At 46.3% G+C, this 249,030-nt stretch overlaps 4 protein-coding genes across 9 annotated transcripts in view; 2 read left to right on the forward strand and 2 right to left on the reverse strand.

The window, feature by feature from the left end:
* NRSN1 (neurensin 1) overlaps positions 1–3,666 on the forward strand; it is a 15,572-nt gene extending 11,906 nt beyond the window's left edge. For both annotated transcript variants that reach the window (XM_079148813.1, XM_079148812.1), the window contains exon 3: positions 2,023–3,666. In XM_079148813.1, coding sequence (XP_079004939.1) covers positions 2,023–2,421 — 399 coding nt within the window. In that variant the 3' untranslated portion in view covers positions 2,422–3,666. The remainder of the gene's footprint in view (positions 1–2,022) is intronic.
* Positions 3,667–28,301: 24,635 nt separating this feature from the next.
* On the reverse strand, positions 28,302–162,972 carry DCDC2 (doublecortin domain containing 2). Of its 2 annotated transcripts, XM_079147562.1 has the most exons (11): positions 162,848–162,972; positions 161,835–162,216; positions 158,116–158,170; positions 120,661–120,737; positions 120,436–120,567; positions 116,104–116,250; positions 114,384–114,438; positions 108,468–108,630; positions 54,184–54,284; positions 33,307–33,612; positions 28,302–31,125 (listed from the first exon to the last, which is right to left on the reverse strand). In XM_079147562.1, the coding sequence occupies exons 2-11, from the start codon at positions 162,125–162,127 to the stop codon at positions 31,021–31,023; spliced, it is 1,434 nt and encodes a 477-aa protein (XP_079003688.1). In that variant the 5' UTR covers positions 162,128–162,216; positions 162,848–162,972; the 3' UTR covers positions 28,302–31,020. The 2 variants fall into 2 exon arrangements, with proteins under 2 accessions (XP_079003688.1, XP_079003689.1); XM_079147563.1 differs by lacking the exon at positions 162,848–162,972 and having other exon boundaries at positions 161,835–162,768.
* Positions 162,973–185,010: 22,038 nt separating this feature from the next.
* On the forward strand, positions 185,011–201,983 carry MRS2 (magnesium transporter MRS2). 3 transcript variants are annotated; one of them, XM_079148711.1, is made up of 12 exons: positions 185,011–185,278; positions 185,809–185,882; positions 188,321–188,357; positions 190,749–190,861; positions 192,513–192,686; positions 194,016–194,146; positions 195,312–195,428; positions 196,583–196,735; positions 196,866–196,983; positions 200,742–200,855; positions 200,953–201,136; positions 201,297–201,983. In XM_079148711.1, exons 1-11 carry the CDS (start codon positions 185,128–185,130, stop codon positions 201,109–201,111), a joined length of 1,341 nt encoding a protein of 446 aa, XP_079004837.1. In that variant the 5' UTR covers positions 185,011–185,127; the 3' UTR covers positions 201,112–201,136; positions 201,297–201,983. The 3 variants fall into 3 exon arrangements, with proteins under 3 accessions (XP_079004837.1, XP_079004836.1, XP_079004838.1); XM_079148710.1 differs by having other exon boundaries at positions 200,953–201,983; XM_079148712.1 differs by lacking the exon at positions 200,953–201,136.
* A 1,743-nt stretch (positions 201,984–203,726) lies between these two features.
* GPLD1 (glycosylphosphatidylinositol specific phospholipase D1) lies at positions 203,727–247,354 on the reverse strand. 2 transcript variants are annotated; one of them, XM_079148713.1, is made up of 26 exons: positions 247,212–247,354; positions 246,760–247,058; positions 243,045–243,100; positions 233,600–233,678; positions 230,446–230,543; positions 229,956–230,066; positions 229,290–229,338; positions 228,255–228,309; positions 224,946–225,053; positions 224,481–224,508; positions 224,256–224,395; positions 221,507–221,572; positions 220,037–220,157; positions 218,800–218,939; positions 217,276–217,462; positions 215,988–216,098; positions 214,881–214,955; positions 214,629–214,785; positions 213,981–214,122; positions 213,142–213,244; positions 212,968–213,061; positions 210,533–210,709; positions 210,047–210,207; positions 208,336–208,362; positions 208,168–208,218; positions 203,727–205,682 (listed from the first exon to the last, which is right to left on the reverse strand). In XM_079148713.1, the coding sequence occupies exons 2-26, from the start codon at positions 246,854–246,856 to the stop codon at positions 205,596–205,598; spliced, it is 2,520 nt and encodes an 839-aa protein (XP_079004839.1). In that variant the 5' UTR covers positions 246,857–247,058; positions 247,212–247,354; the 3' UTR covers positions 203,727–205,595. The 2 variants fall into 2 exon arrangements, with proteins under 2 accessions (XP_079004839.1, XP_079004840.1); XM_079148714.1 differs by lacking the exon at positions 229,956–230,066.
* Positions 247,355–249,030: the final 1,676 nt, after the last annotated feature.

Genomic DNA, 249,030 nt, shown 5'->3' on the forward strand with positions numbered 1-249,030 from the left:
CATATTGACTCTTTTTTCCTTCAATTTCTTCACAAAATGACATTAAAGGACATGTGCTCATATATGGTAGCTAAAACCCTTTTGAAATAGAAATAATAGGAAGGGAACATACAAAATAGTAATTAGTGAAGTATTACAGATAAAAGAGAAGGAGTTTCCACCCACCTGGATTAGAGCGTGGTCATACCACCTGCTAACTATGAGACCTGGAACTGTGCTTGTTAGCCCCTAGCAGCCTCCGTTTCTAGTGGATCAAACAGGAATGAAAATGCTTCTCATAACATGCTTGTAAAGATTGAATGAAAATGTATCTAGCACTATGCCTGGGTCATGGCTGATGATCCATAATGCTGGCTCTCCTTTCCCCTGCTTGCTATAGTAATGGGTTATGAACATATTTTCCTTCTATTAGCCAAACCTCCTTCAGTAGTGTATCACCCCTAAAATTTTAATATATCAGTACTTACACTTGAAATGTTCAACAGTGACTGGTGCCATTTGGTTATTTATCCAACCTTATTATTCTAACTAAAAGCAATTAGGAACAGGAGAAAATGAAAATTTTCACTTGAAAAAATGTGTAACTATTAACAATTCCTTGTTACAAGAGTAATAGTAACTATTCCTTATTCTAAATACTGAGCAATGTCCATGCAAAATAACAATTTTGCAAGAGTTATATTTCCAAATAATAATGATAGTGACTTATCACAATTTATTACTCCACCAGATACAAGACTGAGTGCTTCCAGGCAGGTCACATTTAGCCTTACAACCATTCAGTGAGCTAGGTACTATTACCATTTGTCAACTGTATCGATGGGGAAATTAGAGATGAAAGAACTGAAGTTTCTTCCTCTATGACCCAAGCCCTAGGTGGCATTGCCAGAAGCCAAGGCAGGGTCTGCACATCCCAAACAAATGAGCTCCAGCTACCCAATGGTAAATCACTCTCCTCTTCAGTGTTGCCTTCCCCAGAAGTTAGAGAAATTTAAGCTCCCTCTGCCACCCGCAACATTCAGCAGCTACTGCAGCTCAAGTAGCTACACAGGAGGGTATAAAACGCTCTGGGCTGGGCTGTGGGCCAGCTCCATGGTCTCCCTGCCCTGACCCTGAAGCTCGGGACCCACTCATCTTGGACCTAGTGACCGACTCTCTGTGTGGCTACCTGTCCTTGCCTATAAGCTAACAGGTAGGATTCCTGCCCTGCTTGCTTGCAAAGGGTCAGGTGGTAAGGACTGTCTAGCCAAAACACCAGGATCACCTCTCTGTGCTACCAAGCTGGGTCTACTGCTCATTGCGGTGGGGACCCACTGAAAGTGTGGGAAGGTGTATTCTAGAGGTGGGCCTTGGTTGGGTGATCAGAGAAGGGCAGGAAGGAGTGGGCGTTCACTCAAGTGTCAGGGAGAGTCTATGATGGGATATTTAATAGATCTTATCTCTAGGGAAGGGAAATGATGGTGAGGCCGAACACATGGGCCAAGGAGCTGCTCCAGCCACATGACCAGCTGAGCCAGAGGAGGCGGAGGTTGGCATTTGTGGCTTGCACAGGGACTGTGGTTTGGTCTGAGCTGAGTCTCAACTGTGAAGTGGGCTCCTCCTGCCTCCTCCCTCATAGCCACAGGAGGAGCATGTCAAGCCGTTGTTCTGTGAGACTGTGCCCGACAGGGTACGGCCTCACTGAACTGGCTCCCAACAACAGCATGGCCTCGGGAGAGTCAGCCAGCTGGTGCTTCTCTCGTCCCTGACACCAGCGAGGCCATGTAGGTGAAGAGGGTTGTGCCATCTCCAAGGCAAGACTCTATACCAACAGGAAACCACCAAGATGCAGCTGCGCGTTCAGGTTGCATTCAAATCCGAAAGGTCTTCTTTCACCTTCATTTTAAGAAGAGTAAGTCGACCTTTCACATAGCTGTGGGCTGACTGGAAAGAGTCCCTTCTCTCCGGAAACTTGACAAGGCCACCCTTGCCCCTCAGGCGGAAGCCCTGGCTCACTCCACCTTGCTTCTGTTCTCTGTCTAGGTCGGACTCATCTCGGGCACAATCTTCGTGATTCTCGGATTGACTGTCCTGGCGGTGGGCTTTCTCGTGCCTCCCAAAATCGAAGCATTTGGCGAAGCCGACTTCGTGGTGGTCGACCGGCAGGCCATGCAGTTCAACAGCGCCCTTGACCTGTGCAAGCTGGCGGGAGCTGTGCTCTTCTGCATCGGGGGCACCTCCATGGCTGGGTGCCTGCTCATGTCAGTGTTTGCAAAAAGCTACTCCAAAGAAGAAAAAGTGCTTCAGCAGAAGTTTAAAGAGCGAATCGCCAACATCAAGGCCCACACCCCACCCATTACCAAGGCTCCTGGCCCAGGGGAAACAAAGATTCCAGTCACTTTGTCCAGGGTGCAAAACATCCAGCCTCTCTCTGCGACCTGACACGCTCCCCACCCGCTCTCCCCACTCTGATTCACACACACTGTTAAAAGGAGGCGGCCAGCTTCCCAGGTGACAGATGGGCATTGGCCACCCCAGGCGTGTTTGGCAGGGGGCAGCTGGCCTAGTGCAGAGCTCACACTTGCTCAGCTCAGGTGGCACTGGCGAAGGTGGCAGCCAGGTGTTAGTCAGTGCACACTCACCCAGCTGCATAGGACGGGTGCTCTGTGTCCCCACCAGGAGCCCCTCCGCAGCTCCTCTCCGATATTGTGGCTTTGTGTTCCTTTCTGTGTCATCTGACCAGCCACCCATGGCTGACTTGGTCCGTCTTACTTTCTAATACTGGTTTTTCCAATCCTGCGTGGTGCTGTCTTCCACCCTGTATCCCTGTGTGCAAGATAGTGTCCTGTGTGTTCATAGAAACATGGAGTTCCCTTTGACCCAGACATTAGTCTTTCAACCATATCTTAACATGATGTTCCTGAGATTGGATACAAATTTATGAGTGTTCTGCATAAATCTTTTGGTTTTCTCTACTTTTTTTTTTTTCTTTTCATTTCAAAAGCTAAAATCACCAACTTTAGAGTCTTGGTGAAAAAAAATTAATATTAGGAGTATCCAAAAGCAATGTCCAAAGGCATTGAATTAGAAGCCAGGAAACTTGAGTTCCTACTACTCACTAGCTGTGTGACGTGGCAGAAATTATTTAGCTTCCTAAGCCTCAGTCTCCCCAACTCTACGATGGCTCTATGGGCCTTCCCTACTCAAATATCTGAGATTCTCTTTTTGCCAGGTGTCCTCAAGTCTCTCCCGCAAGAATGTTAATGTGGTTCTTGTGGCTGTCACCATGGCAGGACTTTTTTCAGAACTGAACTCTTGGAAAGTCACCAAGTCTGCCAGCTTCTCACTACCTACCTTAAATATCCAACCCCAGCAATTTATACCATGCTGTCGTATTTTTATAAAGACAAAAGTAAGCCATCCTCAAAGAAGAAACCTCTAGGTGGATAGTGACCTTAAAAAGGGGTTTTGTTCTCAAATAAGATGTGTTATTCTCCAGCAAGACATCCCCTGTGTCCCTTGCAGCACTTACTCTGTGGGTTTAAATTAGACTGAGGAGAATGAGAGGCATGACCTTAGTACTCTCTCGGAGTCTGTGCCACCTTAAGAGTTCTGTCCTTTTCCTGTCCCCTTCACTGGATAAATAAAGTATGTGAACGAGCCAACCCTGACTCGCTCTGTCATTCCTTCAGCGGGCCTGCTTTTGCTCCTACACGTAATTTTCCATTCTGAGAGGAAACAAGCTCTGATGCTTCCCTCGCCAAATGGAAGAATAAATGAAGCAATTAGTGCTCTTTGTGCCCTGCTTATTTTGCACAGTGCAGCATAAAACATGGGCAAGTCAGCCTCCTGGGCCCAACAGGAGAAGTCATCTCAGCTGCTTCAGGTTCTCCACCCTCCTGTGGAAGTACCTCCATTTCACTTGGGAAGCTGTACGCAAGCCCCAAGCATCTGGGCAAGGCAGGCCCCGTCATTCAAAGCTCCCCCTGCTTGCCTGGTATACAAGGCAGAAAAGCAATCTCAAAGAATGAGTCTTGACTCTGGAAGCCTTCAGACTGCAAAGTAACAGCTGGTGGGACTTGGGAACATTTAGGGGCAGATACTACAGCAGCCATCGAGAGCAGCTTCGCTCCTGCAAGAAGCCTCCAGGAAGCCAGGATGGATGGGTCCGTGCTGGTCTGAAGGGGTGACTCAGCACGCCCTGTCTAGCCGGGCTGAGCAGCCCAGGATCTGGGGGAGTGGGCGCCTGCAGCACCATCCCAGCCCCGAGGCAGAAGGGGAGCCCTTGCAGCGAAGCAGAGGAAGAACAGCATGAGGAAGCAGTTCCGTCACTGGAAAGAATATGGGCCAGTGCAACCAGAGTAGAGCCAACACACAGGAGAGTTTTAAAGCTCTGGGCTTTAAGCATCTGGGGCTGGATGGGGCAGGCGTCAGGGGACTGACAAAGTAGAGGGGCTGCTTGTACTGCTCTCTCGCACACTGAAACTCCAGGAAAAGTGACATGGCCTGCTGGCACCTGGAGGGGCTGCAAATACTACTGGAGAGCCTTTGAGATGAGTTCCGCAGCTCGTGGAAGCTTGGACACCTGGAGGGGCAGAAGCCACAGGTAACAGGCTCAGGCGGAAGTCCACCAGTCTACACAGCCCACTGGCCAGCACTGTCCTTTTCTCCGGCTCCACCAAGGGAGGACTGCCCACTGCCTCCCAGGGCAAAGCGCCATGCCCTGAGTGGTTCCCTATGGTTGGAATCTCATCTTCACAGAAGGGCAAAACTGCCTTTCCCGGCCTTCCACTCACTGGATGAAATCCCTCAAAGTTCCCTGGCAGCCCAACCCTCCGAGGGACCCGCTCACCCTCTGCACCTTCGGTCATTTGGCTCCCATGGGCTCCCTGGTTCTCTTCTTCAAGGAACCTTCCCATGTGTTCTTCATGTTCCAATTTGTCCATTCCATCATTTAAACGGAGTGCCTCCCCGCCCCCCCGAGGGTGAAAAAAATCACGGTAGAGATTCCCGAACTTCCTGAACCCGTCACCACCGTGCACAGTCCCTGCGGCCAGAAGACCGACGTCACAAGGTGCATCCCAGCACTCTCGCCCAGTGTGCCTCCATCGCCATGCCCGGCCTCCCAGCACTCATGATCTGCCTCTTCTCTAGATGACTTCAGAGGCCCAAGGCCACTCCAGGATGTGACAGTAAGAGGAAGAACTTAAGTGTGAGGAGTGGGGACTCCTTGGAGGTATCCCATGAGTATGAAGCCCCTAATCCTCACGAAGCTCTGTGGGTATCCACCGTTAGCATCCCTCCATTCCACAGGAGACCCATCCAAGGACAACCTGTGAATGACAGGCAAGATTGGAAGCAGAGGGGCGGCTCGGGCAGCTGCCCTAGGCATCAGAAGGGCTGCCTCTTCCCTGCCTTTCTGCCCCGCTCACATGCATGCTGTTGCCAGGATTTGGCTTCACATCTGTAATCTTCCATCGGAAGCTGCAGCTAGCTCCTGGGGAAGAGGATCAAGGGTTAAGGAGTGCACCCGGAAAACAAACACGGAAGCGTCTTAATTGCTCATTTAAAACAAGTGTGGCATTCTTAACAGCAAGGACCACGCTGGCACTACAAAACACCTGAATACGATGAACAGGGGCATTACAATTTGCTCTCCCTGTGTGGGCACTGCTGAGTGGGACTGTGCAGGCGAGAGGTGGGCAACAGCCTTTAGTGCAACGTCTGGATTTTTCACCCCAAGACCCCCACGACTGAAGCCCACAAGCCAGATTGGAAGAAAAAAAAAGCTACAAGAAAAGAACATACCGTACACAAGAGGAACCTGCCTCCCAGGGATCCAGCCCAAGAACTCTCCGGGAGGGGCTAATATGGCGCTTGAGTCACTGCTATTAGTCCAAACTTATGCTAATTAGGATTTGAAAGAACTAATGCTATTGGTCCGAATTTATGCTAATTGAAGTCCTAACGCTATTGATCAGCTCTCGAGTCCCACCTTCCAGGCAGGTCCGCCCGTCTTCCACGTCCTCAGCAGGTCCGGAAGCCAGGATGGAGGCTGTGGCTGGTAGGTTCCTGCAGGTTCTGGCTGCGCCCTGCGTGGAGCAGCCGCAGACGAGGGAGGACCAGTGACCACCCAGGCCCGCAGCGCCGCAGGCCTGCATGGCAGCTCCAGCAGCTCCCATGAGCTTGGGCTGAGCTTGCAGCCAGGCTCCAACGCAGCGGGGCTGCTGCTTCCCCATTCCCGCCAGGGACCTGTTGGCCTGCGGCCTGCCCCAGGGAGTCGTGTCACAGTTGTATGACTGTGAGTGTGACCTTGTGCAAGGGTGTGTGACCGTGTGACTGTCCATGTATATGTGTGCGTGACCGTGTGAGTGGCAACCACACAAGCAACTCCGCTCCTCATATTAGTGTATGACCCTTGAGTATGTGAGTGTATGTGGCCAGGCGACTGCACGACTGTGTGCGTGTGTGTTTGTGTGGCAGCCATAAGGACACAGCCCGGTTCCAGCGTACTGGAAATGCTGACATCTGCTCCAGCGAGAGGCGCGAGGAAGAGCCGCTGGCCAGCTCCAGGCTGGCCTCACAGCTGGCAGGTGGAAGCACAGGTAGCCTGACATCCAGAGGGATCCGCGCCACTGGAGGCCTCAGAGGCTACACTGAACTCCCCAGAAGCAGGAGCACTCGGAAGTCACCCTGGGATGCTCGAAGTATAACTTGGCTCCCAGAAGAAATTACATCTCTACGATGAAAAGCAGAATACTATGAACGAACATCAGTCTGAAATTAAAAATTGCTAAAAGAATAAATTGAAAGCATACTGGAAAGTAAAATACCTTCATTTAAAAAAGTGAAAAATATGAAGCCAAAGGTAAAGACATGCGCATTCAACAAAGCAGAAAAAAAAAAAAAAAAAAAACACAGAGAAGAAATTATCAGTAAAATAATAGAAGAAAATTTCTCAAGGCTCTGGAACACAGAAGTATTCAGAAGTATTCAGAATGGAAATGTACATTGCATTTGCAGCAATATGAATTTTTTTTTTTAAAGTCAGACGCATTTTTGTGGAATTTTTGGACACAAAAGATGAAAGAATCCAAGAAGCTTCCAGAGAGAACAACAGGCCAGCTATAGAATGATAAAAATCAAACTGGGGAAAAAAGAGAGTGTGATCCCAGGCAATAGATGGTAAGGTAGCTTTGAGACTACAGAAAATACATGTTACTGTGATCAAGAAGAAAAAAGAAAGCCATAGAAACTCTGGGAAGAAATTTTTAAAATAAACTCTGCACGGAAATCATGGTCTGAATATTAAGCACCACTAGGACACTATGGGAGAAAGGGGATAGAATAGAAGGAAGGAGAAACCATAAGAAATTTAACTTTCCAGCAGGCACATTCTGTTTCTAATAGAAAAGGAGCAGACACCAGGAACCCCGAGAGAAAAGACGGATCCAGGTTGCCCCAGTTTTCCCTAGTGACAACATTTCAAAGCAACATAATGGAACTGCTGCTCACTTGCTTCAACTTTCAAAATCAAACTGTGACCAAAGGAAATGTCTCAATTGTGAAGTGGGCTGAACACGTGATAAGCCTGATGGTGTAATAATAAGGACAGAGCTAGCAAAGTTTGGAAAACTGAAGGGAAAAGACAAAGGGAGACAATGGTGGGGAGCTTAATATCCTTTAATGAGTCAAGAGTAACCCTCCCAGCTACTCAGGCTGCTATAAGAACAAAACAGCGTGAACTAGGAGGCTTATAAACACAAGCAGTTCCTTCCCCACAGTTCTGGAATCTGAAAGTCCAAGACCAAATGCCAGCAGATTGTCTGGTGACGACTTTGCTCCCTGGTTCACAGATGGCATCTTCTGGTTGTGTCCCCACATAGGGGCAGAAGAGAACTCTGTAAAAAGGTGTGCATCCCATTCTTGAGGGCTTCGTCCTCATGAGCCGATCACCTCCCAAAAGTCTTTGATGTCTCTTCACACCACTGAACCAGGAATGGGTTCGACCTGTGACCTGGACATTCAGTCTGTAGCCATAACTGTCCAAGGATTATAGGAAGAAGTCCTAGCCTAAGTTTACCATTTAGTTATATAGGTGGCCCAATGAAAGAGCTAAAACCAAAACATACCAATGAGGAGGAGTAAAGAGAGGGGTAGGGACGGTGAATTAAATCCGCATCTTTCACTGTAGGAAGGGGGCCATTACCTGGGTTAACAAATCAAGAAACAATAAGTGTGTTATCTAGAGCTATGGAGGAAGCCTCTAGAGGGATGTCAGTCAGCAAGTGTTAGGGGGGTTCCTGCGTAGGCTGGGGACGGCTGAAGAGAGACGGGCCTCCTCACGGTCCCTTCTCCATGGCCCTATGTAAACTTTAGGCTCCTCTCTGTGAGCTCCTTGCTGTAGGAAGGAGGATCCCAGCCTTGGGAACCCTTAACCACAGGGATCTGTCAAGGCGTGGGAAGACCTCCAGGAGGTGACGTTTAATCTGTGCCTTGTCGTGTGAGTAGAAATCAGCAGGCGTGGTCCCCACCTAAGGAGCGACGTGTTGAGGGGGTGTTTCGGTATCCTGGTGAGGAAGAGAGCAGGTGATGGGGAGAGAGGCCAAGACTCTGGAGGCGGAGGCGGCGGCAGCATGTGCAAGCACTTGGAGCTGAGTGAGGGAAGCGCACTGGGAGACTGGAAAGCATGCCAGGCAGTCCCTTCTCCCTGGGGAGCCCGAATGGGGAGAGCGTTGGGGACGGCCGGGGCAAACTCACGAGGTCCCTCTGCCGCGACCTCCGCACCAGCAGTGTCCCCAGAGCTGTGTAGCAGGCCGTGCCCAGATGAGTCTGGTAAGTGGAGGGTGAGTTTTCCTAGGGAACACCAGGGTCAGCCAGAACTGTGAGGGGAACCCCGAGGACCGGCAGCACCAGCGGCCATCTCAGGGGCAGCAGGGATCACGGGTGACCAAGGTGGCAATGACTGCATCCCACCCTGAGTCGGCGTGGCCTGCTCCACGGTCCCTTTCTCAACCTGTCATCAGCTCCAAATTCAAGAGGATCTGCTCCCCTCATTGCTGTCTTTGCCTTCTGAGAACTGGAAAGTCAGCAAGAAATGCTGGGCCCTTTTCAGAAAGTGACCTCTAACAAGCCACTGCTGTATGCTGCCCCCGTGCCCATCTTCTGCCTGCTGTAGGGCAAGGAGGAGCGGGGAGGGTAGTCTGTCGTCTTCTACTCTTGCAGAATATTGCAGGAGGAGATGGAGCTTAGAAATGGGACAAAGCGGAGAAAATCGTCAAGACCCCAAAGACGCGTGGAGATCTTTCTCTGGGCCAGGTAATGTGATAAACATCATTATGCACCTTGAATTTCACATCATTCATCCTTGGGGGAATTCTAAGGGTGACTACTATCATTCTCCCCATTTTACAGATAAGGAAATCTAGGTTCAAAGAGACCATTTACTCAGTAACTGCCCAAGGTCACACAGCCTGGAAGTAATCTAGCATTAAAACCCAGGTTACTGACTGGACGACCACCCTCCCTGTGAACAGATTCTGCTAGAAAGGATGGGAAAGCAGCTGCATCTCCCTCTCCTTCAAACACACCCAGGTTAAACACATACAAGCTTTCTCGCAGAGCTCAGGACTTTCACAGGATGCAAATACCGAGTAATAAATGGAATATACATATGCTCTCCGTTAGGGTTGAGGTCTGCAGTGTCCACTGGTGTCCCAGAGGTGCGGCTTTGGGAAGTGGTTGGGTCACAAGGGCTCTGACCTCATCCGTGGATTGATCCATTGAGAGCTGAGTGGACCACAGGGTGGGCCAGGTCGGAGGATGTGGGTCACCGGCGGTGAGCTGGGGAAGGTTTGTCTCCTGCCCAGCCCCACCCTCCTTCTGTGCCCCCAGCTGCCAAGGGCTGAGCAGCCTTCCTCCCGACGCCCTTCTGCCATGGTATTCTGCCTCTGCTCAGGCCCAGTGCAATGTGGCCAACCGACCATGGACTGGAAAACCTCTGAAACCATGAACAAACTGAATCTCTCCTCCTCTCAGTTGTTGCGTGAGGTGTTAAGAGCCGACTAGCACATTATCACCACGTGAACATCGTAGGCTGCCCTGAGCTCCAGGGCGTGGTCGGCCCAGGCGGCTACGCATGTTTTCCCAGAAACTTCATTTTTTGAATGTTTTCTTTCTCTCTTTCTTCCTTCATTTATTATGTGTCTTTTTCTTTTTTATTTATTTATTATTTTGGGCACTGGGGATTGAACCCAGGGGTACTTAACCACTGAAGCTCATCCCCACTCCTTTTTTTTTTTTTTTAATGTTGAGGCTGGATCTCTGCTAACTTGCTGAGACTGGCCTTGAATTTGAGATCCTCCTGCCTTGGCCTGCGTCGCTGGGATTACAGGTGTGCACCGCCAACCCCGGCTCTCAGAAGCTTTTGAAGGGCAAATCTGCAGGCTCCTTGTAGGTGGGTCCTGACTTACTCAGAGTTCTCCCCAACACCTAGCGCAGGGTGCGGTTCACAGTGAAGGATCAACACGTTTGCTGAACTGAGTTCTTTGAATTCAAGAAACTGCAGTCATTGATTTTGTCCCCCAGACCTCCTGATGACCCCCAGCAAGCCACAGGATGGTAAGAATCAGGTTTCCCTGAGCGCCCAGTACCCCAGACCTGTCCTTAAATGCCTTTGCTGGAAAGTGTCAGTGCCTGGAAGCCACGGAGGCTGGTGACCTGATGTCTGTAAGCACAGCTCAGGCCCTGGTTGGGGTGGGCAGCAGGGCACAGTGTGGCACACTCAGGTTCTGCAAGGGGACGCCAGGCACCAGACCTCACCTCTTCCCTTTGCAGACTGTCACATCACTGGAACTCTCTGTGCCTCGTTTCCTCGCCTATCAGGAATGTGATGGCCAGTCCCTGCTGAGGTTGAGGCTGAGGACTAACGGAACAACATCTAGAGCATGCAGACTGAGGACTTCCACGGATGGAGGCCATCTGCTGTCCCCGAGGTGGCCCACAGACAGTCCCCCTGTTCAAGGCTCCAGTGGAAGCACAGGCTACCCTTCCCTGTGCCTTCCCCTCTGGTCCCCCTGACTGCCCAGTGTGAGGCCATCTGGATGCACCAGACAGGCACTGGCCTCTTCAACGTTGAGTTTCATCAAGGCTGGGGGATAGCTGAAGTGGGACGCCTGGTGTCCTTCCCTGTCGTTCAGTGAGAAAGATCGCCGGTCCGCAGCTGCTCAGAACGACTGTTATTCCAGCCAGCTACTTACCCCAGACAGGCCCAGCGAAGGACGTGACTTCGCTGACTTCTCGACTGGCATCTGTGTCACCAGGTGCACCAACTGTGGGGGCTGATCTAGATCCAGCTGCCTCCAGTGACGCACAAAGGGCCATTCAGTGCCAGGACGAGGCCGCTCCGCACTACAGTGCCCTGCTTCTCTGTGGGGTGGAGCTGGACACAGGGCGGGCACTCTGGCTCCCAGGAGCCAGGTATCCCATGGCAGGGCCCTCGGCCTCGGGGTCAGCAGCCTCCCTTCCCGCTTGGCCCACGGTCCCCACTTCCACAACAGAGCCTCCCTGCCTTCTCCTCACCCTTCATCTGAGTTGCATATGTACCGAAGAGGGCAGAAATCCCCCCAGGGGCCTCCCAGACCCCCTGCGGCGTGCTTAACCCCAAGGGTGATGATAAACTGACACTCCTGGTCTTGGTCTATGTGTGGACTCATGATTCTCTCGTGTTTTCTGGTTAGGTTAGAAGCAAAGGACACAGTGCAGAATAATGTGAACTGGGAAGGGGTGAATCCAGGCTTCCATTCACTGTTTGTGATTTTGAGCAAATTATTCATTCCATGTCTCTCACTCTTCCTGAATATAAGGGAAGTAATACTAGTACCTTCCTCCTAGGGCTCTTCTGAGAATTAAAAAAATAAATGTAAAGGTTTAAAAGAATGTCTCCCAAGGAGTTAAAGAATCACAAGAATGCTGTTATTTCTGTCCTTGCAACTGTCTATCTTTCTTGGAGCTAATTTTTGTTATTGTTACATGTTGAGGGGAAGGATATTTGTGGGGGTGGGCAGGGACCCAATCAGTCACTCAGAGTCCCAAGCAGAAATTGATACTTCATAGATAATGATACTTCTTTTGATAATGGCTAATGATGAAAATAAGTATGAGGAGAGAGAACACCAAATAAGACCTAGCTTTTTAATAAATTAAGGTATGCAAAAATGATTTCCCTAGCAACCAAATTTCTAAACACATTTCCACCATCGTCGCCAGCTTCCTCGTTACTGTGACAATTTCCTGCTTTCTAGTGCTGAACACTGAACAGGAAATGAGTCTCCATCCAGAGATGGAAGCAGTTTCTGGTGAGTAGCCAGACACTCTGCCTGGGGAATCTGGGAATTTGACATAACAAACATGGACCTTGAAATAATCCTGGTGGACTCTAAAGTTTGAGTCTCAGAAACGAAGAACACAGTTGCAACTTGATCATCTGGGAACCCAGACCATCATCACTATCCATTTTGTTTTACAACTGGAGACGGTGCTGCTGCAGCTGCAGAGAGGAAGACTCCCGCATTGTTGGGGACACGGGCAGCTGGAGGTGCCGTATGCGACATGACAGAGAGCCCAGGAGACATGCATCAGCGGTGGAGATGACAACTTTCAGAAGGTCACACAAACACGATGCCTAGGCAGGTATCTGGCTGCCCACTAATATGTCACAGGAACTGGTAGGTTGACCACTTCACAGATAACTACACGCACTTTATAGAAGCTTCCTAGTCTCCCTTTCCCTTAACCTGTGGCTATTGGCAGACGCTGCATGGGCTAAGATCAACAGCCATCAAAGCTCTAAGGTAGCCAGGAAGACAACCTTCCCAAATTTACGTGTAAACAGGTGCTGTGTACCCTGCTGTGAAGCTTACCAGAACTAATGTCAAGATGATTGAACAGCAAGTAAAACGGGCTTGATCCACCCCTCCCTCACACAGCATCCTCACAAGCATCATGTCACCATCTCCCTCTACGTGAGACATCCCCAAAGCTAGTCAGCAGCTTTCCTTAGAGAAAGCAGCAGCTCCAAGGCACAAGCACAGCAAGAATGAAATGGAGACTTGGGGAGTACTTGTATCAATAATGGAAAAGTATCTAGAAAGAATCAATTCTGATGCAAAAGTGGGTAGTAAAGAACAGCCAAAGAAACAGGGAAGGTTGCCAGGAGTTTCGAAAGATGCGGTGCTGAAAACCAGAGAGGAAACAAATGATTATAACATCTGACTGCTGGTGAATTCTCAGCCTGAATGCACTTCTCTCGTCAAATCCTCTCATGCCCCCTGGTAGCTTCTCATTAATTATTATTATCTGTTGCACAAGGATTAACCAAGGGTCAGAGAGGTTGAAAGTTTGCCTCAGTCCCACAGAAAGGTCAAAGCACACACTAAAATGGGGTCTGCCCAGTGTAGGTCTGTGTACCTAAGCAGTGGAGACAGTGGCCACCATGAACAGGGAAGACAACAGAGAAGGCAGTGGGAGCCAGGCAAGCCCAGGAAGCTAGTGGAAAGGCAGGCCAGCCCTTCTCTGCCCAGGGCACCTGTGCTACCTGGGTAGTCCTGGAAAGGAGCCACCTGACACAGCTGGCTCCCAGTCCTTCTCACATATCCAGTCTGGGTTCAAATACCACCTGCCCCAGATTCTCAAATGGAAATGTCCCCTCTCCTTCCTGTGAAGGTCTCCATCTTCATCTCTTGTGTCCTGTTGTACTTCTTATCTTGGAGAATGATTAAGCCAATGCATGTCACCAGTCTCAACAAACACTGGTCGCCTACCATGGAGCAGGACCACTGCTGAACTTGCTGACCCCCAGCTGACAGGGACGTGTAGAGGCAGAGGGTCCTCCTCCTGGCTGGGACACATGCTTCTCTTTCATTAGGTGCATTTGGGAAGTGCCTGCCCAGCCAGTCTGCAGTCCCTCTTTCATCTAGCTCCAGCCCTGAGGCCAGGACTGCAGCAGTAGTAGGCAGGGATACTTACATACCCCACCCAGGTCCACCCTTCCAGGCACTCCCACATGGTCCCACCTTCCTCTTTTGCCATCAGCTGCCTGGATGGCAACAGTCTGGGCATCTGGGAATGTGAGTAAGCTATCCTTGTCCACCTGTCACCCAGAAACGATAGTGTGCAGTTCACAGCCTCCCCTCTATATCTTGGTTTCATGGAAATGAGAAATAGATTCTATTTTGCTAAACCATTGAGATTTTACCGTTTTCCTTTAAAATTAACCAGAGGGGTAATATTAAGCAGCCACCATGGTGAATTTAAGAGATAGAAGATCTGTATAGACACCCTGAAGCCTGGAACTTGGAGAGTTAACACACATGTCAAGATAGAGCTACAGCCTCATGGCCATGCAAGGCAGAGAGGTGGAAAGGAAAATGAGACTATTTCTCACTATGGACTCCCTCAAACAACAAACAGTATATGAATGGGGAATTAGGAGAAGTCTGATCATAGACTCCTATAAATAGCATGAAAACAGACCTCTTGCTATCCACCCTAACTTCTTGAAAGAAAAAAAAAATCTATGTAAAATCAAAATCCAACCCTGCAACATTCAGGTCTCAAACATATACTACTCAAAAAAGGTAGGACTCCCAAATCAGAAGAATGTTCATAGAAGTTGATCTACGTCCATGAAACTGATAGGGCACTGGCAAAATGAAATGGGAAACCTCTCCAGAGTATGAATGGTCTCATGCAACATAAAGAATACAAGGATGAGCTCACCATAAAAATGTACAGACCACTCAAGGTCAGATAAGGTCAACAGGCATGCAGCAAGCAGAATAGGCACACAAGAAGCTGAAGTGGTGATTTTATAAATTGTGTGTATAACTGAGTATTTCAGTTTATGTATGTTCGAAAATATGAAAATTTTAAAGAAGGAGTAAAAAGTATAAGAAGAGAACAGACAAAAGGACAGATTTCAAAGATCCAAACAGCTTCTAGACATGATAAGTACAATCACTGACCTCAAAAACAAAACGAAATCAGTAGCGGATTAGATGTAGCTAAAGAAAGACTTAGGGAAATGAATAAAGGTATAAAGTAATCACCCATAACCCAGGATGAACACATAAATGGGACAAAGCATAAAACATGGAGACTTGGAAAATGAATTGAATTCCAATGTGTATCTAAGAAGAATTAGAGAAGAAGAGAAAAATAGAATGGAGTTGAGATAACATTTGAAATTATACTTATAGAATTTTCCAGAAACTTCTGAAATTTTTCTGGAATTAGGAGAGAGGGGAAAAATAAATACAAATATCAAAATAAAATAATAACATAAAGTCAAATATGTGGACATTGAGTAAATTCCCTTTTTAAAAGACAAATATTTATAGATGGGATTTTAAAATCTAGTTCTGTGTCATTTACAAGGGATACTCTTGTAGCATAATGGCACAGAAAGGTTGAAAGTAAAGGAATGAAAAAAGAGATGGATCATTTAACACTAAGACATTGTCTCAGGGACTGGGGAGAGAGCTCATGTGGTAGAGTGCTTGCCTCACAAGCACAAGGCCCTGAGTTCAATCCCCAGGACTGCAAAAAAGAAAAAAAAAAAAAAAAGAAGAAGAAATAATTGTCTCAGGAGTATTGATGGCCAAAGGTACAGCATAGCTCTCGAGAAAGACCATGAATGCATACTGTTGTCCAGTACACAGACATGCAGCTCCTTCTGATTCTTACTTACTCCCAATGAATCAAAATGCAGTCTGCAAAATTACAAACAATAATTTAAAAAAAGAAAAGACACATACCTCAGATCAGTAATACACACAGTGAATAGTACATACAGAGGCTGTGCTGTTCTTTCCGGGTAAAGATACATCGTCGGACACGAGCTTTCGTAATTCGGGCTCTTACTTTGTTAAATGGTGGTACTATGTTATTACCATAAGATCCTTCCAGTTTTTGTGGGATACAGACTACTAAATCAATGTGGATGCAATGAGGACTACCACTCCTGCGTCCTTTAAACATCTGACACTCCTACCTGACTTTTCTCAATGTGTGAGACTTTCCTGGCCTAGGAGTGGATGCTTCAGGGGTTCCCTGTGGCTGTTGCTAAAATAGCTCTTTCTCTGCTCTTCACTGGGACTAGGATGAGGGTCTGTCAACTGCCGAGGACGACGTTCTTAAGAAACATTTCACATGAAGGAAATGGATGCCGGGTAAGTGTATGGGCCCACTCACTGTGTTGTGCTTCTTGGCCAGGACCCCATTTATTCTCCGACTCCCACATGCCTCTACTCTAAGAGAGGAGCTGCTCTGTCACTGTAAGTTCCCAAAAATCAGTGTCAACTTGGATCCTGTGTCCAGCAGTGCTCAACAAAGGTGCATCCCTTTCATCAGCCTATGGTTCTCCAAGTTAACAGGTGTAGGCACCTTTGGGGAAACACTGGGGGAATTACTAAACTGTACCCAGGCATGATGTTTTAGGACTCTTCCACTGGAACCCAAACTTTTCAGTGGAAGGGCTCTAAGAATTAAAAAAAAAAAAAAAAAAAAAAAAAAAAAAAACCTTCAAAAAGTAAACAGACAAAATTCTTTGTTTATTAGGGCAGCTGACCTCAGCCTTCTGATCAACCATGTTTTTGTTTGTTTGTTTGTCCTGGGGTTTGAACCCAGGGCCTTGTGCTTGTGAGGCAAGCACTCTACCAACTGAGCTATATCCCCAGCCCTTGATCAACCATTTTGTACATGATAGAATAGTATAGCTTAAGCAATGCCTTCAATCACTTCCCATTTCTCTTGCCTTTAGAAATCATTTATGAACCTTCTTTGCAGGTCCTAGAAGTCAAGGCCTTTCAGAAGCCATTCCAATATTGATGACCATAATAAGAATCACCCCCACTTTGCTTGTGATGGCTAATGCTGTTTGGGGATCCCATCATCTTGATCACTGCTAGAGAGCCCAGTTCTCCTTCGGCACCTCCTACCTTCCATCCCAGGCCTGAGAGGTGAGCCACCCCTGAGCCTCTCTCAGGCACCGATGCTCTCCAGCACACAGATGGCCTTGATGTGTGTGTCCTCTAAGCGCTCCTCGCATTTTCTGACTTGTGTAGGAGACTCATTCTAGGGTGCCCATGCCAATGTGCCTTCTTATCCCTGCCCCCACGCTTAAGAAGCCATGACAGTCTGGCATCTCCATTTCATTTAGTGAGGACCTGTGACTTTTGCAGTCTTCCAAGAGCCACCACAGATGCATATGGCAACATCTCCAAGGGCCCTTGCTGGGCAGTCAAAACTTGTACCACCAGAACATGCCCCCAAATTGACAAATTCCCCCTCCTCCAGCCATATATTCTTCCCCATTTGATCCAACACCCTCATGTCCTTATAACACTCTTATGCTTGCAGAAGGGAAAACATTGTCTTATGAGGGATCTTCCCTGTTCAAGGCCCCCACATACACTTCAGGTGAGGGTGAGGGTGAGGGTATCCTCCAACAAGTGCATGATTTCTGTAGACCCAAAGCTCCAGTGGGAACCGGAAGAGGTCCAAAGTTCTCAAGTGCCTCTGCCAAGATAGTCCCACAGCAAGTCTTGAGGCTCCAGTTAGTACTCTTCATGGAGGACCTGACGCTGCCAAGCAACTTGCTAAGGGTGTGGACTCAGCCTCTGCTAAGCTCCAGGTTGGTCTTCAGCTCCATTTGCCCTTGAATATGGCAGAAAAGAAAATAATTTTAATGGTACCAATTAGGCCCTCTGAATTTCACACTTAGCCCAAAGTTGCCATGAATTGATTGATCTTGTCATTTCTCTCTTGAATTATTAAAGTGAATGAGTACAATCTAATCCCATATCTGCCTTAGAGTTACCATTTCTCTAAATGCCACCAAATCCAGACTCTGCACTGCTGCTGTGTTTGCTTCCATCTGTCAGCATCACAGGGAACCACAGATGACACTCAGCCATGGCACTCCCACCACAGGCAGAGACTACCAAGTTCCACATGCCCCAAGGCGGGGTGCCTGTCACTGCCTGGCCAGCAAGCTATCCACCTCCAGAATCCAAAGCTAAACTTCCACTTTGGTAGCCCATGCTTCTCTGGTGTCCTGTTCTCTGTTGGTCCCTGAGGTGCAGAACCCGACATGGAGATTCTTTCCTACTTTATGGTGGGAGGGTTCTCCAGAGGAGTAGGAGATGATGGAAGGGAAAGAAAAGCAAGGATGTGGTCCAGCTGAATAGCAAAGTCAGCTTGAGCCCACAGAAGCTCTGGAACCCAAATCATGCCACAGACATGGCCCTGCCTTAAGGCCATCCATGTTGGTCAGTCATGGACTGCAAGCCAAGAATGCAGAAATGGAACCTCCTGGTCAGGGCAGCTTCTGTCTGACTGAAGGCAATTCTCTGAGCAAGTCAACACTCAGGGTAGTTGGTGGAAGAGGGCACCAGCCAGGGAAAATGGGACCGGGGAGGGCACCAACCACCCCCTAGCATCACCGAGCCAGCCAGAAGACAGAATCACAACTGCTTACAGCCAAAGAATAATGCAAATCATTCACATCCAGACGTGTGACACATACTGGTAAATTCAAACCTCAAAAGCATATGTTGGAAATGAAGAATGCCAAAATGTAATTAGCAAGATGTTTAGTTTGAGTTACAGAAAACACACATAAAAATAATGAAATATTAGTGATAAAGACAGAAAGATAAACAGAAAAATGAATAGTACAGAGGTTCATAAAACAGTTTCTTAAAAATAGTAATGAAAATATTGAAAATGAGAACAGCATATATAAACTATTATAAATGAAAAAAAGAACATGGCTAGGTTTAGGCAAGGGTCTTTAAAAGTTCTAAAAGAATGCTACATGTAGCTGGGCACAGTGGTGCCCACCTGCAATCCCAGTGGCTCGGGAGACTGAGGCAAGAGGATCATGAGTTCAAAGCCAGCCTCAGCAACTTAGCGAGGTCCTAAGCAATTCAGTGTGATCCTGTCTCTAAATAAAATACAACAAAAGGGCTGGGGATGTGGTTTAGTGGTTAAGCACCCCTGGGTTTAATCCCCGGTACCAAAGGGGGGGGTGGGGAAAGAATACTACATGTAAGTTTTGGCAAGTAAATTTAGAAGTATGAAAGAAATGAACGATTTTTCAATGAATATGACTTGTCAGTTTGTTCAATAAACATAAAACCTGAATAGGCATAAAACCAGTAAATCAATTCAATTAAAAAAAAAAAAACTACTTTAAATATATACGCACAATACCAAATGGAGGCCTTTTTCAAAATAAACAATCTCTCAAGAAAGAGATGATCCAAACCTACCAACATTTTAGTGAGTAGGAAAGAAAACTTTCCTTTTCGTTTTATGAAGCCAACATAACCCTAACATTGTATGTATAAGTAACAATCAAAATAGATCAATTCCACTCACAAACACAGACACAGAAACTTTAACTACCATCAAGTCAAGTCTAGCAACAAATAAAATGCATGTGCATCAATTGTTGTGCGTCCTAAGAGTAAAGGGATGGCTTGACACTAGGGAAAAGGTAATGTCATTGGCAGCATTTATAGAACTAGAGGAGGGATTTTTTTTGGCACGATGGTAGAGGAGACAGGAGGCACTTCCCATTTTCTCTGCTGTTGGAACTTGAACGACAGGAATTCAGCTTCTTAATGAGGTGAGTGTCTGAAGAAAACCATTAAAAGTCACTTGTTCTACGCAAACCCCAGAGTCCTCAGCAACCACTTCCACTCTGCCTCAGCCATGCCGACGCCTGACTTAAAGCACCCCTGGCCCATCACAGCCCTGGACAGCCATAGACAACAGTGGATCCAGGGTCCCATAAGAGGTCTAGAGGAGCATGTGACCGGCTCTGCCACTGAGCCTCGGGGTGCACAAACCACCAGCAGGAAGGGAGCAGGTCCAGGCAGACCTGAGTTCACTAGACAGGAGAGTGCATCCTGACTTCCCTGTGAGCTCTGTGCGGGAATGACCAGCTGAGTTGCAGAGGGTCTTGATCAGGACGGCAAGACTACATTCAGGAGGGAGACTTGGAAATTCATATTTGGGTGGCGGGCAGGCTACAGGAAAGGTACATGCACCGTCCACCCAGAGAAGTCTGTTGCTCTGCCCTACGAGTAGAACCCAAGGGAGATGCCAGGAACCAGATGCTCAGCCAGGACTGACATCTACCAGTGATACAAGGATTAAAGAGCTTCTGAGTACACCCTCCAAACAGGTCCATCCATTTAGAGCTCGACCCGGCAGTTGGAACTTCCCAAGTAGATCTCTGCCTCACTTCCAACCAGGAAGAGCGGAATCCAAGACATCCAAGCAAAATCTCAGCAGAAGGCACTTCCAGTTCCACCCTCTTCCTACCAACTACACTTCAACCCCCTCCAGCAGGAGAAGTGCCAAAAATCATGAGAAGCGTTTGTATTTAATATCACCAGCCCTTAGTAAGGGACAGAGGACCCTCTGAAATAGGATGGCAAATACTCAACTTCAGCGACCTCGTGGAAAACAAACATTTTTAATGAAGTTTTTTTCCTTTTTCCTTTTAATTATTTTTTAGTTGTTTTTCTGGCCATATTTGCTGATTGGTTTATATATATATACATAGGCACATTGTTTCTAGGATTTTCTTTCCTATTTTACCATCTCTTTTCCTTTTATTATTCTTTTGTATTTCATCCTGGTTTTCTAAGGGGAGTGATTTGGGGGGTTTGGGTTTGTTTTGTTCGGTTTGATACGGGGGTCTTGCTACTTGGTGCTGTCATTTGATCCCGGGGTTTGGTGCTCTTCTGCCTACTGTTCACTTATTCCATCCCTCTTGCTCTCCTCTCTCCTTCCCTGTAATAGTAAAGTGCCTTGTTCTTTCTCCTCCTTCTCTTCCATCTTGAGGGCCTCCGTCCACAACCTTGCTCCCACGTTTTCTTCTCCTGTCTTTTGACTACGCCAACCTTCCTTCAGCCTTTCTACCCCAACTCCCTTACTCACAGTGAACTCTATTTTAACGTCCCTTTAATTCATGTAGTCTGTCCCTTTGGAGAATGAGGCGAGGTGGATCCCAGAAAGCCACACTATCACAGCAGCTCCTAGGCGTGGATCCAACGCAGCTCAGCACCCGCAAAGCTGAAAGGGCGAGGAACTCCTTCACTTGAAACAGGCGACCTGAGCGCACAGAGGAGCGAGGCTGGCCCTGGGGGGCTGGGGATCAGAGACCAGTTAGATTCAGAACAAATCTGGTGGACCCTGAATCATCCCTTCCACGCCTAGACAGGACTGGAGGACAGGCATCCCACTCGCCTCCCCGCAACGTGGTCTGAGACTCCCAAAAAGAGCTGTGCAGCCGAGAAGGGAGTGAACCCTGCAGGGAAACCCTGCATATGGACTCTCCTAACAAGCTGGACCGCTCTAGGTCAGAGTGGAGAAGGAACAAACTGCACAGTAACTGAATAACAGAAAGAGAGCACCCCCCTTCATAAGCCTGACCGAGATAAACAAACAAACTGGCTCCCAGAAAATGGAGGAGGAAATAAAATAAGTCTCAACTCCTCCGCGACCCAGAATTAAAGCAGTTCAAGAAGAACCAGGTACAGTTGAGAAGTAGTTTTTACTTTCCTTATTAAAGCCAAGTCCTTGTCCCAAAGCAGTGGGGAGGTGGCCTGGGAGGGCTGGTGCACAAGCAGGGACACCTGCCCACCCAGCACCACTGCAGAAGCCCACCCAGCACTGGAGCTCTGAACCCCAAGTGTCCCCCCGCCGGGTCTCAATCTCCGGCTTCACCACAAACAGCGAGAAGCAGGAGGAAGGCAGGCCTGAATGGAAGTTTGGACTCAAGGGCTAATCAATAGCATTGACCCAAGGAGTATTTAAACCCCTAGATTAGCACCCTTAGGAGGCAACCTGATCAGGGTCCCTTCTTATTCCAGGGTCAGATCTGTTTCTGTTCTCACACTCAAACAAGTCACACTCCGTTCACCCTTGACGTCTGTCTTCCTTTGAATTTCACTCTTTGAATTTGCAACAAGAACTTGGTGGCAGCCTGCTGGAGTCTGTTGCAACACGGGAGGGCACAGCCCACTGTGAAGAGCTGTAACACGGTAGCCACAGCATAACTCTCAACAGTAGTAGCGAAGACGCAATGCGGGCTTTGTTGACTGTGACCCTTGGAGCTGACACCAGTAGGTGTGGTCTGCTGGAATTAGCTGTGAGCACTAAAATGGGCTCTCTCAGCTGCACAGGCCTGTCACTTACACAGACCCCACCTGCCAACAACAGCAGAGAACTGACTTTCATCTGAGGCTCTGCTTTTATTATTATCCAGCTTCTCAACCAATTCAAGATAATAAGTCAATTTTACCACTCACATTAGTGGGCTGTTGAGGACATTGCTAATAAGTATGCTTTTAACATTTACTAGTTTGAGGCATTGTTATGAAGTGGCTATAATTACCATTAGTATACCCTCTCAATGAGATGTTAGAGACTGGACATTGTAATGCATTCAAACTGAGTGAAAATCTTGCTACCAAGACGTTTGCCCAACCCAGAACATAGGAAATGTGAAAGCAACTCACTAAAAATTACTTTATAGAAAAGTAGAAACAAGACTCATCCCAGAAGATGGGCAGAAACACAAGACAAAAAATCAAGGGAACAAGCTACCCAAATAGCTCACAATACAACTCACCCCATTCATACCACAGTGGAGAAAATGCCAGAAAAGGAATTTAGCAAATTTATAATTAAAACATCCAAAGTCCTAAAAGAAAATATAAGGAATGAACTAAGAGGAAATATAAAAAAAGCTGAAAGAATGTTTCCATAAAGAGATAGCGATTCTAAAAAGAAAACAAATCCTGGAAATGAAAGACTTAATAATATCAATTTAAAATTTAATCAAAAGCATCACTAATAGATAGACCACATTAAAGACAGATTTTCGGGCCTCAAAGACAAAGCACATAATCTTGAAAACGAAGTCAGGGATAAAAAGTATTGGTAAAGAACCTTGACCAGAATATCCAAGAGATCTGGGATAACATTAAGAGGCTAAATCTAAGAATCAATGGTTTAGATGAAGGAACTGAAACATAAACAAAAGGAACATATAAGCTATTAGAAGCAGATTCCTCTCATCTCTAATAAAACTATTAGTAAAGAACATGCAAAAAATGTCCATGGTTGTGTGCAGTATAAAGGGGCATGTGCTGCATATTGATCCAGTCCTTTTTCTTATAACTCTCAGATATGATCTCTTGGGATGAGCAGACTGAGTGTACAGGTGCCTGCATTTCCTTGAGACTGCTTATCAAGCCCTCCTGTTCCTATCTGAAGAAGTCTGTTCTGACTATGGCCTGTGGAGGAGATCACATCCATAGGCTCCCTGGCCTGCTGTCTGCTTCATTCAGTTTTACTACATTCTGGATGTCAAACTTCACTTTTAAGTCATTGTAGTGTTAAAGGAAGAAGTGATGTCTGGGCAAGTGAATCTCCTGTTTAATTCAAAGGTATCTTGGCCCTTCAATGTTCCAGATGAACTTTAAGTTCAACTTCTCAGGTTCTGTGAAGACTCTTGTTAAGATTTTGATTAGAACTGCCTAGGTGTTCATGATATTAAAAGATACGATATCTGAGGAACTGGATGCCAGGCAGCCCTCTGGGATGCCCTCCCCATTGCCGTTTCCTTCTGAAGAAGGCAGCTCATTAGCAGAAGACCAGGAACCAGCGTGGACAATATATCACAAAAACTTGGTTATCTTGAGTATGACCAAGTGAAAGAGAAAAGGGAGAACAAAAGAATGAGGAAATTTGTTGAAAAACATTTCAGAACAAATATCTTTTCTTATATACTCACCCCACCACCAAATCTTACCATGCCATTTTGGACGTAGCAAGGAAAAGGGATTTGTTGTCATCTGCTCCAGCTGCAGTAGCGAGAGACCGCAGACTGGTGGCTTAACAGTGCACATTCATGTTCTCACAGTTCTGGAGGCCAGAAGCCATGACACAGGTGCCTGCCTGTGAGGCCACCCCTCCTGGCTTGTGAACAGCTGTCCTTACAAGGCAGACAGAGAGAAAGCTTGGTGTCCTTCCTCTTCTTATAGGAATAGTCCTGTTGGATAAGAGTCCCATGGTACCTACCACCACACAGAACTTTAATCCCCTCCCTAATGGCTTCCTATGTCCCTTCACATTGGGGGCCAGGACCTCAACACATGAATTCAGTTCACACTTGGATTCTCCTCCAATCCTGAGCCAAAAATCTCCCTAAAACATATTGAGAACTTGATATATGACTAAGGCAAATCACACATCCGTGGGGGAGAGACAGTGGGCTCAATAAATAGTGCTAAGGCTATTTGTTATTCAGAGTAAAAAATAAACAAATGGAATGTGTAACCACACCATGCCCCAAAAATAGTTCTGACTGATTAAACCCTAAATGTGAAAAACAAAACTTAAAAAAATAGAAACAATTATATATAACATATATAATTAACTTCAGAGTTCAGATTTCTTAAATAAAAAAACAAAGAAAAAAGTATATTTGAGTGTATTAATATTAAAATTATCTAGACTAATATCACTTTTAGAAAAGAAAAACAACAACCAACAAAAACACATAAACTGGCCAAGGTATTTGTAAAACATATAAGCAAAGGATATGAAGACGATATGAAGGTTTTTCCAAACAATAACAAAAAATACACAACCCAATAAAAAAAAATAAGATAAACATAGGAGTCAGTGAAGAGGAATCTTCACAGCCAATAAATAAGACCAGAAAGGTTCCCATTAGTAATCAAAACACACACATTTCTCAAGTGTCAGACAAACAGAAAGGAATCTAAGGGCTGACTTGTCACATAGCCAGAGGACGGCACTTAGGCGAACGTGGCTTCCAGGTGTCCGGGTTGAGTGGCGGCTGGCTCCATAGACCAGGACAGGCAACGTGGGAACGGAGAGCCGTGTGCAGGGAGAAGAGAAGTGGAGTTCCAGTAACCATGTGTGCAACCTGGAGTGTCACGCAGGTCTGGAGCTCCCAGGAGGAGCTGGCCTGCAGACACAGATTGGGAAGTCACAAGCTCCTGCACTGTTAAGATGTGACTGTGAATGGGTCAGTTAGGCAGACTCAGAAGGACTCAAGGAAGAGCAGCCTGCTCATAAACCAGCAGTCAGATGATCAGGGAGAACAGGAGGATCCTAACAGTCATCTGTAGCCCAAAAGAACAGCAACCAGTGAAGTGTGAACCACAGGGGATCACCCCATCAGTTGTAAACTTAGTGGGTGGGGGTTGCTGCATTTTTAAGTCACTTTTGTTCCTTTGAGCCAATGAATTTGTTAAATCAAGAAAAAGTAAAGTGAAAGACATTCCTGTATCATTTGTCTTCTTAATGGAAGATCGAGTTTGACGATGAGAGCATTTGAGAGGCTGGGGAGATAGCTCAGTTGGTAGAGTGCTTGCCTTGCATGAACAAGGCCTGGGTTCGATCCCCGGCACCACCAAAAAAAAAAAAAAAAAAAAAAAAAAAAAAAATCTGTGAGAGCATTTGAGAGACTCTACAACAATTTAATAGATTAAGTCCCATCAGGGGAGAGAAAAGAGACAAACACACCTGGAAACCTTCAGGAACCCTGTGTGTTTATTTTCATAAATAAGTATAAAATAGCAAATGCTCACCAGCAACTTTACAACGCCTTGTGGAAATTACAGTCCCTCTTGGTAATGGAAGGTTCTAGAGTTCATTAACCATGTAGTCTACAGAGGCTTGACTCTGCCAGCGTACAGGCACCCTTGCATCCCAGGGCTTGCTTTTTGTTCTTATCGAATGACAAAGATAAGCAGGTCACGTGCAAAAGTCATCTAGTAATGTGTTCGCCACAGTTATGGGAGCCGACTCACACGTACCGGGGCCTTCGATGGTGTTTTTCAAATGCAGAGGGGAGTGAAAAATTATTTTAATTCAGCAGAGTGAAAGCAGCAAATATCCCACAAGGTGAAGCAGAATTTTAGCAAACTATAAAATTGTGAATCCATCCCTATGGACATGTGCACACAAGATGTGTGTGGTTATATAATCTAGTCTGTGTTTCTAAGGACACCATTATTTACTACAAAAATTCTGGACCTGTGTTTCTGTAAAAACATTTCATAAAAGAAAAGTATTTTTAATAAAATAAACAACATACATAGGAAGCTATAAAAAAAAGTCTACCTAATGAAATTTAATATCTATGCTCAATAGAAACATAAGTATATTTTACTGTGCTTAATTTGTATATGATGTAAGTCAAAATGTTTCTACTGTGTTCATGAAAAATGCCACCAATAGGATGAATACATCAAATGTTAGCAACACAAAATAAAACAAACCATAAACCATCCAAACCCAATTTTAATTATATAAAAGGCAGCTCTATTTACTCAAAAGATACAGCTAAAACTTTTGCATTTTAGAGTGTGCACTGATACAGAAATGAAAAGCTAACTGTTGATAATTTGATCAAAACACAAATAATTTTCCTTACAGAGAGATGATCTGAATATAATAAATCCTATGAAAATGTTAACCTTTACAGCTTAACCTTTATTTGTGACATCAACAATCGCCCATTATTATTGTACATGTTAAAGATTTAAGACACAAGAAGAACATTGAGGCAAGAAATCAAAACTTCTGAAATGGACTATAAATGCTCCCTTTCCCCTCTGTCACTGCATTTGTGACAATAACTGAAACACTCAATTAAGCTCTGGGGTTCAAGTTGACAGGACTGCAGGAAATTAATCTGCCCCACCCGTAGACGGAAGCTCAGCCATTGCTGGCTGAAGTCAGTGGAGCGCCGTTAGTTACCTCCTGATTTATAAACGCTTTCCAGGAGCCAGACATTTTGTAATTCTTTTCTAATTCCCCATCTCCTACAGGATGTTATGCCTCATCAAGAACAATATTTTGTCCCTCACTAACATATGGGAACACTTTCTCATTCTCCATCCATCACTCAAACTTCATGGCAGGAAATATACACATTTCATGTGGGAAGAACAAACATCAGACCTATATATACCAGGACATTTTTCTAAAAAGCAAAAATCTAATGATGTTCGCAAAAATGAGTTTCAAAATCAAAGCACCTCATGTGCTTTTAGTAAAACAGAGAACCTTAAGGTAAAAAAAAACCGCTTCCGTTTCAGAAGGATATCACATCACAGGACATCACCAACGCGGCTGAACTGACCTAACATTGCAGAAATGAGTGGAGCATAGTCAGTCTTTCTGTCTGTGCTGCCCGTGGCCCCAGGGGCCCTGGCCACGCTCAGGTCAATCACGCCATCACCGACAGGCATCAGCCTTTTGACCGAGCCTGCGCTGGTGTGCAGCACTCTGCACTCAAGCACGTGGTCCTTTGGCTGATGGCAAGAATGTACTCCGATCACTACAGGAGAGCAAGTATGTCTGTCTGGGTTTAGCTGTGATTTTTTAAAAAATCCTAACCTATCCTAGAATAAACGTTTCACTAAAATGTTGGTAACTCTCTTGTTTTGAGAAAGACATCAAACTCCTTTGAGTCTCAGAACCAGTATTTAGAGCACCACCGTATCCAGCGCTTCTGAGCCTCTCCTCTCACGCTCGCGCCCACAGCTGCTCTCAGTTTCTTGCAGAAGCGCCTCAGCCCGAGTCCCGCTGTGTCTGAGAGGCCCTCTGGATGCCGCAGAGTGTGCGAGGCCATATCCGTGAGCATTTGAGACCCATCTAGGTATTACGTTTCTGTCCAGACTGGCAACAGTTCAGATGTGATGCTTTCTGCTCAGCGATGAACCTTTTTAACTTCAAAAGATGAAAGTGCAGAGCTAATCCCTGCGGAGAATTAGAATTAGCCCGTGAGCTACAGAGGCCCTCTTGTGCTTCTGAGTCACAGCTTCAGGTACACGGTTTTATTCCTAAGTGCGTGAACTCCATCTGCGTGCACGAGACAGGTTGTCTAGTGGATATCCTGTAGACGATGGTGGATGAGCTGTGCCCTGCGAGGGGCAGTTAACCTCATCTGACGGCGTCACCACTCAGCCCACAGAGAGGCACACGGGCTCTAAACCATGTGTGTGGGATGGTTTTTCTCTACTCCCAGGGCAAGAATTGACACTTTCAGCATGAGGCAAGAGGTGTGATCATGTCACATTCTTCCTATGGGTCTGTCTACTGGTCCTCCCGCTCCTCCCCCCAGAAAAGGAAAAAAAAAAAGTCTTAAATTTCATCCTCTGGCCACAAAGGAAAAATAATGACTAAAAGTTTTTCTCTGACCACAGTATGATATGGTGGAATTACTAGAAGTCCCTGGGCACTCAGCAGCTATTCTAACAGAAGCTAAGCAGGGACATAGCCTTAGCCCGAAAATGACTTCAGTCAAAATCTTTATTTGCTCTGCAAAACTCCTCATGTTCCAATTCTGCTGACAAACCAGTTGTTCACAAGTGCCTTAAAAATTCAAATAAGTTTAAGAAAGCAGTTGAGTGACATTAAAACTAGGAATCGTGCATATCCAGCATTGCAAAGAACATCTCGAAGCGTCATGTTGGTTCCTATGTAAAAGCGATGTGAGTTTTTCATAGCATCCTGTCTCTGTAAGACAGCACATGATGCCTAATTCAGATCTCTTCCATCCACTCCTATAAATGGTCCTGAATCCCCACAAAGTCTGACTTTTTGGAGCTAGCCCGACATGGGGACCACCTTTCCCATAGAGAAAACTACCACATTCAGGACTAGAAATGACTTTCAGCATTTATGCTGAAGTCATATCCAAAGTGACATCCACAATTTTAATTCTCTGTGAGTGATTTCTTACTTGGTTAGATGACTTATGTCATTTATTTATTTTTTAAAGTAATATATTTGCAACTTTCAAAGTGGTAAGTTATTCATTCCTTCATAGTAGGTCACAGTTTTATCAACAGGTGTTAAAATACACACACACGAGAAGAATATGTCCCTGTTTAAAAAATGTTTTGATAGTTATTGTGACCTATAACTTCTTGAAGTATACTTAAAATTCCAAATTTTATTTTTCATGTAAAATATCAATATCATGCATCATTAAAATGATTCACGAGGGATTCCCTAAAGCCTAAGTTTCATAGTATAATGAAGAAAAGAACAGGAAGGAAAAAAAAAAAGAGAAATATTTTTATTAAAGAAGAAAAGAGAGAGAGAAATTCTTCAATGGTAAAAGAAAAGAGAAAGAAGCTTCTTGAGACTTAGTTCAAGCCTCTTATATTTAGTCTCAAGTTTAAAGTCACTAAACCTGGAGTAAGTAGGTTGCCTGGAGCAACCAAAGGCCAGCTGGTCCACTTCTCCAGCCACAGGAGATGGCTATCTTTGCTGCCCACCTGAGGAGGGGAGCCCACTTACCAGGAGAAGCACAACCTAGATTTTACACCAGAAACACAGCACCCCATCTGTAATTCACGCCCCCAGATTGGTACAGCCTGTGTCGTGGTGAGCTCCCTGAAATACTGCAACATCATAATCTCTGTCGTACTTCCTATTTCTGGGAGATACCAAAACAGCTATGAGGAAAAATACACCTATTTTCCAAGTATTACAAAGTGCTTTACTTAACTGCCAATTACTCTGACTCCAAATGGTTGGCTATGAAACCTGGGGTGTTTAAGGGGTCATCCTTTAAATTGATGATTAACAGTGATTCTTATAAAAGCACTAGAAGTTGAAATTTCCAATTCACAACTTCTACGTAATGAAAAATATATTCTTTAAAATGGGAAAAATATATTATTTCTATGGCTAAGGAAAGACCAACATCATCTCTAATCATGAGCACCAAACTAATGTAATTACACCCCCCATATGCACCTCACAAGGAGAAAAGAAATTAATCAGTCACAAAGTGGTAATCAGGGACTGTTTCCATTATGACGATTTTTAAAGTTTTTTCACCTATTTCTATCCGATAGCATCTAATTATATAGTAAAGAATCTGTTTAAAAGACTAAATACAGCCAGCTCGGAAAATAAATACTTGCTGATCTCTCCAGGGCAAAAATATCACAAGACAGTGCTAATAGAAATAAAGCAGAAAGCTAGTGAGACTGGGTGCCCGTAAGCTTTTCTCACAGCCTACATCCTTCTTCCTAGGACACTGTCTCACTTTCGCGCAGCGAAGTGGGGGAAGAAAGGAGAAAGAGAGAAAACCGAAAATCTGGAACGAATTTTGGAATAACCGATTTGGGGTTTTCCAATACAATAACATGAGGGGGAAGAAAAGCATCCTATAGGTGAAGGTAGACAGGACCCGTGGAAATCCACAGGACTTCCAGAATTTGCTGGGCAGCAGGAGCAGGCCTTCCTGAGCACCACCATGCACGGCACCCTGGGAAGTCCCTGGGCCTGCTGCCCAGTGCCCACTTGCAATGCTCCCACTGAATGCTACCTCCTACCCAAGTGGGTGCCTTTGGAATGCACTCGAGGTAGAGTCTGGCTTAAGAGGGAGGAAGACCAAGGAAACGTCATTCTCCTGCCATGTCCAAGTGACCTCGGGAACTAAGCTGCAACTTTTTTCATTCAAAAGTTTATTGCTTTCAGAAAATAATACACGCTTTCCTATTACCAGTTCTTTAAGATTCTATGCTTTCTTGGATAAATGCTTTAGAACAAGCTGCCGTCTCCTAATCTCATTCCTAAATTTACAATAAGGTATGCAGTGGGAGTGAGTCTATCTTTGTATCCTTATGAACATAAGTGGCCAACTGTCCACTGCAGATTCTTCTCTGTCCCTCTTGTTTAAATCTTCTACATGACATAAAAACACGTGTGATGAAAACATGTCATTCTCCTTAGTAGCTACTGAGGGTCTGCCGGCCTTGCCCTGAGTCCTCTAGATGTGAAATTCCACGGGTAGGTTCGACCGTCCAGTCGCTTCGCGTTTGGCGCTAAGGATGCGCTTGCTAATCAGGGGTCACGCCTTCATTCATACTCTGGATGCACGCTCTTGGTCATCATCTAGGCCACCACAGCATACTCCTTGCTTTGCTCATTGCTCCCATTTTCCTGAGGACTAGTGACCTTCACTTCTGGCCTCGGTGGCCTTTGAGGGTCCACATCAGCCTGGAGGAAAACATCAAAACGAAGATATTTAGCTCCTTGCTTTACAAAGGTAATAAATGTTACAAGGAAAAAAGTTCCTCAGCGTCCTGTCTAGTCCCTGATGTCCTTGGGCAGGACCAGTGCTCCCTGTGGCCTCCGTCTGTGGTCACCCCACAGTCACACCATTCTATGTGCAGAGAAGGCTTTTCTGGGACTGTAATTACTGTCTCCTACACTGCAGGCTTTATTTTTCTGGGTTTTCTTTTCTTTTCTTTTTCTCCCTTAGAGTTTTTCTTTCCAAATACATCTTTATATTTTTCAGTGGGTAGTTCTCAGAGATGAGGGAGGAGAGCAAGGCAGCAGCAGGCGCCCCGAGTCGGGAGACCCAGGCCCCTGCCGAGGCTCCCCTGGAGGACCCACAGACGTGCCAGTGCAGTGCCAGGGGCCATCCAGCACAGGCAGGTGGAGAAGACAGAACCCCAGACCGCAGGGCAGCTCTCCCGCCTGCCACGCGGGTTGCTCCCACGGTGTTAGTGATACTGTCCCACGGGTCATTTGTTTTCCCCCACTGGACTGAAAACTGAGTGGTGAGATGAGAACTCACTGGTTTGAGAACCAGAATTCAAAAATGCTGGCTTTCAAACTCTGCTGCCTGAATCCTGGAGGCTCCACAACTCTGCAAGAGCCAGCAGCCTGGAGGACTGGGGCCCGTCCAGCTCCCCAAACCCCATGCCACGGACTCACTCATCACCTTTGTAGGGAGAACATGAAAGTCTCTAGGTGACTTCAAGCACACGGTACATTGTCGTTAGCTGTAAGGACCACGTTTCCACAGACATCTTGGACTTATTCCTCCTCATTGAAGTTTAATCTCCAGGGACCAACATCTCCCAGCCCCTAATGACACCATTCTGCCCTCTGCCTCTACGAGTCCCACTCTGCTGGGCTCCATATATAAGTGAGACCGCAAAGTATTTGTCCTTCTGTGCCTGTCGTGTTTCACTTAGCACGATGTCTTCTGTGTTTACTCAATTTGTTGCAAACTGTACGTTACTTTTGGAAACTATATTTATGGAAGACAGAGGGAAAGGTAAACTCTATCTAGGTCATGCATTGAATTAAACTAGACCACTGGGGGAAAACTGTGTACAGGATCTTACTGTCGCGTCCACAGTACTTTGTCGCATCCAACTGCACTTGGATTTCCTGCTATAAACTCTCGTGAAAGGCTAATACAACAAAGAGTTCTGTGAGCCTACCACTGCAGTTGCCATATAATGGCACTGAGAACTGTGTGGACCTGTGTATTGTGATCATCCCACCTTGAGTCAGGATGACATGAGAGACACGCTGAGAGTTTTCATTTCACGTTGAGAATGTTTTGCAGAGTGGTACAGCAGATTGCCGGAAACTTTGTGCCACTTATGAACGCCTGGCCACAAGAAGGCTGTGCACTCTGCCAACATCAAGTTCTCTTGTGCTTTGCTACAACTACACACAAGTACCAGTGCACTGAGTGCTTGGTTCAATTAATCCTTTTAAGGTGGAACAAACAAACCAGACTGATTCTCCCAGAGAGAAAAGAAGTCACTGGTAGCAGAGATGATGCTCTTTGTATCATCCATGTCTCACTGGCCTTGATATCGCTTTCTGGCTTGTTCTTACTTGGTCCAAGCTTGTTTCTAGTTTTTTTTTTTTTTTTTCCTCTTCCCTTTTATTATATATGTTGTTTATTATATATGTTGTTTATTATATATGTTGCTCTGTGAATTTTTAGTACAATGAGAAGAGATAAATGAATGGATGGATGGATGGATGGATGTCAGTGAGATGGACATGTGGACTGTCAGGTAGATGGCAGTACTAAGTTTGTGAACTCTTTTGAAATAAGTGGAAATTAAAATTAATCAAAACTGTATGAGCTCTTACCTACTCTACCATAAGTGATTTCATTGCCAGTTCTAAGCACTTAGATAATTTTCTTAACTGTATGCATGTGTGTGCAGGCCCTCCCTCTCCCTCTCTCTCTCCCGTCCCTCCTTCTTCCCCTCTCTCCCTCCCCCTTCCTCCTCCCCCTCCCTCTCCCCCCTCCCTCTCCCTCTCTCTCTCCCTCCCCCTTCCTCCTCCCCCTCCCTCTCCCCCCTCCCTCTCCCTCTCTCTCTCCCTCCTCTCATGCATACACACAAGTAAGCAAAGTGATACCTCTTCTTTTCCACCGTCAGCACCCCCTGGAGACTGTCTTTCCTCCTCCACTGCCGGCTGGAGCTCATTATTAACCTGGTCCAGTTCCTCGCCGTTTTCTTCATCGGTGCCTCCGTTGGCCCGAGCAGGACCCGTGATCTCCTCACTGTGATCTGGGATCTCCTCCGCTTGCTCAGGGGCATCGGCAGCCTCCCCACCGGCCTCGTCTCTGACTTCTCCATTCATCTCTGAGAAGTCTTCTTTCTGTTCTGCGTCTTTGTTGGTTCTCTCCTCATCTTCTTCCTCATCAACGATTTCTGCCGGTCTCTGATGGAACAAAAGAAATAATGGGTAAAAGTAAGAAGTGTAACAGATTTTCCATAACACCTTACAGTGAAGCGGTAATCACCATACTACGGTCAAGTGCACCTTCCTCGCAGGTGTGTAGCACTTTCCAGACCGTGACAGGTTTGCATTGACTAAATACCTACCACACGCCACAGTTCTCATTTAATCAGCACCCCAACGATCCTGCAAAATTGGCATCGCTCCCATTTCACAGATGAGAAATGAAGGCATGGATAGCCAAGCATCAAGCCCAAGGTCCCATTGGAGAACCAGAACTTGAACTAAACCTGTGACTTCAGAACCAGTGCTGGTAATCCCCACACAGATAGGAAATTAATCCACGGGGTCCTTGGACGCATAGAGGGAGCATCTGGCCCAGAGGAGGAGGCTCAGAACAGGTCTTTGCGGAGACGGGTAGGTAACAACAATTGGGCTGGTTGAGAACTAGGCTTCCTGGCATGGAACAGGAAATGGCTTTCCACACAGTACCTGAGAGAGGTGACAGTTAAATGCTTTGCAAACTCAAGTTAAACCTTTTTCCTGTGATTTGTAAATATGTATGTTTGCTTTAAAAGAGAACAGGAGGCCACGGTCCAGAGCCAAGACTGGAGAAGGAACAAACTGTGTACAAGTCCCGGTCAGGCACTTACTGGCTACCTAACGTCTGTGAGTTTCAGGTTTCCCATTCGTAAGTGCAAAGATAATAAAATTTTCACGTGGGGGTTAAATGAGCTAAGATACAGGAAATGCCAAGCACAAGACCTGGCGTATCACATATCCTTAAAACACAGAAATCCCTTTCCATTTGTTATCACACATCCTTTACTGGAGATATCATATTTCTTCATTGCCACCAACAAAATAACAGTCTTTTAAATGTTAGGGTAGAAAGAACACAGAATTTGTTCTGTTTAAGATCCCAGACCCACTTTTTCTAGCTGTCCAAGATTGGACAGGTCACTTAATTCTCTGGCTGTTGTAAAATGAGAGCTTGGAACTCAATTAGTCCTGGTCTCCCTTCCAACTCTGAAAATTGATTCTTTTCTCAGTAAAACTTAAAGCACAATGCTTTCAGTTGGAGAAGTGAAGAAGGAAGAAAATGAAGAAATAGACTAACGGTTTAAAAATAAAATGTCACATAATATTAAAGAAAAACGTTGGAATCATGAATTCTTACTTCCTTTTAAATTATCAAATGTAGTGATATTATATCAAAGATGCACTTAGATAATGAAGGGAAAAAAAAAACAGTTGTTGCTAAGGTATCGCAAAACCATACAGTTGGTCACCATGCAGATTGTATAAGACAGTGAAGCTGATTGTCCAAATTTTCATTCAGAGGCCTACTGTCAAATAGGGTCCAGCCACAGCTATCCTTGAGCATGCCACCCAGGGTGAAGCCCTTAGGAAGGTCAAAGGCTGGGGAAGCTCAGAGTGGGAAGGGAGTGGATCTGCCAGATGAGGCTAAAAGGAACAGCAAAATATCTATGAACTGTAACTTGATAAGGTAGTCTGGATTTTAGTGTATAACACCCAAATGACTGAAGATGAGAAAAGCCTCCAATCTCCAAAAAAGAAACTCACATTTTCCCAACTCTCCACCATGCCCTCATCTCACCCTCTCTCCAAATAGAACAAACACCCAAGGCACTGAAGAACACACACACCTGAAGTGTGGAGGAGGGAAAAATTAGGATTCGGAGAACCGGGCACTATTCTTTACTAAAACAGAACAAAGGAGGACACTTCACACATGAAAACTGGTTATGGTTCCAAACACAAAACAATTAGCAATCTAAAAACGAAATTACAAAAACAATTCCATTTACAATAGCTTAAAAAAAATAAACTTATCCAAGGAGATGGAATTATCTTAACCAAGGAGTTGAAAACTATAAAAACACTACAAAACACTGCTCAAAGATAGTAAAGAATACAAACATATACCATGTTCATGGATTGGAATACTTAATTTTGTTAAGACAGCAATACTGTCCAATGATCTACAGATGTAGAGCAATCTTTGTCAAAATCCCAATGCCATATTTGTAGAAATGGAAAAATCCATTCTAAAATTCTGAAACATTAAGAAACCTTAAATAGTTATAACAATCTTGAGAAAGAGGCACAAACCTGGAGGATTCACACTTCCTAATTTCAAAATGTACCACAAAGCTATCATCATCAAAACCAGTGGTATAAACACAAATATATGAATCAATGGAAGAGAAGTCCTGAAATAAACTCTTACACATAATTTAAGTGATTAGATGAGGAAATCATCTAATCATCTAGATGTAGAAAAAAGAAAACCTTTTCAACAAATGGTTCTGGGAAAATTGAATAGCCACATAAAAAGAGTGAGGTGGGGCCACTTCCGAGCACCATATGCAAGAACTAACTCACAATGGATTAGAAACCTCAGTGAAAGACCTAAAAACAGACAATTCTTATAGGAAAGTATGGAGCAAAAGCTTTGTGCCCTTGGGTTCAGCAGCCATTTCTCTGAAATGACACCAAAGGCACAGGCAACAAAGGAATGGACAAGTTGAACTTTGTGAAGTTTGCAACATTTGTGCATCGAAAGACACCACTAGCAGAGTAAAATGGCAGCCCTGAGAATGGGAGAAGACATTTACAAACCACACAGCTGATAGGGTACTGACACCCTGAAGTACAGAGAACTCCTAAAACCCAACCACAAAAAAACAAAAACAAAAAAAATAAAACAAGTGATTCAAAATATGCAGAGGACACAGACATTTATCCAAAGAAGACATGCAAATGGCCAGTGAACAGGTAGAAAGATGCTCATCACCACTGACCATTAGGGGGATGTGAACCAAAACCACAACCCACACTACCTCACACCCATTAATATGGTTACTAGGGAAAAAGAGAAAGTAAGGAAGGTCAGCCAGGGCATGAAGCACTGGATCCCTTGAGCATTGCAGCAGGGGTGTAACGTGGCACCACCTCATGGCAAACAGCGTGGCATTTCCTCAAAAGTCTAGGCACAACAGTATTTGTGTGGGTTGGTTTCTGTGCCCTCTATTCTGTACCATTGGTCTACCTGCCTATTTTGGTGCCAATACCATGCCATTTATGTTACTATTGCTCTGTGTATAGTTTAGGGCCTGGAATTGGGATACCTCCTACTTCGCTCTTCCTGCTCAGGATTGCTTTGGCTATCCTGGTTCTCTTATTCTTCCAGATGAATTTCATGATCGCTTGCTCTATTTCTGTGAGGAATGTCATTGGGATTTTAATTGGAATTGCATTGAATCTGTATAGCACTTTTGGTAGTATGGCCATTTTGACAATATTAATTCTGCTTACCCAAGAACATGGGAGATCTTTCCATCTTCTAAAGTCTTCTTCAATTTCTTTCTTCAATGTTTTGTAGTTTTAATTGTAGAGATCTTTTACCTCTTTGGTTAGATTGATGCCCAAGTATTTTATTTTTTTAAGGGTATTGTGAATGGAGTGGTTTTCCTAATTTCTCTTTCAAAGGAATCATCACTTATGAATAGAAATGCATTAGATTTATGAGTGTTGATTTTATATCCTGCTACTTTGTTGAATTTATTTATGAGTTCTAAAAATTTTCTGAATTTTTTGGCTCCTCTAAATATAGAATCATGTCATCAACAAATAGTGATAGTTTGAGTTCTTCTTTTCCTATTTGTATCCCTTTAATTTCTTTGGTCTGTCTAATTGCTCTGGCTAGTGTTTCAAGGACGATGTTGAATAGAAGTGGTAAAAGAGGGCATCTCTGCCTTGTTCCAGTTTTTAGAGGGAATGCTTTCAGTTTTTCACCATTTAAAATTATGTTGGCCATGGGTTTAGCTTGGATAGCCTTTACAATGATGAGGTATGTTCCTACTATCCCTATTTTTTCTAGTGTTTTCAGCATGAAGGTGCACTGTATTTTATCAAAAGCTTTTTCTGCATCTATTGAAATAATCATATGATTCCTAACTTTAAGTCTATTGATGTGATGTATTATGTTTATTGATTTCTGGATGTTGACCTAATCTTGCATCCCTGGGATGAAACCCACTTTATCATGACTATCTTTTTAATATGTTTTTGTATGCGATTTGCTAAAACTCACATAAATACAGTTACCTCCTACTAGATAAAGGTGCCAAAAACATACAATGGAGAAAAGATAGCCTGTTCAACAAATGGTGCTGGCAAAACTGGAAATCCATATGTGGCAAAATGAAACTGAACCCCTATCTCTCACCCTGCACAAAACTCAACTCAAAATGAATCAAGGACCTCGGAATTAGACCAGAGACCCTGCACCTAATAGAAGAAAAAGTAGTTCCAAATCTTCATCGTGTTGGCTTAGGATCAGACTTCCTTAACATGGCTCCCAAAGCATAAGATATAAAAGCAGAAATCAATAATTGGGATAGATTCAAACTAAAAAAGGTTTTTCTCAGCAAAGGAAACAATTAACAATGTGAAGAAAGAGTGTACAGAGTGGGAGAAAATCTTTGCCACACACACCTCAGATAGATCACTAATCTCCAGAATTTATAAAGCACTCAAAAACTTTACAACAAGATTACAAATAACCCAGTCAATAAATGGGCTAAGGAAATGAGCAGACTTTTCACAGAAGAAGATCTGAAAGCAATCAACAGATATATGAAAAGATATTCAACTTCTGTAGTAATAAGAGAAAGGCAAATGGAAACTACCCTAAGATTTCATCTCACCCCAATTAGAATGTCTGTTATCAAGAAGACAAGCAACAATAGGTGTTGGTGAGGATGTGGGGAAAAAGGTACACTCATACATTGTTGGTGGGGTTGCAAATTGGTGCAGCCACTCTAGAAAGTAGGGAGATTCCTTAGAAAACCTGGAATGGAACCACCATTTGACCCAGCTATCCCATCCCTTGGCTTATACCCAAAGGACTTAAAATCAGCATACTACAGTGATGCAGCCACATCAATGTTCATAGCTGCTCAATTTACAATAGCTAGATTGTGAAACCAACCTAAATGTCCTTCAATAGATGAATGGATTAAAAAAACTGTGATTTAGCTACACAATGGAATGTTACTCAGCCACAAAGATGAATAAAATTATGGCATTTGCAGGTAAATGGATGGAGTTGGAGAATGTCATGCTAAGTGAAATAGGCCAAGCCAAAAAACCAAAGGCCGAATGATCTCTCTGATAAGTGGATGATGATACATAATGGGGTGGGGGGGAGGCAAGAGTGGAGGTAGGATGGATTGTATAGAGGAAAAAGAGGGGTGGGGAGGGGCTAGGGGGAGGAAAAAATAATAGAATGAGACAAACATCATGACCCTATGTACATGTATGATTACGCAAATGGTGTGACTACTTCATGTACAAAAAGAGAAATGAAAATTGTACCCCATTTGTACAATGAATCCAAATTTTAAAAATCAAAATTAAAAAAAAAAAGTCTAGGCCTAGAAGTACCACGTGGTCCAGCCATTCCACTCTGGGCAGACGCCCAGGAGAACTGAAAGCTGGGTCTAAAGGGACATTCGTCCAACCAGGTTCACAATAGCTGAGAGGTGGGACTGACCCAAGTGTGCATGCGTAGAGGAACCGCTGAGCAAGATGTGGCACCTGCCCCGGTGGAATGTGGCTCAGCTTCCTACTGAGGGAATCCCGACCACGCTGGCAAGCAGGACACCCCACCAGGTGAAATAAGCCCGGGGCAAAGGACAAGCACTGAACCAATCCACCCCACGTGAGATATGCACAGAGAAGTCGGAGAAAGTGAGAGCAGGTGGCCTTGGGCCCTGGGCAGGAGTGAGTGGGAACGAGGCCTCGTGGGCAGCGTCTCACCCTGGAGGTGCGGAGGCCCGGAGGTGTGCGGGGGGACGGTAGCATGAGTCATGAGGTCATGAGCTTGCTTGGGGTGCGGGCCCCGTGGGCCTGGGGCGAGGAGGGCAAGGCCTACCTGACGTGGACTTTACTAGAGAATAAGATCGAAAACAAAGACAGAGAGGGAGGGAAGGTCCCCAGCTGAGCTGAGCCTCCTGCATTCCTGCAGAGGCTCAGCTCCCAGGGGGGCCAGCGAGCATGCAGCAGGTGGTGGGGCTTCCTCTGGAGAGACCCAGAGGAGCAGGCTGTGGGTGCAGCTGAGTCAGGACCCACTCAGAGGAACCCTGCGGACGGCTCCCCACTAATGTGCCAGAGGAAGAGACGAAAGGTCCAGGGGTCCTGGGCCCAGAGACAGTCAGTTCCCTTCCCGGACCCTGGGGATCCAGGGAAGAGGTCACTGTGGAACCTTGGGAGACACGTGGGGGCTCCACGACTGGGCCAGGCGCCTGTCTGTGTTCAGCAGTACCCCGGGTGCCAGGCACTCAGACAGACACGGGGGTGGTCCGACAACAGAGCTCAGGGCTCACGGGCAGCACAGATGTGCAAACAAATCTGCTGCATCGTGTGGCAGGACAGCAGCAGGAACCTGTGGCAGAAAGGGGCACTCGAGGTGGGCGCAGCCTGCAGCCAGGCCTGGGCCCCGCCACAGAGGCCCCCACAGCCTCAGCGGTGTTGGCAGGCAGGCAGCCACAGGCCAGAGCGGGGTGTCTGGAAGTAAGTGCAGGACACAGCTCTGTGCCCAGGGCACACCCACATTATTCCTCACCCCACAACCTCCCCATGGCCCCAGGACACGTCTCCTGTCCCCATCATGCAACTGAGGGAAGCAGGACCTCACGGCACTGCCACCAGCAGGACAGTGGCTGCAGCTGAGTGGAGCACCCAGGTCTGGTCTGCCCTGGACAAGTGACCAGGCGTCGCTCCTACCCGGTCGCAGCTACAGGGACCCTCCTGGGTCTTTCAGTGGCCAATGGGCATGACGTCTGCAGCAGGCAACGCTGGTCTTCTTCAGAATCACTAACGTGAAGCAAGGGGCCCTGCTGTGAGGTGAGGGGACGTGGCACTGATTCTGAGGCCAGGAGCCTGAGGCAGAGCATGTAAGACCCAGAAAGACGGCAGCACAACCACAGGAAGAGCAGATTTCTTCTTAAACTCTGCTGCAAAATTGGATCACTGCACACCAGCCCCCAGAAATTATCTTCGTGCTCACTGTGTTTCAACTTGCTTTATTCAGGGTAACTTAGTTTTCTATTTCAAAGAGAAGCTACACTGCATTTCCTAATGATAAATAATGATAGACAAAAAACTTGGGAGATGGGTGGGAGAACAGGAGGGAAAAGGGGGATGGAAGAGCGAGGCTCATGAACTGAAGTCGATTTCCATGCACATGAGTTTGTCAGGATGAACCCAAGTACTATGTATGACTATAAGGCGCCAATAAAAAAAAAAAAAAAAATCAGCACCCGCTGTAATTGTTCAGGATTCTAGATACAGTCCCAGTCTCCTGAGAATAGGAAAAGTGCTGCTAAAGCCTATTAAGGTGGCTACATTTAAGTGGAAAACATCTATTTCCTTTCTTGACATCTGGATTTACACCTAAGTGCAACATGATAATATGTTTTCTTCTAATTTTTATCTTGGTACTTATCAATCTTAACATCTTTCTTTACCCTGATTCCCAAATACGTTGATTTTTCTCCTGCAAAGGGCAGGTATGTGCCCTGCTCTGTTTTTAAAAAAGCAGTCCAGCCCCAAATTCGGCTCTGTCTTCTTCGCCTTTATTGCCACCACCACTAACAGGCAGCATTGTGCTTTCTTCCTGTTATTCCTACCAGGCTTCCCAGAACAGTTATGTCACCAGTCATCACATAAAGCCACATCTCATTAGTCCACCTTTAAGAAACGCAAGATCATGGTGCCACAATACCAATTTGATCAATTTACACAAGATGGCAACCTTAGTTAAAAGGCTTATAAGCCTTTAAAATATCCTGAGTTGGGAAGAGTATTTATTATTACTACGACACCACAATTCAGAGCGAAAAAAAAAAAATGCTGCAATGACAGATCCATAATGAATAAATGAAAAGCAATGTGCTTTTTGGTGTGATCTCCTTTGAAGCAGGCATTAAATTATTAAAGACGTTTCCAGTGTACACATCAATCAAATCATCCCCAGAAGGAACCCTGGGTTCTACACACACACACACACACACACACACACACACACACACGTCTACACCATGGAAAGACCTGCCAAGAAGGGAAAGAGATCTCCTCTACATCTGGGTGGGTCTCCACAGTGGGAAGAACAATTCTTCAGGGAAAAAGGAAAAGCAAGAGGCAAAAGAGGAGCGAACTGCTGAGCTCCTCAGGCCCTTCCCTCCTTCCTTCTCTAAGGACACGCCGCAGAAGAGGGATGAGGAGCCCGGAGGAAGAGTCTGACTCACGCCAGCACGTCATCCTCACCCGGGCCGCACGGCTGCTCCTTGCTGTCTGGCTCCCTGGAAGAGTCTTCACAATACCTCACCATTCCAAGCCTTCCCGGTTGTTTCTGCATTGCTATCCACTCTCCGAAAGCAGCACAGATGTGCCAGCCACAGACGCCAGGCAAGGTGAAATCGAAGTCCCTAAAGTAGCACACCCGCCTGGGTGACACGTGACTCCCTCCTCGGGCGGATGGCAGGTGGCAGCAGCCAGGAACAGGTGCAATCATGTCACAATCAGGGAGCACAGTACGCTTCTCAAAGCACTCTCACCTATGGTTTCCCCGTGACGATCCCCGATGCAGAGAAGGGGACACTGAGCCAGAGGAAGCACCACTCAACTCACCAGGGTACACGCGGCCAGTGGGTAACAACATCGTCCATCAGCATCATAAAACGGAAGCGGATATGCGTTCCCTCTGAGGGGTGGTGGCCCTTGGCAGCAATCAGTCCCCATGGTAACCAGGCACCTGGCCGAGGTCTGTCCCTCATGTGAATAGGGGACTATGAGGTAGAGGACTGGGGGCGGTGGGGGTTCCACTCTGCCTCCCTCCCTCTGCCTCTCGCTGTTCACGATTCTCACGAGCAGGACCTGAGTAGGACTCTGCTCCCTGAGGGTGGTCCCTTCTATCGTTAGGCAGCATCAGATCAGAGGGGGACCCTGCTTCCTCACTGACTCGCCTCCCGGCCCCCACAGCTCCTGCCGGGCTGGGCCCCAGCGGGACAGTGGGCTGTCCTTAGCAGTGGGCTCCTTAGGGAGGGATCCGGTCATCAGATCCTGTGTGGCCTGTGCTCTCGTGAGAAGAGGGGAGAGGACAGGCACACACAGAGAAGGTCTGTGCAGACCCAGAGAGAATGGCCATCAACAACCCAGGAGGGAGAGGAAGAAGCCAAGTCCGCCAGCGCCAGCCTCCCTTGCAGCTCCCAGAGCTGCCAGAGAATGGGTTTCTGCATTTGTGGCACCATGTTGGTGGTACCGTGCAGTGGCAGCCCCAGCAAGCCGTGCCCAGCCACATGCTGCCTCCCTGCCCACGCCCACTCACACTCAGCTTCCTTAAGAATCGGGGGAGCTGGGCTCCTGTCACAGGAAGGAGGGCTAGTGGGACAAGGTGGCCAGGCAGATGCCATCTTCCCAGGCAGGAGCAAGTCCCAGGCCACGCGGTTATTCGTGCGGTGCCTTGTATCTTTGCCCAGAGTGCTCTTCTTTCCCATCCTCAGGGCCGCTGGCTCTGGCTGACCCTCGAGCTCCCTCCGGCAGCTGTCACTCCCCACCGATGCCCTTGTAACGCAGGTGAATTCCTCCTGCCAGCTCTAACAGTGTGTGCAGTGTCCCCCTCCCTGTGCCTGATGGGAGAATGCAGAACATGCTTTGTAATACAGGCCATGCCCTCGCAACGTTTGGAACGACCGTGGGATGTGGGGGAACAGCAGCGGGGCTCTGCGGCGGCCTCTGCAAGTCTCTGACAAGGGCGCTTTCTTACTTGTCTCTGAGCCCAGCATCACAGACCAGGGATAACTGCTTCCTGAATGAAACACCATGCATCTGCTGCAGGTCCAGGTGGGGGTAACCCTGCCTTCAGGAAGCCGGAGGTGAGGCGGCAGCCCAGGCTCCTTGGGCACCTCCAGGCGGGTGGTACTGGGCTCTGGGCACCCCGTCTCATGGTGGAATTTAATCCAACCTCATGGGATTTATTTGGGGGAAATACTGTGAGTCTCCTAATTTGCAGCAAAGGAAGCTGCAGCACTGACCTGTAAGCTGGTCTCAATTTCTGTAAGAGGAACAGAGGGACGTGAATGCTTTCTGCCCACTGACTCTCAGTAAGCATTCCCCAAGGTGCAGATGTGTTAGGGTTAGGGGCTATCCCAACGCAGATCAGTGCTAAACAGCTACTTCACACCCAGGGACTCTGAAGCCGTGCTCCGCCATTTCCAGGGGAGGCTCAGAGTGCCAAGGTCTGAGTCTCTGCACTTCTAACAGTTCCTGGAGGTGTTGATGCTGCCTGTCTGGAAAGGGCACTTCCCATGAAGGCTCTAAACCACGCAGAGCACAATATGGTCCAGAATTAAATACAATACTTAAAATAGCATTTTTGGTTAAAAGGTTATAATTATACTAATGCCTCAGAAAAATGCAAAGGGTTACATTTTTAACTTTAAAATTATCAGTCCATTGATTGAAAGCTGGAAGCCTGACTGTTGATCAAATGATTTGGGGCCAAAAGGGGAGTTCTGAGCTTTATTCTAGTATCAGCATGCCACTGTTAATTACAAGTTATGTTATAAAAAAGAAACACATCATTGCAAAAGCAATAAATCAGAAAGATATTTTTACCTAGGCTTGAAGTCCTCTCTCTAACAATTACATCGAGTTTTAGTCAATCATTGACTAAAATTTTAAGGAAACCAGCTTTCAAGAAGAAATTGTTTCTCCAAGGAGTGCAGACATTCTGCAATTTTAGGAATAACTCATGCATACAGGTAATTGTGTGATCCTATATTCTGTTTAAGGCATAATTCTTATGTTTCACTGGAGTCAAAGGGGTATTCATTAAACTATCTTACTACTCATTACACTGATGTACATAGACTGTAATAGTGATCACAGAAGTCATTTGAACTTAGAGGGTTCCAATACTCTGGCTAACATAGAGTACATTAGATTAACAGACTTATCACACACAGTGTAAAATTATGGATAATCAGTACCCTTAAACAGAGAGGTTTTTATAAGAAACTCTGGGTATTTACCTTGTAGGAAGCACACTATGTATTATAAGTAATAGCTCTTAATATTTGTTATTAGAAATGCCAAACCAGGTCTTCCCCATCAGCATGACACTAGCATTGGCATTTTGAGTGCCTTTTGCCCAACTCTGCCTTTGCGCCTGTCTTGCTATTTAGTTTGCAACTGACATTCTGAGAAAATGGTTGATTTGTATGGAAAGACAGAAAAGGTCCGATAGTTATTATTGCTGGCTGCGTCCTGGTGGGGATGGCTCAGGGGAAACCATAAACATTCAGGCTTTCTAGAGAATATGCATGCAGTTACTAAGGTTAACTCAGGATTCCTGAGTGGTGAGGGGAAAGAAGATGGAATATGGAAATCATATGGAAATAAGCCACCGGATATTGAAAGCATCATTTACTCTGATGGTATTTCAACAGACAGATGAGACCGCCCAAGTGACTTACACTTTAAACTCATATCACACCTTTGACATTAACAGCAGCCCCAGAAATTAGAAATGGAGAAAGACAGCTAACCAGAGACAGCAGCGCATGTCCAGCCCACTCAGAAGTAAATGTTGACGTTTCTTATATTTACGTCCAAATTCCCAAGGGCTTCCTTTTCACGTTTAAGAGCTTTTCTGTCTGAAAACAGCAGCGTAAGCTACGATTTCCGCATCATGATATTGCAGCCGGCCGTCAGACCCTCCCTGCTTCCTGCTGCCAGCCCTCTCTTCCTGAAATGTGCCACACCTGGAGGGGAAACAGGAACCCCAACAATGAAAAGCCGCTTCGGATGGCCACGTCCCCGTGTGGTGCCTGCCACACGTGGAACCTGGGACCGTGTGGCTTTGTTGCAGGTTTGGGGGCGGAAGGTCGGGTGGCTTTGTGGGAGAGCTCAGGCACAGATGCTGGAAGCACAGAGAACATCACGCTTGTTTTTATTTCTGTTCCCATGGAAACTGACATCATCTCCTACCCAGGTTGAATGAGGGGTTCTGAAATAATGAGTTTCAGGTTTCCAGGAGAGCCAAGTGCAGCTTTTTGTCTTCAGCTTTCAGGGCCTTACTTTCACAGAAAAAAAAAAAAAAAAAAAAAAGGTTCAGATGTGGTTTGAAGGCACAAAGACCCACAGAGAGGGGGTGACACTCAGCAGCCTGGTCTTCACATGCAGAAGCAGAGCAGAGCGCAGCTGACCACCCGCTGGGCGTGGGTTGGCCTGGGCCCATGGAGGGCCACCAGGCCCTGGGACACTCATAGGAGCGCATGCAATAAATTGAAAACTTACATTTAGATGGCATAGGAGCGTTTAGACGTTATTAGGGGGAAAACAATCCCCCATTAAGTTTCCTTGCTGTAGAAGCAAATGTTGACTTCCTTTCATTTGCAGAGAGATCCCTGAGGGCCACATCTGAATGTCTCACTCCACCTCTATCAAATGGGACGCCACAAACAGCCTCGCTGGCCATGCACAGGGAAGTAGAGGACCGTGTGGCCCCATCCCAGCTCTTCCAGCTGTGAGCGACGCTGGGAGCGCGGGTCACTCCAGGCTCCACCTGAGGACACAGCCTGGCGAAGGCAGTGTTGGCACTCGACGTCCTTCAGCTAGGGAAGGCGGCAGAGGCTGAGCAGCCCCCAACTCGGGGACAGTCAGGCGCCCTCGTCTCCACCTGCCCTCCCTGAGGCGTGAGGGGCAGTCACACTGGGGCCAGGCCCCAGCCTGTGCTGGACGTCCATCACCGGGCCCAGGCCATGGGACGCAGCTCTCTCCTCCCCTTTCTCTAAAGGGCTCTGCTCGTCAGCAGCACACAGCAGAGTTTGGGCCACATTCACTTCCAGTTGTAAACAGTTCATCATTCTACTCAGTAAAGACATAGCATAGCGGCAGATCTGGGGATCTGGTCAGGAAGCACCTCCTTTGTCTTTCTGTGTATTTTACTGTATGTGGAAAAAGCAACATGAATAAGCTCCTCATCTCTCTTGCGTTTCCCAAAAGCCGCAGGTAGCTGCCGGTCCTCCATAGCACCAGGTGGAGCCAGTGAGGAGCCGTGCAGACTTGAACACCCTGCTTCTGGTTGTAACCCCTAGGCTGCAGATTCCCGAAGATGCCATTACATTCTATATGTGTAGACCAATAGTCACAAACTACAGTGACCCCAGGGACCGGGCAAATAGCATCAATAACCACGGAGGACGGGTGTCAGACAACAGGATTGCTTCTGTCCCAGGAACCTGGAGGATGCACGGGCACTGTAAGCCAGAGCCAGCCACAGAGGGTGCTCTTAGGGAAGTCAGGCACATGCCTGGTGCAGATTCCATGAAGACGGCTGATCCATTAACATAAGGGTTACTTCTCGTTAAATGCTGTCAATTGAATAAATGTGTTTTTTTTCTCTAATCCCCCCATGATGGTCCTCTAAAGTATCAAAAGCTATTTTAAAAGGGGTTCATTACCCTATATACATGTATGATTACACGAATGGTGTGAATCTACATCGTGCACAACCATAGAAACGAAAAGATGTGCCCCGTTTGTGTACAATGAATCAGAATGCAGTCTGTAAAAGTAAAAAATAATTTTTAAAAAAAGGGTGACCCCAGAGGACCAGAAAGGAAATAAAAAAACATGAAATCTAGAAAACAATGAAATCACGGATGTGGGGCCAACAGGAGCAACTGAAATGTGAAATGAACTGAGATCTGAGGCAACTGAAATGTGAAGCTGAGGAAGAGGAGCCAGGACGCAGCTCACGGGCTCCTCAAGCTGGAACAGGGGAGAAGAAATCCCCTGACCCATGAGCAAGGTCCCTCCCTGCTTCCCACAGCCCGGTGCCAGAACGCTAAGCTCCAGGCTCACACTCCCAGAGAAAGATAATGAAAGATTCTTCCCGAAGGAAACAGATCAGCACACACACACACACACACACACACACACACACACACACACAAATGCAATACTAAAAATTGGAAGGGTCCAGTGAATGGCCAGAACCAATCACCCTGCAGTGAACTTCTCCCATCCCCGTGAGCTCTGCCTGTGCACGAGGAGTTTCCTTAATGCCTCATTCTGAGCTCTGACTAGACACTTCAAGGGAAGTCTCTAGCATGGAGACAGAGATCCAAACACAGAAAGAAACAAAGGAACTGAAAAACTCAGAAGAAACAAAGATAGTGCAACAACAACAAAACTTAAAATAATAGAGCATCGGTCTTTGGAGAGATCAAGGATAATATCACATTCACAAAACAAGAATAGGATGTTATAAAAAAGAGCACTCAGAGACTATGAAAGAACTCTTAGAAATTAAAGATAGAACAACCTGGAGAAAAATCAACAGATAGAAACTGGGGATGTAACTCAGTGGTAAAATGCTGGCCAATGTGGGCAAGGCCCTGGCTTTGATCCCGGGCACCACAAAAGATACAAAGCAAACAGACTGATTGGTAGAAAATTTGAAGTTTCTGTTTAACAAATTCTAATGCACCAATGAAAATTAAAGAAAAAAAAAAATGAGGTAATGCTCTATGAGTAAACAACAAAATCTTTTACTATGAGGTGAAATACTTTAACAGAAAGAAAATTACATAACAAATGTAAGGTTTTCTACCATTTTGGTAAAAAATACACCTATTTGTATATTTTAAAACCTGACAAAGTAGATCACAGAGATGGAAAGTAGGAGACAATTAGAAGGTCGTCTAGGAGGTTCTGTGAATAAATACCAAAGTTCCAGAGATTAGGGAAAGGAGAGAGGAAAACCAACAAAGAAATAACTGAATAATGTTTTTCCAGAACTAAAAACAAATACTCAACCCACTCAGTACTTGATCAGCAAAGAGACCTGCACCAAGGAGCATAGCTGGGGATTTTCTGAGCAGGACAAAGAAGAGAGTGGAGAGATGAGAAAAGTGTTCAGTATAAAAGTTCACAAAGAAAATGACAACTCAGATCGACAACTGCCCTTCTGAACAGGAAGTAAACTTGGGCAATCCTTTCAAAATGCTCAGAGAAACTGCACTGAACTTAGAATTTTATACCTAGCCAGAACTATAGGCAAGCTTGAGTAGAGAAGCCAAGGGCATTGCCAAACATGAAAAGTCTCACCAAAAACAAGAACAAAAGTTTCCTCTGAAGCTTTTCCCTGGAAGTAACTCAAGTTAAATTCCACCAAAAAAAAAAAAAAAAAAAAAAATTAAGATATACCAAGAAAGAGGAAGACATGGAATCCAAAAACCGGGGGATCCCGCCACTGGAGAAGCAAAGGAAACTCCTGAGCGAGTGAGGAAAAGACCTGGCCAGCTCTGAAAGGCAGATCTGGAGAGGAACCAGCCAGCCCCGGCAGGTCACAGCCTTGACAGGCGCAGCTGATTCCTTCCCCACTGGCTCGCGTCTGGAGAGGAGGCCAGCAGATCTGGCGGAGTGCAGAGGGCCTGGCAACAGACTCACGGAAGAGCAGGCAGAGGAGAAGACAGAAGGCGATTGCTATCCTGGGGGAGGCAAAGGACAAGAATGCAACAGGCACTGAGACCGTCAGCCAAGCACACTCACGGGGGCAGCAGGAAGGACGGTGGAACCGACCAGACGTCGCTGTCCCATGTCCGAGTGTGAGTGCACCACGGTGAAACCCCACGCAGGGCAACCACAGGATGGGAGCCCGGTTAGAACAGGGTCCATGTCTGTGTCACACTCTACTGTCATGCGTATCCAAAAAGAAAGACTTTAAAGATTAAAAAACAGGAACAACTGCATAGTGAGAATAATGTGCCGATTAAAGATTAGATTAGCCAAAAACTTGTAAAACTAGAATGGAAGAAGGTGTGCGTGTGGCCTTAATTTTACTGAGGGTGGGGGCAGGTGAGACATCTCAATAATCATCTTCTATAGTCTCGTTAGCTAGAAAGTTAATGAATAATATCTAAATTTGAAAAACAAAACCAAGAGCTTTATTGTCTCCAATTTAGATGCCATGAATTAAAATGATCTCCATTATTTTACGTACATCTAAAAATAAAAGACACAATGTCAACTAAGCTGTAACATGACATTCTTGTACAATTAATGACCTCGTAGGCATTAAAATAGGGAAGTGGGCATATGTTTTAGAACAGTAGGTATGTGTTTAGTGTAATCCATGAGGAATAACTGAACTCGTTCCAATCGTTTGCCCTCAAGGGACAGGGATTGAGCTGATGAAGGTAGGGCCCCAGGATACAATTTTTGTTATAATTCCTGTTGAACTGGTTGACTTTTAAAACTATTATGTGCACAACAACTTAGATTAAAAAATTTAAAATAAATAAATAAGAAATGGCACATAGCACAACCCCCAATTAAAAACCAAACTTCCTCAGCTCCAGGGTTCATCATGCTGATTTAAAGGCTATTTAATGAAACTATTTAGCATGAAACATTTTGCAACCCTCATTATTTTACCACTCGAAATCAACCCTACTGATAGGAAAAGGTATAAAACAATCCAAAACCACTCTAAAGGTCGCATCCCCATCTTCTGCCCTCTTCTGCTAAATGGAACAAAATGCAAAATACAATTGCTTATCTGGTTATTCTATAGATATTCATTTGCCTGAGTTTCAGAGATGGCAGGCTCTTGCCGATCCACACTTACAAGGGGCAACTTACTTAACTAAAGTGGAGAGCAGGCTCATTTCTTGCCTCCTTATCTTGAAAAGGCATCATTTTGTCATGGAGCATACTGACACATGTCATCTGCACCAGGTAACTGCTAGTCATAGGTTTGCTCCACTGCAGATAGCAGACCTGATTTATTTAGAATGTGGATGCAAAAGAGGGCTTTAAAAGACTGCCTTATTCTTATTAAAACTAAATTCTCCTCTAAGAGATGATTTTTCTGGCCTCCCCATGACATAAAATATCCCCATTGGTCTGGAAGCAGTGCCAGGTTCATTACCATTATTAACACGGACTAATAAAAAAATCTGGACCCAGGGCAGAGCTCAGGATCTCTTTTAGCTGGAATTAGTTCACAACATCCCACCACACACACACACACACACACACACACACACACACACAGTGGCTAGATGGTACCAGTAGACCACATCTGACTACAAAAGGTCTGAGGTTTCACCTACTTGCAAGAGAATGTGTTAGGTTGGCAAAGTGTCATGAATTCTGGCAGAAGATGTGAGTCACCTGGGTGAGTGAAAAGAATTTGCTGCTCACAGGAACAGCAACAGCCAGAATATCAGCATTGATACCCAAGTCCCCATGTTCCATACGGCAAGGAGAAGGGACGAGGTGATTTACAGTGGTCTGCATTTCAGAAAAAGAAGTCCAAGTTTGGGGAATCCAAATCTTTTTTCTTTTGATAATTTTATTAGGGGAAAATAAACATAAAATTTGCCATGCTAATCAGTCTCAGGTATTCAATTCAGTGGCATGAAATGAAGAGAAGACCTGCCTGACCTTTGCACCATTACCTTTGCTATACTGCACCATAAACAAATGTGGCTTTTGCCCCAAAGCGTTACGGTTTAGATATGAGGTGTCCCCTCAAAACCTCACGTGGCAAAGCAGGAATGCCGGAAACTAAAATGATCAGGCTACGAGAGCTGTGACCTGCTCCGTGGGTCGGTCCATCTGATGGCTTAATCGTCTGGACGGACCAACTGGGTGATAACTGTGGGCAGGGGCATGCCTGGAGGAAGCAGGTCTCCGGGACGTGCCCTTGGGCGTTATGCCCAGTCCCCTCGCTCCCTCCTCTTTCTGCTCCCTGGCTGTGGTGAGATGAGCAGCTTTCCTCTCCCATGCCCGTCCACCAAGACGTTCTGCCTCACTTGGGCCAGAGCGATGGAGCTGACCAAGCACAGACTGAACTTGGGAAACCACAACCTCAAAATACACCATTCCTCCTCTAAGTTGCTCCGGTCAGGTATTTTGGTGACCGTGACACAGAGCTGATTAAGACAGTAGTGTTTCTTAATCTCACCACTATTGAGACTTTGGGCTGGATGATTTTTCGTTGTGAGGATTGTCAAGTGCATCACAAGGTAGATAGCAGTGTCTCTGATCTCTACCCACTAGTGCTACCCAAAAGCATTCCCCATCGTGACCACCAAAGGTGTCCACAGAAAAAGCCCAATATTCCCCTGGACACAAAACCACCTCTGGATAACAACAGTTATTCCAGAGGAAATCACCCTCTGTCCTTCAAGGCCATTCACAGCACAACCGCCCCTCAAAGACAATCCAGAAGAAAGACAGGCAGTGTCTGCCTACAAGAGGCCCCGGGAGATGGCCTCCCAACAGAGGCCACACAGCCTGGCACGTGACCTCCTGTTCAGGAACAAAGAGATTACTCAGCCTGTTCGTATGTGATTTTTACACACACACGCACAAACTCACCCCCTTCTTTAAGAAAGGCTTAAATTATAAGGTGGACCATTTAGATAGCCAGAAACCAGTCCAGAGAAGTTTTGCTCACAGGCTGAGGGGATGTGTGCGGACATCATTTATCACTGAGCCCAGGGGAGTGCAGGTCTGCATGTCTTTCCTTGTGAGGAATGTCCTCCTTGCCTGGATGAACGGCTGGACGCTCCCCTGCAGCCCACTCCTGGGCCCTGTGGTGGCGCTGCGTTCAGTCCCCACTCGCTCCACCTAGGGTACAACCTCACGAGCTCACCTACGCCAGCTCACTGTTCTACCTACACGGTGGAGTGGTGTGAGACTGTCTCACCCGGTGTCCCCCGGATTGCGGGAGATGACGCCTGGTCCTTTATGTGGCACTCAGGAGGCACTGAAAGAGCGGCGGCCGTGGTTGGACGCGGGGCCCTGCGGGGCCGCGTCCTCGGTGCTGTTCCTCCCACCATGGAGCCCGCGGGCCGCTGGCGTCTCCACGCTCCCCCTCGGCTCTCACACGCCATGGCGGGCCCAGCCAGGCCACAGGCCAGAGACCGGCTCTCACACCCCAGCCGCGCTCCGCCGCCAGCTCCAGCCGGAGACCGAGAGACAGGGGACAGAAGCTACTCTGGTCATGGTCACCTGCCTTCCTTCCCTCAAGTCAACGTCCGTTGTCGTCATTACCCAACTGGTACCGATCTCTCAGTCTCCCTCTAAAAAGCGAGCATGCACACGCCACCTAAAAACACCGAGCTGGGCAGGCACACTCCGGGCTGAGCCGGGTGACCAGGATCAGGTCTCCCTCCCGCTCCCCGTCTTCATGCTCGGCACACTTAGCAGCACACAGATGCCTCTGCCGGGTTTTGCGGGTTGTTTAATAAGTGATTAGCGGAGAGATTTCTCCTTCACTGATAGCGCGGATTTCCTCCTGCTCTTCGCCGGCGGAATATAAGTCAGCCTGGGTCTGACGGCTCCTGCGCTGTCTGTACTGATCACCCTTCTTTGTCTCAAAACATAATATTCAATTATAACTTCACCGATGACTTCAAATTCCGTCTTCCCTCAGGGAAAACAATACCCATAACTAAGGTTTATGAAAAATTATTAGTCATAGCAAATCCGAAAAAATAAATTGGATTTTTAGAATCTGTGATTTTTAGCACATTAGGCTTTTTGTCAGGAAGGCAGCGCTTGCAGATCATGCCGGAGGAATAACCAAGCAGCCGTCCCGGGCCGCTCCCAGATGGGCACGGGGAGAAGGCGGCTGTGGAATTTGCTGGATTGTGAAATTTGCTTTTGGAGAAGGAAATGTCACCTAATGGGCAGAGGACATGGGGCAACTCTTGGTGACTTCTCCCTAGGCCCCTGAGTCACACTGTCATTTCCGCCCCTCACCTGAATTCCGGCCCTCCACCGAGAACTATAAGAAAGCCAGCTGAGCCCGACGCACAGGCTGGACTGGCTCACTTCTGGCACCGCTTAGTCCCTTCCACGAGCACATGCGTGTGGTACACAAACACACACATACACGTGCACAATCTCTGTGCAAAGGACACTCCTCCACTGGCCTGAGGAAATCAATGCACAGCTGGCAAATATTTGAGCTGCATTCATATCAGTGATTCCTTTACGAAAAACAAATTCCAACCAGCGCACTCTCAAGGACCCTGAAGAGAATATCATGGCATTTTATCTTTAAAAAAAAAAAATGCTTTTCTAAATGGAGAAGGACTTTTTCTTGGATAAAAACCCCAAGCCAGTGCTCCTGCGTGTATCAAATTTCCTCCTTCAAATCTCATCCCTAACTCCATCCCGCCTTGCTCTTCAAAGCTGTTTAGCAAAGACAGACCATTTTCCACATTAAAACACACTCCGTCCCTGTGGCTATTCTTTGGAAACACGCTGGAGCGCTGAAGGAGCTCTGTTAGGTTGGTCAGGTCCTTCCACCCCGGGCACCTGGCAGGTTTGACTTCCCATAGGCACAGCAAGGGCAGGTAGCAGACAACACAGAGCTTGAAAGACAGCCCCGGTTGCCTGGCCGAGACGCACGTTCAAGGGCATGGAGGATACCTGATCGACTGGGATCTCAACCCGCGTGTCTTCATCTTCTTGGACTTCGGCTGCCCCCCGCATTTCCGACCTCTCTTCTCCAGCTTTGAAAATGCCTTCATCTGTTATTGGAGACAAACACAGTGAAAAATCAAAGTCCAATGCTGCCATCGTGTGGCTGGGCACTCAAACTGCAGCAGCATCCCGGGAGGGGGTTGTCAGTAGTATTTCTGTTCCCTTTCCAGAGACAGGACTTGGGCCACCTCTGCCTCTCCCCACAACTCTCCTACATCTTCACTGGGGAAAGGTTCGGAGCTCTGCGGGAACCCCTGCTCGACCTTGGCTACTGATCTGGCAACGCAAGCCTATAAGGGGAACACCCACGAGGTTCCCAGTTCTCCCCACCTAGCCACCAACTGGCCATGAGATTTGGTGCTTTACAATGCTACTTTTCCCAGGGAAATGCTACACACTCGATATAATGTATTGGAATAATTCCCTCTGTTCAGAGCAATGTAGAAAATATTTTTACTATAAAGGAATCATCCAGCTGACTCCACATGCACACACACAAAAAAAATCAATATCCTTTACTTCACAGATTTCTACAAGATTTTCACAACCTATGACTTTAAATCCCTAAGTATAAAATGTAGCCTGAATCTCTAAGTCTGTAGATTAAGCTCCTTCAACTTGCTTTCCCTGGGAAAGCAATCATGGCTGTTTTCCATATTTGAAGTCGTTTTACTGTCTCCCCTCAGCCTTTCTTCTCCAGGCCAAGTAATCACGGCGTCCTGGGCCCATTTGTCATTCTGTCTGTCTACTTGCCTCGAGACAGGTTAATGCTTCAGCGTTCTCACACATGTTTTCTCTGTCCAGTGTTGAAGGCTCTCCAGGGACAGAAACCCTACCTCCTTCCCTGGTAATCTATTACCGTGTCTGATTACCCCTAAAGTCTGGAAAATATCTTTTTATCCTTTGTCTTACAGTCCCCCGTTTCCGTGACAGAAGCGTGTGTGCCAGACCACAAGTACTTAACGTGTTTCACATGATGACTCCACATGGCCACAGTCACGAGGCCACCCTGGATTGATGTGCAGTATGTTCATGCATTTGTTGTGGGTCGATGCTCTGTGAGGCACACTGAGCCCAGGTGCAGCCCGAGGTGGGAAGGAGGCAGATGGTTCCCCGGGTTGCTCATGGTCCAACCAGGAGAGGGTGCAGCCTGGGTGAGGTGTTGGGGGGCCGGTGCTGCCATGGTGAAGGGCAACTCAGAGTCACAGAGGACAAGAAGACGCAGCCAGGTGGGAAGTGACGGTGTGGGAGGGAGGCCTGCTGGCACCTTAGAAGACATCGATTTAATCAGACGCCAGGCTCGGGAGACCACCCCTAGAACGGGGCCATGGCTATTTGGGAGACACTTCTGTGTCCAAATGCTACACCTGCTTACAAAGACCACACAGAAACCTGCAGGCACTGGGAGAAGGTATTCTTAATACTCGCCTTCAAGGAAATGCTTAACTGTATCCCAGCAGAGCCAGGAATGATCTGCAGATGTGTTTTTAGAATAAGCTTTCCACCAGAAAAGAAGAATGCAATCGATAATAGCAAAATAAAATTGAAAGGGCACTGAAATGGAAAATGGCAGCCATGAGGACATAGAGACACACCAGCAAAGCTCAGCACTGCCACAGTGACATGCAGAGGATGCGGGCAGAGTGTCTGCTTTGGGCAAGGGAGGGTTTTGCTCCACGGTGCCCTGAGATGTTTAAGCCAGCTCCTTAGCAGCTCCAGGCAAGAGACGAAGGTCAGGAAGGAACAGACAGAGACCAAACACGGAAGAGCAGCTAGGAAGCTACTGCGTGGCAGGACAGTGCCCACTCAGGGTTTAATATTTAACCAGGAAGGCTGTGCGAAACTAAAGGTGGTATAGTACTGATTCTTAAAGAAAACATTTTAAGAGCACTTTTATTATAAATTGCTTGTGTAAATTATGCATTTTAGAAAACAGAAAATGAAGAAAATAAGCACCTTCTGATCTCATGACCCAGAGATAACTGTCACTAATATTTGGTGACTCTCTCTCCACTTCTCTATCTCTCTCACACACATGTGTGCACACATAGATAGAAAACTGGATCTTCTTGCATATATAATTTATGTCATTTCTTTATGTTAAAGTCACATTGTCTTTGCCATGCCATTAAATACTACTTGGGAACAATAAAATAGGGGGATGGCACATCATCATTAATGAAAAATACAACAAAAATGAAACTTTATTAATGCATAGGGTAAGCTGATGCAGCTGATTGATTGGTGGTCATGTATCACGACCTACTAAAAACTGGCCACTCTGGGAAGTGGGGTGGGGCTGCTCTGAGGGCTTAGATCTGTCAGGGAGACCACAGACCTAGGCCGTTGCTCATTCTTCACGCAGCCTGGACCTCTTTCCTGTCTTCCGGGCCTCATCTTCCAAGACTGAGCAGAGTGCAGAGTACACAATAACTGCTCGATAATCGTTCATCCCAACATGAGACAAAAGACGGATTGCCTAGTTTAATCTCCTACTGGCACTGATTCCCCTCCTGCCCCATGTCCCCTGTTCCCCACCTCCTCCCACACTCTGCTCAATATTTAATTTCCTCTCCCAAAAATAGCCCCTGGAGGGGTTGGCTTCCCAACTCTTGTACAACTAACTCGCCCGACTTCTCGTCCTCTTCTTGAATGCCCTTCTACCTCGTGCCAAAGGGAACCTCAAAGCGACGCTCCTCCCACCCTGTATCCTACCCCAGGATGAGCCATCCCGCATCCCAGCCCGGAAGGCCAGGGCTCTCCAGCTCCATGGGCACCCCTCAGTCACACCTCACCACCCACCCTTATCACCCAGAGTGACCTCAACCATGTCCCAGGTCAAAACCAAGGTGCACAGGGTCAGGAGCCACTGGCCCCTTCACGTCCCCTGCCTGTGCTTTACCACCGACTCCCTGTGTCTGCCCTGCCCTGTGTGGCTGTCTGTCAGAGTCCCGCTCACCGCACGCCCTGTTTGATGTCAATGTCCACAAGGATCACCTCCATCTTACCCCCGAAGCCCACAACCAAAGAAGACCACAGCGCTCTCCTGTGCTAGTCTCCGTCTCACAGACGGGGCTGCTCTCAGATCAGACCCGCTGCCTCCCTGCTGGACCACGGCTTCTGTCTCTGTGAGATCCGCATCGGCACACTGTCGGCCCCACCGCAGGTTCTGAGAAAATGTGGGTCCAGCTGAACTCACAGCACAAGGCAGTATATAAACACCAAACTCAGCGTTGCCTGGAAGGGCGAGTTAGAGCAGAATGTGGATGTCTGTACCTCCACCCAAGGCAAGACCAGTGGGCCAACATGAAGGCTCAAAAGGAAATCAGAAAATCAAAGTCATTCGACACAAAAGATTTGCCAACAAAGCCAAACTTGGAAGACAAAGAATGAATGATATAATAAGAATATGCTTCCTTTCTGTCAACGCCACAGGAAAACATAACAGAAGACACCCTCCATGGACGACGTCAAAGAAAAAATATTGACAATTCAGCACACTTGTGTGCAAGGAGAGACTGAGAGAATTTGCAAAAGTGCTGCATGTTTTATAAAGGGTGCTAGCATTCGAACTTCTCGAAACCTTGCCACCATCCTTTCATTATTACAATGGTTTTGCTGTGCACAGAAAATCGGCGATTTACACCATGGTCGCTATGATCGTGTGTGAGTGTTACCTGGTGGTTACCATGGCAGCCTCAGGCTTCCTACCCACGACTTAGGAAGGGCGGGGCCAGCTGGGGAGAAGGCGTTCAGACTCCAGCGGGACACAGAGCAGTTCCAGTGCCACTCAGGACATTCATAAAAACAGCCACTCAGTCTCCTCCAAGCCAACATCAGCGGGCTCGTGACCCTTTTTGCCACAGACTGTGCTTCTGCAAACTTTTGGTGTGCCACTAGTGGTCTTGCGCACATTCAAGGTTTCTTCGAGGTCACCTTTTAATCGCATTAGCACAACTTCAAACTGTTCATGAAACCGTTTATCTAGTTTCAGTGTTAGCAATCTTGCTTCCTCTGAAATTAATTGCACATGGTCAGAACAATAGCAGCATGCCTTATGGCCTATGAATGCAAACTCCCCCTTTGAGGTAGGAAGTTAGGTCCTCGGGTAAGATGACCCCGTGCTGGTGCACCACCTGGGGCTGCCCAGTCTAGCAGAACACCCGAGCTTGATGTCAGGAGTCGCATCTCTACCCCTGCCTCCCACAAGCTGCTTGCAGCAGTACCCCATGGGGGTGCACGTGGCAAAGTGTCAATGGCCACTCAGGATGAGCCTCTGCAAGTTCTCATTACTTGGTCTCCTAGCAGCTTTTAAAACAGTGCTTTGTCCCTCTCCCTCTCCCCCGCCCCTTCTCTCCTCTCCCTCTCCCGTTCACTACTCTGGTTTCACCAGCATCACCAGCAGCTCCTCCCGGTGTGCCTGGCCAGCCATCCTCCCCTGCTCAGCTCCTCAGTCTTAGGCCACCCACACTGCACGCAGGTCTGCCTCTCCACTTACACTCTTCACAGACCATCTCATCGAGATCGAGATCGTAGCTGGGACACCATCCATCTGCTGATAGTTCCCTAGGAGACATCTTCAAGCCCAAGATCTTCACAGATCCTAAACATAAATAGTCACCTAGTTGCCTAACTTAACATCTCCTGTTGGCTGTCTGATAGGAATGCACCAAGGATAGAACGGAACTAAACCCAAACTACTCCTACCCCAGACTCCCCGCCCCAGGGAATGGCACCACCACTGGGAATTAGCCTCACCTCCCTTTTGCCAGTCTTCCCCCGAGCCATTCCACGGTTAAGGCTTGTCAGTTCAGTCTCTTTCAATAAATGTCCCAAACAGCCATTATTTTTATCTCCACTACTAATGAGGTCTGGTCGCCACCATGTGGTGGGTGGGCTGCTGCAACCCTTCAGTGAATCTCTTCTTGAGCCTGGTCCTCCTCCCCTGCCGTCCTGCACACGGTCCTCCAGGCACCAGACCAGTGATTTTAACAGTGACGAGTCCCTGAACCTGCCCACAGCCCGGAGCTCTCCGGCATCACTCCCCACACGGTGTGCTCCCATTTCCTTTCCGGAACTTACAGGATGAAATGACCGGAGCCCCAGTTCTACCCAGAGCCCCCAGAAGGAGCGCAGCCAGAAGGCCTGGAGTTCAGCCTGGAGAGGCTCATCTGGGAATTCTAACCTCCAGAGCTAGGATACACCTGTCTTGTTTTTAAACTAACTAGTTGGTGAGGATATGTTACAGCAGCAAGAAGAAACTGATACCCCACACGTCTTAAAGGAGTGGGAGAGACTCTGAGGGCAGCAGTCACCAGCGATCCCCCTGTGACCCCAGCAGATGACCCCTGGGTGGGGGCAAGCAATGCAATACCTTCTCCCCTCCCGCCCACAGGTCCATGGTCAGAGAGTCCTCCTTGGCCCTCTGCCCTCTGTCTTCCTTCCCTGTTATTACTTCTCTCTCTCCCTCCCTGCAAGGTGCAAAACACCGCGACCACCCCCACCCCACACTCACATGTCCGCCAGGAGAAAATGGATTAGATATTCCAACTTGTCCCCTGCCCTAAACCTTTGTGATCACAGCCATCCGCTAACAGGCTAGAGAGCGAGGACAGCTTTGACACACCATACTGCTCTCGTTCAATCACTACACCAAGGATCAAATCCAACGCTCGGATGCACGCTGCACCCAAATTCAGCGCTAATCTCCTCTCTCTGAATCGTGAACAGACACCTTAGCGCACGTGACACAGCAAAGCAGTAACAAACACTCTCGTAAAAGTAAAAACACTCCTCCATTATTTCTCACTTATCCCTCAGGAATTTTACCGCCTACACGCGACGCGGAGCCACCCAGGAAGGAAGTCGTGTGGCTTCTGCATTGTGTGATAAATGGGGACCCACCATCGCCACATCGCCAAGCCGACGCTCCTGTTTGGGGCCTCCCTGCAGCGGTGGTGGCTGGAGTGACAGCAGCGCTGGCCGCCATGCACCCAGGTTTCAGCCCAACACCACCGCTGTTCTTCAGTGTGCCTGCGTAAGGGACGTTCGCCAAAGGTCACTGAGGATGGCCGGTACTTAAGGCCGACAATCTAGCTCTCTCACCAGAATCGTTACACATTTCTCTTCAATCGCATCACATGCCACATTCTAGTATCTTTAGGGTTTAAAATTGATTGAAACTCAGCTGGATGAACAAGAAGAAAAATAACCCCACCACGACCAGTTCTGAACACTTGGTGAAAGTCTTTGGCTATCTGCTAACTGGGGGCTCGGGTGTGCTACTAAGACGCTCTAGCAAAAATGCTAAGTCACACTTAAAGCCAACTGCTTTTAAAAAGCAGTTCTTTAAACTTACTGGGGGAAGCATGGGGAACACGGAGTTTATGGCCTTGAAGACATAAAATGATACTCTAAGGAAAAAAACAGGCCTATTCACAACACTCTCGATGTGTCACATCAGTCACCAGAGGCAGAGCTGAAGATAGAGAGAGAGCCACTACAAGCTTAATGTGAACGAGGCCATACAGAGGACACACTGAATTCCTACGCCATCTTCATTCCTAGAGACTGCTGACATGCTGGTGACACTAGGCAGCCCCTGGAAGCAGGGCCTGAAGGAAGGAGACTGACACTCAGCCCACAGCGAGGAAGGGAGGGAGGGAGCAAGGGAGGGAGGGAGAAGGGAAGGAGGGAAGGAGGGAGGGAAGGAGGGAGGGAAGGAGGGAAGGAGGGAGGGAAGGAGGGAGGGAGGGAAGCCGCAAGCACCATCTCCTCAGGCACAAAAGTGAGCCAGGCTGCCTCTGATCCCCGACAGGAGTGACAGGCCCCGCTGCCTGGCCACCCCTGGAGGAAGGTGCACTGTCAGGGAAGATTCAAAACCAGTGACAGCTTGGGCTCGGAACACCTAATCACCCGCTGATTTTTCATCGCTGACCCCCACACGTTCCTTTGTGCCCCATGAGCTCAAGTAGAAACTCTTCACAGGAACGAGAACATCATGCCATGATTTTCTTTAGCAATTTATGACATTACCAGAAAATAACTTTCTCAATACACTTACATGGGCTCAATTTTTTTTTGTCACTGCCGCTTGAAATATCTGGCTTCTTTCCATTCCCTGACTCCCACTCCAGGGTATTAAACATCTTCTGTTATGGAACTGATGTATAAATTTGACTATTAAATATTTGCACAGAATTGGTCTTAACCACCACAGGTATTTTAACTCAACTTTAAATGGATATAACAAAATATCTAAGTGTATATAGAAAGCAAAAGTAGGATTATTATCATCGATTTCCTCAGAATGCAGGTAATTTTGTTCTTATCTCTACATTTATATCTTATTCTTTTTAGATGTAGATGTTTTAGATTTTCATCAAAATCAGAAATATTCAGAGTATAAAGATTAAAGCATATATTTATAAAATACATACTTCATGGCTTTTTACTTTATAACCTCTATGAATTTTTGTATGATCTGAAGTCTGTATCAGATATGTGGGCCTGAGAATAATAAGTATCTCTGAGGAGTTTTTACATAAACCAACAAGAATATGCAGCTTTACGTTTTCATGTCTAACCTTGTAGCCTTATGAAAATTGCACTGCAAATTAGTTTTAATTCATCAGAATAATTGAATTGTTCCTCTTCCCACCCCAGTGACTTGGAGTCACCTAGTAAGTGGCCTAAAATTCATGATTCCTGTTCTTCATTCTGCCTGGTCCCACAATCTCCAGGTGACCTTTCCTATCCTGGTGTGTGAATGAGCCACATGTCACCAGTTCTGTACTCCAGAAAATGTGTCACAGTGACACGGGCAGCGCTCGCTGGTAGCTTCTGAACCTTGGCTCTTTCATCCACGTGCCAGGCCAGCAGGCTCAGGCCCGTGCGGGGTCCACCCCGGGGAAGAAGGACAGGCAGCGACCTCAAGGGGCTTGCTATCGCTGGGGAGTGAAATGGAGAAATCCAGAACACAGACGGCAAGCACCGCACAGGCTGCTGAGCATGCCCAGCCCAGGGAAGGAGAGGAGGGCCTCAGAGGGAGCCTGTGGGAGGCACTCAGCGGAAGGAGCAGCGCGGGCCAGCTGCAGGCACCACAGGCAGTCCGTGGCTGCACCAGGCTGCGGTGGGGGAGTGGCAGGGCATGAGGCTGGCAGGGGACTGACTCAGAGAGCTTGTGGGGTGACCAAGGGTCTGAACTGTCCACCGGGAGGACGGAGAGCCACCGCAGGACTGCAGGCAGGGTGTGGGCTCACAGGAGCACCCCAGACAGGAGGGGAGACTCAGAGGTCTTACCACTCAAAAGACAGTGCTGAGGGGTCAGCATGGGGGACCAGGGGAGAGTCTGGGCTGTGGGTCAGACGGAAGCCACCCTAGCAAGGGTAGAAGTGGGAGGGCAGTGAGGCTGGAAACCAGCGAGACAAAGAAATGGGATGGGAAACAAGGCGCGCAGGGAGACGAGCCAGCTCCAAAGCCCAGGAGTCTGCACGCAGCACCAGCCCCGGCTATAAGAAGGCAAGAGCTATGGGGTTGACAGAGGGACAAGAGACACAGAGAGGCTGTGCTGGTAGGACTCCCTGACGGACATCTGTGGGAGGTAGAAGGGGAGAAAGCTGAAGGAGACACCTAAGATCCCAAGAGCTGAAGGAGGCGCCTGAGATCCCAAGAGCTGAAGGAGGCGCCTGAGATCCCAAGAGCTGAAGGAGGCGCCTGAGATCCCAAGAGCTGAAGGAGGCGCCTGAGATCCCAAGAGCTGAAGGAGGCGCCTGAGATCCCAGTCCACAGGGCTGGTCATGCTATTTACCAGGACGGGGCAGAAAGGGAAGGAAGGGAGTGGGGAGTTCAGAAGGATGTGATGAGTCCTGGTTTAACATGTAGACGTTCCTCGATTTATGATGGGGCCGCGTCCCAGTAAACCCACCCTAAGTTGGATGCGTTGTAAGCTGTAAACGTGTTTGACACACACAGACTGCCCAATATCACCACTGAGCAACGCGGGCACTGTGGAGTATCTGCTGTGTCCCTGGTGAACTTGAGGCTGACTGAGAAGTACAGCTCATTGCCACTGCCCAGCATCACAAGGGAAGACTGTGATGGTTAATCTGAATTGTCTACACCATTGGATTAAGAGATGCCTAAGAAAGCTGGGCGTGGTGGTGCACACCTATAATCCCAGTGCTCAGGAGGTGGAGGCAGGAGGATGGTGAGTTCAAAGCCAGCCTCAGCAAAGCGAGGCCCTAAGCTACTCAATGAGACCCTATCTCTAAATAAAATATAAAATAGGGCTGGGGGTGTGGCTCAGTAGTCAAGTGCCCGAATATTGAGAAATTTTGGGTATGCCAATGTTTCTAGGAATGATTAGCAAGCTGAGGGGCAGACCTACTCTAAATGTGAGCAGCTCTGTCCAATGGGCTGGGGGCTTGGATGGAACAAAAAGGAGGAAGAACGAGAGAGCAGAGCAGAGCAGATGGTCCTCCTTGATGGGCCTCAGATTCTGTTGCAATCCCTGGAGGGCATCAGACTCCAGACCCTTTACGCTTCTGAAGCAGATTCCAACTGGCAACTCTCCAAGGAGTTCTGGGGCCTCCGAACCCAGCCTGGGGCTACAAGATTGATTCCTCTTGTTGTGAGGCTCCAGCTTCCTAGACTGAGCAGCTGCTGGTTCCTCCAGCTCTCCAGCCTGCAGACGGCCACCAGGGAACTGTGCAGCTTCTGCTCATGTGAGCCAATGGTCAAGAAACCAAGACGGTCCATCTCAAAAACATAAATGAAACTGGAACTATACTTCATGAGTCTGCCTCTCATTCTTACTACACAGATGTTCCCGGAGTTCAAATCTTAGCTAGAATACTTCAGTGAATTGTGACACAGTAATCCCCTGCAACAGGCAGAGGTGGGCAGGCAGGTAAAACGAGAAGAGGAAGCTAGTGGCCGGCACTCAATCCAGGCCAGAGAGCACCTCCCGCTGATGTCTGAGTGAATGCATCCTACTTAGGATGGTTGTTAGCTCTTATTTCCAACAGAGACAAAAGACTCCTTTGCTTCAGAAGATCACCAAGAATCTATACAAGGAATCTCAAAAAACAGAAGCTACAGAGAAACCAGGGTAATAAAAGTCCAAAATCTATCTGCAATCACTAAGCTTGAAGTGGAAGATTAAACTAGTTCTTTTAAAAATGTTTTCAAATTATGCATTCAGCATATACCTAAGGGATTAAAAACCCAGCTCAAATACAAATATAAAAATGAGACAAATATGTGTCGTTCAAAGCTGGTTATTAGTATCAATTATTACTGAATTATGCCTTTTAATAATCTAAGCCTCCAGCATTCACTTTCAACTACTGGCAATAGTGCGTTTTAAAACAGTGTGTTTCAAGCCAGTACCACGGTAAGAGCAGACAACAGACCACTTTCAAAGCCTCTCTACTTCTGAGGCAGGTGCTGGTGTGAACTGTGGCCCCCGCTGAAGGCAAAGTGACTTCAAGTGAAAGTATGCAAATTGGTGCAAATCAGTCCTCCAGAGCCAAGGGATTGCCTTCCTCTACTGCAGTTGGCACAGGTGACACGCCTGGATTGCTCCTTCAGTCTGAGTGCAGCGTCTCTAACTTGTTCCAGCAGCTCCAGATTAGTATGCTTCTACTTGCTTTAGATAATCAGAGTTAAGATCTCTTGAAATTGAAACATTCCAGGTGTTTGTAGAGCAGTCTCAGTAACTTCTTAAGAAAATGATAAAATGTTATCAGAGTTGATGCCTTGCTAGAGACATCATTTAGCTTTGACTGGCGGTTAATCTCCCATCTGAACAAGAAGTGGAGGTTACAATGTCCCCAGGCTAGCATGCCTTGAGTGCGCTTAAAGTCTGTGATTCAAGGAACTTACGTTGATAAACAGATAAAAACGAATTTTCCCATTGGAAATGTTTCTCAGCAATAGCTACCCGGTTCCAAATTGTATTCAAAACAGCCTGAGCCAAGTTCATTTTTTTAAAAAATTCTATTTGACTCCATTTTAAGATGCTCAGTAACCACAAAATGCCCCTATGTAAGTGACAGAAACATTTCCGTAAAATGTCAAAGCATCGATGAAAGAAAAGATGGCCAGAGCTCTGCTAGTGACAGAAAGCACACAGAGCTCGGCTAGTGACAGGAAGTATACAGAGCTCTGCTAGTGACAGGAAGTATACAAAGCTCTGCTAGTGACAGGAAGTATACAGAGCTCGGTTAGTGACAGGAAGTATACAGAGCTCTGCTAGTGACAGGAAGCACACAGAGCTCTGCTAGTGACAGGAAGCACAAAAAGCTCTGCTAGTTACAGGAAGCACGCAGAGCTCTGCTAGTGACAGGAAGCATGCAGAGCTCTGCTAGTGACAGGAAGTACGCAGAGCTCTGCTAGTGACAAGAAGTATGCAGAGCTCTGCTAGTGACACGAAGTATGCAGAGCTCTGCTAGTGACAGGAAGCATGCAGAGCTCTGCTAGTGACATGAAGTATATAGAGCTCTGCTAGTGACAGGAAGTATACAGAGCTCTGCTAGTGACAGGAAGCATGCAGAGCTCTGCTAGTGACAAGAAGCATACAGAGCTCTGCTAGTGACAGGAAGCATGCACAGCTCTGCTAGCGACAGGAAGTATACAGAGCTCTGCTAGTGACAGGAAGCACGCAGAGCTCTGCTAGTGACAGGAAGCATGCAGAGCTCTGCTAGTGACAGGAAGTATACAGAGCTCTGCTAGTGTCAGGAAGCACGCAGAGCTCTGCTAGTGACAGGAAGTATACAGAGCTCTGCTAGTGACAGGAAGCACGCAGAGCTCTGCTAGTGACAGGAAGTATGCAGAGCTCTGCTAGTGACAGGAAGTATACAGAGCTCTGCTAGTGACAGGAAGCATGCAGAGCTCTGCTAGGGACAAGAAGTATACAGAGCTCTGCTAGTGACATGAAGTATACAGAGCTCTGCTAGTGACAGAAAGCATGCAGAGCTCTACTAGTGACAGGAAGTATGCAGAGCTCTGCTAGTGACAAGAAGCATACAGAGCTCTGCTAGTGACAGGAAGCATGCAGAGCTCTGCTAGTGACAGGAAGCACGCAGAGCTCTACTAGTGACAGGAAGTATGCAGAGCTCTGCTAGTGACAGGAAGCACGCAGAGCTCAGTTAGGGACAGGAAGTATGCAAGGGAGGCACGGAGCAGCAGGGCCCATCAGGAGCCCGTCAAGGGCGACAATTCAAACCAGATAAAACAAATCAGCCAGAGTTCTCCTCAGGGCGCCGGTGCTGTGGGACAGCAGTGTTGACTGAGCACCTAGCATCTGCTGGGTGCTTCTCAGCAGTATGACCGCCGGTTTGTGTGGGTCTTTAACGAAATGTCACACCTTAGGAAAGACAGGAGGCAGTCTTCCTTCCTGCTTCAGCCTGTGGCCGGAGTTCATCAGGTTCACTTTACTCCAAAAGAGTAGTTCTGTCTTCTTCAGTCTGGGGATGGTATCTCTCAGATATCCTTGATTCTTTCTTTACTGATAATTGAGTAATAAACTGACTTCTTTCCATATCGGTAGTGGAAGAGAGGCAACAATCTCTCAATAGATTTTTTTTTAGTAAACTCTAATTTTCTAATATTTTCATTGTACTAAGTGTAGTATGAATTAATTTCTCTTAGTGATTATATTTCATATACTTTCAGATACAATAAAACACAAATATGGGTAAACCTAAGAAATTATCTATTTTAGAATAAGTGGAAATGCTGAAATATCAAGAAACATTTTTGTTTTCTTCAGCACTTAACTAGAACTAAATGCAAATTAATAATAACAATATTCATGAGGATGAAGGTCAGCTCACATTTACTGGATGCTCACTGTATGACAAACATCACTCTAAGTACATCACATGTGTTGACTCATCTACTGCCCATACCCAGGCTGGTGGTAAGTTGTAGATAAGAAGCAAATTCAAAAATAAAAAATGGAAACAGCCCCACTGGGGTGGAGGTGGGGCTTGTGGAGACAGGAGGGGAGTCTGAGTTCATGATGGGAAATTAAATAAGAAAAAGAGAAAGAGAGGACATCCATTAAAATAAATCAAAATTTTACAGCCACATAAGCAAATATAGGCTGGAGGAACAAGAGAGAACAGAGGGGTATCAATTTTAAAAGTCTGGCAACTTGGGCAGGGAGCACAAGACCTGCACTTAGGCTGGGGTGCGCCTTCTGGTGTGCTGGAAGGAGACCGTCTCATCTCATTTTGCTTAAAAGGTCAGAAGATCCAGGACTTTACCTGTGTGCTTTTCTTTAAAAAAAAAAAAAAAAAATTTAAACTCTTATTGCACCTTCTAACCATCTTAGGATAATTTTTCTTCCAGATGAAGTAAAACTAGACATTTCCTAACTTGGGGTCTGGCTATTGGGATGCTTCCATAAAAGGTGCATGTACCAAAATAACCACAGATTTAACACCTGACTGCATCAGAAACCCCGGTGGAGATGGAGATGCTTACGTAGGACGTGAGTGTCACATGCACGGTGCACAGGACAAGAGCATCCACACCAATTCTATTCTGAGCTCAAAAGTGAAAAGCAAGAGGTTTAGCTTCAGGGTGAAGAATCCCCCCCCCCCCAAAATTCCATTTTCCTTAGATGGTCCTAAGTTCATATGTATTCTTTCTCATTGAAAGAAGAGCTAAAAAAAAGTGGGGGGGGGGGGGCGCGGAAATCCCAACTTGAGCTGAAAGTGTAACTGTATATAAGGCAGTAAGATAAACTGGAACATCAAATAAAACCCATCAAAAAATTGAGTAACTGCTTAAACAATGAAGTCACCAAGCACTACCAAAATCCAGCTCATTTTTATTTTCCATCATGTTTGCTTATTTGGATATAGTTTCTCTTTTTTAAGCAAAAACTGAACTTTGATTTAAAAAAAAAAAAAAAAAAGACTGGTTAAAGTATATATTTTCATCTGGGTTTGCATGTACAAAAAAAGATTAGTGGCCAAATGAATCTAGCACACATTAATGAATTCCACAACTGGGTTTAAAAGGAATCTGGCAAACCTCTATTAGACAACTTTTGGTGCGGGGGCGGGGAGCTTTTAAGTAGAGAGGGATCTCATAATATCACTGAGACCGTGTCTAACTGAATGGACTTTGTTACGAATCCAATTCTAAGACTATTTACACAGCTGATGTTACATTTAAACATACCAAACATACCACGTGTTGTTCTTAAATGCATTTTAAGCTGAACATTTGGAAAGTAGATGCAGAAACTACATGCAATGACCTCACATGGTCACATGGGCCCGGGAGCTTGGCATTTTGGCACACATGTGAACAGGGCGGATACAATCACAAAAGAGCCCCACGGCCCCTTGAAACAGCACCCAGAGGCCCCTGTTCTGTGCAAGCGTCGAGGTCCTCTCTCACTCCCCCATTTATCCACTTTCTGAGGCTCACGCAGGTCGCAGCAATTGTACCTTAACTTTGGAAAGGCCTTTGAGTTGTCAGAGATGGTGCATGCTGGCAAATGAATTACAGACGACGTGCATAAATGACAGACAATCCCCCAAAGAAATTTCTACATTAAATAAACAATCCATATAAATGTTTTGCACATCTGATTTGCTTCCCTGAATTTATTAGCTTATAAAAATAAGACATAAATCGCATTGCATAGGGATTGTGCCAGATAGGCTCTTTATAAATTATCTTGTGCCTGGGGATTTGCAGCCAGCAATAGTTGCCATACTTGGCTGTGTAACCACCAAAAGGGCACTCACACAGAGAAGGCAAATGTCATAGGGAGAAAATGGTCACAACTAATACTTTCTTAAAAGGCTGTAAGAGTAAGAACTACCTTGACCTTCACAGTTCTGGGTTCCGCATTGGTGGGAAATAAAAGTGTTTTTTAATGCATCAACAGCTCTCAATGTCTTCCTCCACCTCCCTCTTCACACAGAGGCCTAAGGTCACGTGGATCATCTGCAGGTGCCACCAGGCACACAGATTCCCACCAACCCCTCAGAAAGACAGATGGGAACGTTCCTCCCCAACAGAGCAATGTGGAGCTGGCCTCTCCGGGCTCACAGGCCAGGCTCCCCATCCAGGCTCCGTCACAGGCACCTTCCTGGTCCACTGGTCCCTTCACTCATTCATCCCCTGGCTCGACTCTGTACTGACCTCCGCGGCTCCTCCGCAGGCACCCAGGAGGACACAGAGAACAAGACAGTGCTTGCTCTGTAGGAAATGGCACACCAAGGTCCCCAGTGCTCGAGTGGACATCTGCTTGGGGCACCAGGGGGCCCAGGGGACCAAGACTCTGGACACCCAAGGAGAAGAGGGGGAGAGAGGGAGAGAAGCAGTCACACCAGGGCTGCGGCTGCAGAGCCCACTTGGACAGGCCTGTCTCGGAACCAGGAACCACTCTGTTCCCGTGAAAGGCCGAAGTGAGCAGAGGGAGACGCAGGGCCCGAGGGTGGAAGAGACCTCTAAACCCTGGAGGATGTGGGTCCTGACGGGGGGCAGCCTGGCAGGGTTTTAAGCAGAGAAGGAACCAGCCAAGATTGGAGATTTAGAAAGACCATCCCAGAAGCAGGATCTGAGGCAGCACAACTGGGGGCGGTGGGTTGGGGAGGCTGCTAGCCTGAGAAGGCGGGGGCACCCCGAGAGCTGGACACCAAAGGAGAGGCAGAATAACCCAGGGCCCGGAAGAGGCCAGGAAGACACGATGGAGGAGTCGCCAAGCTGACGGGGGACACCAGGTGCCGACGCGAAGAGCCCAGAGTCCACAGCAACACCTCCAGTGCTGGTTTCCCACCAGGTCTCGGCTCGGGTCACTCGGTCACTACTTGGAGGCTTGGGGGTGGTGTTACCTTGTTTAGCACAGGACACAGGGAAGAGGTCATTTAGGCACCTGTCCAAGATTACATGAGTGTCAGGAGAGAGCCAGTTTGCATGGGCCAAGAGGCCCCGGAGATGACACTGTGAAGGACAGTGGGGTCTGGCCGAGGACGGCCTTGGCCAGCACGTTTTCATTAGAAAGCTGAGAAAATGAGCCCGTGCTGATGGGGGACTCCAAGGAGCACAGTAAGGTGTTCCCTGAAAACCGGTCATGGGTGGCTCGGATGATCTGCTCAGCTCTCCTCTGCCAAAGCACTTGGCAGTGCGCGCGGGTGTGTGAGAGAGCGTGTATGAGCACAGGCACGTGGGGCAGATGTGGTGTGTGTTGGTGCAAGACCTGGCAATCTTCTCCAGTGTCGTCCAGGATGACAGGGAGCCACTGCTGAGGACGACCCTCAGCGTCCGGGAGGCTCAGCCCTCCCCGTGTGACCCCAGCACACCCAGATTTCCTCTATCTCTGAGCACTTACCAATTACCTCGCCTGCTTCGCACGCCTGGTGGGAAGGCACTTCTTATTCATCTTTGTATCCTTAGCATCCAACAGAGTCATGAAATCAACCAATTAAAAAAAAAACAGTCCAGAAGGTGTCGGTGAATGTTGCGGCAGGTGTGTGCTACACCGGTACTGTGCTCGGAGCCAGGTAGGAGGCAGTGTAGAGAGCAAGGTACCGCAGACTTCTGAGTCAAAGCTCCGTTTTATGCTCCATCTCCTCCTCCAGTTTGGGGGTCCCTCCCACACACAGCTTGTCTGAGTGGTGGATGGATCTGTGCCCCAGCAAAGCTGTGGCAATTTAGAGATGCTAAGGGATTCCAGGTGTTTTGTTTTGTTTTGTTTTTTAATTTTGAAAATGGAGTTGCTTGTAGCATTTCAGTTTGATACACATAGATAATTAAGATGTCAGGGAGTAATGTCTGAGCATCTGCAACATGTTGGACAACCTATTAGGTGTGACTGACCCAGAATAAGCAGTAGACATGAATAGACAAACAAGTCAGTCCCTGAGCAGAAAAGCATGCGGTCTAACCCGATGAATACACACATACACACACACACACACACACACACACACACACACGTGAGTGCATATCGTGTCAGTATAGACACAGACAGATGTGAAGATTCACAGAAAGTTCACAAAGGAGCCCTAAAAGCGAACATTGACCTGGGACTGCTGGTCAGCCACACTGAACATGCCCCCAGCCAGCCGGGGGTCAGCTCTGCATTTCACTCTGGTGCAAAGATTCTAAGGTGGCAAGCCCAAGATTCACTTGAATTCTATGCACTGCACACAGAGAGCCTTCGGAAGTCTTGCCCCCATGATCGCACACACACAAACATGCAGATGCAGACACAAGACTCTGAGGCCACAGCTCCTTGGTAAGTCTGAAACTTGTTTGTCTTTTAATTTGGCTATCCAATATAAATGAAATGAATATTCCCCAAAAAAAGAAAAAAAATAGAAAAGAAAGAAAAAAACAAACCAACCTGGCGATTCATCCCTTGCTTTAAAACCACGTGCTCACATGAACATCACAGCAGCAGAACAGTGAGCTCCACACTCCAAATCCTGACGCAGCAAGGACTCGCCACCCAGGTTGGCAGGAATCCGGACACCCAGGGTTGCACCCTTACCCCTGGCTCCTGCCGCAGACTTTCACTTGCTTACATCCCAAATCACAACCTAGCCAACGAGCACACTTTGCCACACGGGCATCAGGCACTGTGTACTGACAGGGAAAGTTTAAATATTGCCCACAGTAGATGTGCATCCATTGATACTCAGCCCCCTCCATCCATCCAAGCGCTGAGCTACGTCCGGGACACGGAGATGAACAAAGGTCGCAGTCTGTGGTCTCCAGTCATGTTCAGAACTCACCGCATGTTACATAACGGAGGCTGGGGTGTAGGCGTGTGCAAAGCGTAAATGCACCCTAAGAACACAGAGGCTTCTGACTCAGGGCTCAGGGACGCTCTCACCCAGAAGCAACCTCAGCAGAATCTCGTAAGGTCTGTACAAGCCCAGAGGCTGGGCCTCCCCTGAGTGGGAACAGTGAGGACTGAGCAGGCCAGGCCCAGACTCACTTCCCCCTCGAGAGACAGGCCACTCCGGGGACAAGTGAGAGAGGGTCGGGACCATACTTATGTTTCAGAACAGTAATTCGCGACTAAGTCAAAAATAGATGAAAGGAAGCCCAGCATGGTGGTGCGCACCTGGAATCCCAGGGACTGAGAAGGCGGTGACAGGGGGATTGCAAGTTTGAAGCCAGCCTGGGAGACTGCGCAAGACCCTGTCTTAAAATAAAAATTCAAAAGGGCTGGGATGTAGCTCAGAGCACCCCTGGGTTCAATCCCCAGTATCAGGGGAAAAAAGAATAGATAAAAGGATCAAAGGAGAACAAGACCAAGGTAGACACTCGAGCAGCACTGAGCCCACAGCAGAGCACATGATCTAGGCTACTGCGCCGTCAAGGGGCAGCAACTGACCACAGACACATTGGAAGTGGCCCAGACAGTGTCCCCGTGGGATGCAGCCAGGAAGAAGAACAAGCTGAAGGACGACTCTGAGGTTTCTCGCTGAGGCATCCAAGCAGAATATACAAGGCAGATATCCTTGGAAAGGATCCAGGGAGAACGAGTTTAATGTAGAGTCCCTTAAACTTGAAAATTCTGTGACATCAGGTCACAGATGCAAGAGGCAGCTGGGCCGTCTGATGGGGCTCCAGGGAGATCCAGGGCTGGGGATGAAGAGGGAGAGGCCTCTGATGTAACCAAGGCATGAGAACAGTGGGGCCTTTCTTCCCAGACTGAGAAGGAACAGGCAAGTAGCAGGAAATTCAGCAGACAGGAGAATCTCAAACACCCAGGGAAGAGCAGCTGAGAAGACTGCAGGGTGCCCACAAAATATCACTGTCCTGCCCTGCACGTTCTGACACTCAGCATGTGAAAGTAAAAGGCTAAGCGTAGTGAGGTGAGGACTACCCGGTCTTCCCAGGGAAGCCACACTCCCTGGGCTTTGCTGTATCCACATAGAAAAGAGAAATGGAGGTGCGGGCAGTGTCAGGCAGGAACTGGAGACACGCACAGGTGCTGGAGGAGCTGGGACCTGAGCAAGCAGGCCAGCTGCCGCGAAGTGCTGGGGAGCAATGGGAGGTGGTACCGGGGCACACCGAGCGGGCCTCCAGAGGTGGGCAGAGACGGGGGCCTTCTGGAGCAGGCCAGGCCAGCAAGGTGGTGTCTGCCAGAGCCCCTGCTCCATGCAGCCACACCAGCCCCCTGATTCTTAGCAGCTCTGTCCCTGCTGGCTCCTCCCCTGATGGGCCGGGCATGACTGAAATGCCATCGCACAGGCTGCAGGTGACACCTGCCTGCCCGTTCCTCAGCTGCCCCGCCACCCAGGGTCTTAGTTCCCTGCTCCCTGATCCATCTCGTAAACAGGAGGGGGCATGTCAAAGATGGCCAGGGGCGCACCTCTCAGGAATTCTGACCAACCTGACTGCCGGCGTAGGGAGGAAGCTCCTGGACCTCCTACTGCTGAGAAGTGCCCCAAGTTCTGGTCCTCCACCTGCCAGCTGTGTCTTACAGGAACCACCACATATCCCAGCTCTCCCACCCCCGGCGTATTTCCTAAAGGACTGACACCAGCATGCGACGCAATACAGCTTCATCAGCGTTCACAGCAGCACATCTCACAGTAGCCAAACTGTGGAACCAGCCCAGGTGCCTGGCAGCAGAGAATAAAGAAAACACGGTAGGTAGGCACAATGGATTCTTACTCAGCCACATAGGAAAAATGAAATTATGGCATTTGCTCCTCAATGGAGGGAACTGGAGAGCATCATGCTAAGTGAAATAAGCCAGACTCAGAAATTCAAGGGTCGGATGTTTTCTCTCAATGCAAAAGCTGGAGCTAAACAAGGGGGGGAGGGGGGGTTTCATGAAAACAGAAGGGAGATCACTGCTGTAGAGGAAGGGGAGAGGGGGAGAGGAGGGACGGGAAAAGGGAGGAACTGGGGATTAAACTGACCACACTGTGCTACGTACACATATGAATAGACCACGGTGAATTTTTGCTTTGAGTAAATCTATAAAGCACTAATGTTACAAAAAAAAAAAAAAAAACTATAAATTAATAGGAGGAAGACCAGTAAGTAGAGGAAGGGGAAGGGGAAGGGGGAGGAGGGGGAGGGGGAGGGACAGGGAGGTACTGGGGACTGAACGGGGGAAATTATATTCCATGCCCACAGGACGATGCCACAGTGAACCCGCCACCTGTATGACTAATGCACTCAAGAAAACATGCAAAAGAGCCTGTCGCCTCCTCCGCAGTTCTCGAAAAACACCCCTGTTCTAAACCACAGGTGGTGTCGGCAAGCATCCGCGAGCTTCTCTCCCAATTTCTCCTGAACACACAGTAGTCAATTATGTGCGGATTCTCTCTTCCCAATAACTGAACCTCAGGGATGGAGAGGGCTTGGGCGCCTCGATAATTAGGTAGAAATCCGCTCTGGCTCCTCTCTGGAATCTGGAAGGCTCTTCCTACTACCCACAGGAGCAGAAGGTCACAGCAAATTTGAAGAAATGTCTGCACCCAACTTGGAGAAATTTACACATTGGCTTTTTAAACGAAGGCACTTTTACAGCATTAATTGGAGGTTTTAAGCAGCAGGTGGTGGGGTTTCATTTTATTTCGTGAGGAGGAGTCTCACAGTTGTCACAGGACCTGAGTGAAAGCGAATCATGAATTATCGTGGGTTTTTTCTCGAGCCCTCCAGGACCAGACACGGCTGCCTGCTGCTAATGGTCTCCTTTTGCCATGTAAATGTGGGATCAATCTAGTTCTAAACAGAAGGATCTTTCTAATGCGTTTTTGTTATTTTTCAAGCTGTGATGCAGCTGATAGGAGCTCTTAAAAAATGTGAATTACAGGAAATTCATATTTATAAGCTCCTGCAAGTAATTTTAGAGCGCTGACTCTTAAACATCAGCTAATGAAGGATTCCCAGAGCACCCGTGCTAACTTTCAGCGTCCACACCTCCCCGACCCGGGCTCAAGGCGGGATCTTCAGGCCCTGAGAGCCCCTGGCCCAGGGCTCGGTGACCGAGCTGTGGCCAGTGTCCCGAAAAGGGACAGTGGCAGTGGAGGAGGAGGAGTGTGGACCACAGCCCCTTGAGAGCACACCGCCCGTCAACCCCGCTAGTCGTACTGTGGCCACCGCCAGGTTTGGCCATCAAAGCCGTCGATGGTGCTCTGTGGGTCTGGTGTTGGCTTTCAGTTTCCCTCAAAGAACCCTGGAAATCCCAGCACTGCGACTTAAGCCTGTGGGGGACTCGCAGACGGGCTCTCCTTTGCTCTTTCCATACGGATTTCTGTCACCACAGACCTCGTGGGTTGGAAGAACACGAATCTGTGGCCCCAGGGCTCTGCAGGCCTGGGTCCGAAATGCTCACCTCCAGTGCTCACCTCCAGTGCTGGCGGGGCTGTGGAGTCCCGGGGAGGGTGCATCTTCCTGTCTTCTCCAGCCTCCAGCTGCTGTCCGGGTCCCTGACCCCTGCCCCTTACATCTTCACAGCCAGCAACCGCCACAAAGACTGTGAGCGCTGTGCAGTCTCTTGCACAAACCACCTCTCTGGTCCAAACTCTTCCACCTCCTTCACTTATGTTTAAAGGACCCGTAGGTCATGTTGGCTCCACCAAAGTCCTTCAGAGTCACCTCCCTATTTCAAGGTCATCTGACTAGCCATCTTAATTCTTTCCTGCCACGTAGCATTCACACAGGGGTCCTAGGCTGGATGTGGATCTTTGGGGATCATGATTCCATCTACAAGGTTCTCAATTAAATCTTCCAGGAAAATATTTTCACGGTGCCCCCTCATCCTCAGGGATATGTTCCAAGACCCCGCAGCACGTGCCTGACACTTCAGGTAGCACCGAATTCTCTCTCCGTTAGGTTTTTTCCCACACATACACGTGGTACAGCATGGGAATGCCGGACAGAGGGAGGCCTCAGGTCCCGGGCAGGATGGAGCGGGATGTTGAGAGATGTCATCACGCAGGTCAGAATAACATGCAATTTAATTATGCATCATTTATTTCTGGAATTTTCTGTGCAATATTTTCAAACCACTACTGGCCCTGGGTAACTGAAACTGTTCAAAGTGAAACCACGGATAAGGCAGGGGTGGGGGCTGTCACAGACATTTAAGACTCAATCAGTTCATCAAAGAGGAAAGCTGCTGAGTCTACAGGAGATGTCCCTTCAGAACACTCAAATTCTAGCACGATTTTTTTTTTTCATCACAAACACTTATGGCCATGTCTTCACATAACCTGGAGGAAAATGTGACGTGTCTCCTGTGACCCGGTGCCACTGTGTGTCCAGTGGTCCCAGCTACTTGAGAGGCTGAGGCAGGAGGATCGCTGGAGCCCAGAAGTTAGAGACCAACCTGGGCAACACCGAGACTCTGTCCCAAAAAAGAAAAAGAAACAAAAGAAAAAGCTTCGTGCTTGACGTTGCTTTATGGTCATGTCTTTCAGAAGCACACAACCAGAGGGAAGAGGCCACACCACGCTGTGAGGAATCCCAGGACTGGACGTCACTCGGCCCACAGCCTCGCTGGCCGCCCAGCCTCACTTTCCTCCCAGAGCTCCTGGACTGGCCAAGGACTTCCCTCCCCCAGGCAGGCTCGGCTCGGCCCACACCCTCTCTGACCCCTGCTTTCCTGAATCAGAACCTTAGGGTCCCAGAAGCGAGCAGCCCTGTGAGAGTTCTTGACGGGATCGTACGGTCAGGAATACTCCAGGGTCTTGTTCATTTTTCACAAATCCAACAGTATTTCTTGAGCACCTACTATGCGCCAGGTGCCGGCCAAGACCTGAGACATGAATGCTGGCAAGAGCCACTGGCCTCTGGAGCACTCTCTGGTGGAGGAGGCGGCACCACGTTGAAGGACAACATCACGATCAACAAGAATATCATACCCCGGCTGTGCTACAATGGTAGATGGTAAATAGGGCAGAAGGCAGGCCTCCTGGAAAATGACCTCTACGTAAAGACTCCAGGGCCGAGGGGAGACTTCCAGGCAGAGGGAGTATTCAGTGCCAAGGCCCTGAGGTGGGCACAGACACAGAGCAGGCCACTCTGAGGAAGGGACAGCTCCTTCACTCTGGACCACAGCCGAAATCCATCTGCACCCCATAGACTAGACTCCGATCTCTGGAAGAACTCTCCTCTACCATCATGACCAATTTTTACCTTAAGGCTCTGTACAGTCCAGTTTTTGAATTCCTGAATGGTTTGTAATGCCAGGCTCCATTCAGTAGTGGAGGGGCAGCACCGGAGTCCTAGGAGGGACTGGGAGAAGTCACCACCCAGGGCAGACACACACAGGACACGGGCTTAGGTGGTGCACACTTTGCCTGAACCAGGACTTGCCCCACAGCTGAGCTCCAGATGCAGAACCAGGAACGAGGGCACCACAGGGCGCTTGCACACCTACTTCGCGGCCCCCGCTGTCTGGCCTCCATGTCTCTCTCCTTGCTGGTGGCCCACCTCCCTCCCAAGAACACTGGCTCCCTGCGATGGGAACCTGCCTGGCCCACCTGCCCTGGCATCACCGACAGGACTCTGGGTACCACTGTATGCATGGTGTTCTAGCCCTGGGCCGGGAGCTCTGTTCAGAGCAGCAGATCCACCAGGAGGACAGACATCCGCCAGAGCTGACCTCTTCTCGGCCAAAAATACTGAAATTTCTACAAGTGAGGATTTTGCTTTAAAGGAACATTCTCCTACTTCCTGACCCCATGCTGTCCAGCCAGCTCAGACCTGGGCCTCCTTGGGATGGAGACTCAACCTCCGCCGGCCTCTCCACCACCATCGCCAAGTGCCTGCCGTCGCCAGGGAGCCCTCTGGGCAGAGTGCTGCCCCTCAGATGGCGAGAGGCTGAGAGGGGAGGGAGGTGATGGAGGAGGTGGCAAGGACGCAGAACTGTAATTATTTCTGTGGAGGAAGGACTGTTCTCGGGATGCTGTGCAGAGGCAAGATGTGACGGAAATATTCCCATCACATTAATAATAATAACGGAAAGGCCTTCACCTCCCATGACAAGAAGCTGCAAATCTAAATAATTTTATCTTCTCCTCTGAATATTTCCCAGGATACAACAGTAGCTCTCAGGCAGAGAGGAATTATTCACTGAGCACATTAAAATACTCCCTTTCAAAAATGACTTGGAGATATTTGTTACACTTCTTTGGTAATTTAATACCCATACATATCTATATGTATGTGTGTATACGAACACACAAATATATTACTAAAATGCTCATTTCTGTTGATGGAGCAGCTTAAACTTTATACAGCAATTTAATCCACTGCAACAGATATAAAACGATGTGCAGTCAAACCACACCAGAAACATCAGTAAGACCCTGCACTCAGGCTGGGTGGGGAGATGTATTCCTGTGTAAAATGCCGTAAAATCAAAACACCACATCTCAATTAACTGGGCACAGAAGTATTTAGACTCTTCTCCCAAGAGTTTGAACTAATAATAAACACCTGTTCGCTAAGTTTTCGGACGCCCAGGTGAGGGTGCAGACGGCCCCCTACAGGAGGAGGGTGCCGTCTGGGGAAAGAGGACGCCTCAGCCATCCTGCGGGTGACCATCCTGCTCCCGAGTTCCCAGCGCTGACTCAACCAGCGTGTTCAGGCACGAGACAAACTCACAAGCACGAAGGGTAAGCCAGGAAGCCATCAAAATTAATTAGATCATTATATTTTAGAGCCTCAAAGGAGCAGAGAAAGTCAATGATTCCACGCTTTGGTTTCTGCAGCCCAGAACGGAAGTGCTGGATGACTGGCCCCGGGCGAGACTGGACCCGCCTTTCTCCCCGGCCAGCGATGCCCTTTCATTTGCAGCAGGCTGTATGCAGTCGGCGGGCGAAATATCACTGGGGGCCGAGAAGGGAAAGCAAATCTATCACACTGCCTTCGCAGCTGAGGGGCTGTACCTTCCGGGGTCTGTGTCCAGCGGACAGCTCACCAATGTGCGAATGAACGGAGTTCCCAAACACACATTTTGCCTCGGATTTTCCTTCATTATGGACATGAAAATCTGGCCCACTGTCCCTCTGTCCCTGCCTGGGAGCCACCTGGGACAGCATTGTCACAATAGCAGAGAATGACGATTCGGGGTGGCACTCGGTGGCTTTTCCTGTAATGAATTCTCCTGGCTATATTAATGGTTTTTAATGTCACCACAGTGGGTGGGGACACAAAGTACGGACGGGTAGTTTTCCACCTGTCCAGTCAACTCCCTTCAATCACTAGAGATCCTCTTTTATTCGTCATATGAAGTGGACTTTACATACATTTTCCTTCAAAGAAACAGTTCCACTTTCAAAACCACCCGTTGTGATCCTGGGGTGACATCAGCCAAGGCAGATCCTGCACTGACAAGTCAAGCCGCATCTCGGACACTCGTGTGTGGTTCCAGGCATCCCAGGACAAGGTGGCCACTGATGCAACCCAAAGTCGACAGGTGGCTGTCGTCAGAATGCAAAGGCCCAAAAGGTCTGCCGGACCAGGCTCCTTCCCCGGGCAAAGACCAAAATGAGGGTCAGGACGTCTCCAAGACCTGCAGGGCTACCTGATGGAAGACGCCTTCCCAGGCAGCTCTGCCGACCGCCATCAGAAGTACAGGGTGGGAACTGCCAGAAAGTAGTTTGTGGGTCAGCACAGGAAGGGACTGGTCCCCATGAGAGTAAGGGAAACGCCGTGGGGACAGGGCTCCCCCACGCGAGCCGCCACTCTAGCTGCTCCAGAAAAGCCGACTGGCCTAACGCTCCACTGCAGGACTGCAGAGCTGCGTGATCCAACCATTCAGTCCGCCAGCGCCTGCAAGGGGCCTGCACTGACCCGCCAGGCCCAGGGCAGCCACCTCTCCCCAGGCCCCTTGCCTTTCTTCAATCAAAGGTGGGTCGCCTGGACCACAGTCTTTCTCGTTTTGATCTGAAGGTCCGATTCACTCCACCTGTTGGAGGACTGGGATGGCCTGGCCACAGGGTCCTCTTTTCTGCTGGTAACAGACTCCAGCCTCTAACTCACTGAGGTGGGCCTGTGCCCCAGCTGGCTACAAGCCATGACGCCCTGGCCATGCCGGGCCTGGGGGTGGGCACAGGGTGTTAAACTGGGCCCATCAGATTCCTTCCCTGAGATTTGTCTTCAACCTGAAGTTCAAAGTTCTCTCTGCTCTCCTGGAAGAATAGAGCTGAGAGGACACAAAGACGGAGTCCGAGCCTCTCGTCCTGGTTTCTAAGATCCCTGGTTTTTTCACACTCCCTTCTCAATTCTGTACATTATCTATTTCTATTTCAAAATCGCTTTGAACAAAAATAAACATACAATAAGATCATTCTGTAAAACAACTTACGAAAACACCACCAATCCCAGCTTGTGTGAGATGCACAAAGGACGGAAAGGGATCGTATGTCTCCCTCCGCTCACACCAGAATTTTCAAGAGCCAACCATGCAGCAGACAATGGAATAAAGTCAACATGCACATAAAAATCACACGTGGCGTTATTTTCAGGGTAAAGGGCCAGGATATTTTAAAATCAATGAACTGTGGGAACTGACCCGTTAGCAAATCATAAACTGCTCGGGTGGTTATTGGCCATATTGATGGGTACCAGCTGACAATAAGCCCTGATGAGGTGTCAGATTATTCTGCTAATTCACCCCCAAAATTAATTATCATCTTTGAATCCTCAGCGGCTTTAAAGAGATACATTGGAAAGTGGAAAGAGGTTAGAGGTAGTAATTGAACATTGAGTTTATGCCAGTTTTTCTGATGACGTGCATTGTGCAATTTGTCTCCTGCTAATTGAACTGTGGAGCTTTTTCCACCGAGGTTTTGGACTAAATTTGAAATTGGCGGACTTTTACAAAATTATCTGGTCAACAGGTTAAAAAAAAATAGGCCCGAACAGACCATATTGCTTTCAAAGCTATTTCCATCAGTTAATGAAATGGCACTGTGGGCCTATGTGGTGGAAAATCATTAATGTCATTATTTTGATTACCAGGCATTTGGGAATAAAGGATTTACAGATGTGGGCATGGGGGGGCAGCACTGGTCAATTTCAAAATCAAAGTAATCTGGAAAGGCTGGCCAGGGCTCTGTCATCACAGGCTGGGTTGACAAACACGGTTAATCACACTGCGGGCAGAAAGAAGGCACAGGAAGCGGCACAGGAGTCTGGGCAAGACGGAGAACCCATCCCCACCACGGAAGAGTTCAGGATATTCAGAACTTCTGCCACCGGAAAGCAGCAGGGGCGACTCAGTGCAGTGGTGAGAGTGGGAGGAGACCCGCATACTGTAACAAGAGCTGGCTCCTGTTTCTGCACAGCTGCTCGGGGACACTCGGAACGTCTGATGTCACGACAGCCGAAGCAGAGAAGGCACGGTGACATTGCTTGCTGCTGGCGTGAGGTTCCAGAGCTGGTCACTCCCTGCAAGAGGAGACCCCAAAACTTCCCCTTCGGTCTATGAAACTCATGAACCTCAGCCAGCCGAAGCTGGAAGTGCCACCATCCAGTAATTCACCATAGGGGTGCACGCAGCAGGATTGATCAAGCTAAAGCACAGCAGGAAATGGGCCCTGGGTTCCAGGCTGTGATTCCCCAAGGCCTTTCCAAGACTGTGAGCAAAAGGGATAGAAAGATCTCAGCCTATTTTTTCCATTTTTAAATAATTGTTTCAATTGTACAAATGTATGGGACAGTGTGATAACTCCAGACATGGATATGGTGTGTAATGGTCAAATCAGGGTAGTTAACATTCCCATCTTCTTAAAGAATTTTTTGAAGTATTGATTAACATCTAATAGTCTTAATTTAACTTTTACAATACCAGCACTGTTTACCTGGAAGCCTACACTTGGAAGCCCCAGGAGCACAGGACATCCTATGCAAATATATTTCATGTAATTTTTCACTACTAAAACTTGACCTTGTTTCAAGATCAGAACAATCAGACCTCATTTACATGTCAAAATAAAAGGTTCAGTCACCAGCTTTCTTGGTGTTTTTATGGGATTTTTGTTTGTTTGTTTGTTTTTGTTTTTGTTTTTGTATTTGTACCAGGAATGAACCCAGGGGTGCTTAACCACTGAACTACATCCCCAGTTCTTTTTTATATTTGATTTTGAGACAGGGTCCCCCTAAATTGCTGAGGGTCTCACTAAGTTGCTGAGGCTGGCTTTGAACTCAGGATCCTCCTGCCTCAGCCTCCCGAGCCTCTGGGATTGAGATGGCTTTAATAAAAAACTAAAAATTAAAATATTTTCAAGAAAACTAAGCAATGAACCATGTTTTAATTTCTTAAACTTATTTATTTTCTTAGTGCACAATGATCATATAGAATAGTGGGTTTCCTTGTGGCATATTCGCATAAGCTTAAAATATGATCTGATCAGTTTCCCTTACTCTCCCGAATCACATTTTTAAAATATGTATCTCCTCTGGAATTTTTAAATCATTTCTAAAATATTCCCTAACTACAAAAACACTAGAGAAAATAAATAAATAAATAAAAACCCTCTACTTATCCATATTCATGCAAAGTTCACTAGGGAGAATATTTAAATGTCTTTGGCAGTGTTTTTAAAGACTCACAAAGCACTCGGAGTAATTTCAAAAGCACTTATTTAAGTATGCCCCCCTCCCAAGTTCTTCAAAACTGGGATTGTTTGTTTTATCTCTTTCTATATTTTAATGCTTTATTCCTAACGGAGAATAGGAGATATGAATGTACTTCATAGTTTACTAACTTTTCAAAGAGAAAACATGATTTTTCAAAAAGAAATCACCCAAATAGCAATTTAGTAGTTGGTTATTCTTCAATGGTGCTGGAATCATCAGCAAGATAAAACCCAGACTCCTCCCTCCTCCAGGCCCCAGGCCTCCAGATGGCAGGCGTGGCACCCTTCCCATCCCACACAGGTGGTTGGCAAGAGCCGGGCAAGCTCAGCTGCACAGGCCTCAAAGCCTGCACACCAGTCCCCCCTGGCCTCCACCCACCCAGCCCCAGGCAGCCAGCCCCCGTGAAGCATGGCCATGGCAGGGAAGCCCATCTCTCCTCCTCACAGGAGACTCAGAGGTCCCTGAGGACAGGTGCTGCCCTGGGTCCACCTGACAGGCACTGGGTAGGCAGGCAGGAAACGGGTGTGATGGAGCAAACACACCAAAGAGCGAGCACGTCCTCCTGAGGAGGCACTGCAGACCCCAGCAGGCCCGGGAAGTCCACCCTCCTTAGTCCAAGGCCCAGCTGTGAGAGAGGAGGTAGAAGAGGAAAACCAAACCATTCCAGCCACACTCGGAAACGAGGGAAGCCCTCAGCAAGCAAAAGCAGGACAGACCGCGCAGGGACCCACCGCCAGGCCGCGTCCACACGTGGCCTGCCTACGTGGCTGCTCTGCTCTGCAGATGGCCCTGTGTCTGCCACCACGTGGTTCTGGGCAACTGACCCAACCTATCTGCACCTCGGTTTCCTTGTGTTTACCATGAGACTAGTAAGAGGTCACCTCATGGGGTCCCTGAGACTCAGTGGGCTCATGTACTTAGTGCTCAGAACAACGCCTGTGACAAACGCCAGCTGTCACTGTTATCACTGCTGCTTTTATTATTATCCTTGCTGTTGAAAGAATGACAAAACCCTCTCGCCTGCCGCTCCTCAAAGCAGCCTCTTTGGAGCTGAAGGGCTAGTTTGGAAGAAACTACAATCACCAACCGGATCAGGACGTCACCCGCTGTATGGCCAGTTGTGCCAAGCTGCAGAATCCTAGGGCAGGAGCCCCACGCTCCCAAGGTAAGTCTGGCTCTGGCCTGTGGGATCAGATAAACTGAGACAGACAACCCCACAACCACAGATCGGGAATGGGGACGGGTGGGCAGGGAGGAGGCCGACAGCATATGGGTCTGGGGGTGAGCCCACCTGGGCCCCACCACCTCTTCGTGATCCACATTATTTCCTTTGGTCTCGATGCCCATTTTTCACTTCAGAATGTGTAACTATGATACGCATTAAGAAGGTGCATTCTGCAGCTTGCTGCTGAAGAGAACTCACCTACCAATCAACAGTGTCCCCCAAAAAGCCAAGCAGTGTCAGTAGTGGAAGCCAATATCTGCCATAGAAACAAAGTTCTCACAAAATCTGGAAGACTTCGCAATGATCAGACCATGTTGCTGCCAACAATTAAAAATCTGCTCCTCTCATCTGGAGAGGAAGTTTAGGAAATGATGACCCTCTGGGTTTGCTTCTAGCCCAAATGAAAGCACACACAGTAAAACAATTTGGAACCAAGGAGCCTAATCCAAAGGTCTGTCTTCTAAAATGTACATGAGGTTAGTTTTAAAAGAACTCACCAGCGGTGGGGAAAGAAACTTCCTGCCATAAAGTTACATGAGATGGGCAGAAGTTACCCTGACCTTTCGCCCAACAGGAAGGTCACAGAGCTGCCCCTGAGGCCTCCGCTCTCCTGTGTTGTCCTGGTTTGGTAAATGCCACTGTGCTCCATGAGACAGACATTCCGTGCCTGGAGGGGGAGGGCAGGAGCACAGGGAGGCGAGACAGTGAGTGGTCTTCCCACCTTCTTGCCACCCTCTGTGCCCTCTCCCACTTTGCTCTGCATCCCCCATAAAGGCCAGCACCCTAGTCTCCTCTCCCAGCTCCCCACAACCCCCCAGCGTGCGGGCCTGACTTGCCTCAGCCATGCTCTGTGACCCCTCATTCTTTCCTCCGTCTGCAGACTCAGACAGAATCCCTCAGTGACCTTTTACTAGCTGAAGTTTAGGAACATGAAGGCCTGAGGTAAATGCAGGCCCCCTTCTCCCACAAACACAGAAATGCAGACAAAAATGTGAACTCCCAATTTCTACTCATAGCTAGGTTCAAAAGAAAAGGCAGTCTCAGCTTCTCCAGGGAAAGTGTGCAGGGACTCAGGTTCCGGGCTGGGAGCTGGGAGGCCAGTGGCAGAGCGCTAGGACCCAGATGCCGCATAAAACTATTCCAGGAGCTCCAGATCCACAAAAGTGGCCTTGGAAACTGTCCACTAGCCCCGAAGCACCAAGGAGACTTAGCATCTTTGAGAAATCACAACTCCAGCCACGTTCTATGTGAACGGCTGTCCGTGCAAGTGCGGAGGGGCGGGACTTGGGAAGCCACGGGCAGACTCACCCCGTCACACTGATGTGGGCCAGACCACGTGTGCCCTGCCCAGACAGACGCCGGTTTTCCCTGAAACTCACTCCACCTGAGAAGTGTTTCTCCCATGTGAAAAACCCACCTCCTGCTCGGCACACCCTGCTTGGCAAGGCATAGAGGCTAATTATAAAATGCTTTTGTAAGATGTTCTCTTCCTAGTTCCCATTTTTCCTGGGCAATGTACCCCGACTGACCCCTGGACTGGGTCATTCTGATCCACTTTCTGCGTTGCTTTGGTTTTGACTTATTTGTCACTTGTGGGTTCTGGCTATAAAAATGTACCTCACCTTCTGAAAAGGGTTGAGAGCTGCAGAGGCCACTTGCTTGCTGCCTTTTTGACCTGCTGGTGAGTGAAGTTCCCCCCGCTTCAAGACTGATCCTCCGGTGATTTATTTCAAACACGCCACCACAATGATGGGAGCAGATCTGACTCCCGGGAGTGGGGTCCTGACAAAGGGGGAGCTGGGCCTTCTCTCACTCACTCTGCCACACAGGAGCCCTCTCACCAGGCAACCCTTCCTCCAAGTCCCAATGCAGTTCACAGGCCCCGTCAGATGCCGGAGCTGAGCTCTTAGACTTCACAGCCTCAAAACTGTGAGCCAAGTTCGTTATAAATTACTCAATCTTGTTTCTAGAGCCACAAGAAGTGGACTAAGAGAGCCAGGCGTGCTTATCACACAGGACAAGCAAGGTAGGAGGCAGAGGGTGTGGGATGCAGGTGGAGGCGTAAGCCTGGAGCCTGGCGGTCTGCTGCCAGCCTCAGCCAACCCCTCAGCACCCGTGCGGTCAGCGTGTGTTCTTCAGCCTCCCTCGGGTTCAGTCTCTGCAGCTTCAGGATGGACAAGGGATACCTGGAGTTGTGGGTGACTGCAATCACGGGGTGAGGTGTTTGGGAGGAGACCCACGCTGAGCAGGCAGCTCTGAGTCAGCCACGTGGTCATCTGCCATGTTCTTCTGGTTCAACCCCTTCTTCGCCCACCAGGCACAGGGCCTCACATCCAAGAGGTCAGGCCTACCCTCCTCAAGCCTCTGATTCCTTATGTGAGAGACTGAGACAGTGGCTGCCTCATGGCCCTGCTACAAAACCCAAAGTACACAACATGCACACAGAACTTAAGATGCAGCCTGGTGTATCGGAAGTCCCGAATCACTGCTGCTGCGTAGAACTGTTTTCACACACAAGTTGCTACACCAGTTGAACCAGCAGGGAATGTGTGAGGAAGCAAGGGCCACCGTGTGACCTCTGGGATGTTAAGACACTAGGAGATGAATTCTAATTTGCAATCCCCTCCAGGGCAAAACCTCTCTTGATTACACGCCGGGTACTCCACACTGTTACTGAGGACTTGCCCATCTAAAACTACCTGCTGAACCACCTCATACGAAAGGCAGAACACACAAAAATGGCCAAAAACATTTTTTGAAATATGAAATATTCTGTGTAAGCCTGAAATTAAAGTGGGAGCTCAATGTTGGAAAATACAAAGCCCCTTTCTCCACGATATGCCCGTCAATCCAGTGCCCCACCCCTCATCCACACCCACCAATCACCCTGTGCCACGTGGGTATCTGGTGTTTCCTTCCCGCACTTTGTTTAGGTATTTGTTTTAGAAATGCAATAGAAAGAAAAATGAGGGGGCCATTACATCTGAGGTTCCTTCCACTTTGAGTTCTTCTGTTCTGACTCAATATATTGAAGCTCAGTTCTACAATAAGCCTCTCATCCTTAAGTGACTCCCATAAGAACACTCCGCGTCTCCCTAAACAAAGGAGTTAGCCAAGTCTCTGCCTTGAGACTCTATGTAAAAGGAAGTTAATGTCAGATGATTGCTCTCGATGCTCTCATAATTAAACACACACTAACACCAGCTCTGTGGAGACGGCTCCGACAGGCTGAAACCCACTTAGCTAATATAAGTTGCTGAAATCCTATTTGGGGATCAGGTAGGAAGACAGTTCTCTCTTCACTGAGATATGCTTCTTTTTTAACTCGATGGAGAAATTCATGGCAGCTTCTCCTCTAAAACTCTGAAACAGTGAAACCCCAGCCTTGTTCACACTGGTGCTGCAAGGTCTCATGGTCGTAAGCCTTTCCTGAAGAGGTCCTTGCAGAAGTCTCAAGAGAAGGCAGCGACCCACCAGGAGCAAAGTCCCCGCATTCATGTTCCGGGCTCCTTATACCCCGGTGTGTCTTTGATCTAAACCTATAGAAGCCCCAGTGCTAAATCACAAAATAAGAAGTCCAGATGCGGGGTGAGGACAGGCACCACGGTGATGACGTCCGCTGCTTAGAAACCCATGCCCAGCTGTCTTCAGGGACGTGGCACTTGGCCCAGTGCTGGCAGTGCAGACTCCGCACACACTGTGGAGCAGGGACTGTGGCCCTGCCCGCCCCAGAATCCCGCCCCCCACCCCCCATAACTGCGTGTCAGCTGCCCCCTGACGTGCACATTAGGAGTTAAAGCCCTCTGTGCTGAGTCGGGGCAGGGGGAGCGCTGCAGAGCAGCCCAACAGGATGAAGCACCACTCACAGTAGGAACGGTTGTGGGCAGCAGGGACCACACGGCGGAGCTCACTGGTGATAGCCACCAAGATGCACGGAAGTGAAACCGCAAAGCCCGGGGCTTAATCAGGAGGCCTGAGTCCTGTGGGAGTCGCCGGGCTCTTGTCCCGCTCCTGGCAGCCTCGTTCCTCCATCCGCCCCACCTATCTCCCTGGACTCTGCTCTGCCTGGACCAAGAGGCAGGGAGTGGCAGAAGACACAGGCGCAGGCCTCAAGGCAAGCTGGAATCTATTCAGCCAGAGGTGAGCCAAACAGATAACCTGAGAGTCAGAGTCCAAAATCAGACCAAGTCCCAGGATAAGAAAAGGTAGACTGGGCCCACTACCTGCCAAAGGCCCTTATCTGAGGCCAGTAACCAGCCTGGCTAAAATACAGCACCAGGGTGGCACCCCGATGCTTAAAGGGCAAGGAACAAACAGAGATAATGATTTTGCAAATATTATACACTTCATTTTTAGGGCAATAAAAAATATATTCTGAACATATATTTATCCTGTGCATTCAAATTCTAAAAGCATGCTGTGCCTTCTAGTGCCATAAGACAAAAGGTCCTGGTGGTAAAATCATAAGACACAAAGTTTGCATACTCAAATATAAATAAAATATGTGGACAATTCTAAAAGACGGGCTGCTTTAGAAGGACGGAATTAATACAAATTATTCTGTAAAATGCCATTGCCCAACTTATATCCCAAGCCTCGCACCTATCCTATTAATTCAGCACTAAAGCACACACACACACACACACACACAGGAAATATAAATCGTTCCCCTAAAGCAGTACTACACCAGGCACCAAAATTACATAGCATGATGATGCATAATTATGGCACTTTCAAACAGCATTTGAGAGTGTGTCACAAGCGATGAAAAATGTAATTTATTTCTACTGACAGATATTAATTGCTCTGTGTTAGAAAATTTTTGAACCATTACTGATAAGCCAAAATGGTAAATCAATGCCTGGAAAACAGCTGCAAGGAAAGAGGTATATAGTCTAATCATAAAAACTCCCGCAGCATAAGGAAAGGCGATTTCTCAAAGAGGACATCTATTATTAAAATTTGTGAATTGTTGCCGGGACACAGTTGGAAGAAGCTCAGATGTGAAGTCTCCTCCAGCAGGTCTAAAGTGTTATTAATCTCCGATAGCACCAGCTAATTGGAGTTTAAAATTCTGTCCTGTTTCCTTAGCAAATCACCTTGGTTAATGCAAAACTGGCCAGTCTCAGTGGAACCTACGTGCAGAATAGATTTTTCCTTTGAAATTGATTCCCAAATGGTCACAAATGAATTGTACTGGAGGCTTGGGAGGGGCTGAGTTTTCCTTTATTACTATTAGTATTACTATTACCATTGATCAATTTGGGTTTATTAATTCAGAGAAGATGAAGTCTGAACAGCCAAGTTAGGCCATAGGCTTCTGTGGCTGGTATGGCTGACTCAGAGTCAACACATATTTCCCAAACTCTGCTGTCCTCAAGAAGAATCTAGGTGAGAGCTCCCTTTCATGGTCTTCAACACCCGCCGGACACCTGGGTCAACACCCATACTCTTCACTCATTTGGAAAGACTTCCTAGGCAAATCTTACTCCACAGCCTGGCTCCAACTCTCCGGTCTTGGGCACTTGCTGGCACCTCCTGTCTATTATGTCCAAGTTTCTACCAACAGCACTGCTGATCTCTTAAAAACCTAGGCTGGATCTCTTAAGAGTTATAATGGAATTTATCTTCTCCCTTCTCCTAAGACTCCTTATCAACCTGTTACCTCTTCCCATATACACTTTCAACTCAGACCATTTTCCTAGGGTCTTTTCCCACTCCTTCAAGTACCATTCTGTACCTGATCCCAACTTTCACCAAGTGAAACCAGGCCTCACCTGCTCATCATCCCCAAAGCCCTGCCTCTGGGCTGCAGGATCACATTTCAAGGCATTTGCTTGGTGCCTGAGGGTCTTAATGATTTGACCCAGCCTACCTCTATGGACCAGGCCACTGATACTTGTTTAACCCACCGGGTCCCATCGGCCTGTGATCTATAAAATACAAACACAAAGTAGTTAAGCTTTCCCACCTCTGAATTTTCATGCAGGTAAATCCCCTGTGACACCCTGTTTTCCATCTTTGGACTTCAGATCAAATCTCAGTTCTCTACAAAGTCACCCCAAGCTGGGATGGTGGCCTCCTTCCTTTCCCTCCTATGCCCACATGGCTGATAGCACACGCCTTGCAGTACTGTCCCCTCTCTGTAGGATGGTGGGGGCCATGTCCAGTGGTTCCTTGTGCTCAGTGAATGGTCTGTCCAGAACCACTGGTTGGGCCCCGTGACAAGAGAGGTCTAAAGGGAAGGGAGCTGCCATGCTGAACGGCTGAGCAAAGACAGGAAACCATAGGGTGAGGAACCAGAATTCTAAGTGACGGGCGAGTCACAGCAAAGGAAAACACGAGAAAACCTACCTGAATCAAAGTGAAGCTAGACCAAAGGGGACTTGGTCAGCAGGAAAGTGGAGGTACACGTGGGGAAGGGTGGCCGGGGCCAGGTCAAGGCCACCCACAAGACTAGGCCCCCGCCTACAGAGCCAGGAGACTGACAGGCGCTGGGTAGAGACGAGACACAGATGCTCCCCCAGCACCCAGGGCCCTTGCCAGGTGTGGCCTCTGCCCATCCAAGACAGGTCTCTGCGACACAAGACCGAAATCCCTTAAGTGGATTCACTGACCACCGTGAAGTCAAGCTGGAAACCCACACCAGGGGGAAAACTAGAAATTCAGTAAAACCATTCATTATAATCTGGGTCAAAGACAAAATGACAATGGGAATTTTAAAAGATGTTCCGTAAACAATGAGAATGAGACAAAGAATATATTGAATACAACCAAAGCCGTGGTCAGAGGGAAACCTGTGAATTTAGATGTGTCAGAAAAAGAAAGAATCTCTGAGGATCAACGCTTTATCTAGTTTAAGAAGAAAAAGAATAAAAAGTAAAATTCAAAGGGAGCTGAAGGTAGAAAATAATATAGGAGCAGAGATTAAATGAAAAAGAAGACACGTACTATATTAAAGAAATTTAACTTGAAAATAAAACTGTCACGTAAAGAAAGCTCCAGTCTAACTAGTTACAGCAGTAAGGTACCGTGTCAGAAGAATAAAACATCCAGTTTGGATTTATTCCACAAATGCAAATTTAATTTATAATATCCAAAAAAAACAGTGTAACTCACCATATAATAAGAATAAAACAGGAAAATCCAAAACTCATTTTAAAAAATACCAAAAAGGCATTTGATATAATTCAACACCCATTCTGATTAAAAAATATAGATTGGCAAGCAAGGAAGTAAACTTTCATAATAAGTAGAACCTCCTATATTTGATGAAATGTATATACCAAAATGTAGAACAATCATACTTAATGGTAAAATGCTTGACCTCCTCAGGTCAAGAATTGGATAAGGGTGTCTGCTATAGCTAATTCTATTCAGTTTTGTATTTCAAGTGCAGAAAAGTAAGAAAAAAGCTATCAGAGTGAAAAAAATCAAAATGCAATCTGTAAACATAAATAATAAAAAGGAAAACAATCATTATCTGAAAGCAAAATGATATGAATATCAAAAACCCAAAAGAAACCACAGAAACAATTACAAGTAACAATTGAATTTAGTAATATGACTGAAAGCAAAGTCAAATATATAATAGTGAACTATATTTCAATACACTAGCAACAAATACATAGAAAATTAAATTTGAAAACCATTTTGAATAGCACCAGAAGGCATAAAATAGCTGTGAATTAATCTCAAAAAGATAAGCAATGCAGAGCACATACAAAACATAAGTTAGAGAAATTAATAAATACCTAAATAAAGGGAGGGATACTGTGTTAGTCCCTGTGACCAAAATACCTGACATGAATTTAAACAAGGAAAGAACTATTTGGCTCATGGTTGCAGAGGCTTCCTCCCTGGCTGGCAGGCTCCATTGCTTTGGACCTAAAGCAAGGCAGAACACCCTGTGAAAGGGCGGGACAGAGGAAAGCTGCTCAGTTCATGACAGTCCCTACAGGCAGGCCTCCAGTGACCACTTCTTCCAGCCAGGCCCCACCTGCCTAGAGTTTCTACCTCCTCCCAGTATCCATCCAAATTATTAGTCCATCAGAGGACGAATCCACTGATGAAGTCCAGCCTTTGTGGTCCAATTGCATCCCATTAGGGACCAGCCTCAACACACAGCTTCAACACACTCCCGACGCAAACCATAACAGATACACCATGCTGACATACCATCTGGCTCAACATCTTGGAGACTGGCCTATAGATTTAATTCAGTCCCAAAAAGAATTCTAATAGACGCTTTTGCAGAAATTGGGAAGTTGATTCTAAAAAGTATCTGAAATAAAAAGACCTATAACAAAGAAAAAAGAGATCATTAAAAAGAACAAAACAAGATGAAGGGTTTACCTGGCGCCCAGGACTTATGACAAGGTGGTCAGGAAGGCAGTATGGCACAGAGCGGGACAGAAACAGATCCACCTGCAGAGAAACACTACCTGAGGGCAGAGGCACGTCCCTGAGCAGAGGGCATGTGAGCTTCTCAGATCAAGGAGGGGACCCGCATCACAAAACCCACTCTCCACCCTGCCTCACACCTCCCAGGAGAATCAGTTCCAAGAAGACCTCAGCTTGAAAAGGAGAAGGAGAGACCATGAAAAGTCCAGAAGGAAACACAGGAGTCCTCAGGAGGGACACAGAAAACTCCAATCCTAAACTTAAAAGGTAAAAAAAAAGAAATTAAAAAAAAAATTGAGTTTTTAAAGATTTGGTGCTTCTGTTTAAAAAAAAAAATTAAGAAAGTGACAAAACAAGTCATAGAATTGGAAAAGGCATTTTGGGTACAGGTATTCAACAAATGAATCACAGGTAAAGAACTACAAGTCAGCCTGAAAAAAAGGGAAGACAAAACGACATATACCAGCACAGAGTTGAATAGGAATTTTACGAATGAGAGTTAAAATGGTCAAAAGTCAGGAGAAGATGCTCAACTCCTTCAATCACCAGGAAAATGCGACTCAGAACCACAAGCAGACCCCGGCTCACCTACTGCAATGACCAGAGTGTTTTGAACTGACAACGCGAAGGTTGCTGAGTCTGTGGAGCCACTGAATGTCATCCGTGGCCGACGCGGGTGTGGACTGGTACCACCACTGTGGAACAGGGTTTGGCAAGGTCTACTAAAGACGAAACACGCGTGTGACACAGCCCCTTGATTCAACAGAGGTGCACGTGTTCACCCAAGGAAAAGCAGAACAGCGAGACAAGGTTGCGGTCTCTGCAGTGCGCAGCCGCGAGCGCCTGCAGGGGTAACACCCGGCAGCAGGTGGAAGAACGCACTTGTTACGCAGCACTGTGGACGCACCACACCTGCATGATCCTGAGCCAGCGAGGTGGACCTCAACAGGCTGCGACAGAGCGTGCGGAAAGCCCAAGAGCAGGGACACTTCTGACCCCAGGATGGCGGGGTTCCTCCAGGGGCTGTGGGGAGGGGCAGGGCGTCGGCGCAGCTGCCCCGGTGCACACCTGCACCTGTCTCCAGCGGCGTATGCAGATTCACTGCCACCTGGGAGAATGCATCCAGGGATCTGCTTCTGACGCCAACACGCTTCCCCACGCGTGTCGCAGCAGAGGGCTGGGGGCTGGGTACAGCAAAGACCCTCCAAATAGCTGCATATGGCTGCTAACTGGAGTTGAGCAGAGGAGAGCACAGGAGTCAAGCCAACAGGAGAGAGCGAGGGGACCGAACCTGTGTGAACGGACAGGGGTTCATAGGACAGGCAACGGGTCTGACCTTTGTTTGGCTTCGGAAGCCACTATTTAAAGTTATCCTCCAGCGTTTAATGTGAGAAATCAGAAATGTAAATAACCGGTAGTCCAAAGTGACTTTTAAATTCTCTAATAATGGAAAATCCAATAGCATGTAGGCAGCATTACACAAAGAATAACTTTACATTATAAACTGAGGAAAATCCATCAACCCCGTGAGGTCCTGATGGACTCCATTTTTCACTGGGCACTTCCTAAGGCTGCTATCTTGGCAGCATGGTGCACCTATTCAGGGCCCTCTTAGCCATGCTGGCTTTTTTATAAAATTATAACAAGATTAATTTGGGGGCTTTCTCTACATGGAGCCATATATTACACCTAAGCTCCAATATTGATTTCTTAAGTCGAATAAGCAATCTTTCTTCTAACCTATTACTTTGCCTTGAATTTGAATAAAATGCCTCTATTTACAACGACACACATCTACTTTGCCTCAACACTGTGGCTGAGGCCCCGTGGATCTTTAAGCCACTGCGAGATGTTAGATTAGCAAATCTGATGGAGTCGAGCTAATCTTTTGATTAAGAAGTGTCACCCTTCTTAACTGCAATGCCTGATTTCAAATGAAAACATGACAACAGATGTACCACGTTAGGAAAAATCAGGTCATTCTCTCCTCCGACGTTCAGAGAGCTACCTGTGTTCAAAACTGAGGCAGACAGAGGCAGAGCCTGGCTCCCGGAGGCTTCCCCAACCCACACAGACACACACCACCTTCTGCTGGAAGGAGATGCACAGTCCTGTGCATTCCACCTGCTCTGGTGCAGAGAGGAGGCAACGCTGGAGTCTGAGGGATCAGGGTAACTGAGGCCACCAAGAGTCCCGTAAGAAGCCAAAGCGGTGGGAACTGGGAGGGCATCCTGAGCACACGCAGAAGACGCTTGATGGACAGCCTCTAAAACACCTGCACGCCCAGTGTGCAGAGAGGAGGCTGCCTGGAAGAGGAGGCTGGAAGCAAGGGCCACAGAGGTGGGGAGCTCGGAAGGAGGTCCGACAGAAGAGCTTTGGGTTTCTGGAGCACCACCCAGGGGGGCATTGTGAAGGACAGAGAGGGAAGGAGCCCTGGGGAGACCGTTTACAAAGGAGGTCACAGTGGTCTGCGTGGGAGAGAAGAGACAACATCAGCGGCAGCCAGAGGCCAGGATCCCAGCGACCCCAGAAGGCAAAGCCAGTGGTGCTCAGCCCTGGTGGGTGTGGAGAACTGGCCTGGAGAGGTCTGGGCCCTCTAACTGCCTCGAGATGGTGGCAGGAGCTGGAAAGGAGCAGGCGGGGCTGCCACCCACAGACAGGAGCCCAACACCCCTCCTGCACTTCTTCCCACCAGCACAGCCCATCATGTGTGCAGGGGTGGAGCCCAGAGATCAGGGTGCAGAAAACGCCCTGCACAGGGCGCGGAGACTGCTGCCTTTACCACCTGGATGTGAGGGGCCTGTGAGAATGCAGGCAGAGGGCGCCTCTCGGAGTCAAGAAATGGGCCCTGATCTACGAAAGGGGTCGGGCCTGGACACCAGTGGGAGCATCTGTGATGTGGCTGCAGAGAGCGTGCTGGGCCGCAGGGCGGGGAAGCATGACCGTGCAGGGGGAAGGCTGCCGGGGCCCAGTCACGGCGTCTGGGTGGTTCTGAGGAGCAATGACCTTCAGAGTGCACAGTGCTGGCCACTGTCATGAGTATGATTTTGATTTGACAAGAGCGCACAGTGGACTTTTCAGCAACCTGAGGAAGGATGCGAAAATAACATTAGAGAGTTAGTCAAGAAGAATGTCCCACCACCAAAAAATTGAGGTGATTCTTCATTGTCCAATAAGCAGATTTCTAATAACACCTTCTCCTCCCCGCCACCCATGCACTTAACTCAAATACTAATTGGAGGGTTAATTAACTCTTAACAACTGTTTGTTTAGAGTGCATTAGAGACTGGAATGCTGATCAGTTCCATTTTACTTTTTCTCCCCCCAAATTCTATGCACAGAAACTTCCTTTCTCAAATAAATATTAACCCTTACTCCCAGGTCAGACCTCTCCCTGTGGTGTCCAAGCCTTTCAGGGTTCTGTCTGACACTGTCCTGTCCTCCTGGACTTGGAAGTATGTGTGAGTCTCCAACTCAGTTTTGGAGCTCATGAGAAACCCCAGCTTTCTCCATTCCCATGCCTCTCATCCAGAGAGTGCTGCCCACCCTGATGACAATCAAGCACGACATGTGGGAGTGAAAAAGATGAACACCTAAAAGCACCTGGCCTGAGAGACAGGACGTAGGCTTGAGGTCATTTTTAGTCTTAAAATTTTCAGGGAAGGAGGAAGGTTCCTGCCTGCACACTGGCCTTTTCCTCCTCCCTCCTCCCTGCTGACCCTGTGTGATCCTGCGACCTTCTCCAGCTCCTTACCATTCCTGCAAGAGCCTTCTGCTTGTGGTCTCAGGTCTAGAGGGGAGGGTGCAGCGGGAGCTATGGAGGCTGCTGCCTCGGAGAGGACTAACAGAAAGGGCAGCACCAATGCCCCCACCAGGCCCTCCCTCCCGGGGCTGTGGTTTTCCACATTCTGACTTGGAGACGGGTCCAGGCTAATCCATGTCTCCTGCCTAGGCAGGCTGCTCACCAATAGCCTCTTTCAGCACTTTCTACTTTGCAAAAGTGTTTTCATTTTTATTAATGTCCCCTTATTATAAAAATGCTAAATAACAATGATTGTGCTTCCAGATTATAACCTCAGGTGAACCTGGAATAAGTCAAAGAGAATCTGATTATTCTCCCAAGTAATTTCTAACAATTAAGCAGGCTACTTGCCTCCCAGTCGAGCAACTGCCTCACATTAGTCTCCCCACTAAGAAAATTTATTCCTTTGTCCCTTCTGTCTGAGGCGCACTCTGAAAGTAAAACTTCCTAAGAGGTGAATTCACGGCATCTAGAAGTTATAGAGTGTTATACTAATTAGGCCTGGAATGGTTTAGTTAGGAAACCCTACCAACTGAAAATGTAATAAATCTGGAACAGAGAAAAGACAGAGACCGTCTGTCAGCAAGGGTCACCAATGGTACCTGCTTGGCTCTTGACCCTGGAGGTGGCCGCTTACGTCTCCCAGAGGCAGGACAGCATACACCCCTTACTCCAAAACAGGACTGGATTATTAACATTCTTAGGGCAAATGGTAGGATTCTTTAATTTAAGAAGAATCTCTATTGTTCCCTTTTGCTCCTAATGCTTTCTTGATCTAGTCTGACTTGGGAACTCCTCCGTCTTTCAATTGGATCTTTATTGGTGATAGAAGTTACAGAGGAATAGTCATTCATTTTGAGATTGCAAAACTTTTACCTCATACATAAAGCACAATTTTGGAAGTGCCAAATCCTGACTCTCTTCTCCATATCCCTCATTAGGTACATTTTGATCCATTTTCTTGCTGTCATTTAGTGTGTGACGACATAGTGACTCCAGCCCTGGTGGTGACTGTGGGGGCTCACTGACCTTCACCAGTGCTGTGAATGCAAGGTCTGCAGCCTCATGCGGGCACACTGTGAGATCATCACTCTGACAGGCAGAGGGCTGGGGCCTTGCACATGGCCTCAGCTTTACAGAAATGTGTGGCAAATCGTCCTAGCACATTTCAGCTGTAAACAACGGTAGGGTCTGATTAAAGTCACTATAATCATGGGAAACTCTAAACTTGGGGACAGAGGGCGTCAGGTCACTTGCTGTGACACCTCAGAGATTCGAAGCTGCTGTTTATTCAAGCTTGTAGCAGGTTCAAGGCACCAAACGTTTCTGCACCTGTCATGTCACGCATCACTCTCTATTGGATGCACAGACCAACTAAGCGTTAAGTGTAAGGCAGAGCACAGGGTGGCATAGTTAATAGAGGGGGGTCAGCATCCGAACTGGCTTCTGATGTCCTTCCAAATCCAGCAGCTGTGTTTCCTTGAGGGAGTAACTTAATGCTCTGCTCCTTAGTCTTCTCATCTGCCAAGTGGGAACAGCCTGATAGGTTCCCCTCGGCACCCGTGGAAGGTGCATGAACATCCCCGAAAGGGCCTCCAGCTGAAACGTGGCAGGCTGAATGTGAGGACTTTACCTCCCCTCCATTTGAAGCCCACTAACAAAGCAAACAAAGTAAATATTTAAAACTAGACAGGAAGAAGAAAGGACAAAAAGCACCAAGTAAGAATGTGACAAAGAGAATGCACGGCGCTAAAGGCCTGGACTCTGAGAAGTTGTGAGAAAGTCACTGAAAGCAGGCTCCAGAATGCTGAAGGCCCCAGAATGGGACACCAAGTGCTACTCAAGGCTAAGGCACAGCACGGCTAACAACAGGCCTGCATGAAAGTGCGGCAGGAGGGGGCCTGAGTCTCTGGGCCTCCTCCACCTGTCTTCTCAGACAGCAGAGGGGGGCTTGGAAGGATCTAGACTGGGAACACCAGGCACCGCTGGTCTCCAGCAATGCCCCTGACTCAAAACAGGGAAAGAGACCAGGTTCTGTCTGCAAAAGTGAAACCCCAACTCCTTGCTCACCTTCGCTCACAGAATCCCCAGGAGCCAGGCTTCACCCTCCAACACCCTTCCACCAGGCAGGGAGCCGGAGGGAAGTGATCAGCCCAACCCATGAGAAAAAGACTTGCTGACACTGAGGACAACTGTTTCCTGGTGGCGAGCCCAGAGCAACCTGCAGTCATCCAGGTGCAAAGAGAGCACAGCCAGCTCAGAAAGGCCTCACTTAGTGCGATAGCCCACTCAGGACACTGGGGGAGGCCTCTCAGGTATGCGCGCATGCACACACACACACACTCACACACGGGAAAGGAAGGCTAGATAGAACCAGAGCAAACACTGGGAGCAAAAAATGGACTTCAAAATGACATAACTATAACCTGCAGAGACAAAGGAAGACTCTCTGCGCTCATACAGAACAGAACACCATGTTAACTTTAAAGTCTAAGAACACAGAGCAGTTCTAGGAAACTAAAATGCAATAATGAAATACTAATAGAAGAGTTGGAAGATAATGCTGAAAACGTTTTCCAGAAAGTAAAGCAAAAAGATAAAAGATGGAGGATTAGAAGAGGAAGAGAACAGTTATGCAAGGAGATGAACTCCAAAGGCTGCTGCAGGGGCTCCCTTCAGGATGAAGGGTTGGGTTCTGCCCACCCAACTGGATCTCCTCCCAGGTGAACTACGAGCGCTGGAGCTCCTTCCTCAGTCCGGGGAACCCACATCAAGCCATCAGGCATGAGAACGGCGTTGGGTACCTTAACGGCGACTATGAAAGTCCAGGCTGGACAGTAACATTCGAAACGCTGAGCGGCCAAGTGTCTCTCACCAAGAATTCTGTGCACCGGAACTAAAATCTAAACTGTGGGGCTCCGGCGAGGACATTTTCAAGACACGTGATGCCCGCCTCTGCTGCTCCCCAGGACACACGGGAAGACACGCTCTGACCAGTGGAGTCAACCAGGAAAGGGAGGCACACGTGCCCGGAAACGGGGTCCACACCTAAGAGAAGCCCTCAGAATCCCCGGACGCTGGTGAAGGAAAGCCTGAGAGAGCATGTGTTCCCTCCGCAGACGGAACCCAGACCCCAGGGCCCACAGGGAGGCCTCCAGGACACGGACTTGTGGCCGGCATCCCCACACCAGCCCAGCACCTGCAGAGGCCCTGCAGGCAGGAACCATTCTCCTGCCTTGTTATTAGAAAAGAGCTAGATTCCCAGGTTACTAACCAAACAGGAGAGAACTCTGTGAAGCCTTCTTCTAGACCCAGAATTTAAAACCTTCCCAAACTGTACAGACATGGCCGTCTGCCTGGGGCCACCTGTCTCTACTCACAGATGCAAATCGGAGGACCAGGAGGGGTGTAAATGGTGGAGGCGCGAGAGGCGGTGTGTGTGTTGGTGTGTGGGTGAGTGTGGGGTGAGTGTGTGGTGTTTTGTGTGTGTCTGTGCGGAGGGCATGTCATGTGTGTATGTGGGTTGGCAGGTGATGCTTTGTGTGAATCTGTGACAGTGTGCAGTGGGTGTGTGTGTGTATGCAAGTGTGCGTCGGGTGTGCGGCATACTGTGCACATGAGTGTGTGTGTGCGTGGGTGGGTGACAGAGAGAATGCATGTGATGAAGAAGAGAGCACAGGGGGTCAGACCCAGGCAGGGGCCCTGGGGAAAGAGGGTTCTGTCTCTTCAACCCGGCTCCGCCCTCCTTCCAGGAGGGGGCCACACCAGTCCCTGAGGCCCTGAGGTGGCACTCACGTTTTTTCTGAGCACCGAGGGAACACAAGCCTCATGGAGTGGAGTCTCCAACAGCGGCCCGGCCAGCTGCAATGCTCAGCTGCAGGAACTCCAGGGCTTCCCACCTCCGCTGCCGACTCCACTTTCCCACCACTAATAAACACGACTCTCGGTCCCATTTGCACACGCCCCTGTGAATTAACATGCCACTGGCTGGTCGATGGCTCAGCAGATGGCAGCCCGAAGCACACAGGATGGAGAGTCACACACCTGGCCTGAGCTCCCGGAACCCAGACGGCAGCCTCTGCAGCCAGAGTGAGCCGGCTGGGTTTCCCCATCTGCCCTTGCTTGGTCCCAGGAAACGCAGCTTTCAGAGCTTCCGTATCTTCACGAGTGACACCTACCTACCTCCTGCAGCAACTGTGACGACCTTCCACCAGGTCCTGACACATGGTAGCACCTGGAAAATGTCACCTGTCACATTAGTGACTGGCCTGCTCAGATCACATAAGGAGAAGATGTCCTGCCTCATCTATCAGAAATTCCCATGCCCTCCGGCCTTTGGAACTCTCGCCCATTTTGCATCCCAAGGCTGCTCACGCTGAGCTCCAGAGAACAGTAACCCCACCAGAGGCTCCTCCGGAACATGGACCGAAGGTAAGAAAATGTGTGGACTGCTCCACATGAAGACCTGCAGAACCGTGCAGCAGAGCTTCACAGCGCATGATCCAACGAGTCCCAGGGTCATGTGTGAGCCTCAATCTCTCCACCAGGAACATGACTAAAACTCAGGCACGAAGGCACCACAGGCCTCGCTGTGGGAAGTCACAGCAGGGCCAGGCAACAGCCCTGACCTTAGAACCATCCAGAGTCTGGACAGCTCTGCGCTGTCCCAAGGGCTGCCAGGCAGGCAGGCTGCTGGCCTCCGTCACAGCTGCGATCTGAAATGTCCCCAAAGCCCATGTGTTAGAGGCTTGGTCACCAGCCTGTAATGCTATCAGAGATGGTGGAGCCTTTAGAAGGTGAGGTGTAGTGGAAAGAAGTGAGGTCACCAGGGTCATCCCTGAAGGGAATATTGGGACCATGCTCTTCCTATGCTGCTCCCCAGTCACCATGAGGTAGGCAGCTTTCCTCTACAACTATCCCCTGCCACCATGCTCCACCTCGCCCTTGGGCCCAAAAGCAAGTGGAGCCAGCTGACTAGGGACTGAAACTTTGGCCAAATAAGCATTTTTTCATTTTAAGCTGATTGGTCTCAGGTATTTTGCCACAGCAACAAAAAACTGACTAACATGCCTGTCTCACAAAGGCCTCAGAAATTGTCCTCCTCGGACTAGGGTAGAGGTCTCGTTTCTTACTGTGGCACAAGCACCCCTCCATGAAAGACTTTTCCTTTGAGTCGGTCCCATTATGGTTAAGTAAATCAAGGTCTAGGAGAAGGCCAGCTACAATCAGTCCCAAACCTGTAAAAGGTGAGGGCGCCTGTCTCAGAGTGAAAAGTGGATTTTACGATGTCATTTTAAAGGCAATGAAATCTTGCCCCATTTCACAAAAACAATTTGGTATTATCATCCAATTTGTACAAATAAGAATAAATGGATAGTTTTAAGCTTTTGAGCTGGAAAAACTCCAAAGTATTCTATAACTGTCTTATTGTTGCCTTGATCCCTGTTGTGATCCCACAAAGTGTGGTGATTTGCCATGAGGTTATGTCTTGCGCTGAAAGCCACAGGGCAACCGAAGAAGGATAAAATAGAGTCGTACAGAAAGTAGGCCACAGGCTGCAAAGAAATCCCAGCATGTTACACAGGTGGGGAAATATCCCTTCCCTGTCTTACAGAACCCGTAGTATTTAGGCATTCTCCCAGACCCCACATTTCTGCATGTTAGGCAGAAATGGCCCCTGCTTTCTCATGGTGCGCTACTACTTCTAAGAAACGACTTAATGCCAAGAGGGGGGACATGTGAACATTACAAGGCAAAACACATTTTCGCATTTATGAATTGGAAGGCGTTGGTCACTGAAATGGAGAAGGTGAATCGGTTCAATTTTGTCCAGGAAAATTTCTTGACAAGGATAGAATTATGACTTTTGGAAGAAAGTGTGAGTCATCAGTACAAAGAGGAGAAAACGGAACTGCACTGGGATGAGCAAGTACCCGGGACCCAGCAGGCCCCAGATGAACCTTCGCTGCAGACCTGGAAGCTGTACCTTAGGAAGGGGGTGGCGTTCCTGCGATTCATGAAGGCTGAGGAAGGGCATGCAGGCCCAGAGAAGGGCCTGGGTCAGGAGAGTCCAGTCCAGGATATTCAAGGACTTGGTCATTTCATAGTAACTAGAGGTCAGCTTCAAAACTATCCGACTTTTCAAGGTTCCCAACCTTTAGCTCTGAATACTGAAGACCGACCCAGCCTGGGACTGGCTTGTATGCGAGCGGAGAAAAACCCTGTGACCCCAGCCTGCTGGGAGGAGAATCCCTTGTAGTGACTGACGCCTACCCATCACCTGCAAAGCAGAAAGCGTTCAAATCACTGTCTTCCCAGAAGTACTGGAGGACAGGAGAGGAGGAAACAGGAAACCCACAAAACCTCTCCGCTAGGCTTCAGGTCTGAGAGACCCGTCAGCGCCCCTGCCACTAAAGGGAGATGCGTCAAAGCGCACACATGCAAGCATCCCCTGCTCCTCCCATCCCCCTGCAGTCCCCACTCGGCACGCCCACCCTGGCCTGCTGGGTGTCAGCCTGGCAGCTCCCAGGAACCGTCAGCTGCCGACATATCCCTGACTGGGCAAGACGCGCTCTCCTCTTTTCCTCCCATTCACAAAACTAGGACATACTATTCATCTATCTGAGGATTGTGAATGAAGGCTCATAAAGTATCAGAGTACTACCCACCATGGGGACACTACAAAGTCTGGGTATCAGAACTGTACCACGACTCAGCAGGTGCAATCCATTTTCACCTCTATCTACCACAGCTGACCTCGCGCGCGCGCACACACACACCACACACACACACACACACACACACACACAGTATTCTCTGCTGAATGTGTATCTCTGTCCTTCACGTGAGGCTGGTGGCCGAGGAGCCTCTGATACTCCAGTGGATCAGGCTTCATCTGGTTTTATTTCACCCCAGACCTGGTAGAAGGAGGAGGAAGTTGGGGAGGGGAAAGGGTAATAAACCCCATGCTACTTCTCCCCCACCCTGCCACCCTGGGATGGGCATCCCATGGACACACATGATGTCAGACTGGCCAAGCCTGGATCTGGGCCCTGCCTCAGAGCCCATGATGAAATTCCAGGGGGACCCAACTTCCATTTCTATCTGGAACACAAAGGCCTCATGCGTCAGTCTTTGCTTGCCAGAATCAGCGTTGGTGTGGATCTGCATTCTACCTACAGGAAGCTCCAGAAAGGCTCAGAGCTGACTTTGGAGGCAGTAGAATAAGAGAATTCTGTGGAATGTGCAGCCCTGGGGGGGGGGGGGGGGGGGTAGGAAGGGAAAAGTCCCACCTAGGAGTCAGGACAACGTGTGTGAGCGAGGAGGTTGCAGCTCCCTGGAGGCAGCTGGCTCCAGCCAGCTGCGGCTGCTCACCTGGACGCATGGGTTCCATCCCCTCAGTAACATCCCTGCACACAGTAGGCACTTTACATGCTGCTGCAGGCACAATAAGATCATTCAGATAAACACTGGGCTGCATAGGAGGTTATGGGTCAGACAGGAAATGTGATCCGAGCCCCAAAATGCCTACTTAGAATGAATTTCTGGAATCTCTTCCAAAGGTTTGGGGATATCCACGTAATTCAACGCCTCGCAAACGTCTCCTTTTCAGATAAAGACACCTTCACACCACCATCCTACACTACATAAAAATCAGCCCCAAAGAACTTGCTGCAGAGGCCTCAGCCTCCCAGCACCAAAGCAGCAGGCCGAAGTGCACGTTCTGAAACTGGCTTTTATTGGAAATTGAATTCCACGAGAAGCCACGAGGAACGACTCAAGTCCCTTGCTATGCTCGAGTCTGGCTGCATGGAGTGTCACCAATGTGCGGATGGTCACAGTGCAGGTGGAAGGTAAGAGCAATGAAGGAACAGAAAGCCCGCGTGTCCGTCACAGTGGGTGTGGTGGCAGAGACACGGGCAGACATACATCCTCCCACTGCAGGTGGCACAGACCAGCGCCCACTGCGCCAAGGCGTCCCCACGCCTCTGCACATTTTCCTCTGGGGCCAAACATCCCCCTCAGGCTGAGACCTGGGGAAGCACATTTTCCAAATGTGCCTCTGGGCCCACCCGCGGGGTCTCCTGTGACCAGGAGCCAGGCGAGTGCCTGAGCGGGTGCCAGGTTGAACCAAAGAAGTCAGGTGCCAGTGCCCTGTGACCCTGAGCCCCGCCATGCTCTGAGATGGAACGGACTACAGTCGGGCTTCGGTCGCTCGGCGACGGAGGAATAACCTGTGCAGGAAATTCAAGAGCACGACTGCTCAAGAGCGGGCCTCCCCAGGGTCACGGTGTGGAGACAACCATCTGCAGGCACCACACCTGCTGGCGGCCACTCATCAGGAGTCCCTGGCAATGCTTGCCGCAGGACACTGGGAACAAGGGAGGGACTGCATCCAGGATGCCAGTCCTCGCGTGCGTGTGTGTGTGTGTGTGTGTGTGTGTGTGTGTGTGTGTGTGTACAAACAGAGACAACCACAGGCCCCATAAGGCGGCCAGCTTGGCCTCTCACGCACCCCAGTCCTCTGCCTTTACGTACTCGGAATTACCAACAGGGCACAAGGGGGAGCAACCCCGACCAGGCCGTTTTCCCCGCATCCTTCCGACATTTCCAAACCACACTCCCTGTACTTTCCATGTCCCAGGGACGCTGAAGGCACCAAATTTTTTCATGCACCAAATATTAATGACATCACTGAATATAACCAATCATCCAAAATGCCTCCAAAGCACTGGCCATTGCTGTTTGGCTCTGGGTGTAGAGAGCAGCCAGTTAACACCTCGGAAACACCTGGAGCCACCGTGACTCAAGCAGAAAGGGCAACAAAGCCAGGGGCCACTTAAGCAGGTATTTAAATGCAGCACTAAAAATGCATTTCACACCCAACGCCATCAATCACCAGCAGATCTTACTTTGCATCTTGGCTACCAAAAGAAAATGGGATTTGTTTCCCTGAAGAAATATGTCACTGCTCTGCTTGAATTATTAAGCTTTACTATTACAGAGAGAAACAGTCAAAAAAAAAGGAAAAGAAATAAAATTAGACCCAGGTTGCCATCTACAGTCTGAGAGCAGCATTGCTCATTCATACACTATTGGCAGTTAAATAAAAGACAAAATGTGTGTCTATAAACTTAACTATAAAACTACCAAGATGAGGACAGAATAAAGATTAAAAAAAACCTGGATCAATTATCTGCATAATTTAACATATGCTAGATATTTATTTGCCCTTCCTAGAATCTAATGCTTTGAAATAAAACTGAAGCCAGGCAAGGTGGTGTACACCTGTGAGTCCCAGCAGCTCAGGAAGCTGAGGCAGGAGGACGGAGAGTTCAAAGTCAGCCTCAGCAAAAGCAAGGAGCTAAGCAACTCAGTGAGACCCTGTCTCTAAATAAAATACAACATAGGGCTGGGATTGCGGCTCAGTGGTTCAGGTCTCTGAGTTCAATCCCCAGAACAAAAAGTAAATAAAACTGAAGCACTTGCTTAATATCAAATTTTACATATATTTTAACTTAGAAAAAGGCATGTAGATTTCATCCTAAAACCAAACCTGCATTTTTTTTTCCTCATAACCTTGACCTCCCACACCCTTCGCGTGGGTTTTGCTCCAAATCCTTGTCACATGTACCTTTCCTAGGAGCAAGAGCCCTTTTAAGAAATGAGCATCAGAAAACACAGACTTGGTTTTAATTATCAAATGGATGGCTTTAAAGTAAAAATCAACTTCAATCATAAATAAATGTGAAGACTAATTAGGGGGCAAGAGAGAGAAAGATTTTTGATATTATAATCTTGAAATTTTCTCTAGCCAAGACATCTGGAGGGAGACCATGGAAAAACAGCTTGATTTTCAATGATATGGATTTGGGATAATATGCTTAAACTTATCAAACACAGCTAAATCTAGAGAACTGCACAAAATCTTTTTCATTTTTCCTGGGGGAAAAAATGGTTTTGGAAGCTGAGATTCACTTTCCAGGTTGTATGTTCTTTCTATCAGGATGAGAAGATATAAAATGCTTTGGCTTTTTTTTTTTTTTTTTTTTTTTTTTTGTGGTGCTGGGGATTGAACCCCCGGCCTTGTGCTTGCAAGGCAAGCACTCTACCAACTGAGCTACATCCCCAGCTTTGGCTAAATTCTTAAACATGCCTTCTAGATCAGCAGCACAAGCCCCTTCCAGGGAAAAAGAAAATGGGCATGAAACCTTCATGGCAAGGCACGAGGAGCTGCTTGGTGCATGGGTGAGATCCTCAGCTCGAACACCTGCAGTCCGCACCTCACAGAGCTACAGCGGGAAACACAGAAGACAGGCAGCATTCTGAGACATGTGCAGGACTCTCCCAGGACGGGCACAAGGCCGAGCCCATCGACCTTTCCCAGCACTATGAAAAAGTGACTTGCTTCAACACGAAACATGGTCTTGATATTATCATACCACAGATCCAAATGTCGTTGAAAACTCTTTGCAAATTCTACAAACGCAAAAATGCTGAGAGTCGCATTTTTAAATTAAGGCTGCTTTCCTCTGGACAGTGTCAACATGGCCTCTTGGGTTCCCAAGTCTCTACAAATAGTATAAACTGAAAAGATAATTATACCCTTCCCTCCTGGGGACGAATACTAAATCTAACGACTTTTTAAAAATATAGTGAAAGTAGGAACTGGGATTGGCATAAGCTAATAGAAGGCTTGCAGACAATAAGTAAATAACATCTTCTATAAGCTTTTTGGTCAATAGTGCTTGAAAAGGTTTTAAAGGGTCCTGTTTCTTAGTGGGTATCAAGTATTACAAAGAATTATCTACTTTTTTAAGTTCCATCATTCATTCACTCATTCATTCAACATTTAGTTAATAGCTTCATAGCTATTAAACCTGTGCCAGTATTAGGGATTAAAAATTAAGAAAACAGAAACAAAACAAACAAACAAAAAAACCTAATAAGGCAAAGCCCAGGGCCTTGGGGGCCCCCCAATCTGATACATACAATAGAGCCTCCGTTGTTGTTTTTAATGTTCAAGTACAGCTCGTTCTTCCAGGCTAATGTCTGTTCTTTGGTTCCTGCCATGTAACAGGCCCCAGTGAACAAGTACCACCTCTGTCTCCCTGACCTCCTTGTCCCCGGTCACTGAAAAAGACTGCACTCGTTTAAAAGATAAGAGAAAATGTCAAGATGACATCACGGTGTGACCCCACATTTTGGAAATTCATAAAGGGGCCTAAGACAGTCAGATAGGTGGCCCAAGGTCAAGATCAGACCTGGGCGGAGACTCTGGGAGGCCGGCCTGCTGCTGAAGATGCAGCCCTCGGGGCTCCCTCGGAACTGCCCCACCTCGCAGGGCCTGCCTACTTCGGCCCCTGGTTTAGCTTTCCCTGCTCTCAAGGGAGATCACTTCTCCTCAGTTCCCAAGCCCGCACTGGCTGCCAGCAATTCCAGCGTGACTCTCCCGGTCGCCTTCGGAAGAAGCAGGAGCCCCCAGTAAGTCAGGGCCCTTCCATGAATCTGAACCCTGATCGCATCCTCCCTCCTCCCACACCCAGCATGACTCCGGGCAGGGCGCAGGAGTGGGGCCCAGGGAGGCGGGAGGCAGTCGCTCCGCTGGGCCCCCAGCGCCACTCCACTTTCGGGAGCTCACCCTGCTGAGAACATGCCAGAAGGAAACCAAAGCTAGCGCTTTGCGGGACTCCACCTGGAGCTCCCTGCGTGCATCACGTGCTTCACAGTTCACCACGCTTTGTCTCGCGCCAGGAAATCTCAGACTAACGCAGCCCTTTGCTCATTCACCCAGCACTTGACGGCGAGTATCAGTAAGTAGTAGGCGTTTTCTTTCGAAACTCTCATATGTAACAGTAAGGAATGTCTTTTGTGGGTCCAAAGAAGCAAATGCATGGACTTAATTGTTTTTTTTGTTTTTTGTTTTTTTGTTTAGTACTGGGGATTTAATCCAGAGGTGCTCTACCACTGAGCCACGCCCCCAGTCCTTCTAATTTTTTTATTTGGAAAGGGGTCTGGCTAAGTGGCTTAGGACCTCACTAAGTTGCTGCGGCTAACTTTGAGTGCCATCTTCCTGCCTCAGCCTCCCGAGCTGCTGGGATTACAGGTGTGCACCACCTCACCCAGCTAATCATTAGAAATGTCGCCACTTTAAAATAATAATAAGCAATAACAGCAATACAGCAATAACAGACTTACCGCCATCAGGTGGCATCTGTTGTGCACTCTTCAACTTCACGTTCTGTTTCGCCTTCCTTGATTTCCCTGAATTTGAGTCTTCTTTTTTCCCTTTCCTCTTCAGAGGCTGAGGAGACGAGTTATCACTGGACCCAATTGTTGACTTAGATTGGCGATCATTTCCCTAAATAGCAAGAGATTAGACCCTTATTGCAGGCTAATGAACACCCAAAGGGATTCCCAGCTCCTCCACTGTCACTAAGGAGTGGAGAACAGGGCAGGGGGCAGGGCTGCATCTCTGGGGTCCTGGAACTGTCCATCTTAATACCACACAAACACCAAAGGTGTCTTCCCAGAGGCAGAGGAAGTAGAATAAAAACAACAGCTAACAATAGTCAAGTAGCTAATATGCACCAGGTATGCGAAAACGCTGATTCCCCGGCCCTCCTGCCACCTGTGGTGTTGATGAGGAAGTGAGCTTGCAGCTCCAGACTGCCAAGGTCCTACAGCCAGGAAGGAGCAGAGAAGTCCCCAGAGCCACCGGCAGTCAGCCTCCACAACCATCCCCTACTCCTGCACCCTTCAGAACTGGCTGTCACAGTGCATGCCCTGCTCGTGGAAATGCCTGCTAGGAAACTGTCCGGTGGATGAGCAAGGTCTCAGAATCACACATCCAGAGTGATGCACAGGAACAGGCAGCTCAGGGCCACATGCCCCCTCACTCCCACTTGCCCCTGTTCCTGCGAGGCAGCCACAAGCCACCACGCTCTTGGTGATTGCCTCTGAACCCCACAGGCCTCTTGCATAAAGACATGGTATCTACCGGAATTGGGCTCCTCAGCACAAGGATGAGGTTGAGTCTCAGAGACCCCTGTCACAGCCCCAGTACAGCTTCTGGGGAACCATTGGACATTCTCAACAGTGGGTGCTACAGCACGGAACAGCTGCACTGACACTCAGCCACTACTCGGTCACTGCACCAACAAGCACCTCCTCCTAATGAGGCAGCACTGGCTCTCAGAGGCTGAACCCCCGGAGTGTGTAAGGTGTGCGTGGCAGGTTGTGGAAGGGGTGCCAGTTTGAGAGACCAGAAATCCTGGGCTTGGTCAGAGCTCTGCTCCATCACTACCTCTGGGGACATAGACTAACTCCTTTCTTCTATGAGCCTCGGTTTCCTCTTTGGTTGAATGCGGCTCATGTACCTGCCTAAGGGTCTACCATGAATATGCAGGGGACAGTCTATAAAGAGACAGGTATGGAGCCTGGTGGTGAGGTGGGAAGGCCTTCTACAAGAGCAGAGAGTGGACGTCTCCTCCTTAAAAACCACATCACACTGTACCACGGTGGGCGCAATCTTCATGCAATATCTATACTACTCTAGTATCTGAAAATAAATGTAGTAATATTAAGTAAACAAATCTGCCTAGAAACCTATTAGAACTGCTCATTTTAAACATTTATATATGCAGCCATCCAGAAGCATTTAAATGGTTTTAGCCATCACCCAATTAAGAATAGAAAAATGCTCAGCCTTACAAATGAAGTTATTTATGCTATTTTGTCATAGCCTACAAGAAAATGAATTATGCATGGATTTATTAACAGAATGAAAACTTGTCCAAATCTATAACACTTTCTGCATAATTTAATTTCCTATTCCAACTGCAATTTAAACATACAGTTTCCATTTAATTACTACATTAACTACAACCAGACTTTTTTCTTTTTTCTTTTCTTTTTCCCATGATTCTTTCTTGCAAGGCCATAAACTGTCTGGCAGAGGAAAGAGATAATATGATTCCAGTGGAGGGTCCACATCCATTAGTCAAGTCCCATATCCTGGTCTATTTCCAACGTATTAAAACTATAAAAGCAATGAATGAGGAGAACGACCTTCCTCAAGCCATTAGCAAGTACTAGAAGGTTGAGAGGCGCACAGACTGGACTAGACTAGAAAGCAACCCAGGAGGAGCAAGACTCGGGAGTTCAGCAGGTGGGCTTTGCATAGCTCTGTGAGAGAAGTATTACAGACGAGGGGACGAGGGGGGACAAGGCCTGTCCTGGGATGCCTAGAATCAGTATGATCCTACCAGCCACCTCACACGCTGAATACATAGGGAAGTCATGACTTTTCCATTTCTGATAGGAATGCTCACAAGGGCAATCTGGGAGCATTAGGAAGGAGCAGTCCACTGAACAGCTGTGTCAGGCATGTCTTTGATGATCGACATCCACTCTGCACTGTTACTGAGAGAGGCTGCATCTCCAGGCACTTGGTGAGTAAAAATTAAACTACACTGAGAGAAAGGAGAGAATTATTTTGTGTTTAGGAGACTGAAAATAATTCAAATGCCTTCTTGGAAAAAAGAAAAAACATTGATTCATCTTAAAGTGTTAATAATATAAAAATGAATATATGCTAAATTATATGTAAGTGGTATAATGTAATACTTATATATCCCAAAATCTAATCAATAGAGTAATTATATATATATAGTCATTGAGAAGAAAAAAAGGGAAGTAGGTACATTTTTCCATTTTGGGTGGGGATACTGGGGATTTAACTCAGGGGAATTTTATCACTGAGTCACATCCCCTGACCTTTTTTAATTTTTATTTTAAGACAGGGTATCACTAAGTTGCTTAGGGCCTTGCAAAGTTGCTGAAGCTGTCCTCTAACTTGCGATCCTCCTGCCTTAACCTCCTGAGCTGCAAGTTTACAGGCATGCACCAACAAACCCGGCTAGCTTTTGCTCTTCTCTGAGGCTCCACATTTGGTTTGTGACTTGAATACAGGGAATAGATAGTCATTGCTATTTGAGAGGCATAAGAGTCGGGGGAGCTTTGCCAACTCATACAGCTATGCCAGTCAATAAAACAATATTATTGACTGACTTGTGTGCTACATACACACTCACACAAATGTTTACAAATGTGTGATAAGTATTATGATCAGCATTTTATGGCTAAAGGAATTAACTACTACACTGAAGCTTTCGAATGTCCAAGATGCTCAGAACACCTATGATACATTATGGTTCCCTAAAATAGCCATCCCAGAAGTAACAAATTAGGACTTTATTTCAAAAAGGAAAGAATCAAGAAGGCCTAATTTTATAGGATGTCCTACAAAAAAAAAAAAAACAGGCCCCAAGACTATGCTTCAACCCTGTGCTTATACCTCCTGTCTCACACACACCAATATGTCTAAGAGGAAGAGCAAACTGCTAGCTCACACATACAAATACAAACAAGCTGGGCGCAGTAACACAGCTTGCAGCAGCTGGAGAGGCTGAGGCAGGAGGATCCCAAGTTCAAGGCCAGCCTCAGCAACTTAGCAAAACTAAAAACAGGTGGGGGGCTGGGTTGTGGCTCAGTGGTAAAGTGCCCCTGGGTTCAATTCCCAGTACCTAAAACAAAACAAAGCAAAAAATATAGCCCTTCAATCACTCGCACCCTGGGAAGATGGGGCTTAGAATTATTTTATTCTGCTTTTTAATATTTTACAATACCCTGGAATCTTTCCAACAAGACCCAGTCTAGTCCAATTTCTTCTCATCACCACAGCAGATCCACCACTTCCAGCCTCACAACAAATGTGCCTAAAACAGGAAGCTTGAGATAACTGTGTGAGGGGTCTGGCTCTTGAGTCTTTTTACCCATCTTGGATTGAGTCTCTTCCATGTCAGAGGAATGCATCTTAATACTCAGAACTTCATGATGACCACCGTGCAGGTTTTTATCAAAAACTTAAGAAATTACATTTGATCCTGTAAATTACCGACTATAGGCTGTATTGGCCAAAAGACAGTAAGGACGACCGACTTGCGCGCCTGGCGTCCTCTCCGCTGGAGGGCGCGTGGAGGCTGAGCGCTGTGGAGGACAGCCCTCCGACCCGACCCGGGATTTTTCAAATTCAGCACCACTGGAGATTTAATTCATTCTACCTTCCTTCTGTTTTTTGAGGGTAGGATCGCAACGACTCTCCCAACACTGTCAAGCTGTGAGGAGCTCCGCGCAGTGTGGTCCCTGGTGGTCTGCACGCAGAACTGGGCGGGGGGCACACCCGCAGAGCGCCGGTGCGGACCCGCGCCTCGCTGGCCTCACCCACCCTCCCCTTGGTCAGCAGAGCAATTCCGAGAAAGCCGGAGGGGAATCGCTTTCTAAGGCCTCGTCTCTGCGCGCTTGGACTCGGGTGCTTCCCACCGGCTTGGCAGTGGTCCTGACGTCAGACGCTCCGCGCTCCCCTCGCGTCCCCTCGCTCTCTCCGAGCACAGCGCTCAGGGACAGGCAGCTAATGAGCTATAAAACTCGTGCACCCTCCCGGGAACCTATTAATTACGGGAGAGGAGTGAATTAACCCTCCTGTTAAAAATCGAGCTTGTGACTCGGATCCACTGGCATGTCACCGCCAGACGTTGGCACACCTTCAGTGGCGCAGGAAGAACCCTCCTCCACCAGGCATGCACGGGGTCACTCTCCTCTGCTCAGGCGCAGCCTCCTAGAAGGCTCCCAACGCCCAGTGACAGCCTCTTCCGCCCTTGCCGGGCCTTACCAGGGCGCACTGTTAAGTCTCTCCTCTAAGTAACCTGGACACACTTAGTGTTCTGAAACCCCAGGAACAGTCCCAGGACAGAACACGCGCTCCATAAATAGCCGCTGCTGAATGAATCCCACAATGGCAGTATTCTCAAAACAGAGTTATAACCCCTGTGACCACTCAGCCAAGCCACCTGCAAACATCTGGGCACCATCTGTGCCTGCCAAGTCCCAGTCGTGAGCTTGCTGCTCCATGTGCCCTCCTCCTGCCTCACACCATTCCTCCCACCTCAAACCTCCTGCCCCGCTCCTGCTCCTTCTAAATCTTAGGTCGTCCTCTGAGGCGGTGCAAACTTTCCTCTCTTCCACTCACAGTAGCTAATCCCACTGTGTGTGTGGTGTTCGCCTTTAGTTTGGTCATTGACTTTGGGGGCTGGCTTCTCTTATTTCTATTACATTGTGAGTTTCTTGAGGGCACGAGTTTTATCAGAAATAGTAGGAGGGTCTCAGTGAATGAGGGGTTCATAAATGTTTGGTATGTTGAGTTCAGCATGGCTTATTTACACAAAATTGTTTTTCTTTTTTTTTTTTTTTTTTTAAGAAAAATGGGGGTGTGAAATCACCACTAGGAGGCAGTATCATTACCCATCAATCCCTTGTTTTTCAAAATAAAAAAAAAAAAAAAGAGTGTTGCTTAGTTAATTCAGGTAGGGGTGGTGGGTGCCCAGTGAGTTCTGATGGCCACTCACTGCTCAGGCAGTTCAGTCAGGAGGGAAGAAAGAGAATGCCAGTCAGAAAGATGGAGCCGAGCATCACATGAGATTCTCCCTTACAGGGAACCTGGTCTGTAAATACAAATAGGCTAAGAAGCTACCTACCCACTGCTTGTCCCAGTCCCTACAGAATAGGCATTTCATCAGGGCTGCCAAACTAACAAGTAATGAATGAATGATGGAAAGATTCTAGTATGAAACTAAATATCTGGAATAATTCCCAATCTTTTAGAGAAGTATAACTGAGTCTTACCATTTTCTTATCAAAACTTTCTTGTTACTCTTTATCAGAGATAGAAAACAAGACTGGATTGACTGCTGATGTGGCCCAATTAGTGGTCCTCACAGTTGTATGAATCATTGCCCAGATTTCAACTATGATATAGTTCCATATATATATATATATATATATATATATATATATATATGGAAAACATTTTTGAAATCTATATTCTGATAATATTAGCTCCCTTTTAGGACCTTCTCTGTAACTTTAAAGCTCTAGTGTTGTTTGACATAATTGCTTATATGCCACATTTTATGTCTTTGACTTTAATTGAAACCCAAAGGACAGTCTCTCATATAGACATACAGAACATTAATGAGGAAAGCATCTGATACTTACACTCCCTTTAGACTTTCTGGGTCCTACAATAGGAGGTAGTGAAGAAGCTTTCTGACTGTGGAAACAAATTACAATTTAGACATCTGAATGTTATTTTAAAATAATATATACATAAAGCAAGATAATTGTCACCCCAACCTGAAAGTTGACTGTTCCAGTGAACAGAAAAAGTACCGTGTGCTTTTCCAATTTCAGACTACCATAAAATCTCCAAATTCCATTCCAAAATATTTTAATGTGTTCCTGTATACTATTTTAAATGATGTTTAAAAATAAACTTTTAGTACCATTTTGTTTTACCATATAGCATTTTAAATCAAATCTCAATTTTTTTTCCATTTGCATTTCAAAAAAATAATTTCCTAAGCAAGGTAATGATTGTTCCAGACTAAGTTAAAAACATTTTAACTCTATCATTTCCTTGTTTTTGTAATGTCTGCTATGTCTACATCTGATAGGAGAGTGATAAAATACTGGCATTAACATTCAGGAAGCTTTTAAGATAATAATTCTTGCCAAAAAAAAAAGTCTGTAAGGACTGTAAGTTGTTTGACAGGTGACTGTGTTATTAGGGAAAGACCCATCTTGAAATCCAACTGGATGGCTCCCCAAATAGAAAGACACAGATATGACAGGTAGCTCCAACTAGTTTGTAGGAGAAAGGCCAGCATGAGCTACCTTCTCACACTGACATCAATACGGGCTGTGGTTCTTGCAGTGAATGCAGTGTTTCTCTGCAGAAGTTGTTAAAGGATTTGGTTTCATGGGTGAGTAAGGAGAGTTAGCAATGAGTCTGCAGGTAAATAATTCTCAACTGCTGGAAGTTCATGTGCTCTGGCACAGTGCCCACACAGCCCCTGAAATTCCACTTCACCTCTCATTCCTTTAGAAAGCCTCAGCCAACCTCACCATCCAGCTGCACACATTGCGAATTTATGGGAAACACACGGTTGACATCCTATTCCATCTCTGCAGAGGACAACCACAAAAAAAGTTGGTTTCTAGAGCAAAGTGACCACAGAATCAGCAGAGATGAATCCTGGGGGTCCACGAGCAGTTCAAGAGGTCCATGGCGGGGGCCAGAGTCTGTCACATGTGGCTCTGCTGAGCATCCATTTGGCAGAAATGAAGCATCTTTCACAAACATGACATTTCATGTGGAAAAATGTCCATGCATTGGCCATAACTAAGAGTTTAATCATTAAAATTTAGCATGTATTAATTATACACTCAGTCTCCCTATTTATTTGTACATGCAGAATTACACTGTATTATACTTGTATTGTTTTATATTTAAAAAGGAGGTTAGATATTAGGTTTTCAACATCTTTTTATGTTTCTCTCCAAACCAATGGAAAAATTATTTGGTCCAGCCAAATTGTGACAACCCTTAAACTTCTAATAGGATTTACATAGAAAAACTCATCACCCTGTACCTTCTTTACAATAATAAATCTTTACATTTACTGTAAATTCAATACAAGGCAAAAAAAAATCTATGCAGTCTTTCCTAAGTTCCACTCAGGTTCTATTTTTGTGCAGTAGCTCTCAATTTCCCTTCGTGGAAATAAAAGTAAAGACTGACATGTATCACTCATGCTTTCCATCTAACTGTAAGTGAGATTATCAGCCACACAACATATCATGAGGGTCCCCAGAAGACCCAGGGCCACTCCACGGGCCAGCTGGAGCAGGAGGAGCAGGTGAGGGAGGGACTTACCCATAAGGCCTGCGCATGGCTGACTTGTCGAACAGTAACTCGCTGTAGGGCAGCCTCTTAAACCTGTCTCTGCCCACAGCCACGTAGAACTGCCCGCTCTCCAGCTCTGCCCCGCTCTCCACCAGCTTCCCTCCTAGGGTGTAGAGTCTGCCAAACATGAAGGCCAACAAATAGGAGTCTAACGAGCATTTAAAGGACTGCCTAAAATCACGATGTAAATAAAAAGTCTGTTCTTAAACTGGCTCACCTGTTACTCTTCTCATCACTGAATTCTAAATGCCTCAGTCATTAAATTTAACAAAATGCCAAGATTATGAATGATATAAATAAAGCTCAGTGTCCTCAGAAGATGGATTTTTCTATTTATATTGGGGCTTGCTTCATTAAATATGTTTTCTGTGTGTATTCAGAGGGCCAACAAGCTTCTGACCTCATTCTACTCAAGAAAAGCCCCCAGCCAAACCCCCACAGACTGCATCAGGACACAAGGAGCGGGAGGAAGAGGAGGCTGGGGGGCGGCTCCTGTCGCCAGCATCCATGCAGAGCCTCACAGCATCTGTGCTTCTCTCGCTCCCCCTTTCTCTCTGGAGTCTCCCTCTCTCTCTCATTTTTTTTTCTCTCTGTGGCACTTCCTAAGCGTAAGCGTGAACTTCACATCCTCGCAGAGCTGAGGGTTTCGCAAAAACTTTCTCTGCTATAAAACTGCTGCTGTCAACTACAATTAATGTGTTACTTATTAAAAGAACTGTGATAATCTTGCTAGGTGGTTCAACCTGTCCAGAAAATTTTTTACAGTAGGAGAAAACAGGCCATTGGAGAAGAAAACAGGAAGACGATGTGTATTTTTGAAGGTAGTAAATAAGAGTTAGTGGCAGGAAGGATTTCAAGATAATTGTTTACTTAAAATTCTCAGTCTTCTTGTATTATATTATAAAGTTTAGTTATTTTTGCAAAAATGAAACTTAAAAAAAAAATTCATGGACCTGTGGACTTGTTTCCTGATTGTATAAATGCCATTACCATATGGAGCCATGAAGTTCAGTGGAAACAGCCACCAAAACCCCTGAAATGTTTTTGTTTTTAGTTAGTGAACAGACCCAGGGTCTTTACAACATTGTGTCTCCACCCTGCAAGTCTGTATCAACACCATGTGGATTCCTTCCTCCTGTCTTGACCTAGCCAGGGTTTCTGAGCAGCATCATGATTGACATTTGGACCAGAGAGTTCGCTGTCGTAGAGGCAGAAGTCTGTCCTGTCCATTGTAAGACACTTGGCAGCACGTGGGCCTCTACCCACTGGACAGTAGCAGCCACTCCCATCCCCAGCCAAAACTGGCTCCAGACACTGCCAAGTGCCCCAGGGACAAAATCACACCTGGCTGAGAACCAGACATTCTTCTTCTGTTTTCCTTCAAAATAGTTAGATCTGAGTCAGTAGTTAAGTTCCATAGCTAGAGAGGGAAGCTGCTTAGCTGTGGACTGGAAATCTCCCACCAAGGCCTGGGTGGCTTCTTCTGCAAGTGTGGGAAGGGTACTGAACACATTCCGGCTCACGGATTTAGCCTTGTTGTACATGGTGCTTGTGGACCTGCGTTCTTCCTTGGCTACAAAACACGAGAATCATAAACAGGGAGCCAAACCAGTTTTTATGGGATGCTATTGATACATGCATGTGCTGATGCTTAGATTCACTCATGTTCTGCTGAGAGAGAGCAGACTTGTTCCAAGCAAACCGCAGCCCAGGCTCACTCACAGCTGGCAGGACAGTAACAGTTTATTTTCCCTAAGTATTGAAGAGTTTCTATGTATGAGTGTGTCCATATATATACATATGTGTATGTGCATACGTATAGATGAGAGGGTACAGCTGGTCATGAAATCATATATCTTTATGTGTTTTATATTATTTATTGGGTGAGTTTACATTTGTAAAAGACATACACATATATGTACATAGGCATTATACATATATATGCATGTTTTGAGAACTGCCCTCACTCCTGTCATCAAAATAAAATCCAAAAGGATCTAAGGATTAAATAAAATTTAAAAGCACAAGATGAAGACATGGGAAATTATTTTTAAAGTCTCAGAGTCAGGACGATCTAAACTAGTCACAAACTTAGTGATCACAAGGAAAGATTGAAAATTTGACTCCAGCTGGGCGCCGTAATCCTAGAGGCTCCGGAGGCTAAAATGGGAGGCTAAGACAGGAGGATCATGAGATCAAAGACAGCCTCAGCAATGGTGAGGTGCTAAGCAACTCAGTGGTTGAGTTCAATTCACAGCACCAAAAAAAAAAAAAAGAAAGAAAATTTGACTCCATCAAAATCAAGGCATTTATATGTTTAAAAAAAAATCAAGAAAACGATTAAAATGTTTAAAACCAACATGAGAAAGGGCTAATTTCCCTAATTCATAAAGTGTGCCTGAAACCATTACGATAAATGTGCGAGGGCCATGACCACGCTCACATGTAACGAGTGAGCATGAGTCACTTGGAGAGCGCTTGGTGGTTGAGAGGCAAGTCCTGGGGCAGGAACCAGCCCTGCCACCTGGCGCCCTCCTGTCCTCGGCAGGTAACTCTCCCGCCTAGACCCATGTCATGTCTGCTAAAGGAGAACGGCACGGAGCTAATTAAATTAAGAATGTAAAGCTCTTAGAATAAGGCCTGATACACAAGAAATATTGATATTGCTAGGTGTTAAATAAGTAAAAATCAGGAAGGAATGAAATACTGTTTTTATCCAATGAGACTGAAAAGACAAAAACGTTCTGCTAGTTTTATAGTAAAAACAAAAGCATGAACTTCCTCTCTCCAGCTGCCTCTCATGGGCCTCTGGTGAGAGTGTAAATTAATACAAATTTTTTGCAAGAAAACTGGTGGTGTCCATCAAAATTCAAAATGCATTTGCTACATGGAACAGCAATTCAACCTCTAGACTATAGTCTCCTGGTAAATTCTGCTTACGCGCAAAGATCTGCATGTGTAGTGAATACTGGAAATGACCTAGACTTCATTCCATCTGGACAACACTGCCAAAATAAATGAGGACCTTCCTACAAAATGGGATATTTTGCAAATAGATAGAGCTATTTGTGCTCATGAGAATGATCTCTAAGACTTCTCGTCACAGGAAAAAAGAAGGGGATATGAATGTGCATATGTTTATTTATAAGGTATGTATTTGTCCATAGCTATGTTTTTTAGAACTAAAAGGTGTACATTCTTGAATATGTACAAAATATTTCTGAAAGAATGCAATAAAGTATCTGGGGTACAAGGGTTTGTGGGGGCCTGAAGTGTTGGAAATACTTTTAGTCTATACACTTTTTCCTATTTGAATTTTTGCCAGGTGTTATTATCGATTAAAACAATTATGCTTAAAATCTCAATGACCATGAAACTGTATACCTTAATATGCTTAAATATGCATACATTAATCTGTACATGCATTTAATTGAAAGACCCAATGTGCAATCATTTTTTGAGAACTTGTTTTATACTGTGTGTGCATATATGTGTGTGAGAGAGAGAGACAGACAGAGAACACAGACATGAAAACTTAAAAGCAAGGGCATATCCAACAATTCAACATGTTAAAGAGGCTGGAGCAGAAACAGGTGCTGAAGAGCATTACTGGGAAATTCTTGAATGGATCTCCAATATTTAAATGGGTGTGTACGTGTATGTACCCACCCCCTTCCTATGTTGTATATATATTATTTGTAACTCTCCAACTGCAGGAAAATATATGTCAGCCCCCACCAAGGGATAATGTTGTAGGCTTTGCAACTAAGAAACCATGATTTTAATATTCACTTAAACTTCAGAGCCTAAAAATGCTTTTGATTTTTTTAAGCTTAGATAACCCCATTTAACTATCCTCTGGGACCTGCTGGTCCTTTAACCTGTAAACACTTCCTGATGTCCATTTTTTTTTACCCTAGGCAAATAGTTTGGACCATCAATTAATCATAAATATCTCCTGGGGGGAGGCAAGGACCGTTAGTTAAGAGTTAAGAAGCTGACTCCCATCTCGAGCGGTGTTGGTGCTGGTTGGTTTACTCCAAACCAAAGGAATAAAAACAATTCTACACGTCCACATGTTCTGACATGCGGGGAAATTTGAGGCCCTCCATGTGGGTGACTCCATTCCCTAAAATGGCCCCGTGAGACCAGCACTGTTTCCTATCCAGGCCACATGTGAAGAAACTGAGGCACACAAAGCTTATAGGTGAGTCAAAATTTCCCTGGAGAACATGACCCCGGAACCTGCTGGGGACACCTTCCACCCAAAGCCCATGCCCCTGAGAAGATCCCTCGACCCACCTGTGGACAGCCCCGCTCCTGAGGGGTATTTTCTCCGTGGCCATTTGCAGCACATGGTCCCACTGATTCAGGGCTTTCCTGGGGATGAGGAGGCGGGACGCCGGAGTTACGAGGTCTCCATTGGCGATCAAGCTGCAGGGGGAGCCAACCGTTTCAGTCACACTACAGAATTCAGAATCCTGAGCCCAGTGGAAAACATGAAGCCAATTTCAACTTGAGACTTACAAAATGGTGCAGGGTTCCTGGAGGGGTTTTCTAAAGCGGGCCGACACGTTGATCCTGCTGTGGGTCACTGGTTTTACCTTGAGGAGCAAAGAAAAGAAATCCAAATCACTAACTTTAGACTATTGTTTTGTCCTTGGAGGAAAAGCTGCAGGTTCCTGGGGAACTGGCTGAAACCTGTAGCACTTTCATCAAAAGCTTGTTTTATGCCACTCCTGTAAGCTCTCTGGATGTATGCTATCAACATTAGATGCCTTTCATGAAGTTCTCAAGAAAAGAAAAGGTTGCCTGAAGCCCTGGGCATGTGGCCTCTGATCTGTGCCAAGGATACCAAGTGTGAACTGCCAGGGGAATTTGAGGACGACTTTTAACAATGCTTTCTGGAAAAGAGCAACGCCCTATCCCAGAGGCTCAGCTCTGCTGGCCGGCTCTGCAGCCACATGAGCTGTGCTTTCCATCGCTCTCCCAGCCCTATGACCTCTGCCCTCTGGCCCCGGGCCACTCTGCCCCTGAGAAGCCCTTCCCTCAGTGGCACTCCTTCCCCTACTCATCAGCTACAAGCACACCAGCACCTCGGGCTCTGGGTTCTTGCATCTGGGTGTCAGATCACCTCCCGCCTCCTACAGCGTCCAGGGTCCAAGCTCAGTTAGAAACGCACAGCCCAGGGAAGAGAGGGAGGATCTGGGCATCGGCTTGGGCCTCGGTACACCACCCTCCACTCCTGAGCCGACGATTTCTTTTCCATCTCCTACAGAGGATAGTCTAGATCCTTAGCTGTTGTGCTCAACCCTACCCAGACACACTGTCTGCAGGTCATTTTGTCCCAAACTCTGGAAATCAGAGACCAGCAGACACAAAGCCCTTCGCCTCCCTTTCCTCCAAGACCCAACTCCTTTATATCTTTGCCACTTCTCTCCTTTTCTGCCTGTCTCAGATGGGGGATCCTTGTCCCCTTAGGAGTCTAAGATCCCATGTTGATTTTGTCCCCCACTGTCTCTACTTGCCCCTCACCCCATCTGGAGTGGATTTCTCCAGTGACCCTGTGTGGTCTTCTCGGGGACCTTCCCAACTCTTTCCTACAGGACACCTCCTCCTGTCCTTCCTCCTCAGTCTCCTGCTCTCTGGTTTCCACCTGCACCTCTGAGGACCACCTCTTAAGCCTTGCCCATAGGAAGCCCCTGGACCGAGCTCTGCTCACCCGCCCCTCCTCCCTCTGGGATGCCCCCCCCCCCCACCGCCTCAGCCATGGCTGTGCTCCACCCTCGCCAGCCTGCCCTTCCATCCCAAGACCCCCTGTACCCACTCCTCGCCTTGGCTCAGCCTGCCCTCTGCTAAAACACCCCATATTTCTCCAGCTGAAATTCCAGCTGCCCTCAGGGCCCACCACGCCCTCCCTGCTGGCCCTCCAGCTGTCTTGGGCTGCTGCTGCCGCTCAGGTATGGATGATGCGTTTTTTGGATTTAAGGAAACTTATAAGCAAATGGCACATAACAATAATAATAGATATCATTTATCACATGATGAGCACTATATTAATCTATGCATGCCATATAGCTTTTAATCATGAATGCAACACACTGAAGTTACTATTGCCCTGTTTTACATGAAGAAACTGGAGCTTAATTAATTTACCTCAAATCATACGTAATAAGTGACATAATTTTTTGTGAACCTACGTCTGTGAATTTGTGTTTGCTATGCACTTTGCTAGTTATTTTAGAGATCAAGTATTAGCCCTAAATCATTTATGAGACACTTTCCTCTGTAAAATCATTCTATCTTTGAGAGAAATGAGAAGGAAGATTTCCTCTGGGACTCTCCAGGATGTGAAACAGTGTTCAGAAATGCCTGAACATTATTGCACAATAATGTTTATTGAAATTTAATTTAAAAATATTCCAATTTAGAGCAAAAATTTTAAAATTTAACCACAATAACTATTTCCACTTTTGATCCACAGATGCAAGGCCCTAAACTAATATTTATAGTGAAGTTGATATTTTTTTTTCCAGTTTTGGAGATGAAACCATGATATTGATTTTTTTTTTCTTTTAATGTTTAACAGGTAGGGCACGGTGGTGCACATCTGTAATTGAAGTGACTTGGGAGGCTGAGGCAGAAGGATTGATTGCAAGTTCAAAGCCAGTCTCAGCAACTTAGTGAGGCCCTAAGCAACTTATTGAGACCCTGCCTCTAAATACAACATTAAAAAGGGCTGGAGATGTGACTCAATGGTTGAGTGTCCCTGGGTTCAATCCCTAGCTTACAAAAAAAAAAAAAAAAAATTAGCAGGTAATTCATGAGTCTGAACAAAATTCAAATATCTAAAAGAGGCATATAATAAAAAGGAAGTGTCCTTCTCAGTTTTTTTTCCCTAACCACTGAGCTGTATCCAAAGTCCTCAATAGTCCTGCAATAATAGTCTGTACGCATTATACATATTGTATTATGGCTACATTGTGTGCACATAGTTTTAAACACAAGTGACAGACTGCTAAGTTGCTGAGGCTGGTTTCAAACTTGCCATCCTCCTGCCTTAGTCTCGCAAGTCTCTGGGATTGCAGTTGTGTGTGACCATGCCCAGCAGTAAAGGTTTTAGTTTAATGAAATTTATTGTGAGCTTTGATCAGTCTGAGGAGTCTCTTAACTTATTTAGTTAATACTATAGAAAAAGAAAATAGATTTGATCTACAAAAAATGCAGTCTGAGGCCGGGGCTGGGGTCTACATGATCCTGGGATGACAGCGTATTTGCTTCCCCTGTAGGCGTGGCATGTTTGAACTGCAGATGTGTCTGCATTATGAAAGACAGGCTCTGATTCTGGACCTTTCAACGATCTTCCCAAAGTCCTTCCCTCTGGATCATCACTGACTGCCTCCCCCGCCACTCCACCACGCCACGCCCAGGCTCGCTCTCCGCCCTTTTAGTTTTCCCAAGTACGTATCATGCATCTTATTTACTTGGGGTGTAACTGCTGTTCCTACATTGCTTTTCACTTCCCTCAAGGTGCAAAGCACCCGCTTCGTACTCCGGTGCTATCTTTCTGGTGTGTCTTACCACGTCCCCCTTGAAGAGTGCTGAATTACAGGTGAAGGTGAATAAGTGACATAAACAAATGTTTTAAAATCTTGTTGTCCAAAATATGCTGCTTTGCTTTAGAGTATAGAAAGCTAGAAAAAATATATAGAAATTTATAAATACACATGATGGCTAAAATAATTATATAACTCTATTCCAAGTATGTAAGTTGTTGCTTGAGATAAATAAAACCATCTATTTTGAATATTACCTATTTTCTCCATTCAGCATGGCAAAAATATTCTCCAAATGTTCATGATTCACCAATTAAAGTGAAGATTAATCATAAATCATAAATATATACTCCTTAGAAATGAAAAGATTCATTACCCCCACTTGATTATTACACTGTATACATGTATCAAAGTAACATATCCTGTAAAGACACACAAATATTATGTCTCAATAAATCAATAAATAAAATGATGTTGGTTCAAAATGTAAACTTTCATTTTGGACCCAGCAGAGTTAAGGGTTTTGGTTGACTTTGCCAGTTGGTGAGAGAATCACCAGTAAACATGTAGCCAGCGGAGACCCGCTCTCACCTCGGTTCTGCCCGGGCTCCAGGCTGTCTTGGGAAGTCCAGCTCACCAAGATGCTAAGTAAGTTAGCACAGTGAACAGAGAGAGGCCTGTGAGCCTCACCAAACCCTCACTTCTGCTCCCTGAGTACAGAATGCATGAAACACAGATGATGGATGGATGGGTGGGTGGGTGGATGAATGGACGAATAGAGGGATAGATAGATAGATAGACAGACAGATGAACAGACAGGCAGACGGACAGGCTGACTATGACTAAATTTTTCTTGGCACTATTTCCAAAGTCAAAGATGGTGGAAGGGAGCTGACTGTGCCCACCCTGTGTAGTTTTTTTTGTATAAATTACATACTTCCTCCAATATATCACTCTCTCGTAGGTATCTTACTTTGATTGTATTTTACCACAGATAACCATACAAAAATAAAATGCTTCATGTGACCCTGATAATCTAAGTAATTTAAGTCAAGTCCACAAATTGCATGACACTTGCAAAGACAATCACACAGAGCGTTAACATTCAAGTTAAAACCTATGTGGATTTGTTTATGGAAAACAAACTCAATGGAATTAAAATTGTGTGTGTGTGTGTGTATTTAGAATAACAAGATGAAAGTCTATAAACTGAGACTGAAATTTTTAACTCCAGAACTAAATGCCCAAACTTTTTACATAACCTAGTTCAATGTCTCACACCTCAATTGCTTGACCTGTAAAAGTAGGAGTCATTCTGCTAAACCAGCCCGAAGGGATGCTCCGTGAACTAATTAGTCAGGTGGCAGTATCAGTCCCCAGGGCTGTTAAACCGAATGCATCGGAGAATCCACCTGCCTCAAATCACAGCACTCACCCCCTCCTGACACCCTGAGCCAAGAGAACCAAACTCAGCCTTTGGAGCTGAGGAAAGGGTGGTTAAATGGGACCATTGCACAAACTTAAAGATCTCTGACCTCTTGTACAAACTGATGACACCATTTAAAGGCCCAATTTTCAATGATTTTTTAAAAAAATATGTAACACATTTTTATGATTATCTGTTGTGAGAGAGACAGGTATTTAGAGAAACAAATGAACTGAAGTTAATTATTTGCAAAATAGACGCTGGCCTCCACAAAAAGTTTTCGACTCTACTTTTCTTATGGTACATCTTTAAGAAAAAGTGGGTTCTCAGAATGGCAATATTTGAGGAAACTTCGTTACTATTTTACACATACAGCACACAACATCAGAGAGGAGAACAAAGTCCTTCACCAATATTTAATCAATTTTCACTACTTTTTGATAGTGAGAAGGGCCAAAAACCTTTATAGATACCAGAGTAGAAATAATTTATCTAGTAGTCAAAATACTAGACACCGTCAAAGTATTTTGCAGATCATTCTATTGAGATTGTCTTTGAATAATTGGCCAATTTTTCAATATTGCCCTTTTTAAATGGAAGCAAGAGTGGCGGAGATGTCTGATGTTGACTGGCTCAGAGCCACCCAGCAGGCCCTGTGGCTGATGGTGTGGCTCTCGCTGACGTGGGAAGTGCCAGCATCAGAAGGCAGTCCCTGCTGGGACTCTTCCCTGACCTTCCTGGGGTGAAGCCACTTGTCAGGGAAAGACTCCAGACACACAGCCTGCAAGGGACCTGGAAAGCAGAGACTGATGACCACAGGTGACGACCATGACCAATCTCTTCAAGAGCAGATGACTCACTAAGGAAAGAACGAAGAGCGGTCTCCTCTTGTTAGGAAGGAGACTGAGGGAGAGTCGCCCTCACCATCATGGTGAAAACTGACTCGAGTCTTTTGAAACCCACTGAAGAGCTTAGGAGGCAAAGAAGGCTGGATGCACAAGCTCCAGAGAGGGGTGGACGCTTTCTAGGAGAGAAGAAATCTATAGCTGCCTTCATCCCAGAGGACAGACAGGCAGGCAGCCGCACAGTGGCACACAGAGCAAGTCCACACCATGGACACATTCTTCCCGGGGACCTCTTCAGTGCACAGAGCTGTACCCAGAGCCAGGAGCCAGGCGAGAGGGCAGAGAAGAAACCCTGGTGTGGAAGGCTGGCAGAGGTGCTGGAGGACAGGGTCTCCAGCTGGGCAAAGTATCAGATGTGTAGATGAAGGGGGAACAGGACCCCTCACCAAGGCCAGGCAGAGATGATCGTGATGTTGGAATTAGCCAACAGGGATTCCAATACGATGATAAACATGCTGAAGAATTCAGTAGAGAAGGTGAAACAGGAGACAATAAAATGAAAGATAGGAAATTTTAGCCCAGAAATCAGAACGCTGAAAAAGGAGCAAATGGAAATCTAGAACTAAAAACAGAGAATATGCGAAAAAGACCTCATTCCACGGCCTTAGCAGATCAGACACAATGGAATATACGCAAGGACAATGCCTTCTTAAAAGGAGATGAAACGAAGACACTTTTCAACAGGAAAGCCAAAAGAAGTGACCATGAACACAGCCACATCCCCAAAAGCTGTGGCGGAAGGTCCTCGGATTGCAGCCAAACAGCAGAAGGCAAAAGCCCGGACCAAGAAAGAATGAAAGACACTGGGAGGAAATGTGTGCGTCACTTAAACTTGGAAAATGACTTTAGCCAGTTTTTAAACTTTAAAGCAAAAATAATCACCATGATGCATGAAGTCAGTGACAAAGAAGCAAAATATTTAATACGAACGAAAGGTATGAGTGAAGGTTAGTGGACTCAAACTCTGTCAGTTTGTCATGAACGGAGATGATCTGAATGTAGACTAAAGTACGTCAAGGATGCACATGGAAAGCACAGGAGAGCTGCAGCCAGCAGCGCCACAGAGGCACGGCTGGAGGCCCAGAGAGAGACCAAACCACAGAGGCACGGCTGGAGGCCCAGAAAGAGACCAAAGGGTCAAGTGCTGGATGAGACCGCAGACCAAAGACAGCAGGGGAAGGATCAAAAATGAACACCAAAAGGAGAGTGGGAAACAAACAGCATGACAGACACAAACATCCCACCGTGCCTGGAACTCAATACACCAACTGAAACCCCTGTTAAGGACAGAGAGGGTCAGAATGGATGAAGAAGCAAGATCCCACACCACGCAGTTTATAAGAGACACTTTGAATGCAGAAACATGAGTAGGTTGAAAGAAGAAGTATGGTAGGAAGACACACTGAGCAGATTAATCAAGTCAATCACATGTTCTCTGTCAATGCAAAATGACAAGATATATATATATGTATATATACATATATAATGCCCATTTTGTCAATTAATTTTCACAGTAGATGTATATTAAATGTTTTCATAATACATACTTTTTAAACTTGGATATTTCATAAAGAATAGTATATCCTACACAATATCTGAAATGTTAAATATCTTTTCATAGAATTGTGCTCTTTTGAACTTGAGAAAATTAAGCTCCAGAAAATTAAATACAGTTCATCCAGGACAGTACAGCTTCCAAGTGTCAGATCTTCTGTGGCACTGAAGAAACAACTAACAGGGAATGTGCTGCCGGGGACTCTACCGCCCTTTGGCAACAGGCTGTCTCTAGCCCCACTCTTCTGTGGCCCTTGCTTCCTGTGCTGTGATACCTCCTCCACCCGCCATCAAATGCTGATCCTGCCCAGAATCTGCCCTGCCCTTTCCTCTGTTTGGCCTGAACTCCCTCCTGCCAAAGTGACCAAGCCCAGGGTTATTTACGGTCATCACCGTTTTGCCATGATGATGGAAGTCCATCTCTAGTCCAGATCTTTCTCCTGACACTGAGCAACTGTATCCACCTGTGTAAGTCTAACCTTTTACATTAAAACAAAGATTTTTTTAAAGCCTGTTTATACTTAAATATTCATGAATTCAGCAGAGTCACAATAACATGAGAAATGTATTTCACATTACCCATTATCCATAAATCATTTGCCCTTGTTTCAAAGCAGTTGCAAGAAAGTGTACCATGGGACACATTATTCCCAACATCGAGGCATCCTTCTGTCTGAATCTCTCATGCAACATTTTTCATAAATATAACCTATTCCCCTTAGGTTATCAATATTTATGTGGGCTGCATCTCTCCTTTATTTTCTTAGTACCTTGCTTCTTCTATAACCCAAAGTTTCATCAGTTAGACAATAATTGGGGCCAATTTTTGAGCAAATACCATGCTCAGAACTGATCCAAACATGTTCCATATGTTACCTTTACTTTTCCCAATATCTCTATAGAGCAGATATTTTCAAATAAGTTTACAATCATGATCATAAAATTTATAAAAATGCTTTCATTCATATTCAAAACAACCTTATGAGGTTAGCCTTTTCCCAGCTGTATGAAGGAGAAAGATGCCCCTCACCCTGCAAGCTCCCACAGTAAGCAAAGCAGCAGTCAATAAATCACTTCTGATTCCCAGTCCTGGGCTCCTCCCACACACCAGGCAGCCCACTAATGGTGCTCAAGACAGAAACCCACCACCAGGAGAAACAATAGGTGCATGCTGTATTTATTTATATAAGCTCTTTCTTGAGTTATATGTAACCAACTATATGTAAGTATAGTGTGAGCACATGCACACACATGCACACACATGCACCCGCGCACGCACACACAGCCATGTGTAGACCACAGTGAAGTTCATTAGCTTCATTCATGAGATTCCATGTCTTCTCCAGTCCAAGTCCACTTAAGCTTCTTCCCCTTTGGCTATCACCTGTCGTATATGCTTTTCATGATCTTATTATAATTTCTGTACAACCCCCATGGGTTGAAGATTATAATTTATAACCCCCAAGAATCCTTCTAGAAATTCCAGATTCCAGATGTGGTGGCAAAATCAGGCCAGCCACTGGAATATTTTCACCAATATTGTTCTGCAATGATGGCTTTTTAAAAATCCCAACCACTCTAATTTCAGAAGGGAGCTTGTTATAGAAGATGTCTCTGGTTATAATGAACAGGCTGTTCAGAATACTCCCAGAAGGGTCCAATTAGTCTCCATGAGCTGATGAAACCACTCATCTCTACCTGGGTCCTGTACAGGTTCCGTGTTGTCCAGGTGCTAACTCCCAGGAGAAGGGCTAGGTTCACCTGTCAAGTGTGGGCTGTCTTCTCTTATTCAGAGGGTTATTCTCTGCCAACTGTAGACACTAGAGCATCAGTTTACCGAGTTGCCTTTTGAACTGCTAAGTGAATGCCTCCTTTCATTAAAGCAGGAAAAGATTCAAAACTAATGAATAAGCAAACAAATCATTCAAAACATCTCAAGGTAATGGGTTTCTTTTTAATCTTAAAAAGTGACCCCAAAGATAAGATCCCCAGCACAAGTAACACCTTCCTTGGAAAACTCTGAAGTATGAATATACCCTAAATGGACATTCATATTACTAAGTTCTTTCAGCAAATTCTGATCCATTAAGTCAATTTCCTGATGGAACACAAAATTTCAAGGTATTGACATTGTAGTTTACTTCTCTCTTTAATCACAATCTGGGGATTATTTTCAAAGTTCAGATAGTCCTAAGCATTCTGAAGATATAATGTTAAACCCCAAGTTTATTAACTTCATTCTAAAAATTGCTATTATTTGCGATGGTCACTTTCTCCTACAGGAATGCCAAACAGTCCTCACGTCCTCATCAAGGCATTCAAAAGTCAGGCGGCGCAGTGTTCCTGAATGCCACGCTGAAGAGAATAGCATGACCCCCACGAGGTTAAAAAATAACCAATTAACCAAGAGAACACTCAGAAGTTGCAGAAACTGCCATTAACCAAGCATGGGGGCGGCGTTAAAGTCGGTGCCTGGTTTGCTCTGGGCTCCCTTTTGGACTCCCTCTTAACCTGCTGTGCCACGCTTAGCTCTTCACATTGTCATTTTTTGTTTTGTTTTGTTTTCCCAAAGGGGATTTTGGTTTCCAAACCAATCTAGGCAGTGGAATGTAAACTTTCCACTGAGAACACAGCGCAGCAACTGCGCAGGGGCACAAAACCACAATCACGGGAGATAAAAGGCAGCAATGCTGGGGGCAGGGACCTGCAGGGGACCAGCTCCCACCTGCACTCTCTGTGAGTCACTCACCCTGGGAGTCCACTGAAGAATGTGCCAACTGGACGTGTCCCCAGTCCATCTCCATTAATGCTAGGAAAGCTATTGGCCACCAGACCCATGGGGAGGGAAGCTACGTTTTCAGTGAATACCAGTTTTCCACTCCCAACACCCTGGCTCGGAGGGCTCAGTGTGGAGGAGCATGCATGGCCCCACTCTGGCTGAGCCCGGGGTCGAGGGGACACAAGTGGTCAGACAGGGGTGAAGTGTGAATGAAGCAATAGGCAGGATTCAGGGGTCCTGGCTCCAGGCTCGCCCAGGAGTTACCTCCACCCGGGTGGCTCTGTGCACTTGGGGGCAGCACTGCATTCTGAGGCTCTCTGAACACCATTCAAAAGTACCAACGTGTAACTACAAACAAGTAATCTTGAACAAAAGTAGAACTTTTCATTTAAAAAGACAGCTTTGTCAATCTTGAGTGTCGAACAACGACTTAGGCAAGAGAAATCTGTTATTTGCAATGAAACATCACACGTACAGTAAAAGGGACCCATAAGGGTGCCCCCTCAGAACTGCTGGAAAAATGAGACCCATCCAGAGGTCATACTGTCTAAAGTAGAGCCAAGAGGCCATGGGAGGAAATGCCCCAGTCACAAGGGGTTGTTGCAAGAACTGCCCTGCTGGCCACTACGGGGAACAGCCTGCTGTCCTGAAGACCATGGGCTTTTCCTTAACAGTCATCAGTGGAACGATGGAACAAGGGCTCCTGGAGAAACAACTGAATCCAGGGAAGAAAAGGAAAAATGAACCTGTAATATCTGCTGGTGCTAGAAAATGACATAGTGCTCAAAATATGGTGGAGCCACATCAGAAGGACACAGACACCATGTGGAAGGAGTTCCCAGTGGCCAAGACAGGGCAAGAGAATGATGGTACCACAGGGCTTTCACCCTTAAGATAAATATCCATGGTCCATGCCAATAAATACAGAAGACACCTCTTCCCCGCAGTAGAATTCCAGCTAATCTAGCACGTGTAGGAGGAATGGCCGAAACAGGAAATCATCACGGACAAGCATCATTATTGCAGCAGCTGCAGACAAGAACCGGAGATGATGCTGAACTCTGTGCGTGAAATCCCGGATAAGGAGAGGTCATGTATGTTTGTACAGCCTCAAAGCATCTCCCCTTTGAGATACTCGGACATCCTTATGAAGTTTTCCAAAAGTAACTTCACAGAGAGGAGAGAGCAGCAGAGAGCACCCTAAAGTTAACATCATCAGTAGTACTACATACCTTCATCATGTCCAGTAAGGACAACCAAATATTAAATAAGCCAGGCAGGAGGCACACGCCTGTAATGCCAGCTTCTCAGGAGCCTGAGGCAAGAAGATTTCAAATTCAAGGCCAGCTTGGACAACTTAGCGAGACCCTCTCTCAGAGTAAAAAATAAAAAGGACTGAGGATGTAGCTCAGTGATAAAGCACCCCTGAGTTCAATCCCCCGTAAGAAATAAACAAGTAAGAGACCTAATTCTGTTGAAAATACCAGATTTCCCTTCTGTTTTTTCTCAGAGCACTGACTTCAGACAACTGGAATTCTAGTTCCTCTTCTCTTGGAAACATTGGTAACCATTTTGAACACTATATAAGCCTTTGTCATCCTTATGTCCCAGGAGTATCTTTCTCAAGGACCTGGGAGTCATTACTCTGGAATGTAAGGCAGGGGTGGCGGCCCCTCTGCCTCCCAGCATCTGGGTGATAGGTGGCAGTTAGGAGCAGTGGGCCACAAGTTCAAGAAAACTCTCAGTGCGGAGCAGATCGGTTAATCAATAGCCCGGCCTCCGTGGCGCCCCAAGGTCTGACAGCACAGCTATTTCAGGAGCCTTGCCTGGTCTCAGCCCTGTACACTATCCCTCTCACGACAGGAGGAAGAGGGATGATTCAGGGGAGGATGGAGGTACGTTTGCTCACAAAGACCTGATCGCTAAGACATGTTAAGCAAGACCCCACACAGACCAGAGATTTCCCCGTCCTAGGAAAGCAGGAAGATCAAGGTCAGAGCCCACCAACTGTAAATTCTGTCAAACCCATTCCAATTAGGGCCTGTCAGCCAGGCCAAGACGACCAGGAGCTGCCCTGGGTCGTTCACTAATGTATCCCGTCAATCCAGAGCCAAGAGAAGCTTGAGCAGGACCATCTCACCGACTCCTCCTACCCCAACAGGAGTGGGACACAGGAAGTGAGCTGTTGCTCTCCTCCCCAGAGGACCCACTCCCCCCTTGAGAGTGCCCCCTTCTGTCTCTCCAGTGGATGTTGACTCAGTCTCCTGTCCTGCTTGAGACTCTGTCATGCAGGAACATAAGAGCGAGAGCACAAGGTGGTCTCAGTCGGGACCTTATCTTGGGTCCCCCCTTATCTCCATCATCCTTTGAACAGTGGGACCCCAGCGTTGGTGGTGCCAAGTTTGGGGAAGCCACTCACCACAAGGTGCAAAAGCACCAGTCATGAAGACGTGAGAAGTTTGCTGCTCCTCTGGATGAGGCCAGCTGGTCCACACAGAGGGGCACCTCCATCACCAGGGTGAAAACAGGCCACCTGTGAGGCCAATGGCTGGCAAGACCTCTGACTTGAAGATTAGCTATTAATCACCCTGAAGACACATACCCAAGGGGCTGCATCTGGTGGCTATAAAAGGATGCGATTTACTTGTCTTTGTAATCCTTCAGCATTGTCCATGATAGACAGCATGTTCTTGTTTAATGCTATTCAATACTCTTTTCTTTCTCTACAGCCTTTGTGGAAAATACTTCTTGTTTTTAATCTTATTCCACCAACGGTGCCTTCTGATATGAGGCAATGATCAAGGTACAATAACATTTGTTGTCATTCTTGTCCCCAAAATGAGTCATTTCAACCAAATCATCATGCAAAGGCAAATGGAAGGACCTTTTACAAAACAGCTAATCTTCAAAATTGTCAAGGTCATGAAAGACTGAGAAACAGGCTAGTAAAAACTAAGAGACATAACAACTAAATAAAATGCAGGATCCTGGGCCAGAAAAGAGGTATTGGTGGCAAAGTTAGCAAACTTCTAATAAAGTCTGGATATTAGGTAATTGTACCAAGTTCAATTTCCAGTTTGAACAACTACACTGTGGTTATACAAGATGCTGGAGGAATCTGAGTGATGTAAGGTACCGAGCAGCAGTTTTTTCTAGAATTATTGCAAAATCAAAGGTCAGACAAAGGTAACGTTTCATATTATTTATTGTAAATAAAGATCTACTACATAAGGGACAGCCCTCTCCCTCTCTTCACTTCCCTTGCCCTATCTTCTCCCAATAACTGAGCACAACTCTGCATTTAAAGGGTAATAAAACTATCTCCTGAGAAAACCAATGATAGTCTCCGTCTGTAACTAGACTAAATTGAGCAAGTCTGCCCTGGAATTACATTTAGGGTTTTGGTTTAATTTCAAAGAAACTTGACCCTCTATTCGTTTGTCAGACCAATTAGACAAGTTAGAAATAAACAAACAGAAATACTGAAGCTAAATGTACCCTGAATTAATTATTTCATGCACCACTAAACCAAAGGAGAGAGTACAATTACCTCCTGAAGATCAGTCATGGGTTTCCTTACTAATGTGGGAGGGGAGGGCGACTTTTTTCACATACCGAGTTTATTAGCTCAGAACAATGAGAAACAATGGCTTGTTGTTAGCCAGGGAACCTCGTTTAATTGGGAAAATATTTGCATTCCCTAAGGGTAGAACTAGGTCAAAACCTCACTCCCACATCAAAACTGCCCCATTCAGGGGGTCAAAGCACATGAAGTAGATAAAGAAGAATGTTCAAGGTTCAGCAAGCTTTTTTCTCAATTAAAAGAGTAATAAACCCTCAAAAAGTAGTAGTTCAAGGCTGTCAATGCTAAAACTTTATGTATTTTGTTAGAGCAAGCTTTGTCTGGATTTTTGAATTTCATCAATTTGCACTTCAAGTAACAACACATTACTGAACATTTTCCCCAGTGATGGGCATTATCAAAATTTTTGTCTGTACCAACCTACTAAGTAAAATGTTCATATTTACTAAAAAATAAACAAAAAAAGACTGTCAGTGGCATAGCTGGCTCCTTAAGTATGTAGCCTCTGTGATCTGACCTGCAGCCCACCTGACTGAAGCACCTTCACCTAAGAACAGGAATGAATGGGGTGTGGCTGCTCAAGGGAAACACACAGGAGTAAAATTTATATTTGGTCCATGAAGAACTGCAAGAAAATGTCAGTTAGGAGATTGTTCATCCGACTTGCTAGTATTCATTCACAAAAAACTCAAAGACTAGAGACTATTCCCGCTTTGTCCCTCCCCCGCCCTTTTTTCTTTTTTTCACGTCTCGTCCTTCTCTACCTGAATTGCTTGGGCGAGGGTAGCTCATTAAAGAGCGATAACTCTATGATATCCAAAATATTTCAACTACAAAAAAACAACATAAGAGGTGGAAGAAAGGATTTCACATCAAATTAATTAAATGAAGTTGTACTCTTACTCCTAGTATGTCCATCTCAGGAAAAGCCTTGTAATCAGGGGTCCCTGAAGGAAATATCACCTTGGAATAATCCAAGACCAGAATCTCCTAAGCACTAGGAGAGCTGAGCACAAGCACTCCACTTAGGAATGGAGGAGCAAAATGCCTACTTCCTCACATTTCACCCCAGTTCTTTCAGGCACTCTCGTGCAATCCACCACCCTGAATCACTCCATGGACAGCTTTTACATGACAGCAAATGAGCAAATCCAAAGGTCCTCCTAGCTTAGGAAAATCAGCGTGGAATGTAAGTGATCAAGGCCAACGGAGAAAATTCAAGAGGCTTGAAGCCTCAATCAACCATCCATCCTGGAAGAATAACTTAGATCTTAGCTCCATCCATGAAGGCAGCCGGGATTTTGTCTTCTATTCTGAGATACTTCATGTCCCTTGCTACCTGAGGACATTACAGGGGAGACCTGTTGCTGAGACCAGAAAGAAGGGTCCCTCACTCCCAAGAGGAACTCTTTGTTTTTCGTTCTTCCATCTTTGACAGCTGCAGCTGCCCCACATTTCTTGAGCTGGCCATGGACACATCAGACACCACACAACTGTTTCCAGTGCGCTTTGGATGCGGCAAGTTGGGTCTCCATCCCAGAAGACTATGCCCATATCCTCTTTAGATAAATCCACCACTCTGTGACCAATTTACCTGACCCCCAGGACTAAGCAGAAAGTCTAGTTAGCTGGTAGGACATTGTGCATGTGTGAGCCTGCCTTTTTAGACCTATATAAGCGGCCTTCCTCTCAGCCTTATCTGATCAGTTTCTGTACTGCCTTCCCTAATGCTGTAGCGTAAGTCCCAATAAATCTCCTTCAGATGGTCTTATTTTACTTACTCATGACTTCTATCTTGAACAGAGCTGTCTGACCTGGCTACACTAAGAGCTAGTAACACTGAGGCTTCTGACACTAAAAGTGACCAGCAGTCAGGACTGGTAACACTGAGGGCAAGCAGCAGGCAAAGAGCAAGGAGGAGGAGTAATGAGAGGGTCCGAGAGCTGTTGGTAGTGCTGGCTCTGGCTCATAGGAGAGCAGCAAGGAGAGCTGCTGACACTGGGAACCGAGAGCCACCAGCACTCAAGGCACAGAGCTGCTAATAGTGAGGGAGCTGCTCATTGCCAATTGGTGATTTCTCAGAATTGAGCAAAAGGGCCCTCAGCAGAGTGGTAGCAGTAGCCCCATTTTTTGTCTTTGTTCCTCAAAAATAAACCAAACGTTTCAGTTACTATAGCACCATGTTGTTAGTCCAGAAGTTCTCAACAAAGGTGTTCCGTAAAATCTGTAATTTCAAGGTACATGTACCAGACAGAGTGGGGTTTTATTAATTTTTTTAACATAATAGAGAAAATCAAGGACCTTGTTATCACTGACTATCATCATACTCATATCTCAGCCTATAGCAAGTTTTATTCCTTAGAACGATATCAAGGCCCATTACCAAAACCAAGTATTATGCATGTAAATGGGAAATTAGTCACATTTATCTTACCATGTCTCTGGTTTCTGAACAAAGTTAAAAGGACTGAAAACTGCTTTTCAGTTTCACAACCTTCCTATTTACTTACTATTGTTTCCAGCCTCCCTTCCCCGTTCCCATATTGAAACCTAGACTAACCTTTTTCTATTGCCATCATATGTGGGGATGTGGAATTAAAGTCGTTAGTTGAGTCTCATACAAAGTTACAAAATGAAAAAAAAGGAAAAGAGAAGAAGGGAGGGAGGATCAGAGGAAGAAATTTCTTCCTGATTTGGTTAAATGCAGTAACAGATGAAGAAAGTCCTATGTATGATTAGCATATTTGTGAGTAGACACATCTACACAAAACTCCCAATTTTCCCTGTTAGCCAAAAAGAGAAAGAACAGATAAGTGAAGTATCAGCTTACAACCAGAAGTCATTTAAGATTTATATTCATTGACTCAGCCCTCTTCATTTTGCCAGCATACTTACCATCTTCCTTTGACTCAGGCTGATGTTAAAATGAGGTTTCACTTTTAGAACACCAGTCAACAAGAAGACACTCCTATACCTCTCAGGGTAGCAGAAAATCTGTCCAAATTTTGAAGCTTACTATGGGTGATCCAGAAAATTTTAAAAAAAAATCATTCAAAGCTTGTTAAGAACTGACTGCTATTTATCTAATCTATAAAGAGAACAGATCTAAAAAGAAGCCAGTTTATCCAGGTGGAAGGAAAAACATCCTTCATGTCAATTAAAACCACGGATACATGAAGAATGTCCACAGACGTTCTCCTTGACCCACACCACACTGGACTCTGGTTACGGAGGTGTTTGCCTGATGGGCCGCGCCCCCACCTCCCCATAGCTGGCTCACTCAGGCCCGCAACACAGCTTTATCACGCCTTGATCCTCGGCACAGCCCAGGACCTGGCGGGCAGATGGCAGCAACAGCAAACACCCATGCAGACCTCCACACTGCCAGGGACAAGCCAGTCGGGGCTGCTGACCTGCCAATGCTTAGGACCACCTGGACAGCATGTGCTTGATGAGCTGGACTGAACTGAGTTACAGAAGAGCCTAGGTAAGGACAGGCGTGTCCTCGTCACCAATTCATGGCTGATGAATCTGAGGCCACAGGCACCCAGCCCAGGACTTCGGGTGCTAAGCCTGAAATCCCTTGACCTTACCTGAGCAGTCTGCTGTGAGTCCTGCTGACACTTGCTGTGCCAACCCTGCTTACTTGAAACCAATTGCTACTAACATTGTCAAGGTCTTCAGCAACTGGCAGTGTGTGATGTGTCTCAATTTCTCACAGGCAATGAGTCTTCACCGCATTAGTTATTTTTAGTCAATCTCTTAACATTATAAACTTATAATGAAGATATGGGGTGCTACTACTCAACAGAATGAATGCCCTTTAAATAAAGAATTCTCTAGCAGCCTCATAAATGTGTTTATTTGCCCTTCACCCTGCTTTTATCAGACTTTGCTTAATGTAAATTTAGTTTGATGTACAGTTCTATGCCTGACGTTTGCTACTCTTCACCAGACAGCAGAGATGGCGGGCACGGGGAAAAGTGATCTAGATTATCGCTCTCCCATTTCCAAGGAAGAAAGGAAAGACGACTTTCTGAGTGACGTATAAATTTCCTGACAATTAACGAGAATGATTTGCGTGTTGAATGATGAGTAGTAATGTTATTTGCTCAAGAACAGTAGAGGAATCCTTCCTCTGAGCACGTACAACACTTCCACCTACACAGAAGCTTGGCCCACTCTCCTGCTGGAGTCACAGAGTAATCCTAAATCCCCACCGACTAGCACAGAGTCGTTGACAACCGAGCATTTTCAAGTGGATTCCCCCGTGTGGATTTACCTTTAGTTACTAGATTCCAGGTAATCAGGATCTGGATTCCTGGGAAGGGCACCAAAAGCACACAGACCCCCCTGCCCTTGGACATCTGAGTCCTTGATGCTCACGAGCCAGCCAGTTGAGACATAGCTCGAATCTGAAAGACTTGGGCACGAGGGAAGGTAGTGCAGTTTGAAGATCCTGAGAGCCAAGATCATGGCTACAGGGATCTCCTGTAGTCAAAGCCCATTTCTCTCAGATTTGAGGTTAGACCCAGGTTAATCATATGCCTTTTGGGCACTAACCAAACCAGTAACCAACGTAGCTGTAGACTTCATGCTGTTAGGTCCTTGCTTGGGCAATTCTTAGCCCACCCTCCATGGCCACTGAGCTACCGGTTTTTCCAAACCCGGCTCCTCTCTGGAGCATCCCTTCCTGTGCCCCACGTCATGCCACAGGCCGTGGCCCCCAGTGCGCTCACTACCATGGGGCTGTGCATCTCCTTCATTTTACATCTGTTGTTTGTTTGCTCATCTGTGATTTCTGATGGACAATAAGACCCTGGGAAGCAGGGCCACATGTTTCTCACGTCCCACCCTAGTTGAGGCTCAGCAACTGACACGTGAGAGATGTTCACTGCCGCGTCTTGACAGCCACAGCTCTCAGACAGACAGGACTTTTTCCAGTTTCCAATGAGGAAATTATACTTTAGGTCCCCAAATCAGGATGTGTGCACAGGCCTGTTTGGTTCCAAAATGCATGTCCTTTCCACTCTGCCATGCCATCTCTCAGGTAAGGAAGAGGGCCGCCCCAGAGTGTTCAGGTGAGATAGAGACACACTTCCCAGCACATCAGCAACATGAAGAAGGAAAGCGAGTCCAATTACATCTCTTTTTTTTTTTTTTTTTCAACTTAGGCTTATTGAAATATTAGTTGAAAAGGAAATCACAACTGCATTTCTGCTTCCGCTCCTCATTTCCACCCTGCAAGTCCTGCAGAATCACAGGAGTAGGAAGAAAGGCAACAACCTGGAACCAAAGGACAGAGTGCAGGTGACAAATCCAGCAACCGCTTAACATCAGCCAACCGAGGTCCCAAACAGAATGGGGACGTGCAGAGGGATTCCTTCACACCCCAAAACAGAACCAACCTCCCTCTTTCCATGATCGTTCAGTGTGGCAGCGAGAAGCTGGCCTTACTTGTGCCTAAAGTACATTCAATATAAATAATCTCAGGAATCCACGAGATGACACAAAATCAGCCCCACATGATACACTGGGCCTTTCTGACACTATTTTCTGTCCTATCAACTTTTATTTCTATAATACCAAAATGAAGATACAAATGGATGGGGTAAGGGGGGCAGGGACCAGCTTATTAGTATTTAAATTTCCACCCTGTGTTTCTATTTAATTGTTGTGCTTACACGATACAAAATAACACTGGAGAAAGACACATAAGGAGAAAGCAAGTCTTTCAGTCCTTCTTGGATACAGAGGAAAAACAGCTACTTTCTCCTGCAAATGAAAAAGAAAAATTCATCTGATATTAAACTTCAGGAAACACATTACCCGTGATTGCAGAATTGTTGTATATAAATTTTAAATTAGAATCACAGCACCCAATTAGCAATGTCCATGAGCGAGAAGCCAGTTTTGTTTGCCAGGGCTGTCTCGACAGTTCCTAGCTAGTCCCTCCTGGTATTACTTTCATTATGAGCACTCAGAAGAATAACCATGTTTGGATGGCTTGTTGTTGCAATTAGGTTTCCAGGTTACCAACTACCAAACAACCCAGGCCAAATGTGACTGCTAGACACGCTATTCCAAAGACTCAAAGACCTGCCATAGGCCTCAAAAGATAAATGGCCATCTTCATACCCATGGGGGCCAGAAGAATAAATCAGAGAAGGGTCACTCTGTACAAACAGCACTGGTTAGGCAACTTGCACTAAAAAGCTATTCTGTCTGTCTTTGTGAGGAAGCGGAACTTGGCCTCCACAACTGGCTGAAAGTTTGGCCTTTTAAAGTGGACCACCAAGAAGAACCACTTAAGAATTTTTATCTTGTAAATTTGCTTTATCAGGGTGTAAGGCCATCTTTCCTTTCCATTCAACTCTGACCTAGATTACTGAGTGCTTGCAGGATCCCCCAACTCCAGGGGGACAGAGAAAATCTTCAGAGCAGAGAGCCCCAGCGATGGAGGGGCGAGGAAACAGAGTCCAAAGAAACGAGGCTTTCAACCAACACATAACCAACACTATTCATGTGAGTACGGCCAGACTGGGTTTGGTCCCGTTTTCCAGCCCTGTAATGAACCCTACCCGACATGGTAGGGCCCGGTGGGCGCCAACTTAGCTTGCAGTTTTAGAACCGAGGTATTTTCACCACTGAAGTGAACTGCAAGGAAAAGCAACTGGTACAACATTCAGGAAGAAGAGGAATAAAGGAATATTGAATTTAAAAGAACCTTTCCCCGCCCCTTCCGGCACCATGAAGATGCATGTCAGCACCCCGGGCGGCCTCTGCCATTTCCACGTGTCCAGGTTTCTTCCTTCTTTCACTCAAACGTCTGCTGAGATTCTATAAACTCCTTTCCATGCGCCCGGAAGACAGGACAAGTGTCCTTCTGGCAGCCTGTCACTCCCAGGGCCCTCCTCCACCCGGCCCTCTGGGACACGCAAGCCACTGCTCACACTCACGGCAGAGCAGCCCAGGCCAGCCACAGCTCACGGTGGCTTGCGTTCACCATCAGCACGACCTGGCTTGCTCCCCAAGCTCCTGAGTGACTATCCCCTTGCAGAGCAGCCCAGCCCATCCCTTGGAGATCCAAAAGAGCAAAAGAAAGAAGCAGCTTGCCCTCGCCCTGCAAAAGACTAGATACTAACAGCTGTGCTTCACAATTCCCTGCAAAGTCTTTCTTAATTTCTTTGAATAACGGGTGACAGGTATCTGCGTCTGAAAAACAAAATACACCTCACATCAATTAGGGGGTACATCCTCAGGACCAGCTTTAAATGACAAGTGAAAGTGATAATGCCACTTGTAGTTGCTCTTCTGATGAATACGTGAGGATCTTTATTAGCTTCCAAATCAGATGCATCACCTACAATTAACTCAAGGAAACATGAATTACTTTTACCAAATTATTAGCAGATTCTTTATCTGCCTGTCTCCCACTTAAGAAGATTTCATATCTTCTACGTGAGCCCCAAGAGTTTTTAGCAAGACAAAAACTGGCTACAGAAAATTAGATCTCATTTGATTAGATTAGATGGCACGTTACTATGGAGTGCTGACATATTAACTACTGTCACCACAAAGACATTCAGACCACCAGCATAGTCTGAGAAGTTACCTAATCGTCCACCCACTCATTCATGAAGCCATCCTTTCCTCTATTAAACCTTGCTAACTGTCATGCATTTAATCCTACCGCTGACTTTGACTCCCTGAAACCTCTTCTAATGATGAATTCAAGGGAATGGCAAAATACCACCGATGAAATAATCTGGTGGACTTTTGCCAAAATTAACATATTACTATCAAGAAACGGAAGCCTCACATGGAAACCCCCAATCTGTACAATTAACATGACTGAGTAATTACAATTTTAAAAAAGAGATAAAAGTCAACTAGGGGAAATCAACAAGGTATGAAAAAAATCTGCATTTAGTCAACATCACAACATATAAAGTCTAACTTTGAAAATAAGATGTAAAATACACATAGAAAGAAATGCAGTGAGAGGCTGGCTCCTGGAGATTTTTGTTAAATTGTGTTTACTAAGTAGAGAGGAGGCTGGGGGAGGAACGCAGGAGCGCCTGGGGAAGTGGAGAACCAGGAAGATAGAGGAGAGGAGAGCGGACAGGGGCACCAGGAGGGTGGGACAGGGAATCGGAACCCTAAATGTAAAACATGAAGAGATCAAAGAATCATTCGGGAAAGACTTTTTAAATGAAACACAAAAGTCATTAAATAATTATATTTAGAATTAATCTATTTCTTATATCTAAATACATAAATCTAGATATCACCAGAAACTTTTAGATATATTCAGGAATATCTAAATGCATTTAAATATTTCTCACATGAAGTCGCTTCTTTTAAAGTATGTGAGTGTGATTCACAGACGAGGACCTGCATGGAATAATATATTTCCATTCAGTCCTGGTAACTGTATTTTGGGAGATGGAGGAAGATGGCGTCTTCTTTTTGTACCAATAGTGGCCACAGAAACAACTTCCCAAAGCAGGGGTGCCTCCTCAGCACCCAGGAAGCTGAGAATGAGAAGTTATTTATAAAGAGGTCTCACTCGACAAGGTGTACAACTAGTTTTTTAAGTGTATTCAATTCTGGAAGCAATCAGGAGAAACATCAGTTCTTTGCTTCAGGGTGTGAAAAAACAATCCGTAAGAGCAGGAAGTGAGTCCATGTGCTGACTCATGCCATCATCAAACACTAACATCAAGCCAGGCACACTGGTGCATGCCTATAATCCCAGCGACTTGGGAGGCTGAGGCTGGAGGATCACGGGTTCAAAGCCAGCCTCAGTAACTTAGTGAGGCCCTAAGCAACTCAGTGAGACCCTGTCTCAAAATAAAAAAATAGAAAAGTCTGGGGATGTGGCTCAGTGGTTAATTGCCCCTGGGCTCAGTCCCCAGGACCATAATCATCATCGCCATCATCACCATCAGCAGCAGCAGCAGCAGGCCTGTGGTAGCTGAGTATCTGAACACTGCAGCTGAGACAGATTCCCCACGGGGTGGACTGTCCTCCAAAATGGCTGGGGCATTGTTCACATCCATCAAGAGGTGGAGTCCGTTTCTCCTCCCAGAGAGCCTGGGTAGACTTCGCACTGGGAGGAAGAATAGAAGGACAGGGTGCAGCAGATGTGGCGTCACAGGGCAGCCGGCACAGCCTCCATCCCTCTCTCCCCCTGCCTCCCTGGCTCCCCTGCCCTCCTCCTCTCCCCTACCCCTGGGAACCCCATCACCATCCTGTGGGGAAGGAAGCCCAGGTGGGAAAGACAGGGAGGAGGAGGAACGACGGCCAAGGACCTGCAGCCAACCTCAGGCAGCAGGCTGTGCGGGCCTCCAGCTGACTCCAGCACGCAGCCCTCCAGCCCTACTGAGCTTGACAGTGGAGGACGGCAGCCACCTCTGCTGTGCCACACAATCCTAACACACGGGGTCCACCAGCAAAATACACCACTGTTTCATAATACTAAGTTTTGGGGTGTTTTTTTAGGGGGAAATTTTTTAAATAACTGAAATACCTTGTTTTCAAAAAACTGAAATTATTTAAAACATAAAGGAACCGTAATATTTGAAGCCAAACCTGACTTTGGCCATTTTGATATATCAGGAAAGTAGCATCATCTACTTGTCATTCAAATAGCTCCATGTTCCAGACACTCGCTGTGTCTGATGCCAGGTGGTACCAAGGAGCACAAACGGGCCTGAGGCCCGACCTCTAGGGTCCAGGGTCTAGAGGAAAGCTGGACTTCATTCCACTGTCGCCCACAAAGGTAAAATTCAGCTGAAGTGTGTGCTCAGATCTCTCCAGAACAAAAATTTAAGGCCACCCCAATGGCTAAAACCCTAAACAGGCAAGAAGGTGAGAGGACACACAGGAGGAGGGAGCCCAAGCACCCTCTCCAGTGTCCTGACCGCAGAGCACTCAGGATCCTTCTTGTCACGTCACGCGGGTACTGGATACGTTGTCTGTATGGCAAATAACATCCTTCATTCCCTCTCTCTTCATGCCAATGACTTACGTAAGGCAATAATAGGTGTATTTAAAATTTAGCATATAGGTTTTTAAATTCATTGAACAGCAGAACTAGAAGAAGAACAGAAGTCGCTCAAAGACCCCGTCTTGGAGAAGCGTTCAGTGGTGGAGGAGACCTAGCATGATGAAGGAGGCCTTGGTTCCACCCCAGCACCAGAGAGGAGAGGAGGCAGAGGAGGAGAGGGAGATCTTGGGTGGCCGCCTTCAAAGAAGGAGATGGATGGGTGTGCTTTCAAAAGTCTGAGAGACGACGGCATCGAGTGTGGCAGAACAAATAGGGCTTTGTTATTGGCCTTCGCAGGATGTGTGCTGAATGTCTGTCATATGTGGGCTTTCCAGCATCTGCACACATTTTCTGTTTGAATAGAATTCCCACCATATGCATCTCGAGGAAAGCAGATGCCACCACCATCCCCAGAAGGTAAAAACGCCAGATGCTGTGTGTGTCCGTCCTTTTGCAGCGAAGCCCCCTGACGGAACCTCTCTTTGATTTGGTAATCCCACCCAGGACTTCTACGTCAGTACCAGTGCGTCAGCAAAGCAGAGAAGGTCAAAGCAGTGCCATCCACAGCAAAAGCAGACCAGCTCCAGAGGCGGCCTTTGCGCACCCCTGTCAAAAATCGGAAACAGTGGTCTGAAGAGCCCCTGTATTTTCACTGTTCCATGGCATTGGCAGGACGGCCCTCAGTGGCCAGGTCCTGCGACATAATGTGGTCTGGGTTCTGGCCATCTCCCCCACCTTGTAAACACTGATACTCTGAGCACAGTTCTCCAGCCCATCAGAAATTGAAGGGTAAACAATATGTTTCCCAAAACTCCTCTTCTGCTAAAATGAACCATAGGTCTTTTCTTTTGCTTAACACAAATTGACAAACGTGTTTTTCACTCTCTCAGTCTTTGTGAAGTCATGCAGATCCTACACATTTGAAGAACAGCGCTAAGATCAAGCCAAACGTAGAAGCTTACTGCATGCTGCTTTATTTATTGAAATAGTTTATCTTGTGCATATTTATGTAATAATGATCCACCACTTATCCAACATCTATGCTATGATCACTCCACTCAGAAGTAAGGATCCAGGTCACCTCAACCTGGGGGAGGTTCTGAAGCCTGTTCAATACCCACATGCACATTCCCTCCTCTGGTTCAGATCCTGGTAAAACAGCCAGTAGGTCAGTGGTCCCTGTCTCAGTCCAGGTCTCAGCCTCTCAGTCCACAGGCCCTTGTTAACCTCAGCAGCAACATGGTGCACCTTCCATTGGCAACATTCTAAATATGCATCAGGCACCGCCCAGGAGCTGAATGGAAGCTAGGTCTCTAATCCTCACGAGACTTTAAAGAAGGTACTGTTTCCATGGACGCATCAGATGGAGAGAACAAGCCCCAGGAAGAACAGGCAACCATCTTCAGACCTTTGGCATCCAGTTTATCTCCAACATGTGACTCTCCTCCCCATTTGCTTCCTCTAGTCTTGCAAGGTGCTTTGCTTGCCTGGTAACTTCACAGATGTTACTCAAAACATCAGGAGAATGGCTAACGAAACCAGTGGCCCTTCGACAGAGGCATGGTGAAAATGGAAAAGTCCTCCCAAAGTCTTGGCTCAAAGGCTTTGTCTCTAATCTCTTCATGCTCTGGAGGAAATTTCCATGTAAAAATATTTTCAGTTTCCTGTGGGAGCCTTTTTATAAGCAGACATGCCAAAGCCATTTCAAGCACTGTATTGGAAACTTTCAGCATAAATATCTTATCCTTTAGGGAATATGAGCAAAGGCCAAAAAAAAAAAAAAAAAAAAAATGCCAATTAAGAATACAACTGAAATAGCTCTAGGCACGGTGCTGTCACTAATGATGACTTTTAAAGAAGGATATTAGGGTCATAAAAGAAAACCGTACCCCTTTTCTGGATTCACTCCCTAATTTTTGGTCTTCCTTATGTATCTTCTCCTTTCCTAACATCAGATCAAGGTGTGATAAATTAAACAAGCTTCTCTCCCCGACACCCCTGCAGGAGCAACGGGACTCAGTGACCAACCTCAAGGCTGCAGCCTGCTTCCCTCTGGGATGGGAGCTTCTCAGGAGCACATCTCGGTCACCAGCTTCCCCCATCCCCTGCTCACAGATACGCCCGAGGCTTCAACAGGATAGTTTCGTCGAGCTCAGAACACCACTAACTCACAGTGAAGGGATACACGCCTGCTCCGGTGACTTCCCATTTCTCTTTTCAACACCGAGGCTGGCTTGGTGTTCGCGTAACCCTGACTGTCATTGCCGTCAGACAACACGACCCACGTCCCCAGTCTCTCTGAAGGAGTAAGTACCGTTTCTCCTTGACCAGGTCAGGAACCCAAGAATCTTCCGGCACATTCCCTTTACCGCCCCCATCGGCCAGCCCCTCCGTCTCTCTGTGGCCTGGCCCTTCACACCTCCACAGCGCCCGCCCTGTGAGTACCACATTCTTCTCCATCACAGGTCTCCTAGCCGCCAGTCTGGCTTCCGTGGCAAGAGTCATCACCTCAAATCGCTAAGGAAACCCCTTCGAGAGCTTCCAGTCGATTTTAGGGGAAAGTCCGAGTCCTTTTCAGAAGCTCTGGCTGGGTCCTTCCCACTCCCCAAGCCTCAGGCTTCACACTTCCCCACCCCCACCCTTCCCACGCCCCAGCCTGACGGAGCACATGCCCCGCCAGGTCTCCACGTCCGTGTGGTTCCTCAGGGAAGCTCCAGGACCAGCTCCAGGGCCACCCTCCAGACGGCCAGCCAGGACATCATGGGTCTGGGTTCTGCCCTGCCTTGCAACTGCTCGTCCTCTGACTCCACTCTGCAGCTACCAAGGCCTCATCTGCCATCCTCGTTACTCCTCCAACCAGCATGACGCCTGGCACATCACTTTTCTGATGAGAGAATCTGATGTTAATTATAATTGCCAAAAAGTAGGAGCCACACATTGTGATCAGTCATTCCTTTGTGTTTCAAACGTGCCCGCTTCAAGGAGGCTTTGAGTAATAGCGGAGAGTTAGGAAAATTCATCTGCAGACGCTCCTTCCCACACACCAGGAAGCTGTCTTCACGGTCCTGCAGGTTCACCTCGGTGAGCACCAGGAGGCCACCATCTTGGTTTTAGAATTCTGTCTAAGTACTGGGAGCGACTACAGGGTGCCAGGAAACACGGGCCAAACGAACACTGCTGCTGATCACAAACCAAGATGATCTCTCTGCGAATGAACACACTTTCAAGTGTTGGGCCCCAAATTTGACGCATACCACTCCACCAACTTGATACCATGAGACAGAGAAAGTAAGGAGAATTCCTAAACAGATGGAGGTTTACAAACTGAGTAGCTGAGCAAGGAAATCAGGGAAGAAAGGGAGAAGAATAAAGTTTTAGAATAAGTAAATGAATCATGAAGTAAAACTGCTGAAAACAATGTGATTTACATTGTCTATATTGCATTATTTACATATATATGTATGCAGGTTTAGACAGACTAATAAATGAGGAGAGACAAAGTTAATTGATGCTTTTGAAAAATTAATTAAAATAGAAATAATATAGGGAAAGCGACCTGATAAGTACAGAAAAGGGAGGGGAAACATATGAATCCTATTTTCAAATGCTATTTGAGTTAAATATCAGTCAATTGAATGGTCATGAAAAACTACCTTCATATTTGCAAAAACCATACTACAAACACTCTTCTGTAATAAAACATATACAGATGGTCCCCAGGTCATGTGATTCAACTTACAGCTTTTAGACTTCACCAGGGTATGAAAGCAAGACACACGCAATAGAAACCACACCTCACATTTCAAAGTTTGATACTTTCCCAAGCTAGTGATGTGCTGGCACAAGACCCTGTGAAGGTGCTGGGCAGAGGCAGCCAGCTGCAGTGCCCACCAACCACACAGGGACCTGGGAACAGCTGATCCTCTACAGTGCACCTGATGGCTGAGCTGCCATGCATTTCTACTTGGGGTGTTTTTAGCTGAATGAGGGGTTTATCAGGTAGTAACCCTGTTGAGGAATATATATTTTTTAAAGGATATATAAATACACACACACACACACACACACAAACACACGCACATTCCTTTGATATTTCAAATTAGTTTTCTATACCCAATTTTTAAAAACCATCTGTGAAAGATCTCATACAAGTTAATGAAATTTTTATGGGAGTTTTATCAGCTCACCTCCAGGAAAATAGACTGTGAATATCAGGTTTTATTATTTAGAATATAATCTACAAAATGAAATTTGGGTCATGTCAGACTACTTGGTCCATAAAATTTTCTGAAACTTGGCACCAACTTTATAGGGTTGTATAATTTGAACCAGCAAAGGCAGGCATGAAGGTTCATAAATCTTTTAAATAAAAAAAATGCTTGCTCTTGCCAGGCGTAGTGGCACACATCTGCAATCCCAACAGCTCTGGAGGATGAGGCAGGAGGATCGCGAGTTCGAAGCCAGCCTCAGCAAAAGCGAGGTGCTGAGCAACTCAGTGAGACCCTGTCTCTAAATAAAATACAAAATAGGGCTGGGGGTGTGGCTCAGCGGTCAAGTGCCCTGAGTTCAGTCCCCAGTACAACGCCCCCCTCAAAAAAAATACTTGCTCTTGAAAGTGTGCGAGAGAAACACGCAACAGCATAGACTGCCATTACAAATTTCCTAAAGAGAAAAGGTTCAGGTTAAACATTAGACACTGCAAATACACCAAGTCAGTTGTCTCTTTCCCACAACGACTCACCATTTACAGTTTCGCCTCCAGCTAACAGGTGGGCTGAAATCAACCTTATTTCAACAAACCAAACATCCAAACTATGTAATCATGGGACAACATCTGAGCTGGATCTGCCTGGCTGCTTATAAAGGGGACTTTCAAATGATATGTGGGAATGCTCACTGTTGACCAAGCCAGACACAGAGGCACACCACCTGCAAAATTCTTACTGAAACCGATTAAATGCAAATAAATAGCCCTACCTTTAAAAAATGCCTTCACCCCTCTGTGTTGGGTTCACTGAAACTTGATTTACTATATGCATGGAGGAGAGACTACTAGCCTGCTACTTTGCAGACATGAGCCAATTTAGTCATTTCCCCACTGTGGTGACAAATGTAAGCTACATCACATGAACACCCTCTCACAAGCTGTAACAACCACCACCATGTCTGTTGGCTGTCTGTTGGCAGCACAGTTTGGGACCAGGGATCTGGTAGACCCCAGAGGCTCCAGGGATCTAGGCCAAGGCCTCAGCCTCATAAGCATGGCGCTCTCTCCAGGTTGCTCCAACAGGAAGCCCAAGGATTCATTGCTCCTGTGTGCTACTCTTGATTTTGAAACAAAATTCCTCACAATCCTAAAGTACTCCCCAATAAGTAAGATATTTAAGTTTATACACACACACCCCGAATTTCTTTTAAATTAAGGAGAAATAAAATTTGAATTATCTAATATGACAAGTTTCTATATCCTAATTTAAAAAAAAATAAATGTACCGTCACTGACCACTTCATGTTTGTTTCTGAGTTTTGCTTCCCTTCTTCCTTTAGCACATTGCTCTTCAGGTTTGTTTACTCCCTGCCCCCAACAAAAATATATAATTTATGGGGGAAAATTCTGAAACATGTCTTTGGATGGCTGCTGTGTCTATCTGGGGTGAGAAGCTACCTTTACTTCTACTTATAAGATCTTAAGGTCATGATGTTGCTTCAAATTTTGTAGCTTTATTAAAGACTAGGACAAGAAGTGCCAGAAAATCACAGTATCACAAACTCATATACATGGAAGAACTTTAAAACTGGAGGAATCAGTGCAGGAGGTACCGACAGGATAGCTGCCAGTCCCTCCAGCGGACTCTTACCTCCCACTCTCTCTCCATGAAGGGCACAAAGGGCACAACCACCTCTGCAGTGGTCCTTCTGGGCATCTACAGGAAGGTCCTGGTGACAACCTCATCCATGAAACCTAAGGTCTGAGAACGTTTTGAAACGTGAAGCAATATCAATTCATCTTCAGAATCTTGGCTGACAAGCAAAATGTGCAAAAGGGGAAAATGGCTTTATCTTAAAAATAGATTAAAGGGAATGCCATACTTCCTTTCAATAAACATTTAATGGTCTTCTCCAATTTTTTTTTTCCATGTGACCTAAATTCTTCAACCTTTGCTCCATACCATAATTTCCTTTTCCCCTTCTATACCCAGCTGTAATGGCAATGAACCAATGCCCATAGTCTTGCTGAGTCTTGAACTTCCTTATTAATCGAGTCTAAAGAAATCACTTTATTACCTACAGTTAACAATATCTGGTATTAGTCTCTAATCTTCTTATCCTCTCCCATGCAGCTTAACAAAAATTCCTTTCCAGAGTCCTCTTACAACAATTTTCTTAATGTAATTCTGATTGGCATATGGTGAATGTCTTTTGACATCTCTGTGGCTAAAAGTCTAGCCACTGTCTGGCATTCAGCAGCCTTCTGATACACATTCCTGAGAAAATGTGAAATTATACATGAGTAGCATTCAAGAGGTTTGAGCATGGTTTACTGGTCTCCCATGACTAGATGTTGCTCTTTATTTAGTGACATTTTCCTGCTATTTCTACCACACAGAAATAATCATACCTCTGTCAAGAACAGTTCCTCTGACTTGCCCCAGAAGACTAAATAAACTCAAGTTTAATAGTTATTCTATAATGCGAATCTAAATAATGAGATGCTAGTAGGTGCTCAGGTATTTAAATTGCTAACAGCTGAAAGGTACATCTTTGCAGAGCTTACAATCTTAAATTATAATCTTACAATCTTACAACATATTCCTCAACCTTCCCCTTCTGTATTTCTAAATCCTGTGCAGTATAAGAAAAATACACTCTTCTCTGATCAGTAGGTGTTGCTATTGATGTTTCCGAAGAACTGCCTTTGAGTGGGAACTCAAATGAAATGTTACACTGAAAATAGTTTAATACTTAATTAGGTAGCATCTTATTTATTTTTAACAGTCAGGTAAAATCATATATTTATTGGGTACAATGGGATGCTTTGATGTATGTGTATATTGTGGAATAATGGAATGAATAAATTAACATATCCATCACCTCACAAGCTTATTTTTATTCTCTCATCAATGTTCAAATATACAATCACTGCTATTAGCTCGAGTCAGCATGCTATGCGACAGTTCTCCAAGACTTATCCCTCTTGTCTGAGACTTTGTCTCTAACCAGCTTCTTCCCGTTCCCCACCCTCCCACCCCACCCCAATCCCTGGTAACTACCATCCTACTCTCTATTTCTTCTATTAGTTCAGCTTTTCCAAATTGGCATACAAGTGAGTTCATGCTATTCGGTCATTCCAAACAAGGACGTTCTAAGACTGGGGCTGTAGCTGAGTGGTAGAGTACTTGCCTAACCTGCTTGAGGTCCTGGGTTCCATCCCCAGTACCATGTTTGGAATAAAAAAAAAAAAAAAGGAAAGGAAAAGAAATTCTGTAACTTGTAACATGTATAAACCTAAAAGACATTATGCTAGATGAAATAACCAAGCACAGGAAGACAAATAAGTAGTGTTTTTAAATAAATGCATTTAATTAGTATTTTAACTATTTAGACTTTTTCCTTAAAGTTTGATAATTATTTTCTAAGTGTTTATTAAATTTACCTTCTTGCTTACATGAGTTTATTACTATAAATAAAAATAATACATGCTCCAAAATGTATGCCTATCAATTTCACAGATAGTAACTAAAATCCCATTTAAATGACAAAGAGAAGATGAAAAATAGTTGGAACAAATGTCAATGGCCAAGCTAAAATCACCAACGTTGATCAGGGTTATTAGTTTTTGACCATAGGTGATCAGAGTTACTAGTGGATATTTTTCATCAGACTAATATCTTCCAGGTTGGCATAAGGACTTCCTCACTCTTGTTCAAACACACAACCATGCATACACAGCTCAATAGCATGGAGGAAAGGTAAACCAAGAAGGTGTAAAAGAAAAATGAAACATACTTGGTTATTCTTAACTAAAAATCTCTGGATGGAGCCCTGGCAAGAAATCACCACAGTCGCTGCCTCCTTGAAAGAACCTTCCTCAAGGGCTCACTGATCTAGGTTTATTCCTCCTCTGCTTCCTCTGGGTGGGAGACCATGTTTCTCTCCAGCAGTGATGTTGGAGAGGTGGGGAAAGTGGCATAAAGCAAAAGACTAGCATTTTATTTGGTTCTTCAATAATAAGTCGACCTGAGTCTGACATGAGCTGTAAATCTTTCCTCACGTTAAGGACAGAAATATCTAGGGGCTTAACTCTTCAGTGGGGCCTCTCTGAGTCCCCAGGGCATTGGGGATCCAAAGCTGTCTGAGAACACACCCTCCTTCTGCATGGTCAAAAATTCACTGTTTAACGTCTAGAATCGCTTTCTAGCCCAAGGACTGTCTGTAGCGAATTTCACATATGCTTCATCAGAGAACATCCTAATGATTAAGCTGCAAGGTGAAGTTTTAATAACAATGGAAAAATTCAAGGGCATTTATCTGAGTGTGACCTCAAGTACAACTCAAACACCCACACGCTTTCCCACAAAGAGAAATTTTGCAGGTTCAAACACTTTCTCCCCTTCTTTCCTCCTCTCCACGGTACCCCCAAAATTCTCCATCCCACTAAGAAGGAATAAAGTTCATCCAAATTGTCGATGAAGGAAAATCCAACTTGAGACTGCATGTTCAAAAAGAAGCCAACCCCACGAGGGGGTTCCACTCCTGGGTGGACTTCCACGGGGTCTGCTTCAGTTTAATGCATGGGTTTCTTTTTAAGGCAGCACATCTCCTCAGTGGAGAACACACACCTGTTCACGGGCAGGTCACTGGGACCAGGCGAGCCTGACCTCCTGCTCTCTTCTGACTGGACCTTCCACCTGTCCCGCACTTGGCACCTTTGCCAGCACAGAAGGAAGAGCTGACATGAAGTGGGGGAACCCAGCAGACCCTTGGCGGTTTATAGTGTAAATGTGGGGAAGAGGGTAAACATGGTCTGTACTGCTGACCGTAAGGAAATGGATTAGCAAGATTCAAGGGAAAAAATGAAGCTCTAAATCCATCCGGTATTAGATGGCAATGCAACGTGGAGTGGGATGGGGGAAGCAGCGCCCAAGCCTGGAGCCTGAATGGGCTCAAAGACCACAGCGGTTCTGGAGCAGAGAAATCTGACACCGAGGTTTGAGTTGCTGGCACTTCTTCAGGACCTGAAAAACCCACTCGTGTCTACAAACCACTGGGAAATGTCACCACACGCAAACTTGCAAGGGTGGGTACTGCATGTGGTCGTCTGGGAGAGGATTTTATCTCTGGGTTGATGGGGTACCAAACAAGACAGCCCACAAATTCAACCAACACTGGAAGCAGAGGCTCAGAAGAGACGAGTGTGAGGTGTTAAATTCTGCAGGAATTCATAGAATCTCGGGAAGAACATTGGGAATTCCAAAGTCTAAACAAGGGAGGTTCAAGCTACTGATCCCCATCATAAGAGATGGCCAACCCCAGCTGTCATTCAGACTTCAATTAGTAGCTTAGCTGTTAATAACCCTTGGAAATTGAACTAATTTTCCAGGAATTATGTGTTTATTACTCCTCAATAATTATTCCTACTATTCTCTAATCCACTAGCAATAATAAAGTTTTAAAACTGTTTATCTGTTCCCCCAAATAGGATTCTCAAGCCAAAGAAACCTGCTTTACCCCGAGTTCTGCAGCAAAGGTCATTGCCGGCAGAATCAAAATCAAGGGACACAAGAGATTTCTCATAGGGTAGCAAGCTCCACCAATAGGGACTGTGGGGTTCTCAGGTGATGATCATGATGCCTGGCGCATAATACCGAGTGAATCGCAGTCATTCAGGGTAACTCCAAATGCTACTAAAGGAAAATAAATGTATCACACAAATATTTGCCTACAACTTATTTCATCCCTGAAACACAATCTCAATGGTGGTGGCGATGGAGACTGAAGCCATCAGAGATATCACACCCATGTGTGAAATGCTGAGTGACAGGCCTTCAGAAGGCAAAGGGACATCACCATAACTGGCCAATAAGGACACCAACACTGGAGAATTAAACCACGTCCAGCCTACTGATGCTAGGAGCTACTATCCAATAAGCAGTTCTTGTGCAGATGCCAAAGCCTCATCAGGCAAAGACTTCCAGGGACCAGACTGAAGTTGGACCAAAGTAGGTTCACTGGCTTGGTGCAGTAAGAGACATCACTCGGAGAACCCAGGCTGACATGGAGGAAGGGGAGGATGAGGGTCTCCTGGGGCTTGCATGCTCACTGACTGGCTCTAAAGGGAACCCAGGGAGCAGAGGTCGGTTCTGGGTTGCCTGAAATAATACCACGTGCTTCCTTTGGGTTAGCCGAAGAGGCCCAGCTCTGCCTCTCTCTGTCCTGTGACAGGGTCACAAAGGAAGAGGAGAAGGACTGGCTGTCCTTACAGGGTCTCTCCAAAGTCAACTCATGGAACAGGAAAGCAACAATAGGGACATCCAGATGACAAGTGCATCCCAGCTACCTTGACCTGCAGTCAGGAAGCAGAAACCCTTCTGTCTAAGTTACTAACTAACCAGCAACAGAACGTACCATGGATATGGGCGAGGAGCTCTGGGAGAGGCGAGGCACACAGACTCCCGGCACCTGTGGGGACTTCCAGGCGGAAGGCTGCGGGGCCAAGCCACACACTCTGCATCGCCCTGTAGGAATGCAGACTTTCCATAGCAGAATGTGCTGGGAGGCATCAGAAGGACCTGCTCAGAGCAGCTGGGGGCACTGAACCAGGCGGACTGGAGTGGAGGCTTTTACAACACAGGCCCGTCACAAAAAACACAAACCACATGAACTAACCTCTGATTTGAGGGAAAAGCCCCCAGAAGAGACTCTGCTCATCCTTCAAAACTTTGACTGAATATTTGTTGTGCGACTACTGCACAGAAACTTCCGTTGAAACAATTCCACCGTCCAATTCCGGGTGCAAATTCTGAATCAACTTCAAAATCAGTTCTCTGAGTCCCTCCCCTTATATGTTGTCATATCCCAAGGAATGCCAGTTGTGAATAGTACTTAAGCTGTGCAATCTCTTCTCAGTAAACACTAATGTTGGAAGGAAATCCCCATTTAGATCAAGAAAACATCTGTCACTTTTGCCATAGGCCAGTGTCCACCAAGTCTGTTCTTAAGCTTTTAGTATAAATAGTTGTGACCAAAATTCTTGACAATCAGTTTAGAGGAGGAAATGTTTATTTTGGCGGTGGTTTTAGAGGTTCACTCCGAGGTCGTCAGCTGCACTGCTCTGGGCCTGAGGTGAGGCAGAGCACCACGGCAGGAGGGCAAGGCAGGGGCAAGCCGCTCATCCCCGCAGAAAACAGGGGAGGAGGAGCAGCCAGCAGCAGGGGCACACCCCGGCGACCCACCTCCTCCAGGCAAGCCTAACTTCCCGAAGTTACCACCCAGATGGTTCACTGATGTTATTAGTCTACAAAATGGACTAATGCACTGATGAGGTTACAGCTCTGATCACCTTATTTCACTTCTGAACATTCCTGCATTGACCCAGGCGCTCCGAGGGCCTACCTCGGATCCAAACCATACCTAGAGTATTCTAACTTATAAAACTGTTGGACTCCAGAAGTCTGATTGCAGATCACTCATGGAAAAGAGAGAAGCACTTCCTCGTGGTAAGAAGTACACACCCAATAGTTAAGGCTTCAGGGAAGACTACGATTCCCTTTTACCTTGTTCTCCACCTAAAGCAACAGCACAGCTATCTCCTTATCTGCAGAGGAGGTATTCCAAAACCCTCCACGGATGCCTAAAATCATACAGAGGATCAAACCCTATTTATATTTTGTTCTTTCTTGTAAATACAAACCTATGATAAAACTTCAATCTACAAGTTAAGCACAGTAAAAGATTAACAACAACAAAGAAAAATGAAACAATTATAACAATGTACTATAATAAAAGTTATGTGGCTTTCACCTCTTCACTTACATAGAGCACTCTGGGACTTCTCTTTGGCAAACTCTAATTGCCAGCATCACTACTGCTGGGCTTTGAGGCCATTATTAGATTTAAAAAAAAAAAAAAAAAAAAAGAGTTACTTGTACACAGCACGGCAATGCTGGGAGAGTCAGTCTGATATCCAAGACAGATTCCAGTGACTAACGAGCGGGTAACATATGCAGCATGGATACACTGGACAAAGGGATGATTCATGTCCCACGTGAGACAGAGCAGGATTTCATCGCACCATTCAACACAGCACACAATTCAACACTTACTGTTTATTTCTGAAATTTTTAATTTAAAATTTTTGAAACAACATTGACCTTGGGCAACTGGAGTCACGGAAAGTGAAACTGCAGACAGGCAGGGTTACCACAGAGCCAATAGCCAAAGCGATATTCCTATGGGAGAAATGCTTTCGGAGTTCCCTTTTGGGATGCCAGAAGCCCAGACTCCCTTTCTGGCAAGGAAAGTAGAGGCTTGTCTTGCTCAGAACAGGCTTCAGGGTGAAGACCATAGAATGGACTTTGGGGAGGAGGGTCTTCTGTTGACCACCAAGACGGAGAACGTAAATGGAGGGAAGCAAACACTCTGCTTGTCTAGACTGGAAGGAAAGCGGGAGAGGAGACCCAGGGGAACACGTGGCCTGGGTGGTGGGGCCTGAGGAGCAGGGACAAGCAGCTTCCTGCCACCTCTTCCCTTCGCCTGTGCCTTCCAAAACCCCTTCTTTCTTTTCATCCCTACTGGAAGGCTCTGTAGGGAAGGACTGAGAAGAAAACAAAGGCTAGAGGCAGGGCAGCAAGAGGAAGGAAGGAGAAAGGACTCGTGAGAAACAGCATGGGACAGATGCAGGCTTTCATCTGGGGATAGAGTGTGAGCTTTTCACAGGTGAGAAGTGCGTTCATAAAGCAGAACCATGTGTGGTCCAAGCACAGGCCCAAAGTAAAGAGAAAATAACAATTACTGTCCCCAAAGTAGAAGAACAACTAGCCGATTAAATTAACTAGAGTCCTTGCCAGTGCTTCTGTTAGTAAAGTTAAAATTTTAAGAACTATTTTCAACAAACAGGTTGTGCACACACTGCACCGGGCCCAGTGCCTTAGTCAGAGGCGGGAGACCAGGGTGAACACACGGAGCTGCTCTGCTAAGAAGTCCACCCGTCTCCAGTCCCACTGCAGAACACCAGTCCCGAGGCCAAGTGCCTGCTGCAACAGACGCCCTTCCAACCTAGCCAAACCCAGACTGATTCACTCACCTGTCCTTTATTTCTGCTTGCTCCGGATACCAGCTGGTGGTCATTTTTTTGCTGTAGTATGAGCACAACCTTTGCCTAAGTTAAGCTACACAGTCTATCACGTGCCTCTTCTCTCGCAGGGTGTGAGGGGCAGTGGGTGGTGAGGGTCTGTCTTGGCTGGCAGAGCTCCCTGTCAGCAGGCATGCTTGCTTCTGTGGGGCCCAGTTGGGAGAGTGACCACAGACTGGGCTGCTGGACAGAGTCCAGGCTGGGTCTGCCTGCCGCCATCCCTGCCCCACACTCGTTCAGCCTCAACTGTTCCTAATTCATTTTGGAAGAATACATGCTACAGAACCACAGAAAGTTCCAGGAGGTTTCAGAAGCTCTGTGGAATGTGGTGTTCACAAGACTCCCTGCAAATCTTCTCACAAGCTTTTGCCAGCCCAGCTCTAGTGGACTTCAAGACAAACGGAAGGGCAGGTGTTTTTCTGATGTCACAGCAAGGTCAGCATGGCATATCTATGTGTCCTCTCTGTCAGAAGCAAGCTCAGGATCCTCCCACACTTGATGGGGATAGTGTCTATGGATTTCAATCAGACCGTGTGCCTAGAAAATGAAGGCTGTGTTTCATCTCATCTTTCATGACTAAGCACACCTGCCAGTGTCTTCGATTCTGACAGTGATCTAAAGAATTTTCTTTTTTGAAAACAGATAATGTCCCATTTATATACATTTGATAACTCATATAATTATAATACCATCCAGATCTCTGAGACACATCATAAGAAACAAACCTCAAAAAATGGCACTATTATTTGCACTTAAAAACAGAATTTGTATTACCTCTGTATTAACCGCTTCCATTGGCCTTTTCTTGATTTCTCCTATGTCCAAGTAACTGGGGGGAAAAAACAAACTGTAAGGGTTGCTTTTATAGGTTTTCAGCCAGTTATATAAATTTCAAACATTATTGAAAAGTAAAGTAAGTTATAAGAAATGCATAGGCCAAAGGCAAAAATCAATAGGTGTTAGAGGAGTAAGAATTGCTTTCAGCAAAACCAAGCAGAGCCAGAATTTTAAGTTCAAATATTCCATTAGGGAATATTAGCCCCTTAATAGCCATTCACTATATGTACTGTATTTCTATTTCTAATATAAATTTAATAAAGAATGGCTTATGTGTAAAGCTTACCAGTTCCATTAATCATGAACTTTAGGTCAAAGGAAGTACTGACTGTGTATATTAAAGTAACAGCTGGGTAAGGCTGAAACTGTTCTCCCAGTGAAAGCACTTTATGATCCAGAAGTGCCTGGTCATGTGGGAGGGTTTAGGTCATGCAGCTTAGAGACAGATGGGTGGACCAGTTAACCTCTGGAGACTCCCACCAATCCATCACTATTTGCCACAGGTATTAACCCATGATCATACATTAGCTATGGAGTAAGCACAAACAGAAAACTTTGTACTTTTGTTGACCTTAAGCTATACATCTATTGCTGTGACCCAGTCCCAGTTTTAAATGATTCCTAAACTGTGCCTTATATGTAAAAGGTGCAAATAAACATTCTAACATAAAAAGTATAAATTTAGCATTTATCCTAGAACCGTAGATGTAGAGACAGACATTATTTTAACTACTATAATTGCCAAGTTGTCAAAAAAAAAAAAGAAAGAAAGGAGTTCTATTAGAATTAACTTTGGCTATTAAAATGTTCTATTATGGCTTCTGTTATTTGCTTTTTTAGTCAGAATACTTTACCTGACTGATACCTCAGGAAATTTTCATGTTTCTCTTAAACATTAGTCACATAAGACAATATGGACACTCCCCCATCTTAGCAATGAAATGAGTCTTCTGTGAACATGCAAGGACTATTTCTGGGGTAACAGCAAATTGTTCCACCATGTGCAGGAAGGTGGCCTCAAATCCACAAGATTAATGTGGTAGACTCAACTCCAGAAAATAGAGTGTACATTTTCCAGATCATTGAGACAGTTTTGGGGGAAACAGTCTCTAGAATCCTCTGCTGTAAAATAAAGGTTTAATAACTACCTGAGGTCTCGATACGGTTTCAAAACTACAAGAAAAATTTAAGTGGAAAAAAAATCCAGCAGTTGTGTGGCCATTTCCATTTGAGAACTATTTTGCTGTCTTCCCCAGCATCATCTTGGATCTAAGTGAAAGTCCACACATTACCCTCAATACATTTTGAACTCTCTTTTTTTCTGTCAGTTGCTTCAGTTGTTACACAACGTATAGTACTAAGCTTCAAACAGATTCAGCATTCGAATCTTCTTGACATCTATCATTATAACCAGATTCTGCAACTTTGACACAAATATAAACTAGTCATCTGTCAGCATGGAAAACTAACTCCAGTCACTGTTAACAAACCCAGTTGTTTTGTGTGAACTAAAAGCAAAAATAACCATTCAAATCCCTTATATGCATATGTAGAGTGATTGGAAGTGTACCTTCTATTTGATCTGGAATTGTGTCTTTTTATCCTGTGAGTTGGTAGTACCAAATCAACATAAGAGAATGTGTATTTCTAAAATAGTTCTACAATTTTCAGCTGTTCCTAGATTCTGAACCAGATTTCCACTTTCATGAAATTACTTTACATGGAGATTATTCAATTGAAAAATATATAACAAAAGGAACTTGACAAAGAGATGCCATACATGTATATAACATTGGGGTATTTAGCAAACACATTTTCATTCACAGCGTTCACTTTTTAAAACAACCCTGTGAGGCAGGAATGATTATGTTCCTGTTCTGAATTAAGAAGCTGACTAGCTGAGCCAAGTGACTTGCCTGAGGACACAGCTAAAGAACAGCCAAGTCTCAAGCCACCTGTTGAAAGCTCCAGATTTCCTTTATGCAGTATCATTTAGCCCTTTTCTACAAAGTTAGAGAAAGCATACTTAAGGGAGGTTTCACAGAATGAAAAAATAAATCCAAATTGTACCAAGAATGTCTGTTATAACAGACAGCAGAACCCCTAGAACTCAGCTTGAATAAATTTAGGTGAGGAAGGATGATATTACAGAATGTTATGATATTTGGAAATAGACTGCTATACAGTTAAAAACAAAATTCACAAACATAGATTTATGGTAAAGATTTCTATTGATCAATTGATTGATTAATATACTGGAGCCCAAGATGAACTTTAATTTAAATGTTCAATTTAAAAATTATGGAATATAAAATTAGCATATGAACCAGCAATTTTGCTCCTAAGTATACACTCAAGAGAAATAAAAACTCATAAACAAATGGTCATAGAAGTATTATTCACAGTAGCCAAAAAAGTGAAACACAAATATTCATCTATTGCCTAATGGGCAAACAAGTCTGTAATATGCATAAAAAGAATGACATACTGATACATACACAACATGAGTGAACCTTGGAAGCATCACAATAAGAAAATAAGCCAGAGTCAAAGACCACATATTGTATCATTCCATTTACGTGAAAGGTGCAGAATAGACCAATCCATAGGGATAGGAAGTAGATTAACGGTTATCAAGGGAGAGGACACTAGAAGGCACAGGTTTCTGTAGGAGAGTGATAGAAATGTTCTTAAATTAGTTTGTGGTAATGGTTGCACAACTCTGTGGATAAACTGAAAATCACTGAAATGGGTGAATATACTGAAAATAAATGAAATGGGTAGGTTTCATGTTATATAAATTATATCTCAGAAAAGTTGTAAAGAAATGCAGACTATAAAATCTACCTGTCCCATAATGCCCACCCCCACCAACATAACTTTGTTCTTCTAGTTGCACTTATTTGTCCTTTGCATTAACTTTATTGTGTGCATGTCACCTCTCTTTTAGACTGCAAGTACCCAGACAAGGGATCTTGACCTGATCATCTTTGTTCTCTGCACAGACCTAAGCACAATTTGCTAATTCACTGAACATCTACTATGACCTGGCTGCCTGCCAGGAACTGGGGAATTGACCCCTGTCTTTGAAGGTCTAACCCAGGTGCTGGAGGCAGGTGTGTGGACAAACACAGTAAGCCACTAGCCTTTCCTAAGCAGGCAGGTGGTGGAGGAGGGTCACAGAAGTGGAGCTTGGTCCATTCTACTTGGAAAGAAAGGTTGAAGAGAATTAATGTGGGAGGAGAGGATGCAGAGCAGTTTTCTCCTCTAGTGATAATATAGTGTTCAACACTGGCAAGCAATTTTAAAGAAATCTTTACTGAAACGCAAAGTATGGGTTCCAAGAAAAAGTAAGCAAAAATGGAGGGGGGAAAAAAAAAGCCGAACAGAGAATGCAGAAGTGTGATTTGGTCACTAAATCTTGCAAGGATACTTTTCTAAATTTAATTTCTTATTGTGTATACACAAATCTTAAGTCTGTACCTACTGCTACCAAAGAGAAATTCTTCTCCCGCCCCAGTTTCAACCTCTTCTCCCACCCCAAGGCCAAGTCAGAGCCCCTTGACCCACTGAGAAGAGGGGCGCGGGAGTCTTCACGTCCTTGTCAACCACCCAGCCTAGCGCACTCCAAGCAGGGCGAGGGCTAGACCACTCACTTGAGTTTCTTGAAGGCTTCCTGGCCCCCTGCCACGTAGTTGCCCCCGCTCTCGATCTGGTCCAGCTTTCGGATGCGGTGGCCGGTCCGCGGGGTGTAGATGTTCCTGACGGCCCCGAAGGGCGCCTGAACGCCGCCGGTCACCTCCTTCAGGAAGACGTCAAAGCTAGACACCTTCTTCTCGTGGATGACCACGCGGCGCCCCGCAAAGAACGGGTCCCCGTTGCGGTACACCAGCACGCTCTTCACCACCGGCTGGGACAGGTGGCTGGACCTGGCGCTGCTGCCGCTCATCTTCCCGTGGGACGCCGCCCCAGCCGGCTCCCGGCGGAGGCTGGTCCTCTGCCCCCGCAGCCCCGCCGCGCACCTGCGTGGATCGCCTCCTGAAAGGAACAGGAGACTGACAAGCCACAGGTAGAGGAGAGGACGGCCCTGCTCCCTGTGCGCACGCGTTGGAGACACTGCAGGCTGCGGGACTCGGGTGGACCTTCAAGTAGTTCACCCAGCGCGCACAGCCAATCAGCGCTCGCGGCGAGCGCACACCTGTTTCGCATGCCTCCTGCAGAATCCAGGTGTGCACCTGGGAACGCGCGCTGCTCCGGGGGCTTTACACTACTGGCCCGGGGCAGGACGGGAGGGAGAGAGGTGGGGACACGCTCACACGGATCATAAATACGACGCGACTCGGTTTCCAGCGTCACTTCTGCAGCTGTTTCCCAACAGCTTAAATTTCTGTTCTCTCGTCTTGCACCCCCACCCTACTCTCCCGTTCGCTCCCAAAGTAAAGCAATTAAAATCGTGACTGGAGTTGCCTAGACTTTTCCTTACTGAAAAGCAAGTACGTGGAATGCACCGAGCCGGCCAGAGGGAGCGAGCGCCAAGGCTCGAGCGTGCAGGACCCTCGCCCTCCCGTTGACCAGCGCCGCCGGGAGGCGGAGCTCGCTGGGCAGCGCGGGGGCCAGCGGGAGGGCGGGGCGGCCGGGATCCCCAGGCGCCCGCCGCGGCCGTACCTACCGACACCGGCGCCGGGTGAGGCGGGCGCAGGCCGGGCGGCCGGGAGACCTGGGCGGCCGCTGGCTAGAGTTGTCCACGCCGCCGTTGCCTCTGCGCCTCCCTAGCCCCGCCCGCAGCCGCGTTGTTATTTTTCTCGGTTTCCATGGCAACCACGGCGCGCGCCCAGAGTGGACCCAGCCTGGTGCGCAGCCTCCCGCGGAGCTCAAGGGCGGCCAGGGGCTGCGGGTGCGGCGCGGCGGGAGGCACTGTCAGGCGGCAACTGCACAAAGGGACGCCTGCTCTGAGCCGGGTGGCGTGCTGGGAGCTAGCGGGCTAGGGGGACTCCGCTGTATGTGCAGCGCCACGCACCTCGCTTTATGCAAGAAGGAGCAGGGCTCTTCGCAAGAAGGCCAGAGGGCTGGCTGTGCCCGGGGCCTCATCGTGCAATGTTAGGTCAGCCTGCAGGGCAGATGCGGAGAAGAGTTTCGAGAATGTTAAGAACCTCAGTAAAGAGTTGTCCAGTCCGTCTGGGACACACATGTTGTGGGACCAGGAAGACCCTTTTAAACCTGAAGTCTTGCAGCTCGTCTTCGCCAGTTTCCTTTATCCCTCCAAAGACCTTGCCAGGTCCAAGTTTCACAATATCGGCCTAAAAATAATAACCACCACTAACTGAACACTAGCCCCTACCCATGCTCTGCTGGGCCCTTTACATAGGTTATCTAACTTAGCATTTACAATAGCCTTCCGAAGAAAATATATTCTTTCTCAGATGGGGAAACCAAAGTGTAGAGAAACCAAAGAACTTTACCTCAGGTCACATTCACAAATTCAAAGCAATTCTTACTCCAGAATATCCTTAACCACTGGCATACCAATTTGTGTGGGGCACTGTGGTCTGGGGCAGAAATATTTTTATTAAAGTCAAGAAATGCATCAATTCCTTGAAAGTTAACTGTTTTCAGAAGAATGCCAAAGAGAAGAGAACAATACACAAAGAAAATGGGGAAATTCTGGGAGCTGACTGTGGAGATGTACAGTTGAGGGATAGGTGCAAAAAGTAGCTGTGAGAATGTGCTACCACGTAGCTAGAAGGACAGGACACCTGTTTTGAGGACAGAAGGCAGGAGACTAAATGCCAATACCTCCAACCACCCAAAACTCACCCCCACCTGCGGCAGCCCAGGGCAAAGTGAATGCATGGCCCTTGACAAAACTAAAGAATTCAAGACGGCAACAGCAGAGCATGGAACCCAGCACAGACTCCTTCTACCTGTGGGACCCTGTCACCAGCTTAAGAAGTTGCCTGAGTCTGTATTCTGATGCGTCTCACAATGGGGTCTCCAGCCCACATTTGTCTCCTGGCCTGCCTCTTGCATATGATGTGGTGATAATGCTTAGCTATTGTCTCTCAGTGATAAGGGCAAGGCCTTGATTCCTACCATTTACCAATTACTGCGGTTGACTCCAGACATGACCAATTTCCAGTCTAACATCACCAAAGGCAAGAGCTGTGCAGGAGCACACGAGTGCATGGTTTTTCAACTGTCCAGAAGAAATAGACTTAAGTAACCTCCAGAGCAGAGACAATAGTGAAATGTAGATGGCAATGAACTTGGAATATTTATCATATTAATTGTACTTTATGCAATTTAATTTTTAATAATGACTCCATTCAATATTCCAGAAAACATAATAATCGACTCTCATCAGTAAAGGCAGCCCCGGGCACACAGCTGCTCCTGGGCAGCGTCTCTAGACTCTGCAGAAGGCAGGCTGGACTCAGTGACCACACAACCTTGTGTTTCTCAGACTGAGCTCCTTTTCTCCACAAGGAGACCCTCCTCATCTGCCTGAAGCTGGAATGCAAGCATTTCTTGTCCTCACACACTTAGCCACAGCATGGAAACAGCCAGCAGCGACAACAACAACAACAAAGAGGTCACATATTTGCAATAGCTCTCGCTGCCCCTGTTGCTCGCCGGATTGGTTTTGGAGCTCTTTTTCTTGTGCAGAATCTTGCAGTGAGCAAGAGGAGAGGATGGAAGATGCCAGAAAAGTTAGGAAAACCCCGATCCCAAGGGACTGAGGAAGAGAGCAAAGCCACTACAGAGGGGTGCTGGGGACAAAGCCAGGAGAGAATTGTGCTTTTAAGACTTTTCCCAAGCCTTAAAGGCATTGAGCATGAGAGGGATGGCCAACAAAGACTCTTGAAGAAGCTCTGCTGTACATAAAAATAATGCCACCAAGGTACATGTTGCTTCCTCCAGTGCCAAAGCATCTCCTGAATGCTTTCAATTTCTATTTTTCTACTCAAATAATAAGTATTTTATGTAACATTGTGCTGAAACCAGATCATGCCCTGTTGATAAGGGTTCTTTAGCCAATCACCAAGTTTACCAATTCCACTTCTCAAATAGTTCTTGAATACCTCTGAGTCTCCAAACCAATCTCCACTTTCCAAATTCAGGGCACCAACCCCAATGAGATCACTCTGTCTTGGGTTGTTTCTGTACTGTCCATTCTCTGAGGGGTTGGAAGGGGAAAGAATGCATTCATTTCACTTCTACTTCAGACTCTTCAAGTGCCTATTATTTTTCTTAGATGAAATGCAACATCATCCACATTGATTTCAAAGGCCTGAATATACCATCCCTGTTGCCTTGATTTCTATCTCTTCTCACACAATTCTCCCTGTGCTTTTCCTAAGTTGAAATTTGTTCTTCCACATCTTCAAATATCCCTTTGGACATACTTTCTGACTCACATCTGCCATCGCCATTTATTTGATTCACTCCAATGGATACTTCAAGTCCCACCTTAAATGTAATTTCCCGAGGAAAGATAGGTATCCCCACATAGTACATATTTTTTCTCCATAGATTATACCAATTGTAATGGTAAATCTTTGCATATGTTTAATTATAAATCCTTATATGATTATATGCTTGATTTTTGTATAATTATATGTGTATAAATTCCCTAAGAGAAAGGATTGTGTCATTATTCAGCAACATCTTAACCAGTGCCTAGCACAGACAATGGCACCTAGGAAGTACTAACTAGTTATTTCATGAATGAATGAATGAAAATTTGTTGTTCAAAAATTAAGTAAAAAATTTGTTTTTAAAAAACTGAAAAATACTCCTATAGAAAATAAAGTCCAATTTGAGATCACCAAATTAATAAAAAAAAAAAAAAAAAAACTTTCACGATTAAAGAAATTCTAAAACTAACTGCTTAGCTGTTGACAGAAAAATCCAGCCATATGCAGAAGAAAGCAGCCTCGCAGGAAACCAAGCTCTCTTGCCTGGTGTTCAGCTTTGATGCTCTCCAGGCCGAAGGAATGTGTGTGAAACCTGGAGCCCATTCTGCAGGCTTTCCATTGAAGGGTGCTGCAGCCTGTGTGCTGGGTTCCCAAATTAGACCTCTGGTTCCTTGAGACTGGTCCATGGATATGCAAGTGGATACTGCCGACTGCTCCCGCCACCTGTGAATCCTCTCCTAAGCTGAGGTGGTTTTCACAATGGCTAAGTTTTGCAAAACCACACACCATGCTGCCCACCCCAGCAGCCACGTTGCTGGGGGCAAGTTCCTTGGTAGAGCACTGGCCTGGTGTGCACCAAGCCCAGGATTATTCCACTCCAGCACTGAGAAGGCGGGAGGCGGGGCATCGAAGGGCCCATTAGTGGCTGTAAGAGGAAACACCCTCACCTCCTCTAACCACCAAACCATGGGGTACGTATTAGTGGCTGTGAGAGGAACCCTGCTCACCTCACGCACCAAACCACGTAGATTCCACTTCCTTGACCTGTCTTAACCCTTCCTCTTCTCTTCATTTTCACTTCCCTACATCATTCCAGAGCTTAAGGTGTGTGTTTTATATGTCAACATATAACTTAAGGGTTAATAATAATAAATAGTAGTAGTTTAACACTTTATTTACCTCCCATTTCTAATTCGAGATGAGTAACCTGGAGCCTTCTTTTCCACAGAGGCATAAGATGCCCATGAAGTGAATCTCAAGGATTCTAAGATGAAATGGAATATCATCCACATTGATTTCAAACCATGAATCTTATAGACACCCACAGCTATTTATCTTTGCATTCTACATGAAGTAAATGCCAAGTTACTATTTACTTTCTTTAAAAAAAAAAAAAAATGCAATTTCGTGTTGAGCGATTCCGCATCTTTGAAAAGCTTTTCAGTGCACTAGAGTGTGATCTGCTGGCCCCGCAGGAAGGTGGCGAGTCCCAGGCAGGAGACAGACAGCCAGAGCATGCGTCCAGAGAGCACCTGCTTCCTCCACGCTGCAGAGGGACTGTGATCTTGCCTTGATCCTCCAGCACAGGTACACAGGTAATGGCAGTGCTCAGCAAACACACGTGCAATGAATGCATCTGTGCATAAGAGCGTGGGACCTGGTGGAAGAGGGGTGCCCCTGAAGGGAGCTGAACAGCTACCGTGAGGTGCCCAGCCTGTGTTAGATGCAGTAATGGATGCTGTGGGGAGAATGCTGGAGGACCTCCATTCCCAAAACACGGAGAACTAAACATTCTGAATCATTCTCCTTCTAAAACAGTTTTTTTAAACACTGGATATTTTAGAATATCTAAATCTTCTTGAATGCAGTGCCAACTTGGGAAGAATAGAGAGGATTCTGAAAGTCAAAAACAGAAATCTCAGGAAGGGCGCAGGCACCAGAGTCAGCTTTGACACTGCACATCCTGCCCCGACCTGGCTGCCCTGAACTGTGGCTCTGATGGCCTCACAGCAGGGCACAGATGCGAGTCTAGCCTTCGCAGGCAAAGTGTCCAGGAGGAGGAGCTCCCACTGAGTGTGCGACCGCAGGGAGCCAGCCCTTGAATGCAACGTGAGCCAGGAGAGCAAGAGCAAGCAGCGCAGGAGGTGGGTCTTTCTTTTTCCAATTGTGTGGAAGGCAAAGGTGGGAGGAAGGGGTGATAGGATTTGCCCCCTGCCCCCCATAACTCACAGCCACAATAGAAGACCATGGCAGCTATGAATTCTCATCAACTCTGCCTTTGTGATTTAAAAACTGTGCAGCAAAAAGTAAAAGTGACTGCGTGCTGGGAAGGGTCTCAGAGGGCTGAGAAGCCAAGGACTCAAGCTACAGGTGATTCCCACAGCTTACATTCCGGGAAATGGAAATTCACAGTCTGATCCCATCAGAATTAGGAGAAAACAAGCCCTGGATGAAATCAAGAAGACCTAGCAGGCAGAAGAACCAGACCTGCAAAATTTCCACACACTGGAATTATCAGAGCCAGAATATGAAATAATGAGGCTTAAAATGGTTGAAGAAATAAAATGATTGAAAATACAAGAAAGGAACATGAGGCTAAACTAAGGGCCAAGAAAGTTTTTAAAAATACAACCATAAGGTAGGATTTCTAGAAATGAAAAACATAAAATTTAAAGCTCAATGTAGATGTTAAATTAGAGATTAGTCACATCCAAAGAGAGAATAGTCGACGTGGAAGAAGATAATCAAAGAAGCTGTCTAGAAGACAGCACAGAGAAATGAATGAACGAAAACAGGAAGGGAGAGGACAGAGACCACAGTAAAGCCACTGACCATGCCTCTAACAAAAAAGGCAAATAGAGAAAATGGAACAGAGGCTTTGTTTGAAGTTTTCGGGAACTCTCCAAAGGTGTAAATCCTTATATTCAGGAAATCAAGTGCATGCCAAATAAGGAAAATCAGTTCACGGTGGCCTGACCCTCAGAGTGAGAGGCAGAACTTTAAAGTTGTCCATAGTGTGATGACTTTATTTTCTCCTAAGGTCCCAGGCATCTAGCTCATGTCCCATCTTTTCCCTTTCTGCCACTGTCCCGAATGCTGTCATTCCTTTGCTTACAATTAATCTCCATGCTTTTGTTAATTTTGTAAATCTTTTGAAAGACAGCTTGTGGCTTTGTCTACCATCTCAGTGGGAGACTTTCTTCCCTATGTCATTTATTTCTGCTTCTTTAAAAAGTTCCATTTCCTTCTATTTCCTTAAGTTTACTGTGTTGTTTTTCTAACTTCACAGGATGAAAGGATTGGATTTGGGTTTTGGTTTTTCCTGCTTTTCCAGATCCATCTATTAGAAGTTGGCAATCCGTGGCTGTTGGACCAAATGTGGCCCTCTGCCTGCTTTGTAAATAAAGTTTTATGGACACATGATCATGGCAAGATGTTTATGTATAGTTCATGGTTTCTTTTGCACTATGAAAGGAGCAAACATAGGATTCAAAACCTAAAATAGTTACTGCCCAGCCCCTACTGAAAAGTTTGCTGACCTCTGCATTAGATCACTGTTGTTCATTGTGTTGTTCAGATACTCAACGACCCTTACTTTTGCTGCGGCTGTGAATTTTTGAGAGGTATGTTATAAATTATCATTCTGATTGTGGAATTCTCAGTTTGTAGTTCTGTCAATATTGCTCTGTTTTAGATCTATGAGTATCACACAAATACAAATAGTGGCCTCTGACCCAGGAATGACCCAAAAGGCAGCAGGGAGGCCTGTGGCCACTGGAGAAAACTGTGGAGAAGGTCATGAAGGCCGATGGCAGAGCCCCATCAGGCCGGGCCTTGAAGACCTAGGAAGCAGGGAGTCTGCTGTAGAAGCCCCACCTAGGGCAGTCAGTGTCCCTCTGAGGAGTGAGAGGGAGCCCCAGAATCTCTGGGCCATCTTGGGGAATCCAGGTTTGACACTCCGGCTCCATCAGAGAGAAGCCCCATAGTGAACCCACAGTCCTTGTTCTTCAGCTGCTGGAGCTTAATTATATAGACTCTGGAATTCCCTGGGAATTAGGGGATGTGGGCTTCACACCACCCTCTCCCCAGCGGAGCTTCTGCACCGGGGCTGGGATTTCCCTGAAGTTCCCCTCCCTATGGAATGAGGTTAGAAACCCTGAAAACCATATGCCCAGAGGCCCCATTAAAGTGCATGGTGACTTGGGGATGCCACTGTGCCCCCAGAGGGACCCGCAGAGGATCCCTACAGCTAAAGGCTGTGAGACAGTCCTCATCTGGATCCTGCTCAAGACGGGCCCCCAAGTGGTGCTGGGTGAGAGGGACGAGCCGACCCGGCAGGTAGCCCTCAGAGGCAGATGGCAGGTAACGTGAACTAGGGCGTACACACCACGCTTCTGTGCAGGGAGGCTCCGACACCAGATTTTGGTATCACTGGTGTTCTCTTGTCCTTCATCCCAGCAGAACATCTGTATGCCTCTCAGAAAGGCCCTCCCCCGTCACCCTGCGTAAACAAGCCCCAGGTGGCTGTCCTCCATTGCGCCGCGCCATGCGTCCTGCTCACAGCAGTCCTCACTCCTGGAATGTCCAGGAAAGTGGACGAGGTCCGTTTAGTCACTGCTCCATCCAAAGTGCTTAGAACAGGGCGGGCACGGGGTGGGCCCTGGGTGAATGGATGGATGCTACCTGGCGGCAGGGAGAGGAAGAGGGAGGCCAGGAGCAAAAGGTGGGTGGCAGGTCCCAGCTCGAGTCCCCGTGTGCCCACCACGGGGACTCACAGGGGCACACCCGTCAAACTGCTGGGTGGACTCACCAGGAATGGATTTTATGAGACTCCCAGGCATCACCTGCAAACGCCCGTCCTAGAGGCCACGGAGGGGGCGACCCTGGGTGGAGCTGGTGCTTCCCAGCTCCAGCCTCCCTGAACCCTCGGAGGAGAACGGGGAACGGCCACCAGTGAAACCCAAAGATGCACCAGGTAAAGTGTGGAGTGCACTGGCACGAGCAGCCTGTCCTCAGCACTGTGTGAGCATCCCACGGAAGGGGAGGGAGGCCAGAGGCCTGGCAGGAGGCAACGTCACTGCAGGTAATGGGGCCCGGGTGCCAGCGCCTGCCTTCACAAGCTGCAGACTTAGGAGGAGAGAGCACCAATGCAACGAGAGCAGAGACAGAAGCTGTGCAGACCAGAGTTCTCTTCCCGGGACCCCTGGTAGGAGCCAGGGCGAGGACCCTCCAGGGGAGGGACGGAGGCACCTGGGCTCTTCGTAGAGAAGCAAGAGTGTGACAAGCTGTGCTTATGCTTTGACCTGTTTCACCCTTGGTCTTGAAAATATAGGTTTGAGAGGTGAAAAAGAGAAGGACTATGAAAAAAGTCAACAGCCTCTACTAACGCTGAAAACGGCAGGAGCGATTTGAATGCCAGTGTGGGCTTTGAAGATGCAGAACTCGCCCTGCTTCACCCAGAGCTGCTGAGAGGCAGCGCCACCTCAGCTGCATGATTCCTCCACACGAAGGTGGCACTTTGGAGACTCCATTCCAAGGGATCTGGTTAATGAGATTCTCTGACCAGCAACGCCACTTGTAAACTCTAGGAATCCTCCGAGGGATTCATCAGCGCCCCAGGCCTTCTGGGGGCATTTAACTAGCCACCTGGAGGATTCTCCCGTCTCTAGACAGTTGTTTCACAGCAAAGAAGAAAAAGTTGCCTGAGGTTTCAACCACGGTCAAGTTCGCTGGAGTCAATAAACATCTGGGAGGGACCATGCAGAGGTCATAGGTCAGCAAGGCACAAAACCCGACCCTCGACCCTCGACCCTCAAAGGACTGTGCTTCCCCTACATCAGGGAGCTTGTAGATGGGACTGAAAATCCTATGTTCCAGGTGACAGAGGTCTTTTCTCAGGCCTTTTTTCAGAATCTGACCACTGAAAGGGACTTGTTTCATATTTGTTGGTAATAATAGACTTTGACTAAAAAAGAGAAGAAACTGCTGATTAGAAATGTTTTATTTAAAAACTATACATGGGGCTGGGGACGTGGCTCTGAGAAGAGAGCTTGCCTAGCATGCATGAGGCCTTGGGTTCCAACCCCAACAGCACCAAAAAAAAAAAAAAAAAAAAAGATTTAAAATGCATGCACATTGCAAATGCATTCATCAAATTACTGAAATCTCTTACTTAGTACAGATTTGAATCCATTTCCCAGAAATATTTCTCAAACTGGATTTCTCATTGTTTGATTAAAAATGTCACTGTACTTCAAAACATTGAGGTCATGGTGCTTATTTTTATGTTTTTACATAACCTGGATTTGAACCTTGGCTCCATCACTTAACAGCTGTCACCATGGGGCCGTGGATTCCATACTCGGCTTTTCTGAGTCTTCTTTTCCTCATCTATGAAATAGACAAGAAAATCTGCCTGCAGAGGATTAAAAGAGACAACACCTGTGTGGTGTAGGTTCTGGGCTGACAGAGTCCGTGCCCAGGAAACACGACCTCTTATTTTTTAGGTGAATCTTTCCTCGCCTTTCCAGACGAGTGTGGTGAATTCTAGATGTTACAGAAGTTGGCCACGCCCTGTAGAATACAGCAGAGCGGGGCAGAGACAGCTGGACCTCGAGTTTGACTTGAAGCCATTGCCTCACTAGCCGGCGGACACTGTTGGTGCTCAGCCCAGGCCCTCGGCTTCCCTCTGACCCTCAAGTGTCCTCCTCTGGCTTCCATGTGTCACACCTGCATTTTACAGCCAGCCCACTGGAGCAGCAGGGTGCAAGCTGGCCAGGGGCAGACAGTGCCTGAGAATTTACCTCCCTGCCCCACCTCCCCGTGCCCCACCCACACCTACCCACTGTCCCTTACCTGTGACGACCAGGGCGAGGACTGCCCAGCGCCCTTGCCTTAAGTCAGGGTAGTTGAGGCCTAGTTGACACAGCAGCAACCCCCCAGCATCGCCCCCACCTACTGCTTCCCTAAGAGCACTTTCCTGTGGAACCCCTGCCTCAGGTCTGCTTCTGGGGAACCCAGGCCAAGTCCCTGCCCATGAGAGCAGCTGCCCAAAGAGAAACTTCCCAACTTCTACATCAGCAGCCCTGCAGGCTAGAAAGGCAGCACAGCCTCTCCTACTTCCACTGAAGTGGACTCCCCGACAAGCCAATCTGTTTCAGATTCCACACATAAGTGGCCATGAACTCATCTTAACATCTTTCTAAGGGCTCTATATGCAGATGCAGCACGTCCGGGGTGCTGGAGGTTAGGTTTTCAATGGGAATGTTGGAGACAGCGTTGGCCCTTTGCATGCATTATCTGTAATTCCAGAAGTGCTGACCAGATGATCCACGCCCCCTTCATTTTGTTTACTGTTTATTCCAAAAAGCATCAGCTTTACATTTATTAGTTATGCCCATTTACTTCCTATCTGCCAGGTTCTAGAGAGGACTGGAGGGGAGTTTAAAGTCTGTGGTGAGTGAAGAAATCCAATCAAATAAATGTCTCTCAGGCCTCTACCTGAGAGTTCAGCAGCAGGGGTGCCAGGGAGAGAGGTGCCCAGGACCCGGGTCGGCCCTGGTCACTGACTCATTCAGTCCTCTATCTGTCTCCCTGTGCCTGCTGGCAATTCGTACAGTGGACTTATTTGGTTCTTGTACACTCTATTTCTGGAAACTGAAAAATGAAGACCCTAGTACTGTCACAGAAAGCCAGGACCCCAGTGAGAATTGATGAGTTATAATGAGTAAGGAGCAGACCAAAGGGAGCGGCTGTCTTATTTCCCCAGCTTTACTGAGGCATATATGCACACATCCCCCATCCTTTTTATCTTTAATTTTTAATTTTGACAGAGGGTTTGGTAAATTGCTCAGGATCTCACTGAATTGCTGAGGTTGCCCTTGAACTTAGGATGCTCCTGTCTCGGCCTCCCAAGTGGCTGGGATGACAGGTGTGCACCACTGCCGCACTCTACTGAGGCATACTGACAAATAAAGATTGTCTGTCTTGAAGAGGTACAAAGCGATGATTTAATGCACATGCAGTCACGTTACTTGCACGCCCATCCCTCACAGTTACCATTTTCTGTATGTGTGGTGAGAACACTTACAATCTCCTGTCTTGGCACATTTCTAGAATATCACAGGGTGTTATTAGCCACAGTCACTGTGCTGCACAGAAGACTTCCAGGACCTGCTTCTTCCTGTAACCAATGCAGAAACTCACCTGTAGACTAACACAGACAGGGTCACACTGCAAAGACGTGTCATTAGGCGACCTCATCACTGGGTGAACATCAGAGGGCACACCTACTCACAGGGGAGGCAGGGCCTACTGCACATCGGCCGAGGCGACATTTGTGAATATACACACACCTGTGTGCTGTGGCCTGTGGTCCCAGGTTACAGCCTGTGGGGCAGGTTACCTCCTGAACACACAGGCAGTGGGGACGACAGTCAGTACGTACGCACCTGAACAGAACCCAACACAGAAGAGGCACAGGAAAGAGGCCGGGCGAGGGACTTGTTCAGCTCCATTGCAGTCCACAGGGTCTCCCTCATACATGCAGCCTAAAATGGAGGCTGGTTTTCTAAAGAAGTCCTGCCTCAGGAAGAGCCATCAGAAGCTGCTCCTACGTTTCAGGACGGTGGGACCCTGGAAGCAGAGGCGATACTGCAGCTCCTGTGTGAGCAATTCTACTTCTGGCATGATTTACTCTTTCCCACAAGCAGTTTATTGTGTAACTTTGATTCTCTCAGAAAGGCCTTATAAAAAAGAAAAAAAAAAAAAGGCGGTTTCTCCTCCATAGTGATTGAGGAGTCCAACTCTGGGAGGCAAAAACTTTCATGCAACTGGGCAACTCAAGCTCAAAGCCCTTCACGCGCTTCTCTCCACCCTTCACCTACAATTAAAGTACTTCAGTCACTTGCAGCAGGAGCAAGACTCACTGAGATCAGGAGTGAATGATCTGTGACCTGTCCTCTCCTGCGTGACTCTACAAACTCCTGCAGACCCAAGAACGGTTTCACCTTGTCCAACTACGTTCCGTTTTTCTCTCTTCCAGCTCTCAGTTACTCATGGGCTTACTCACTAAGCGAGCAGATACAGATGTCATTTACACAGGTCAGAGTTTAAGAAATCAGTAAAGCCAGCAGGTATTTAGCAGTCGGTACCTTTCCGCCAACGAATCCCAGGCGCCCTGGGTCTCAGGTTTAGCTTGCTGCCCACCCAGATTACTGCAGAACCTCACTGGAGAGAAACCGGGAGTGTGCATACCTGCGGTTGTTGATTGTGCTGCTGTCCTTGATAAACTGGGCTAATCCTTGCATAATTCAACTCCCCAGCAAGGGAGCAAGGAAGTGAAACCGGACTTGCCCCATCCCCAATATTCCTGGGGCTTCTGTCTGTTTTCACACCAATGGCACCTAAATTTCTCTAATGGCATTAATTCTACAGTCTCAGGGAAAAAAAAAAAAAAAAACTCTTTTCTTTTTCTTTATTTTAATTTCAAAAGACTCACTATGCTTTGATGCCAGCAGGTGAGCTGAGGGGGTTAGTGTCTGACTTCATCATCATGAAAAGAACCCACTGGAAATGCTTGGAGGTCCTGTTTGGACTGTTGATCTTTCAGGTAGCAGTTTACAGGGATTTTCCTTAGTCCACGGACAATTACTGAGGGTGAACAGTACTGTCTCAGCACCTGGAAGGTGCTGCTTTGTTTGCTTTTGGATAAAATGTCTTAAGTTACGGTGGATTATAATAAATACAAGACTGATAAAAAGAAAATTGCCTCCTGCTGGGAACAATGAAGAGAGAAGTTAACCATTACAAAATAACAGTTCTGCAGGAAATCGCTTCACCAATACAGAAGTTATTGGTTAACTGGGGTCCAATTTCTGGAATTTAACAGAAAAGCCTGCTGTAATGAACTGTGTTATTCTAAGGTCATTCAAAGTTCAGAAATTCTAATCTAAAAAAATTTATATGGGTCAATAAGACCATGTCTGGTATAGGAAGTGTTGTCAGTAAAGGCTAGGCACCCCAATATTTTCTACCTAGACATATCGATTTCTAACTTAATAATAAGCTAGCTAAGGAAGTTTCGGTGATCACACAAAATAGCATTATTCAACCCCTCAGTTTTGTGAACTGTTTGGTCACTTCCCAAAGGCATTTTCAGAGAGAGCAGTAAAACCTTACTAAGTGTGGACTTGAAAGGCACAGGGAAGGTTTGAAGAGCATAGACGTTAAGCGCAGTACAACCTTACCTCACAGGATCCCAGCACAGCCTGATCCCTGCCTGGCTGTAACTTTTAACCACAATGAACTCAACTTTGAAAGAGACAAATGACAAAACAAGCTAGTGTCAGGAATTTACTCAAGCCAAAAAGAGAAAGAGGAAGAACCAAATCACATTTCTTTTGAGATGCGTATTTTAACACCTCTTTAAAGTCTCTGAAGTCAGGGTGTTCCTGAGAGTCAATGGACCCTTAGAACTAGCTGCGTTGGCTAGACTGTGGTCATGGGATTGCTCTGCCACTTGGGAACACGGTCACGCTGTTCACACTACAGCTGAGTTACCTGAAATGTGTGTGCCATTAGTGCTTCACACACTAAGCATCGTCGACTTTTAGAAAATGTTCATTGGCACACAAAATCATACATGTTGATTTAAGTGTGATTTTTCTATATGTGCATATGAGGTCTAATGATCTTCAGACTAAAACAATGGGCATCTCCATCCCCTCAAGCATACATAATTTCTTCATGTTGAAAACATTCAAAATCCTCCCTGCTAATTTTTTGAAATATACAATTAATTGTTGTTTGTTGGTTATCCTACTGTGCTGTATGTCATTAGAAGTCTCTCCTATCCAACTTGGAAAAAATTGTGCTCATAAACATATTGACTTTTAAAATTAATTTTTTAAAGCTTTTGTCATGATTTAGCATTGAAACAAAGAAGTTTTAGGATTGCCTTAACCAGTATTTTGCTTACATTTTCCCCTTAATGTACAAGAATGTTATATGATAAGAACCTACTTCTAAATAAGTCTGAGAGCAGTTTCAGCAAATATAAACGTTTTTTAAAACTATGAGATAAGAAAGCGTGGTATACCAGAGCACATCACAATTATTCTACTCTTAAACCCTATAGTGTACACTGGTGAAGTCATCTGACCTCCACAAGCCGAAATCTCAAGCATTCTGAGGTCTGAAACAAGCATTTGAGAAGTGAGATCTTTTTTTTTTTTTTTTTTTTCTAATTTTTTTTTGTTTTAGTTGTAAGTGGACAGAATGCCTTTATTTTATGTGGTGCTGAAGACCCCACACACGCTAGGTGAGCACTCTACCACTGAGCCACAACCCCAGTCCGAGAAGTGAGATCTTTATAAAAAGAAAAATACGGTGCCTAATATTTAATATCTTCCCAGCACTCCTTTCAATTCCACGCGGAGGCTGAGCCTGCGCCGGATATCAGCGTCCCACAGACTGTTTTCCTCAAAGTGGGGGATGTTCGTTGCCACCTTATTCTGAGCAAGTCTTTCAAACAGCTGTGTGGGGCAGTGCTCTCTCATCTACAGGGGCTTTCAACACTACTGCTTTCAAAAATCACAACTGAGAGACGGAAATGCAGTGGCAGGTCTCAGGTGACAATAACCAAGGTGTGGCAGGTCGCCCATGCATAATCCAGGTGTTTCTGATGTCTGACTTGCAGATTCCGGCATCGTTTAACTTTCTGGGACAAGCATTACGATAGCTCATAACATGCAAACAACCCTGGGAATGGTGCTCCCTCATGTGGCCGAGTCCTTGAAACTCCTCAAACAAGGGAAAAGCTCAGCCTCAGGTGGATCATGCATTAGGACCTCAGGTGGATCATGCATTAGGACCCCAGAGTCCCGCTGGGTCCAGACAGGAAAACGCCTCCAAAAGCTGGGCTTTCCATTTGGGATAAGTGATGCAAATAATTGACACAAACAAATCAGATGCATTTTTAGATCAGAAAAATAAAATTTTTGGAGTCTGGTACCATTAGTTTTACAAATTTTATTGATCTTTAATTGTTAACACATCCATCATTCAAATTAATGGAATCCACTTATATTTATTTATTATAATCCACTTATATTTATTTATTTATTTTTATATTTATAAATATATTTATATTTTCATACATGCATATAGCATGAATTTTGCAAATTTTAATATCTGGTATATGTGAAGGAAGTCTCTTTCAACTTGAAAGAATGTATCTTTAAAAAAAAATGGTCCTGGGGCTTGTGGGTCCTTTTCCTTATTAAAATAAAATAGAATGGCTCTCAAACAGGAGTGATTTTTTTGCTTCTCAAAAGACAGTGGAAATACTTGCAGACATTTTTGTTTCTAATTACTCAAGCGAGGGGAGCTACTGGACCTGTGAGTAAAATTCAGAGACGCCATTAAACATCCTGGGGTAACAGGACGCCTCAGTAACAGAGGACCCCAGACCAGCATGTCAGTAGACCTGAGGCTGAGTGACTGACTCCAGAACATTCCATAGCTCTTTTCATGTGCAAGATATAAAACATAAGGCTTATAAATATATAGTATTTACCAGACACAAAACCAAATACATCGTCTCTAAAATCCCAACAATAAAACCAGAGATTTGGAAGTCTGATTCTCATAAACTTGGTTCCATGTTTGATTAAATTCTTTTAGACTATGTCTTGTGTCTTATAATATGATATATTAACAATGTTCAGTCATTGTTTTTCAGAATAGAAGATATGTTTGTGTGTTTTGGTTGACAGCCACCAAGAGATACAAATTCAGATATTCTTGTCCCTTAGAAAAATACTAGGAAAGCAAAATTGTTTGAATTAACTCCAGGAGGGACTGAATATTTTCACTAGAAAAACACGGCTGCTAGCACAGGCCCCACTGAGAGCAAGGAGGAAAGAGAAGAGATTAACCAGCATCGTAGATCCTCCAGCAACCAAGGAAAAACAATTCTTTAAGGACCCCTGACTTGGGATCCCTGGATTCTAAAGCCCTATGAAAATAAGAAGAGCCTGACACATTTTCAACCTGTCAAAAATACTTAACAACAATGAAATATTTATCTATAATAAAATATTCTGAGCTCACTAAAATGAGAATATAGACATTGGTTGTTATACAGAAGTTCATTTCATTTGGTGTTACATGGTAGGAATTTCCAGATCCTTTGGAAAAAAAAAAATCATGAAAAAGTACTTTATGTTTAAACAAGAACTTCAAAACTCCTACCCAGGGGAATCCTGGTGGTTAAGGTGGTAAAGTAAAGCATGGAAAAGTAAAGCCACGATACAAGTGCCAGCACTGCTTCTCTGCTCTGCGCCCTGCAGCTCTTGAGATGTAGTTATGACTGCAATAAATACACTGGCTTGTGCCAGAACATTAAAAAAAAAGAAAGAAAGAAAGAAAGAAAGAAAGAAAGAAAGAAAGAAAGAAAGAAAGAAAGAAAGAAAGAAAGAAAGAAAGAAAGAAAGAAAGAAAGAGAGTAGAGCCTCCACAGGTCCAGCTTGGTGGAGAGCACAATAAGAATGTCCCAGAGGAGAACTCAGAGACCACAGGCAGGCTTGTAGACCCATCACAGAGACCCCTCTCCACACGCCAACCCGATGCATCTGCATTGGTGGGGCTTAATGAGAAATGTAGCTGCAGGAACTTCTAGCCCCCTTACTCCAACCAGACAAGCCAACACTACGCCATCAACAGAGCCAAGAGCACTCTGTGGTGCTCCACTGACAGGGGAACTCCACTATTTTATTTGAGGTTGCTACCTGCTATGTTTTGGGTATGGTTTCAATGTGGCCCCAAAGGATCACTTGCTGGACACTTGGTTCCCAGTGTGGTGGTGTTGAGGTGGTCGGGCCTTGAAGGGGTGGGGCCCAGTGGAAGGTAATCACATCCTGGGAGCACACCCTCTGAGGGGACTAAGGCTAGTCTCAGGAGTGAGTGAGGTTGTTAGAGTCAGGCCATGCACTTGGTCCCCTTCTGCATGCGCTGAGTTCCCTTTCTGCTCCTCCACCATGTTGAGATGCAAATTGGGGAGCCAGAGGCCAAACCAATGGGGCCACTCATTTCAACCTCAAAAACGGTGAGCTAAGTAAAATTTTTTAAAAAAATGAAGTACCCTGCCTCAGGTATTTTGTTACAACAACAACAACAACAACAACAACAACACACACACACACACACAAATACTACCATTGTGAGTACATACTAAGAACAAAGGACCCACCCTCTCATTCTCCTCCTCACTGTCACCTGCTCTTCCTCCAGCCCAGGGATGTTGGTGCTTGTGCCTGGTGGAGCCTCTCCTAGATCCCGCTGCCCTGTCTCCCCCAGCCCTGTCTCCCCCACTTTGTAAGCGCTCTCCTACACTCTACAGTCCCACTTGTGATCTGTGTGCTAAAACCCACATGGATACACCTAGCCTAGACTTTCTCCCCAGATCCAGACCAACATACCCAAGTGTCTATCCTGTTGCCTGTTTATTTGACAGTCTCAAACTCAGCATGCTCAACACGCAACACACAACCTTCCCTCATTCACACCCTCTTGCTCCCACCATAATGATATGTTTTGTCTCTACCTTCTGTTGTGGATTGAATCGTAGGCCCCTCAGATCTGTCCATCAGTCGAGGCCCTAATGTTCAGTATTTCAGAATGTGACTGTATTTGGAAGCAATTAAGTTAAAATGAGGCCGTTAGAGTGTTCCTAATCCAAAGAGTAGTGTCCTTAAAAGAATGGTTAGAACACAAAGAGACATCAGAGATGTGCTTATGCAGAGGGAAGACCACATGAGGACCCAGGAAGGAGCCAACTGCAAGCCAAAGCGACAGACCCTGGGAGAAACCAACCATGTCCACACTTCCACCTTGGATTTCCAGCCTCCAGGACTGTGAGAAAACGGATCTCTGCTGTTCAAGCCCCACTCTGCAGCCCTGGCAAACCAATTCACCAGCTGCCAAGTCCTCCCCACTCTGCAGCCTTGGCAAACCAATACACCTGCCGCCAAGTCCTCCCCACTCAACTTCCTGAATCTCTCCTAGTCTGTCCTCTCTATCCACTGCACCTGTCCCAGTCCAATCCCCTCAGATCTCCTAGAGTGCCTGCTACAGCCTCCAGGGCTCTTGCCCCTCTACCATCCAGTCCCCAGAAGGAGGGCAGAGTGATCGTGTAAAAATGGAAACAGAATCCTTGCCACAAACCCTTTGAGAATGAAATCAAAACTCCTAATGAGGCCGACAAAGCCCAGCCTGATCTGGCCGCTGCCCAGCCTCTGGTCACCACCCGCTACAAGAACAGTCACCCCCGAGAGTTCTTCCTGTGCACAAAGGCACCAGCCTTCTCACACATCATTACCCTGTTGGAAAGTTCTGTCAGCTTTGTTGTCATCTGCATGGTGATGCTCATGCATGCTTCTGATCTCAGCCTAAATGTCACTTCCTCAGAGAGACTATCCCTGGCCACCCAAGCTCGGTCAGCCTCCTCTAAATCCTGACAGAACGTGTTCCTGCTCTTCCATGGCACTCATGATGACCATCTGCATGGTCACAGTCTGAACATCTGTCTCTGATATGCAAGCTCCCCAAAGCTGAGTTTTCTCTTTTTGGTAGGTATTCCCTGCTGAGGCCCCAACAGCAGAGAACTCATCTCCTGAAGGTCTGCTCTAAAGCTAGGATGACTTCATTTTGATATCCTTGACAAATTAAATTTGCAGAATCTACTTCCAAATGAGGTCACATTCTGCAGTTCCAGATGAACATATGTGTGCTGTGGTGGGGGAGGGGTGCTATCGACCCACCACAGACAGGGGCTGTTTCCTTCTTTTATCCCTAGAACCCAGGATAACATTGGGCAGATCATTTATTCTTGACTCGTTTGTGAAATAAATGGCTGCATTAACAAAAGAATAAAAGAAGTGCAAAAGGGGTCAGAGGAGCCCCCGACCAAGGTGCCAAAACAGAAGTTAGTTGAAGACAGAGTAGCAGATGCAAACTCTAAAGGGAATCACCTGGGAATCCATTACACAATTTTTGGACCCCATCCTCCAGAAGAAAAACACAAGTTGAAAGACTAAGGACTTGGCTAGAGGTGGAAGACAGGGCAGAGGCTGGGCTTGTGAGTAGGACGTCCAAAGGAAAGAGGAAGGGTACCCGCTCACTTCAAGTCTAGAGAGAGGAGTTTCTCAAGGGGACCCCAGGAATCTGAGGGGTTTCACAGACTTACACATGAGCAAGCAACAGCAGTTTTGCAGATGGAAGAAACCATTTCCTCTCTAAAAGTACGTGAATCCTGGGCTGCAGAGGTGATAATCAAAATATCATCCTAGAGGTGTTTTTAAAGGACCTTGCCCCAAAGAGAATATCAGAGAGGGGGAGAGAGAGAAAGAGAGAGAGAGACAGGAATCTCTTCATTAGAGGCAAAAAGGGGTAGAGCTCAAAATGACCAGGAGGGATGCTGTCCTTCTCAAGGGAATGACAACAAGAAGGGACCAGGAGGAGGCAGGGGAGAAGTCCTCTGAGAACCCCACAATACGAACCAAAATAAGAGTCAGCTCAAAGCCTGCCCCACCTGGAGAGCACAATGCCATCCTTCAAAATCAACATCCAGTTTCTCTTACCTTGCATCACTACGGGGAGTACTACAGAAATGCTCACCTGCCTCTGGGCCCAGCAAAGAGAGGGGAGTCAAGTCTTTCCTTTGAATGAAGTGTGAAGTGTAAATTAATACATTGAGTCTAACGCTGCAGATTACTGAATTGATATTAATATATAGGCTGGGCATTTGGAGTTACTGAGACAAAGCCACCAGAGAATTGCAGGGCCAGAAGACATGGAAGCTGCCCAAGTTACAAGGGGAGGACTGGCCCCACTCCACAAATTAAAGGGACTGCAAAGGACAAAAAAAAAAAGTGACTTCTATGCTGACAGCCCAGGAGTCCCACTGTTCCAAGTCCCCATTCTAGTGGTGTCAGGTGATCAGTTACACAATCCCTACTGGCCCAAGAGGGAGGGCAGTCAGAAGAGGTCTGGTGGGAGAACACAACTGGGTGGGTCCTGAAGGGCCAAGGAGGCACGGCTAGACAGTTACGGGTATATCACACCCCAGGTCATAGATTTCTGGGTGGGGACGCAACAGAATGTGAGGCTGGAACTTAGGAACCCATGTACCACGGAGCTGAAGAGAAGGAGGCAGATCAAGGCATGTCGAGGTTAAATTGTTACACAGGTGCAGAAATCTTCTGAGATCCTGTCATGGATGGGCATAAAAGGAAGGCACAGATCCAGGGCCCATTTCCTGCCATCCTATGAGAGCTGCTCCTACCCAGGTCGCTGGTAAGCTCCACAGTCACAGCCAGCACACGCGGGACATGCGATTCTCACTTCCCGTCATACCAGATCAGTGCACTTTGACATGACTGATCACTTTCTCATTCTTGAAGCACTTTCGTTACTTCACTTCGGGGTTCCCACCCTCTGATTTTATGCCTCCATCTTGGTCCATCATGATCTTTTGCTGAATCCATCTCCTCTTCTTAACCAAATGCCAGAGAGCCTAGAGCTCAATCCGAGGACCTTTTCTCTCTGCTGCTTAACTTGCTCCCTGGGAAATCTCATTCAGTCTTCTGACTTTCAATATATCTACCAGTTTCAAATGTATGTATCTAGCTCCAAAAATTTCCCCTAAATTCCACACTGTTTATTTGACATCTGCTACTAGACAGATATAGTAGCTCTCTAAAGTTTAATATGTCCACAACCAAACGCCAGACCATAAACTATTTTCATTACCAAACTGCTCCTCTCCGAAAGTCCCTATCTCAGTAAATAACACTCCTATTTCCCAGCTGTTCAAGCTGAAAACTTTTGAGACAACTTTTATGCCTCTCTTTCTCTCACATCCCATCTATAAACCTTGTCAATTCAGCCCTCAAATATAACGACACACCCATCCCATCTTCCCTTCTCCACCACCTCCACCTTAGCCAAACTGTCTCCACACATCTCTCTGTAGCCTCTTTCCCATGCAGTCAGAGTGCTCTGTTAAAAATAATAGAGGCTGGCGATGTAGCTCAGTGGCAGAGCATTTGCCGAGTACACGTGAGGCCCTGGATTTGATCCCTAGAACAGTCAAAAGAAAGCAAAAGTTAAAGAAAAACTAAAAATAAATCAAATTAATACCTCTCTGCTCATGACTTCTTTGCTCGAAGTCCCACAATGGCTCCCACCCTTCTCAGATTAAATTCCAAATTCTTACCATGAATTACAGGGACATGTGTCTGCACAGGTGCCAGATTTTTCCTAAGGCTTTGAAAGGGTCCCCTGAAAGCAGTCTCACTGTGCTGAAGGCAAAGCTTAAAAGAAAAAAAAAAAAAAAGTTATCACATATTTTCTCAGAGAATTATTTGTGAAAGCATTGGTCACATATTTTAAAAAGATTTAGCACATCATTAAAGTGAAAAATCTACCTGCCATGTTCTCTCTACTTAACGCTCTTTCCAGATCACCTGGAAGCAATGCTGGAAGCAATCCTTAGCCCTCAAAACTCAAGTCAAACTTCTCTTCTGTGGTCTTCTCGTGGACTGCCTTCCTGCTCTATTCAATCTGAGCCTCCTACCCTGAAGAATAAATGATTCATGTCTTTTCAACTCCAGGTTTGTATGCAGAAATTGAATGGAAATCTGGAAAACTCCAGTTGCTTTGCATTACTACTGTGGAAGAGAAAATAAATCCAATGACTCACATTTTAAAAATGTGTGTATACTGTATCTAATGTGCTCTCAGAATTACTATTTTTATATCTTAAAGATTGAAATTGGAGTGTTTTGCTATATTTAGAAAATAAAGTACATAAGCTTTTATCTTTCTCCATAATACACAAATTAATGTTACCTTGAAATTGATGCTATCTTTTATCTTGTTAAACATAGAACATAAATCGTGTGTTTTTCATTCCTAACTAGCAAATTATTATATTATTCCTTATGACAACTGAGTATTTTTGGCTGCATTAAACTTAAATGTAAATGAAGTGATTTGAGGATGGTTTTATAGCCTCTGGCTTCCAAATTGCAGGTTTCATTATATAAATGGAAATGCTCCAGACACTGCAAAGCATGGTCCACATTTTGAGTTATTTTTTCATATTTAATAATAACTAGTTAACAGAAATAATTGATCCTTTACGAACTGTCCGATCACTTCAAAAGAACCTAGGCTGGACGGTGGATTTGCACAGGTAAAAGGGGCTCACCCGGCCCTGAGGCTGTCTGCTAAACTTCACACGTGCAGCTGCAAAACACAAACTCCCATCAGCCACCAGAAGCGGGAGGCTCGCCCCACCCCGGCCCCTTCCAAGCATGCGCGGCGCCCTGCGCATGCCCAGTGGCCCCCGCGCGTGCCCAGTGCGCAGCGGCCGTCGCTCGGGGGCGCAGGTCGCACAGTGCCCGCGGAGCACCGGCGTCCGGCATGAGGGCTTGGTCTCCGACGGCTGCCTCCTCCTCGCTGCAGCGCCATGGAGTGCCTGAGGAGCCTGCCCCGTCTCTTGCCCCGCGGCGCCCTGCGAGCCCTGGCCTGGGGCCTGCCGGCCACGGTCTCCTGCGGCGGTGCGGCGCCCCTGCTCCGACGGAGCCGGGCCAAGCTGCTGTGCTGTCCCCGCCGGCCAGGTGCTGTCCCGGGCCCCGCGCCGCTGTGCTGTCCCCGCCGCCCAGGTGCCGTCCCGGGTCCCGCGCCGCTGTGCCGGCCTAGCCGGCCAGGTGCCGTCTCGGGCCCGCGCCGCTGTGCTGTCCCCGCCGCCCAGGTGCCGTCCCGGGCCCCGCGCCGCTCGGCCGGTGCTACCACAAGCATTTTCTCCGAACACTGTATTGTGCATTCGTTCGCACTACTCTAAAATGTAAAAAAATATTCAGGGCAATGCAGTACTGAAGCCATTACTTTTTAAAAATAATAGTCTGCCAAACTTAATTACCCACAGATATTAAAAATTAACACGTAGTAGTATTTCTTTTTCTTGTAGAAAAAAAGGTTCAAAAAAATATATATATACGTATATGTATATATATGTACATATATATATATATATATATGTATGAAGTTCTCCACAAACTGTGAAAGTTGCATTTTAACTGTGTGAAAACTAATAGTGTTTTACAGGAAAAAGACTGATCACAGGGACTTCTCTTAACTCTTTCTTCAGGTGAGGTGCACCGGTTTAGAACTTCCGATGTCTCTCAAGCCACTCTAGCCAGTGTAGCCCAGGTGTTCACTGTGGTGAGTATATGGGCTGGTGCCTGAGCTTTTAATTATTTTGTTCTGTAGTGAATGGTTGTAAGTCCTGTTGTCTGTGTGTTGTGCTTAACCAGTGACTCGAGAGCCGGGTGGGTTTGCTTAGCAGTGCTCTTAAAACTTTGCAAATGACTGTAGAACTCCTTTATCTAGAACAGGGCTTTAGAATCACATTCAAGGCTTCCTTCGTGAACAGTTTCCCAGGAGTCTGTTTAGAACCCCTTGAAGGCTATTCGCTGCAGAAGTACTTGAAACTGGGCTTTGTAGAAACACCCTGAAGGCAGTACAGTAATTAAGATACTTATTTTCCTAAAGTCATGGTCTCTGCAGCCCTCTCTGAATGGTTCAGGAACAGGATGGATAACTAATGCAGATCTCACATCTGTGTCTTGGCTCTTGGGAAAATGTTAAAGGATGACCTAGGTGAAATCTATGTAGGAATTGGTTACATTTTTGCAGCTTTTTGTAAGCTTTTAATTTTTCCAGAAGTTTGATTTTTAAAATACTTGCTCTGAAACAGATTTTCTAAATTCAAACCTCAGCTCTACTTTTGTTAACTAGATAGACCTGGTCAATTTATGATAACATCTGTGTACCATACTTTTCACATCTGGTAAATTAGGAATAAAGCGTATAGAATTTTTGTGAAGATTAAAGTGACTCATACATGAAAACCCTTAAAAGAGAGCCTCGTGTGTAATACGCATCTGGAATTTTTAGCTGTTATGATTATTTTGACTCAAAACCTTTTCTTTAAACTATGTATAACAGGATAACTCCCAGAATTAGCTGTAAAAATTTTTACTTTTATTCAGCATTCTGGAAGTGTTGTCCAGTTTGTTAAACAAGAATGTAAAATCACAAATTATGTACTGAAATAAAGTTCCTTGCAGGTGAAATAATTGTCTGCTAGGAACACTTAAGAAAATCAGCTGATTCTGTTTGAAATAATGAGTTTAGAAATCAAATATTTTAAAGATCAGTTGTATGATCTTCTTTAGGAGTATTACATTAAACAAAAACTGATACATAAATATTGACATGCAAGAGTATTTAATATTGGAAGGGTGAGAATGCCAAAAGTATGTGTAATATGAATATGTTTTATAGGGAAAAAACTGGAAGAACTTCCAGTAAAATATTAGCATGGATTACTCTCAAAGTTGTTAAATCATGTGATTTAAGTTTTGTAAGTTTAACTTTACATATTTTTCTGCATCGGATACATGTGTTTATGAAGTAAAACTAAGGAGGAAAGCTAGTCTGTATTACACAAATATAAAGCTTCTTTTGATTAAAAACTTACCTTTACTGTTGTTTAGGCTACTTATGTATTCATACTGACCTTTGCTCATGAGAAGCAAACTAAAATTTATATTTTGGGTTTTTATTGTGTTCTTACTAATAGTCCACATGTTTCCAAAGCAGTAACCCAAGACTGTACGGTACGTGCTACTATAATTTAGAGTTTATCTTTCTGAATGTGTCTTGCATGATAAACAGTACAGCCCAACAAATAGTTTAATTAAATATTTGACAACTTCAAACTTGACTGTTGAAAAGCATACAGAAGACTATTCTTCTACTTCACAGGAAATGGGGTTTTTGCATTCCATCCTCTTCAAATCTGAAGAGGCCTTTTCTGTACATCTTTATTGATTCCACAGTGCCTAGCAGAGACACTTCTTAACCTCAAGTATACATTTAGGTTCATTAGGCCGCACTTGGTACCAGTCTACTGAAAAAGATAAAAGATAAGGAACTGCCAGGTGCTGTGGTACATGCCTGTAACCCCAGCGGCTTGGAAGGCTGATGCAGGAGGATGGCGAGTTTAAAGCCAACCTCAGCAATTTAGCAAGGCCATTAGCAACTCTGCGAGACCCTGTCTCTAAATATAAAAAAATGACTGGGGCTGTGGTTCATGGTTAAACACCCCTAGGTTCAATCCCCAGTATAAAAAAAAAAAGGGTGGGGGGACAAGAAACAGGTTTGGGCAAGGTGGTACACACATGTGATCCTGGCTACTCAGGACGTTAAGGCAGGAGGATGAGAAGTTTGAGGCCAGCCTGGGCAACTTAGATTCTGTCTCAAAATAAAATCTGAAAAGTGGCTAGGAATATAAAGCAGCAGTGTAGCACTCGCCTAGCATGCTCAAGACTCTGGATTCAATTTTCCATACCGCCAAACAAAAAAAAGAAGAAAAGGAAAAAAAAAGTAGGGAAACATCAAGTGTTCTTTTCTCAAAAGTCTTTGTAGCCATCTGGAGACTTCTCTGGCTTACTGGTTGACCGCTGGGATGTGAGAAATGATTAACGTAGAGGAGGTCACTTGTGGTTTATAACTTCATTTCAGTATTTTGGAGATATTACTACTATTAATAGTATACTAATTTAAGAAAAATATGTTGTTTTTATGACCTACAGACAAAATTTGACCAAGAGGGAAATGTCACTTCTTTTGGTGAGTATTTTCTTCTAAATCACATTTTTAATCAGTGAATGAGAACCTGGGGGAACTGAGGAAATTGTAGTGTTTCGAATGCAGTGTTCGCTGTGCACTGTGTGTTGAAGGAGTCCTTTCTTCAGTCCTAACCTGGACTGGCAATGCCTGGACCGTGCATAGTCTCCCTGGAGTATTTTCTTTTGGCAGGAGCCACTTAGACTGTAACAGGGTATTTAAGGAACACTTGGGCGCGTAGAGCTAGAGCATAAAGGCACTTTGTCCCCCCATTTGCTTCTCTTCTGTCAGCCCCCCTTACAGCACCCTCATGTTCATTCTGAAGCGTGTTTAAGATAGTCACATAATACCACTGACATCCCGGAGGGCAGTCACATGGAACCCTGCCCTGACCGCCCTCTGTGGACAGCTACTTTTTAAAATGAAGCAAGGTGTTACTTGACTGTGTGACTTCAGACTCGAGTTTCAGATCTCCTCTGCACTTTCAGCCATGTGATCCTTTTCTTTCCTAATGGAGAAAGCTCCTAGTGTGTGTGTGTGTGTGTTTTTTTCTTTTTTTGCTCAACATCTCCAAAAGAGCCCTGTCGCAGGTTTAGTTTGACTTGTAAAAACGGATACTGCCGGAGCCAGTATGATGCCTTGTTTCTCATCCTGTGTTCTCTTGAATTTACTTTTCCAGAAAGGGAACCCAGTGTGAGAATTGACTTAATTTTCTCATTTTGTATTTGTCCAAGAACAAAGAAAATCACACTTAACTTGTTCACTGGTTTGCACTTCTGAAGATGGTGATGTCATGAGGAAAAAAAGAAAGCTGAGTTGTGTAAAATTCTTAGAAAGATGTTCTTCTGTGTCTAGAGCTAGAAATCGCTACCATAAGTGCTAATGATGCATGACTGGTTTTATGTTGGTCCCAGGGACTTCTAAATATAGAGAAACAAAGTAGAGAAAAGAGAAGGGACTAGAGTTTGGCTTGTTTTTGTTTGTTTGTTTTGAGAAAAAAGATGTTTATTACTTTGCTAGCAAAGGAGAAACACAGGGGATTCCTGTCCCAAAGGCTGTAATTCTACCTATTAGCAGGCACAGGGGACTTTTAAAGAGGTGAGATTCAAAGGCTATGCTCCACATGTTCTCTATTGGAGTTGTAATTTATTTGTTAATTTGGGAGCTAGTCATTTCTTAGATCTTCTGGTACCATCCACAAAGTCTGGATTACTTCATTCCTATGGTGGATATGTACTCAGGGACAGATAACTCTGCATAAAATGGGGAAGAAAGTTAATCCTGTTTCCCCTGAGAATAGGGAAGGTGAGAGAATAAGGAGGAGCAGGGGGAGAGGAAGAGAAAGAAACATGTCCAATTTAAAAATAAATTGCAGTGGCAGAGCACCAAGGGCTATATTCAAAGCATAAAGTGGACCACTGTTATATTTCCCCAGTGTAATGTCAATTTTTGCATTCCATTTTTGTGGGAAAATGGGCAAGGACATCTCCAAGCTGTCCTGCTAAAGGAGGGCAGGCTGAAGTTGGGGGAAGTAATCTAAAGTTCTTTTTCTTGGTCAAGTGGGGCGTGGACAGTTGAGGGTATTCAGCATCAGAGCAGTTCAGAGGTCCACAGTGGCAGATGGCAGGCACCTGGACCGGGCATACGTAGGCAGGGAGCATGCTAAGACAACAGTAAACAAGACAGCATAGCATTACTTTTTTTGTGAATGATTAGCACAAAAGCAATTAGTATCTCAGCCAGTCTCTGAAAACCATGAGACAGTAACGCCTAATCATATCAATGGAAAACAGATCAAGTATATCAGTGTAGGAGAGTAGGAAGATTTGTAGTTTTATGAGATCAGGCTCAAATTAACTCAGGACAAACTTGTGACTTTAGAGTCCCTTGTGATAATTTTTGTTAGGCATTCCCACACAAGAACCCTTCCTCTATAACCTCCAGCTTTACTTACTTTTGATAGGGCTGACACAAGGGTACCTATTAAGTTACATGAGAGAAAAAACACATTTTTTTCCTTTTAAATGTCCATGTAGGACTGTGCTCAGGCTATACTCTCCTGCCAGGTATTTAGAAACAACGTGGTCAAAACCAGCCCTGTTCTGTCTGCTCTTAAGAGTCAGCTGAGACTCTTCAGAGATCATTCTTGTGCATGTGTGAAACCTCTTGGTTCCTTTAGCTTTTCTCTAAAGCATGTCATCTGCCATCTGCCAGCATGGGTCAGGGTAGGCTTGATATTTTGAGGTTAAAAATGGATATTACAAAGACTTTGTTTTAGCTTTTGTTTCTGGTCAAAATAGAGACTTGTCCTGATGGTGCTGAGGGTGAGGGAGGGGCCCTGACATGATATCTGAACTCTGATCTATTAGTTTAACTCACTCTTCACTTCTATAGAAAGGAAGAAAACTGAATTATACCAAGAGTTAGGTCTTCAAGCCAGAGATTTGAGATTTCAGCATGTGATGAGCATCACAACCAGAAACAATAGGATCATCATGAGAATGGAGGTAAAGGATTTCCTCTTCGTCTGTCATTCTCCACAGTCTTATCACAGTTATGTCCTAGCCATCTCAGTCAATATCTAAGTTGAAAGTCATCTTGGAATTAAAATACCTATGTGAAATATAGACTATTTTTAAATTTAATATATTAAAAGTAGGACTCATTTTTCATGGATTATATTGGTATGCTCAACAGGCATAATACTGTTATATATTGAAAAAATTTTGTGATCCTCATTCTTGTTCAAATTTAGTCTCTACTTTCTAAAAACAATTTTTTAAGTATTCTGAACATTCTTTCTTATATATATATACCTTATTTTCTTTATTTTTCTGTGGTGCTGAGAATCATACCCTGTGCCTCACCTGTGCTAGGCAAGCACTCTACCACTAAGCTACAAACCCAGCTCTACTTCCTAAAATTTTAAGAAAAAGAACCTTGATTTATAATGTATTTTTTCACTTCCATCCCATTATGTGTAATTATAGTATAATCTTAGCTCCCAGGAACGAATTCTATTTTTTAAAATAGCCCAGGAATATGTTAAATTCTGACACCATGATTTAATTTTTATTGAAAGCTTTCTAAAATACATTGTACCTTTCCTTATCTGCTTAGAGCACCAAGTACATTGACTGTTCCCAGTAATGCAGCATATTCACACCACTGTCACTGTGGGTGCACGTTGGGGTTCTGAAAGAGGTGGGAAGACGCAGGTCTCTATGGTATTGGCCCTGCAGTGGGCATGGGCTTGCTTTCTGCAAAACGTTTTTGGTGGCAGATTTTTGTCCATTTGTCTAGAATATTAAAAATAACGACAGTGGAAACAGTCTTCTCCCAAGTGATTTTTCTCCAGAAAATCTTCATTCTTGGTATCAGTAGCTAGCATTGTTCAAAACAGTATAGTATGTCTTTGATGAAGAGTAGACAGATATGTGGTAAAGCGAACTTAGCAGGATGTTAATTGTGTAATGTAAATGGTGGGTATATAGTGTTTGCTGTATAGTCTTTCAACTTCTCATTCAAAAATTTTTATAATAAAATGTTGGGGAAAAGGTTAAAAAAAGTTCATAATTTCTATGTTACTAATATAGGAGTCACAGGCTGTCTCTACTCTTTACATTAAAGATGCCAGCTTCTCTTTAGAAAAATACCTAATTTCATACTGTTCTAAATTGAATCAGAAAGACTGTGTTTTATCTTGGTAATTTCAAATTCACTTTTTGAAAGGAAACTTTTCTACTTAAGCCAAAGTACTTACAAGGAAACAAGGTGTTTTCTTAAAATCTACCCAATACCTGATTTTTAAGAAAGGTTTTTAAGGAAACCTTTCCCTTTATTCCCTGTTTCCCTCATGATTGCCCTGGAAGTCTTAATAAATATATAATTTGTGTGAGTAATTCCAGTTCTATTGAGAATGAGTTGGAGGTATCAAGACTAATATATATATTTAGGTTTCCTTCCTATTAAAAATATGCCTTGATTTTTTTCTTTGACAAGCCAAGTGAACACTGATTTGGTTTTGTTTTAATCCAAAATTTAAAATGTTAATTCAACACTTTCATGAATGGTTTCCCTCCTACAGATCTACAATCTGCGTGTATGTGAATGTGTGTATATGTATGTGTATATATTGGCTGTTTTTCTTCTTAACAGTATTTGAAAGCTGTGATAACTCCGGAGTGCCTTCTGATACTAGATTATCGTAATTTAAACTTGGAGCAATGGCTGTTCCGGGAACTCCCATCCCAGTTGGCTGGAGAAGGCCAACTTGTCACGTACCCTTTACCTTTTGAGTTCAGAGCTATAGAAGCACTCCTGCAATACTGGGTAAGCCTGTTGTAGTGGACCTCTCGAGCTGGGGCTTCAGACGCTGGGTGAGAGACGGGTTGGTGTTGGGTCAGTGCCATCTTGCTGACCACATCCTCCTCCCAGAGGAAAGCATTTGTGAGGGTCCGAATGGGGAAAGTATTGCGTTGCCCTGCTGAGGACATAGAGCACTACAGCCCATGCTGGTGTTAGAAAGAGGCGTCAGCAGGAGACATAGACAGTGGCCTCTGAGGGCTGCGCAGGCTGGTGAGCCTTCCATCTGTGTATCAGCAGCCTTGGGGGCAGTAGAGAGGGTGCTTAGGGTGTCTGCTGGGATATACATCCTGCTTGCCACTAAATGAGGTGCCAGGAGGATCTCCTTCTGAAGGAACACTACACAATAAGCAAGGCCAGCATCTCCCACGAGGAACAAGTTTTCTAATGAAGGAAGTTACCGTTACCCAAGCCCTCCTTAGGGACTGTGACTAGATGATCCTCAGGAACACCTGGACTTTGACCCTCGGCAGCCTCCCCAACCTTGCTGGGCAGAGGCTTTGGCATCTCTTTGGATACTAAAACATTAAATCTGCCTAAGTCTGGCTATCTGGAGCCGAAACTGGCAGTAGCTCCTCCATACACACCTGCAGCAAGCACTTTGACTGGACACCATTTTCCAATTCAGAAAATCTCAGCTTTGTAGTAATTGTGCTTCTGACGTAAACAGTGTATATTAGAATTTATATTATTAATTTTATCACTTAAATCAGTACTGTTCTGTTTTCCAGCTGGTTTAGAAAGATTTCAGTTTTTTAACTAATATAGATGTATTAGTGCATTGCTGCTGAATATCAAATATACTGGTGTTAGCCCTGAATAAGAAAAGTATACTTTTGACTTTACACTGATTTTGTTATTTTTTTTAAAGTCCCAAGTTAAATTAGGACTCTAAAGACTATTTTTCATCAGAATTTTGAGCTATATTCCATTTATAAAGACCGTAGGTATTATTTACTTACAGTAAATTGTGCACTTTAACCTTGGAATGGCCAATTTTCTTTTAATCAATCCCCCAGTCCTTTTATAATAATTGTCTATAGGGGGACTCTCCTCGGAGAGTTAATTCTCTGTCAACCATATCTGAACCTAATGATGATATCATGCATAATTCCTTTAACCCAGGAGATCATTTTTTAATTGTCTGTAATAGGCATTCCAGCATTGACCATGTTCTGAAGCATTTTGAACATTTCTAGATATTATAAGTTTCTGTATTTAATCAGAGGATTCACTGACCCCAAGTATTCTAAAAAGGTTGTTTTAATTCTTATGAAAGGTCATGTTGTTATCTAGATCAACACCCTTCAGGGGAAACTTAGCGTTTTGCAGCCACTGATCCTTGAGACGCTGGAAGCTTTAGTGGACCCCAGACATTCTTCTGTAGACAGAAGCAAACTGCACATCTTACTGCAGAATGGCAAAAGGTAACTCTGCTGGTTTACCAAGTTGGGAGCTAATGATAAATGTCTTCAGCTTCTCTCAGACATCATAGCAGTGAATTGTTAGCATAAACTTACATACAGAATAAAATTTTTTTTTTTTTTTTTTTTTTGGTACCAGGGATTGAACCCAGTGGCACTTAACCACTGAACCACATCCCAGCCTTTATTTTTAAATTTTGAAACAAGACATGCACTACTGTACCCAGCATGATTCTTGTTTTAAAAAATACCAAGTAGTCTTGCTAATGGTAATGACTCTTTATTTTAATTTTTATCACAAGTTGACTAAACATGCTCTCAGATTTGTACTCCCTAAAACTCCTTCAAAAGAATTAACAGTTAAGGGCTGGGGATGTGGCTCAGTGGTAGATCATTTGCCTAGGATGCTCAAGGCCTTAGTGTAATCCCTAGCACTATAAAAAAGATGATGATGATGAAAGAAAGAAAAGAAATTGTTAAAAGTTCTAATTGAGGAGGATTTTTTTTGTCTAAAATGTTGAGGTGTTTTTATCAGTTAAGAGTAAATAATCTGGAATTGGGGGTGCTCAATGGTAGAATGCTTATCTAACATGCATGTCCCTGAGTTCCATCCCCAGTAACACAAATACATAAACAGTGAATGGTCTGTTCTTATATTATCATGCATATTGATTAAGAATAAATTCCCAAACCAGAAATCTTGTTTGTGATAATGAGGATTGAACCCAGGGATCAAACCCACGGATGGGCCTTCTGCCACTGAGCTACACACTCGACCCTTTTTTTTTTTTTTTTTTTTTTTTGAGACAATGTCTCACTAAGTTGTCAAGGCTGACCTGAAACTTGGAATCCTCCCATCTCAGCCCCAGGAATCACTGGAATGACATCACCCTACTTAGCTCCAAGCCAAAAATTCACAGTGATTATGTTTCTGAAATAAATAATATGTGCTGAAATTTATATTTATTTCACTGATTAAGTTCACCAATTTAGTTTTGATTTGGGAATTGATTTTTTGCATAGTAATTGTTGAATTTTTTTTTAACAAGTCAGTGTTTATGAGTGATAGGTGGATGAACTTGATAATATGCCTTAAGAAGGTGCTATTCTTATGGTGGAATGCTATAAGTTTATTCTTTTGATCATTTCTGTGTAACTGTTCTTACAGTCTGTCAGAGTTAGAAACAGATATTAAGATTTTCAAGGAGTCAATTCTGGAGATCTTGGATGAGGAGGAGTTGCTAGAAGAGCTCTGTCTGACAAAGTGGAGTGACCCGCAAGTCTTGTAAGTGCAGTCCTGCCTTGTTATTTATTTCTGCAGGGTGAATCTTCAGTCCTGTTAAGGCTCATGGAGTAGAGGATACAGCCATTTTTCATCCTGAGTTGATTCACTTTTTCCCTCTGCAGTCCTGCATCCTAACGTTGCTGATCTGAGATGAATCTAAACACAGTTACCTTCATCCTCAAGGGACCAACCACCAAACTGGCACACACGCCTACTGAAGTAACTTACAGAGAGCAGAATGGAAGAGAGGGAGAGAAGTTCACGCTAGGGAGGGAAAGTGGGATAAAGGGAGATGAGTAAGATGGAGATTGTTTGGTCTAATGTAAAAACAGTCAGATGCTTTTTATGAACTTGGAAATCATTTACTCTTGGGCACACTGAAGTTGAATATTTTTTTTTTAAATGCCCCAAACATTTTGTTCTTTGTAGAGCAGTATTCAGGAATGAATACAGACATCTTTATGATGTATATAGTTCCTATGATTTGTACAGATTTTAAGCATTTTGAGAGATTAGCTGTTTACATTCTAATGAGGTACTAAAATAAGAAGGGCTGTATAGTGTTTAGTATATAGCCTTTAAACATAGTAGCAGAAGTTTAAATATACTCTTTCTTGCTTTGCTCAGGCTTATCCATCTCTAGTATACACACATATTTAAATATATCACAGAATGCTTATCCTTGATGGAGGTTGTAATAAATAAGAGGAAAATAATGATGTATTGATATCATTCAGAAACATTTCTTCAGATGTGAAAAGACATATGTTCAACTTGGAAAGGAAATGCTCTTCATGTTCACTTTTGATTCTGATTTTGTTTTACCTGAGAGTGGTTTTGGATGCGTACTGATTCCTCATCACTCACATTGGAGTTTTCCTCTGATCACACTTACTTGCAGGCGTCTCTTGGATTGGAACACTGTGGAGTTAACTAGCCTACTAATGTTGGAATCTTTGTCCTTGAGTTCTCTGTATGGTGTTTAAGATCAGTTGACAGAGCCTTTCATATTGGCCATAGGCACAGTAAAAGAGACAAAGCCTGTTTTTTCTCTGGTGGCCAAATGTCGCATACTAATTCAGAAAGTTTTGGGTACTAAATGTGTGATGCACATATTGAGGGCTTGTTAATTATGTCAGCTTTTTAAATTGAAGTGAGAAGAGCAGTACTGGGATTGACCATGCTGAAGAGATGGAGTTGCTCTTGGAAAACTACCACCGATTAGCTGAAGATCTTTCTAATGCAGCTCGGGAACTGAGGGCATTGATTGATGACTCACAGAGTATCATCTTCATCAATCTGGACAGGTAGGAAAGCATCATATATGAAGCAAGTATTTGTAAAATTATTGTAAAGTAATAAAGATCTTAAGGAAATGTAATTAATTAATTAGATGATGTAGTGAATTTGCTCTCTGGTTGGTGTCCTCCCCTGCAGTCACCGTAATGTGATGATGAGATTGAACCTGCAGTTGACCATGGGAACCTTCTCTCTCTCTCTCTTTGGACTAATGGGAGTTGCTTTTGGAATGAATTTGGAATCTTCCCTTGAGGAGGTAAGAGGATATCATTTCAGTATTTTAGGGGTTATTTTCACTGTTTTGAAGATGAGGTTTTTAGTGGATTTTTTTTTTTTTTTTGGTAAGTCTAATGGGTATGCTCACATAGTGAAATAAATGTAATCTGACTTTGAATTCAGGTAGTATTTTTAGATCATAGTACAACATAGGTGTAAAAAATATAGCATATTTTACTTTGTTTCCCAAAACACCTAACTTCATATGGGGAAGACTCAATAATGGTGTTATACTGTGAGGCACTGTTTTTTTGTTTGTTTGATTTTTTGTTTGTTTTGTTGTTGTTGTTGTTGTTTAGTTGTGGATAGACACAATACCTTTATGTTATTTATTTATTTTTATGTGGTGCTGAGGATCGAACCAATGCCTCACACATGCTAGGCAAGCGCTCCATCACTGAGCCACAACCTCAGCACAGGGGCACTGTTAATGAGTTTTTCATTCAGACATGTCTGGTAATGTACCTGGAAGTCTGCTTATTTCATTTGGCTCAATCATTACAATTCTGTGAAAATAGATTTATTATACCTACTTTGTAGATAAGAAAACATGCTCAGAAAATTCAAGTAACTTGGCCAAGGATGCTGAGCTAGAAAATAACGATTAGGACTCTAACCCAAAGATTAGACTTTCCATGTTAACAGAGCATGGAACTCCCAGATTTGTTTACATGGCAACAGCCTTGTGTTTTCAGAGACTGTTGTCTAATACTTCTAGCACTGATTTAAATGTTAGGATGTGCAGTTAGCATACACTGCTGTTTGATTCTGTGTCCTGATTAGCCTAAGGGTCTGCTGTTTCTGTGGCTGTCACTCTAGCCCAGTCCACATCATCTCATCAGGAAGACTGCTTTTAAAAAAGTGGTCTTTCAAAGATAATCTGATTATGTCATTCTTCTGCATAAAAGTAGTCACTTTTGATTAGCCTCATGGTAAGTGGCCAGACCCGTGGTCCATGGTGGGCTCCTCGGTGTCTGCAGCCGCTGTGCTCAGCATTTCTTTTCCTGCCTCCTGTTTTGCATCGTCAGCTCCTGCTCATCTCTCAGGTCTCCTCTTCTGTATCCCTTCCTCCAACCCAGACACCTGCCCTTCAAGATACACACGCCCAGATGGTTCTGCTCTTCCTGTCAGTCACATTCCTCAGGTGTGCAGTTGCTTGTTCAGAGTATGCAAAAGACCATCACGCTCCTGAGGCACAGCCAGCACTAGGCATTTTTATGCTCCCTTCGGTGGAATTTGAAACAGAAAGGAAATGTCATACATTTGTTAATATCTTTCTCTCACTTAATGCCTATTTTTAAAAAGGTGGGGGGGTTTTGTTTTGTTAACTCCTTTTTAAACCAGACATGGTGACACACACCTGTCATCCCAGCTACTCAGCTTTGTTGGAGTCCAGGATTTTGAGGCTGGCCTGGGCAGTGTAATGAAGCCCTATCCCTGCTACCCACCCCACACAGGTAAAGATCCTTCCTATGCAGTCCTAGGGACAAAGCAACAGCAACCCGTGAGATATGAGTGGTGGGTAGTAATTTGAGCTTGAGAAGTAGCTACATGAACAAGACTCAGATAGGTACTTCATCAGAATTAAAAATTTTGGGTTTTCCGAGGGATGATGAAAGTATTCATTAATCCATGGATGTCAGTTGTCTTCATTTCCTACATAGTCAGCACTGATATTTACAATAGTGACTTTAAGAGAAATTATTTATCTTTTGTGGGGGGTACCGGGGATTAAACCAGGGGCACTTACCTGAGCCACATCCCCAGCATTTGTGTTTTGTTTTGTTTTAAAGTCTCTGTGAGTTGCTCTGCCTAAGGCTTTGCTGAGACTGGCTGTGAACCCACAATCCTCCTGCCTCAGCCTCCTGAGTTGCTAGTATTATGTTGCACACACTGCACCCTGCTGCTAGGAGAACTTTTTAATGTATTTTCAGACTTAATGAAGAATACAAGTCAACTGGGGGGCCCTTCATGTCTGCTTTTGCATTTGTCAGTGTGCTTTTTACAGTGAACCCCATCAGAAGTCACGTCAGTTTGTCCTGTCACTACTAACTTTGGTTAAGGTGTTGTATGCCAACTTTCTCTCCTTTTTTCTTTGAAATTGTGTCCTATGGGGAAATACTGTGAGACTATGTAAAATCCTGTTTTCATGGGATTTCCACCCTCTCGTTTATTGGTTTTTGTATGCTAGGGATTAAACCCAAGGCTTGGTACATTCTAGGCAGGTGCTCCACCACTGAGCCACATCTGCAGCCTCACTAAGTGGTCCAGAATTGATTCATGCCCGAGTCAGATATTACTGTGATGGTTACCAGAGTCCCTCCTTTCCAGTAATCAGCCGGCACAGGGTTATACAGTAGTGTTCCCTTCTCTCCCACCTACCTTTCACATATATCAGCATATATATTCATGGAGTCTTAATTATGTTACTATTATTATTTTGATGCTCAAATGATTTCTTTCATGCTGGCTTCTGAGTACATTTGACATATCCCTATCTGTTTTCAGTGCTTTTTGTAGCCTCTGGCACATTCAGATGCTCTGTAGCTTTTTCTAAGGGAAATAGAGGAGTCAGGGACATGAAGGGCATACAAGAATACAGAGATGGTATGTTGACCACCGGATGTGAAGGCACATATCCTCAGTATGCAGGGCACTCCCAAGCAGAAAATCTCCAGCTCCCAGAAGCATGTCCCTTTACTTGACTTCAAGAGGTCTCACACTGTGTGTGTGCTGGCACATGGAGCTTTGAATTTGGTCTGCCTCTGACCTAGCTTGCCTCTCACTTTTATCATATTTTGCCATCTCTAGACCTTTGGTTTAGGGACTGAAGGACTAATCCAGAGTGAAGAACAATAGTAAGCTGTGTATATGAAATCTCATTTAAACAGAATTTTTGCTTAGTAAACTAGGACCCTCAGTTTGGACAACTGGAAACGTTTTCATCATCAGAAAGCAGTTAACACTTACCTTCCTAATTGCTCATGTCTGACATCTAACTTCATGTTAAATCTTTAAAGGCAGATTTCTGCCCAATAAATGATGAGTTTCCCATCAGTAATAGCTGATAAATTGCTTTGCAGACTGTCATGTGCTCTCACTCACTGCAGCTAACCAAGCCATGGTTGGTCACCAACTATTGGCACAGCTGTTGAGATTCTTCCCTTTGAGAGATTAAATTCTGTACATTAATACACGAACTAAAAATGTACTGCACTGTAAAAGTGAATTCTGAAGATAGGAAAATTGTTTACTGATGTTCCCAAACCCCTCTGGTTCATGCTGTCCTACTTTTTGGTCTAGCATTACTAGACCAAAAGTCTTTCTTATGTTTATGGTTTATTTTTGCATATTTCCCTTGAAAGCTTAAAAGGCTCTGCAGTGCTGTGGCATCCCAGCTCACAGTTTGGGTAACTGCGGCTATAAGCTGAAAACTGGTTCTATGTCCTCTAGGTCATAAGTGTGTAGATTTGTGTGGGGTACAAATAGAGACTAGAAGAAACAAAGCAGTTATGCTTGCTCACAGATGACTTAGTATTTAAACCCTGTTAGATTTTCTTTTGCTCTGTTTTCTCAGTTCTTGATCTCTCGGTGTTATCCGGGTACTTCTTCCTTTCTATAGGAAAGAGCTGTGTGAGTAACAGAAGGCTTCCTTTAAACTCTGGGCAATAAATTTTGAAATTTTATCTGCAAGGAACCTAGCCTTTTGTGATTGAGATGAGCTCTGTTCTCTTTCAGGACCACAGAGTGTTCTGGCTGATCACAGGAATCATGTTTCTGGGAAGTGGCCTTATCTGGAGGCGTTTGCTCTCCTTCCTTGGACGACAACTGGAAGCTCCCTTGCCTTCCATGGTATGAAGGGTCTGGTTCACAGTATTTCAGAGAGGTGATCACAGGCTTTGTGAGGCCACAGAAGTTACTTAATTTCTCTAAACCTCCCTCCATTCAGTTAATACCACCTGCTTCAAACGATGATTGGGAGGACTCAATGAGAGAATATGTGCAGCACGGTGCCTGGCACAGTAGACAAGAGACTGGGCTCTTTAGAACACTGACAGGCACTACGCATTTGGACAGATGTAGTTCTTGCATAAGTTTTATCATGTAGCGGACAGTGTTCTGATTGAGAAAAGGTATGACCTTGACCGCCAGTTTTTCATCTGTTGAAGAGGACACCACTGGAATACAGACTTTAGATACACAGACTTACAGTCCTCCTTTCTATGGTGTTTTACTAGTAGCTGTTCTTTTTAGAAAGACATGCACTAAAGTAAAATTTCCTGCTTTATTTAGATGGCCTCTTTACCTAAGAAGACCTTTCTGGCAGATAGAAGGGTGGAACTGAAGCACAGCCTCAGGCCAGATGGACTTGGACCGAACAGGAGCATCCTGACAGACCGTTAGCAGCAACCTGGTGCATGCTAGATGTTTTTATGTTTCTAATACTATCACTTTGTTTTATAGAGTTATACACTTGAAAAATTTTGATACTTAAGTTATGACAGTCACAACCAGAATTCTAAGAAACAAAGTACTTGCTTTGTAAAAAGCCAAAATTCTATTTCCTACAAATAGTTTTTTATAGACACACAGATTAATTAACCTAAGAATAGACTGTTATGTGCTTTTTATTTAATTTATACATACTGTGCTGAATCTTGAAGCCTAGACACTTGATAAATCCATACTGAGATCGGGTAGCTGCAGGTCTTGGTACAGGGATCATGGACATGTGAATTTCCTGACTCAGGTGACTGAAAAGCTAGCTTGATACGTGTTAACCCTACAACAAACTCTGGACGTTTGTGCTTTAAAATCAGTCCTTGGCTTAACTATTTTCTTGTGTTTGCCCCTTTTTATAGATATAAGGCATATTTTTAAACATTAATGTCACTATTATGTGGATTCCAATTAAGATTTCACTTTCTTAACCCCTGAAACTTTTTCTTTGGTTGCCTATAAACAGAACCTTTGGAAGCAGTTGAAAAGGAGTATCTCCATTCTGTTAGTTTCCAGCACCTCTCCTGAAAATGAAAATGTATACAGCCTAGCCAGTCTATATTGCCTGCACCTCAAAAGTTAACAGAGGGACGAGAGGAGAGATAAATGTCAGAATTCTGATACTTCTGATTTCCACAGTCAGGAGTCTGGCTTTAGAACAGATGGCTAAGGCCTATCTGAAAGCTGCCGTCCTACTCACCGTCTTCTCTGCCCGAGCTTCAGTGCCCGCGTACCCTAGAACTCTCTAGAACTCTGCAGTGGATGTGCCTGCAGAGTAGTGGCCAAAGCAGCTCTCACACCACAGGTGTCATGATAAAAGTGTCAGCACGAAGCGACGCTGATGCTTTGGCACCCAATGACACCCCACTGTGGCATTGAGAGAGGAAGTTCAGAGACCCTTTACCAGGTGGTTTGGTGATGGCAATGAAAATGTTCCAGTAGCTGATTTGAAAGAAAACAGTGAAGTAACCAGAAAGATTTCCCCACTCCTGTGGGTGGTCATGAGAAGCCATTAGAGGGAAGCTGGGAACAGGTGGCAGGAACAGGCTGGGCTGGTCTTGGAGCCCTTCGGGGCCCACAGTGCACCTCACTGTGGGTCAGGAGCACGCTTCCTGGTGTGGATGCTGAGATGTGAACGTGCAATACCTCTGGCATCACAAATCCTTTGGTAATACTTGGATTTCACGGGGCATCCTCTTTGGCACACCTCAGAGCAGTGTGTTGCTTTTTGGGTCTTATCACTGTAAAATTGGTAACTTACTTAATGTATATGAAGAATTGGAATCCTGGGGGGCAAAGTTTGATTTTACTAAGGTCAGGCATAGGTCCAAATTTTGGTCATTTTTCCTTATACTGTTACTGACTTAATTTATAAGCTTGAGTAAAATATTTTTTGATTAGTCATGTCCCATGAATAAAAGGGGAAGTATAATTACCTCATAATTCTGATAAAGGAAGTACTAAGGTTTATAAAACTCTTGAAGGTGGTTAGATCAAGTCTGAGTTCAACGTCTGGCGGCTCTGCTTTGGGGACTGCAGGATGCTTCTCACATCACAGTCCTCATGAAAAATAAAACTGCCCAAAACATGAGGCTCACTGATTTTACATTTTGAACTCAAGTAGATAGAGCAGGTACGCTACTATTTAAAATAAAGGCGGTAAAATACCAAACCCTGGGTTATGTGAGGGGGCAAGCAGTCAGGTCCCTGTGGAACCAGTGTAAGGTCTGGTATCCAGCAGACTGTCTTCCTGGCCTCCGAGCAGATGTCCTTTCAGGATGCTGTTGAGCTGTGCTTGATTCTTGATGGAGATGAACTGAAATAGCACTAAACACTTTCACATTAAAAAGCAGTTTTGGCAAGTTGTTACAAGAATGGTGTACAGTTTCCTTTTTTGGCACTGCAAGAGCAGCATCACACTTGGACTCAACTTTCATTACTTCAGTAATAGCTGCAGAGGTGATCTAACGGATGGTGCATGAACCAGCTCAGACCCCAGTCTTGCTCCCAAGCTCACCTCGAATCATTTTACTCTTAGATCTGTGGTACAGAGGCATAAAACAATTCCAGTCTTGAAACTGATGAAAGTTGTTATGAAGATAGGAAATGTAAATAGGCAAATTCTTCTGATATCTTGAAATAAAAGTAATTGCATTAAGCAGACTTGTGTAAATGAGAACCCTACAGGGTATTTGTTTTGGTTATTAAGCATTTCAGAGTTGATGCATTGAACTACACAGTTAATAGAGGGATGAAAATTTCATCTATTAGGATGATGTATTAGACTGACAGTGTTTTTCCTGTGTGCCAGGCTTTTTTTTTTTTTTTAATAACTAATTTGACATTCATGTTGACCTTCAACAGTAGGTGTTTATATAGTTTTTGACAATGAGGTTAATGTGGTTAAACATTCTATAACCTTGAAAAATGTGCTTCTGTCTTTGCGGGTTTTTAACCTTCACCTGGTACTTACTATCTGCTATGTTCACAGACGGAGAAAAATCTGGATCCTCAGAGCCACCATGTTTAAACACAGGCAGTATCGTTTAGTGAAGCCCCAAAACCCTGATACCTAGACAGCACTGTCAGTGGAAAGAGGCATCCTCTGAATGAAGAATCTGGTACCGAGAGAAAAACCTTCACTGAGTGCAGTGCCCACGTCATCCGGGTCTGCTCTACGCTCAGACCTCTAAGCTCATAAGGGCATAAGCAGAGTAATTTCCAGTCCCCTACAAATAACCTTCCTTTTAATTAAAAATAATTATTCAAATAGGTCGAGCTGCCAGAGTATTCCACACACCAGTGTTACTTCCGTGTGGTTTTTGCCGTGCCATGGGAAGCCACGCAGCTAGCACGACTCGGAAGACGGCACAGAGGTGCCACCTGGGTACCCGCCTCTTTGCTCGCTTTCCTGTGCTGTTCCGCCCTCTGCTCACCTCAGCCACAGCCATTTCTCTGCTTTCTAACTGGCCTTTTACTCTTCACTGGGAGTCAGAAGCTGAGCTGAGACGGGCTCTTTTCACATATTTCCTCTTGCTTCTCTCATTCACCAGTATCAGAAGAAAGAACACCTTCACTGATCCACACAAAACAGTTACTGTTCACAGACAGAAACACCTTTGACTAGCCCTTTCCCTCAAGCGTGCCACGCTCAGGACTGACAGATGAAATCACCCTACTCAACAGCGCAAGGACAGGTGAAGCCGAGGCCACATCCTCACTCGTGGTCCCTCGCAGTAGCCTTTGGCTCAGGTTGGACCTCTTTCTGTTCTCGTTCTGTTGGTGTGGCTTGGAGGCTAGCACTGCTCATGACATGATTTTTACACTAGCAGATTCGTCACCTGTCAGAATACCCATCTGCAAAAGCACTTGAGGGCCCAGAAAGGTAACTAAGCTTTGTTTTGTCAATCTTTCACTGTATAAAACATGGAAAATGCAGTAATCCTCAGTAACCCATACATCCCATTGTTCTACGTATAAGGTGTCTATGAAACAAATCACGCGGTCTTACAGGTGTCTTGTACATAGGGTGGGAAGTAACAGCTCGGAAAGGACCAACTCTATACTCATCTCTGTACTTTTTCTCCCTCAGTTTTTTCTGTACACTATTAATTTTGATTGGAATTGGCCACTTATAACAAAAGGGTTTGCAGGGGTGGGGAGGGGAGGTTTTTTTGTTTTGTTTTGTTTTGTTTTGTTTTTAAAGGAGGAACTGTGTAGAGGTTGTCCTAAGAGAAAAACCATGGAGACCCTTCCTAGGCCTCAGGACAGGTGTTCAGAGGGAAGAGGAAGGAGGCTGTTTGACAGTTGCAGCACAGGCAGGCAGTGGGAAGAAGGCTTAGGAGCCAGGGGAGCGGACCCCGGGACCTGGCTGGAGGGCCTGCGGGCTCACACACTCCTGGTGGCAGCACAGGGTTTACTGCTCCAAGTCTCCAGGTGACCTGGCTACTGGCGCTTGGCTCTGCTCCCAGGACCCCATGGACACAGTCCACCAGGGCCCACTGCAAGTGCCAGCTGGTCCACCAGAGCTCTCACCCTGGAGGTGATTCCACACGAGAGGGGCAAGCAGAGCAGGAAGATGGCGTGAGATCTTCAATCTGAGCCGAGGCTGTAGACATGAAGTGCCCCAGCAAGCCGGGCTCCCAGAGAACTCCTTCCAGCAGCAATGACAACTTGGTTCTGTAAGGGACACAATACGGACAGCTCACTGCTAAGTTCCTCCTATAGTTCGGGCACCTGGCTCTGGAAATTAAAGATGAATAAACTACTGGCCAGTCCCACAGCAAAGCCTGTTTCCCCTTGTGTAGGTAACACTTCTCAGATCTGCAGGCTCCTAGCCGTAGCTGAGGAAGTTCACCCAGTCCCTTCTTGAACATGAATAGCAGAAAAATACATCTGTGCATGTTTATTCCAGAACTCTAGCTGTGGCCCAGTGTAGACAACACAGGTGGAATAGTAAGGACTTGTGCGAGGGCCTTCGTTGGTGTACATACGCTGATCCCTGCTGCTTGAACATTTTAGAACCCAACTTTCAGAATTGCCTTCAAGACCTGCTATATGTCAAACATTTCCAGTGATGATAAAGTCTTCATATTTTATGGTTGGATTTGATTTGTGGAAATTGCCAAAATTATTCTGAACCAGGCCAATAAATGAGGTGTGGGTGACCCAACAGTGGCCGAGGTGTTGTGGTCAGAGCACGGTTGTGAGTTTCTCATCCAATTAGTTTTGAAACACTACTGATGGGATCCTGAAATAATGGCTAACATGTACTGAGGCTTTACCTTACGTCACATTCTAGGACTAGCCCTTTGCTTGCATTCACTCTCTGAATCCCTGTCAGTTAACAGGGGAAACACCAGAAAGTAATTCTCCGTATTTAAGGATTACTGATTTACTACGTGTGCTTGGCATTGACTCTGGTCTGTCCCCTCCCACTTCCTGGTCAAGCCAATTCATTTAGTTCATAGAATCAAATGCGCCTTAGCTGCACATTAAGGCAGAACGTGTTCATCAGCCCAGTGCAGCCTGGGGCCCACAAGGCCTTGACCCAGTCAGTGTAGGTGTCCACTGCCATCGCCTGGCTTTCGTCATCAATATCGACATCCATGTCTTATGGGCATGTTTCATCCTGTTGCCCAGCTGTAAGGTCCTGGGGACTGGACCTCAGTTCTTCTGTCCACCTCTGGTGCCTAGTGTCACGGAGCTCACAGTACACTCCTGAGTTCCGCTCTGCCGTGGCAGCTTTGTGAGAAGCCTCAGAATAGACATGGGCAGCACCACCTAGGCAAGTGCTAAGGCCTCCTCATTCTAGTTGTTGCTACCAGTTACATTTAATCTAATGTATGGATTAGTATATCTACCTGGGGAAATGCATAGGATTTTAAATAAAAGCTAAGCTCATGGTACAGTATTCCTCCAAGACGCTCCGTCAGCTTAATCCATGCTGTGTTGCATGAGGCTGCTTTTGTTGTGAGGGATGGCTGTCCCTGGGCCAGCTTGCAGCGCTGGCACTGGAGGGCAGACCCACCTTGCTTCTTGGAGGCAGGGGCCTGGCTGAGAGCATGCCAAGTCCTGCAGGCTACTCGAAGTCTGTGGCCCCCCAAACCTTCTTCCCTCATGCTTCCTGAGCACTGTACTCCTCAGTGTTTGATCCTACACCAGTTTGCATTTTATTCAGCTTCTCATGTGTGTGCCTTATTTTTCAAGACCAGAGACTTTGCTTATATTTCGCAGCCTAGCACAGTTCTGCACAGTAGTATATACTCAAGTGAATCCAATTAGTGGTTTAGAAGTATAATTTAAGGTAAAACTCAAATCTGCTACATCTACTAAAATTTTAAATGCATGTACTCTTTCATTTAGTGATTCTTGCCTACAAGAATATTTGCAGTTATATGAAAATACAAGTGTAAGAATTCTCAGTTTAGCATTCTCTAATTATAAAAAAAGGAAATAACTATCTGAGAATCTGAACTAGAGAACTGAAATGATAAATTCAGACAATAAAATACGAGGGAGCTATTAAGAACAGGAGAGGAGCAAGTAGCTCAGGTACTTGTCTGGGAAGAGATCAGACAGTACATAAAAATAAAATAGTGGCACCTGCATGAGTCTGTCTAGAGTCATTTAAGAGCTGGAAGTCTGGAAGAAAACAAAATAGTAACAGTGATTTTCCAATAGGGCAAAGGTCAGCAAATTTTCTGTGACAGGCCACATAATAAATAATTTAGAGATTATTTATTATAAGACATCAGTCTGAGGCTACTGTTGTAGCACAGCCCACGGATGAATGCGCGTAGCTATGTTCCAGTAAAACTTATTGGGCATGGATTTTCACTTCACATAAGTTTCACATGTCGCAAAATATTCTTTGGCTTTTTCAACCATTTAAACATGATGGCCACTTTTAGTTCATGGCTACCCCAGAAGAGCCAGTCGAGTATTTGGCCCATGGGCTATAGTTTGCCAACAACCTCTGCTCTAGGGGATAAAATAGGAGCAAGAAGGGGAACTTTCCATTCAAAAAGGTAATGGGATATGTGAGTGATACTTTTGTGTGTGTTCCTTTTTCAAATAAAAATAAAATCTAAGATCATAGACGACCACCAAAGTCTGGCCATGAACAGATAAAGGCGTCAGAGAAGTGCGTCCGTGCACTTACCTTCTCCTTGGACCTCACAGCCATCAGAGAGCTCCCGAACCTTGAACTTGCCTGTAAGACATGCTGTCAGTGGGCATCCGAAAACACTCCACCCTATTGTATCAGCTGAAATAAGGGGAAGGGCGTTTTCTGGTAGTTTCTTTCTTCAGTCCTTCAGAAGGTACTTACCTCAGGAGAAATTAATACATATTGGGCCTGGGGAGATTTTTTTTAAAAGGGAGGAAAGGAAACAGTATTATTGCTTCTGTTCATGTGGATTTTTAACCAAATTTAAATTATACCTTTATGCTTGCATTTCAACGTTTCCAGATACTCCTTATGACCATGCATGCCCTTTGACCCTAGAAACTTCATTTATAGGATATTAGCTCCCAAAAAAGTAACCAAATATATAAAAATGTGTCTGAATATTTGCCATTACTACAACAGTGAAAATTTACTGAATTAATAATCATCACTTTAATAATGGTTAAATTAAGGTTTATGGACAAATACTACACAGCTGGCAAATATAAGATATACTTAATTAAGCTGGCATAGAATGTCAGATAATAGAAAATAGGGTTTTTATAGGCTCTTGTTTTACTGGTGCATTGTGATTATACATAATAGTGGGATTCAGTGTGACATATTAATATATGCATAATTTGATCAATTTCATTCTCCAGTACCTCCCTCTCCCCTCCCTCCTTCCCTTTATCCACTAGACTGATCCTTCCACTTGTAGGAGGTCCTTTTTTCTTTTTTTTAACTTTTTCTCTCTACTACATATGAAAGTAAACATGACTCTTGACTAGAAAAATGTCCCTTATCCAGAATGCTTAAGATCAGAAGAATTTTGGATTTTTTCAGAGTTAGGGATATCTGCATATCTTGGGAATGGAACCCAAGTCTAAACACAAAATTCATTTACATTTCATATATTTTACACACATAACTCATTGGTAATTTTATACAATATTCTAATTTTGTGCATGAAAAATAGTTTTATGGTGTAGAATTTTCCATTTAAAGCTTTAAGTCAACACTCAAAAAGTTTCAGATTTTGGAGCATTTTAGATTTTAGAATTAGGAATGCTTTATCTTTATACTGTAATAGTTAATATCCAGATTACAACATGGACAAAATCATGAACATGGTGTAGTTAAAATGTTGTAAAGTCCTTGTTCTACCATCTAGCAATGTGACCTTGAACAGACTCTGGTCTTCAATTTCTTCATCTGTAATTGATCATAACAGCAGCTTCATAGCTTTGATTTTTATTAAATTATAGTGCTTATGCCATAATAAATAGAATTAAATTCATAGAAAAATACTGGGATATGCTCTAAAAGGTAGCATGCATTAGCTCTGCAGGGTGCAATTCGAGGCAGGTGGTTTTTAATTTTCTTTTTTGTACTTTCTTGTGTTTTCTGAAATGTTCACAGTAAACTTTAATTTTGCAGTTGAAAAATTTAATTTATTAATGTAAAATACGCTAAAGGCCAATTGTTTAAGGTCCAGGAAACATAACTTAAGGACACCAACCTCAGAAAAGTAACAGAAGAATAAACAAAAGGCTGGAAGTTTTAATAAAACTTGGGGCCACCACTTGTCTCCCTCCTTGTGCTGTGGGCCCTTGCCACACAGGGGCAGGCAGTGCAGGGGCCCATGTGGTAGCAGGTCCTGCAGGCACCTTCCTAGGCAGTGACCAGGAGCCCACGTGACAGCAAAGCCAGGCAGACTGCAGGTAGTGGGTACACAGAACTCGGCCAACGACAGCCCAAACCCTAGACCTTGTGTTTAAGTGAGCATACGAGGTTTCAGTGAATGTGGGCCAGCAGGAACAGCTGGCAGCAAAGCTTGCCCAGCGTGCGTGGAGTTCCACAGACACTTTACCTTTTCTTCCGGGCATGGAGTAATCCAGGACTTGCATTTGCCAGTTATGTCTCCAAGGGTGGTGTGTTTGCCATTGTATATATAGACTCGTCCATCTTCTCCCCCAAGGAGTCCAGAGGTGACGTCTGTTATCCTCAGCGGGGCTGCCAGGATGATCTCATCTGTAAACGTAAGAACTGACTGAAGGACGTCCCTGATCCTCCCTCTCGCCCTCTTCTCCCCCGACTGGATCCTGACCCAACTTCCCACAAAAAGTGTGTCCTTAGTCTGCCCGAGGTCCTCCTGACAAAGCAAATGGGCGGCCACTGTTTCCTCTTTTGCTACCCATCAGTAATGACTGAAAGGTGATTCTCACATCGCCATCTGAAGCACGTGTGCCTCACAACCAGTCCTTATCTGATGCAAATCTGTCCAGGCCCCTGGACCCCTGGGCTGTCAGTCAGAGGGCAGAGGCAAATCTCACTGAAGTCACTGTCCCGTCCTTACCTAAGCCATCGTTATCCAGGTCGCTCAAGTGCAGAACTCCACCGAAGCGAGAGAAGCGGCGGTCTCCGCTGTAGGTGCTGCGCAGGGAAGGCTGCATGTCCGGGGTCAGCGCATACACCTGGGTGGCTCCACCCTGGTGCAGGGTCATGGTCAGGAACGCCATCTTAGACACATCATCTGAAATGAACCACGGTGCCTGCTATCAACAAGGATGAGCTGTGGACACAGCAGAGCGCTGCTCTGCCTCTCTGTGCCCCCAGTGTTGTGGCCCACTCACTCCAGACAGTGGTTCCGGGCCATTCGGCTCTGGCTGTTTGGAAGGTACAAGCAGCTTGGGCACCAAGACTTCAAACGCTGAAGCAGCTCAGTGATCCCGAGTCTCGCCACCCCCACATACGTTCCCCACGGAGCCATTTTTATCTTTACATCACGGACTGCACATGCTACTCAGCCTCACAAGTTCAAATGCAAGTGGACTTTGGATGGAGCCCAAACGCTCCTCATCTGACTCCTCCTTAGGCCTCCAATTTAGGCCACTGCCCCACTTCACCCACAATGTGTTTCTTAAATTGGGGCCTTTGGACATGCTGTGTCTGCCAGGAGACACCTCCCCTCCCCTGCTCAGCCCTGCTGCCCACAGCTCTCATCCTCCAGAACTTGGCTCTGGCGTCCCCTCCCTGGTCTCGAGAAGGTGCTGCTCCTGTACTGCAGTGCCCAGTGCAGCACAGCAGCGTTTTCTGCCCTCTGTGGCTGCTGCATGCCTGTCAGGTCGGCTATCGGGAAGGCCACGTCTTAGGTTTCTGTCCCCTGCACTAGCATGTGGCTTGGGTTCACATACGTACTCAGCAGATGCTTTTTGAAGGAATGAATTGTGAACAAATTCAAAACAAACCGGCTGTTGAGTCTGCACCTGCACACTTGGATATCTGATACAGCTTTGATTTTAGAACTCAGAACCTCCCCAGAAACTAGTGGCATCTGTGCACTGGTGGGGTTGGTGTCCGGAGGCTTGCTCCAAGCTGGCAGTGTCAATGAGCGGCACAGCCTCACAGCAGGGCCACTTGTGTGACATAGCTTCTGGTCTGATGATCTCCACAACCCTCTCTTGTCCCCTAGTTTATTTATGACAGATTGTCCACTAGGAGTAACTGAGAGCCCAAAGCAGAGTCAGCAGTAACAATTAGAAATAACAGCAAGCAAAAACATGGGAGGTAAGCAGCAGTCCTTTAAAAGACTTGGTCATGGGGGCATTTTAACAATAGGGTGACCTGTCCTCACACCATACCCCCAAGGGAACACTTGAGCAAGAAAGCTAGTGGATATTCAGGGAGTGAGCCCGAAGAGTCAAGGAGAGGTGGGAGAAATCTGCATCCCCTCCACCTTTCCAGGCTTCCTGAAGGGAATTTGTGCTCCCTGGAGTCACAGAACAGTGAGTCCTTGAACTCCGCTGCCCTGCATCTGCCCTTCCACAGCAAGCGAGGTGTGAGGCCTGTGGCCCTGCTGCACAGGGGAGCACCCCTGGGCAGGCCAGGGTTCCAGCCTCACGCTGGGGCCTGAAGCTTGTGCATCTGCCATGCACACCCGCACACTCCTCAGGGAAGTCACCCCAAGGGCTGTCTCAGCAAGAATCGGCTGGTAACGGTTCTCCGACCCAGCCACATCATGTGCAGTTACAAGTGCAAGAGTTGTTCTAACTGTGCAGCTTGGTGATTGGAGTTCATGGCTAGAAGAGTCTTGAATGCTCTCACCACAAAGAAACAAATGTGCAAGGTAATAATGGCCATGACCCCGATTTGTTGACTGCGTAGCTTGAACGTGTGTCAGATCACCACATTGTACCCCTGTGTGTTTAGGGCTGAGGATGTAACTCAGTGGTAGAGCCCTTGCCTAGCGTGTGTAAGGCCCTGGGGTCCATCCAGGCACCAAAACACAGAATGCGTGCGCGCGTGTGTGTGTGTGTGTGTCTGTACATACATTCAGAATAGACCTTTCCTGATGAACCGACTCAAAATCCTCTAGCTCCAAGGTCAGTGGTATCAGGGCTTTAAAACAGTCACTTTTGTGTGTCATTTCCAACATACTTCTGAAATAGATACCATAATCACTGTTTTACAGGGGACACGAGAGGCAAGGGGTTAAGGAACCTCCCCTAAATTACACAGCTTGCTATTAATGAACGAAGGCGAGGGACTCATTTTGACATGGGCTCTTGCTCTGTTGCCCAGGTCCTTGTCAAATTCCTGGGCTCAAACCATCCTGCTGCCTCAGCCTCCCAGGTAGCTGGGACCAGAGAGAAGCACGCACTCATGACTGGCTGACAAAAGGCACCACGAAACTCAGTTCTGTCCAGGACCCAGATTCAAAACTTTCCCCCGATGGGACACAGTCAGGGAGCCGGGGGGCTGAAACAAACAGCTTCGTGGCGAGCGGCCTACCATGAGTCGGGGCCCCGACCAGCAGCACGTGGGTGCGGTTCCCATTCAACATCACATGGCCACTCGACAGGGACGTGCCCAGCTTCCCCAGTGCCTAGAAGTACAAGGAGTCAGCGCTGTACACCTGAGAAGACCACGAGTGTCCACTGTCCTGGGGAGGGAGGGTCACCATACCTTGTCACCAGAAATGATAAACCTGCTCGCGCGATCTGGTGGGAGGTAGCCGTATACCCTGCCGAGGCTCTGCTTGTCGTGGCTGTGGGACGAACGGACCAGCCTAGAGAGCAACACAGTGGGCAAAGCCCAGCGGCTCAGGGCCAAGCTGCCAGGTCTCCAGCTCCCGGGAAAGCAAACACCTCACCTCACGCACAGCTCCTGAACTCTCCCCGTGATCCTGGCCTGGAGCAGGGGCCATCGGCCTTAGTCCCAACATGAAGCTCTCCAGTTCCCACACCTTCCTCCCAACTGGTCACAGATGCCGGGAGCCCTGCTCTTAGGGGCTGAGCCACGTCCCCCACGTCCCTCCGGTGAGGTCCTAACTTCCAGTGCTTCTGACTGTGACTATTTGGAGATGGTGAATTTAAGCACACGACTGAAACAGACGGCTAGGGTGGCCTAATCCCTTCTGATGGGTATCCTTACAAGCAGAGGCAATTAGGACACAGACAGAGTGCAGGCCCTGTGAGGGCATGGAGAAGATGGCCGTTTACCAGCCCGGGGGAGAAGCCTCCAGAGAAACCAGCCAGCACTTTGTTCTCAGAGCCTCCAGAACCGAGAGTACCTCTCTGCTATTTAAACCACCCCATCTGTGGCGCTTTGTTATAGCAGCCTGGAAAACTATGACGCTTACTGCGTTAGTTTGTATTACCTTCTAAGATAGAGAACCCGCAGGCTCTTCCCAGAGCCTGAGCATCTCCATGGAAGGCAGGACCTTCCTCCCGCCTTCCCTACGCATCACATTTATGGGTTCCCATGGCAACGAGCTCCTGTCCCTGCCCTGCATCGGCACTCACCTACTGACGTTTCTCCAGGTGGGGCTCCCCACCAGCAGCAAGGTTCTGCCATCGACCCTGACGCCGTGGAGGGCATATCCAAACCAGGAAAAGTCCTCCTCACCGCTCACCCTCCAGTCAGCCTCCTCCACGTTCAGCTCCCCTGAGGACGACAACCAGTGCCTCATGTTGGATGGGAGCCCTGCTGGGACAGAGCTGGGACAGAGCAAGGGCCCCGCCCGCAGGCGAAGGAGAAACCGCTCCTCGGCCGCGGCTCGCCAGAACTCTACAGGGCCTTGCAGTGATCCCAGGACCCCAGCTTCAGAAACAGGTTCCCACTGCATGCTTGAGGTTTGTCTGGAGTCGCTTTCTGTGGGGTGGAGGGTGCTCTCCTCTGAGTATTCAGAGCACACTGGGACACCTGGTCCTAAGACGTCTTAGCTTTTTATTGCACTTGGAGAGACTATGAGAATAAGCTTTGGATGCAGATCAAGAAATTGGGTCACTTTTTATGTACTCAGTGACCGTTCACACCACTTACCGGAACATCCCTAAGAGTATAATGCCAGCCTCTCCGACGTGATATGGAACAAGGAAAAGCCACAGGAACCCACGAGCGAGAGAACCCACCCCGAGAGCAGTGGTCCCCCTTCTCTCCATCGGCTCTACCTTGGTCGCTCTGGCTGGGGCCAGAATAAAAGGCAGCCACGATTCCCTTCTGCCTTCCTCCACCTGGTGCAAAGGGGGAGCCAATCACGAGGTCGGGCTGGCCATCTCCGTTCACGTCTGCAGCGAGGAGTGTCCAGCCCAGGTTGCAGTAGGTGTCCTTCGGGGGACCAGAGGGGCACAGTGTCACTCACCCCGGGGCAACTGGGAGGCAGCACATCCTGGATTCTGCACCGGGGTGAGGGGTGGACGTACCTGGCAGGAGATGGTGACGTTGGGGGGAGAAGACAGTCTTCCTTGTTTGGAGCCGAAGTAGACATACACGGCACCCTAGGCGAAAACGGACAGCGACAGAGCCCTCAGGAGCAGCGGGCAGAGACCAACCAGGAAACCACTGCCGCCCTGCGGAGTCTGAGGACCCATAAGCCCATCCCGCCCTTCACTGCTGGGCTGCGACTCTTAAAGGGTCACTTCCATCTGTTTTCGCCTCCCCAGAGCCATGCTTGGGACCTGCCAGATGTCACTGCTGAGTGTCTGCAGAGATTCCCCAGCTCCTCCCTCCAAGGCAAGCTCCATTCTCTCCCCCGAGCCAGCCGTCACCCTCTAAGGTGACAGAGAACACCGAGCTGTTCCATTCCTTGGCCAGCGGGCCACCTGAGCTCCTTTCCCTGTCTCCATCCCCACGTGCTCTACGGAGCTTATTTTCCCCTTAGCTGAGGACCAGGTACACAAGAGCAAGAAAGACCCGTCTCTGTTCTGTGCTCCCCCAAAGCTGGCAGGCAGAGGGCTGGGATGCGGAGTGCAGAAGGAGCCGTTCTGGTTGAAGCACGGATGCTCCGAGCAGCCAAGTGTGGCCTCACCTTGCCAGAAGTGACAAGTCACTTCTAAAGGAAAGGCCCTGATTCAGAGCCAGAGGGGCTTCGGGGTGTGACACTTGGTCACATGGGTGCCCCAATGCAGGGGCTGCTGTGGTCTGGAGAACCTGTGGGAAGAGAGGACCCAGGACTGCTGCCTTTGGTGAGCAGATGGGACAGATGGGACTCGCATGGAAGAAAGGCCAGCAAGGCTGCCTCCCTGCTGTGGCTGCAGGAAGCTTGCTCTTGGCTGGGACCCTGTCTCCCTCGCCAGCTGTGAGCATCACGGGGCAGGTGTTCAGTACCTGGCAGGACTGGGAGACCCTGAGGTCAGAAGGCCAGAGGCGGGAACAGGTGCAGGGAGGCGACCCAGCTCCATCAACCAACCCAAATGGGGCTGAGCTCACCTGCCCGCGGACACTTGCCTGGCCAGGGGTGGGGGCATCCGCCTTGCTCCAGGGCCCCCCAGCTCTGGCCTCCCCTCTGTTCCCACCACCAGCAGCCTTACTTTGTACGTGAGCTGCTCGGAGCCCACAGAGGGCGCTCCCACGGCCAAGTCCAGAACCCCGTCCTGGTTAAAGTCCAGCACGGCCACGGCTGAGCCAAAGCGACCTGAGGGCTGAAGGTGCATATGTCACTCCCCTGGGTGAAGCTGGACCCCCAAGCCACGGCTCTCAGAAGAGCCCGAATCTGCAGGTGGAGGGCGCAGGACCCCACCTATGGCCCAAAGGCTGAGTGTGAAACCACAGCAGCCTGGACCAGCACATGGTCTTGACCTGCGTGTCATCCTGGGAAGATGAGACGCCAGAAAGCAGAGGTGTGTCCTCAGGAGTCGCAGGCTTGTGGAAGATGGCCCCACGTGTGCTCTGTCCACCATTGTGATGGGCTGACAGATCTGGCTCTAGGAGAATGTTATAGGCCAGACTCTATGGGAAATGACTGGACAGACTCCATTTTGCTCTGAGACTCCATGTTATGTAGGAAATAAGCTTCTCCCATGGGAACACCCTGCCTCTGTGCCCATCAAGAATTGCTTAGCTTCTCCCATGGGAACACCCTGCCTCTGTGCCCATCAAGAATTGCTTAGCTTCTCCCATGGGAACACCCTGCCTCTGTGCCCATCATTGGTTGCTTAGCGTGACATGTTTAGCAATACAAAATGACAATTCTTATGTAATGAAAAATCGCTCTCTTTTGATTCCTATTGCTCCTAAACAATGTACCATGTGAACGGTGATCCAGAATCCTTAGAGAGTAAAATATGTGTGTGTGTAAAAGAGAAAAGGTTTCTCACTAAGAAATCCCAGCCCGATGGCCATCGGACGTGGTTCTAAATAGCATGTACGGTGGGAGGACGTTAAATAGACAAAGTTAATGACAGAGTGAGATGAATGATATGAACGTACTTTAAAGATGAATGTGCTAAACATGCAGGCCACCAGCTGCTTGTGACTAGTTAGTCTCGTTACTGGTCATTCATGCTGAAGAAACTGCCTCAAAATGCAGGCGGTGGGGCTGGACTGTAGCTCACACTTGGCTGGCATGTGCAAGGCCTGTGGTTCTAGCACCACACACACACACATGCACACACACACGCACGCACATGCACACACACGCACATGCACACACACGCACATACACGCGCATACACACGCGCACATGCACACACACGCACATGCACACACACATGCACATGCACACACACACACACATGCACACACGCACATGCACACACATGCACACAGCAGGCAGTGGCTTACTGACCACTGAACGGAAAGCATGAGGTGGGGTCTCACCTGGAAGCCCTCCAGGCTCCCATCGGCCTCCGTGTCCAGGTCCAGGTCAGTGGGGGGCAGGCCCAGGTCATTGCCATAGATGAGGTACACACACCCAATCTGGAAGCGGCCGGGGCGGCTGTAGCCTGGTGCGCCCACCACCAGGTCAGTGTACCCATCTTGATTGAGGTCTGCAGAGGTCATTGCCCTTAGGGAAGAGGAAGGAACTCACTGTGGTGTCCATGAGCCCTGCAGGTACAGCTGTCCCCTACTTCTGTCCACTGCAGAACCTGATGGTTTAACTTCCTCTCGCTGGTTTCCCACCCTGTCTGAGCGCTGGGAAAACTCCCTGCAGAGCCTGAACTGTGCGAGAGGTTCAGTCACCCTCCGCGGGAGAAAGCAAGACGAGACTGGGCAATGGAGGCCTCTGGGCATCAAAGGCCCATGAGACCTGAGCAGATGAAAAGTGGCCTCAGGAAGCATTCTGTCCTGTGCAGACCCAGGCAGCCCCAGCAAGGGCCCTCCAGGCAGGACCCAGGCCACCTGCTGACCTGCTCAGCTCACTCAGTGACATCCAGTCAGAGAGGGGCCTGTGTCGGATAAACCGTTCAGCTCTACCCCAGCTGCACAGTGCACCTTCCATGAGTCAAGTCCGTTACCCAGTGCACTCTGTGGGTACTCCTATGTGGGACTTGTGACCTTCCAGTTACCATGGTGGACCAACGGGGTCACATGCAGCTGGAAAGACCAAAGGTCATCCTAGCTCTTACAGCCACGTAAAGGGCGGGCAGACTGAGGGAGAAGGGAAGAGTGGTTTCGGAGCTGGATGCCCACTGGCAGGGCAGACACCAGGGCAGAGCTGCTGCAAGGCCCTAGAGCTGCCCAGCAGGAGGCAGCCAAGGCCAAGGAACCTTTGTTCATAAGGACAAAGGTGAGATGCTGCCCTTCCCAGACTCCTGTGCTAGAGTCGAAGTAGCAGTGGCCCATAAAGGGACTATCGGAAAGTGTTCGGAGAAAACAGGAAGTCATTCAGACCTAGGGGATGTGGCTTAAAAAGTTTTCACCAAATCCTCCAGAAAACCATCCCTTTTATACACTTGGGCTCAGTTAGGGATGAATTTTAAGAGCAGAGGAATCCCTAACGATCTCTCTAAAATTACCAAGGTGTACCAGCCTTCCACCACATGAAGTTACACAAATCATGTTATGGCCGTCTGCATATGTCCTCCTAAGGATGCAAGACAGACACACACACACACACACACACACACACACACACACACACACACGAGACAATGCATCTCCGAGGTCATTGGAGCTTTACAATTATTCCATACAACATTTTATTGTAATTGCTTAGCAGAACGAAAGCTCCTTGTATCTACACATATTTGACCAACCTAATAATGGCTTAACCACTAAATTATTGTTTTTCTGATAATGAATCGATTGGAAAATAAGATGCTAACAGAAGCCACTTAGGATACACGGTGGCTGCAACTAACGGTGATGGAAGCACTGAGAAGCTGCTCGGCCCGTACGTACCAGCCCAGCCTGGCGTAGGGGACAGGCAGGAAGTAAGACGCGGAGGGGCTGGAGATGTGCTTCAGTGGCTCCCGAGAGCTGGCTGTGAACGCTGCCCGCAGGTTCCTTTCCAAGGCCTGGTACATAAAGGTCACGGAATCCTGAAAAACAAGGAGCCATCACCGGCAGGAAGACATGCAGCAGCGTCACCAGAAGCCACTGGACTTGTGCGGGAAGAGCTTTTACAAGTGCTGGAAAACAAAGCAGAACTCCCACCCACAGCTGATCACCAGGGACAGGCCGGCGGGAGAGTGACGCGCCTTTCCCCAGGTCACGCCGCGGGCTGGCAGAGTGCTAGCCGGAGGGCAGGGCCAGCATGGGAACGTTAGCTGCCCACGTCAGGAGGCTGCGCTGACCCGCAGGACCGAACTGAATGAAATGATTTTCACAGACTAAAATCTTCGAAAAGACAAGCCTATGCAAGCTAACCCAGAAGGTATTTGTGTATACATACTTTTTTTTCCCCAAACAAATGAACCGGAGTAACACCAGGAAGCCAAAAATACCCTCAGCCTCACCCGCAGGGAGACGCTGCTGTTTTTGCTTTGAGTCTCCAGAAGTTAGGCGGGCGTAGGGGCCGTGGGTAGAGTGCCGGGAGCTAGGGAATCCGGGGGACGGCTGGGCAGGCAGGGGGCCATGAGAGGCCGTGGGCAGAGTTCCGGGAGCTAGGGAATCTGGGGGACGGCCAGCCCCTGAGCTTGGGATGCCAAGTTGTCCTTCACCTGGTTACTGCAGAAACATGCCACCTGAAGTGACCCTGAGCAAGCTGGCTGGGCACTAGATCCATCCAAGGTGCAGACACGACTGAGCCCAACCCAGAGTGACACGAGGCAAACGAGATTCCGCAGACCTTCTCAGGGCAGAGCTGCCCAGTGGTGTGGGGGCCCTCAGGGGTAGCGTGTCACTTGTGAGACCATGCCGTGGATGACTTTGAGCGCCCTGAGTCCCACAGAGCCGGGCCGTGTGGACGCCTTGACGGAGGGCCGAAGCAGGCTGGTCCAGGTGCCCACAGCCCCTGAGGCCCCTCCAGCTTGACAAAGGCCAGAGAGGCCCATCTGGACTGTCTCAGGGCATCTCCACGGCAAACCACACTCAGAGGCCCCAGCCCTGGGGTCACTGCCCGGGGATGTTGCTACAAACACCTATCATGAGGAGCAGCAGGCTGCCCCCTTCTTCCTGAAGGGCAGAGGGCTCTCACCGGGGTCCAGGTGTCCACGCTGAAGAACACTCCTCTTTCAGTGTAGTTGATGTTTCTTGCAATACCTTTACCTATGGACACGGTCACGTTCCTGTGAAAGTCAATCTTCTGCACTTTTGCGCTGTTGAAAGACGGAAATAAGATGGTTAAGACAGAAAACAAGGGACTTCCTGAACGGCCAAGTTGGAGCACCGAGTCACGTTAATCTCAGGTTAAAAGATCACACCTTGGGCTGGGGTTGCAGCTCAGTGGTAGAGCGCTCCGCTAGCATGTGTGAGGTGCTGGGTTCAATTCTCAGCACCACATATAAATTCATTAAATAAAGGTCCATCGACTACTAAAAAAAACATTTTTTTAAAAAGATCACATCTTAACATCTGAGGGTAGAAGAAATGACAAAAAAATTTTTAGAAAAATCTTTGCACGAAATCTCTTAACACATTTCTGAGGCTTAACAACCTGTTCTAAAAAACCTGATTTCTGAGGGTGCACAGAGGTGTACACCTATAGCTCCAGCAACCAGGGAGGCTGCAGCCAACACTGGTGAGTTCAAGGCCGTCTAGCAGAACAGCGAGACTATATCTCAAAAAGAAAAATGTCTAAGCACCTACTTAAAATAAACTTAGCGGAACTGAAAACCCCTGCCTATTAATTCTTCTGCAATGCCAAGATCGATCTTCTTAGGGTCTTTCATTGCAATGCCATCTGAGTATCTTACTCTTACTTATCCTAAAATACCTCTGCGTTGCCACCGCATCCTCCTGGAAAGATCCCGGGCCCGGGTGGGACACTGAGCACCTGGCCCTTCCTCCCCATCGCTCAGCATTGACAATTACCTACTCAGTGCCACCTGCCAGGCGCACACCCTCCACCCAGTACCCTCTCCGTGCCCCGGAGTTTCTGGGGGCTAATGACTAACGCCTATTTTGTTCCATTTTGGTTGCAGTAAATTGATTTCTACTAATGACATTCCTGAAGGAATGAACAGGGATCAGGACCTGGCTCCAGCTAGAGATGCCCCTTACACAACAGCCTTGGTGCCTCTGCCCCAGAAATGACCAGAGGCTTCTCCACGCCCCAGCTCACTGACAAACACTGCTTCAGGATGAACTCTGGGTAGGGTTTCTAAGTCTCGATAGTTGGTAAGTTTCTAAGAAACTAAGATAGTTTCTAAGTTTCTAAGTCGGTAGCAATGGGAACACCAGCCACCACTTAGTGAGCACCCTGCGGGCCAACTGCCCCATCCTCCAGGCCCGTACCCACACCGTCCTTCTGCGAGTGTGGATGCTTTCTCCATTTTGCAGTAGGAGGAAGCTGCAGCTCAACAGAAAAAAATCAGCAACTTGTTTCGAAGTCAGAGAGCTGTAAAGTGCAGCAGGTGAGCTGGAGCATGAGCCTGCATGGCACCGGCTACAGACTCTTGCTCCCAGCCTCCACCGGCTCCCCTGGGTGACCGAGGAATCCACTTACGCATGGCTGTGGTTTTGCCGGCTGCCACAAGCGATGAACAGAGGGTTCTCCGGCAGGTCACAGGCACTGGGGACACAGAGGAGGTGGGCATTTTTCCATCCATCTTCTTTTCAAGCGTGAATTCTGAGAACCAGTGGGGTACCTGAAACCACCTTTGAAGGGGAGTGCCCTATGCTAACTGCCCCCACCCAAGGGTCCGTGACCAAACCATACTGGGCCAAGTAGGAGCCCAGGTCTTTCCAGATAGCGTGGCTCAGGGACTGTGGAAAGTGACATGGTCATACGGCCATCAGTTCAGACTCACGCCTCCCCCTAGCCACCCCTTCCATCTCTGGGCTGCTCGTGAAATGTCTGCCAAGTTATGTCCATTTATGGCCAAATGCATTTGGATTGTTCCATTTCCTTCTTTTAAAACCTCTAAAATTTCAGTAATCGACTAGAAAATGAAGCCTCCCTTTTACAAGTGGAGAGACCTCTGAGCAGGTAGAGATGACCTCCCGGAGGGTCGTGCCCCCAACTCTCCATGGAAGCAGCCCTCGCTCGGCCCAGGAGGGTCAAAGGGAAGACTCCTGTGCGGGGACAGTGTGGAACTGTGTGGCGGTCAGGCTGAAAGGAAGCCGGAGAGGGGCTGAGGAGCCCAGGCCGAGCCCCCGGCCATCTGGGGGCAGCGTGGAGCTGAGGTGGTTCTATCCTCAGCTCCCGCACTAGGGTGCGGACGGCAGCTGGCGACGTTGGCATAAAGTACAGAAGTGCACTGTGGGTAAGTGGACTTCTGGCTGGGGACCTAACTGCCAGGATTTCACTGTTTCCTTAGGAAAATTTACCAAGTTTCAAATAGCATATGAGTTCTGGAAAATAACTTCTTAGTAGTAAGTTGGAAGATGTTTGTTTTGTTTTTTGTCATGGATTTATTTGTACTCTTTGGAGTCTTCTCCAAATTTCCCATAAATTCTGACAAATTTTTCTCTGTGTATATTAAGAAATAATCAGTTTGTGGAATTTTGTTTTAGATTAAGAGACAAAAAATCTGTTCTTATTTCTTCCTAATTAAAACATTAAGGTCTAGCAACACATTTTTCTTACCTGTATGTAAAAACAAACCAAAAATAAGTATCAAAAAATGTTTTCCTGCTGGGCATGGTGGCAAACACCTGGAATCCCAGTGGCTCAGGAGGCTAAGGCAGGAGGATTGCAAGTTCAAGGTCAGTCTCAGCAACTTGGCAAGACCCTAAGCAACTTAGTGAGATCCTGCCTCAAAATTTAAATGTGGTTCAGTGGCTAAGCATCCCTAGGTTCAATCCCTGTACCAAAATAAAAAAAATTAAAATTAAAAAAAAGTTTTCCAACTTGATCGTTTCCCAGGGATGATATAAAACGAGGAAATGCAGGTCAGTCTAACAAGACCAGGTATTATGCATCCTTGCAATATAAACCTGACTTCCGTCTAATTATAACCATAGCAGCTGACATTCACTACGTGCTTGCTACACGTGAAATCCTCACGCAGTTGCGCTCATTCATCCTTCACACCCTATGATAAAGGCAGAATACTCCCTGTCCCCGTTTCACACGGAGGCTTAGGGAGGTTTAGCAACTTGCTCCAGATAACTCAGTAGCCAGGGGCAGGTCTCTCGAATTCCAAAACCCATCCCCTCTCCAAAAATGCACCTAAAAACCCACAGCCGCAGAGGGAGGGCTTAGGAAATTTAACTTGAGGTTTGTTTCCTATTAAAACGGTATTTGTGTCAGATTATCCTGCCAAATGCCAAATGGTCACTTACCAACTCATAAAAACAGGTTGACTAGGTACCAGCTTAAGGTTGGACTTAGCATCAAGGGAGTTTCGTCCAGATCAACACGACGTGTCATCACAACGGGCCACGTGAATGCCAGCAGAGGTTCTCAAGGGCCCCAGAGCCCCCCGTGCCCACGGCCCTGGAGCCGCACCTCTGGAGGCCATTCCAGCTGCTGAGCACCTGGGCCTCCTAGCACAGCCCGGAGCACCTGCCGGAGCACTCTCTGTTGGCACTGCAGGGCTCCCCGCTCAGCCCTGTCCCTGCAGCAGGGCTGCGTCCAGCACCTCCCACCTAACCCACTGTTCCACTCGGCCCCACGGGGCCAGGGCTGTGCCAACCACAGGATGGCCATGGTAGGTTCCCCGAGAGTCTGAAGGCTGGCTGCAGCCTGGAGCAGTAGTCCCAGTCTGAGTCTCTGGTGGACTCTTGTCCTGAGCACGGCCAGGAGAGGAGGAAAGGGCTTAGGTGGAGCAGGGGGCCTTCTGGGCGGGTGTCAGGTTTCCAGAGTGTTTACAGGGGGTGTGGTCGGTGTTCTGGTGGCTTCTGCTCTTTTAGTTAGGCAAGGAACCCTCTGCAACCCTCAACCCCAGGTGGTCAGCAGACCACAGCGCGCACAGCAGCGCCCTCTAGAGGCTGAGGAGGGCTGGCCCCAGCAGGGCACCACCTGGGGTGGGGCGATTCCTTCCTGCCTGCACAGGTAGCCTCTCCCACACTTTCTGCAGTAGCCCTCTCTCTGTCCCTGAACCCTGAGGGGCATCGGCCAAGCCAGGTGGATGGGAACCAGAAGGGCTTCAAGGGACCGTTTCCATTCTTTCCCTCCTCCCATGGGTGAAGACAGCACTTCCAGAGATGGGTTCTGCTTTCCTTTGCTCAGGTGGCAAGCCTGAGAGTCGGCCGGGAACAGGCAGCACGGCAGGAAGCGACAGGTGTAAGGAACAGCACTGGCTACTCACCTGGTCCCATTCTCCAGCATGAAGCTTGTGAGCCGGTAGATGTTGGTGGACCAGTACGCCATGTCATCCAGTCCTCCAAGGAAATACTCCTGGAACTGTTCCACCAAAAACGGTGACTTGGTGGAGTAAGTGGAATAAAGCTACAGCAGAGAAAAAGGAAAGTAAGTAAGGGGCTGTGCCTGCACCCGTGCAGACCTTTGAGATGTGGAGGAACGAAGTCTTTACCTTGGAAACCGCTAACATCTCTCCATACCTGCAACAGAAACAATGATTTTGACAGTAAATCACAGCTTCTGTAGAGAAATGAAGCAAATAACGAAGGGAAAGTGCCTTCCACGTGGATCTACTCTCATGCATTTCCCTTTGAATAAGCCAAATCTAGATATCCAAAACCCTTCTCAGGAGCTAACACAGAAACACAGTAAGAAAGTCACACTCATATCCATGCAGCTGGTACCATGGCACATGCCCATAATCCCAGCAACTGGGGAGGCTGAGGCAGGAGGACTGCAAGTTAGAGGCCAGTCTCAGCAACATAGCAAGACCTTGTCTAAAAAATAAAAAAGGGCTGGGGATGTGTCTCAATGGTGAAGTACCCCTGGGGTCAATCTCCAGTGCCCAAAATTTAAGAATTTTTAAAAAAGAAAGAAATTAAAACGCAGGACAAAGCTTCCTCTGGGTTATACTCACATTTCTAAGAACTGGAGGTAGGTACAGTCAACAATGACATTTTTGGTAATGACTTCCCGACCATAGAGTTTCTCATAAATTCCCAGTAGATCTTTGATGGGCACATACCTGAGAAATGCATTAGAATAAAATAAGAGACATTTTGATTCTGAAGCTGAAGACTATGCCAACAGAAATAGCAGCTCCTGTTTTCCTATGATTACTACAGCCAGATTCCACGTGGAGGTTTTTGCAAGCCTCCTACCAGTGACCCTGGTGGAGAGTACTAATACGCTCCCATTTCACATGAGAGGAAGCTGAGGCAACAGAGAAGTTGCATAATCTGTTCAGTGATGCAGAGCAAGCAGTATCTTAATCAAATATCAATGAAGGTACAAAGATTGAAAACTACAAATAACAATAGGAGCGTTTAATCTTGTGAATTTGGATTTCAAGAAGTGATTTTAAAGTATTCCCACTTTTATTCTCAAAAATCATTTTTTAAAATAACACCAAATACAGCTCCTTATTAAAATATGCTAGTTGAGAAGTTTGCTTTTCCTTATTTTATGCTGCATATTCTAAGTCCAGCTTTGGATTCATAGATACTAGTTATTTCAGTTGGAAAAGATCAATATCTTAAAATTTTGAACCATCTTTTATCATAAATTCGAAATTCTTAGACCGTATCTAACAAGACAAAAATCGCCACCAACAGAACACAACTTAATCATATTTGCAAGAAAGAAGGGGCTGGGATGTCCGTTTTTTATTTTATAAGAGCACTGCAATGGCTTCCCAGAGAGAACAGCTTGACAGGCCAGAGGGGAGAAGAAACCAAAAATATTTGTTTAAATGAATCACTAAACTAGCAAGAAAGCAAAACTTTTCCAAAGACCAAAAACAAATAGAAACTGGAAGCTTAGTGAGGTAAGCGCAGGACAGCAGCAGCCAGCCTGGGGACAGCCGCCAGGTGCTGGGACTGGAGGGCTCAATGGCAGCGGGAGACAGGAGATGGGGCAGAGGAGCCACCCAAGCAGGCCACAGGCGAGCTCTGCACCCGTCCAGGGAACAGAGGCCACGTGTCCACCAAGAGAGAGATGGTGTAAACCAGCACCACCCAGGGCAACTCAGAAGCCCAGCATCTCCTCCCTGGCCTGGAGAGGGAGGAGTGCGCCCTCTGCACCGGGGAGCCACGTGTCACCTGAGCCCCCAGGCCCACGAGGCTGCCCAGGACGGTACTGCCCGCAACCACGTGACCTGCTTAGTTGGAAGACTCCCATGGCTGAGTGTGATCAAGGGGCCTCGGTGGCCTGCAGGGGCCACAGTGAACCCTCCCTAGAGGAAACCTGGGCCCAAGGCAAGCCCAAAGTGATTCAAGCACCACAGAGGATGACCAAAAGCTAGCCAGTCCACCAGAGGCCCATCTGAGGACACAGGCATCAAGGCAACAAGCACTGCTGGGGACGGAAAGTTCAGGTCACTAGCTGCCAGACCTGGTGGCAGACATCTGCACTGGGACTTTACCATAAAGAAGAACAAAATCAGGTCATTTTCCAGACAGTTGGATGGAATTAGAGACCATGATTGTGAGTGAAATAAGTCAGACTCAGAAAAGCATCACGTTTCCTCTCAGATGTGAGAGCTGGGGAGGAGACGGGCACCATGAAAGGAGGGAGGTCACTGTACTGGAGTCGACAGGGTCAGGAAGGTAGGAGGGCAGCCACGACGGGAAGTGGACTTGATGGGGTGACAGTTCCAGGTGTGTGCGGACATGCCCCCGTAGACCCACCATTCTGCAGGATCAGTGTGCACCAATTCAAAAAGACGTAAGACTGGAATGTGAAGGTACCTAGCCCCAACCCTAAAACACATTTATAGCAAACACTGATGCAACAGGGAGAAACTGGAAGAGCCACCATCGCAAGGCCAGATTTTTAACACAAATTTCTCAGTGATCATTAGATCAGCCTGACAACCTGACAGTAAGAATATCTTAATAAATACTTGTAAGTCTTATGATTTGAACAGTAGACTTAAGAGGAGCTCAAAAGCATGACCATTTATATTAAACACAAAATTGAAGAATTAACATTTATTTCAAAGTCTTATGGAGTATTTATAAAAATTAACCATATTCTAGGTTATAAATTAAGACAATAAATTTCACAGAAGTCCAATAAAGGTAAAATGAAGAAAATATAAGCAGAAAATAACAAAAGAGAAAACGAACATATAATAGAATCAGTAAAGTTTATTCTTTAGAATAAAAATGAGAAATATAGAAGATTGCTTAAATATATGGAGAGACAGAACAAATAGCATTATGGATAACAAAGGGAACATAAGTACAAACACAACAGGAGAAAGAAGGAAAATACATGAACAACTTTATGCCAAAATACCTAAATACCCAGATGAAATGAAAAAGCCCTAGAAAAGCAAAGAACTCCTTAAGAAGAAACTGAAAGACTCCACAGTCCTATAACTACTAGAAAAACTTTTTGCAAGTCCCAAAAGAAAAAACAATAGGACGAGAGAGCTTCATAGGCAAATTCTATCAAACATTCAAGGGATCAAAGTTTGAATCTTACACAAGCTTCCTGAAAATACAAAAGAACAGTCCCCATCTGCTTTTATGAAGTCAGTATGACCTGGATACCCAAACCAAACAAGAACAGAAGGAAGAATTAAGCAACCATACTAGCGCACTCACGATCATAGATGCAGAAACCCCAATCAGCAACGAGACGGGCAACTCACATTAAAAAAAAAAAAAAAAGACATATCATGAAAAAATTAGTTTTGTTCTCCAGGCAAGAAGGTCGATTTAATAGGAGCAAATAAATTAACATAATTCACTATATTAATAAGAAATAAACATTTCAACCAATGTAGAAAATGTTCAATGCAATCTGATATTAATTTATGAATAAATTACTAACAAGAAATAGATGGAAATTTCTCTAATTTAATAAAGGGTCCACAAAAATCCATAGCAATACAATAATGAAAGTTTCTAAGAATGGCACCGGGGACTGGGCTCTGTGCGGCGGGGCACAGCGACTGGGAGTGGCCTCCACAAGTGAATGCCGCGTCTGGGGTGGCGGGCATGCCAACCACCCTAATGTGACTGTGCACGCGTATGCAGGTACCAAGACCTCACACCGCTCCCCAAACAGGAACCGTTATTATGTGGCAATTAAAAGTCAAACTTAAAAAACTACAAATGCAGACGATTTCAACTTACACCGTCAATAATGTTTTTAAAGAAAGATCCTAAATCCTATTTAGAGAGCACGTAATTGAAAGTATCTGGTTTGCTCTTACCAGCGGCGTGCGAGGTAATTAAAATTGAATTCAAACTGGCTCAGCACATCTCCTCCTGCAGTATGAGAAAAATATTTACACTTGGTAGATCAGTCATAACACAGCACCCCGCTGTCCACACAAGTTCCAAACCAGCTAACGCTCCTTCTCATTGTTATGTGTTCTTTTAGGTAAAGGCATGCCTTTCAGTAAGAATTTTTTTTTTTTTTTGTACTAGAAATTGATTGAACCCAGGTGCTCTACCACTGAGCTTCATCCCTGGTTCCTCCCTTTTTATTTTGGGGCAGGGTCTCTCTGGCCTCAAACGTGTGATCCTCCTGCCTCAGCCTCTTGAATCCCTGGGGTTACAGGTGTGCTCTACCATATGCAGCTAGGAAAAAGCAATTTTTAAAACATCTTAGCCAGCTGAGCCTGGTGGCACGTGCCTATAATCACAGTGAAGATAGAGAGTTTCAGGGCAGCCTTGGCAACGTAGGGAGACCTGTCTCAAAATTAAAAGTCTATCAATTGATTGATCAATAAATGAATTTTAAAATCTTAGCTAATGAAGTATATGAATTAAGAGTCATCCACATAACCAAAGATTTTTGTTGTTGTTATTTCATTTTAAGGAAAGACAGACCATAAGGGTTCTTTTAAACTAACACCATTTACCTCTGTGGATGGGAATTTACCACAGAAAACGAATGAAATTTATCAGTCAAAAGATGAAGTATAGGAGATTAGAAGACAAAACTGAATACACTTTAATTCAATATAAAAGAAAACTTTTTCTAAAATTATGAAAAGTCAATGACAAAAATGCCTGTTTCATTTAAAATAACAACAACAATAAAAACCCAGACGCAGCTATTTAGAAATCTGTGGGGCGAGGCGCGCCTGTAACTCTGAACTAACTGCAATGTCGAGCAGAAGGCAGTGAAGCCTGGCTACTGGACACGTAGAAGAATACACATTCAGAGTCCAGGTATGACGTCATTACGAGAGAAGCGTGGCCACCCCAGAAGGGAGTCCACAAAAGCAAACCAGCAGTACCAAAGTCGCCGGCCGAGTGAGCCTCAGAATAGGAGCCGTGAAAGTCCATCTGGAAAAAAGAAAGCATCTGGTCAAGACCCAGCTGTAGCCCAAACCCTCTGCCCACAAGCCAGTGGGCAGCAGGGGCCACAGCTGAACCGAGCACCTGGAGCCTTGTGGGGGGGACTCAAGGGTCACACCAACCCTGCTGCGGGCAGTGGAGTTAGCTGCTTAGAGGAGGGGACACAGCGACTTGTATCTGCAAAATCTAGCAGTCCCAGCGTCGCCTCCAACAGAAAGGAGTTAGTCTCCGTTAGGGGCCAGATGGGCCTTTCAGGAGCAAAGTCACCAGGGGCGGTCACGATCCGACAGGGCATTTCATATGGAAAACCGGAAAGAAAAGGTGAGCAGAGCCAAGCAGCAGGGACTCGAGTCCTTGAGATGGGCTTGAATAAACTGAACCAGGACCGAAACCTGCTGCGTGCTCAGTGCCTGTGCCCTCCTGCCCTTGCGGCTGGCGTCGCCTGGGCATCATGAACGATGGGCTAGGAAAGACGGAGCTCTGCCAAATAGCGCTCTGGGCAGCGAGTCTCACGCCCACGTGGCATCTGAACAGCCTGAGGTGTCTGATCTCGGGCACGAAGGCAGCACTCCCTAGAGTCACCAGCCAGAGAGACGGGTACTCACAGCGCCCATGGTCCTGAGGAACCCTTGTTCAATGCCCAGGCTGTGCCAGCTGACATCCGCCACCATGTGGGAGGTGATCCCAAACAAGAAAGCCACCAATTTCTCCGTGTCCTGCCAAATAAGCAGATGGTAGTCATCTGTGTCTGCCTCATCTTGCAACAGTGTCCTATAAAAATCTCTTAAATATGAATTTATTTTAATTTTAGGGTCTTAACAAAAGAAATAAAAGGTGGGCACATTGTTCTGGCTCCTAAAAACTACACAGAACTTTTTGACATGTCTCATAGTGCCTTGGAACTACTTTCGGATTGCTCACCAGTGGGGACAACACAGTCGACTACATACCCAAACTTTTCCATGACTTATAATTCACATATGAAAAGGGGCCTGTGGTGGCCCGGGCACTGGAGGTGGAATGGGGAACAGCTGTCACGGGAGGGGTCTTGGCGGGTGTGGGTGCAGGTCTTCGGGAGTAGAGGGTGGCGCCTACCTTCTCCCAGGGCAGGGGGTAGTGCTCGCGGATGTAATGAACGCTTGCATTAAGGAACGGAGTCCAGTGAGTGCTCTCAGACACGTCGTGGTACTTTCCTGACAAAACAAAAGCAGGGCTCTGGACTCCCCAAGTCGGAGGGTCTCAGTCAAATCCCCCACCACCACCCCCTGGGCTGCAGTGTCCCTTCCCCTCATTCCCCAGGGCCCCCGTGCCTCTCTGGTTGCTGCTCAGAGGAGACCCCAAAGCAGACGCGCTCTCTCTTGGGGAGTTTTAAATATCTTCTCCGTCCCTCATAACCAACCCCCCGAGAGCTCAAAGGAACACAAGCAGATCCTCGAAGGCTTTCAGCAGATTCATGACAGTGCCGTTAGCTGTCACAGGATCCAGTGGCTATTCCCTGCAGGCCTCGCTGGAGCAGACCCCTGGGCCCCACGTCACCCACGCCCCCCAGGAGGGCGCCAAGACAGGGACCAGGCCTGTCTGAACTCCCCAGTGCCCTAGAGTCCTCACAGGGTGCCAATGTCTCAGGGTACCTGGCAGCAACCCTCCCAAGCTCAGATTCCTCACTTGAGATTTTTTTAGTGCTGGTGACCAAAATAAAAAATAAATATCAGTTTAAGTCATTAGTTTTTCTGAAAATGATTTTCAAAGTTGGAACTAAGAAATTTGAGCTACTCCAATAGATTTCCTAGAGATGAAAAAGTAAATGCTTCCTGCTCCCGGGATACAATAAAAATCCAGAATTAAGCACAGCAGCAGTGCTGTGGAAGGCCGTCCACTTATCCGAATGAGCCAGAGCTCGCTGGCCCTCCGTGAAGCACGCAGGCTGGAAGACAGGGAGACCCCAGGGGCGTGGCGATGGCGGCCCCCAGCAGCCCTGTGCGGGGCCAGAGCTCCTCTGTGCTCAGCTTCCCGGCAGCCGCCCAGGGCTCACGGGGCTGCTTCTCGTCCTGTTGAAGCCAGCTGTCCTTGTCACCGTGACAACGTTAGGCAGAGTGAGCAAAGGTGAGCACAGAAGCAAAGTTCTTCTCTTTGGCAACTAAACATCTCAGGAGGTTAAGAGTTTTCAAAAGATGACAGGGATCAAAGGAAAGATGAGGACAATGGAGAGATGCGTGTGAGACAAGGACAACGTAGGAAAACTCCGGAAGCCCGAGAGGAATCCATGTTAGAACTCCCTGTCACCGCTGTGCCTTTTGTATTTCTGTCTAGCTGACCTTTTGGATGTATGGGTCCTACACTGCTCCCAATCTTAACATAAGAGAATGTATGTCACTTGGTGAAAAGAGAAGATGCCAGAGTTGGATTCCTTTTCTACTCAGAACCCCGTGTGTTTTGTCTGTCTCTAAAATGGCACACACTAAGCAATGTTTTTCAACTTAATGGACAAAAAACTACTTTTTTATTATTGTTTAAGATATTGAGGGGCTGTTACCAGGTGTGGTGGTGCACACCTGTAATCCCAGTGGCTCAGGAGGCTGAGGCAGGAGGATCCAGGATTCAAAGCCCAGCCTCAGCACTTAGCAAGTCCCTAAGCAACTTAGTAAGACTCTGTCTCAAAAGAATCGGGAAACATGGTCCCAGCCTGATATGCATCCTGGTGTTCCAGTAACAGCAGGGGAACAGAAAACACAAAGGTCAGGGGGCAGCGCCAGCAGCCTTGGAAGAAGGGCTGGGGATGTGGCTTGGTGGTTAAGTTCCCCTGGATTCGACCCCAAGTCCCCCCACAAAAAAAAAAAAAATATCAAGGGGCTGTTAAAATGTGAAGAACAGTCAAGCTCTCATGAATACCGTTTGGGAAATGCTAAACTAGAAATAAGGGATTAGAAAGAAGGAGAATTACAATACCCCAGGGCAAAATAAAAGGATGGAACATGACGGGGTGGGGTGTGGCTCCGTTGTAGAGCACCTGTTTAGCATGCCCGAGGTCCCAGGTGGTCCCCAAATCCACCACAGGGTGTGGGGGGACACAGAAACAGAGAAATAGGGCTGGGGAGATAGCTCAGCTGGTAGAGTGCTTGCCTTGCAAGCATAAGGCCCTGAGTTCGATCCCCAGTACCGCACCAAAAAAAAAAAAAAAAAAAAAAATACAGTTGTTCTTATAAATATGATAAATATACAGCTTAGCTGTTTGGGATAATAACTATGGGACCAAGTCACCCCTAAGCATTTCATTGACCCTAAAAGACATCATCGCTGTATTTAAAAATAACAACGGATGATCCTGAAACACTGGAAATGGTTTCCACCAGGGCACAACGTCCCAGTGAGCTGGATGGCTCTCCTTCATCCCTCCAGATCCTCTCTCCATCTCCTTCCTACTGGTGACTCCAACCTTACCTGCTCAACTGACTTCCTTGTCCCCTGGCTTCGGTTGGGTTTGGCTAGTGGGAAGAGCAGGAGGTCAGAGAAGAGGAGGAGAGAGGCTGGCGTACTATGCTCCCAGCTCCCCTTCCACGGGCTGCCAAGGGCCGGCTATGACCCTGGGCTGAAGGCCCTCCTCCTGCCACACCACCCGCCTGCCACGTTCCCTCTTGTCCATGTTTCTGGTAGTCTCTCCTTGCCATTCCTTACATCCTGCCCACACCTTTGAGAACAGCACCTTGTTAAAGGCCACCAAGTCCTCAGCCTGAGTGTGCCAATGCGCCCTGTGGGGCCTGATGGGCACAGCCCCAAGTCCAGCGTATGGACAGTGCCACCTTCGATTTGCACAGCACTCAGAGAAGTCTGCGTGAGCACCAGCATCAGGGCAGTGAAGAGGCAGGGCAGGCATTATCTCTGCCACATTAGAGTCACAGAAACTGACACCATGTGAAGGGACTTTTTCTAAGTCACAGACTGAGAGGCAACACAGAAGGAACACAAACTCAGACCTTCTGATCTCTTGCAAAATGTTTTCTCCGGGGCCACAAAGCACTGAAGCAAGTGAGGCTGCTCGGAATGAGTTGCATCAAAACACAGCTAAGGTTTTCAGCACGGCCGTCCTCAAGCAGGTGAGTGTTGGGTAAATGGAAACAACAACCACCTGTGACCCGAGTCACTGACCGAGGAGCCTGGAAGACACGCTGTGCTGTCATGTCTCCTTAGGTCACGTCCATTCCTGTTAACCCAGCAGGAAGCATGTGGTTCCGCCTACACACCGTCATCTTACCTCCTTTGCAGAAGCTGGGGTAAAAAGAATCAGGAAACACGGTCCCAGCCTGGTACGCATCCTGGTGTTCCAGTAGCAGCTGGGGAGCAGGAAAACACAGAGATTAGGGGGCCATAGCCAGCAGCCTTGGAAATGCAGGCCCCATTGGCTGGGCTGTGGGAGGAAGGCAGGCAGCACAGGCAGATTAGGGATGTCAACCCCCCTGCACCCGAGACTACACACTGCGGTGCACCATCGCTTCAGGTTCCTTCCCGCTAATTAAAAAGCAAAACTCACCTATTTAAATTTTACCTCCTTTCATTTTCTTTTTTTCTTTTTTTTTTATAGTTCTCAATTGTTTATTAAATTGTAAAAGAAAGAAATTAGAGAATATTTTGAATCAAAGTCATTTGAAGATGGCACAACACATTTCAAGCTGCCTACATATCGGCATTTATTAGAAACAGCTTTCAGGTTTCTGATGTTGATTGACTACACACTTCAGGAATTCATTCGTCAATTTATGAACACTGCAGTCACACTACTTTTGGAATTATTTAATGATTCTGCTACAATGCCACTTTCAACCGAAAGAAAGAATGAAGATCTCATTGGGTAAAGCACACTCTTAAAATAAGTTATAATCTTGTAAAATATTCCTATTTGTGGAGGAAATATCCAGTAATTTAGCTAGAATTTGAAAATTCTTCTTGTAGCAGAGTACTTATTTTTTAAATTATATAAACTTAAAATTTGGTTATACTTTAATATTGTTCATAAAATTTAAGAAAATTTGCCGATTTTCACCCCCAATTTCTTCCCAAATCTGGTTGCCATATAAAGTGCAAGTTGTCCCATGAAATGTGAATTTCAGATAGACAATAATTTTTGTATGCAAATATGTTTCAAGAATTACCAATACTAAAAATTACATACTGTCTATCTGAAATTTGAATTTTACTAGATGCTTCATATTTTTATTTGCTAAGTCTGGCAATCCTATGTTCAAAGCTAGTTCTTAATGATATGTGAGAATAATTTTGAAAAGAAAGAGCCACAGATTCAATTGAAATTTGAGTCAGTATCTTAAATATTTGTCCCAAATAAGACACTATTTGAAAAATAATTCTGACCTTTTATTTAAATACTACCATTAAAAACAAAGCATTCAGAAGTCATACTCTATTTATGTATGATGCATCAAAATGCATTCTATTGTCATGTATAACTAATTAGAATAAAAATATATGAAATATATATATTGTCATGTATAACTAATTAGAATAAAAATATGAAATTTAAAAAATGCTTTTTTAAATTTTCTGCAAGTGCATCTATCCACTATAACTTGTGAAACAAGGAATATTAGTTGAAATGATTGAATACTTACACCCAAACTATCAAAATTTAGCATTATTGTTTTAGTCAAATCAGTTTCATTATCATAACTATAGAGCTGAAAAACATATCAATTCATAAAAATTTGGAGAATATTAAAGATAATCTATTCTGTTTCTCTATTACTGAATCCACAGAGCTTACTTCATGAGTTTTGTTAGCATCTTAACTGGCTTAAACCAAGACTTTAACCTATGTAAGAACATAACCTTTTAGTGACAGCACATTATAATTTTATTTCCTCTAAATCTGTGTGTTAGAAAAGTCTTTATATTCTAAACATAGCTTTTTAAAACGAGATATTAGTATAGATAATTCATCTTACTTTATAAAATTTGAGAAACAAAGTCACCCCTAATTCCATCACTTAAATACATGCAGACGACATGATGCTTTCATTTTCTGTCCACCCAATGGAGCAAGATTTCCTGAAAGCTATTTCACTGACCCAGAGCTGGTGGGTGGTTTTCAATGGCCCACAGTGAAACGAGAAATGCACAGGGCGATCAGATTAGGTAGCTGGCCATATACCCGTGGGTGTCCACACGGGTACGTATGGGCTCGTAGCTGCCACCTGTGCATTCGTGAAGGACTGTGCACTTTGTGTTTCTGCAGAGTTACAGGGACACCCTTTTCCTTTTAAAATGGTGTGAAAGTAGATGGCGTAGGTTTCCTTTCCAACGATCGCCCTTGGTGGAGGCCGGCTCAGTTCCATTCCGACTCCCTAACGGCCGCAGGCTGGGGGTAGAACACAGATGGTGCTTCCAGCCCGGCTCTGAGACTGACGTGGCCCAGCTTCCTCCACGGACCCCCGGGCTTCTGCTACCTGGAAGCTGGGTGCAGAGGCCCCTTACGTGGTCTAGCATCCCACGTGTCCCTAGGAAGAGCTGACAGCATGCACTCTGCTGGCGACTGCTGCGGTGAAGTCTCAAGGCCAAACAGTCAGGGGCAGCTGCTGCTTATTTTTCTCTTTTTTTGGCCTTACCCCTGGGATGGAGCCCAGGGCCTGGTGTGCTTTAGGTGAGCGCTGTGCCATGGCTCACATCCACGGCCCCGTTGTCTTCCACACCCGTACAAGCCCCTTGAATCTGCACCTAGTGAAGGGGACCCTGGCCCTGTGACAACAGGCAGGGAGCAGCCGGGGCAGCCGGTTCCACGCGTCCTTCTGGGAGTCTTCTCCAGTTCTCACACTCCATGAGCAGTGAAGGCCTGATTCCTAGCCCTGGGCCTTCCCTGCCCAGCTAGCCCAAGAGGTTTCTGGGATCTCCAAAATGACTGAGGGGCGTGCTGGGAGAAGCCGAAGAGGAGCAACACGGCCTTTTTCCTTTTCTGATAGGGCTCACTAATAAGATGGACCAACACGGAGGCAAAGAAGTCCCTCGGGAACATAAAACAGGAAAACTCTTTCCAGTTTTCCCAGAACAACAGGACCACTCCTCCTGAGGACAGCCTGTGCCAGGGCCACCGCTTGGGGCTGATCACCAGAGCAGCAGCTGGCACATTCGTCCCTGCCAGGTGCTTGGCTCAGAAAGGGAGACCTGCTGGAAGCTACTCCGACTCCCCAGCTGGAGCCAGGGAGGATGCTCTCCTCCTGGGGCTGCGAAGCTCTGAGACAGGGTCCAACATGGGGAGAAGACCACCTAATCCTTTGGGCCCCATTCGGCCAAGAGCTGTCAGTCACATGAATCAATAAACTCCCCCCCCCCCAAAAAAAAAAGGATAGCCTGAGTTGGACTTTTGTCACTTAAAAATAATAATTAACTTCATAGACCACTTACCGTGCCAGCTACAGATCTGCTTTCTGAGCATTAAGGCTTGCTGAATCTGCCTCTCTCACAGGTGGATATGTCACTTAACATGGCAAAATAATCCTGAAGCCGATTTTGAAAAAAAAGGAGGGTGCAAAAGAGTTGGGAGGCTTCCGGGGAAGAAAGAATCCTGAGGGAGGCTGGATCCTTCAGCATGTTTCCAAGCTACAGACACAAATATAGAAACAGACCCGAGGCTGCACGTTGCCTAACAAAGGGCGGAGACGTGGGCGGAGACGTGGGCGGAGACGTGGGCCGAGTGGGGTAACAGCCCCACAGCACGAGTGCACCAGGGACACGCGCCACACATCTAAAGTCACTTCACCTGGGTGACCGCCTTGGAATCAATCTCAAAACAACAGGTCACTCCATCCCTAGTATGTGCTGTACCAAAATACAGGCAGGATGAACTAGGAAGCTGAATGACAAAAACCAACAGACACAAATTTAGGCAAATAACTGCCTAAGCACGGCCTGGGAATGGTGTCTCCACATCCAGGTAGACACCACGACAAGAAAGGCTGGAGCATTTAACTACACAAAAATGTACCCGCTCTGTGTCGAACAGCCTCAGACACACACTCCACAGAAAATAAATGAGCACGAGTCGCTTGATAAAGGGCTGATATCTTAATGGCGATTCTTACAGATCAAGACAGATATTACAATGGAAAAGTGAGCAAAGGGCACAGGTAATTCGCAGAAGTGACAGGGATGCTCAGGAAGCACTTGGAAATAAGGTCGACCTCATTTTATTACTAACTGCAACACTAGCTCGAACCCATAGCCACATACCATTTTTAAGCTGCCAAATTCGCAAAGATGAAAAATAAAAATAAGCCCTAGAAGCAAAAGTATTACCAAATTTGAAAATGTTACTCAAAAAAATGTCAGTAGAGTGGGCGTAGCTCAAGGGTAGAGTCCTCGCCCAGCACGTGCAAGGTCCTAGTTTAATCCCAGCACCCACGAAACAAAACAAAACAACAAAAATCAATAAATAGAAGGAGTTAAAGTTATTTACTCCTCTGTGATACTGTGATTCCTCTGTATAATTTTTGTCCACGGTTCCTGGCTCATGACTTCCTCCCAAAGGCAGGCCATAAAAACTAGACTTTCTCTTCCCCGAGGCAGATCACGGAGACTAATCTGCGTTGTATCTGGCCATGAAGAACCTCTGGCCTCCCTTGCCTGAGAGATAAGACCCCGCACACCTCAGAAGGGGTCCTGCCCCACACATGAAGGGCAGGAATGTGGAAGAACGGCCCGGACAGGACTTGCTGGAGTCCCTGCCCATCGGTCATCACGGGCCCACACCCTTCCCACCCAGCCTCATTTGCACTCGGCCATCCCTGCACAGGTCATGCCTATCAGTACAATCTCCATGCAATCCCAAAACAGCAGGGTTGTAGAGCTTCCAGACAGCTGCACACAGGGAGGACCCCGGGAAGATGGCACTTGTGTGCCAGGAGGGTGACCCGCCCCAGCTCTCGGGAGGAAGCACCCAGGGCTCCGTGCCCACTTACTTCCAGCTCTTACAACATCTCTATGATGAACTTGTAAGTATCATAATCCCCCGAGTTCTGTGAGCCACTGTAGCCCACATGCCAAAGTTGAGGAGGGGTCATGGGACCCCCGAGTCGTAGCCAGTTGGTCAGAAATCCCAGAGGCCTAGACTTGTAACTGGTGGAGTCAGAACTGACCGGGACCAGAGAACACCTGTTGGTGACGACTGCTGAATTCACCGCTAGCTTGCTGGTGGGGAGGAGCCCCATACCTCCTGAGGTCACGTGGTCTTCTGTGCCCACCCTGGCCGTGTGGGAGTGCAGGAGAAAGCAGCTTGTTCTCCTACACCCTTCCTCTGGCACGTATGTCTTCTCTAAATGTCTGTTATTTAGAGGAGTTTTGTTTTTTTCATCTATTGCTGGGCCCAGGGGATTCAGCCGGCCATGCCACAGTAGAGAGGATGTGCCACACAGGGCCGAGATGCTGACTCCATGCAAGGAGATTAAGCACGAAAGTAAACATAGAAAACAGAAGCAAGGGTCTCAGCAGTGGAGAAAAGAGTCGCACAAACAGACACGGAAAAGACTAGAAATGAATCCTGTGGTATCAAGTTAGAATTGGCTGTGTTTTCATGGGAATTTGTATAAATAGATTATCAGTTCACAGACCAGACAGCCAACATGAAGCCAAATTTGGTACAATTTGAGCATCAAGATGGCAGCACATGCCTGGAATCCAGACAACCCAGAAGGCTGAGGCAGGAGGACCACAAGTTCAAGGCCAGCCTCAGAAACTTAGCAAGGCCCTGTGTCAAAATCAAAAAATGAAAAGTGCTGGAATTTGGCTCAGTGGCAGAACACCCCCTGGATTCAATCCCCGGTACCAAAGAATAATAATAGCAATGCATTCCAAGACACTGAGTCAAACAAGATCCCAGTGTCCTGCTGGAGACAGATAGATGGATGAGAGGGAGGGAAAGCTGTCTTCCAGCACAATGCCAACCGAGAAATGCGGAAGAACGGACAGAACCGAACACCACTTGGCACCCGTCATCACCACCATTGCTTCAGGTAAGAATCATCCATGGGCGCCAAAGCCAGACGGTACAAGTCGAATGAGAAACAGGACAGAGCCCACTAGCTCTCGCCACAGAGCCTTTCCTCACTGAAGAGTTGAAAGTAGAAAATACACATCAACTTTTCAGTGTCAAAATGTGGCAGATGCCACTTTAACCCAGAGATAAAAATTAACAACCCTAGGACATCCACTTTCAGAAAAATAAAGTAGATGATCGCAAATACTTTTCCCTACTCCCCCCTAAACACGCCTAAGAAGCCTGCACGTGCTGAAATGAACACAGGACTCTTCAAGGTCAAGATCAGAGTGCAGATCAGCTAGGGAACTTGGGACCCTCAGACGACAGTGTGGTGACTTCTCTGGGATTTTTTTTTTTTTTTTTTTGACATCATGTATCCCAAACTGAGTTCTGGAAGAGCCACCACCTGGAACACCAGGGGACACCAACATAAAAACAAACAAAGCCTGTCCCCTCTGGCCACAGAGCCAGTAAAGGGCAGCCTAGCGATTGAAAACTCTTAACAATGACCTCTGCCCAACCATTGCCACAGGTAAAACTGTGGACCCAACCTTCCCCATCCACCGAGGCCCAGTGAGCAGCCCAGACTTGCACCCGGCCAGGCTATAAGGAAGCTCATGTCTCGCTGGGGTGAGGTCGCAGAGGCTGAGCAGGGCGCTGTCCTGCCCCCACCTCTACCTGGGGTCAGTGAGGTCACAAGGAGAGCCTGGACTTCCAGGCCACCTGCAGTTATGAGGACCCCCTCCCCTCCTCACTGGGCTGACGTCAGAAAAGGCCCAGGGGAGTCGGACCACCTTGCCCACCGTGTGGGCGAGGCCAAGTGAGGAGGAGCTGTTACCACCCCCGCCCCCGCCCAGCAGGTGTCATGGAGGCTTTGCCCCAGCCCTTCCTCCACAGTGGTGTCAGAAGCACCCAGGCTGAAACGGGAGGCTTCAGTGAGATCCAGAGTCCCACAACCACATGCCTGAAGGTCCAGGTTTCACCCCCACGTCATTGTCCACACCAGAAACAGCAAAGACCTCAGGACTTAGAATGGACGCCAGCACTGGGATGCCAGAAACGCTGCCATCCTCTGACAGACGCTCTAAAGCAGTCATCCTGCATGTGTCTGCCGTCAAATGTGAAGATACTTGAAAGAAATGAAAAAATAAGTCAGCAAAGAAATGGAAAACACAAAGAATCGCCACAAGGAAATCTTAGAACTGAAAAAGACCACAACTGAAATAAAAATCGACCTCACCAGGAAAGGGACAGACTGGCATTGCATTCCTCCTGATGCTGTGGAAAAGGAGAATGCAGGATCATTTAAATATCCTCTGAGAGCCTCACCAACAACGTACGGCCTTCTGGGCAGTCTCGCTGTGAGGACCCATGAGAAGAAGCCAAACTGAGGTCCACTCTGCAGTCACTAGACTGGACGTCTCCAGAATGCCAAGTTGTGAAAGACAAGAGGCTGGAAGACGCTCTAGTCTGAAGGAAGCCAAGGAGGACCGACAACCAGACGTAACACCTGGATTCAGTCTTCCTCTTGAATTCATCCCGGACCCACAGAAGGCGTTCTGGGGACACCTGGCGAAATGTGAATGGTCCTAGAATCGGGCAGTGGCCGTACTGCAGTGCTGAATTCCAGATTCCGGTTATTATGCTGTGGTGTATGGGAACGCACCCTTCTCTTTAGAAAATTCACAAAGGTGTTAAAAGACAATAAGAACCATGTCAGCAACTAGCCCACAAATTATTCAGGGGAGATCAACATGCCTAGGTTCAGAGGATGAAAAGGCAGATGTGATAATCTGTCAACAGTTGGGGAAACTGGAAAGGGCTTGTGGGAATTATTTATCTAATGTTTTCAGCCTGTGTCAGTTTTGTGTCATTTCAAATTAAGTTAAAATAGGAAATTGACTAAATAAATTATGCTACCTTCTGGATAACACAAAAGTGTATGATTATTAAAGTTATTCTGAGATTTCTATTTACTGACACGGAAAGATATCTGATCTATTAAATGAAAAAAAAAGTTGCACAACTATGTATAGCATAATCTTTAAAAAAAAAAAAAAAGAGTACAGAGAAAAAGAAAATACCTGAAATGATGTAAAGCAAGACACTAACATTGGTTACTCTGATATATATCATATATAGAGACTTTTTTTTTTTTTAACAATGAGCTTCATAATACTTTTATCATCAGAAAGAACCCAGTTCTCTCCATTTTGAGGGGCAGAGAGGATGACTTGCTGCTGATTCCATGCTAACACCCCACATTCTATTAATCTGCAGAAAGGGGAAACCAGGCTATAATGACCACCAAAGTGAGGTCAGTGGGGTTCCCCAGCTCCTGAAATTCATAAACTGATTTTCCCAGCTTTATGATTGCCTCTGTGAACGTGGTTTGTGTACGCCAAAGTCTCTGAAGCACAGGAACCTCTGACTGTGGGAACAAGGCGACCCCTGAACCAAGAGAACGCCCAGCCTGGCTGCGGAATCCTGCCCGGCCCTGCCTGTGGGGCGCCGCCTCTGCGGCCAGCAACTCCTTCAGGTCACGCCCTCTGTGTTGTACCAACCCGCACCCATGAATTGAGAGGTCACATAGAAAAGGGTTCAAGGAGAGGAAGGAAAAGAGCAAAGATCCCCAACGTGAAGCTCTGGATCGTGGATCTTTGAACAGGGTCTCGGAGGTATCAGCACAAAAGGTGAAGAATCCGTGTGTTCCTACACAGAAAGGGCGAGCACTCGCTCTGTCATTTCCCAAGGTGACATTCAGTGTGTGGATTAGAAGCCACGCTGAGGGAGATGCCTGTGTCCATTAAGCTCATCATACCAGCTTGAACTCCTCTACTGGAAAACCAGTCTGCACACGCAGGACCGGCAGGTCACACGCCGGCTCCGGCAGGTTCCGCTTCTCTTCCCCACATACTTTGCATCAAGGTCAGTGAAGATGTCCATCAGATATAAATGCTGCTTTTCCCTCCAGGGCTGGCTAAGGTGGCAAGTAAGGAAGCTGAAGCTGAGGACGGCAAGTGACTTGGGAACACAAGCCACTCGCATTGCCTTATCCTGCTTTCCAACTGGATCAGCAAGACCTACCAGTGACCACCTGATCCACTTCCGATGTCAGGAGTGAATGTCGATCCCTCTTATCAAATTTAAATGTTTAAGAATCATCTTTGTCACGGACTATCATTTAGCTCTCAAACTAGAAATGGTGCACAGGGTCAGGACGTGTTAACCCAATTTGAGGGTGGAAAAGGCAAGCCACCAGAGGTCCAGGAACACAGTGGAGGGAAATCCTGCTCCTGCTCCCAGGGGCAGAGGCTGGCCTAGCTGTGGGGTTTCCATCCCCAGGCTGGGAAACCAAAAAGCAAATACAACCAGCATACAACACACAGTGACAGAAACTAAGAAAAAACAGTGTCTCTCCAGTGTGACCGCTTTATAAAAACAAAAAGATGCATCGTTTTTAAAAGTTCTCATTTTTTTCAAAGTATGATTCGCATCATTAATATATTTGCATTTTAAAATATTACCTATATAAAATGTTCAATGTCTTTTTAAACATACTACTAAAGACATAAAATCGCTCTTAGGAGCAGTCTGTCAGGGCTTTGCTGAGCACCCACTGAGGAAGTTAATGCATAGGGGTAAGAGCCAATCTTTGTACCTCTTTGTAGTCAACATGACCCTCATGAAGACGAAGAAACTCCAGAGCTCTGTGTCCTGAAAGAGAGGAACATGAATAGGTTTTATTTAACTGTACTCAGATCATTTGCAAGGAAACTACAAGATTTGGCAATCAAAAACTGTCAAGGAAGCAGAAAATGAAGATGAAGTTTGTACTTGGCACTTTCTGTAGGCATCATTGCATTTGTATGGTATTTATATTATAAGGATACAAATCAGAGCTGCATGGCGATTTGGTTTCTAACTGGTTCTGTGACCTTGTGTCATTACTTGACCTCTACAGGCCTCAGTTCCCTTCTGTGTAAAGTCAAGTCAGAAGCACCCACCTTAGGGCTGGTGGAAGGAATCCGAAAGCAAACACTAAGTGACAGGCACAGTGGCCGGACTGGGAGGAGCTAGAGAAACAGACGGTTATTATCTTATTTTGTCTCCGAATTGAGGTAAATAAACCCACATAGGACATATAATATGTGCAACCCTGGGCGGAACCAGTGTCCCCAGCTGTGTTTTCAACACTGGAACACTCTGTAATGACAACATCAGAAGGCCGCCCATGCCACCCACCCACGCCAGGAGCCTTCTCAGCACCAACAGGAAGACTGGCATTCTTGCGAGGAGACACTCGGAGGCAAGACCTTCTTTTTACTGTGAACGACATTCATTTTTTAAATTCATATAACAAAAAATCATAGCCACTCCTACATTGAAAGTCTTAACACAAGAGACAAGACACTGCCTATACACATTCCACTTAAGAGCCCAGTGACTTGCAGACCCAAGGCTCTGAGCGAGGCCAATGGGATTGATGGATTCACATCAATGTCGTCCCTCCACTCAGGCCTGATATGAGCAATGAGAAAGTGAACCACGACATTCATGACACCGTCAGGGTAAGCAGACCGAGATTTCATTCTCCTTTCACATGCAAGTTCTCAGAATCAGTGCAGATTCTATTTCAGGGGTCGCCCTTGATCATGTTCACAGTATCCACTAGGACCTTGTAACTACTGACGAAAGGCACCTTCTTATAAACTTTCAAACTCCAAAGATTGAAAACTTGAATACTTCCATTTATATCTGTTCCTCTTTAGCTTACTTCTATGGTTTTAGCAATTTCACTGAACTTAGTTGGAAAACACTCAGAAGGATTAATAACTAAAATGTGTAAAGAACTCCAAAAACCTAACACTGAAAATATCAAATAACCAACCAAGCACAGTGATGCATGCCTGTACTCCCAGTGGCTCAGAAGGCCAAGGCAGAAGAATCACAAGTTCAAAGCCAGCCTCAGAAACTTAGTGAGGCCCAAAGTAACTCAGCAAGACCCTGTCTCTAAATAAAATGTAATAAAGGGCTGGGTTAAGCACCCCTGGGTTCAATCCCTGGCACCAAAAAAAGAAAAAACATATCAAATAACCCAATTAATAAATGAGCAAATGAACTCAACAGATATTTAAAATACAAATGACCAACAAATATATGAAAAAATGTTCAACATCACTAGCAGTTAGGGAAATGCAAATCAAAACTACACTGAGATTTTATGTCACTCCAATCAGAACATCAATCATCAAGAATACAAATAATAAATGCTGGAGAGGATGTGGAGAAAAAGGAACATTTACACTGTTGCTAGAACTGCAAACTCGTACAACCACTGTAGAAATTAGTAGGGGTTCCTCAGAAGACTAGGCATGACCCAGCTATCCTAGTCCTCAATATTCACCCTGAAGAATTAAGGTCACCAGACTACAGTGATACATGCATACCCATGTCTAAGCAGCACAATTCACAATAGCCAAACTACAGAACCAGCTTAGGTGTTCATTAATGATGAATGGATAAAGAAAATATGGTATGTATACACAATGGAGTGTATTCAACCACAGAGAAAGATGAAATTATAGCACTTGCAGGAAAAATGGATGGAACATCCATTAATATTATGTTAAGTGAACTAAGTCAAACTCAGAAGATCAAGGGTCGTATGTTTTCTCTCACATATGGAGGCTAGAAAGAAAACGGAAAGAAAGAAAGGTCAGGGGGAGCTCGTGAAAATCCAAGGGAGGTCAGTGGAGGAAAGGGACCAAGGGGCGGGAGGCGGGGAGGGTGGGGAAGAGCCGTGTGCACGAGTGAACATTGATGACAAATCCCTGCTGTGGACAGCCACAGCGCACCACGGAGTGAGGTGGGAAACGCGCCCTCTGGTGGGGGCTCCTCCCCAGCTCAGAGGAGGAGGTGAGAGGTCAAGGGCTGGCTCAGCCACACACCCGGCATGCCCCTCATCTCGCCTCCACTGTCCCCACACGCCCCTTCAGCAACAGGCCTTTAATGTGGAGAGGGCTATTCACGCGTTAGCTGTGACACTCACTAGCATCAGTTTCCTGACCTTTAAAACGGGATAGCTGGGCTCTGCCACCCTAGTACTCCTCGGACTGCAGAATCCCGGGGTCACAGGTCCCTGCCCACCATGGCTCAATGGCTGCACTGATACATTTTCATATTTATAATCTTGTTATTCTTTGTAATTCCTGGAGGTGATAAAACTACAAAATACTATTATTCCTATTTAAGTAAAACCTAGAACATATATATCTGAAATCAATCTAAAAATTGCTATAGAACGTAATATTTAATTATATTGTGAATTGGTCATTTTCCACATGTTAAAAATATTACAAATGCAATCTGTACACTTTTTTTTTTTTTTTTTAACCAGTGAGCTGCATCTCCAGCCCTTTTATTTTAAGACAGAGTCTCAGAACAGCCCCACTAAGCTGCTGAGGCTGGCCTCAAGCTTGTGATCCTCCTGCCTCAGCCTCTGGAGGCGCTGGGATTACAGGCATGCACCACCACACCTAGTCTAAATCTTTTTAAATTTTTTTTTTTCAGTTGTCAATGGCTCTTTGTTTCCTTTATTTACGTATATGTGGTGCTGAGAATCAAACCCAGTGCCCCCCACATGCCAGGTAAGTGCTCTACCACTGAGTCACAACCCTAGTCCCCAAATCCTCTTGGTTGGGGATCCTCGGAGTTCCTGCCAAGAATGGCCACCACGTGAGGCCTGTTTTCATCAGCGTGATTGTGGTCAACACTTCACAGTGTGTGTGTGTGTGTGTGGAGAAACAGCATCGCACACCGTGGATTTATACAATTTTTATTTGTCAATTGTACCTCAATAAAGCTGAAAAAATAAATTTCTAAAGACCTCATGTGACCTACCTACACAGAAACACCTCTGCGTCTGCCTAGGGTCAGTGACATGGGCTCGCAGGCCCACTCCTGCCACACTTTTGGCAGTGACACCAAAGGCCACTCACACTCAGCTGCCTCCGTGACCTCCCCGAGGCCAAGCCCCTTCAAGACCAGGGGACGGGGACCCACTCCCTCGTCCTCATGTGGCCCTTTACCTACACTTGGAAACACCCCCCTTTGGAAACGTAAAACAAAAATGAATTCCTCACTCCTCTCCTCCCGTCCTGTCAGCTCTCTGCAGCCTCGAGGGTACTGAGCACCTACATCCCCACCCAGACACCCGGCGCCCCTACCACCCCTCAGCGAGCTACCTGCCTCCCATCCCCAGAGCACAGTGCCCCTCTCTCCAAGGTCAGGCTGCTCCGCACAGCAGGAGGCTTGTACCACAATAAGGGACAGCTTTCCTGTCATTTCAAGAACAGGACGGCCCCAGCACTTACCTATTTCCACGTGTGTCGAAAGGCCACACGATGAAGTTGTAGGGCAGAGGAAAGCCAGTACGGCCAGCAGGCCAGACCACAGCCTGCAAGGGGACATGTGTCGCTCCTCCGGCTGCTCCACTCACAGGAAGCCGCCTGCTGCACAGCCCAGACTCCAACGCCAGGCACCGAGCCAGCACTGTCCCTCCAGCAGGTCACTGACAGGGGAAACTCAGCCTCATTTCAAAATAAGGTTGTTTTCCAATGAAGCCGACTGCCAGCTACTGTTCAGCTCACCAGAAGAGCAAACAACTGTCCACCTGGGCGAGGGAGAAAGGGAGCCCGTGAAATCCCAAAGTTCCCAACTGGTGGCCCTGCATCCCCCCAGCTGTCGGGCACTTCATTACAACTGACGGCTTGGAGACCAGCAAAGTGCTCCGCAGACAGTTCTTGCTTTCCAAAAACAGACTTACCTGTGCACATCCACAGTCTCCCCACCAGACAGCCTCGCCCTCCACGGCGATGTCTTGGGCATCCTTTGCGCACATTAATCAGGTAGCCTGGCCTCCCAGGCCTCCCCAGCTCGAGGGAGGGCTGGGAAAGCTTTTATGGTGATCAGCTGGAAGCAGCCTCTCTCAGTATTTGGCAACAGATACTGACGCTCGCTCGGGTAGGATTACACAAGTGAGACACTCCTGGGCTTCCTCCTCTGTGCCTAGCGCTTATCCAGGGCCTGATGCAAGATCAGATTCCTGCATCCGATCAAAGATGCTGGCTTCGCTTGGGGATGGGAAGGGAGTGGGCAGATTAGGGCCAAGAAACCAGGGTTTGGGAAATGCTGAGGCTCAGAATATTCTTGTCCTGGAGTAGAAAATCAATGGCACATAATCCAGGGGAAAACTTTGGTCAAACTTTTCATGGAAATGAGTTCATCTTAAAGGTCAAGTTATGGGCTGGGGTTGTGGCTCAGTGGTAGAGCACTTGCCTGGCATGTGTGAGACCCTGGATCCGATCCTCAGCTCCGCAAATAAATAAATAAATAAATAAAGTTCATTGACTACTAAAAAATATTTTCATAAAATAAAGGCTTAAAAAAAAGTTATGCCTCTTGTGCATTAAAAGCAGGGGAGGAGCTTCTAAAGGAGTGGGAGGGAATGATATTCACTCTACTCACGCTGGGACTAGCGGGATCAAAAGCTGGATGAGCCCAAGGTGGGACTAGAGACAGCGACTTGCAGATCGCTTGCTGCACAATCTCAACTCAGCCAGATGAAAAGACCCCAGGAAACGAGCACTGTACCCCAGGGGGAGCCGGGCATTGGGCTGATGTTTATAACTACTTTTAGGCCATAAACGGATGTGTGTTGTTTTGCTAACAGTGTTTCCTAAATCTAAGCCAACATTTTTAAAATGAGAAAATTCGCAGACAAAAGTGGTTTCTAGCACTCTTGAAAAAGAACCGGCTTCCTGAACTGACACCCGGGTGTGCTGGGACAATCCGCAGAGCTGAGAAGACAGCTGGTGTCCTCGGCCCCCGCCCCCATCCACAGTAGCGTGCAGATCCCATGCCCTCTGGGCCTCAGGGCCTTTGGAGCAACCCTCAGGCCTGGCCTCCTGCTGCCTGCGGGTGATGGTGATCACAACGTGGGGCTTTGGTGAACTCAGCACCCAATGCGGCTGATCATGGTGACAGTAGGCAGCTGCACAGAGTGGCCAGGGAAGGGAGTACTGCTGCCCAGACAGCAAATCTACGCAGACGAGACAGAACCATCCAGAAGGCACCGGAGAAGAAATGGGGTTCAGTTATGAAGAAATACTAATCCCAAACTTCCCATTACATACTATATGTATTTAGGGCTCCCTATGACTGAATTAATACATGCATTAAAGTGGGAGGGGTCACCCAGTCAGCACAGCGCCATGGGTGCTCCAGGGTGGGTGCTCCAGCCAGGCCGGCGCTCCACCACAGAGCAGCTCCAGCCCTTCTGTCAGTCTTTATGTTTTGAGACAAGCTCCCCCTGAGTCACCCAGGCTGGCCTCAAACTTGCCATCCCAGTCTTGATCAGCCTTCCCAGTCGCTGGGAAGTAGCTGGGATTACAGGGCATGTGCCACCTCACTGGTCTCTAAATTTTTTAAATACATAAATTTAATGTCTATTATAGTTCTCAGATCACAAGCTTTCTGATGCCAAATTTTATATATACTTGACCAAATGTGTATGTGCATGTGTGTGTGTGTGTGTGTGTGTGTGTGTGTGTTGATGCTGAGGATTGTTCTACACACTGAGTTAC

This window comes from Sciurus vulgaris (genome assembly GCF_902686455.1).
Source record: "Sciurus vulgaris genome assembly, chromosome: 7".
NCBI classification, from domain to species: domain Eukaryota; kingdom Metazoa; phylum Chordata; class Mammalia; order Rodentia; family Sciuridae; genus Sciurus; species Sciurus vulgaris.

Bases quoted from the DNA above. Each gene is read 5' to 3' on its own strand.
- DCDC2 (XM_079147562.1), bottom strand. From the start codon at position 162,127: ATGAGCGGCAGCAGCGCCAGGTCCAGCCACCTGTCCCAGCCGGTGGTG. The intron at 114,439-116,103 runs GTAAGTCCCTCC...TTGTTTCCACAG, and splicing joins GCCATGCGCAGGCCTTATGG to TCAGAAAGCTTCTTCACTAC. The intron at 108,631-114,383 runs GTAAGTATCAGA...CTTGCTATTTAG, and splicing joins CCAGAAAGTCTAAAGGGAGT to GGAAATGATCGCCAATCTAA.
- GPLD1 (XM_079148713.1), bottom strand. From the start codon at position 246,856: ATGTCCCCTTGCAGGCTGTGGTCTGGCCTGCTGGCCGTACTGGCTTTC. The intron at 221,573-224,255 runs GTGAGTAGCCAG...CTGTGTCCCCAG, and splicing joins ATGCTGGAGAATGGGACCAG to TGCCTGTGACCTGCCGGAGA. The intron at 210,208-210,532 runs GTAAGGACGGGA...TTACGTTTACAG, and splicing joins CCTGGATAACGATGGCTTAG to ATGAGATCATCCTGGCAGCC.
- MRS2 (XM_079148710.1), top strand. From the start codon at position 185,128: ATGGAGTGCCTGAGGAGCCTGCCCCGTCTCTTGCCCCGCGGCGCCCTG. The intron at 188,358-190,748 runs GTGAGTATTTTC...TCACTTCTATAG, and splicing joins GGGAAATGTCACTTCTTTTG to AAAGGAAGAAAACTGAATTA. The intron at 196,736-196,865 runs GTAGGAAAGCAT...CCTCCCCTGCAG, and splicing joins ATCTTCATCAATCTGGACAG to TCACCGTAATGTGATGATGA.